Source organism: Gasterosteus aculeatus, chromosome 1, assembly GCF_964276395.1.
Source record: "Gasterosteus aculeatus chromosome 1, fGasAcu3.hap1.1, whole genome shotgun sequence".
NCBI lineage: Eukaryota > Metazoa > Chordata > Actinopteri > Perciformes > Gasterosteidae > Gasterosteus > Gasterosteus aculeatus.
Window position 1 is genome coordinate 29,665,833 of NC_135688.1, and position 233,002 is coordinate 29,898,834.

A 233,002-nucleotide genomic window follows, 5' to 3' on the forward strand; every position below is an offset into this window, starting at 1 on the left:
CTTGTGCTTCATTTCCTGATGAAGCATTTTATTAAAACCGTTTCTTCACCCACTCGCCATTTCACACGAGTGGAGCCGGCTTCATCAGGCGGGCGGGTGGGGGTAGGTGGGGGGCGGGTGGGGCCTCCAGAGCATGAATATGTATCTGAAGTCGGAGGGAAGCAAAGTGTTTGTGTGCTCATTAGTTATTTCAACACAATTTCCACTGAATGATGTTTCCACTCGGGTGGAGAAGAACATCCCCGAAACTTTGTCGGCGTGCAGACGGGATCCGGGAGGCCGGCGCTGCCGGTGATGGAGAGCGGACATGGACAGATGGACACGAGTGCTCCGGCGCGTCCTCGCACGCTCGTCATTACTCTCTAATGAGAGACAAAGCGAGGAGACGAAGCGAGGAGACAAAGCGAGGAGACGAAGCGAGGAGACAAAGCGAGGAGACGAAGCGAGGAGACAAAGCGAGGAGACGAAGCGAGGAGACAAAGCATTTCTCTCGTGACGCTCGGCGCTCCAGTGAAAGCCGACACTTGTGTACTTTTGGGGAGCGAGATTTGTAGGAGGGTCGGTCCTTGAGATCGTTGGATCCGCGGCGAGTGGGACGCGCGTGCAAAGGACGGCCTTCTTCTCTTCTTTATCTTTTAAATCCAGCCGAGACATTTGGGGTCGTTGGGGAGGTACAGAACTCTCCACTCCTCCACGTTGTGCATCTGAAACGAGATTATAACGGGAGTGGGTGTGAGTTAGGATTAGCATTCCTACGCTCATCTGGTGAATTCTAACCGCAATAACGAAAAAAGCAGCGCAGAAATCAGAGGCGTCCTCTTTATCTGACGAGGGGACGTCACCGTTACACGGGAGGTCAAAGGGGAACGTCGACGACTGAAAACCCTGAAACCGGCTCCATCCAGACCCTCGTTGGAGGGGGTGCAGGGGTCCGGGCTGCATGCCGATCAGTCGAGTCCAAATATTCAGACCGACTCCTTTGATTCTTTTGGTCCCAGTGCATCACCACCGACGGTGTTCTGGTCCTGAAATAACCACTTTCGGGGCGTCTGGTTGCATAACTCCACCTGTGGTAAGCCCCCCCCGCCCCGCCCCCCCGCGCTCCATTGAAAGCCAGGTCTGGGCCTGCAGCCAGCCCCCCCGCCGCCGCCCCCCCCCGGCTCCAAGAAGACCCTCAGAAGCGACACTTGGCAGCAGAGTGGCGCCGATGAGGTTTGCATGCAGAGGAAGGGCTTATCCTCTTAATAATTAAACCTGGAACCTAAAATCACAGGAACACAGGAGGGATCATTGCTGCACACGGCACTGCAGCCCCCCCCCCCATCAGAGAGGGATTATCCCTTTCACTTAGTGCGCACGCCGTTAACTTCTCCTGCCAGGTTCAACTCCCAGAATGCACCTGGGAGATTGGCTTCTTCCTTTCTTTACCCCCCCCGACTCGTTTTCTCTCTCTGCTGGTGAGAACACAAACGGTGATTCTTTCCCTTCATCCGCCTCTTTGATGATGTTTTACGAATTCACTTGTCAGGCTGCACAGCCCCGCCCCCCCGCGCCCCGCCCCCCACAGCTGTATGCGCCTAAAAACAAGATGGGTAACCCAGATGCTGTACTCTGACCCTTCATCCTGGCCCACCTTCATCACACACCAGGTGGCATCACCATTCAACCCCAAGGCATTGTGGGAAATGACGCCCGCCCGCCCGACGCAGAGCTCTCGCTGCAGCTTCGGCGTGCGGTAAATGATGATACCGTGCGTTCACACCAGCAGCTTTCCATCCCCGCCTCTCGCTCTCTCACCTCCGGCTAATTCTCACACCCCGCTGATGAAGTCGGGCGGCGCGGCGTAAGCCGGCGAGGACGGCGCGGGTATCGCAGCGCTCGTGCTCGCTCAGCAAGTCAGAAAGCAGACCGCAAGCCCCCCCGCCCCCCCTCCAATACCTCACCTACCTCACCAATCAGGCCTGAAGGCCCGAACCCGTGGCCCCCGCGAAAGCGACCTGGAAACGCAGCACCTCCACCTGCTGCATTCTCACCATGCCCTCGGTTGTGACTCCTCCCTCTGTGCCCCCCCCCCCCCCCTGTGTAAACCTCTGTACACCGTCACCAGTCGCCGGCCTTATCCCGTCTCCTCGGCTGCTGCTGCTGAGCTGTTTGTTTAGGAATCTGGGCCCGAAAAAAAATTGTATTCCATCGACCGCGCTCGCTATCAACACACAATTACGTGGGTTAATCATGTGGAACCGTGGCGAAGTCACCTGGGGCGCAGCAGCTAATGACATTCGCGTCTGGCCCGGCTTTAGCGGAATGGCGCCGGCACCTGCAGCCGGGGACGCCGAGATTGCCAAAGAAAATTTGGTCTCATTTCGCCCGCTCCATCCGTGCAGACTCCCCCACCCCCACCTTTTCCAACCACGCCTCCCTCCCTCCCTCCCCCCCACCGACCGTCTCGCTTCCACTTCCCCTCCCGTTTCTTCTTCTCTTAAATCTTTCAGGTTTCCTCTCAGTCGCCGGCGTCCAATCACAGAGGCCGATCTCCACACTGTATAATCAGTTCCCAGCTACCTGCGTGACACCTGAGCAGGAGACGGGGGGGGGGGGAGTGTGTGTGTGTGTGTGTTGGGGGGGGGGGGGGGGGTGATATAGACGAAGGAGACGACATCTCTGTGGTTGCGGACACTTGTGTTCTCGCTGTATAATTGAGACGGAGATTGAGTGCAGTCGGCGGGGTGTTGATGCTCTTTCTCCATCACACACACACACACACACACACTCAATCATGCGCACACACACACACTCAATCATGCACACACACACACACACACACACACTCAATCATGCACACACCAGAGTCATTTCCACCAACTTAGAGGAAATAGAGGAACTCAGTGCTCATAATTATACATCAATACAAACATATGTTTCCCAATCACAGATGCCACCCATGTGTGAAATGGGTGTCACACCGTTGGAGGTCTCATTATTTGCGAGGTGTGTGTGTGTGTGTGTGTGTGTGTGTGTGTGTGTGTGTGTGTGTGTGTGTCAACGCCTCGGCGACCACCCACTCCGGTCACAGCACCGCGTGCTACGGGATGATCCGAGGCTCTCTGCATGCGGGTTTCCCCCCCCCCCCATTTTCCCCAGAGTCCTCCGTTCCAAACCCTCCGGCCCCTCGCGGTCCGCACAAGACAACCCGGCGTGGACACATTCCCGCGCGCGGGAGACGCTCCGGAGGACGGGACGCTCGCGCTAATTGAAAAGCGTCGGGCAGAATAATCACGTTTAAGGCTCTTGCGCGCGCAGGCAGCTCGTCTCGTTGCTTTGGCGTGCGTGACGCGGTTTAACAGTATCACAGGATCCATAAAGCGCCCCCGAAGGGCTCACATAATCTCCCCCCCCCCCCCCCCCTGTTTAATAGGAGATAATACAAGTGCGCACCCCGATGAATCAATATGCGACAGCGGCTTTAGTTTGATAATTAATACCAGTGTCGGAAATAGATTTGTGATTTGGCAGGGCGGGTCTGATACGGTCTCCCCTCTGTCTCCAAAGTCTCGGCATCCACGTCCCATTGAACTAATCTCATTGGCTTTTCCTTTTTTCCAATGGCGCTAATTCTCCCACTAAAGCCTGTTATCTCATTAAAGGCCCCGCGATGGGATTCGACGGCATCCTGACGTCTGTATTCAAGGCCCTCGAAATGAGTCCTGACACTAAATTAATGAAAAAAGAAAAACAGCCCGAACAGTGGAGATTAGACGCCCGTGTCGCAGAGGGGGAGGATGGGGGGAGGATGGGGGGTGAGGAGGAGAATCATCTCCTTCGTTTCGGTACACTTTTGGAAGGGCGGATTAGCACCGCCGACTGCTGCAGTCTGTGGGTCCTCCACCTCCTCCTCGCCTCTCCACCCGAGCCGTGAGTCGGGTGGAGATATGGAGCAGCGGTGCATTGTCGCACTCGGTGACGCGGTATCAAGCGCTCCTCAGGTGGAGGAAGTGCGAGGCGAGACAAAGGCGAGATGAAGCCTGAAGCCCGACAACCGGAGGTGGGTTCCCGATCTCTCCCCCGCCGTCTCCCACTCTCTCCCCCAGCGCTGGCCGCTTTCTTTGGGAAGACGGGCGAGGAAATGGCAGCGAGGAGCCTGGAGGCCCGGGTCAATAAACGCCGCCTATACCCTCCGCCGCGTGGAGGCCTGCGGTGAAGGTAGGAACAGAGACCCAAAGGGATGCATTACAACATGGGGGGTCTGAACGGGGAGAACCGGACGCATCGCCGTCGAAGGCGCCCAACATGGCGGCACGTTGGCGCGTCGTGGCAGGACGACGGGAGCAGGAACCTCATTTATCCACTGAGAGGTGGAAGGTGGGTGAGGAGGCAGAGACAGACGTGAGGAGAAGGGGAAGGAAAGGAGGGAGGAGGGACGAGGAGCTCTCCTTCTTTGAGATCTGGTCCCAACATAACAGAAGTCCTCTACATTTTTTAGACATCCTTCCAGGATGCCCGAGATCCCGGGGTAAGGGGGGGGGGGCCCCATGTAGCCGAGCGTGGCTCCGGCCTGCTCGGGCTCATATGTATGGAAAGCGAGGACTGTGGGGGGGGGTCGTGCTAGTCAGAGAGGACGCCCGAGGTCCTGGTGCAGGTTAGAAGGTCTTGGTTCAGGAGAAGAGGCTAATTTCTTCTACTTGGCTGAGCAAAGGCCTGAATAATTGCGCCTCCCGGGTTGCCCTCTGGGTAATGTGGAGGTAGAGCAGAGTGTGGGGGGGGGGGGGGGGGGGGGGGGGCTCAGGGAGGTCCAGCTCATTATAAACCTCACACTCATTGTTTTGCTGGTTTACTGCAGTGTTTTGGGGATTCAGTGAGCCGGCGTCGTCCCCGTTACGGTCTCCATCCCCCACCCCCACCACCCGCGCTCGCTATTCGCCGTGGACGCTTCTATCTAGCGGGGGGACAAAGACCCCGTGTGATGATGTCAGCGGCGGGCGAGGTGCGAGGGGACGCGACACGCTCAGGTGTAATCCTGCTCACCCCGTTCACAGCGGAGATTAGGAGGAGAGGGGATGGAGCTGATGAGAGTGTCACTGTAACATGTCAGCCTCTCGCTTCGGGTTCGCCTTTTCCAATTATCAAGGTGTGACCGCCCCCCCCCTCCCCCCCTCATCCCTCCAACGTAATGTTAACTTTACTCAACTGGAGAAAAGAAAACTTCAGGAGGATTTTAATTATCACATCTGTCCGCCCTCCCCGGCGCCGTGAACCTTGGGCGTGGACTGCAGAGGCCGCGCTGCCCTCCAGTGGCCGCCGGGGGTCTCGCACGCAGCGCGAGCGAAATGGATTATGACAGTCTAATTTATTATGATCTGCGTGCCTCTTCGACCCGGTATTTCGCAGCTTGAACCTGATGTCCCAGTGACGGGCGGGCTCAGTCACACTCCATCTACTCCGCCCGCGGCGTGCGCACCGGGCCGCCACCCCCCCCCCCTCCGCTTTTGTCAAAATTGATTCATCAATTATGATAAAACCTGGGCGAGGATATTGGAATATTAATCGGATTTGGATCCGTTTAATGGTATAGAATAATCATTTTTGAAAAAGTCTAACTTCAAATGAAGCATTCCAATTACCCCCCCCCCTGATTTCAGAGACCACCTGTCAATCATTCTGCGGCCTTCTTGTCCGCCTGAACCGAGGTTCCGTTTGTGTCGATGAGAAAGTTGCTGTTGGGTGAATCTCATGAGGTTTCATATTAAATGAGTTGCTACAGCTCCAGAGGACGTGTGCCCCCCCCACCCCCCCCTCCATCACACAAGAGTTAAACACACTCGAGTCGCTGACAGAACGCGTTGACTCAAACATTCTCAGCGTCATGGAGAAGGACATGGACTGAGGGGGTCAGGGACGGCGACCACATGCTGGTGGCTTGGCAGAGACTCTGGGTATTCATCTTGGGGTTGGGGGGGGACGGGACGGGGAGTCCAAAAGATTACATTCATCTTTGGTCCCCTCGTCGAAATGTTTCAGTCAACTTTTGAGTGGAAATTCTGGGAAATGTTCCCACTGAAAAACGCTGAGAGAAGAGACAAAGCTCGGGGGGGCCGAGAGCTGCGAGGGACACTAACAGCGCTCCGTCCAACTGTCCAGACACACGGTGTCTCCTGCTCACGCACGCCGCGTGCTCGGCCCAACGGGGGCTTTTTAAAAGCTCTGCTCAGCTTCAGCCAATCAGAGGCAACGAGCACAATCAACACGCGTGCGTTCTTCTCACGGGAACCGAGAACCTTCTCCGGCTTTTAATCTTAAAAATACTTATTGTAGAAATACGTGACCTTTCCGTCCCTGTTGCTCTTTTGTATAAACAAATAAATGTGTCGGATTTAAACCTCATTGAGGTTCGGCACAACTTAATTTATGATGAAGATCTACAGGAAAGATTTAATATAAGCAACGTTTTGAGTGAAATGTGCTGAAAAAGATGCACGAGACTGAAGCAGCCAAAGGTTTGAATTTGGTTTTATTCATTTGAATGAAGATATTTGGGGTGAATCTCAACTCTGGGCTGGAGGATCATTCTCGGCCTCCCGAGGCGAGTCTCCTCGTTTCCATTATTTCGGCTCCACGGCACGCAACTCATCGGGACGTCCTCCGGTTCACACGTGACCACGACTCTTTCCCGTGACCCGTCGATTCCCTCGGACCAAGAAGAGGAGGTGGCAGATTGACCACCAGTGGCTCCCGGGAAGGAGCTGATTTACGTCGGCTCGTCGTATAATGACGCCCCGGGTCATGTTTAAAATCATGTTTAATTTAAACAGGAGGGTCCCGGGGGGGGGGGGGGGGGCAATGTGGGATGTTTCTGATAACGCTTAGAAAATACTGGAATCACTTCACAATATAATTCTACACTTTCTTCACCATTATATGAGAACATTCATGATGATCCCAATATTGGTTTTTTATTCATTTATTTTGTATCCGAAACCCTCTTCTGATAAATGAATGATGGCTCCTCTCACACACACCTGTTCTGCGTCACCTGACGCCTCAGCTGGTAGCGGTTAGTCCGATCAGAACACCTGTCCATCTCGTCAGTCATCACCCCCACAAAGCAGAAGGGCCCGCCCCTAAACAGCAGCTATGTTAAGGCCGTGGCCATGGGGGGGAGGGGCTCAACGACCTTCTGACCATGTGCATTAATGAAATAACCCCCCCCCCCCCCCCCCCGATAGGTGGATACCAGGCGGGCCCGCTCGCTGCGTCGGCGCTCTGCGGGACGACCCAAATAGCAGCTTCAAACACTCAAATCACACCGCCGCTCGTTTCTCCTGGTCATTTATTGCCAGTGGAACCGAGAACAGGCCGACAACAGTCATCCAAACTGCAAGTTCATATATTAACACGACGGGGGGGGGACAGATTTGATTGTTGCAAATGGAAAAAGGGCGGCGGTGATGTCGTGAAATGGTGATGTAGTAAAATGTGGCGGGAAAATAATGAGTTTTAAACGCCGGACTTGTTTTCATCATGTGAACTTATTATTATAGTTCTTCCAGACACAAGTTCAGAAAAAGAGACACAAAAAGTAGAAAATAAGGAACGATCAGTTGGTCTGCGGATTGATTTCTTTTTCTTTTCACCCATTTGATGAGCAAAGAGGTGTTTTATTCACTAGCAAAGCACTTCCTGCTCCTCGGAACAGCCAACAACATTTAGCAAGAACCCAACCCATATACACAGAGATGCATCTATACAGGACTCATGTTGATTAATTACATATTGTAACCCTGTGAGGATATTAGAAGTACATATACGAGGCACACAGAAAATTAAAGATGTATCAACTATTATTAATCTACTCGCAGTAAACACTTTGTGAGCTTCCTTTGGGCTGAGCCACCTCTTTGTGAGGACATTTCCGCTGTTTGTTTGGTCCAATGTCGCTTTGTCCGAATGAACGGGTCTGTCGGAGCATTCGTGCAAAGGCTCATGGGACATCCACAGCGTGTGAGGTGCTGCTCCTCGTCTTCCTCGAACCCTCGGCCTCCGGTGGACGCACATGCGCCCCCCCCCCCCCCCCTCCCTCCCCCTCCCCTAAGACATGACTCCGAACACGGGGTTGTGGCGGCAGATGCTGGGCCCGATCTCCTCGTAGTCCTTCTTGGTGTGGCACACTTGGTAAAACTCAGGCTGCCGGAGGGAAAAGGTCCCGTTAGTGTCAAAACGATATACTTAACATATACAGCAGTGGGGGGGGGGGGGGGGCAGAAAGTAGTGCTACCATACTCACAGTGGACGCCAGCATTGATCCTCCGAACCAGACGGCGTACCTCTGCATGTGATGAGTGATGACTTGCACATCGATGGGCTTTGGCTGCGGGAACAAATCAATACTGAGACACAAGCGCCACTTCCTGTCCCCTCTGCTGCCGGCTCACTCTACAAACACACTGCCGTTTAAAAGGGGGGGGGGGGGGGACCCACATTTGATGCCGACTAATCTCACCTTCAGCTTGCCGCCGCTCAGCTCTTCGCTCATTTTCAGCCGCGCGTCCACGGTCCTCTTGAGGTCCCTCTGCATCCGCCGGCCAAAGTCCCTGAACATGGTGGAGCCCCCGGAGAGCACGATGTTCTGCGAGACAAAGGGGAGGTGAAGGGGGGGGAGCGGGTGGCAGGGTGAGCGGAGGGGGACGGGGGGGGGGTTTCTCTACCTTGTAGAGCGGACGCCTGGTGTCGATGGGACAGTTCTGGATGACTTCGTCCACCACCTCGGAGATGGGCTGGGTGAAGTCCGGGTTGGCAAACTGGACGCGACAAAAAGAGCAGAAATGGGATTGTGCGCTCAGCTGGGTGACATCTTTGTAATAGAATATGCAACATTTCCACCCGCCAGCCAACAATGTTGGCTTTGCTTTAAAAGCTCTTAACAAAGAGATGAAAGTGGAGGCTTCTCGGCGAGCGATCTTTTGTTATTAAACGTAGATGATACCTCCGGGTGGAAGAAGATCTCGGGCCCCAGGAAGCGCTCGTAGCCGACATCGATGGTGAACTCCTTCTTGGAGATGGAGTTGATGCCCGTGTACTGCTTGATCCACTTGGAGCCGTCTGTGTCGTACTTGTTGAACTCCTTCACCAGGTCCGGGCAGACGTAGCTGTACCGCTCCTAAAGAAGGGACAAAGCCAAATGGATCACACAAAGTAGGTGAAACCATCTATTTAAGACTGCAGCGAGTGATGCCGTAGTTTCTGTAGCTGCGCTGCCCTCTGGTGGCCAGACGGAGAAGCGCATAACCACCACCGTCACCTGACGGGAGCATCGCTTCCTGTTATTGAACCGGTTTATTGCAGCTTTCAGTAGAGAAACAGCCTTGGTGTGAATACACAGGGACTCTTTCAGATTGGGCAGGAGTGTCACTTGCACTTTGCAAGGTGAGATGTTCACCCGATGGTGTAGATAATGTGTAAAGGAGCACTCCAGCACTTACCTTGACGGCTTTGGCCGTCTCCAGGGACTGCTCCGGGGGGATCCCCACCTCTCGCTCCCTCAGCAGCTGCTGGGTGAAGTACGTGATGTCCCGACCGGCGATGGGGATGTGCTTGATGCAGCTGCCGATGACGTAGCCTTCCGCCTGGAACACACACACACACACACACACGCAGTTAAGGGCCGAGAACGGAGGGGCGGCGAAATCATCCCGACCAGCCGACACTCACCACCGGGATGACGTGCGTGACTCCGTCCCCGCTGTCGATCACGGTGCCCGTCAGCGTCCGCTCGCCCACCTGTCTGGATGTCCAGGAGGCAGCCAGCGCCAGGACAGCCTGAAGCAGGGAGACAAAACGGTTACAAGGACACTGTTGTGAAGAGCAGGGGGGAGGTCGTGCACAGCTTATTATGTCACTGGAAAAATGACGCGGTTATAAATATTGAATGACAGCATTCACACACTGTGACACCTAGAAAGAGGAAGTGAGAAGGATCATTTCCTCATCGAAACGCAGACAATCTAGTTCTATTCCTGGATCTCTAGGCTGGTTTCAAATAGAACCCAAAAGTCTTTCCTACTGCCGTCAGATGAATGCATCCTCTATTCATCCCCAGGGGGAAATCTGCGCGTGCAGCAGCAGCAGGTACATAGTTTGAGGAAGGTACCTGAACAGCGATGTAGAGACCCGGGACATTGAAGGACTCGAACATGATCTCCGCGGTGTACTCTCGGTTTTCTGGTGTGTTGAGGGGAGGCTCCGTCTGGTGGGGAAGAGACACACACACACACACACACACACGTGCGCATATTTGACTACACGACATCATCAAAGAGAAACTTCAACACAAATAAATGAATAGATGCTTGCAACTCTTACCAAAAGAAAGTAATGGTCTTCAGGTTCTGCCCGCAGATACTTGAAGATGATCTGCTCCATGAATCTCTCCATCAGGTCCCAGTCCTCCACTATTCCGTGACGGATGGGCCACTGCAGATGAAGAAGGACAATGTCAGTGTGTTAAATTAACCATGAGGTCCCCGCTCGCTGGTGAAACGCTGCCGTCTACCTTTGTTGCATATGATGGTTTGTCGATGGCTTCGTCACCGATGAAGAAATCCAGGTCATCAACACCCTTCATCATCCTGCGCTGGGCCTGGTCTCCCACCTTGGCGGATTCTTTGATTGCGATACCTGGAGATGATGAAAGGATACATGAGGATGTAATATTAAAAACCGACAGACACCTGAATAAGGACGTCTTATTAACACCATGAGCAATGAAACAACTTGCTTTTCTTTTCTTTTCAGAGAAACCATGAAAACTAATCAACAACGTGGCTGAACACAATGTCGCCGAGCTGCAAATTATAAAGGAAGATTCCTCATTCTGTAACTACTGCAATACAATATATGAAGCAATGCGGTTAACAATGTAAATATATATATTAATGTGATTGAAATGCACAATTGTTATAACACACTAAAGGATGTCAGTCATAATTTGATGGAACCAAGTTGGCTTTTGTTTTCATTCACTTACATGATGGTATGATGAACTGTGGTTCTGTGTTTCCTGCATAACCGAGCTTTGTGTACCTAAAAGGGAACAAGAACAAGAGTTACAGCGGCCTCCTCCTGGACCAAGTGTTTGCTGGAAGCTAATGACAGGTTCGCCGTTGAGCAACACCCCAAATAATCTGGGTGTTATTCATTCTGCAATGAGGATTGTCCAGGAAGTAGCATTAGCCTCGGTAGCTAGCAGCGGCTAATCGCAATAATAAAACGGATGCCGACGGGAGTAGCACACTAAATAAAGACGCCGGTCACTTTAGAGTGCTAATGCGCAGCTTTAAGTCGGCTTTTAAAAGGCAAAACGCGAACAAAAATACGCGCAGATGTGGCTAAGTGACGTTAGCATCGTTCGGGCTAATCAGCCAGACGGGGCGTTAGCTGGAAGTTTGACAGCCAGCAGCTTTCGAGGCTAACGCTAGCTAGCATCGCATTGTTGTCACTCACCCCGTGCCGCAGTCAACAACGCAAGCCGGTAGCCGACCAGCCATCGCCTTGCTCTCCTTTTAATCTGTTGGCGAGCAAATCTCCGAGGCTTGCGACACCAACGGATATCTTTAACGCTATCGGAATGAAATCGCAGCAGCCTCAATGAAAAGCAGTCACGGCCGATCGGGGAACGCTTCCGGGTTTGGGTGAAATTTCTTCGAGTGCGGAGTCAGCAGCTTGGAAAGCGCAATACCGACGCCCAGTGGACGGAGACTGTCACTGCAGCCAGATGTTGATTCAAATGAGGTGTTTTGTTGTTTTTTAATAAATGTAGAAATGTCAAGTGTATAAGAAAATATGTATCGGTTAAATAACAGCTACAATGGTTAGTCGCTAGTCCTACATTTCTGATCTATTATCGTGTTTTAAGAAGACTCAAAGTTTGGAAGAATACAACGTTTATTTTATACTGTTCAATGTGCTATAAGCTACATGCTAATATGAGGAACATAAATCATTAAATAATCAGATAAGAGTATCAAAATGTTACATTTTGCAAGTTTCTTTACGTTGGTTTTCCATTGAACAAAAACCAGGAACCAACCTTATCTCGCCTCGCTGACTCCACCAGATGATATCAGTGATTCAAGTCGCCAGCCTGATGAAAGGGTCCTCGACCCCCCATGGAGGGTTGCTGATAGAGATGACAGATGAGCAAGAAGGAGCTTTACGGGCTCAATTGTGGCTTCGCTGCGCCTTACCGCATTAAGGGCAATCCCAGGGCCTGAGAACATTGGCCCTTTGTCTTCAGATGGAGTCATCACTCACATAAGAGACTATTCCCCCACCGCCCTCGGCGCTGCTGCTGATAGAAACAGTCCTTCGCCGTGGAGCCGCTTGATGGAAAAATCTCCATCGACAACTGTCGAGGGAACAATTTGCTTTCAGGATTGTCGAAATATCACGCTATCGAAGAAGGACCTTCCTCTTAGTGAGACCAATGGTAAGGGGAGTCTTTATTTTCGCCTACAATGAGCAACCCGCCATTTTAATATGGTTGTAAAGACGACCGGCCCTATTCACACCTTTTGATGAGTCGCTGCATGAATACACTTTATTTATGAGAAGACAATTAAACCAGTTCGAGTTCAGGAACGGTTGCACCAAGTGCCGGGAAACTGTCTCTTCTTCTGTCGTGATGCAATCAGCCGCCAGCTTCTGCAACCGTTCTGCGCGTGCGTGTCACTGCTCCGAATACTAGAGGGCACCAGTGCTCTAGTTTACTCTCAAACCAAAGAAAAGAGGGTGCATGAGGCCGCCTCAACCCTCCTCCCTGCAGCCCGTCAAACATCCCTACTGGGACGAAGCGGCTCTTAAGAGCAACTTCTCTTTTACTCTGCTGTTTCCTGCACACGTGGAATGTGGTCAACGCGAGTCTGATGCTTTTTTAACTTTCCCCACAGCCGCCGATTCCTTTCCCCTCTTAAACGTGTGCCGCTTTTCTTTCTATCGCCGCTACTTACTGGAATAAGGTTTGTGTCGCAGCACTAAAGTGGTTTGGGGTTGAAGACGGGCGAGGTAGCTTCTCGTTGAATGCTGAGTCATCACATTTAATGGCAGGATTCGTTTAATGGTTCAATAGCAAAATGAGCCACACGATGATGACATGGAAATGAATGAGATTAGACCAGATGCAATGCAGGGTATTTATACTCCTGAACTGGGGATAATTGAGTCTGTGGAGGTTTATGATCTGTTAGTCCAGTGCCCCCCCCCCCACATACCTTTCCAATACGCAGCAAACAAAGTGTCAGGGTTGAGGTCCCTCATCAGCTGAAGTATTTCCACTGCCGCAGCCCTAATGCGGCCGCAGTTGCACACCCGTCATTAGAGCAGAGAAGGCAGAGGTGGCCCTTATTATTTTTAATAATCTCCTGTTTTTGCTGTTTCTTAATCCTTGGAGAGCTGCAGTCGACACTTTGTGATCGTCAGTCCTGACTCCATCCTCCTCCTCCTCCTCCTCTGTGCTCAGCCTTAATGATGCTCTGTCGTACCGGCGCGCCCTCACACTGCACAATGCCGTTGCTGCTAAAGGACGGTAAAGTTTAAACCGTAAACTGTGCAGGACATTCTAAGGTGTGCAGCGGGATTCATCCAGTGGGAGCTGCTGCTTTTATGGAGTTCTTAAAAAAAAGCCCCTGCTGCGTCTTTAGGGGAATCCCTGACACCCGAACACCATCATGGCACTCACAGGTTGATCTTTGCAGACACTGGGAGGAATATTGCAGTCTTGTACGGTTTGACATCACAATGCACAGCTGAGGCCTCTGCACGTCTCTCACATCTCGTCTTTACAGAATGACCCAAATTTACTCGAAGGGGAGTGTGATACAGAGGAGGATTGTGCCTGATCTGTATTCACCCCCCCCCCCCCCCCTTCCTTCTGACAAAACCTTAATCATCGGTTTCACATGAGGCTTTTATCTGTTTCAGTGCAGGCGGATCACAGAGCTCCGGGGATTGAGAATGCAAACAGGTAGACTGGGGCGTGCACAGAGAGAACCTGCGATCGAAGCCTCTCGCACGGGCCATGCTTATTTGGGAAAACCACCGAGGTTGCACAAGATAATCAATAGGTGAGTCGTGATGTAGCGCGCTGAAATGCAGCAAAATGAACAATCGGCGTCCTCGACCGGGGCTGTGGGAAGGTCGAAGATACACCAGCCTGCCAGCGACCCCCAATGTGGCTGACTTTCATTCCCCAGAGAGTCAAATAAAGTCACCCTCTCCCTGCAAAACCAACTCTGATGCGTCATATCTGAGATGAATCCTGATGTCGGATGTGGACGATGTCTCAGTGTCTCAGTGCCACGACTTGTTCCTTTTAGCCGAGTTCGTCAAATCACGTTTGCTGTGATTTAAGCACATGTCGATTTTTCTGGGACTATTTTGGAGATTTCACAGTTTCTATTTCTTCCTTTCCTTTAAGACGAAGAGAACATGAGTTGGTTCCCTCAAGAGGACCTGAATTGGTACTAATTACAGAGACATTTCATCGGGATACTCTTGATTAATTCACTCAAGTTAACTGCTGGAATGACCTGGAAGTCTCTTCACAACCAATCAGCAGATTGAGTAGAAATGTGACGTCGGTTGTGTGGAAAGCTCACAAATTGTCCTGCTACTTGTGTTTCAATGTGAGTCACTACTACATGACCTCCTGAGACTAATAAAAGTCCAATATGACGGATTGGGCTCGTGCTACTGACGGTTGTCACGCCGACCAAAAACTCGACAGGTGAGTTGTTTCTGCAGCATTTATTTACATCACAAACCAGCAGAATACAGCGTTACTCTTCACAGAAGACCAGTCGGACCAAACTGCCACGAACGTTTATATCGGAAGATCTGGTCTTTGTTTCAGTCGAATGAAGCTCTGAAATCATATTTATCAATTTACAAAAGTCCCTCTTGGCATTCGACCATTGGACAGATTGAAGAAGAAGACGATGGAATGATAGGAGCCAAATAAAAAATGATTAACTTGGGTGGAAATATAAACCAGTTTTGAGACGATAGAATACTGATACACGCGTTACTATGATTTGATCATATGTACATAGTTATTATTTCCAAAGGAAAATGATCTGAAGACTTGCTGACTTCAGCCTCAAGCATTTCTCTAGTGAGAATTTATTTGTGCTTATAACTTGTCTATAAGATTTACACAATATCTCCAAGTTTAGCGCTAAGACAGTTCAACATCTCATTTCACAAAGTAAGACATGGAATATTAATTAATACATGTAATCAGCTGTGAGACAGAATCAACTTTATGAGGGAGGATTAAAAAGCAATAACACAAATAGTCTTTCCTAATCCATCTCAGCGTCTTTCATATCCCAAGAAGCAAAATGGCAATCAATACTCCGTGGCAGTGGAAAATGTGCACATATCGAATTATTAATATCCCCCGATAACAAGCGCTCAGAAGCCTCCAAATTCACATTCGCCTTAATCAAAGAGGCCTTTTGCATCACAACACATGAAGCCTTTAGTTGAATAATCAGTAGAACCTGTGGACTCTGAGCAGCATTAACAAGACGCAAGTCAAACCATTCACTAACGAAAGCCCACAAAGTAAAAGCTTAGAGATTTCATTACAGCAACTTGTAGCAGTACCCGAAAATAACATCAGAGCAGGTTGGTCACAAAAAGCCAAGGAGGGGAAAGTGCCTCAACGGGTCCTTTTTTGTGTGTAACAACAGCAATAAATGATTCCCCGCGCTCAATAAAGCCAGAATTAATCTCACGAAAAATGTTCATAAAAGATGAGCGTAGGACTTCCCTTAATGGATTGTTCTCTAACGTACGTTTACTCTGCTCACGCATCGGTCCCGTTAGCTTAGCGCGTTAGCACGAAGACGGAAACCGCCTGGTTCTGTCTGTGTTCCTAATGTGGAAATAACCATGAAGTCAAATAGAGATTTTGTTGCATCCAGACGGTTTCTTACTGTTTTGTGCTAAGCTAAGCTAAACAAACCAGCCACTGGCTGTAGCCTCATACATACTCATACATTAAGACGTGGTAGTAGTATTGATCGTATCATCAATCAATAGAGGAGAGGATGGGGGGGGGTATTTTTGATGCTCAGTCTACGTCACACACAGGAGCATCAGCAGGGAGGCGGGGAGGAAGAGGAGAGGCCGCTGGGACGTCCCCGCCGAGGGGGCAGGCCGCTTCCTCCGGGGCCCGTTGCACAGCGGGCTGTTGCAGCAGGAGATGCAGACCGAGTTGAGCCTGCCGGTGCAGAACTGCTGGTAGCCCGAGGAGGCGATGAGGCAGGCTCCGGAGGAGGCGCAGGACTTCCGATAATGCGTCCCTGTTGGAGAGCAGACAGAGAAGGCTTCAGTGTGACCCGTCGGGCCGCACCGTTAGGGGGGGGCGGTCATCCGGCACGGGAGCGAAATACAACCTTTACTTTACAGAGGGGTCCTTCATTTCCCCCTGCTGTAATTACAGGCCTATAACACACATAGGAGCCTGGTGGGTTGCTGCTGCATTTTATTGCACTGGAGGCCTATGGAGCTATTGACTTCCCGTCTGCTCTTATTAACTCGTGTTTGTCAGCGTTGTACATGTCCGAGCTATTTGTATACTGTCATGAAGACGAAAAACTCATATTCTGTGCGGCTGTAACTTTATTATTGCACTCGGGAGCCAGCGACTCCCTTAAAGCCAGCGTTCTCCACCTAGCAGCACTAATGCCGGTGTTATTGGGGATGTGTAGAAGCCACGGTGCATTATCGCTTGAGGAACGTTCTCATTGTGTTATCTGGTGTTTGCTGTAAATTGAGAAGGAAAAAAAACAACTTTGGATTAAATCGAGTTTGGATGCCTTCGATCTGTGATGGTGCCATTATACGGGAGCACGTGCACAGCTTCCACACACGAGGACCAAAGTTCGGCGGGTATCTGAGTATCTGTCGGCCTCATTGGTCCCGTGTGACTGATGGAGACTCCGGACACCAGGCGATGACGGCTCCCCGCCGCTGTCCGCGGTGCTGAAGGAGGATTCTCCACAGGCTGCTTTATATAACACGACACGCGAACCGCGTTCATACATGCAAACTACTCACTACCTTGAGTGCAGTACGCGAAGGACCATGACTCAGAGCAGATAAACAAGTTTTTCTGTTTTTTGGAAGGCTAAAAAGGACGCCGCTCTCCAAATCCCCGCAACCATTAAGTTTGCGCCTCAGCGGCTGAAGCGTTTTATTTTCCCTGACACGGTGTCGGGGGCAGCTGAAGGAAAGGCCCTTCCTCTCTGACGGACGAGCCGAACAGAAGGGCTCCAGGGGAGCGGGTGTTCTCCAGGACGATGCGATGTGAGCATGGCAGTGAAAACGACCCTGCGTATCTTTGTGTTCAGATCGTCACGGGAACCTCATGTGCTACTACGCGCAGGCTGATGCTGGTGTCCTTGCGTTAATACGCACGACTCTCTCCCTCTTTGAGGCCGAGCAAAGCATCACAACAACAAGACAACAGCATCCACGACCCTGAAGGGAACTCTGCGTTTGTTGTGACCTACTCCGCCTCTGCCGCGAATGTCAGGATTTAAAGGTGAGGGTTTTTTTTTTTTTGAAATGCCAACAGGTGCAAACTTCACAGATGATTTCATCGGCTGTTTGCCTTTTAATGAATGTCACATCGCGGCATCGTGATTTCCAGACGACCTCGTTAATGACCGCGTCTCCTCCGTCGGCGTCCATGCGCTTTGCTACCGGACGACGTGGCCTCGCGCTCATCTGAACGGCCGAGGACTCAAATGGAATCCTCCCAGGTGGAACAGCTGTTCTGTGTTTTAAAGAATAGAAAATACATAAATCATATATGCACGCGTCACTTACCGTCCGATTTGACCAGCACCTCCTTCTGGCACATGTCCTGCACGTTGACGGTGCAGTTGACGATGTACTCCGGCGTGGAGCAGTCATTGTGCTTCGTCTCCTCGCACTGGTAGCACTGGATCTGAAGGGCATCGCCTGAGAGAGCGCAACATATTCAGACAATGGAGCCGTCCCATCTTGGTTTCATCTGCATCTGCTGTGCTTCAATTAAACGCTGACACTTTGGGACGTGAGCAGATTCATATTCAGACTCTTTACATTTTGTTTGTCCAAACTTCTAGGCTTCGTTCTCTTTTATATTTTCAGAGATTTGTTATGGATTCAGCTTGTTTTGCAGAGGCCTCTGTGTGACACCAAAGAAGACGAATGGCGCTCCACGAGAGTGCAATGTCATCTTCTCGGTTTTTTCTTGACATCACACCCGGCAGCAGGAGGTGCAGGAGGTGCAGGAGGTGCAGGAGGTGCAGGGCCAAAAGCGCACGAGCGAGTCATTCAACATGTCTAATCTTTGGTGCTTTTCGGCCTTTTATGATGCCTTTTTCATGAGCGTCAACAGAGAGACTATAGGTTTATACCTTGAAGTGAAATAAAGCTTTTTAAAAATGTGGGAGGGGGGCACAACGGGATTGCTTTAACTTCCCTTTCAAACAATTGATTTCTATAGGCGATAAAGCTCCATTTACAATGCAAGTGTGAAGAGTGTGTGAACTGCCACCCCTAAGGTAGTTAAACTGTGAGCGGCTGACTGCTACCACATCTTCTCCTAACGTCTCTCCCTGGATGGGCTGCCCTTACTGCATGAAACCTCGTCATTATTCTGACTTTCCTACTCTCGGAATTGCCAAACATGTCTGTAGAAATGCAGCTGTGGCTCCCGAGATGGAGACAGCGCGATGTCCGTGGGCTTAGGGTCCTGTTTCTGCAGACAATGTGCGTGCTGTGCAGCGCCCCTCTGCAATATGCGGGACACATTCTCACTGATAACTCGTAGCATCATGGAAAAGCCATTCATTTGATTAAAACCTCTGTTTGTTTCACACAAGGAGCTGAATGAAAGGTTCTCTATATTGCAGTTAATCCCATCAGTCAGTATTAATCGGTACAGCACGTTGAATTAATATTTCCAAAAGATACCAGCACCATACGGATGCGTTTGATTAAAAAACTCAAAGTCCAGTAAACACGCCTGCCCTTTGTTTCCTAAATACCCCACAGAGGCTCTAGCGGCTCTAATATATGCTGGTGTAATCATGGAAACGGCACCAAACATTAATCTCAACTGCAACAGCAGCATCAGACGCGTCCGATAAAGGTCCACATGTGACATCTCAGCCACCGCCTAATTATTTCAAAGCAAGCAAGTGTGTGAAAGCTCCATCCATCACCGAGAGGAGAACTTGGAACTTATTTTTGGGAAGTATCAGTCATACTGGAGCAGCGGCCGAGCGGATCTTATCAGTTGGATCAGAAAATTGCTTCGGAAATGTGTTTATCCCCAAACAGAAAAAAACACAATTTACACCTTCATACAAAATGTGTGAAAACGATATCTTGTCATCCTAATTCCATTAAATGGAACCGGTTTAACCACAGGCACAACCAAACAATACAATAGCATCAGACAGGAACAGATCCTCAGGTCTCTCTGGTAAAAGAGATGTTTTATCTCTGTGACGATAAATATAAATATATGATAACACTTGCATTCAATAATCTCTCTTTCTGCATTAACAGCCCGATTGAAATAAGCGGGTTTGAGGCAGATATTTGATTAAACATATGATCCTATCTTTCCCCCCCTCCGTGCCACAAGCGCGCACGGGAGTCCGGCATCAAGTCTGCACCAGCAACATGATTGTTATTTATTGTCTCTGACTTCGATTCCTCAAGTTATCTTAAAAGTATATAAAGACAAAAAAAGTGAATATTTGTGTACTGCGCAGATCTGGATGGCGGATTTTACGCACAGTCTTCACGCGAGACATCAGCTCCGAGGCACTTGGATACAGTGTGTCGTGAGGTGAAATGGGTGTGCGTTAGGACGCATTAGACGCATTAAATAAGATATTTCTTTTAACATCGCCGGTGACCCTCTGTTGCGCACGCATGTGGACGTAAACGAAGCCAACCCAGCGCACCGTTGTTTTAGCCGAACGCGCGCATCTCCAAACTCGAGACAACGAGCGCACTTGAACCTACCTGCGTCGAGAAGGACTCCAAATAAAGTCACCAAAACGAGAAGACGCATTCTCTCGCAGAAGACGCTCCGAGGGGACACATCAGACCCGGGACGAAGTTGTTCAGACGGGCGCGTGCAGGGTCAACCACCGGGGGAGGAACCCGGACATCCTCTCGGCAGGCGGAGGTGAGAGCGAAAGCTCGGCCAAGTGAGCGGAGTCTCTTCTGCGGCGCAACTGGAGACAAATCCAAAGCGCAGGAGTCACCGAGCGCACCACGTGACGGGGGCTCGGAGGTCGCTTTTGCGTCGTTGTTGTTGTCTTCATGCGTTCACGACGAGAGATGGCGACAATAGATATGACAGATATTTGGCATTTTCTGCTTTTGTGACATTTGAATTATTTTTATTTGATGGAGATGGAGGAAAGTTCACTGATTCATATCCTGCCTTCCGTTCAATATGAATGTTTGCCATGAGATTTATTAGAGCTTCTGTGTGCCTCCATTCCTTTAAATTCCCTTTGAATAAGTGAATTCTTTGAGTGACCTTTAAATCATCTTTAATTATTTTCAGACTGTCATTTTAGATTGTACTTGTTTACAAATGGTAGTTGACATATAGCATCTCTCTTATCTTGTAGCAACTATTATACCCATTTACTGTTGTTTTTACTTGTAGTATTTCTTGTTTTCAATTGAATGAGTTTTAGTATTTTCCATTGCGTGACGCTTTACATTTCTATCAGTGGCCCCTAGAGGGCCATGGGGCCTGGTCCCACCTTGAGCCACAGAAAAAATGATATATATTAATAATACATTTTACAAATTGTCTATGGAAACATGGAATATACCCAGTAATGTTTGTAAAACAAGATATCCGCGCAAAATATATGCTTTTTCTGCACGTCCTCTCCAATGTCTGCATGTCTCAGGTGGGCTCGGGCCAGGCCCAAAAGAGGCGGGTCTAAGAAGCAGTTTAGCCAATCACTGATTAAAGATTTAAATGAGCGACATATCATTTAGCTAATCAGCGGCCTAAAAGAGATGGGAGATTTAGCTGGCTAGTTAGCTACGTGCTAACGCTGTGTTTAGCTTCCCATGCTTGCTTTTTAAATCAACAGGGACAGAATCCAGCGTGGAGAGATTTGTGAGTAGGGGACATGAAGGACCTGTCGGCCAAAAAAAAGTTTGAGAACACCGCGCACACACGGATGACTGCATCGAGCTCGCCTCATTGGGGAAAGCTAACATCGCTACGCAGCTGCACGGCGGACACAGGATTGGGGCGAAGAAACACAACGATTACGTGGATGAAAACAGGAACATTTTATCCAAAATAAGTAATTGTCGGAAGGTTTGTGGGGCTTATGAGCACACTGATTGGGTGTTTCCCCAACAAATATATATATATAAAAATGACCTGCACAGTAGTAATGCGTGTTCGATACCTTGTTTGCATTGAATCATACCGGGATGTTTACTGAAACTGATTCGCTCGCTCTACCACAAAGAAATTCCACCAACTGTCACTGATTTCTATACTAATGTTTGTCATTTCTGACTAAAGTCCATGTGTTGTATCATTGTATTAACTCTTCTGTCTGCTCCTTTTTAATTAACACCATATAATAGATAGAAACCTGGCTTCCAATCACATTCTGCGGTTTACTTTGAATAGTCTATGATCAATACAACATATTGGGCCCGCTACCGTCTGATTGAGGGAAGGAGAAGTCATCCACGCGTTCATAAACTAATTGCGTTTACCTACACGCACATAATTACCCATCAAGGGACAATAATGGTTATAAATCCCTGCGCGGTACCGAGCTGCAGCTCCGCTGACAGATTGCGAGGCGCAGGTAAAGCACCAGATGCCCTTGGGATGAAAGCTTTTACACACGGCTTCAGCTCTCTTTGAAATAGGAAATTTATCTTATTTATTTAGGAAATAGTTACATAAAATATAGCATTATGCCTGGCGTAACAGACAGAATTGCACACAGTAATAATAATAATAATAACATTAATAATAATTACCAAAGTAACACTGCTGGTAACCATTTCTCTTTACAAAGGAACCAGGAACATTTAAGGAGAGAGGTGGAGCATGACAATCACACTACAGTCTGACAGTACAAAATGTGGGTATAAATACTGGACACCTAGAAAAATACACAAGTCCTCTTCATACAATATTAACAATTTCATAGAAAAATTGAAACACACACTGTTGATTAGCACCAGCTGGTCAAATTCCAGTAGAAATTTGGCATTACTTCACCTAAAAGGTTCAAATATGTCTTAGTAATAGCTCTTATTGATCAAAATAAAGATTTAGCTTCAAAACAACAACCTCCAAAGAATTCTATATAATGAAAAGATACATGCTATTTCAAACAATTTACATAAATGAACGATTGGCAAACAATTTACATCTGTTATTGTTGTTGGTGTTTTCTCATTTGCATACGTCAATCAGCAATGCCCATTCTGATATTAGCTTCATATATATTTATATATATATATATATTCACAACATAATATACAACTACGAAAGGGAAAAAAAGGAAAACTGAGGTTTGGAGAGTTCCGATGTGAAGAGACTGAGAAACCCAAAGTGATCTAGTACATCTAGTCCAGCATGTTCCCTGAGCTACCAACAACGACACCGGGTACCAGTCCCGCGGGGAAGGATCCTCGCGCTACTTCACGTACCACATGGGAGCATTTCTTCAGCTGAATCCCTGCTGCTACGGAATCAGTTTCCTCAGATCAACAGTGATTGTTTAAGTCATTTGAAAAGGGTCGTTTTTTGTTTGCGGCTGCATAGTTTCCTAAAGTAACACACAAAGACAACATCCTTTGAAAGGATGCAAAGTAACAGAAATAAAAGCAAATTGGAATCATGTGATTTGTAAAAAAAAAAAGTGGCTTGAAAAAGAGAAGTAGACATTGATGAAGCAGGTGGATTATTGTGGGTGGTCATTCAATCATTGGCAATATTTGGGCGACGTTCTTAGCAGCAAAACATAAAACGGCCCTGTGGGTTTCAAGCTTCTCTCAGACAGGAATGCAAATCAGCGGCAATCAGCCGAGTCGCCCACCGGCGCCGCCCCCGAAGGCGCCGGTGGGCCCGCGCGTCCTTCACCGCACACTCCTTACAAATCGTCGCGTTTGTGACGACGAGGAGAAAGACTTCCAAAAGGGACAAAGTCCAGCTCAGCCTGAGCGGGACCATCACAAGCCCCGGTGTCGCCGTCCTCCACTAAGTGCTTCGCGCTGTGGTCCGGATCCAAACAGCGGCCGCCAGTCGTTTGGACTTGCGGACGCAAACGATAATGCTCAAAAAACAAACAAACAGGGTATTTCTGAAGGATGAGATGAGAATCATCCAGGAGACGAGCAAGTGGCCCCGAGACCCCCGCACCCTCCCAACCCCCCCGACGTGTCCAACGCGCCGGTCCGACCTCTCCGGGCCGCCACCTACGCCTCGTTGGAGCCCTGGCTGGTGCAGGAGGAGAAGCTGTCGTACAGCGAGTCGCTGAGGGAGCCCGCGGGATCGGCCGCCGGCTTGCCCGAGAAGCTGGAGGAGGAGGAGGAGGAGGGGGGGGGCCCGTCCGCCCTGCCCGGCCCTGTGTGATCCCGCTCGTTCAGGGACTCCAGGGAGAAGTGGAGGGAGCTCGCCTGGGCGCTGACGGGCGCGTTCTCCATGGCAACCTCCTTCTGCAGAGAAAGGGAGAAGCGCACGTCAATAAAGAGCACAGCGTCGGTTTATTTATGCTGTGGGCTGTCTGCACGAGCAGCCTTTTGATTAGGGGGACTTCACCAGCCAACAGTTAAGGAATTAAAATAGCGGAATGCGATTGTCATCACTGGGTTGGTGTCTCGTGGCCTTTAAGGCAACAGTGTGACCCATCTGCTCCTTTTGGCGCCGTGAGTCCCCGGACGACGGATTGGCACACGGATGAGGATATTCAGGTGTTGTTTGTGATGGAGCAGCTATTTGAGTATTCTTCCTGATAGCGTAAGCCCCGAAGACCCCCCCAACTCCCCCCTCCGGGAGCTCGTTACTGAAGCGATCAGCATCGACATCCGTCCTCAGAGGCTGAGCACGAGGCTCTCTGAGTGGCAGCGTCTTTGTGCAGAAGCGACAGCAGTTATCTGCACAGGTATTCTGGCAGCTCTGAGAACACAGAGGAAGAGCCAGAGGAAACCTCGGGGGCCTCCGGGCCCCGACCACTTAGAATGTTGCTGCGAGGTGCAACTCCCTCCAGACCTGAACCCAGAACCGCCGCCTCACAAACCCCATCCGCGGGGAATCGAAGCGGTAGAGGCTTGTTGTAATGGCACCTGCAGGCGTTCTTCCATCTGACAAGTTACCGGAGTCATGAGTGACACGTCGTTGTCAACAGAAGGAATCTTTTCTCTCATTTGCTCAGGAGAGAAATAATGTGCTCTTGTCTGACTGTAACAGCTACTGCCAACGATTTATTTCTATTTCTAACTCATTTAATGTCCATGCGCTGTTTTATGGTCCTTACCAACCAAAAAATGATCATACAAAATAAATAAATCCATTTCAAACAGCTCCAACTTTGGGTTTTCCTGCAGCTTAAGTGAACTGTCTGACATGAGGCCTGTTGACTGTCGTTATGAATCCGTGGTCTTTGCTGTCCGGCTTTGTTCGTCCCAAAGGCCGTGCTGTGTGATTCTGGTCCTTCACCTGCAGCTTCCCTGCTTTGCCCTTAATGCTCTCTGACAAGGTTCATGCAGGTGGAGAGATGTTCCTCCAGGGGCTGCAGCCCGCTTGGTTTCTTCTCCCACCAGCCGGTTAATTGCATTCACCTGCCAGTCCAGGTGTAAACCATTCAGCGAGGGGGGGGGGGGGGGGGGGGAGAGAGATTAAAGCAGCAGGATTCATTAGTATGAGAAGCATCGTCCAAGGAAGGACGACCCTTTCATATAATGTCTAATAAATTCACAGGATTCTGCTTTATTGAGGCTCAGAGAAAAAGAAAATATATTTTTGATGGAAAACGTAATAGAAGTGAATGAAATAACAATGCCAGTTTGCATAATTTACCCTCCCCTCAAACTTCACAGGTTGAATCCCAAAGTTAACTGTGGAAAAACACCTACTCATCTCATACTACTTTCATGCAGAATGGACCTTCCCTTTTTAAAATCCCAACCGAAGCCCCCTAATGTTCGCCGAGGTGACCTTTCCCTGCAGGCACGAGCACAATAAATTTGTAAAGAGGGCCGAATCAAAAGAGAGATTGTGCACAAAGGTGACATGGTGTAAAATATTGAATAGGTCTTTGCAGGTGTGGAGGTTGATCCTTAATTAAGCACAGCAGTGGAACGCTGCCCAGATTACTAGAATCCTATTTCACAACTATATTTTTAAATATTGGTGTTTTTCTTCCAAGGTGACAAATCCAAAGTCAGGAGAAAGAAGTTCCATTTGTAATAGTTGTTGTTGTTGTTGCTAGAATTGTGACCTAAAATGAATGTAATTCCATCCTATCGTGCAGACCGAGAAGGATTCTGAATTCACTTTGAAATGCAAGATGTTATTATCTTCCCCACCCTCATTCTGCAAATGGTTTGATCGCTGGCATCGTATTTCTGGGTTGATGTCACAGTAGCAACGCTACCAATCTGTTCAGAAATATATATGTTATATTTTCAGAAGCTGCTGGCCTTTGTCTGTGCACTGATATAGTTTTGGGTTTCCAGTTCAAATTGCATCTCGGCTGAAATGCCCCTGATGCTGTGCATGCCGATCACATGACCACGGGGAACCTCCCCCAGCTCTCAACGCAACTTTCCTTCTGCTTAACGCAGACGAAAGGACGCAGGCGGGAAAAATGAAAAACCGATGAAGAGACGTCTACGGGAGGGACAGGAATAAGGAAGAGAGACGAGAAAAGACACATGGGTGACAGGGAGACTCTGAGGGCTGGGACGATAGGAGTGGGGGGGGGCCGGGGGGAGGTTTGCGTTGGGGGGGGGCTGTCAGGTGCTGTCAGGATGATGAATGGGAGGCCGACGCTGGCTGTGAGGCCTCCGATGGGAGCCGCTGAGCTCCGCATCACTCTCCTGAGTGTTTGTGAAAGGTTATTAACGGCGCTTAAATCACCGGGCTCCGCCTCGCTTCCAGCCACCAAACATCCCCAAACTGCCCCCCCCCCCCTGCCGCCGCCGCCGCCCCAAGTCAAGGTTGTGACATGCAGATGATATAATGTTGGCTAAACGGCGTCATCGCTTCACAGCGAAGGAAGAAGGGTCCCCCCCCCCTGAATGCCACCAGAGAGAAGCTCAACGCACTTCTGCATTAGAGTCACTTTGCAAAGGACAAACGTGTTGAGTGACACCGCAGTGACCTTTGACCCCGAATCAATGGAGGCCCAGGGCGGAAGCTCATAACTTTGCGTATTCAAGCGAGGCTGTCTAACACCTGATTGGAGGTCTCTAGAGGGGTCGGGCCGTAGAGGCAAGGACACGAGAATAAAGAACCACAGAGAATTAATTCAGCTTTTTCTCTCCCGCTCGTACACACTTTTTTTTTTTAACTTGGATTTATTTGGATCCTTTTTTCAGGGTATAGATTTTTGTGTCCTGTTGGCGCAGCAGCAGTGTGAGAGGAAAGTTTAGCTGTCCCACACCGGCGGGCACGCTGGAGGCCATTTCATGGTCTCTGAACCTCATTTGTCATTTGGCTTCGTTAAATACTAATAAGCAAATACCCGCCGACACAAGAGGGCAAGGTGATCGAAAGCAATTAGGCCGCTTTTTTTCTTCCAAAATCAGCAAAGAAAACCTTTGGGTTTGAAGTAAAGGGAAGCTGCGTTTTTTTCTAACTCTTCCACACATTCATCCTCTTCATAACATACTGATTCACTCGAGAAGAACCCAGTCAGATGGTCAAAATAACCTGTGAGAATCAGTCAAAACACCAACGTGAGCAGCTGGTGTTGAATAAAAGCTTCTTCTCATATCGATGTCGGGCTGTAAACCTGTAAAGCGTCGTCCTAAACACTCACACTGAGTCGGTCGCCCGCTCTCCCGTCCGGCGAGCGCTCCTTGTGCAACAGGTTGTACTGGGAGATCCGCCGGCTGTCCTTCTCCACAGGAGAAAACATCTCGTGCTGGTAGTAGTCCATGATGGACAAGGACTTCTCCACGCTGCTTCTGGTCAGGGTCTCCTCGTTCTGCTCCGCTGTGAGGGTTCGGAGCATAAAGCGCCGGAAATGAGTGGAGGAACGGCCGGAATGGTTTTGGCGGTTTAAAGGACTCGGGCAGACCTGCAGAGTCGCGCTTCTTCAGTCGGTCGATCGGGCTCCTCGGTGGACGGCCTCCGGGTCCTTCGGGTTCGGTCTCTGTGTCGCTGCTGCTCCCCGAGTATGTGGCCACTTGCGGGTCTCTTTCCTGTTTATGGTAAAAAAGAAAAAAGAAAACGCCATAAAAGCTGTCAAACAATGGTGAACACATGTATACTGATCAGATTGTTGCACATCACGACGTAAGCGACGTACACGGGACGTTTCATGATCCCGGGCTGTCATCGTCCTCTCTGTCTCTTTGTCCCCGCTGGAGATCGAGTCGCTGCGTGGAGAGCAGAGACTCAACCTCTTGGTTTGGATTGAATCTGTGATTCCAAAGAGGCCAAAGAGAAAGGAGTCATGGGTTTGGCATTCTCTGTTATGACCACTTAATAATGCGCTGCAAACAAGACGGAGAGAAGAGGGAAAACATCATTTGAATTCCTGCAAAGCAACGCCTGCTACTGCACACACAACACTTCGCCTGCACATATCGAATGAGCTGCACAATAACCGGGGCCATCAAACATTAATGCTGTCCAGCCCGCCACTGTCCCCCGCCATGACTCCTGGCAGGTCAGATCTAACAGCTTTCAGCGGCACAGGCAGCGTCTGATTATCACGCCGCCTACTGCTGTCTGGGACCGCCGCCAATTCAACCGTCCCTTTTAACATTGAGCTTCATTACCATAACAGCCCGCTTTTGGCCATCATCGCCGCGTGAAAGATTCTGCATCAGTAACATAAAAGTCCCCCCCCCCGTCTTATTAGGACGCAGACTGGGACCGACGCCTCTGGTGATGATAGAAAGGACTGAAGGCCCAAACGCGCGACAAGGATGCACAGGGCCCGTTTTAATTGACTCGCACCGCGGGGGGGGGGGGGGGACACGACAGGGAGACGCAGGATAAAGTCCTGGTTGTTATTGTGGCTTATGAGCACCATCCTACGCGCCACCTTCGCACCGGGGGCCGCTCTGCGGCGTGCGGCCCGTCTGTTAGCAGACGTCAGGGTTGACGTTAGCTGAGCAAACGCGGTTCTGCGTTTTAATGAGTGTCGGACAAAGCTGACGACTTCCTCCTGTCTGGCGCCTTGTCTGGAGGGAAATGACATTTAAGATCTCCTGCTGCATCATCGTTAATTGCTTTTACAAACAGCGCATTACATTCCCTTTATCAAAGATCAAACAGCGACTGGCTGAGGACGATGATTTTAGCATTAAATGCAAAGTTTACCAGCTAACTTCCCGGTTTTATTAACGTTCTCGACGTACCTGGAGAAGCCAATTTGGGCAGGCGGCTCTGGGCGTCCCGTGCGTTGCGGGTCACGCTGGGATTGGACAGGGAGTGACCCATGCCGGTAGGGGCATGCGGGTAGGTTTTTGGGAGGGAAGGCACTGTCACGTCGGGTCGCGAGGGGTCCGGGGGAGAAGAGGAAGGCTCCCGGTGCGGATCGGAGGAGCCGGCGGTCGCCACGTCCGGGCTGGACTCTGATTTGGGGACGTGGCGACCGCCGGCCCTGGTGACGGAATCGGGGAGCGGGAAGGTGCCGATGCCGCTGTCCAGGGTCCTGGTCTGGCAGCCGGAGCCTACAGGGACAGGGAGAGGAGCGTGATGTCCGGGAGAAGCAGGGGGACGGCGACACAGGTAAAGAAAGGCTTGGATTCACATGCAACGGAAAGGGTTGTGAGTGAAGAGGGCGTCTGCAGGAGGTTCACCAACACGTGTACGGGGGAAAAAAGAGAAAAGACAGTTTTATTTGTTATATTTCAGCGATTGCAGGTAACCGTTCGTCGTGGCTCCGACTCATTCCAATGTTCCCTTTGTAGCGCTTGTGGTAGCAACAGACGCACAATTCCAATCTGCTAAGAAAGTGCCTGCTGCCAGCAAACCCTCGACAAATGAACACATTGGAGCCGAGGCCTCAGATCCGTCGGCGTGCACGCCGGGTGGCAATCGGCGGAAATAGGACAGCAAGGAGCAACAGATGGATGCGGTTGGGGAGCCGCAGTGAGCAGAGGCCTGCAACAGATGGACGGTCAGCTCAGCTCAGGGCCCTTTTTGTGCGCGTGAGAGGTCTCGTCTCTGTTCAGATTCAAATGACTCATTGCGACATCGCACACTGTTACTCCTCTGAAGCTACCGGTTGCGTCTGTGAGTGAAAGCAGACCCGTGTGGATCCATGTGGACGGGCTCTGCTCCTCAGCTGTGTCGTCCCTCTGGGAGGTCGGAGCAGAAACACAGTCTACTCTCTCTCTGAGAATCCGCTCGCCAAGGCGGATCGCATTTACATTTGAGTCTGAAGCTCAAACTGTTGATCCATTTGCACTAAAGTAACAAATGCATTCACGTCTGCACGCCAGAGCGCAGCCAATAGTTCTGCAGATGGCGTTCTGCTTTTACGCGTGGACCATACTGCGCGTGGAGGAGCTGTTAAAATGAGTCCTCAGTGTTTGCGTGTTCAAATACAACGTGATCATTGCACAGACGGACTGTTTGAAACAGCCGTCTCCCATTGATATTAAGATCTACATAATAAACATCCAGAACGGGTTAAATGAAACATGAAGGTTATCAGATGGGGGAAGCTTTAAACCACATAACAGCCCTCTTAGATGTAATCTAAAGGCAGTTTGTGGATCACTCTATTCAAAAGGTGCGTTGTACCTGTGAATGTCACCCCAGGACAGCCGGCTCGACGCCTGCTTATTATTGTGTGGGCGAGAAAAAGAAAAAGCCGGAGAGCGCCGCAGATCACGCTGCGTTATAATTGCACGCCGAGTCTGCCGGTCGAAAAGCCCCCTGAAACAAACCATAACGTGGTGCACAGTGATTCCACCCAGAGGCAACAGCAACGGGACACGAGGCAGTTCTTCATGAGCGCCCAATCACTTCTGTACACAACCTCCAGGGTGTTATTATCCGGCGCCCACCACGCCGCCTCTGTGCCGTTTCTTTGGCTTTGTCTCCTGGCTGTGTGTTTCCAAAACCGAGTAGAAAGTAAGTTTCAAATCCAGAAGCATCAGCAGGCTGTGACACAATAATGCACAATAATTGGTATTGATCAACACCGCTGTCAAACTCCTGCAGGTATATTAGGCTCATTCATCGTCCTTTTACTCCGGGGGTTCCTGCTAATATGCAATAACTGACCAGTGCAGAGAGAACTTCAAAGTCTGAGTTTGTCACTCTGATTTTGCTCATAAACTGGCTGTTGGATGTAAAGTATTTATATGATTGATGCGTTCGTCTGGCGTTAAAACGCTCTGAAAGATTTAGTTAATGTGACACATTGTTAAGTAACCTTTCAGATAAACGTTCTATTCAGCTTCTGGTTCTACAGAGATTGTTTACCTTGTGAAGAATACAAGAAAAGTGAGAATATTCTACATATGAACAGCGCCAATGAAGCGTTTCTCAAATGTCAAAATGGGTCCAGTAAACAGCGGATCCACCTGAGTTACAAAATGCGACGCACTGCAGTAACAACTGTCACCGTCCCGTCTTACAAACACCACCTGGTTGCACATCAATCATCTGATCGGGGGTTTGTTAATAGCTGTTGTTGTTTTTACGGCTGCTGCCCCCCCCCCCCCCCCCTCGCAGTAACGGTGAGTCTGGCGGTGATGGGATTCAGTCGGCAGAGGAATTGAGTCTTCGGTCACATCAGGAAATCACAACTGTAAAAAAAAACTGCGCGCACGCTCCGTTGGACTGGTTGATTTTTCCTGGTTGGTGACAGCTTTTTCTAAGCTGTTCTGGGCGAAGGAACCACTCGCAAGGGTGAAGCTCCGGGCTTTTAGATATAGAGGTAAATAGAGAAAAGCCGTAAAAAGGAGTGATGCACACAAGACGTCCCTTTAGGACCCACGGTCAAGCGAAAGCTTTACCTATCATGTGGTCTTGGCAGGACGAGTCTGGGATGCGCCGCTCTTCGTTTTCAGCCCTCAGGCTGATCTTCTGAGTCATCAACAGGGTCTAGAGTGTGATGAAAAACCTGCGTTTAGCGGCTGAGATGTAACACAATATACCGTACATAAGGCTCCTTGAACCAACGTTTATCCATTTTATACCTCTTTCTTTTGTTGAATTTGCAAAGGAAAAAAGCCAAAGGATCCCTTATAGCTCGTACAGATTTATGTCTTCTATGACTATGGGTTTCCGGAGTTGTGTAAAATGTTTTGCTCAAAAAGAAGTACTGCAATCGCAGTACTTTCCTGCCTGACTTTAATTGGGTTATTTTCTTAAGTGGTTCTGTGGTGGTAGAAGAGATGGAGCTGGTAGGTCATGAAGCGCTCCTCCTTTGTTGTATCTCCGTGGGGAGAAGATAGAGGCAAAGCTTGGAGGATGGTTTTTAAATGGCTCCTTTGTCAAATTGAGTGGCTGCGATAACAGGCTCGTCCACGTTATCAGAATCCCACATCTTCTGGATTAAATGTCCTACATTATGCAGCGAGGCTCTCTTTGTGCGATGCTCTTCCTACATTCAGCCCCTTCCTTATACTTTCAGTTTTCGAGCTGTCTGTCATTCGGCGGTTACCAAGGAATTAATACACAAGGTCACAATTCGCTCATGAAGCGCTCGGATGTGTTTCAAAGAAACGAGTCGCTGAAAGACGCCTGATTTAAGCGTCGCCGTCTCTGTGTGAGAGGTTTTAACCCCGACCCTAAGTAAACAACAACAACAACGTTGGTCTGGTTGGATTCTGAAAATAGTTGGAAATGAGTTGCAGGCCGAGTCAAAGCACGATGTGAATCAATAGCGAGGCTTCGGGGGATGCGATGGTGAAGAGGCGGCGCTGCGGTGGATGTGTTTGTGAACACGTACCAGTGTGAAAACCTGTGGGAATCAGCTTGTGTGTGTGTGTGTCTGTGTGCGCGCCAACTGCTGCTGTTGTTGTGGTGGCATGTTCGCTGACTTACAGCAGTATCTGCACAGATCTCCATATCTCCCATCCCTTCGCCGCGTTTCCTGGGTGTGGAGATGCCGGGCGGCGACGCAGACACACAGCTGCCCTTCACAGCAGTCCTGCAAGAAAGAAGAGGTTTGATTTTTTTGGCGTGAAGTGGGCCGACCGCCCGTCTGGTGCCGGCCGGAGAGCCGCTGAAAGCTCACAGGAGTGCAGTCAGAACTCGGTGACTCAGCCGCTGTTTATTTATCATAATGCATCGGCGGCTCATGTTTGATTTAATAGAACAGGGAGAAGGCTCAGTAGCAGGAAGTAATCAGCATGGCATCCGATCAACTGAAGGTAATTTGTTCTGGGTTGTACGTGATGGCACCCACCTGCCAAGAAGCTCTTTCACAAACTGGTCTTTGCCGATGAAGGCCGTCGTACACTGGATCTGACTGGCAATCTGACCCATCTGATTGTTGCAGTGATCCATGATGGTGCTCAGTTTATTGTTCATCTCAGACAGACTCTGCCCCTCCACGCTGTCCCTCTGCTGGCTATCATTCTTCTTCTTATCCTTCCTCTTGTCAGACTTCATCGCTTTTCCCGCCAGCACGGATCCAATCTTTGATTCTTTCTTGTCCTCTTTGCCCCTCGGGGGGTCTGCCTTCTTGCCACTCAGAGCTGGGAGTTTGCTCTTGCGGAGGCCGAACCAGTTTGCCAGAGAGGGGCCCGTTTTCTGCTTGGTCTCGCTGGCAGCTACTTTCACCTGTTCTTGACATTTCTGCAAATTCTCTTCAATTCCCATCATGACTTTTTCTTCGATGGTGCAGACCGTCGGGCTGGTTTTCCTCTCCTCCGTGTCCACAGAGTCTGCTTGGGGTTTGACTTCCCTGCTAGAATCCGGCTCGTCGCCGGTTGTTTGTAAGCATTCCGTCTCTCGCGCTGGATTTTCCGGCCGATAGACGCAAGAGGCGGCAGCGAGAAATTGGGGATGAGATGCAACTTTCGCCGTCTTACGAACATTGCTCAAGCCAATCCTGTCACCGCTGGGTAAGCTACGCGCCGCTTTTTGAGATGGTGAGGCGGAGGTCTCCCCCTTCGCCGCGCCCTGCGACCCGTCACGTTTGGAGCCCGACTTAGAAGTTATCTCAGGCAGGACGTTCTGGCTATTGGAGCCAGTCATGCCTCCGTAGTGGCTGAGCCTCGTCCTGGGGGAATGTACGGGGCTCTCCCCAACACTTGGTACCTCCAAGGAAGTCTGCCTTGACAAAGAGTTTCCCCGTTCCCCCGAGTTGGTGATGATCTGAGTGCGGATTTTCCCCGGCCCATCGAGAGCATTGATGTTCGGTTTCTCAATGTAGTTGGTACTGAAACTCTGGCTCCTCGCTTTGGCCCCATTCATCCCCAAGGCCGGCTTAAGATGGGGTTTGGTAGTAACGGATATGGATCTAGAGAAAAGCTGACTGCTCCTTTTCCCACAAGCCTCCTCCTCTGGCGACCCAGAAGCATGGACTTTATCATCCGCTAACCTACACTGGACATCACCCTTCGCCTCTGACACGGACGTCTTGGATGATGCATCAATACTGTACACCGACTGCACACTGTCGTACTGGGTAGAGGCATTTGAAGTCACAGTCTCCTTGGAAACTGAGTTGATATGATCTTTCTCTAGCTTTCCTGGTGTGGAGGGACTATTTTGATGGCTCGGAGGAGATTTTAAAAAAGCTTTAAACCCCATCGGGATGCGAGTTTTTGAGGCTTTTTCGGCGCTGTTGGGGGAGATCACGACTGAACTGGGCGGACTGACAACTGCTTTGCCCCTTTGGGGTTCTGTTTTACCTTGAGCGGTGTCCTGAAGCGATATGGGTAAACTAATAGAGGTCTTCTGCACGGCCTCGTGGACATTTTCATGGGTTGATCCTCTTTTACTTGCGAAGGAGTTTTGGAGCGAGGACCCTCTGAGGGCACTGTACGGAGGAGGGACATTCTTTGAGCTTTTAGGTGCATTGTCAGTTTCTGGAGCACACCCTGAGTTTGCAGAAGGGAGGTAGTCTTTCGCGGTCATCCTCTTGGAAGTGCCTTTGTTCGTCGCCTGCGTCGTGGCGGGGAGCTTTTGAAGGTGCTGAATGCTTTTCTCAACCAGTTTCTGAGGTGCGAGTGCAGTCCCGTAGCCCGCGTCCAAGTCTAAACAGTCTTTATCCTTGATGGGTAGCGTGCTTTGCATATTTGGTACAAGTGAGGTGTGGTAGCTTGGAGGAGGGCCCCTCACAGTGGTTAGCGTGGAGGTTTGAGCCGCCCATGTTTTATGTGCTTGAGGCGACGCTTCGTAATTTGGTCTGATGAGTAAGGAGGTGGTGCGGCCCGGGGGAGGGGGCGGAGAAGGGGACCTGAGTTTGTTTTTGCTGGTTTCACAGTGTTTGTCTCTGGTTGGCTGCTCGCCGTTGTCACCGTACTCCAGGTGCCGCCTCGACAGGCGAGGGGAGCTGGAGGAGGAGCCCTTCCTCCTCTCGGCCCTGCTGGGGAGCTTGGAGCTCACGGCCTTTGGGCCTGGCGTTTTGACGAACCTGGGCATTTTAACTGCGTGTGAGGAGGAGGACTTCTCCTGACCGGTGGCTCCGGAGTTTCCGCTCGGTTCGGTGGAGCAGCCCTTAGACGATCTCAGCGGCGATCCTACAGGTTTGTTTCGACCGGGTATCTTCGAAGCACTTGGCGGTGGAGCAACAGAGTCGTTCACGGGAGGAATGCAATGGCCCTTATTGGGTCGGTTGGTTGGGGGTTTGATTAGTTTCCTTTGTGGAGTCAGCTGCATTGACGCCCTTTCTGCGCTGCCCTCTCTGTTTATTAGGTATTCAGACGGCTTCTCCGGCGATTCAAGGACCGTGTAGTTTCTTGCGTTTGCTGATTTTTGCCTCGTTGGCCACAGTTCTGCGTAATCGGCCATTGCTTTGCCACTTTGCGCGTCATTCTGTGGCCCAGCACCTGCTGCGAGCTTCTGAGCACAAAGTTCAATAGGCTCTCCTTCCGCATCAAATATTGCCAAAACGCTCTCCTCCGACTGAGCAAACTTTTCCCCGTTGGGCTCCTGAACGAGACAGAAAGGCCTCGGCCTCCCGTCTGCAGACTGGGTGCGTCCCTGCTCCCTTCGCAACCACTGCTGTGCGAGGAGCTTGGCAGCGTCTCGTGACGGCCTCTTGGATTCCGTCTCTGCGCGCTCCGGTGGCTGGCTGGAGGACATTCGGATGTCACTAGACTCTGAGTTGAGTTCCTCAGAATCCTCCATGTCAGAGAGGGGGTTTGGACCCGCCGGGTCAGAGGGGTTGAAGTGCAGCACGGGTGGTTTCGTGAAAGCGGATTTCCTCCCCCCCTCGGGGAGAAAACTGTTGATGAAACTCAGGAGTTTCTCGGGACGCTCTTTTGAGCCACAGCCAGGGCGGCGTTTTAAAGCCCCCGGCCCTGAGCTGCAGTCACCTCCGCTGTCCTGCAGCCCCTCCCAGCTGCACAAACTGTCTGAGATGCTGCGGGAGAGCCTCTTGCAGTAAAACCAGCCGTCCTTCGTGGGGATGTCGTCCGCTCGACTGGAATGAGCCAATTCATCATCGGCATCGTCAGAATCGTAGGAGAACTTCTTGCCCCCAGTGGCTAAAGCTCTAACCACATGGGTAGGCTTGGAGACCCCTTTGCTGCCGCTCTTTATTCCCAGGGAGTAGATGCCCTCGTTTGAGTTCATGCAGTCCTTGTCGGCCGACCTGGAAACCTTGGACGAGGCAGAGGAGCTCCTGTGTTTCCCCCTCTGGAGCTTCCTCAGTCCCTCGAGTATGTTGCTCTCCTTGCGCCTCGTGGGGGGCAGCTGCTCCTCCGGTGGGGCACAGATGTTACTCGGCGCCGAGGAACCCAAACTCAGCCTGTTCTCCCAGGTCAGCGACGACTGCAGGATGAAAAGCAAAGCATCGTGTCACGAAGATACTTTCTTATCTCCGTCTCCACAATGCTGCCGTACTACCACGGCTACTGTGAGGCGGGTCTACCATCTTCCCACAGGAGCGTCCATCATTCCAGGTGTAGGAGCCGCTGGAGAATTCGCTGCACGCGCTCGACAGGGACATCTCGCTGCTGCTGCAGCTGCTGCGTGGGTACGCGGGCGCCGTCAGGCTCAGCTGGCTCAGGCACTTGGCCACAGGGAGACCTGCCTTTCCATTCAACTGAACCTCCTGCGAGAGAGGAGAGAGGCGTTAATACGACTTTGAGCACAATGCAGTCAGCGAGGACTCTTAACTGTGACAGTATTTGACGTGCGGCTTCTCGGGTAGCGAGGCGCGTCTAATTGTTACCTCGCTGTTCGTTTTGTGATGAAGAGTAGTTAAGAAAGACTCGACAGAGCGATTAAAAACAGCTGAAATCATTTTGACGTGCAGTCGTCGGAGCACAGCGGATGTTTCTCTCGTGCTGCAGAGGATCTGACCGCGCAAGGTGTTTTATTCTTGCGTGCAAGATGAGGAATACGATGTTTCACTCATGTCATATAAGCGTCCCTTGTGCTCGTCACCAAATGCAACCTATTTAGAGAGCTCCGATACCTTTGACATCCAGGTGAGGTGATTTATGAATCAATACATTTCTGCCTCCTCTCCCACTCTCAAAGGCACACATTAGAGTTTATCAGATGGCTTTCTCAGAGGGGTAAAAGGGTAAAATAAGTCATTTTCAAGACGTAATGCATAATACATAAGGTGACTAATGTACCACAGTATCCTATGGAGTCCTTTTTTACTGATGCCGAGTCAATCGATGGATATCTGGTAATATGACAAGGATTTATTCCCCTTAGTGCCACGCGATACTGCCAGCCCTTCCCGCAGAGAGACCAGGAGGGGCACAGCTTCGGCTAGTTACGTCTGTATTTTAATATCTCCTAATGATTTCTCGAGGGGAGTTGCGGGTTTTGCAACTTGGACGATTCATATGGCTTAAACCGAAAAAAAGAAATAAACGCATTGCCTGCTGCACGCGTTCCGTTAAGCTCACGCTGGAGGGGGAGTCGGTATTCCTGGAAAGTAAGAACGCCTTGCTTCTCTCTGGCTCCAAAAGCAAATCTGCCGCAGACAGATCCAGGATCCGAGAGTGAAGTTTCTGAAAGGCACAAGGAAGGACACACCAGATTGAATTTTCACTGCAGGGATTTCCAGAAATTGAAACGACACATCAGTCGAGTGGTCGGGGGATTTTTTTCCTTTTTTTTTTTTACCATCGACCAATATGTTCAGCACATAGTATGTTGGTGAGGTGCCCAGAGAAGACTTAGATGGTGCCGTTTATTCAAATAAAGTGATTAAATGTAATACCTGAAACATCTTTACCGTCAGTGATTCCCTACAGTAAATCTCTCAAATGGCGATAAAAATGAATTTATTTGGCCTCGTCTCAAAAGGCTGCACACTGTGTGGAGGATGAGAACGTTCACCCGTCCGATCCAGCGGCGCCCCGATTCATACGCCCAAAGTCATTAATGTCATCGGCCGGGAACAAAAAAAAAAACATGTGAAAAGGAAATAATTGCATCAGGGAGTAAGGGAATCCTCAGACCTTTTTTTAATTCATATGCTAGTCTGCAGTCTCTTCTTCAGCTTAGGAGGGAAGGATACAAAACTGAACACATCCCCACGTATTAATCTCAGAACTTAATTACAGCGGATTCTCTGCGCTCAAACGAACTTAAAAGGGAAATGTGCCCAAACATAACACTCCAACTTCTGCTACGTTTCCTGCCAAGGACAAAAACAAATCCTCACTTGGAGTCTACGAGTATGCACGTGTGTGTATTTCTAAGCTATAATAAATTCCACTCTCAGTTTCTAGCGTCAAAATGAAATGCTTTTCTGTTGAACTGCAGCAGTAGAAAAGATTTTAAAAAAAAAGAATTCAAGAAAAGTGCATGTGATAAAAGAGAAAGTCACCTTCTCCAAACGGAGACCGAGCTTTGAAAACCGATCTTCCGTCAAAGCCATAACCATTTCAAAATACACAACGGCAGATCCATCCTCCCTTTTATTGCGTTCCATGACACACCGCTCACAGTTCCTATTGATTTTATTTCCTCTGTTGTGAAAGACGTCCTCAGAACATTTGGTTAGAAAGCCCTCTAATGTTCATCTAGACTTTCAGCTAAACGCCCAAAAAAGCTTCTCCTGCGACCATGTGGACCAGACGTGTCTCTCACGTGGACACAAGGACACATGGACGCCTCTTTAATTTGATGTTGAACTTACTTACTAGTACCATCAGTCTAATTCTAAAGCTTCCTCAACATTGCTCTTTGAACCTTAAACGCTGCATTGGCTTGCCGTGCCCGTCCTAAAGTCATGAAACGGAAATCTGTGGCGCTGTGATGGCTCCCTGCTGCCCACACGGGGGGGGGGGGAGTGGATGGGGTGTCACGGCGAGGCTCTGATCTTATCGCAGGGTGCCGAGTTTCACCTCCTCAGCACCCTCATCAGGGATTCAGTCGATAGTGTCACGGGGTCGCGGCGGTGGGGAGATACGGGGAGGAGACGGCGGATGACAAGGCTGCGACCCTCTTTTGAGGTTCAAGGCCAAGATCAAAGTCATAAATGAATGCTTGCAGGACCATGGTATATTAATAACTTGGTTAATATCCATCAGTGTGGAAGACACTGCAGGCTTGTTGTGTCACAAGGAAGAAAAAGCACGAGGCTTCCTGCTTCCTCGCTGCTTTTTGGCTCCACGCCGGTCATGTTTCAAGGTAATAAATAGAAGCTCCGGATGCAGCAGCAATGTGCAGCTTCCCAGCGCGTACGTCAGCATCGCCGCCCGCTGTCAAAAACCTCGTTGAACGAATCCACACACCTGCAGTCAGAGAGAAAAGACAAGACCTCCACCTGTGTGACCCAATCCATACGTAAGGCTTCCCCAAAGGCTCCAGCTTCACCCGGCCCGGCGATGTGACAAGACGAGGCTCAGGTATCCATCGAAGAACACCTCAAGGGTCCAATTAGTTTCAATTTGCAATTTGCTGTAATTAATTGGTTTGACGTTTGTTTTATTGCACAGAAACCGTGAGCTGATGGCCGATGCAAGCAGCACGTTTGGGTGCACAAAATACACAGAGGCACCGGAGGCGACGAGCTTCGGGGCCCCGAGGTTGTTTTGAAAGAGAATGGGAGACTTTTGTGAAATGAATACGTAGCATTCAGCTGAGGGGGGAGCAAAGGCACACAACTGGTGTGGCTGCCGTTAAAAGCATCACGGTTCGTTATCAGAGAAAGTGGAGACGCCTCGGAGGAACTAATCGCCTGATAAGCAAAGAGGTCCAGATTACGCTCATGTGTGTGACCGGGACGAACTCAAAATGATGCTGCACAGCGTAATAATGGTGCAACTAATTCCCAGATATCGGCAGTCGGCTTGCGAAGCGAACCTCTAAAGCTGAACAACACATTATATTTCATCCAACTCGGACCTCCTCTCTGTATCGACTTAGATTCCTTTCATGAGTCATTTTGGATGATGATTTATTGCGGAGGAACTTATAAGCACGGGATTTAAAAGTGGTGCTTTGCAGGATTCTTTGTGTTTAGCATAAAGACATGGCGGCAAGTGGCATTGATCTGCCTACGCGCTTTGAGCCGCTGCTACATTCATTGGACGCTTTCATAATGCATGCTCTTGGTTCACAGATGGGCGGATGAAATACGGAATATTCCCTGTGTTCTGTCACGAGTTCCGGCGAGATGAAGACGGACGCTTTAACAGCTGGAGACGGGGGCGCTCATAATTGCAGAGCGTTAATGCAGCTCCAGCACCTCCTTGGTGCAGCTTCACGTCACATGTTCCCGCCCGTCCAATAATGACGGCTGATACTGCGAGAGCTTTACAACACACAGGAGCCTTATTATTTCTATTTTCTCTTTGGGCTCAGCGTTTCTTCCGTTCCTGCCCTCCTTGTTTTTAACTCGTCTCTGGTCTCTGGTCTCACCCCCCCTCTGTCCTTCCTCCCTTATCTACCCTGGCTGGCTCTCCTTTCATCCTCTCTCCTCTTTCTCCCCTCTGGCCTCGACTGGACGCACGGCTCCCTCGTCTCTCTTCTGGCAGCTTGCTATTTTCGTATCGACAGCGAGGACCCCCGGAATTTACCCCTTTTATGTGAAGCCCTCCTTTCCAGACGTGACCTTCTTGCCGTTCAATGCGACATCACAAAAGACGGGGGGGGGGGGGAATCGCATGGCGGCACAGGTCCACGTGTCTCGTAATTGCGCCTCTAAGATCCAGCTGGAACGCACACAAACATTTCTCGCTGGAGTGTTCAAAGCGGCCAATCAGAGGAGCCGAGTCACCGTGGGGCTTTGTGGGTAATATGAACGCCGCGGCTGTTGTGTGATGATTACAGGGAGGAGATGATGGACGCCGGTTCACAGAACTACAACTATACGTTTTATTGTGATTTGGGGGGGAAGTGGTTTAGTTCCGCTCGGTGGAACTAAAAAGTTAACAGTTAACCTGCTTCACTAAACCACGAAAATAAACCTCAATACGACCTCAGATTGAACCAGCAAGCACGACAAACACACACAAACAACAAGCGATCCGTGCTCTAAGGCTTCTCTTCTTTTATCTGGGTTGGTATAAAAGATCAGTTTTGTATTCAGTGTCGTCAGCTGAGAGCTCAGAGAATGTTGATAACAACCCAGAACTTCCTTCCCTGGTGTGAACGGGCGGCGTACCTGCAGGAGCAGGTCCGAGGCGGGCTTGATGCGCTGCTGGAAGAGAACTCCCAGCGCCCGATTCTGCTGCTCCAGGTCAGAGACTCGAGTCCGCAGCTTCACACATTCCTCCCTCAGGTCCTGAGCGAGGAAAGCACATCAGCACGTCATCACCGACAAGCCCGCAGAGCACGTTTCTGATGGCATTTGACCGGCGGAAACAAACCTTCTGGGTGAGAAGCGCCTGCACCACTTGATTGGCGACCTGGAAACCGACGCCGACAGAAAGAAAAACAAAGTGTTACTGAACTTAATTCAAAGCCTTTTCGATCCTTACCGGCCTCTGTGGACCAGCGCTCACCGCTAATGCTGCACCTCCTCCTCTAATGGAGTCATTGGGAAGTGGTGCGGACACACCGGCACAATATTACGGGTGTCCGGTGTGTGTGTGTGTGTGCATGTTACACACACCTCCTAAACATGTCCCACCCTCACTGCTGGTATAGCGACTGATGTAGAGGCCTCACCGCGGCCTCGCGCCTTCAGACCGCAACGCCGATGCAGAAGCGGCTCCGGTTACGGCCCATTGATTGCTCATTAATACCGCGCGAAGCCACGCGGGCTCTTTTTTGAGTGCACTCGCTCTGGTTTATCGAATGAGGCGGCGACGGGAGTAAACACGGTGAAATGAGCCCCGCCGCTGGAACCGCGAGCCACACGTCGGATCAAACGGCGGCCGGCGTCGGACGGAGGATTTGATCTCTGATTGCGAAGTGATTAAAGTACAAAATGAGCTCACACACACACGCACAGATACATCAGCAGCTGGGCTGGAAAAAAAAACATTGTTAGAGAGAAACACACAGCCTGCATCCTTCAAACGGCATCATTAACAAGCCCCCCCCCCCTCCCCCCCCCCCCGCTTTATCCCTGAGACCATCCAACGCGAGCAAAGCGCTGCAACAAAATTCCTCCACTGTTTTTCTTTTTAATCACTCACTTCCCCCCCACCCTCCCTCCCCCTCTCCCTCCCCCCCCTCCTCCTGACAGTTCTTCCCTCCCTCGGTCCGCTGAGCCTGTTGGTTCCAGGACATATTGCGCAACTCCCCCCCCCCCCCTTGAGAGTGTGCGTGACCACGGCAGACTCTCACCTCATCCAGGCAGCGTTCGTACTGTTCCCTCTGGCTCTCGTTCTCCACGGCCAGGGCGGAATTCTTCTCCTGCAAAGAGCACACGGACGCACCGGGGTTCAACAACAACAACAACAACAACAACGACGACGACGGCGACGAGACAGGAATCGCAGTCGAGCGGAGCTGCAGGTAACGGGAGCGGTGCTGCGCAAAAGGTCAGATTCCCGCGCTGGAGCAGGAGGGCCAACAGCACGGCTAAAAGGTCAAGGGGGTCGGAAGTTGTGATGCTGAACTTTGGAGTTTGGACCTAATGGGAACATCTCCTCCGCGATGAGGCGGCTTCCAATTGATCTCTGGGAGGTTTCCAATTTGTCAGCGGCAGGTAGCACGTTCGGGGCCGTCAGCCCGCCTGGCTTCTCTCTCCGCGTGCTGATGGAAACACGGGGAACGTGAATGCAGCCACTGACTCATTAAGTACTGCAGCATGACGGCGAGCGTGCAGATATCTGCTGTGTCGCAGTCGTTGTCCACAGTCGTGTATGAAGTGTCATTCGACTCTCCATCCACCATCCAGACTGGCAGAAAGCGACTTTAGCAGCGTTTTGTTGCCCAAACCCTGAATGTTATTTCTGCTTCATTGTGCAATGACAAAAGGTTGAAAGGAGAACGTCATTTGGATTTGGTAATGGATTTACTGCAGCGCGTCCCGTAACGTCTTCCTCTGTCATTGTCCTCTGGAAGACCTTGACATAGACGGCTCATGGCAGCTTAAAAAAGACATTCGTAGGTGACAGTGTGGAGGGATTATTTACATTTCTGCTGACAGGAGATTGGCACAATGCACGTTACGACAATAGATAAATGCAGACCGACGACCATGTTTACAGCCTCGGGTTATTTCGCTGATGCTGTTTTCCGGCTGCTGGAGCGTTTTTGTGCAGGAATAAACAAAAGGGAATTGAATCTGAAGCAAAGTTCATTCTGTAGAGTGCGTTGTGTAAGGTACTGGATATGGATAAGTACCGCGGCGACCACACTTCATGTGATCCAATCCGTCCCTGCAAGGACAAAGGAATCCATTAAATCACCTGAGCGGGAAAACCTTAGACCTTCGTGCATGAAGGACGTTGATAACAGAACCTCTGCGGCCACATTTATGTTCTCACCCCCTTAAAAAGGAAGACGGCCGACGGCCCTTTCGCCGAAAAAGCCGCGCGTCTTCGTTAAAGCTCCAGTCACAGACTGGCACCTTAACGAACAGCGGGAGGAATAAGCGCTGCGCGTCGCTTGCACAGTGTCCTCGGCGTTTATGCAAAGTGGGGGCCGGTGATGTATCGCCTCCGCTTGGCTCTAGCCGCACGAGCCGGCGGCGCATCCATCACCCACGCCGGCAGAATGCAATTAAATGGCAGGTAGCTTTTTGAAAAAGCCATCTAAATACGTAAAGTGTAGGTATTCTCCTTTGGATTGCAGTAGAGAGCTGAGACCGTGTGTCCCTGTGGCGGATCTCCCACCCCGAGCGCATAGGAAAACCAGAGGCCCCTGCAGAGGACGGGGGCCGCAGCGCTCACCTCCAGGGCCTTGAGGCGATCCACGAGCGGTCGGCCGTCGCCGTCGCCCTCTTCCGATGGGCCGGGATCGGCGACGGGCGCGTCCGGCTCCGTCCGGGAGCCTTTCTCTCCGGGGCCGTCGTACTGTTTACGCACCTCCTCGGAGAGCTTGTCCTGACACAATGGAAAAAAAGAAGACGGGGTTAGAAGGGGACGAGCAACAGGAGGAGGGGGACAGAGGAAGTGGGTAAAAGCGAGCAGATGGGGGGGGAAACAGCGTTCGGGAGCGAGCTTTGACAAACGTTTCAGGGCAGGACGCGAGGTAAGGAGCCGTGAACGACAAATAAAAGAGAGACAGTGAAAGGGGAGAGGATCAGACGGGCAGACGGGACTACAGAGCTGCAAAACGTCCCCTAATCCCTAATCACGTTTCACTTGTTTCCCAAAGAGTGGCCGTGACCTTGAGGGCTCTCGCCTCGATGCTCTTCTCTCCCCCGCTTGGCCTCGGCCGCGCGTCTGTCTCCCCCTTTCGTCTCTTTTTCTCCCTGCGGCATCTGCGATAATGAACTGACGGTAATAATAAGCCACTAATTAGGCACTGCGAGAAGAAAACACAACGGGCTTCCTGGCACACGCGTGTGACGTGTCGTGAAATGCTCTAAAGGGACATACGATTGTTTTCAGTGTGTCGGAAATCTTGCGCGTTTCATAGAACGAGATGCGGCCGTGAGCAGTTTAAATATGTTAAATGTGTTTCTCCACTAAAACCCTGATTCATTTGAATACGACAATCAGGTAAAACATGAAATGTCCAAAGAAAGGATTTTAATTTCATCTGCAGAACCAAATCAAGAGAAGAATTCTTCTCAGATTCAAGGAGATTTTTGTGGATTCAAATTTAGAGTTTTGTGCCAAAAGGTATTTTCTGCTTAAAATTTAATCTATATTATGTTCACACTTCAAGCAACACAAAACCACCAAGATGTCTGTTGAATGAGGCTATCTATACATATATATATATATATATATATATATATATACATATGTATGTAATCCAAATGTGGCACGAGATGCTTTGTTCTGCTAATAGGAGTTGGAGCACTTTGTTTTCTGCCTCATCCAGTATCTTCCAAAAACTATATTAGGTTTTCCATCTCGCTCGATTCCATCAGACAATTGGGTTGGAGGCAATCCTTTAAAGTCACGCTCTAAAGTTTGCTTTGGTTTGCCGTCGGCGCTCATCAGGCGGCGTTAAAGGGCTCGCCCATAATCGCCGCGGAGAGAGCGTGCCGAGGAGGAGGCGAGGAAACCTTGCACCTCGCGCTGCCCTTTCAAGTTATTGAGTTTGTCTGCTGGACACACAGAACGCGGCCGAGTGCATCTGCTGGGGATGGCATGATAATAACCCTCCCAGTTTATTCTCTGTGACTGCTGAGCAGAGGAGCGAGGTGTGTCTACACGCAGCAAATGTCACTGCGGAATAGATTCTCTTCACACATGAATGAACCCTAATTGGCCCAGTTATGCACTTTAGAATAGGCGTTGATTACCATGAAATCATTTACAGTGAGGATTTAGAGACGGGTAAATAAGACGACGCGTCATAATGCCGAATGTGTTCGTGCTCGCGGATGAAGGCATTCGCTGAGAGCCTCCACGCAACCCTTCCCACGTCGCCCCTCGTCGTCCTGCTGCTGCTCGGCCCAGGAGAGGATTACTGTGCACACAGTCGTATCTTCATCATGCAGCTTTTGCACCTCCGGACAGTTTACAGCACATTCTTCGTTTCACCGTCTCCACCTTTTTCGTCCTTTTGGTGCTTGTTTTCATCCTCTGCCCTGCTTCACCGGCACACCATTACTTTCCTGCAGGTATTTTGCTGCAAGACTCTTTCTACCCTTCTTTTTACCTCTATAATATCTCTAGTGACTGCAATGATGCACATGACGTGTAACGTCAGCACAACAATGCAACACACACACACACACACCTCTTTCTTCTGGCCCTCAGACATGGGGGAGAATAACGACCCCCGGCGCCTCAGAAATATCCGTATTCTCTCTGCTCCGTCCCGCCGGCTGTCTCTCTTATGTAACCAGAACACTCACCTTGGGCTTTGCTCCACGTGGTCTGACCTGAGTACCGGGACGAGCCCGACACCGACGATATGAGTGCACATTATATCAGTGGATTCATTTACCCTGTAGGCCTTCATGATGTCCATCGTGTCCACGGCCGCATGCTCCACCACGCCCTGGTTCTGCAGCAGAGACCGCAGCGTCTCTTCCATCCTGCACACAGAACACGACATGAGATTGTCATCACTTATGGACAATGTTTCATCCGAAGGAGCTGGTTGCACGTAAGCCTTCGGATAACAAAGGGCCAACACATTGCTCCTTGTGAGATGTTTCAGGCAGCCTGAGCTCCTCGCACCGCCTCCAGGTGTGAAAGTGAAGATCCAAAAGGAACAGACAGCAGCAGAACCTCAAGGTTCTCCTGGCTCAGCTGGAGAGGATCATTCTGCTCCGGAGTGATGACACGCGGTACAAATTAAAAACAAGGCCGATTTTCAAGCCGTTTTACAACGTTTATCCCACGTTTGTTGTTTGAAATGCATCCATTGCATATTTTTTTCCGCTTCCACAAACAAACTGATCATGAAAAGAGAGTTGGACTAAATAAGTGCCAGAGACACGAGCTGGATGATGGCATTTCTTTGGATTGAATCCCAACCTTTGAGCTGTCAGCTGACAACGCCGGGAACGCCGCGGCTCTGAATGAGCGGATTGAGTGCAGAATGTGCAAACATTGTGCTCACTGACTTTGCACTTGTGTAGGCGTGTGTCAGTGTTGGCTGGTGGCGAATACCGACCGGGTGACCTCGGCCATCAAGTGCTGGTTTGCTCCAAACAATTTTAGCGTCGCTTTTTTTTCCCTGCATAGCCATGCAAGCTGCACACGGAATAGGTGAAAAGAGGGGCCGTGTATTTCCATCTGAATAAAAGCCACAAGCCATTTCCAGCCCTCGATTTGCAACCTTTGACCCCCACGGGCATTGACTTATTCAGGGATTAGCTCCATGACATTATCTGGTACCCAGCTGGCAGGACATAAACCTAAATGCAGATAAAAGGCACATTCAGTATACTGGCACTGCCACGCTGTGATTCCCGGTGAAGCGAAGGTGGAGCATTCAGTAAGTTTGTAAAAGCTTCATTGTGCATAAATAGGGAAACATCTCATTTTAAAGTATAATACCGTAATTGATAACATCAGTGATATTAGAGGTGCTTATATGCTTATATATAATATCACCCGAGCCTAGCTCTGATCGGCCCTGACCGGGGAGGGGAGGCGGGTGGGGGGGGGGGGCAGTGGGTGAGGATGAGCGCAGGCCGGCAGAGCGGGAAGGCGCCAGCGGCACCATCTGTCCGGGCTGAGCCACAAAGCCGGCTGTAATCAGGCCGCTAGCTGCTGACTGAACGGCCCAGGAAGCGAGCGGGCAGGGCCGGGGTGGGGGGCCGGGGGGGTGCCGGGGGGGCGGATCCTTCCCCGGTTCCTGCTTTAATTCATCAGCACAACCTATAGAGCAAAAAGGGGAGGCGAGTAGGGGCAGTTCCCCTGCAGACCTCAGCCTCTATTTGGTTGACTAAAAGTCCGTAACCAGGTGGAGCCGAAGGACCCGTGTGCAAACGAACCAAATGTCACCAGGGAAGGAACAGATGGAGTCAAGATGATTCCAATGCAATACAAATGCAAACATGTGCCAAACGACCCAAAGAGGCAATTGTCAGATTAAACAAACCACATCGGGGGTTTTAGCCACACCTGCACACACACTTCCCAGGCTGACCTCCATGACCTTCGCTTACAGAGTGGCAGGCTGGTTGAGAAGCACTTTGATGCCTGCTTCCTACTGCCGTGTGTGTGTGTGGGGGGGAGTGGGGGGGGGGGGGGGGTCTTGATGTGGTTGCAGGGGTTTGTGGCACTCTGGCACACCTGAAAGGAACCCTTTGTGGTTCCAAACGGCCACATGGAGCCGCGCCGCTTTCCATACGGCGTCCGTTTCAAAGTCACATGAAGCACAGATGTGGCTCCTCGCTGGACGGACTTTGGTGCTTTTGAGGGGGGAGGGGGGGCACTGAAAGGCTTTGAAGTTGAGCAGAGGTGGGGGACAGGAGACGTGGACAGAGAGGCTAAATCCATTCGGAAGGAAGATCTAAAACATCTATTCATCGCCTCCAAATATAAACTCAGGATTGGGCCTGAACTGACAGTTATCATCTCTGCAACAAACAACAAAAACAATTCTTTGGAGAATCACCTCCCAGTAATCATTGCTATATAACAGCCCTTCTGCTCTATTGCAGCATTAATTAGTAACAAGCAATACTTCATGAGAGAACACGTTCTAAAGGCATCGAAAAGTGCATTTAAGTAATTAAATGCAAGTAGTAAATCCTGCTAAAAACTAAATGGGACCATCAAAAGAGCGCATAAAATATAGAGTGTAATTTGTCAGTATACTGTAAATTCAGACCCCTAAAACGTATCTACGCGTGTGAGAGTCTGCTGAGCGCCTGTGATGGATGGATTATTATTCTCAGATGACAGAGCATTACTTTACATAGAAATATTATCTTGTTCAGAGTGATAGTGTGATTAATCTCAAAGGGTTTGCCAAGGACCTCTTGAAAACATCATTCAGGGGAGGAGAGAGGGAAGGAAGGACAAATACTGCGTGCGTGTGTGTGTGTGTGTGTGTGTGTGTGTGTGTTTTGAGGGCACTCGCATGGAGGAAAAAGCTAATTCTGGCTTCCCTGACCCCGCCGCGCCACACGCTGAATCTAAAGCGCGCCGTTCGTCAGCAGTGCAGGAAATACAATTAGGGGTGCAATCAATTCGCAGCCTGCAGGCCTGCCGATCTTCAGACCAACCTCTGAGTCTCACACACACACACACACACACACACACACACACACACACACCAGCAAACAAGGTTTGAGGGCGACCGAGTGAGTGACGCCTCGTCAGAACTGACGGGGACAATTAGAGGTGAAATGCTGTGCTGGTTGACATCACACAGTCAGCGTAAAAAAACCTCTTCTTCTTCTTTACGGTTTAGCTGTCAAAAGCCACAATGATATCGAGACTTCAAACGAAGGAGCGTTTCATTCAGAACGACTTCTGTTCAACGAGACTGGCTTCAGCGATCAAAAGGACCCCAAACCGACACCCCGAGCTCAGAACTCACCCCATCTTCAGTCCCCCCCCTCTCTCTCTCTCGCTCTGAAAGCCAGAAGCACCGAGCAGAAGTCGCCGAGCTCCGCACGGAGAGGCCTCCGGACGCGCCCTCAGCGCCGCGGCGTGACCCGCGTGGCCAAACTAGGCCATGCGGCCATCACGTAAGAGCCTGAGAGTGCCTGAGAGTGACGGCGGATCTCATTTTCTCGCTCGCCGTGTCTCCGGTGTGTCATTACCCCGCCGGCGATCCAGCAGGCAAAGACTTCCCCGTATGTCCCGTGTTAAGCCCTCGCCGAAAGGAGGAGGGACCCCCCGCTGGCTCGGATCAGACGGGAGTCAGGGATGGACTAAGGACGGGGATCCCTCTGTTTTGTCAGGCTATGTGTGTGTGTGTGTGTGTGTGTGTGTGTGTGCAGATTGGTGATTAAGAGGCTTTGGCTTCACTGAAAACCAACACTTTCCCTGTAAGAAGGATAACGCGGGGGGCTGCGCGCCAGGACTCCCTGGTCGCTGTCACATCTCGCCGCGGTTGCGTGTCTGGGCTGCCAGCGTCCCTTGGCGACGGCAACTCGGTGCTTCAAAAGGAAAACCTGATGCTCGAGATAAAGACGACACCACGAAGCCCCTCGTAATCTATAGCCGCACAAAGCGTCAAAAGTCTGAATATGATTACGGTTTAAGGACGAGAGTCGAAGCATGGGAAGGAAAGACGCGAGATGAAGCAGCTCGTCTGCTCACTCTCACTTTATCAGCGGCTCACGTTGGCCGAGACACTCCAATCAGATTGGACCCAGTGAACAATTGGAAAACCCTTAAGCTGCTGAGATGATAGAGGGAACAATCACCTGGCTGAATGGGGGCCATCGGCGGGGGGGGCTGCATCGAACGCCTTATCTGACCTGCAGAACCGTCCGATCTGGCTGAAGAATATTCCATCCTAATCACTCGTGCACGCCAACCTCTGCCGGCCCGGCTTAAGCGGCCCGATAAGCCACTCGCATCCTCTCGGCGGACGGGAGGTCAAACCCTGCGGGAACTAAACCAGATGCCTTTGGTGGCGGGTGGCTCCACTTTACGGCCCTCGAGGACGCTTCAGATCTGTAAAAGTCGTGCACGATACGGAGGGGTAGCATTACAAAGGGTTTCGCCCTTGTGACCACGGACTCCGGTCAGCGACCTTTAACCTCCTCAACGAGACACACATGCCACAGAAAAGGAGATCAAGAGGCCAAAGCATTTGGCAGATATTTGTTCGCTCAATTCAACTTCTACATTAAAATGTGCATTTCTGCCTGAGCGACTAGTCAGCGAGGCGGGTGAGTTAAAAGAGAGTCCTCTTTAAGCAGTCAGCAGTGAGGGAGCCATTGGCTCCGTATCCCACCGGCCTTCAGGCCTTCAGGCCTTCAGGCATGTGTGTCCCACATGTGAGCCGGAGAGACAACAGACCGAGGACGACGTCCCAGCAAGGGGGGGGGCCTTGAGACTATTAGTCTATTAAAATGCCCTCCGTGTTGCTCACGTGATCCGCGCGTTCAGACACGGGACACAACAGCGGCCTTTGTGCGTTTGTGTCACATCCATACCGCGACCATGGGGCCGGTTTGGATTACATCCTTTTTAGCTCTAGGCTCCAATCTGTGAGCAGCAGCTCTCTGAGCCTGGAGGGAGCAGGCGATGTGTGGACGGCTGCCCTACTTCCACACGAGCTTGTAATCTGACCTCCTTCAGCTCGCCTGTAAACATCATAACCAGCATGTTTAATCCAAGGTGGAAGTTAGCCAAGTGCAGCGTGTGTGTGTGTGTGTGTGTGAGAGTGTTTGTGATTGTCTGACATAGTTACAAGCAAGTAATAGGATGCACTTCGACCCACAACCCAGCAGGGTGCTTAGTAATGGAACAGACTTTCTTCCCTCACTTTTTATAACTTCTTTTTTTTTTTAAGAGTTGGTACCAATACTCGTGTGGGCTGGCAATGTGGTGCAGGCGATGGAGCGACCCAAATTAAGTTCAATCACACTTAATTCCCTGCTCAAATTTAGAAGTTAAATAGAGGGGCTGAAATGAACCAATAAATCCTTTTAAATATGAGGTGCTCCCAAAATAGTCCAGACACCCATTATCTATTTAACAGCTCCTGTTCCCATTGGGCGGGAGAAAGGAAGTGACTTCAAACGGCTGACCCCCCTCCATCTTGTTAATGACCCCAGATGTGTCGTCCTGAACAGGGGCCCGATTCATCCGGCTAAATCCTCCAGCCGCCAAAAGCACCCAGGGGGTCCGTTTCCAGTGTGCCGAATCAAAGCCTTTGGCCCGGGCGCGGCGGGACGACGGGGTGATTGGAAGAGAGGCCATTGATCTGCAAACACAGGGCAATCACTCCGCTCCCTCCATGAGCATGTACGCCGGTCCAGCTGTGCAGTCCAGAGTAGTGGGGCGGGATTGGGGGTAATGAGAGTAACACATGAACGCATACAACACACACACACACACACACACACACACTGAGCTATGTAACTTTACTCTGTGGGCCGTGCAGGGACCTCAGCCTGTTTACATCCCACACTGAGCGATGTGCAGAAGCAAAACGCTGCCGGGCCGTAAATCTGCCCGGCGGTCGCTGCGTGCGGTTGATGTCAGTCCAGCCACGAGTCTCCTCGCAATCCCGCCGCGGAGACGGCCCCTCACGTCCAGGCTCAAGCGGACCGGGTCGGAAATAAAGTCGAGGGGAAGTTATTTGCAAGCCATCCCAAGCCGAGCCGCCTCCCAAACTGTCCCCGAGTTCTGTTAAAAAGACACAATAATACAAAGTGGCTCTTCTGCTCATTACCTGCCAACTGCTTCCCTCATCCTGGGGCCACGCAGGGCCCCCAGCGGCCCCCGTGGGCCCGCCGGCTCCCATCCGGTCATCCTGTCCGAGGGTAGCGACACAGGAAGGGCAGGGGGGGGGGGATGCGCCGCCGGACGCACGTCCAAACGGACCCCGGCGCACTATATTTACGCTTCTTGTTTCCTGTTGTCCTTTTGTCAAACGGGAGACTTCAGACAGCGTCTCTCGGGCTGCTCCCCCCACCCTCTCCCTCCTCCGGTCCCCTTCTTCCCGTCTCCCGGCTCCCAAATGTCTTGCCCATATGGAGTTAGAGGGACGTCCAGGGTGGGCCGAGGGGGGTGGGGGGGGGGGCTGTGGGCTGGAGTCTCCCACCAATCCAACGGGAGTTTAATGATGGTGGTGAAGCAGAGGGGGGTTGACCCAAGTCAGGAGGGGCCGCGCATGTGACCCACACCGATTGGGGGAGGGCGTGTGTGTGCGTGTGTGTGTGTGTGTGTGTGTGTGTGCACCTCTGTGTCTGCAGCCCGAACGGTCACTTGAGGAATGCAGCCGTTCTGATCTCAGCCGTGAAAACACAAGCAAATTGAGCTCTTAAGCGGATGACTGTCGGAAAAAGAAAAGCCAGTTGTTTTGTCCCTGCGTTGCATTCAAGGCAGACGCACACACACACACGCACGCACACGCACGCACACGCAGGCTGGAGGAAGCAGATTCCCCCGGAGGTTGTCTGGCTCCAGGAGAGACTGTCTGATCTTTTCCTTTTTGTTGTCGATACGCCCGTTTGTTCGCGCGTGTGACGCAAAGAGCGACTCCGAGCAGCTCGTTGCCTTTTGTCTCATATCGCCACGGAAACACCGCCTCGCTCTCCTGAAGCAAGCGCTAACAAAACAAACAAAAAAAAGAAATGCATTTAGTCAAATCGGACTGGACTCTATGCTCATTTGCATGGTTTTTGATTACTTTGCTCCAACCACTCGCCTGCTTTCATCCTTCAAGACGCTTCGCCGGTTGCCAGCTGATTTCACTTCCATCCTCGCGATTCAGAGCACAACCCCCAATTAATTAAAAGTAGGCAATCAATTGTTGCCTGGGGGCAAAACAGATTTCAGTCTATTTAACTTAACATGTTTTCTAACAACGTTTTTTTTTTTTATTCCCGATGTGCAACAACCAACAGCTCAAATCAATCAGGGGATAATTGTTGAAGGTCTCCATGAGCACAAGCAGTACAGACACCAATGCTGTCACATGGGTCAACGTGGGTGTGCAGATGCATGTCCATAAGCCAATGACTGAGATGCATGTGGGGCGAAGGTCCACGCGAAGAGCCAGTCATCTTTTCCTTTTCTTGTTGCTTGTAACTCCCTAATTAAAGTCACCTCGCTGACGTCCCACCCGCCGGCCCGGCAGGGAGCCCCCCGATCATCGGCCTCCACGTGGGCGAGTTAGACGGAGACACTGACGAGGCGGCCTGCGGAAATTACAACAATTGGATGGCGCCCCTCCTCGGTGAGGACGGGGCGGCATCCAATTGACGACATAATGGAATCTTGGTCCATCATGCAGAGCCAGCAGCAGCCGCCAATCCATCCGGGGCCACGAATTCATCCGTCTCCATGGGGACCGGTGCAGGAGCCAATCAGGGATAAGCGTTATACACTTCCCACCCTAACGTAAGTGAGGCGAATTCTCCCCCTGCGAGACATGGACTCCCGTATTGCTGCTCTCCTGTCCACCAATTCACCACTACGGTACATTTTAAAGAGGTTTACCCGAGGAGGGAATGTCCTCCACAAACATTATCACCACTTTCCTGGCGAGGGAAGTGGGGGGGGGGACCACAATGAGTCCCACACAGAGACACTACCGCGCTGCACAGTGCAGAAAACGAAGGGTCATCAGACACCGACTGCAAAATATAACCTGTAAACCGTGACTCCACAAAGGCTGCGTCCTGCATGGACCTCCAGTGACACGCCGGCTGAAGAGATGATGGTGAGATGCACTGAAGAAACCATTCGCCCCTGGGGTAAGAGCTGTGAGCCGTAAAATAAGAGAGAAACACCACCGAGTTTAATTCAGAGGCGCCAACCGAGCATTTTAAACGTGGGATAAATCTTCAGAGTGGCTCTTATCGGCACTCGGGGACGCTGGGACCATTACAAGCTACAGGATTTATAAGGAGGAGGAGATAAACAGCTAACGTGAACTCTCTGGACTCGTTTCCTCTTCTTCTTTGTTGGTAAAGAAAAAGCGCTTGAAGGCCTGTCGCCCTATTAAGTCATCAGCTGGTGATTGGCCGGCCCTCTCCGTCACACCTGGGGGGCGGCGGCGAGATGGAGCGGCAGCTCCGGCGTTGGAGGTTACGGAAACGGGAGCGTCGTTTGAGCACTTCGTTTCCAAGCATCGACCCTCCATTTGCCCGACGGCAAGGCGAAGGGAGCAGAGAAATGCCGCCGTGGTACTCGGACGATATAACCAAGGAGCGAAGGAAGTGGTAAAGGCAGGAACGCCGTATTGATTTAAGGTTAATAAGACAAAGCGGTGATTGGAGGTTAACTGCGGCCAAAAGGCCGAGACTACTATTGGGAAGAGATGGATGTTGGGACTTTTAGTTTGGATCTTTGTGGTTAATTTACTCTGCCGGATACCACTGCTGACCCGTTCCGTTACCTGGAGAACTGCTGCTGCAGTGACACCATCTGCGCCCGTCCCAGCTCCGACTCCTCCGTCACCTCCCGGAGGCGCTTCTCGCTCTCCAGTCGCAGCCGTCGCTCTTCCTCTAGCTCGTGGATCAGCTTTTCTCGCTGTGGAAAACACACACACACACACACACATCCTTAAGTCACACTTAGTTTCTGATCCGGGGGGGGGCATCGGCGCCTGGTTCCCTGGACGCTCCACGGATGTTATCGTCGCAGGAGGTTTTCGACTTCATTGTCTGACATGTGACACAGGTGGCCGGGTTCCACGTGGAGCTTCAGGGGTGAGAGGGAATGAAAGCACGAGGGCGTGATGGCATTCAAGCAGCCACAGCGGCGTTACACTTCCGCGGTTTGTTCTGAAATGTTCTGACCTCCTCTCTCTGCTGCCGTGACAGAAAGTTCACACTAAATGTCAAACCACATTTCAAACCTCCATCTTCCTCTGCGCTCCCGCGTTCAATTAGAACTATTGAGAACTGGAGTAAATGTGAGTCACTGGGATTATTATTTTCAGAATCTTGGGCTGCAGAACTGCAGAGAGTCCATTGTGATCTGATATAAGGATCCTTCGGCGTCATTTTCCAGCTCATTAGATGCTCTGTAGTGTCATGGAGGGAATGATCATCTGGCTCTCATCTTAAGCACCAACAGAGCTCCCGAGCTGCAGGGATCCACGCGGAAGCATAATGGGGACATCTAGTGGTACTCAGACCAAACACCCCCCCCCCCACGGTGTTTGTCTCTTTGGATCACTAAAGGTGTGCTGCCACGATCCGAAACCGGACGCCGTCAAATGCATCCGACTTAAAAAATAAATTAATAAAAGCGGGACAACTGGAAAAGACTTTCCATCGCAAGCTTTTCTATAAACAATCATATTTCATTACAATACACCGCTACTTGGCTGAAGTCGGTGGCAAAAGGTCCAGGAGAGAGAATATTAAACCCGAGTCAGCATTAAAAGCAGTTGTGGTCTCCCCCCGCGGCTGTAAATCCACGGCTGCGCTGCTCTTTACGCAGCGGGGAGGCTCTCCCTGTCAGGAGTAATGGCTGCTGTAAATCCAGGCCTGCAGAGGCATCGTAAAGTAGTACCCCTCCCTGCCAAGACCGCCACCTATATATCTGGCTCTTCTTCACATTCTCTCTTTATGGAAAAAAAAAAGACTGCGTTGTGGGAGCATGTTGCTAATATTTACTCCTGTGGTAGAAGGCGGGGATCGCTCCCTCGGGCCGCATGGGTGGAAAAAGCCTTTTCTCCTTCATGCAAACAACCACAAACGCCCTTTTTCTGTGGGGCTCCACGTGAACTAATGTGTTCAGTATTGTTCTGTGCGCTGGATCCTCACAAAAGCACCGCAGCTTTAGTGCTGATTCCTGTTGCCCACTCGGCATAAAGCGCAGTAACATCGCAGGATTTATGCTCTATTGCTTTATTTGTTCAATATATCATCTTAGCAATTTACCTCAGGCCATTAAATCAAACATTACCACGTCTTTATGTGGCCAGAAAACCCGAGCAATGGATTGCAATTCTTCTCAGCCGAAATGTTTACCGTCTACATGGATTTTTCCTGCCGCGGTGAAGAACATGCTAATTGAAAGCACACTCTTTATTAAGCCTTTCGAAATGCAACAGGCCTTCGGCCGTGCCCTGGGAAAAACTCCCAAAGTCAACACCCAGATGGGATGCGATGAACTCATGCTTGGCAACTTTCTGTGAGAATGTTTACTTTAGTTAATCCACAGAATGAGGAGATAATCCTCGCAGCGCCCCGCGTCTCCTCCGGAGGGCGACATTTTACTGGAGGAAAACTGGCAGCAGCAGAAGCTCTAACAAAGCACCTCCAACCAAAAAAAAAGCAATATCAAATGGAACGGGCCGAGTAATCTCTAAAAAATGTCCCGGGCGGGATTGCACGCCGCTCTGCAAGACACGTTTGACTGAAAAAGCCCGAGCGGGCGCCTGAGGATTATGTTTGACCTCCGTCACCAGCGAGGCTGCGTTCATTTCCTGGTTGATGAAGAAATCTCTCTGGATATGACAGAGTCCATCACGTCGTGCACGGCTGCGGACCGATGCACGGGGTGTGTAGCGGTAAAAGCGCGTTGTGTTGCAGCATACGGCTTCCATCCCTCTCACTTCTGTGTCACTCGCAGCGCAGCCCAAAATAAACCTCTCCTCTGTAATTGGACGCCATTAGCTTGTAATAGTATTCAGCTGAATTGCTAGAAGACCCCAACCCCCCCCAGATGCCCTCCGAGATCCACAGAGGACTGTAAATTAATTAGAGGCCTGTCTCCCGGTGCAGCAGGAGCTGCAGTTATCAGGGTAAGTGCATGTGGACAGTACGCGCGGCCATCGCCGGGGCTCCGGTTCCGTCTGTTGTCCATCTGCGGATGTGTAGTGTTCCTGCCGGGTTTGGGGTACAGTTCAGGGGGCTCAATAATCTCTTCATTACACAGTAACCCCCCCTCCCCCCCCTCCATACCTCCTCCTCCTCTGGTGGAGCTCTTTGCCTAATCAAAGGGCCGGGAGCGGCTCTCTGACTCGCCGCTAAAGCAAACATCGGGGACAACGGACACACAACACCGGTTCTCCATTCATGAATAAAACACGCCGCTCGGCTGTTTGTGTTTGCGTGCGCGCGCGCGTGTGTGTGTGTGTGTGTGTGTGTTCGTCAGCAATTGAAACGAAAGTGTAGCACGAGGAGGATCCGGTCACATGGTCACACATTAGTGATGTCGGGTCCGACCCGTTAAAGACACAGTGAAAGATGCAAAAACATCCACTGCCGCTCAAAGTATATTTCCAGTGTGTCTCCGTGTGATAACTGCGTCTCTGGAACCTTTGAGCAGTGTTTTATTCAGCGGGACCCTGTGTCCCCCGGGGGCCCCATCAATTCAATTATCACGGAGAGCCACTGCGTCAGCGTGAGCCTCGTCCCCCCGTAGACAGCCGCGAGCGCTGTGGCAAATAAAACACACGCACACCCCGGGAATATGCTAAATCTGAGGAGAGGCCCATTTATCATTGCCAGGGCCCCCCCGATCCCACCCCACCCAACCCCACTCAAACCCACGCATTCAGAGTCATTCAGTCACACGTTCGGCGGAGTGGGTGAAAGGGACGGTGTGGAGATGCGATTTGGGCCTGGCTGTCAGCGCCCGTCACCCGTCACACACACACACACACACCATCTCGACCGCCGCTGTCCACGGCTGATAAGGCCAATCGGCAGGGACGGCACCTGGGTCCCCTCCCCCCCCTCTGGTCCCCAGAGCTCCACGCTGTCACATTTCCCCTAAACAGCTGTCAGGTGAACTCTGTGAAGGTCCCTCTGTGCTGGAAGTCCAGGAGGACCGGAGTCTTTCAGAGCCGAGAGCCCCTCAAGACCTTTTATCTGCTGGGAGCACAAAACGCTCCTGAAGGGGCTTTCTGGGTTTAAACACTAATAAATCACTGTCAAACTCACCCTGATATGATTGAACTACCACTGACTAGTTAAACCACGGTGAGGTCCACCAGCATCAGCCTGAAGGATTGTCCCCCCCCCCCCCCAGTGTGGCTTCTCGGCCCGTCCAACCAGGAGGACAAGGGCTCCCTTTGCACAGGAGGAACATCTGCTGATCCAGTTCTCCGTTCACTAGAATCACTGGGAATTCATGATTTATCAAACGAGACGTTCAGTCTCTAAAACGAGCAGGTTTCCCTCGATGCAACGTTCCAACCGGAGTCATCGTCTGAATCGTGCAGCACATAAGCGATCTTCTGATTGCCATCGTGGCTCCGGGGCTTATTTACTCCCAATTTACATTCAAATGTGCAGCCGCTCCATTCTAATCTTTAGTTCCGCATGAAAGCGAAAACATGAGCTAGTTACACAATTAAGAAAGGTTTCCCTTTATGGTCGATGCTCCACTCAGCTGCATCAAACGCGCCAGTGTGTGAGACTCGTATCTGTTTAATCCCAGAAACCCAAAGCAGAATAAAGTCGGTCACGGTGAGATTTTCCCCATGTTTAGACAGCCGCTTCCGGTGGTCATAATCCAGCGGTTTCAGGAGCGGTAGCGCGGCCCCCTCAGCGCCGCCGTCACCGCCGCCTTCACCCGCCTGCGCGCCAACACCTCCGTGTGGTTTTGCCCCCCCCCCCACCAACAGGAAGCCCGGCGTCCTGCACTTCGCCATCAAACGGGCGGGCGGCGCCGCTTGGTTTTTTAGGGTGTGAGGAATTCAGGGGCCGACCTACAGCGGCGAGCAGAAATCAACAGGGAAGTCCACTGTTTCCGTTGCACCACGAGCACCACGCCGGGTCCCTCCTGAGTCCCGGCAGCTCTTCAGTCCCCCGCTTTCTGCCTCTGTGATCGCGTTACGCAGAGGACGGTAATGGATGTGAAGAGGGAGGACCGAGGCACGGAACCGAGGCTGCTAAAGAGGGCCATCAGATAGCGGCGCGGCGTGCAGCCACTTCTTCTAATCTGTCTCTCTCTAGGTTAGTCCCTTGGCAGGCGAGGACGAGGGGGGGGGGGGGAGCGGGCATTGGGGGTCTGCGGGGCAATTATCTCCTTGATGCAGAAGCCTCTTTCTCCTCTCTATTGATGAACGCCGTGCCCGCTCGCCCAAGCCTCCAAGGAGAGAGAGAGAGAGCATGAGGGACTCCGACGGGGATAATCCCAATTTCAAATGGAGCTTTGTGATATCCCCCCTCCTCCCTTTTCTCCCCCTCCCCCTCCGTCACCCTCCTCCTGTCTGGCACAGATAACTCATCCCTCTCTCTCTCTCTCACGCGCAGACGGCACCCCGCACATCCATGTGGAGAAATCATTCGCACGTCAGCCGCTACACACGAGAGCCGGAGGCCTTCGGCGCAAAAAGTCTTTTTCCTTTTGGAACCTCACAGGTGTGTAAAAACTCCCACATGACGCGGGAGGGTCCCGCAGGCAGGATGCACTGCACCGTCCCTGTGTGGAGAGTCTTGGTGGGGGGTCACACAAAGGTCAGGGAGGGGGGGGGGGGGGGGGAGGGGAAACGGAGGGCCATCGCTTGACTTCCTTTCCCTCAAAAGTCCGTGTGGAGAAACGTTAGCGCGGTAGATTTGCTCCTTCACCGCCCCATAACACATGTCAGTGCCAACGCTCCGCCTGCAGGGCGAGAGGAATCGACCCTGCTCAGCAGCCCTTGAGCAAAAAACTCAATGTCTAACCCCTGTGATGTGACCTCCTAGAGAAAACAAGCGCTCCTCCTTCAGGGATCAACAGGAGACGGCGTGAGAATCTCGCAGCGCGTCGGCCCTCGTGTGCTGTTGCTGTAGGCCTGCTGCCACAAAGAGAGGCAGCCGGGGCCACGGGGGGGGGCGAGGGGGGCGGGGCCTCTGCTGTACATCACGCGGTTCCCTGTCTGACCTCCTCCCCGCTGCACGGTGTGCACGCGTCGCTCCGAGACACGGATCAATGAAAAACGTCTCCACATTCTGTCTCCTGCTTACACAAAGTGAAAGCACAACATCAGCGATGTGCGCGATGCGGCTCCCGACCGCTCGTAATGTTCCACCAGCTGACCTCCTCCTCGGGGTCGCCCCCCGACGCATAACCACGCGCGCGCGTGTGTGTGTGTGTGTGTGTGTGTGAAGTGAGCGTCCGCGCTACTTTACCATTGTTCCTTCGCTCCTGCTCCGTGCGACTTCCCTCTGCAGGCGAGCCGCGGCCAGCTTTTCCCTGAAAGAGGAGAGAAGACGGGTGAGTCGACGGGCGAGACGACGGGTGAGTCGAGGGGCGAGACGACAGGTGAGTCGACGGGTGAGACGACGGGCGAGGGGACGGGCGATCGGGGTTTCAGGGGTAGTTTCTGTTTCCAGACACGTCATTCTCGCTGAGGGAATAAAAGCCTCGTATAGCTCTCTTCTGCTTAACAGGGGAATCCTCCCAAGCCTGCAAATCAGCCAACACACACACACACACACACAGACACACACACGTGGAGGAGACGGGGTCGTCTGCTCACCACGCAAAACAGAGAGCTCGCAGTTCTGTGCGGATAAAAATAGCTCAAAGGAAACCAAAAGCAGAGCATCCTCACACGCTGACACACACATCAGGATAAACAAAGACATTGACTCTGCACGTCCAATTCGGTTCCCATGTGAGGCCATCGCAGACTTTAACGGGATAAGCCTTGGCGCGGCAGCGAGGGTAACACGGAGCGGTTGTTTTGAGGCCCTTCCCGACGTATCGCGACCGAGAACACGGGTGAGACTCGGCTCGTGGTCCTCGGAGGAGAAACCCGCCGGCAGCCGGCTGTCGGCTGAAAGCTCGTCATCCTGCGTGTGCTCGTGGAAAGTGGAGCAGAGGAGAACACCGGGTTGGGATGTTTACAACCCGATGGTGAAACAAAACCGAGACGTCGTTATTTCTAACGTCCGATTCTGCATTGGTTTTTGTCAAAGAGGTAAATGTGGCGCTCGAGATGCCGACGCGGGGGCGCAGGGCGTTTGCCAATTGTCACACGCCGGATTGCTAATTTAGCTCATTAGCACTCGTTCAATCTAGAATCCACATGGAAACGGCGAGAGAAAAGAATCCAGGCCGCTCTGGTGTGCGCGAGGGAAACCGGCTTGTGTTGCCCGCATTAACACATCACACAGGGGGACCAAATGCAGACAGACGCCACAAACTCATGACCGAGGGGGGGGGGGGGGGTCTGCATCGTCTCAGTGTAGATATCGTTTGTTGCTCAACGGGACCAGGCTGGCATTCCTCCAGTCTGTGTTGTGGCGGAAGCGTCGGCCCTGTGAGGGGTTAAGGTTTCGGGCCACTTATGCTGCGCAGGCACGTCCCAGGAGCGCCGGAGCGCCAAACATAGAGCAATTTCACATTCTGCGTTAAAAATAATTACAGCGACCGGCGAAAGCGGCAGTCGGAGCCGTGTTCTGGCAGAAGACGCTCGCGTCATGTGGAATAATGTGATGTTTGAAGGTTTAAAAGGCATGTTTGTGCTGTTATTTAGAGCCATGTATTCGGCCTCGGGTTATTTCACCGCCTACAGTCGATTTGAGTTCAGCGGGACAAACAGGAGGAAATGAATGTTGTGTTTCGCAGCTTTTGCTGTACGCTGCACTTTGACAGGAATATGCAAAAATCAGTTACTGATTTCTACATTTCTACCTGGAACTCATCTTCTTTCACGCTTTAGTCGTTTCACAACGTGCTTAGTCCCCCCCTCGTCCATGTGAGCGCTGGCCAGCTGACAGAAGTTACTCATTTGTTGTGGAAGTTATTGTCGCCATGGTTCCCGTTTATAACGGTAAAGTAATTGTGAAATCTGGCAACACGTCCTCTAATAAACTCCGGACGAGAGACACGAGCAGTTAGACCTTCTCGGAGTTTTTCCACATTACACAAACTTCACGTGGGCGTAAAGCCCCGAATGCGCCACCAGTAATGTCTGCAATCATCCCTCATTACCTCGGTGCGCATTTCACACTTGACTGCGACTAAATGGGAATTATTTCACGCCACGGTCCGTGCTTTGGAACCAGTACATCCGAGCGATGTGATGAGAGCACAAGCTGACAGGCACAGCGACCACGCGGACCTCCAGCGGCTGCCGGTGACCCGGAAACCCCTCGATATCATCGCAGGCATCGCCCCCGCCGAGCCTCAGTGAGCAGGCCCAACCAGCTGACAGGATTCAAACTCCACACACACACACACACACACACACACTCTCTGGTGTTACTGTGTCTATGCGTCAAACGAAATGATGTCACACATACGACGCCTCCTTTAAAACGTGCACGTTTCCCTTCTTCTCCAATGCAAACGGCATCAAAAGCATCCGCGTTCTTCGAGGTCAGACGGTCGCCCCCCCCCCCGGAGCAAGTCCTCCACGCTCAGACGCGCCGCGAACCCGGCTCGCGCTCAGACGGCGCACGGCGGCGTGCGAAGACACGATCCGTCAGTGCTGCAGGGGGGGGGGGAGATCAATCAGCAGGGGAGCATTCGCCGACCTGAGCCGACATGTCGGACCCACGCGCTTTGAACTGCATTGTGGGAGGCAGACGCTGAGCGCTGTTTTCATCACTCCTGCATACAGGTGGTTTGATCCATCGTACATTGTTTGCTGTTAAGCACATAATGAAAGAGAAAAGCCCGCGCTGCACACCGTCTTATTTCCCGTGTGGTTAATCTGTCCTCATGTTAACAGAAGAAACGCCACACGATGCCTTCGGCCTGCAGTCACTCACGCCGACGTCGATGCGCACTTCAGGATGTATAAAAGATGCAAACCAGCTTTTCCAACATTGCCATGGAGGCTCGTGGCGAGATAAACATTTCAATCGTTCCGAGCCACGGATGTACACAGAGATGCACAAATGTTTGGATGCGAGTGGAGCTGCCATGCATTTATGCATAAGCGTCTGCGCTCCCGCTGGGTTAAGAGCCCCGACATGCACGCAATCCCTCTGGCCCACATAGGGCATCCTGCTCGGAGGCCGGTCATTCCCAGCGTTAATCCGCCCATGGGCCGTGTTATGTAACCTTCTGCACCCATCCGAGGTCCCATCCCCCCCCCCCTCTCCAGTGCGGGACAATGAGCGTACCGAGGCGTTTGATAAGTTATAACATCCAGCTCGACCCCGACAGGAAAACGGCAACAACTGCCAGCAGGTTGGAGGCGGGATGGAAAACGCCTTTGTCAGCTTCAGGGTTCTAAAAATGTCAGCCTCATATTTTTTCCAGATGAAACGACCTGCCAATTTATTACGTCCAGACGCCACATGGATTCATCCTTGATTTGAATGGGGTTGTTGTGACGGATCAGGACTGTTCACACGAGCGCCGCGTCCAACCTCAGCGTCCTGCATCAGTCCTCGTTTTAATATCTCGTACATCATCAAAGCGCTGCTTGTTTAACATTCAAGCCCCAATCACAGAGAGGGCATCAAAATCAGCCTGCGGGGTAAACACTGCTCAAAGGGTCTGAGGGGGGGTGGGGAGGGTCTTTGGGGGGGGGGGGGGGCTGGCACACATCTGTGACCGTTCAATCGGTCCCAAAGCATTAAGAAGGTCCAATCAATCACAGGCGAGAGGCCGAACGGCGGCCTGACCTGCCGGCCCCCGTTTCCCCCCCCCCCGGCCCACAGCTGGTCGCTGACCTCCCGCCACGGAGCCCGTCTGCACTGGAGGGCAGCGGGAGCGGCAGGAGCCACATGTCAGCGCCCCGCACGGCCAGCCAGGCACAATGGGCTCTGCCTCGCCGCCGCAGACCATCAATTATTGACGAGGCGAAATGTGATGAGCAGAGAAACAAAGAGCGCACGCACGGCCATGACACGTCTGCACTTCAGGAAAAGGGACTTTTTCCTGATCAACGCGCTCGGTTCCTTGAGCTTCAAAGTCTTTGCGCTCTGCGAGTTGTTTCTCTGGCACGTCGGATCAGTATTGCATGGATGTCGGTGTTGTGCCCTGATACAGCAGTGCACCGGGATGCCTCGTGACAACGTGGGTCATCCAACCCGTATTCCTCCGCCCCTCCAACCGATGAGGTCGTGCGTCTAGCTCTGTTTGGACAGGTGTGCGCCGCGCGGTCAAACGCGTCGAGGTGACTGCGATTAGCCCGATTAATCCAAAGTCAACGACTTGTTCAACGCTGTGGGTTGTTTGTCCTTTTCCCCTCCGTGATAGCATCAGTGCTTTGGAGGGGTCTTAATTACAGCAAAAAGGACTGGTAGAAACCAGAGGGGCGTCATCGGCGCGATCCGACGCCGGGGGGGGCAATAGCTTAAATGCATCATTTTAATCAGCCCGAGATCAGATTGACGGCCTGCACTCGACCCGCGAACTTCTGAAGCAGCGGGAATCAGACGCGAGGAATCCTCCGGGGGACTCTGAGGAATGCGCTCGCCGCGGGTCACCTCGGCCATCCCCGTCCGGACGGAGCGAAACCCCGCCGACGAGCAGATGTGTTTTAAAAATGGCCGCCGACGGAGCCGGGAACCGGCAACACGTGAACTCGCACGGGGCAAAGACGTGCGCACACACACACACACACACACACACACACACACTCTTTGAGTCTTTTTATGTTGAAGTGATAACAGAGGAGGCGCCGCCGCGGAGCCTGAACCAGCGCCGATACGCCGATGCAGGTTCCACTCCTCAGACACACACCTTGTTTTGAAATTCCCGGCCGCGCGCTCGGGGATTCCGGCGGCTAATGATCCCCGTGCGTGACTTTAAGTTGTTCCACTGACGCTCGTCTCCATTGAATCACACGCTCTGACACATAATTGGGCGTAAGTGAAGCGCACTACAATTACCTCACGCTTCAGACAAGAAGCACGAGTTGGTCCGGCACTTAAGTCAAGCGCTGATTCAGGCGCCTGGACTTAAAAAAAAAAAGGCCCACGTATACATTCAGCAAGTCACACGTTTCATCCATTGTTCAGTATTTTACGCCCTGGCTGTTCTGGTTTAAAGTAATTAGGGAACAGGGACTCACATTTACTACTGTACCATAACGCTGGAAGGTTCTGCTGACTCGTGGAGACGGGGTGTTTCACGCCGGCTGTCGACACATCGTTTTTTTTTTCGAGAGGTGGGCAAACAGAAGCCCTTTGCACATGCAGACAAACGGCCGCTCCACACACACACACAGACACACACAATAGACACAAAGGGTACAGTACACAGAAGCACTGGAAACGCCGCCGAGCCAGCCGCCCGGCAGCTGTGGAAGTCGCCCGTTTGCATGTTTCTTTGCAGAAGTCGTGCCTTCGACTTCATTTGTCACTGGATTTGTATTTGCCTTCCATTCCCTTTGACGAACAGCTGATTTGTCGACACATTTTTGCTTTCTGACGGGTGTGAATGGAGAGAGAAAAGGAAAAACACGTTCCCCTCCATGTGTTTTTGGTTACAGGAATACGACCACGGCGTTCCCGTTCTGGCACTCGGGCATAGAAGTAATTATCATCGCCATTCACTCGGTAAAAGCACAAGTCCGACCAAGTGGCTGAAAAGACTTAAAAACAAGCCGAGGGGTGTTTGGACAAGAGTTTTACTGCAGGTGAGCTTCTCCAGCAGCCTCCATCCATTTCCTCTCCAGCTGCGCCAACACCTCCAGCCGCTGGACCAGGTCCTGCATTTCTCTCCCGCTATTATCCGTTGATTTACGGCCCAGATATTGTGGACCTGAGGTTTGTTGACGTTCCCCGCCCGGCGCAACCTCAGGTCGGACACCCGACCTTTTCCAACATCGCCAACGGCTCGCTTCGCCTGAAAGCATCGCCGCGGCGAGTCGAGAAATGCGAAAAAAAACGGGGAGGGAGGAGCTTGCGGTGTTTTTTTGGCGGCTTTGATGCAAAAAAACGAGATCGAGAGAGCAGGAAGGCCGAGTGGATAACGAGCAAGAACAACGTCGCGTCATCCTGTAAACAGTTGGTGCTTCTTTTCTGAAGCAACGCAACCGAAAAACACTGTTTTTTCATCTTTGAACCCAAAATGCGCAACCTGGAATACCGTTGATATCCTTCCCTGAGCTGTTTCGCCAGCTATATTTGCAGAAACGGGTCCGTACTCGTCTGACGGAGCGCTGCAGGACTCTGGCTGGAGTTCTCACGTGCTGTTCGGGGGGAGGGGGGGGGTAATAAACGTAGAGCAGGCTGAGGGGAGGAATGCATTCAAAGCCGCCTTAATTGAGCCGGACGGCCTGCAGTCACAGCGTCTCGACGAGACGTTCCTCACACGTACACATCATTAAACCGGCTGCCCCGCGGTACCAATGACATGGGAAAGTTGTCTGGAAGGTGCACCCCCCCCAACCCCCCCATTCCGTTTAAAATGAAAGTCCCCTGGCCGTCAATGGAGGGGAAGTGCTCCCATGCTGAGGCCCACTGGGCCGGCCATTGAACAGGGGAACATTCCTCAGTAATTCAGCTTGACCTGGACCCAATATGCTGGCGGAGGGTCACCGAATACAGAGCGCCACATACGGGGGAAGGAGACGAGAGGGGAGGAGGGATCGGATGTAGAGGAGTGAGAGGCGATGTGACGGACAGGGGTTGGAAGGGGACACAAAAGCACACAACTTAATTAAGTCGAGTGGGCGGCTGTTCAGGGGGACGATTAGTGCTTTAATAACGCCGACCGGCGTCCAGAACATCCCAGTGAGCGCTCCTCGTCGCCGGTACCACGCGGCTCACGATAGCAGCCGCGGCGTGTGTAGAAATGGTCGCGCCGCGGCGGCGTCGGGATGGAGAGAATTGCGGTTTTTTAATTCCATAAAGTCAAATCCCTCCACTTGGCGATCCTCTCACGCAGTAATCCCCAGGTAGGTTTCAGAGGCAGGCGGCCTCATGCTGCCCACTGCAGCGAACACATCGGCCCCGGCTGGGGGAACGCCGCCCCCCCCCCCCCACGCAGAGGACTTAAATGGACGCCGTTGAAGTAGAAACAGCAGATGCTTTTTCGTGCTCTGCTGGACAAAATACTCAAACTAAGAAGACACTCGGCACTTTGACAACAGCAGCGAGAAGGTGACGATACCTCCCGTGCTCTCAATTTCACGTTCCCTCGCAGTTCTGTTTTTAGAGATAACAAACCCGGCTAAAAATACCCCCCCACCAGCGTCCTGCATCCTTGCTGCACTGGTTGCCAGCATCCACCCCTCTCTCTGTGGACGTTAAATATGGCCGACGACGAGGACAGACCCCCCCTGTCCCGCTGTGACTTTGACGCGTGGACACTCGCGCTGCCGAGGAGCCGCAGAGGAACTGACCACAACACAGCGGCCCCCGTAATCCATACCCCCCCCCCCAGCGTTTAGCTGTATCCACAAGCCGTTCAACGCCAGTCATTCTCGGGCGGGATTAGTGGGCCGGGTAGCAAATCTTAATCCGTCTGAGAGAGAGAGAGTGTGAGGAAAGAAAAGGAGAAGTGGGAAGAAAAAACAGGCATTCCAGCACACACTAATCCCCCCCCCCCCCCCCGGCCGATTGTTTTAGCTCTGCTTAAACGACGAGTGCTCATTTCCTCCTCTTATCAATCAGAATCATACGCAGCTCCATCCACTGTTGCTACTAGCAACGGGGCACGCGGTTCCCCCGAAACGGGCTAATCTGGCTCAGAGATAATCCCCCTGCACGTGTGTACAATACTGCTATATGAAATATGCCCCCCCCATCACCCCCCCCCCCGTCTGAGGATCACAATTCTAAAAAGTGATGCTCGGGACAAAGTGAAGACGCCGGCAGAAGAGGAATGTGCCAGTGTGCATTCGTTCCTCTGACAAAAGACAAAGTAAACGGCACGAATGAAGTGAAACCCAGGATCCTGGTTCACTGGGGACGATGGCGGTGCTCTGCGTGTCCTCTTACCCCGATGCAGCATCCTGGTGCCTTCAGGGGACACACATGGTCTCCCTCCTGCTCCGGAGCAGCTTCCCACTGATCCGGGCGGGTGATAAAGTTCCCGTCCGCACTGCTCCTCCTCCCTTCCGTGCTCCCTCTTGCTCTCCGCTTCCCTCCTCCCAGTCCTCGCTGCGTCCGTCCTCTCCTCGTCTCCTCGTCTCTCTCTCTCTCCCCCGATGTGGCAGCGTGCGGCGACCCTCTCCTCTCCCCTTCCTTCTCCCACTAAACACTCTGCGCTATGCTTCCTCTCACTAAACACACACACACACAGAGCGCCGCCTCCCCCCTCTGCCTCCCCCCGCCCGGCCCGCCTCTGGCTTTATCTCCCCTCACAGTGTTTCTCCCTCAGCCCGGCTCTTTCTCTCTCTCTCTCTCTCTCTCTCTCTCTCTCGTCCCTCCTCTCCGGGCTCGCAGGACGCTTAACGTGTGTTCGGGGGGGGAGACGGCTGCTCCGCTGGATCTTCCCTCAGGGGAGGAGAAGCGAGGTCGGGGAGGGGGTTTGCACGGGAGAGGAGGAGGAGTTTTTGGGGGGTGCGGAGTGCTGAGGGGGGGGTTTAACTCCACCAAAGGGGGGACGTGAAGGAGCAAGAGGCTTGTGATGTTGTACTAACTGGGGCTTGTGGATCGCAGGCAGATGCATCCGAGGTGACAAAACGGAGAAGAGAAAACAGAAAGGAGAGTTTTACTTCTCACTGATGTGTCGCCCAGCAGGGGGGCAAAGTTCTGCCCCCGTAGAGAGGAACAATGTGAGCGATGAAGTCATTTTGTGAAGGTCCTGTTTGAGAAATATCATTGACGTTTTGATGTCAGAAATGCTTTGTTGGAGGAACACTGAGGCCTTAAGTCCGGCTTTTCCTCCTTACAGAGCCGGCGTTTCAAAACCCAGAATATTCCTCCGGGGGGAATAAGTGTGCAAACGCTGGCTGCGACTCTCAGTGTGAACAAAGGAAAACAGAGACAGGACTTGAGACTGACAAGAGACGGCCGAGGAAAGAGAGAAGGAGGCCGAGGGAGCATAGGACACCATCTGAAAGCCGAGCATTAAAAGCCGGACGGAGGAGCGAAGCCGACTCCATCTGCCGCCATCACAATCAGTCTCAGCTGAATGGCTGACAAACTGCAGCCGACCAGGCAGGACGCCTGCAAGGGCCGAGGAGGCAGAATGGGAAGAGGGGTGGAGGGGGGCGGGGGGCCCTCTATTGTCTGCCCCCCAATAGGACCAGTGCGAGAGGGGGGCGGGCCCTGGAGGGGTGAAAAGGGGGAATTAAAAGGGTCCCGGTGACAGCAGCGCTCGGTTAAAGAGGGCAGAGAAAGGACGGCGCTGACTTGGAGCCGAGGCCGTCGCTGCCTCTTCGTGTCCTAAATGAACAATGACGCTCACCGTGTGGGAAAAGGAGTTTCCTGGGGAACAGGGTGGGGGGGCATCGAGCTCAAACGTGCAGGGATCAGTTCTCACTCATCGGGGTTTGGAGGTGGACTCTTTCCCCCCCCCGGGGAAGAGATCATAAAAAGATGCCACGTCCGGTCAAAGTGCTCGTCATCTTCGCCGCTGAAGCCGGCGGGCCACGTTTCCATTTGTCATCGTAAAAGTCGTGAAAGATTCATGAAGCCTGATTACTGCGACCGATAAACGTCCCGCAGAGGCGTAATTGTGTTTATCCTCAGCGCAGCTGTCTCGCGGGGGGAAATCTGAATATGGAGCGACGGGTGATTGGATGCGAAGAGCAGGTGGCCACCAATTAGACAGTATTGTGCCGGTTGGGTAAAAAAAAGGCAAATGGACGGCTGAGTCAGCAATAACGTGTACACATGCCGCGTAACCAAGAGGTATGGAGGGCAGTGGTCCATTCTAATTGGATCACCAGCGAGCAGCGAGACAAATGGTGTTTGGGTCAAACCTTCCTCTCTCCTCCAATCACATCCAATCAGATCCAATCCAATCGTCTCTGCCTTGTTTTGTGTTTGTCTGTTTGTGTTTCTGCATGCGTGCAACAACAAAAGTGCATGGAGGTGTCAGCATGTGAGCACATTACAGCCCACGTTTTGGGTGCATGCAGGTTCTTACAACCATAATTATGTCCAATCATATCATAGTATACTAGTCTGGATTTGTAATATTCAAAGGCGTGTGCAGACGTGTGCGTGTGTGTGTGTGTGTGTGTGTGTGTGTGTGTGTGCCGAGTGATCTGCTGGGCTCGTTAAGGCGCTGCTCATTGCTCAGCCAGGGGTGTCAGTGACAGATTCCACTGTTTGGAAACACTCGGTCGCCCACACAGTCAGCCTGGCTCCACCACTGTCGCACACACACACACACACACACACACACACACACACTCAGGCTGGGTTAGCATTCCACAGGGGGGGGGGGGGGGGGGGGTGCTGGGACAGTGGCTGCAGGGACACCGGGTCGATGTGGACTCGTAATGGGGTGCAGGGTGGTCTGAGGAAAAGGGACGCGCGTGGTTGAGGGGTGTGTGTGTGTGTGTGTGTGTGTGTGTGTGTGCGCAGTGGGGGAAGAAATGTTTAGATCCTTTACTCAAGTGAAAGTAGCAAAAGTATAAATATGGATCCTGTTGCTTTGTGTAAATAGTTTTTTTTGTGATCATCGTGTATAAGTGGAAGGCTGCTTTGCACATTTATGTACATTTTATCATTTTTAAGATCAATTAAAAGATGAATCTTGCAAAAAAAGTTGCAAAACAATGCAACAAGGCGCTTTCCGGTCCGGCGCTCCAGCTTGATCCCCTGCAGCTTGATCTCAGCTGAGCGACGGGTGGGGGGGCCCTTGAGCTCATTTATTTAACCGGTCTAGGTGTGTGTTCCGAGACAGACTTTAATCACACAGGAGGAGAAGAAGGAAAACTCTGTGCGTCCTGGAGGACGATTAGCCGGTGCGCTGTGTTTAAGCTCAGCGACGCTCCCGGGAGCCGCCATTAGGCGCGCGGCTGCAGCCGAGGCAAAGTGGGGGGTGCTGCATCATCTGGAAACACATCAGAGGTCCGGTGGGCGGGTGCAATCCATCCAGGAGATATTTAGCTGTCGACATGGCTAGACTCTTTTTGGGAGGGGGGGAGGGGCTAGACAGCGAGTATGTTTACCCAACACGGGCTCACGTGATGGGCCACGCTGCCATCGCCCCCCAGGTGTCATTTCACTGCTGTGTGGCAACATGAAGAGCGCGATACAATGCATGCGATAATGCACCTCCAGCACGCTTCATCGGGCACGGGTGGTCGGGGCGGGTCGGGGTTCTGGTCCAGTGAGAAATCGTCTACGGACCAGATTTTCCCTGCTGTGAGAAAAGCAAAATCATCTGAAACGAGCCGGATTAACGTTCCTGGAGTTAATCTTTAATTAATCTTCAGCAAATCTTTAGAGAAATACAACATTCCTCGTGTGATTATGGTAAACAAATGGGGCTATTATACCATTACTAATATTAGTGGTATCACCACCTCACAAGGACGTCTCAAGGACGTCTTTTTCCATAGCGTGCACCCAGAGAAGAGTTGTTTGTGTTAGTAACTAAACCCAACGTGGAAGTAAAGATGTTCAAACGTGTCATGGAATCCTTTTGTTGTGTCTCAGATCTCCAGCGGGGAGACGGGGAGACGGGGGGGGGGGGTTAGACACCCACTGGACCGTCGACTGACAGCCATGATCTCACACTGCTTCACAACCATCTTTTGTCCCAGTTTCCACCGAGCGACCACATGTGGGCCGGAGCTCAACCTCAGGTTTTAGAGAAAGCATCTGTCGTCCGCTCACTGTGTTATGACTGAAATGTGATGAATTTCACAAATTTCCACCTCTTCCTGTTTGCTCGGGGAGAGAGCCCTGAGCTGAGGGGGGGGGGATTGCGTGGATGCAACCACTGTGACTTCCAGCGACCAAAACCACACGGGATCCATCGGCGACCCGAACATCTCCTTATCTCCACGCCGGGGATGTTTTACAGCGCGCAGTCAAAATAACTGCACGCTTTTCACACGCACAAAAAAGGAGCCACGGCACCTTCTCACAACAATAATGCAGAAGAAAGAAGCGTCTTCACTGCACGGAGCAGAGGGGAACTCAATGGAAGTTAATAGAAGTGGATGTTTTGGGGATCCCGGTTCAGCCAGACAAAACCACGCTGACTGGAAACGTAATATTCCAAAACAAGACGTAAGAAATCTGCTTTAGCTACAGCACAATGCATTCAAATTAGTGCTTGAGAACTCACTTAACGACGGTGGTAATCAGCCCTTGTGCAAGACTAAAACCCACTCAGCTCTTAAACACAGCTAATTGCTTCTAGGAATGCAGATAATTCCCCATTCAATCGAAATGCCAAGAATACGTGCAGTCCTATAAAACAGTGTGTATGCATGTTGTGAAACCGCTAACAAAACACGCCGATTACAACGCCGTATCTGCAGGGAACGCTTGAATCCATTACGCTGAGGAGTGCGAGTTCTTCTCTTTCCAAAATAAGAGCGCAGCAGACAGCTGCTAAGCTCTACACTTGAAAGCACCAGTGAAGAAACCGGCTTACGATGAATGATATGAGTTGAGAAGGTTGTGCAGGGAGGAGGGGAAAGCGAGGGATCACGCTCGCCGTGCATGGGAATGCAGCTATGGAACGACCTTGAGGCAGCATCAGTAAAAGGCCTCATTAACCCCTTCGATTAACCTGCTCCGCTCATAAGCTCCATAAAACTGATGCATGTATTTTATGTGCATGCAGCGGCGCTGCAGCGCTCGCCGCTTACGTTACCCGGGAGACGAGTGGCCGAGCGCACTGAACCGACTTGCGGCGCCTCCTCCGCTAGCTGGAGTTCATCATTGGGTTTACCCGTCATGGAGGGTGAAGATCGACAACATGCTAATCCGTGCTAACAAGCGAGCTGGATGGAAGATTGCAGAGCAGGTTGAAGGTTTCCGTTCACGGTTTCGCCGATTGATTTATTTCCCCACGGACGGCGTCTTCGAGGTATTTCAGCCTTGTCTGGCTCATAAAGTGACCCCCAATGAAGATTAGGGGAAATCATTCACTTCAGGGGCCACACAAACATACTTGGAGGGTGTATTAGATCTCTATGGCGCTTAGCGTGATCAAATTACTGCATTAGACCGGTCAACTTATCCAATTAAAGTTGTAAAACGCACGGCTCCCGCCCAAGCGAGACGGCGGGCCCTTAGGGGGGGGCTGGGGGGGGGGCGGGGGCGTCGGAGGGTTCGCGGGAGGCGACGCGCCTTCTCGTCGACGGCGCCTCGCCACATACTTCAGCCTTTCATCTCGCTCTGACCGCCGGCCGCACATCTCTAAGGCCACAAATGCCTCGTAGTGACATCGGCGAGGAGCACATTCGTAAAGCCGTTTACGAGCTTCGTGCTCCAGCGGTCTTTTTCTCCCATGAGCACACACACACACACACACACACACACACACACACACACACACACACACACACACACACACACACACACACACACATTTCATTCCGTCCTTGTAGGAGTGCAGGGGGACACCCAAAGTGCTTTTAGAGACATTTTCAAAGACTTAAATCTCAGTTGAAACAATTGCTGCAATTTGTATTAGTTGCTCTGTAATCTTAAAAGCTTAAACAATAAGAGAATGTTGGAATGAGATCATTCAAATCACTCAAAGGGAGTTAAACACATAAAATAAACTCAGTCGCTTCCAAATTCAAGCAGTGCAGCAGTTAGTGGATAAAACTAAGTTTTTTTAATTCAACCCACATGCAAATTCACTTAAGCTCAGAGCCGTTAGTTTCTAATCCCGGCAATAAGCGCCGATCGGCCCTGACCCCCCCCCCCCCCCCCCCGCTGCTCCATGAACATGACAAATAGCTTATTGATCAGCAGATGTCGTCCTAATGTCCTTTTTTTTGGCTGGAGGCTGCAGCTGCCTGTCCCTCAAGCCCCCGGTGGATCTCCAGCCGAGTCCCCCCCCCCCCCCCCCCCCTGGACCCCCACCCCGTCCTTCAAGGTGTGAACGGCGTCACAGACAAAAACGCCATCTGCTACGGCAGGCAGAAAAAAGGCAGGTGAGGCCATGTGACCCGATACTGGCCGCGCTCAGCAAGGTCAGGGGAAGGAAATAAAAGAGTAACGCAGATGTTTTAATCCGCTGGGGCAGAATCACACAGAGGGATCACGCAGACAAACCGCCAATCATGCAGAACATCCACGTGTGCATCACTCTGCAAAAGCCTGGAACACCCTCCGCTTCCCGTCTAACCCAACGGCCGCGGCGCCAGCAGCTCCCCAGCCGCCGCTGACGCCGCCGTAGACTTTCCACGTACTTTAACGACGGCAAACAAATGGCTGGAGAGCCGCGGTCGGCGTCCTACTGCACGAGGGCGTCCGCCGCCGCCGCCAGAGCGGGATTTGCTCCATCTGATGTTGACACTGCGCCGCTGCGCTTTTGTTTCCGCCCGTCAAGGACGTGGTCACGTTGAATAGAGGGAGCAGGAAGGCCCAGCCAGCATCCCCACTGGGGTTTTGTGCTTCATTGAGCAGCGAGGCGGCGACTGAGCGTGAAGAACGGTGTGTGTGTGCGTGTGTGTGTGTGCGTGTGTGCGTGTGCGTGTGTGTGCGAGGCTTTAGGATGTTGAGGATGCAGCAGATGCTTCTGACAGACAATCAAAAACAGACAACCTTGTGCATGTATTTGTCTATTTAATATTGTTTATTTTAATTAAACACCAACCTGTTGATTTGAAATAGGCTCCTGTGTTATAAACGTCGTCTTTAAAGGCTCAGAATCCCCCTTTGGGGAGTTTTTAAGTGGCGACTGTGCTTCAGCAGCGTCAGACTGTCCCATAACACGTTACAATGAGAGATCGCCGGCTCGTGAAGCGGGGATGCGTGGAACCGGAGGAATGTGCGGCCTTCTCTTTCTCCCACTGACGGGTTAATGGGCCCCATGTTCTGAGCGGGGGGGGGGCGCACATCTATTGCGAGATGTGCGCTTAATAAGGGGGAAGAGGCGGGGTTCTTTCCGTCTTTGTCCGCGTTTCAGCGGAACAAAAGCATCCGTGGAGTCATTTTATCACTGTCGTCACTCTGAACCCACCAAAATAAATGCAGCGCCGGGTGGTTCGTTGTTTCTGGAAAGCAGTGAGGGGTTTTCAAGCCGTTGGCTGAATATGGACTTTTTTTTATTTTCTGGCGGTGAGATGGTTGCATCTCATCCGTGCTGACGTCCCGCTGTGTCAGGAGGAAGCACTGGGGCTCTACAAGTTCACGGCTTTGAAACCACTTGGTCCTCCGGGTCGCTCCCACTAAGTGGCCATTAGGTCGCCCTCCCCTCCCTCCCTTCCGTAAAGAGGGGTGGGGATGACATAGACGGGAGGGTTATTCCTTTACACATCACTTCCTTTATTAAAAGGAGCAGCAAAGGGGACGGTCAGTGGTCATCCATCCCGCCAGCCACCCACCCTGAGACCCCTTTACCCCCCGTGTCAAACCCCCAGCCCTCCTCTGCTCACTCAGGGGGAAAATTACTTTGAGCTTGGGTAATATAGCTCCATTGAGATGGAGAGGAGGTTGTACAAAAGGGGGTGAAGTTTAAAAAAAAAAAAGGCTTCTTTTTTCTAAGTGGGCCGTGCGATCGCTGCGATGGCTCCAAAGATGGGAGCAAAGAGGGGACGAGGTCACTGGAACTGGCATCTCCATAAGCTCTCCGCTCCCATTGTCTGAGGCTCCTCCGAAAGGACCTCCATGAGAAATGCCCCCGGTCAACCCCACACGGGGGGTCGGAGTCTTCCCCCTTTTGTCTGCCACAAAAAGCACTTCTCGAGAACGGCGTACAAAGCTCGTCTCCAGCTCAAACAACGACGTTCCGCTGCCGTCTGTCTGTGGATTCAACACCTCAAGAGCCTCTTACCTCCGGACGTTTCGCCGCTCCTCGTCGAGCTGCTTGAGGAGCTCCCCGATGCATTTGTTGGCGTCCATGTATTCCTGGCGGGAAGAGATGAGCAGAGCCAACAGTCAACAACGGAGCCGGCGTGCCAGCTGAACACAGGTTAATCAGAAACACGGGGTCGAGTCCACCGTCCTCCTAAACAGTGATGCTGTCAAGTCGCGTCTGGACTTTGCGTTGCGCTCAGCTTTGTTTTCATTAGATGCGCAGAAGAGAGCAGAAGTGCTTCTGAGAAGGTGCGATTAATCGGCTCGGCCTCTCGCTCTCTCGCTCTCTCTCTCAGCGGGTAACTCCAGAAGCTGCGTAACGTCAGCTGGGAAAAGCTCACACTCGCTCAACGCCGCGCTACCGAGCTACAGCGCCGACCAAATGAGCGAAGGCCCGAGACAAGGATGGAAATAACAGATGTCAGCGCTCGAGAGTACGGCCTGATGATTTGTTTTCTAGTGGTCCGACTACATAAAGTAGAAGGTAGGAGGGAGAGCGGAGGGGGGGGGGGTCAGACGTGTGAGGTCTACCTGCAGTAAATAACGGCTCGATGCTGTCGGATCGCTGCGATTCTCAGACTAATTCATTAGTTGTTGGCTTGACGGCTCGTGACGCGTCTCCTGGGGTGGAGGGTTATCTCGCTGGGACAGATGCTCCCCCATTGATTTCCAGACAGTCTGCTCACACTGTAATTGAATAATGGGGATTCCCATGAAGAGGTCACGAGTCCTGGAATCTCGGTCCACGAGGGGAGAGCGTCATCTGGGAGCCGTTTATTTCCCCCGCCCTCGGGTTGGACCCGAGAGCGCCCGTTCTAAAAACGTCTCCACGCTCCTCCCCGGAGCCTCTCTGGGTTTTCTGCGCGTCTGCTGTGATCTCAGCTCTCTAAATAGTCGATGGCGGAGATAAAGCCCACATGTGAAACACAAACAGATTTCTTTTGAAAAACAACTGTTGAAACCACAGGAAACCAAAACAAGCGCTTTGCCTGCAGCAACTTTTCAGAGGAGCCCTGAAAATGAACCTTTGTCCCGTGCACAGATATCAGGTCTACATGGAAATGTGACTTTGGCAACCGCGAGGCAAATCACAAACTGGCAAAAAAACAGAACACACAATGACCCTCACAGCCTTTCACACCCGTTATTTGCCATGTGTAGATTGGGACCTCCCTCTGAGCAGACCTGAAGCACTTCTGCTGCCACTGCGTGAGCTTTTTTTAACCTGTGGCCCTGAGAGTAACCTCGTAGTGGTCCAGATGTTCCCGAAGCACATGCTTCAGGTCTAAATACAGTAAGTGCAGTTGTTCAGTCCGCCCGCTCCCCCCCCCTCGCTCTCCAACGGCTGCTTCTCAAGCAATTATCGCACTTAAAAATCACACATCTGAGGCCGCCACTCGAAGACACCGGCCGCCGCCGGCTGGCCCCCGATGCCAGCGCGGCGTGGCGGAGGCCCAGGCGTCCCGCCGAAGCACGACAACGGATGGATGCGACGTTGAACAAAACACAACATTAAGTCTTAATCTTTTGATCCCCTTTTCCATCACCGCCGTCGTTCATTTCCACGGAACCGGTGCAATAGTTCTTTAACGTTGGAAAGTAAACCAAATGCGGCGTTAAGCGGCAGCGTCCCGAAGCCATCTGCTTGCCTGAGCACCACTCACACACGAGCTGGCAAGCCATTAACGCTCCCGCTCTCCGGTCCTCTTTATGCTTTTTATCTGTATAAGTGGTCCTGTCCTGGGTGCATGCGGGTCGCAGCCGCCGGCTTGCTGTGAGCTCTTTGTGCTGCAGATGAGACACGGTGGTGCTCATCGAGGAGCGACGAGGCCTCGTGCATTATCAAACACGGAGCACAGTCCAAACCAGCGGCCTTCAGTCCACGTCATCACGCAGACAGGAAGAAAAAAAATAAAAAATACCCGTCTCAGGGTGAAACGCCCGTCTCCGAAAAAACACCATTAGCAACACGATCCCATAATGGCTTCTGCTACCTCACAAAGGGGAACCTTCTCCTGCGAGAGCCCCATGTCAGGGGAGATGTTTACAGGCCACATCAAACGTGAGGGAAAGCCGCGTGAGTCCGTGTTGTCATCGCAGAGACCTCTCCGGATGACGGGGCACCGGAATAATCCCCGGCGCGCACATGGAGGAACGCCGAGAATGTTGTGGTGGTGAACGGGACGGCCGGATTTGAGGTACGACCCGCGCAGGTAACGCCGCGTGTTTTATCCTCGGCCAGGCGTTATCAGACGGTTTTACGGCGCTGGTGAAAGCTGCGCGGTTCCCACGGGGCCCGGCTGCTCACGCGGACGCTGGATTTATTGACTCCAGGCGTATTTCTCCAGAAACGGTCCTCTCGCGAATTGCAGCCCAGTCCAACGATTCCTCGCGGAGGTTAAAACTTCCTCAGGGCTGTAAACCCCAAAGGAGAGCACGACCCCTTTGAATCACGCTAAATCACAAGGAGGTTTTGGAAAACTCGATAACACGATATTTTCTGGAACTATCTGACCTGATAGCGCCGGCTTAACTAGGTTTGGCCCTGGCAGGTGATGTGTTTGCTGAAGCTGCTCTGCGGCCGAGGCTTCGCTCATGTTGACCCTGTGTGTTGATAAGGAGACACATGGTAGAGGAGAAGAGGATACACCCCCCACCCTCCCCCCACCCTCCCCATCGAGTCCCTTCCAACTGCTCGTGTGCCTTTCGTGACATTTTAAAATCTGCGCGTCGCCCCCCACTGCTTCGGCACTGAGGGGTGGATGGGAAAAAAAAGAACCACAAACACACACACACACACACAGTCTGACACACAAAACAAAGTCTGTTCAAGATCATTTGTCAATAAAACACCAGATGCCTTATTCCTCCACATGAGGCCGACTTGCACGCTTTGGTCTTTCACACATTCTTCAGGATTAAGATCTAGATCATATCTGGTTCTTATACACACGTCTCTTTGGAGAAAACAAAACCGTAAGCTGGATGAAAGTTGGACTCGCTGGTGTGGAGGTCAGGGATCGTTCCCTCCACCACCTTGATGTGTCTAAAGATCAGAGGCCGGCGCTACAGACAAGACACCTCGTACGCCCTGCAGCCCCTCAAGTGGGCTCTGGGGGTCATGACCCTGCCAAAGTCAAGGTGACAACCATCTCCATCCTCGGCCCACCTCTGCTTGCCATGAATTCTGCACATAGCGATGACATGCCAGCGCGGCCTCAGGGACCGTTAAGCCAAGTGCAAACCTCTAGCTGCCGGTTTGACTGAAAGCCGAGCTCCCTCTTGGGCTCCTGTGTGTCAAAGGTTGTGCAAAGAAAATGGAAGATTTCTTTCTGCACGTTTTTTTATGGCACACTTGAGAATAAATCATGACCGGGACTCTTCAAGCTGTTACACACACACACACATATTCACACGACATATCACATCTGAAACGACGTCCTGCCACAGATACGATCATCCGATACTCCAAAAGTTGATGTGCACATCGTGAGCAAAGATGCATTCGTGGCTAATTTGATCATTTGAATTTGATCAATGAAAACGTATTTGCGATATAATTCGCAACGACTGCGATCGTATCGTCGAGAGGTAATGAAATAATCAGCATGACTAATGGTGTCTGCCTGCAGATTGCTAGGAACCTGCCCCTGTTTAGCCTCGGTTAAATTCATTAGTCTTATCAGCACGTTGCGGGGCTCGGTTCAGATGATCCTTCGCTCAGAAGTCGTTACTCACGTCCCACGGAGGCGATGTCAGAGTATCCGCCCGGCCATCGAACTCTCATATCCTCGGAGCCTGATAACGGGCCGATAGCCCGCCCCCCCGCTACCTTTATCAGTGGAGGGGGCCGCTGCTCAGGTTAATACGCTGGATTTTTTAACTGTGGAAAAGGACTTTGACATCTGTGTGATCCGTGTGTGACTGATGCTGGATGTGTTTGTGAAGCTTGTCGCTGCATCACAATCATTTGATGGATTCATAAAGGAAGGACGGTCTTGGTTTTTTTATGATGAATATGCATCTATAATCACAGAGAACCTAAGGAGCTCTCAGTCACAGTCCACTGGCCCTCACCACGACCTCTCTGTGGATATTTTGCATCCATGGTTTTACAAATTCATCTCCCAATCCAACGAAGACTAAATAAAAAACAATCAAGGCTCTCACAACCTCAAAAAATGAGCGATGCAGAAACTGGGCTTATTGTACCCAGAACCTTAGTGGCCGCGGAGGCCGACACAGAAGCCTCATTGAGTCCGTGACATGAGTGCAACAAATGGTTCCAGTGAGCGGGATATTCTTCATCTGCCTACCTGCGTCGGAATGGAGTGTTGTGGGGCAATATGGATTACCTGAGATACAAAAGGGAGCCTGTTCATCACCCAGTGAGAGTTTGGGCAGTTTGGGCTATCTGAAGTTCTTCCTCCACGCAGCAGCTCCGGCCCGGCGCGGCCCAAACATCAACACCTCGCCACCGTCAGGAATCCAAATCCCCGCAGATTATCTTTCCAAACATTGAGATACGTCCAAGTCTCCAATAGCCCTGCGTCTGTTCTCCTCTGCTTCTTTGGCTTCCACAGAGTGCTCCATTCATGCCTTTTGGGAACAGTGGCAAAGCTGTTCACCGTGTAAATCTCACCGGGGAGAGTTGAAAAAGTGGCCGAGGAATTAAATACTTGGGACCTGCCATGGATCGCTTCCACGGAGCCATCTGGGTGGAGGAGAGGGTGAAGGTATGCGCCAGGGGCCGCTGCTTTTGTTTGGCTTTTCCGCTTTTTATGTCCATTCCCTCCCTGCTCGTCTCTATAATCTCTCCCCGTTCTCTTTTGCTCTCGGCCTCGGTTTTAAAATCTACGAAAACACACACCGGGGAGGAGCCGTCGAGGAATGCTGCCTGTAGGAATAAAAACAAACACACGGCCGCTGGTGCCGATGTTTCCAGACAGGATGGGAATCGAGGAAACAGGGAACGTACGAGGCACACAAATCTTTTACAAGCCTGGGGGTTGCTGGGTTTTATTATCATCTAGGGGCCAATATCCAGTCAGGTGTACTTGGAAAGGGAGGGTAATTGGTGATGACAGAAATGTAAAGGAAACCTGGACCTGGCAACGCAGAGGAGCACGGGGAAAAGGGAGAGGCCGCTGTAAGAGCGAGCGAGCGGGAGGGAGAAAGGATCTTCTGAAACGAGAGGAACAAAGGAAAGGGAGGACGTTGGGAATTGGAGGGAAGATGGATCCTCATCTGTGTCGACAGACGAGCAGCGAGCCGAAGGGTGCGCGAAATACAGGCCGGTGGCTTCGCCCTAACCGAGCAGGACGGCGTTCGCCGCTTTAATTCAATAACCTCAATCAACATAATCGGTATGCCTTTTCTAGACCCTGAGACGATGGGATCCAAACATCAGGGGCGTCACGATCCAGAGGAGAGAGACAAAGAGCACCGGCGACGGTGACAGGCGAAAGGGGGGGCGATCGGCGCGGGGAGCTGATGCCGAACAGATGTCCGTTGGTTCGCCGGGGGAAGCTGTGCTTCTGTTCATGGAGGCTCTGAGAGACAGTTCACCGGAGCCGGAGCCTTGGCGAGAGAGGGCCGATGGAGCGCTGACGACTCTGCTCTTTCACGGGAAATTAGGCACGTTACAGATTGAGCGAAAGGCTCCCGAGGGGATCCAATCAGCGCTATCGGCACCGAACAGCTCGCCTCCCGCCGTCACAGTTTGATGGTAAGCTTCGTGTCGCTGTTGCTTTACTGGCTTTGTTCCAGCTCACCGGCTTGTCAGTGGCGCACAACTACCCCCGGATACTGCAGAACTGTGGCGCACAACTACACCCGGATACTGCAGAACTGTGGGGCACAACTACCCCCAGACACTGCAGAACTGTGGCGCACAACTACACCCGGATACTGCAGAACTGTGGCGCACAACTACACCCGGATACTGCAGAACTGTGGCGCACAACTACACCCGGATACTGCAGAACTGTGGCGCACAACTACACCCGGATACTGCAGAACTGTGGCGCACAACTACACCCGGATACTGCAGAACTGTGGCGCACAACTACCCCCAGACACTGCAGAACTGTGGCGCACAACTACCCCCAGACACTGCAGAACTGTGGCGCACAACTACATCCAGATACTGCAGAACTGTGGCGCACAACTACACCCGGATACTGCAGAACTGTGGCGCACAACTACACCCGGATACTGCAGAACTGTGGCGCACAACTACCCCCAGACACTGCAGAACTGTGGCGCACAACTACCCCCAGATACTGCAGAACTGTGGGGCACAACTACACCCGGATACTGCAGAACTGTGGGGCACAACTACACCCGGATACTGCAGAACTGTGGGGCACAACTACACCCGGATACTGCAGAACTGTGGGGCACAACTACACCCGGATACTGCAGAACTGTGGCGCACAACTACACCCGGATGCTGCAGAACTGTGGCGCACAACTACATCCAGATACTGCAGAACTGTGGCGCACAACTACCCCTGGATACTGCCGAAATGCAGCAACGTCGCATGCAGCCATCTTGTGTTGTGACCTTAACGGAGGAAACCTTTGGCGACTTGGGCTAAAGTTCCGTTGTGAGGACACAAACCCCACAAAGTCTGTTCGGTGACAGTCTCGTGACTTCCCGGCGTGTGTTTTACTGACATTTCGGCGCTCCGGGCGTCGTCTTTATCACAGGTTCCCCTGATCCCAATTCCACAGGCTGATTTATTGCCGTGCGTCGAGCAGATGTCGAGGCGTCGCATTCCTGCTCGAGAGAAGCATTAATGTCAGCCTGTGATTTTCTACCGGGCCTCGGGATGGGATGGGGGGGGAGATAGCGCCAGCGGGCAAGCAACCATAACATAACCAGGGAAATGCTAATGTGACGAGAGGACGCGGCTGTCATCCCAGAACTCACCTGTGCCACTCGTCGTTATCAGATTCCCCATTTCACATCCGACCCGACAGCCGCGGCGAGGCAGAGCGAGGCGGTGAGGTGATGGGTTTTTCAACGTGGGGGAGGTAGAGGAATAATAACGAGGAAGATGAAAAGATGGGTTGCGGTGACTTTTGACCTCTCCCGCAGGACTATGCAATGCTTATATTCCCCTGGTCATGAATTAATTCCGTGGCGATGGGGGGGGTTGTTTACGCGGGGCGCATCTTCCCCGACCGACCGCGGGGGTGTCAGCTGCCTCGGGGTTAAAGCAAAAGCAAAAGGCCGCCTGTTTGATTCCACGGGCAGTAGCCCCGATGGAGATGGTGCACATTTGGGTAGCCCCCCCACCCCCCCACACCCGAGGCACTGCTGTAAATAGAAAAGTCCCGAGTGAACTTCACCCGTTAAATAACACATGAATACATTCGCTGGAGCCTTTGTGCTTTAAAACAGTGAACGTTTGAGGATCACAGGTGCTGAAAATGATTTTTGACCCTAAAAAAATAAATGCACGTAATGATGCGTTACTTTCAGCACGCAGCTTCCCCGCAGAGACAACGAGTAGCAGCTTCCCTTTGGAAGAGTTTGTAAAACGTGATGCCGCCTCCTGTTGAGTGGAAAACAGGCTTCTGCATAGACGAAGGTCCTCAAAGCTTAGTGGACATTTCATTTCATTTCATCCACCGTTTATTTCATCCCCAATGTGAGGGAGATCATCTGCGGCCGACTGCATTTATTTCATGGGTCAACGTGAACAAAGACCCTCTCTGTGTCGCGCACAGAGTCCGGTGATCTGAGAAAGTCCCTTAATTCAACAGCATTAAATATTTAAATCGTCCGTGGTCGACTTTTGAAAGGCTTCACTGGAGCACATTTCAGGGGCCTTTTTTACAGTCGGAGCTCATCCAGGTTGGGAAGGAATTTTAATATGAATCTGGAGCCAACCACACACTGTATTTACTCAGTTAATGGTACTAAATCCTTGTTATCATCTCAAGTGGAGTCTTATTTTTAGCAGCCATATTTGTTTTATTCCTTCCAGATGGGAGCTGTGGAAGAAATAGACATGAGTTTCTGCTTAAGCCTCTCAAACAAAGTGACATCAGTTAACTTGAATACTCGCTTGTCACGCCAGTGAAACATATTGGATTTCTCTGTGCAAAGAACTCTTGAGCCCCCCCCCGCCCGAAAATAAATCTCAAAAAGCGTGTCAAAGGTCCATTTGATAAATAAATGACATTTTCATCGTTGTCATAACCGAGCGTCTCAACAGGAACCTCGATTCAGATGTTTGTTTGAACAGAAACGTGGCTTTGCAGACTTCATATCCGGACACGTTGGAGATATTTTAGGATCAGAATGTGATAATTACGCTACTGTGGGAAAATGTCGCGGAGCAAGGACCCGAGTTTCCTCTGCTTAGGCCAGCTATTTGCTCCTACAATAACAACAGTGTTCCATCATTATTATTTGTTTACTCAGCTAACCCCCTTTATCTGGGGCAGGCTCCTTTTAGCGGGCGCATACTCTGAGCCCTCTGGAAGCCATTTCTCAACCGGGGGCCCTCAAACAGGCTGATTAAAGTGAGGGGGTCACAATAGATCACCCCCAGATGCCCCCCCCACCACACACACACACACACAGCCCTGAAAGCATTGCCCTCAGCGTGCGAGTCGTAGCGTTGCTCGCGTCCTGTGTGACGGCGGCATTGTGTGGGACACCCGAGAGCCTTCAGCATTGTTCCTCTGGAGAGAAACGCAAAGCCGCTTAAAAACAACAAAGTAGTTGACGACAAATATGTGGCGACACAACCGGTTCACTCACTTTTGGGCTCTCCTGCATTTTTCATGTACAAATTGTGTAAAGAAGCAGTGAGCCGGCCGCGGCGCGGGAGTGAACGTACGCTTTGAAATTCCCTTTCAGAAAAAACACCGAGGACGGAAGTGAAGATGATGGGGTATCGATCCGTTAATCGTGCACAAAGACCGTATCAATCAATACCTTTTCGTCACGCTTTTCACGAGGGAACTAATTTGTGTTTTCTGTTTCTTTGAGCTGCCGGTGAGCCGTTGACACCCGATCACGTTGTTGGTGCCGTGATGCCTGAGAGGCGCCGACGAGCTCCACGTGAATGGAAGCCTGATGGGAAAATAAAGAGCTTTCACCATCGCCTCATTCTGGCAGCGTCCCAGCGCCCTCTGCACATAAGAGGTCCATTTACAGTGCAGCCCATCGTCGTCAGACCATTTAGATGCTCTGCGTGGTCTCAGTGTGTCCCTGCAGGAGTCCAGTCAGCCAGGAACTAGTGGAAGTGGGTCAGAGGAGAAAGACCTTCTAATTCAGAGGGTTTCACTTGAGTCTCTCTGGCTTTGTTCAGCCCTTCTGACCCATTTCCTGGTAATTGATAACAACCTCAGAAAAACAAATGTAATTAAATAATCACAGGAATCATGTTTGCTCTGCATAATTTCCCGTGGACAGCCACAGCTCCTCCAGCTGTTGTGCCAGATGGACGTTAGGTCGCGGCTCAACGGCCCGCTGGCCGCCACAGGGTCCCACAATGGCCCCTCGGTGACCACCGTGACCACACACAAAGACAAAGTCGTTGACCACTGACACTTCAGACAATCAGCCCCGAGGGTCAAACTGTCCTCAGCAACGCATCCCTCATTCAATCCTGCTCACCTGAGGCTCAGTGCGCCTCATAAAACCCGAATCACTCCTCGGATGTCTGGCCAACCGAGAGAGCGTCCCGGAAAATCATTGAGCACCAGCACATCACCATAAAGTTGAGTTATGGACTCAGAGGCATGCAGATCATATTATCTCCTCAGAAAGTGACTGAGACTCAATAATGTGAATGGCTCCAGCCAGCCGGATGACTCACACAGACAAATGTTACTACATGCAGATGATATTGATTTTTCTCATGGATCTTTGGACAAAGAGCCGAGCATCCAATGTGCTTTCCCTCGAGGGTCAATTAATGATATTAAAAAGCATCTAAATGCGAAATAAACAGATGTGCAAACTGTTTCATTTGTTCCAGAGATTCTCTTGAATCCTGTTGGCCGAGGGAGGATTTTTTTGCAGCAAGTGATTGAATCTGCAGAAATGGCCAATTTTCCAGCCGCCAACTCTGCATGATGGTGCAACATCTCGCATCTCCTGCCTCTAATCGTAGCAATGGCTCTGCTCTGCAAAACTCTACATATGATGGTCATTTTAGATAATGTGTCTTATGACGGGCGCTCCTAAACCAGCGATAACGCCATTGAATGCCATGTGGCGATGCAAAGCGCTGACTTGATTTTGTGAACTGCCCGCCCGGGAAACGGTCGACAAAGTCACCTATTGGGCCCGACGGCAACCCGACTCCTCAAACAAGCGGGAGCGCCGCGAAGGTCACGGCTTCCGCGCCGCGGGGGGCGGTGCTGTAAGTGGAGCCGGCAGCCGGATGCGGTGAGCTAGACTCACCGCTCGACTCCCGCTCGACTCTTGGCTTTTTCGCCAACTGGAGACGAGACCGGCGTCAGCCTCGAACGCTTCTGACAGGGCGCATTAGCCGTGTCAGAGGAGATCAAGCTCCCTGCGGACAACACCTCATCACAACGCAACACACTGCGGTCTGAAGCTCGACGGATCTCTCGGGGTGTGAGGCGTATACGAGCGAGTCCCAGCGCAGGATGCTGTGGAGAATCGGAGGGAGGGAGGGTGGGAGGGGGGGTGATGACTTCTAGCATGTGCACAATATGAGAGAGGCAACGGGAAGCAGAAGGGACAGCAAACAGAGCTTAAAACAAAAAAAGACAGCTGTGCTGCAGGCCGTTCCCCAGTGTATAGACAATATACAGGAGCACTATTGTATTGTGTCTAGCTCTCCTGCAGGGACGGGACAGGCCCTTTAGAGCTGCAGAGCCGTCTGCACTCAGAGGCTGTCATCAATAGAAAAAGCACAAGGGACCGGAGGACGGTCAGTCAGGGCCGGGACACAACCAGCTGGAGCACCTGGTGTTCACCAGTACACACAAAGACACACACACACAGACATGTGAGGCCGCCACACTGAAGCACACACACTCAGCCGGGGTGTTATGGATGTATATATATATATATATATATATATATATATATATATATATATATAAGCAAGCATTGATAGGGCATAAATGCACGAAGAAGGAGGCACAACTTGTTTCATATCATTTGAGTATCATTTTTAGTCACTGCAGCGAGTTGGCAGCTTCTGCAGGATTAATGGATTTCACTTACGCTTTTGCAGAGCGACGCCACCCAAACCGTCATGGAAACACGTGGGCTTTATAAAGATTTGAGCTGCACGCCATTGAATCCAAATCAACCTCAACTATTAATTCAAACCCGTCTGGGGGCGAAAACATGGCCAGTTTCTTTGTCATTCGTCGTAAACAAAGCAGACAGCTCAGTCTCTGCTGAGTAACGCAACATACCCAGAACCCCGTGCTGCAACTTCAGCGCAGCACGGGTGGCTGCATGACCTCAATATTTGGGAAGTGTGTTTCTGTGTCTGTTTGGGTGGAGGCTGTTGAGGCCGTGGTGGTGGTGGTGATGGTGGTGGTGGTGTGGGGTAGATAATCCATGCAAAGCTCTGATGCTGAATTTGGAAAGCCAATAAGGTGGTATCAAAATGAGGGCAGAGTTAATTAATCATCTCGGCTTCCTTTTCATGGCCCTCCCATGACTGTCCCGGGGGCTTGTGCGAGTGTGTGTGTGTGTGTGTGTGTGTGTGTGTGTGTGTGTGTGTGTGTGTGTGTGTGTGTGTGTGTGTGTAAGCCAGTGAAGGCAAAGCAGGGAAGCAGGAGGGTGGTGCAGGTTGCAGCCGGGGACATTAGCATAAAGTAATGTGAGCCAGGACGCTGCTTATCTCCTGTAGCCGCTGATGCAAAGCGCTAACGGGGAAAACAGGAAACTACTGCCCGCCGAGCCTCAAATGGCATCAGAACCAGATCGCTTTCCGATGCTGCACGTATTAACACGCTTTCAAACGACCACGTCGATGCTTGATTAAAGCCAACCAGCCATCGCGTGGGATTGTGCACAGTTTGTTTTGTACGAACCGGCCGCGGTGCACAGACTACTTTCTACTCTTGTTGCCGCCGTCTAATTAGCGCTAATGTGGCGCGGCTGTGACTCGTCCCGCGCTGCAATGCGGCTCGGCTGCACAAACGAGTCACTCAGTCGTCGTTGCCTCCAACGGGGCGTCTCAGACGACTCATTTTGCATCACCTGTGCCAGGTGTGCTGTTGTTTTGTCCTCCTGTCCATGGTGACTGTCGGGAGACGCCTTCCCTCCAAACACTGCATGCAGGTCTTTGAAATTTGAAATATGAACGATGCAAAGTGTCGGCGTTCCTTCTATATTCAGAAAACATGTGGGCGTGTGACTGCTGATTGACTTTGAGTCTGCTGTTATCATTTAAGGATAGACTAATTGCATTTTCATGGTTAATTATGATTTTTTTTTCCGGATTTATTGCACCTAGAGATAACGTGCAGATTTCCCTTTGGTGATTTCTTTTTGTTGCTGAGCGACGACCTGCGTTACGGCCGTGAAAGAGCTCAGATGGGATTTCCTTTTGGACACACTTTGCAATGGCTGCCCTACGAGAACTTAATCCAAAATTACATGTTATGCTTTGGATTATGTACTTATTAGCTAATGGGTCCGAGCATGAAAAAAAGAGAGATTTGCTTTGCGATGACTGAGTCATGAGGAGCGGAGCCCCTCCTCTCGTCTCCTTTTCTAGGTTCAAAGGGCGATACGGAGAAACCGCTCCTGGACTTTTGCGGTGGTTTGCGCGTCCAAAAGTCGGCATGCACTTGCGGCCTCGGTGCACGTGGCGCCGTTATGCATTTCGCAAATAAAAGCAACGTTCTCAGGAGAGTCTCTTGTGGCAAAGCGTTATTTGGTTTGATCCTCAGTGCAAACAAACATCACCGAAATATGACGGACAGCCATAAGGCCGACAACCGTTGCACATAAAGACAGAAATCACTCTCAGTATTTTTGCTACATTGTCCAGGCTGGAAAAAGTGTGTGTGTGTGTGTGGGGGGGGGGGGGGGGGGGGGGGTTCTAACAGGAGCACGGGGAGCAATCCGGGCACGAAGAAAGCAAGAAAGAGAAATAAGATGGAAAAACGCAATCATGCATCCTCTCCAGCTCCTCGTGCCCCCCCTCTCTCTCCCTTTCCCCCTCCTCCAAGAGCCATTAGTCGCTATCCAGCTCCTGTTAATGTAATTAGATAAAGGATACAGGGATCCTCGGAGCTCGACCGAGACGTTTGTCTGTATGATTGTGTCGCAACCAAATCACCTGGACGGACTCTTGAAGAGTGGTGACGAAATGAAAGGGGAAGACAAAACACAAATCCCCAAAATCATCAATTTTCTTTCCTCTGGGTTTTTTTCTTTTTTTTTTACGACCTTTCCAAAAAGGACACAAATCTCCTTTCTTTCCAGACAATCCAATAAGACGAAGAAGCACTTAGGCTACAACATCATTTAAGCTGTAGCTGCTCCAAAAAAAAAAAGAAAAGAGTCAAGAATCAGAGCTATTCGGTGATATTTTTAGATCCGGCTGTTGCTACACACACACACACACACACACACACACATGCACAAACGCACACAGCTCATTAGGCAACCTGGTTATAAACTGTCGAATGTCATCATCCATCTTAAACATATGTGCAGATGGCAGGTCTCATGATTCCGACCGCGTGGAGATGTACGGGGCAAACGTGGAACAACGCGCATGTAATTAGTGGTAGTTGCAGCTTGTCGGCTACTGACCTACATATGGAACGCGGAGAGATTACTCTGCATCCACCACACAAGAAGTCCCACATTCCTTCACACTCGACAAGCACGGACACACACCGCGTCGGTCCCGGAGGAAAGCCTCGGCTCCAAATAGCGATGCCTGTAAATTCCTCTCTACGGTGTTGTTTTTATTAGACAAGTAATCATTTAGTCTGTGAAATGCACTTATTGTGTTGAACCAAGCAGACAGTAACCAAAAAGAAACCAAAATATATTCAATTTACAGAAAAGCAACCGGCAAATCGTCACGTTTTTTCCACTTTTAAATCAATCAAAAAACTCTTGTTTTACCACAACACAAACGCGTTAGCTATTGCATGCTTATACAAACTTGCACTTCACTCACTTCCTGATGCCATTTAACTCCCCCACCCCCCTCCCCTCCCCCCCGGCCTGCACCTCTCCCCCTGGGCAGTTCCTGTCTCCCGTCTGGGCCACTGGCGCTGGAGGTGGCTGTGGATTTGGCGGGACCCGAGGCCAGGATGTTACCCTGATTATCGCCCCGTCAGACCTACTTCCAGCGCCAGACAGGCCGCCTCTCGCCCCGGTTACCTCCCCGACGGATGGACTCACCGCCAGCAGCTCCAGCAGGGGGGCGTCCCGGATCCCCCCGCAGCCCGACACCGCGCCGCGGCCCTCGAACCGGCTCATCCCGCGCTGCCGCTTTTTCCTCTGTCGTCTGCTCGCCTCCCGCTTCGTTGTGCCTCTTCTTGCCCCCGACCCCCTCGCCGAGTCTCAGCTGCCGGCTGCCACTGTGTGCATGTGTGTGTGTGTGTGTGTGTGTGTGTGTGTGTGTGTGAGAGAGAGCGAGTTGGAATGATGATGCGGCACGCAGCGCCGGCAGAGAAAAGCCTCGTCTGAATTCTGCTCAGCGAGCCCACGTCAGCTACTGTCAATATTTAACCAGCAAGTCAGCTCGGATTAAATCACCTGGGCGAGAGCAGCTGTGCGCGTGCCAGCGCCAGGCCGGTGAATGCGTGTAAAGACATCATCAAACTTTTAACACGAGTCAAGAGACGAGTTTAATTCAGACTCCGGTCCAAAACTCACACTCAGTCCCGATGTGGCTCCTGAACACCGGCTGCTTTAATGCCGCTGCCGCTGCCGCTGCCGCCGCTGCCGCTGCCACTCGGGGGGGGAGATCTAAGGTAATGTAAAGAAAGACTTGGCAGAGGCAGCTGGCAGGGCGACAGGAGTTTTCAAACAGCCAATGAAAGGGCTCCTTGACTTTTGCCTCAGGAGTGTTTCCCCCCCCCCGCCGCCCCCCCTCCCTGAGACCGCAGAGCCTCGGTTTGACAGCGATTACGTCGTGTGACTTTGTGTGTTCTGGCAGGAAGAGAGAGGATCCCGATCCAGCTGCTTTGTACTGGTCAACACACTTTTCACTGGGAGGACACGTGAGGTCGGTGGGGGATAAAAGTAGGTGGGCGGGGGGGGTGGGGGGGTAGTTCTCGTCCCAGTAAAACACTTAATCTTCCATTTCGCTGGTGATTTGTTTCCAGGAACATATGATGAACAAGCGAGTAGAGACAGAGCGTCTCCCTGCACACAGAGCTTTGGCGCCTCGATATCTACTTATGAGCTACTTCGCTGGAGATTTAGCTCTCCCAGAGGACACTTCAACATATCTACGTCTTGCAGACCTCGAGTGCAAGTAATCTGCTCCTGCGGACCAACATAAGCTGCGTTTTTTGTCCCCTGGGTGGATTGAGCCGCGGGCCATCGCTGTGATTGAGTGACAGGTGGTTTGACTCATGAGTCAGCAGGCGCCGGGGTTTGGCGTGGAATCGACGCCCCGCCCTGAACGCATTCCTGCAAGTGACTAAGTGTTTTACATCAAAGAAAACCGCAATTCAATGAGAAACTATTGCGCAAGCAAAGTGCGTCTTCAAGCGGAAGTCACTTAAATGAGCAACAGAGCAGCTATTTCGATCTACGCCTTTCCCTTCGTTTTTCAGAGAGACGCGGAAACACAATAATTAATAATCCGTCCTCGGCAGCTGAGATGGCGTATTTATCAAAGCTCCAATGAGATTAATGGTGAATTAACATAAATAGAATTGAACAAATTGAAAGGAATTACCGTTGTTTGAAAAGCCTGTGAGACTAAGCAGAGGTACAAATGGCTGAATAACTCACATCATTTGTCAAGTTAGAAACTATTTACAAATTACAAGGAGCCGAAATTCCAAAGCAGTTGCGTCAAAGTCTTTGAGAATGTGCTGAGCAAAAATAGCCCCCCCGCCTCCTCCGAACCCTTTTAGCTTTGACCTCCAGCCCTGTAAAAACAAGCAGGTCACCAGGTGCCGGGACGCCCCCGCTCCTCCACCTGAACACCTGGTAGGAACTCACCAGACGAGCCCGACCAGTTGGTGGGACATTTACCCCGAGGGGTAAATGCGAGGAGCCTCTCCGTGTCTTCAGGCAACGCGCGCGGCAATGACGCCGCCGAAAACAGACGCGAGGCGAGCGGCAAAAATGGAGAGAAGCTCCGACGCGTCAACGTAGGCGAGCACGCGTCCGCACCGTCTCGGTACTCGTCGATCAGCCCACATCCAAGCCAAACAAGCGAGGCTCTGAGCGCTCGCGCGGAGCCATGCATCAAATGGTAGTTTGGTGGTTTTGGTACGTGCAGTCAGTGGTCGGAGCTAATGCGGAAACATGTAAATATTTCCCTCAGTAGGGACGTTTGTGGCGCTTCCGAGACCACCGACCGACACACATTCCGGTGGAGAGGCAGAAAAGCTCTGAGGCCCCGGAGGTGAAACGCGGGAATCGACCGATAACGCCTTGAACGTACCAGTAGTCACGTGGTCCATTCTTTATCCCGTAACATATTCCGCCGCTTCGACAAAAGCCAAGGGTGGGAGAGCCAACTGTGCAGGAGAAAAAGCCACCTTCTGCTCCCAAACCCCCCCACCCACCCACCCACCCACACCGGGCCTGCCGGGAGGCCGTCCCGCCCCAGCTGCGAGGTGAGGAGGTGGGCTCGACTGTGCCGCTGACAGATGCAGCCCCTCCTCGTTACCCGCCGTCTGCCTCACCGCGGCCTTAATCTGCACGTCCAATCCTGTTAGCTTCAGTCCGCCTGCAGAGCCAAAGACGCTGCCTCTCCTGCGTGTGATGAACTAACTTCCCATCAGATGCAACGCCCTGCGAGAAGCTCTACCGGCTCCCGTGTTTGGATCAGGTTGTTCTGCTGGGCCTCCGTTACGTTTGCATTTTAAACTTAGCGTATCGAGGATGATTTGAACAAAGATGCTTTATGGGAACAACGGACTGCGCAGCCTCACCTGTCTAGGACATCGGATCCACAGCCTTTAGTATACGATACGTTTTTTAACTGCCCTGAACTGGGCGAGTCGCTCGTCTTGATAAACAGTGTTTGATGCCGTGTGGGGAGATGAGACCTGCAGACTTTACCCCTCTCAAAAAGGACTCTTCCGATGGACACCACGGGGTTAATGGGGAACAACGCATGTGACTCCGACTGCACGTGGTAACGGTTTCAACTTTGATCGTTCATCTAAACAGGGCACAAAGGACGCGGGCCGACAAACCCCTGAGCAGGAGGACACACACACACACAATGAGCCTCCTGGATGTGTTTGGAACAGACCCAAAAGCTTTCCCTTTAATTTTTCCACCAACTATTAATGGGTCTTTGTCAGCGACGACAGGCGATGAGCCCTTAGTCACCACAGATAACGTCAAGCTACAGCAGAGCAGCGCAGTGGCAATTCATGCATTATCGTTACTGAGGCACGTACCGTACACGCAACTTGTGACACGGGTCAGAGATTCCAGTGCACGTTAGCGAGCATCAGTGTGTCATTGGCAGGCGGAGCAGAGGGTTCGCATGCCGAGATGAGAATAAGCGGGTCAGCGGCAACGCTCGGCTTCACTATTACCCAGAGGTGGGACCGAGTCATTGTAGACAAGCTCAGGCCTCGAGTCAGAGATTTAAAGGTAAGTTGTTGTGTTTAAAACAGGTCACGAAGCACAAATGAAATGCCATTTGTACCTCCGTCTCTAATTTATTTTCTGCACACTGCAATTCTTTTTTTTTTTGTAGTTTTGCACTTCAACAAAATATTCCCTGACATAATTTTTTCCAACTGTCACCACATCGGCTCTTCGTTGTTCTCTCCTGCCACTGATGGGGAACTAGGTGTTGAGTTGCTGGGAATGAATAGCGTTGATTCAGGAAATGAATATATTCATGGGACGCTTTTTAAACAACATTGTTTTTTTAGGGCTCACGGTCATTGGTGTTCATTTCCCAGTGTAGTTACGTGTCTTTTTTGACTTTGCCCATTCAAATCTACAGTCATCAAATGTGTTAGTCGGCTATCACCCGAAGCATCAAATGTGCTTTACTCTCCTGAATCAAATCCGTTCTTCACCTCCATTTGGCCAAAGAGTTGTGTGAAAAACATAAAGAGGGATTTTAATGTTTCGACATGCAGAGATTCATAAAGTATTGGATAATTGCCCTAATAAAAAACACAGGCTCGGTATTAACTGGGAATTTCCAAATCTCATTACTTGGAGGTTGGAAAAACAGACGAGTGTCTCACATCAAGACACTAATTATTAAACCGAATGGTTACAAGCGAGTGGACGCCGCTCCGTCCTGTGGTTTGGACGCCGGGCGAAGCCTGTCGGCTGTAATCGAGAGGAAAACGGTTCCCATGAGACGAGAGCATGAGGGAAAAGCGCCACGTCCTCTCGCCGTCTGCTGGGTTCTCACACCCTTTCGGCCCCCCCCCCGGGGGGCGACCCCAGCGCGGCCAGCCCGGGTATACGTGGCATGCCACCTGCACGCTGATGCCGGGCAGGAGGCCGGCACACCCCCCCGCTGGGGAACTACGGCATCGTAGGTGGATGACTACACTCAACCAGTGTGAGCTTCTCAGTGACAACATCAAACCCCACCCTTTGGCTGCCCGACGGTGTAAGGCGGAGCGTTGCTTCCCATCTGCCCTGCTAAGTTTTATGTCTCCATCCTGCATCGTAACAACCGGCTGTAATGGGCTTTGAGGGGGGAGACGGAGGGGGGGGGGGGGGGGAGAAGTGGACACCATGCTGGCTCGCCGCACATTCCTAACATTTAGCGTGAACCAATTTGTCTGTTGTGGAGCTCGTTTTCTTGGACGACGTTATTGTCTTACGGTGCGCCGAATCCAGCCGCAGCCTGACGTAACAGCGAATCAGCATGTAAAACGCTTTATATGAGGAGGAGGCTTGACAAAAGCCAGGGGGATTTAGCTAAAGCCAAATACCTCCTGAGATAAACAGGAAAAGCACAACCACATGCTGTTTATTCGATACAACTATGCAGCAGGCGTTTAATCAGCGATGTGGTGCGCTTGATTATTAACCCCTCCCCTACAGGGTGTTTTCAATTTGCCCTTTTGTTATCAATTACCTCTAAGCACTGATTGCACTGCTGCACATTATACACGTTGGCCGGGAAGAGGTTGAGGAGGATAAAACACGCTCGTGCCAGCTCGGGCATCCTTGGGTTGCCGGGTGTTACTTTGCGGTTTGAGGAAATGCATCAGGCAGAAGCACGAGCGGCTCTTTTGCTTCAGAGAGACCAGGACGAAGCCAAGAAGACGCGTTCTCGACACGTGACGGGGGCTCTCTAGTCTCCACTGCAACCGCTCAGCCAGAATGGTGAAACGTGGCGAGGGGATCGCACACTACGGTCAGAAGGGCCTTTCATCTCAGGTTGGAATTGACGTTGTGCAAAACTTTCAACAAAAAAAAACACAATCTGTGCACACAGGTGTGAAATGAGGCCGCGCTCTGCACATTTCCACGACTCTCAAGACGCCGGCTGTCCGGAAGTCCATTTGAGGGGGAAACGCACCGACCGAGTGATACGTCCTCCTCAGCTGATGGAATAATCTGTCAACGTTTAGCGCTTTACATTTGGAGCCCCGTCTGCCGTGACCTAGTTAAAGCCGGCTGGCAGCAGCAGCGGCAGCAGCTCGCAGAGCGTCCGCGGCCGCCGGGCTCACCGCGCACGCCCCCCTCCCCACGCATGACGAAGACTCTTGTCCGCGGGCGGCCTGGCAAACGGGTAAAAATAAATGGAGGCGGCCAATCAACCCGGCAACGCGGCGGTTACGCAACGCAAACTGGTGCCCCAGTTTACACGCCAGAGCGAGAAACGTGACCGGGTGCAGATTAGATGGTCCAACCTGCCCTGCGTCGATAACGGGGTCCCCTTCACTTCACGCACACCGAGATACAGCAAACACACAGCACCGTGACAATTACTGGAGCTTTGGCGCCAACGCGCAGGAAAAGGCCCTGGACGCCTGCGGACACGGAGGAAACATCCATGTTTGCACGAGGTCCTGACTGACTTTCAAACCCAAAGAAGATTGATGGGAGCTTCGGAGGAAGCCGTGTAATCCGTCGGAAATAGAGCAGACATAAATATTGTCCCTGATCCACAGATGACATGCGGTACTTTGTCTCAAGCGTTGTGTGCAGTGAGAATCTGTCGGAGGGGGCGGGGCGGCGTCCAGCAACACGGTTAGTTCATCGCCCGTGAAACGCACGCAGCGCCTCGAGGAAGCGACCGGGCCTTTCCTGTGCGGTAACCTAGAACCTGGTGTCAAAACGCAGCGGGCGGCGCCCGGCCGGCCGCGACGTCGGATCGCGCCGGGTCATCTGTGGGGGGGGTCACGCCCCCCCCCCCACTTCGCCGCGTAGAGGAGAGCGCGGAACATGCCTGTTGTGTGACGGAATGTCAGAGACGGCCTCTCGTGTTTTCTCAGATGCCTGAAAAAATAAATGTAGGAGGCTCATATCCTCCCAGGAAAGGAGTGTTTACAGGACTTAGTGGGTTTATCTGTGCCAGGGCCACAGACGTCACGTCCCCCATCAGCCCCGGAGGGCTTAAAGACCCACGTTTGAGTGCCGAGACAAACTCAGTGGCCTCAAACAACCGCAGAAATGTATGCAGGGACAATAGTGAGTAAATACACTGGAAATGACGATGAGGATCTGCGTTGAGACGGCAGGATTAAATGCTTCGATTCTTGTGATACAGATTCTAGGCAACTACGTCAATTTAACACGAATAAAACCAAGAAACTTCCCCCAATAGCAGCGTGACAACGTGGTGGACTTTAAAAAATGCACAGTGCCACCAGATCTGTGCTGGACCCTTATCAAAATGCTCTGGGCTTCCTCGTGTCCCACTATTAAAACAAGCCGGCCCCCCTTATGTCCCGGGACGCCCCCGAGTGAGTGAGTGAGTGGCGAAGCAAGCGATAAAGCAAGACAGAGAGCGAGAGGACGGACATCGGAGAGTCCGATGAGTTCACGAGAGGAGCGAGGCGAAAAGAAGGACAAAGTGGAAAGCGGTGGGGGGGGTTGTGAGGGGGGGGGGGGCATGCATGGATAGTCGAGCGGACTAACGTGAGCATGCTGAATTATAAACCCGTATCACCAAGTATGACCTACTTTTATCTCCCTCGCCGTAAAATCCGGTTGCCATGCGTCCAATTAGAGCAATTAAAGCCCGAGTGAACTGGCAGATAAATGTTAACGGCGGCGACGGCGTTCGGGAGCTTTTATGAATCACGCGGTCAACAGATAAACGGCACAGTTCAAGTGATCGCCGCCCGCCTCAAGTTACTCATTCACAAAGCTAAATCGCCGAGGAGTGTTATGAGCAAGGTGGTGTGTGTGTGTGTGATGCAAGTGTGTCGCTCCGTCTACAGTCCCTCTCACGTTGGGCCCGAATGGGGAATGATTGACAGTTGGGAGCTGGACTCCCTTTAGTGGCGGATGAATACTTGATGCTTTGAAGATGGTTTAGTCTCCGGTTAGTTAAACCGCTGATTTCCTACATTTCCCAAGAGGCCTTTTGTGCTCCAGTCAGAACGTATGACCGTGGAATAAAAGTGAATATTTGCAGACTGGAAGCAGACACAAAGTGGATGGACTATGGATAAAAAAGATGCAGTTGGTGGGACAGAAGCAGATCACTTCTCCTTTAAGCACCGAGGCTCTCCTGCGTGTCAGCAGTAGGTTAACAAAGGTCAGCAGCGAGTCATGAAGCCGGGTCAAGTCGATGTAGAATGTCGACGTCGTCGTCTTCATTAAAAGCCTCACAGTCAGCGACATGTGCCACAAACTGCACCATAAACAACCAAACTCCCCGGAAAGGCAGCTTTTAGCTGTCGCTTGCTCCGTGGTTTACGGTTTCTAATGGCGTATTTTCCTTTCAAGAGAACCATCCTTCTAATTAGTTACACAGAGAGACAGTCGCCTTTTCATTTGCAAGAAATGCCCTTGATGGCTTCAGCGTTCCCCAAATCAAAATGCTATTTCAAGACTCTTGATTTACTATTTCCTGTGCAGTGACTCCAAATGCACTGAACTGGAATCAAGCGTCTCCACCACCTCGCAGACGCAACACAGCCAACGCTGTGTGTCTGAACATGACATTTAAAAGAGAATTCACCTTCATTTAACCCTGAACCAAGAACCAAGTTTCCACTCCACGGCATGAAGATAAGCCTGTCGATCCACCTCCCTGCTGCCGACACACGGACACTGCATTTCACTCTCCAAGGTTCAATTTCTACCAAAGTGCATTTTCTGGTCTGATAGAACACAAAAGTACTTCATCCAGACTCATTTGAGGTTTCACATTTGTCTCTTCTCCAAACATTAAGTGGATGTTTCCTGGGACATTTAAACCCCAGCAGACGTGCACTAAACACAGCGTGGGTAGTTAGCGTGAGCAACATTCGCCACAAAGACGGTCCGAGCGAGCCACAGCAACGGCCGCAACATCGTCAAACCAAATGAGCAGCTTCTTCTTGGTGGAGCCACAATCTGGATCTCTATTTGAACAAATGCCGTCTCCACACGGAGCTGTTTGAGTTAGATTAGGGGAGAAAAGCGAGAGCTGCTTCCTGACTAAGTGGCCCGTGTGTTGGCGAGTGACTCACCGGCAGGCCGCCGTCAAGAGACGACCTCTCCGAAGGCTCACTCCTCTCCAGGTGTCTCTTGGTGGACTCTCGGCCCCGCGGCGATCCACGCACCTGGGAGGCCCTGCGGGGGGGGAGGACGGAGGGAGAAAGTCAACATGGAGCGCGTCATGTCCGGCGGGTGACGCTTCCGCTGTCAAACAGGCTTTCGCCTCTCAGAGGTCAGAGTCCAAGTGGAGAGCGGCGGCGGCGGCGGCGGTGTAGTTACAGCGGCCTTCTTTTGTCTTTTCTCGCTTGTCTCCCATTCCTGCCTTCCCTTGTAATTCGATTGCGGGCTTTTCCTCGGGCGTTGCAGCAAGGTCTCAATGCCGGCGCTGGGCGTCACGCAGGCATCCCACCCTTCAAACGCCGGACCCCCGCGCTCCAGCCCCCCCCCCTCCCCCTTTTTGTTGTTCCAGGCCTCTCCAAACAGGGCTGGGAACCGGTCCGACCTGGTCCCGCTGAAGACAAACACTCCTCTTCACGCACACTACTCCTTCACAAAGGGCCCGGGCTTCAGCGCCGCCGCGGTGGTGCGCAAAGCAAGCACACCGTTTCCTCGTTGGTGAGGACAAAGGTCGAAGGTCAGCTGATGGACGCAAACTGGGTCAGAGGCCGTGTCTGCGCAACACTACCCGTATTCCCACGGAGCGAGCTCGACACCCGTTGGCGTCACGCGGATACCCCACCAACGAACGCATATTCCGCACGGCAGCGACCTTGCGTTACGAGGGCAAAGGGCCGTGAGTCCTTTTACGCGACCGCTGGGAAAGGTTCACGGCGAGGCCCGAGCGGCGCTCGCCCGTCAGCCGTGTCCGCTTAGCTCACAGAGCTACTTGTGCAACCACACGCTGCACCCAAACGGCGCCCCAGAGAGCCTCGCTTGCCATCCGCTGCAGGCGGCCGCATCTGTTACACCCCGTCAGCGCCCCCCCCCCCCCACCACGCATCAACATGACAGCTCCCATCCACTGCCAATCTGCCACGTCGGAACGGATCGCCGCGGAGCATCGGATGGCGTGAAGGATCGGCTATCACTGTCTCTGCCTCCCGCTTCGCCCGCTTTCTGAATCCCGTTCTGAGCTGTGCAAGGAAGCTGGCTAATCAGTGAGGAGGATGCGGATGCACGGCCCTTGACGACACAGACACATCAGACCCCGGCCTCGGTCTGGCCCCGTAATGACTAATTGTGCGGGTGTATTGCATCAGATGAAGTCTCTGGTCTGTGTTTAGATTGCATTTGTGTTTTGGTCCCTTTCCCCTGGTGGAGGGGAAGGGATTAGAAGGGGAAGTGAAGCACATGGCCTCCCCTGGAATCAGAGATCGGGGCGCTTATAGAGATCCAGAGTAAGTGATTCAAACGAACGATAGCAGCGTGCCTGATTGCCCGACTTAGAAAACACAGTCAACATTTAGACTACAGAAAGCGCGAGAGGCGACAGATCGGAAGCGATGAAGATTAAGCTAATACATCAAAAGACAGACATCAAGGGATAAATGCCCAGAAAACTGCTGCCTTGGTTAAGATGAACCAAACGATGCTTTGTCTTAGAGCAGGGTGGTTAAAGGAGTAGTCGGGTAGCAAAGTACTGCTGTGGACGCATTTAACTTTAATATTATACAGTGTATTTAGAATGAATTACCATCTTTAACATGCATTCCTAACCTATCCAATATGTGCAGAGAACTGGTCATCTACATCTCGTCCAAAGGACTCAAAAAGGATGGATATGCACTTAGTGTGATACGCAGAGACACCGGTTCAACAAGTGAGCCGCAGAGTATAAAGTTGGGCCTTTGGATGCAGCTCATGGAATGAATTAGTGGGCCGATAAGCTGCAACGCTCCTCCATCCTGCAGCCTTTGGGCAACCCGTTGGACTCTCCTCCCTCCCTGCAGATTTCCTGCGATTTACACCAGAAGCGATTACCGACGTGTTAAACCGGCGCGGCGTTGACCTGCGCGGAGTGACGCGTGTCGGCGCCTCTGGCCGGCCCGGGCCGCCCCGGTCGACGAGCCAGCCAGTGGGGCGGAAAGGATATAATCAAAGGAGGCCAGGAGGACGCTGACATCTGGGAGTCTTTGTGCTGGAGGCCTAATTAGATGCCAGGGTGAAGGGAGGAGGCGCTGCGTGTGTGTGTGTGTGTGTGTGTGTGCGCACAACCAGAATGGGGAGGCTGTTTGAGGTCGGCGGGGGGGTCGGACACCCTTTTTTAACATCTGCTCCTGGAACAAGGGAGGAACCCAGCTGAGGTCACACAGCCCCAGACAGCTCCCAACTACGACGGGGATAATGTGAGGGGATAACAGCCTAATGATAACACTTAAAGCCATTGAGACATCGCTGGGCAGAAAACGGGCCGCGATAAATGGGGATAATAAGCCCTGATTGGCCATGAATATGGATCGTCGTGGCCCAGGTTTGATACTGTTCCTTTGTAAGCCGAGGAGAAGCAGGCAGCTGTGCGTTCACTGCAGGCACCAGTCATTCGCATCTCAAGCTGAAGCCGCACTAATCCTCCACGTACAGTGAAGGTCTGCCGAAGGGGCGCTGAGGCCTTCCGCTCTGCAGGACCACACGGCGCTGCCAGTCTGTAGCCAATACAGTCAGGCGTTCACCGAGCACACGCATCCTCGCCGGGCAAAGCCTCGCCGCAAGAGAGGAATCTCTGTCACGGTGCGTTCAAACACAGATGTCTGGTGGGTGAACTTTGCCCCCTTTCTCATGAAACACAACCTCTCATTGAGGAATGATTGCAGTAGAATCGGCGATAAAGGAACGCGGTGCACTTGCTTGTCTTCTTGTGGATTGATTAGGTCGCGGTTATCCATAAAGCTACACGACGTGGTGCAGCCAATGAAGTGACGGGAATATTTAAAAGGCCATCTGTTGGCGTGCATTGTGCATGCGTTTTCAATTAGTGCTCAGAAAACAAAAAGAAAAGCCTCGGGGGCCAAATCAGTGACTCCGCCCCTCGGTGATCAATACTCTGCCCCCCCCCCCCAAAAAAAGAGCGATGCCAGGAAGTGCCAGGGCCTGGAAATGGATGGTGGATGGGATTGGACATTGATTGGTGCAACCCCTTTTGCCCCAGGATCCAATTCATTTAGTCTCCCTGCCCTGTGAGGGGGAGCCTGAAACGGGGTCAGCGAAGAGAACAACCCCCCCCCCCCCCCCCTCCCCCGGTACACGGCCCAGTTCTCTCTCCATTTTCCTTCTGAATGATTCATCCACGTCGTGTCCGTGGGAGAAGAATGAACGAGCGGGGAGATTATAGGTTTGACTCGCTCCACGCGCGAGGGGGAAGTGGGAGGGGACGTTTGGGGGGGGGGGGTTATTACTCTCCATTCACCGAGGGGGGAAATTGAAGAATGAAAGTGTCTGATGCCGGGTTTAACGTGTCCATCTGTATTCCAGCAGCACAGATGGTCGATGCTGATCGGATGTGTTGAGTCCCTCTGCCCGGGCCGGCCGGCCGGCCTGTCTGTCTGCCTGTGTCCCGCCTCCGCGTCACGTGACCCGGTGCAGCAGTTGGCGCGGCCGACCGCCTGGAACGTCCCGACGTGGAATCACTGGGTCTGGGAGCCGTATTTTACGCTGGTCTGTTTTCATTCTGTCAGCAAACCAACGATTTGAGCTCAACGCCTTGCTGAACGCTTCCAGCGTGCGCGGCTGCTGCTTCCAGACCGTGCTGCCAATCATCACTGCGCGTCTTTCAGGCGTTTAAAGCGGGTCGTGAGGAGGACGGGTGGACTTGCGCTGGTCACCTTGTCCGCCGGTAAAAGTAGAAGCTTTGTGTGCATAAGAGGGTGTCTCTACACACGTCTTTATCCTTCCCAGGACAGCCTATACAAAGCTGAATAAACAGCACATGTGCTGCAAACACAACGAGGAGGAGTGCAGCTGTTACGGGCTTAGAAAGAAGTGTAGGTGTAGTGTTTTTTTACTCCTTTAGTTGGTTTCACAAAGGGCCCATCGCGAAATCTGAGCACATTTAAATTGTTTCGTCGGATCAAAAGGTGTTTCATCTACCATCACGCTTAAAAGGGCAGAAACGACGGGACTGAGGGCGTAAAGTTTGATCTTTGATCTAGAATTGAAATCGGTGAACAAACGGAGGTCCTCGTGGGACGAGCGGGAGCGACTCGTCTGTTACAACGTTGGCAGTGAGAAGACAGATCAGCGACGTCCCGTTCTGCTTTTTCAAGTTCGCAAACACGGCACGTCAAACCAATCTGCTGAAATCTCTTTCTCGGTTCCCTTTCACGATACAGATTCCGCCTGCCAGGACTGAGCCGCTTTAAACTTTGTGAGGGTTTAAACGGGTTGGAAGCGGGTGAAAAAAAAAGCAAAACAAGGAATACAATGTCGTCATCCTGTTCACGAGGGGAGTCCCTGCAACCCCCCCCCCCCCCCTTATCCCACCAGATGCGTAGGACGCTTGGATATACATCCTGGGGAGATAAAATAATAATAATTAAGTGAGCTTCCTGTCGAAGGCCTCTCCTCTGACACGCGGCAGGCGGGACTCCGCCCCGGGAACGGTATGCAGACGCCGGGGCGATTGACAGCGCGAACTCGATGCCTGAACGCAGGCTGAGACGGCAGCACCGTGCTGGCGTGCGTTTGTCTCCCTGCATGTTCCTTAAAAAGACGAAAGATCAATTTTTCTCCAGCTCAAAACATTTCAAACGACGTTCCCACCTGTTCGTCGAGCAGGCCGTGAACGGAGGGAGAGACAGTTCGGCCTCTCATGAGGTCAGAAGACGAACAAGCAGGACTTCCTCTGCGCTGGCCGGATCCTCTGCGCTCCAGAGGGTGTCGGCCGGCCCTCCCGCCCCCCCCTCTGACTCTCGGGGGGGTGTTTTGGTTGGGAAGACAAGCCGATGATGTGGAATGTCCTTTTGATGGCAGCTGAGAACATGCCCGTCGTAAATCACCCCGCGTAGAGTGTAGAGCGGGGAAGCCACACACAAACACCGTCCAGGCCGCCGCTGCTGGAAGTCTGCATCAACACCCGGAGAGGCTTGTAAATAGAGGTGGGGGGGGTGAGGAGAGCGAGGAGAAGTTCCACATTACATCACCAGCAGCTGTTGACGGGCCAGTGTTTATTAACCAACCGGCAGGGCGGCAGGGATCACATGCCATTCCTCGCTGCCAGCCACAAGTCAAATCAACCTTTTTTTTTTCTTTTCTTTCCTTTTTCGTTTGTTATTCTTTCTTTCTTTCTTGCGTTTTCTCTTGGCGGCGGCCAGGAATTCCCGTCAAACGCACTTTCTATTCAGGGTCCGCGGCCTGTGACCCGGGTGACCAGGGCCCCTTCAGGGCCGCTCGACATCCCTAAAACCCCACTGCGAACCCGGCGCTCCGCCTTCAGAGCGCCTCGGGTTCCCCGCGGACTCGCGACGCATTCGCCGCCCGCGTGCTTCCATTCCGCCGTCGCATTCCTCCCCCTCTGAACTCACTGCACTGCATCGCTCGCGTTGTTCGCTCGCACAGTGACGACATTGTGAGACTTTGGGCTGTTGAACAGTGAGCACGCATTCGATCTCGTTAGGAGTCGGGTCACTTTGTGCTCCTCTGGCGTGTGGAATAAAGTCGTCTCAAAATGTCAGATGCTTTTTCCTGCCGCGGCTACGAGGAAGAATACGTTTCCTTCCCAAAAATCCCTCTTCTTAAAAAACTATTTGTGAGCCGCTCTGGAGCAGAGAGCATAATTCCAAAGCAGCCTTTCATCATGGGTATTCAATTAGACCCAAACCTCCGAAGCTAATCAGATAAAAGCTGCATTGTACCGTCGACTGAAGGATAATATTATTACGGGTTAGCATTCCATAAAGGAAGCCTTTGCCTATTGCAAACTTGTGACGTATTCTTTTAATTTAAAAAAAAAATCCAGAATCAAAGAACGTCGGATCCTAAAGATGGTTTTTCCATGCAGAGACAACGGTGAATAATGTGAATAAAAAGACAACCGAGATCTTAACTGTTTCCTTTTGGTCCTTTAGACACTTACTGTCTGAATCTCAAGAAGCAGTCAAAGTATGAGGTTTAAAATGTTTTAATGTTTCAATTTGGGAGGCACGGCCCCCGTCTGTTTTCATCGCCCTCGAAGCAGAAGTAATATTAATTGAAGCTTATCAAAGGCAATGAGAGCAAAAACTCTAAAAAGTGCCTCTTAACCGACACATCCGAACACAAAGGACAGAAACACTCATAACGCTAAACGCGGCATTGATCATTTAGTTATTTGCACAAACGATCACCGGCTGGCCGCTCGGTTTAGGAAATATCTTTGTACCAACATTGGTGTGTGTGTGTGTGTGTGTGTGTTCGTGCCCTCGGAGACATTCGCCTTGACCTGAGGGACATCCAGATGCATTCCAGGCACGAGGTCCAACTCTTCCATTTTGCAGGTCAACGCTCTGCAGGAGCACGGAGGAAACGATTGGGGAGATGGAAGCCCTTTATGCATTCTGCAGCTGTGCAGGGGAGGATGCATGACTGGGGGGGTCAAAGCATTTAGCATGCAGTCCTGAACAATGCAGCCACGCGTCTCTCCGGGACAAAAAAAAGTCACATTTCTTTTCTCATCGCTCACGTGGTGCAGTTCGACGCCGGCGTTCCCCTCACAAACGCGCAGCATCCACAAAGGGAAAAGGTCAAATATGGAACGACTTTTGTGGAGGCACACCAGGAAACACTTAAACGCAAACAGATGCACCAACGTGAAAAAAAGGACTATCACGCCGTCGTCTCGCAGGCGCGCGAGGCTGCTTCATCATTCAACCACAGCGCCTCCCTGCAGGACGGCCCCGGCTGCAACCAGAGCCGCCATAAAGCAGTCAACTCAGCGCTCCGCTGCCATGCTTACAGCTCCTTCGGTGTACCCGCTTCATGGAAAACATGGCCTCCTATCGCCCGGGACCTTTTGAGCGCGAGCACAGATGTGTGATCCGAACAGCAGACGAACCCGAAGGGCCACATGTGCTGCCACGCTTCCAGGAGCGAGAGAACACAGGCAGCGGTTTATGAGGAAAACAAATCTGACCTTTCCCTCTGACATAAAAGTGTACTGCACATGGGAAAGGATCTTGTGCTGTGGGTGTATGTAAAAAAAAAACATCTGTGTTCCCAAAAATATACTGAATTGAGATATTGGGGTTACTCTGCTGGTGCTGTTTTGTAGAGTCACATAATTCAAAGGGCCTTTTCAGTTGGTCAGAGCGGCAGATAAAGCGGCTCATGCCAGCACGTCCGTACTGACTTCATTTCATTGAATCATGCTCAATGATCTCCTGACTGGAAGCAATGGCCGTCTCTTATGGCCGTTTCCTCCGTTTCTCTCCCCGAGGTGAGAGGATGGGGGAGTCAAACAAATGGGCCTCGTGTTCTCACCCCCGCGTTTGTATGCAGCGCCACGACCAGGCTGCCTGCCACGGTCTCCGCCGTCTTCCCCCAGCAAACCAGCGCCTCCCCCCCCCCCCACCCTGAGGAGGAGGAGGAGCGCTTCCTGTCTCCCGCCAGCTGGGAGGAGGAGGTGGCATCCTCCGCTCTCTCTCCGCTGTCATTGACACGTAAAGGGAGCGTGTGAGGTTTGACACCGGTCCAAAGCCTCTCTGGGTGCCATGAAAGCAAAGAACCACGTGGCCCGGCCCACATGTCTCATTTAGAGATAAAAAACAAGGCCCCCCGAGCACTCAGGGGGGGGGGCTCTGAATGCACAAATGAGACGTTCATCCGCGGGAGACTCAGGTGTGATAAGCCGACTGTGAATAACTGCTCAGTCTCCTCACACCTCATAAATCACGGCCGTGCTGCAAAGTTTCTCAATGTGTCTTAGCTCAGCTTTTCTGGACGATATCAACCCGATGTAATCCACGCTAATGCAGCTAATGCACGTTCCCATCAGTGGAACAGACCCATAACTCTTCTTCCTCACTTCTCGCCCCAGACAAGTTAAACAAAAAGAGATCCCAGCTGTCAATCAGTCCGCTACAGAGTGTTGAAAGGGTGTATTTCCTTCTCTTTGGACCGAGCCACTCACTTCCTGTCTCCACACTCGGAGAAAGGCTGATGTTGATCCGGTCACCTTTTTCTGAGTGTTGAACTTTTCCTTTAAGCCTGGATGGATCTGTGTTTACGTATAGAGATGCTCTTGAGCGCAGCTTTAAAAGGGTAATGAAGCAGATAGGTACATGTAACTCAAACGCTGACCTCAATCCTGCTGTCCAATGGGCTTCCAGCTGGAGGACAGTGGATCTGTGTGTGTGTGTTCATGAGGTACCAACACACAAGTAACCGTGGCGATTAAGCCTCCTCCGTCTCATCGGAAGGCGGGCCCTTCTCTTTGAAACAGAGGAGCTGGGCCGATGACATGTTGCCCGTTAGAAGATGAGAAGAGCCCTCCTCCTGAGGACCCGCACCGATTCCCGGCTCTCCCACGGGAATCTGTGCGAGCCCCTCGCAGCCCCCTCCCCAAGTCGTGTCTCTCTCACTGCGGCCCCCCCGTGGGAATCGAGCTGCAGCAGTGGGGCTGACTGTGGGATCCATCACAGGAGGGAATATCAGTTACAGCCTGTGAGATGGACCGTCCTCATCCGTCACTACGGAAACACAAGCGTCTGTCGAAGAATTTAAACTGTACAAAAAGGGCAAAGTGGAACCGCTTGCAGTTTGGGAATGAAGAGAAAGTTTTGAGTTTCTTACGAATTGAGTTTATTGAGAAAACAACAACAACAAAAGGACAAATTTGACATCATTTTAGTAATAAAATAAGTGTGTTGCCTTAAGGGAAGTGCCATAGTATTTCACCAAAAGAGCAAAATCAATACAAAAACAAAGTTTTAAAAGCTCAGAAAAATATCGGGCCTTTTATGAAATGTCCCCGATAAAAAGTGTTACGTCTCATTGCATCTCCTGTGCTGTGTTGTGCGTTTCTTTGTGATGCATCTCTTCCGCCCTCTGGTGGCGCGACCCCGCGGTGGAACGCGACGACGGACCCGTCAAATGTGCTCCGGGTGGTTCTGCAGACAGGTGATGAACTCTTTCACCTCTTTGCCCTCAAAGCAGATCTGGTAGACTGCAGAAAACAGCGGATACCTGTCGAACAAAGTCATACGTCACCGTTTCACTCACGCCGTTCGGTTACCACAATGGGACTCGGGTCAACGGTGACGTCTTTTACAGGTACAAGGACTCACTTGTCCACCATGTCCTTCTTTTGGAGGAGCTTGTAGACTTCGGCGGAGGTCTGTGGGCCCTGCAGCTTCTGCCCGTTGAGCATCTCTGCCTCCAGCTCAACTATGGACTGGTGGCAGAATATGTGACGCATTGGATCTAAACATCTTTTGGAAAAGTGGCGACGCGAAAAGGCCACACTCCGCTCACCTTGGACGTTCTGACAAAGGCCTCGGCCACTTTGCGGTTCCGTCCGCCGTAGCAGGTGGTGATGAGGTCGGCCACGCCGCAGCTTTCCAGGAAGGTGGTGGAGCTCACCTGGCCGGTGCAGAACATCTTGGCGAAGGCCACCATCTCCATCAGGCCCAGCCGGATCACCGCCGCCTTGGTGTTGTCGCCGAAGCCCAGGCCGTCGCAGAACCCGGCACCCACCGCCACGATGTTCTGCAACGCAACATTTGGCTTTTGACGGGACGCACTGAGGCTGGGTTTGAAACGGCGGAAGCCCTCCTATGGGAGGAGCAGCTCCTCAGCGCTGCCTTCACCTTCAGGGCGCCGCACAGCTCCACCGTGTCACTCTCGTCCACCACGGTGATGCGGAAGTTGGGAGTTTGAAGCAGCTCTTTGAAGATGAGGCCGTTGGCCTCGTTTCTGGCGCCTGCGGCAGAAAACAAGCCACCGAGAAGGAGAAAACACAAACTGTCACCGAACGGGCGCGGAAAAAAAACAAAAACGGAGAGACGGGGCGGCGTCCTCTGAAATCGGAACGGAGTCTGACCGATGGTCGTTTCGCAGAACTTCTCGTCCGCCACCTCGCTGGCGATGTTGGCCCCCATGAGGACGCTGACCTCGATCTCCAGCTTCTCTCGAATGATGTCGGAGATGAGCTTGAGTCCGTCGGGCCCCTCGTCGATGCCCTGGATGACAATAACCGACAGGAGTGAGCCGATCGCCTCGCGGTAACGGACGTCTCGGGTCTCGTTGCCGCGTTAACATCGATCGGTTGACTAGATGGCCCCGGTTTCCCCTTTTAGGCCGCGACGAGAGCGGCGGCGAGGGACCAACGAGAGGGCCTTACTTTGATGAGCGATATCCCGATGGTTCCCTCCGTGATGTGAGGCTTGATCTGGTCACACAGCTTGGCGATGAACTGGTGCGGGATGACGAAGACGAGGATCTTTGCTCCTTTCACGGCCTCAGTGACGTCTGGAATAGCGACCTGGACATAATAATTATTATTATTAATATTAGATTTGACAAAACAGAGCACGTTAAAAGCTAATCGTGTCCCAAGTCAAACGAACACCCAACTCTTACCGTGCACAGCTTGTTGGGCGATGTGACATAAGATGCATGCGATTTTCCCTCATTAATACCTCAATAATCATCATGACCACCAGACCCTCTGTGTTCCCCCACACGTGCTGCTTATTTTGCCTGGTTTCACCCTCATCTTACCACATTGGCCGGCAGCGTGTGGCCCGGGAGGTATTTGACGTTCTGGTGCTCCGTATTGATGATCTCGGTGAGCTTCCTCCCGTCGATCATTTCCTCATAAACCCACATGTTTACCATCGGGTCGAAGCGGTTGGAGGCCTTCACGTTGCGCCCGATTATTTTGGCGATGGAGGAGCCCCTGGAGCGAGAGGAGAATGAGGAGCAACTCTGGTGACACAATCCAAAACGCTGCAGAATGGGGCCGCAGTCAACGAGCCGCGAGCGGGTCACAACAGGTTCAGGTGGTGAACATGGAAAAAAACCAGAACCACTAAATAGCCACTCCCCAAAAAAGTGTCCAACGGGCATCATTACTCAGCGCCAGGACAATGTGATGTTTTATGCGAGGCTGTAAAAAGGCGTGATCGTGTTGCATCACAGATGCGCGATATGAAGAGGGAGCCGCGCTGCATCCTCCTTTTTACGCATTTCAGTGATAATGATTTTTCATCATAAATAACGTGCGGACGATCTGAATCTTCCTCTGCGACACGACTCGACCTGCGACCCGAGTTAGGAATCGAGCGCACGCCGTTTTACTGGCAGATGACCACAGCACAGATACTCCCTCGGAGATACACGTCCGCAAGAGACTTGTGAACTTACCAGTTTCCAGATCCGACGATGCACACTTTCTTCGCAGGCATTCTGAACGCAGCGAGCTTCCTTCTCACGGCCGAACTGTTGTTCTTCTTCTTCTCCTTGTTCAGCGTCTCTTACAACTTCCTCATACGCCCTGTTTCCTACAACCGACCCTCCTTCTCCTCCCCACGGATGTAGTGGGAACGAAGCACAACGCGGTGCAACAAGTATCACGTCTATTTGAGCACTTTTTTAAAAGGTTGGTGTCACACGTACCGGACGTGCGCGTTGACAAACGGGGTTTGCATGATTAAGATGAATGGATGAAGAGGAGCGCACAAAGAAGAACGGAGAACCGCTCGATTATTATCGCGGCATTGACCGTCAAGCCGGACAACGCGTTGAAGGAAGCTTCCGGTTTAGAAGCTTTTCAAAACAAAATAACTACGGCAACAATATCCGCTCCTGTTTGCAGTACACTAAAACAGAGGAAATGGCATACCCGAGTCACAGTCAATATATAAATAATCAGTCTACGTACTGCACGTCAACATATCGAACGTGTGCAAAATATCAGTTTTATATCTGTATTTTTGTGGTGACTTTAGTCATTGTTTTTCCTTTCACTCAGTTTAACGTCAAGACAGTAAGTGAAACGGGGGGATTTATCCCTCTTCTTTTCAACCTTCTTTTCCCCGTTTTAATTGTGAATCGATACGCGGAAGCTTGTGCTCGTGAGCCGGTCACGTGACTGGTTTCCTGCCAGGGCAGTAAATACTATGCGAGCTAGCAGGCTATCCGGCTACTCCCCGTTTTTAGCGGCGTTCACGATGTCCCACCGCGGGTTATTTAACTCAGCCGGTTAACAGCTCGCCAGCCCCCGGGTGGACGGTGCGTCTCGGCGGGGCATCGAACCATCGGCGCCACTCGACCGGGAGGGCTCGCACGCTTAATCGAATCGGCGGCGAGCTAGCTGAGCTAGCTCCGCGGGGTTAGCTCGACGCTAGCGAGCCCAGTTAGCGCGTAGAGGAGGCTCCGTCGCCAGTGAACATGCAAGGGGAAGCCACGGCTTTACGAACCACGGAAACCGACGGCAAGCTGGATGTAGCCCCCCAGACCAGGACGCCGAGCTCGGGGCGAGCCAGCGCCAAGAGCTGGCAGTACAGGTGGGCGGCTGTTACCTGCCAACGCTCCTAATCAACCCGGCATTTAAGCTACTTTGCTGATTTAAGGCCGTTTGTTTACCTGGCCGGTTGCGTAAACGTGATTTTTGTTTTTCTTTAAAGTAGGTTCTACTTGTGTGTTTACTGTGGATTCATTGACCGATTCGCTCTTTGGTTTTTGATGAGATCTGCTCGTCAACTGCACAACTGGCCGTAGATGCATTTTGCCCTTTAAGCAAATGATCTCTGCTCGAGGATTAGATAGTGCATACACCTGTGTGTGTGTGTGTGTGTGTGTGTGTGTGTGTGTGTGTCTCCAAGCAATCAATCAAAGCATTTTAACAAGTGCTGTTTTTGTCTCCTTGATGACCTCTCATGCCAGTGACCACATGGAGAATATTGATGGCTACTTGATGAAATACACCAACCTTGTGACAGGGTGGCAATACAGGTGAGTTTGTACACCTGTCCGTTATAATGTCAAACGTTGCTTAGTGTCCCAATTAAGCAGCTCAGCCGTGGTTCCTCGTTGTGATCCGATCGAGACGCTTTGCCCCCAGGTTCTTTGTCCTAAACAATGAGGCGGGCGTGCTGGAGTACTTCGTCAACGAGCAGTCGCGGCCCCAGAAGCCCCGCGGCATGCTCCCCCTGGCCGGGGCCGTCATCTCGCCCAGCGACGAGGACTCCCACACCTTCACCGTCAACGCCATCAGCGGCGAGCAGTACAAGCTCCGGGGTGGGTAGCACGCACCCTCACACGCACCTCACACACGCGTCTGTGTTTGCCGTGCGTGTGCCTATAGACGCCTCAGACCACGTTACATCACGCTGGCTCGCTGCTTTTGTGATATTTCTCTCTGCGTCGCCGCTCCCACAAAGTGAGCCGTTGCGCACATCAAGTTCGTACGGTATTGACCTGGATGTTTCGTTTCCATTATCTACTGCTGGCGACGCAGAAGCACACGGGAAATCGATGAGCGTCGTAGAGCAACGGAGGTGGTTCTGCTCTTCTGTAACGTGTGTGTGTGTGTGTGTGTTCCTCAGCCACCGATGCCAAGGAGAGACAGCACTGGGTGAGTCGCCTGCAGATCTGCACGCAGCACCACACGGAGGCCCTGGGCAAGGTGAGACGTTGTTCCATCACACCAGAGAGAGCGCACACACACACACACACGCAGGTTAAAAATCCCCAATCACTTAGGTCGGCGGTGCCTGATGTCCCTTTTTCACTGTTTGCTGTTTGTGTAAAAGTCCCTCTGCCACAAAGCGGATGTGAGCCGGACCGTCCTCGGACACGAGGAAGCAAAACAGGAAACCCAAGAAGTTATTAGTATAAATATTAATGTTTATCTGAATCCGCTTTTAGCTCGTCTGTAAGCACATCGATCACTAATATTGATTGACGGACAGCTCTGGTGCCCGTGTTCTATTTTAATTGTCTTGGGATGCATAGAACTCCCCAAAGCGCGTGTTCCTTTCTCTCAGAATCAGAGCCTAAAAATGGTGCCTTTTTATTTTTTATGAAGTAAAATAACACGGTGAACATTTTTGCGCCGCACAGAGCAATCCGCCCCCCAAGTCCCGGAGCTACTCGATGGCGTCCCAAGGCAGCGGCAGCTCTCCCATGTCGCTGCGCCGGCCCAGCCAGAACCCCGCCGCCTTGTTCGCCTGGTCGCAGGGCAACAAGGGCTCGTCCCTCTACTCCAGCAAGAGGTCCCTGCTGCCGGACCACCTGATGGACGCCAGAGAGGTACTGCCGGCATGTTGGGGCGACTCGCAAACCTGCCGTGAATCCCGCACCGTTAATTCACCGTGGTGCTTCCGCCAAGAATATTTGAGCTGAATTGCTTTGAAAAATGTTCCATTGGTCTTTGGACTGGAGATAAGAGTCGACATAATGATTAATTGGAATGCTGATGTCGTCACGCACCCTGTAGCGTAACACAAGCAGAAGTGACATTTCTGCAACGCTGTTAGTCTGCAGCCTGGCAGGAGAAGGAAAGGGGGAGAAATCGAGAACGTCTGAACCGATCAAGCAGCTGTTTTGGTGTGAAGTGTGACGCAACAAACAGCCAGAAAGTCCTTCAGAATCTGGGCCGAAAGTCGACATTGATGCACACAAACTGCATTAATAGCTTTGGTTCCTACGAGACATGAATGTAAAATACTTAGGACTTGGTATTAAAGTAACGCTGTTTTATTGTGATGTTCCCTTTGACCTATTTTGTGTGATGCAAATTGTCCACAAGATGGCGCCAGTGTGCCCCCCCAGCACGCTGAATCAATCACGTCTTCTTCCATCTACGGGTTGTTGTTGTTCTCAGACATGTGATTCTGTTACTAATCAGGACATGGCAGTCATTCCAAAAGCTTTGGTTATTCAAAAGTTGAACCCAACCCCTCCAACCCCCCCCATAGATGATGAGCCAGGCCCAGGGCCAACACCGAGACCTTATCCAGAGCATCGAGGGCCTGCCTCCAGCCCCCGGTTTCTCCCCTCTAGACCAGGATCTGCTGATGCTCAAGGCCACCTCCATGGCCACCATGAACTGCCTCAACGAGTGCCTGCACATCCTCCACCTGCAGCAGGTGGCCCGCCAGAGAGGCTCCCTGGGAGGTCAGTGCTCTTTGTCAATCTTCCCCACAATTGTTGGTCAATTCTAACGTTGCAGTCAAGGAGAAACGTCAACGCTCGTCTGGCGACTCTTGTTTTAGAAGTGAGCTGTTCTGTCTGCTAAATCAACCGCCGCTCTGCTGTCCCTTTTCTGTCAACTGAGGACACACGAGGTCCACAACAAATCATAGTGTTGTATATGCAAGGCTGCACCCAATCTAACAGTCAGCGTTGGCCAGACAGTGGAATCATTTTGCATTATTGATGAGGAACGGTACCTATTGTTACCACCGGTCGCCGAGGTAATGAGATCTCAAATGTTTAAAGATTCAGATTTTAAATTGGGTTCAAAAACATTCCAGTTTAAGAGAGAAGCCAAAGGAAGCTTCCAACTTGTTTTAAAACTTCAGGATGCAGAAGAAAGAAACAACCGGCTAATGCTCCACTTTGTCAAAGCAGATCTCGTTACATAATGTATTTTTCATTAGGCCTGAGACGTCGTATCAGCCGGAGTTCTGCCCGCCCTTTTAAACATACATAAAAGAAAAGGCCGTAGGTGGAGGCCAATCAGGGCTCGTCTCCTCCCGCCGCCGAAGTATCCTGATACCTGTTGTTTTTGCTCAGAGGGCTTGAGTTCCACTCGCCTGCCCTGAGGAGACGCCATCTGCCCGGTCAGCAGCCCGGTGGTGTAGCGCTGCGTCTGTGAGGTGTCAGGGGGACTCGTGAGGGAGGGGTAGGGGGCGAGGGGGGTGGGGGAGGGCCGGCGAGGGAAAACCGCACAATGACGACCTCTGACCCTGCCGCCTCGCGCTCCCCGTCCTCGACAGGACCCACCATCGAGTGGCTGGAGCCCAAGCTGCCCGACATCCTGAAGAACGGCAGCGGCTCGCTGGGTAGCTTCGCCCCCGGGGGGGGCCCGCTGGAGGGGAGCGGCCTGGAGCTCAGCAGCCCCGAGTCCTGCAGCTTCTCTGGGGTAAGACCGGGCTAACGACCCCTCTCTCCCCTTTTGGGGGGAAGTTGGTTATCACCTACTTCCCATTTTAAATCCGCCTTAAACGATGCGGTTTAAATATTTTTGGGGTTTTATTTTTTAAGTCCGTTTCGAAGGCTCACACGGCATTAACAATCACTTTCTGCCCACCGCCCCTCCCCGTCCCCCCCCTCTCAGGAACAGGAGGACATCGATGCGGAGGACGAGACGGAGGACTCCTTCACCGACAAGGAGGAGGACCTGGGCGCTGTGGAGGAGGAACGCAGCATCATCTTACACCTGCTGTCCCAGCTGAAGCTGGGTATGGACCTCACGCGGGTAGGTCGAGTTCCACCTGCAGTATCGCTGAGAGGGAAGCGGGATAAATGATTAGTGCTGTCCCACTCGTGTGGAGTCCGAACTATTTCCCATGCTGACATCCACAAAACCGTTGAGTCTTCTGAATGGAAAAGGGGGTTTTGTCACCATGAATAAATGAATGTTGGATCAGGTTGTTCTTGGTCCGTTTGTCCCATTTGTAACGACCTTACGGGCTAATCTAACTCCTCCCAGACGTACTGGTCAGTTATTCTACCGCTCCCTGTTTGCATAGCCTCCTCTTGGGTTTCAGATTTACCCCTCGGCTGACCTCCGATGGGGATGTAGACACTTTGGGGGGGTCATGTCCCGCGAACGCCACGTGGTCTCTTGTGACTCATCAAAAAGTCGCCGTCTCCTCCCCAGGTGGTCCTCCCCACCTTCATCCTGGAGAAGCGCTCTCTGCTGGAGATGTACGCTGACTTCATGTCGCACCCGGACCTCTTTGTGACCATCACGGACGGCGGCAGTCCGGAGGACCGCATGGTCCGCTTCGTGGAGTACTACCTCACGTCCTTCCACGAGGGACGCAAGGGGGCCATCGCCAAGAAGCCCTACAACCCCATCATCGGCGAGACCTTCCACTGCTCCTGGAAGGTGCCCAGGGGGCCCGAGGCCCCCAAGGAGCCCTCGCAGGGGGGCCCCGACCCGGCCGCCTCCCAGGACCCCTACCAAGTGCGCTTTGTGGCGGAGCAGGTGTCCCACCACCCGCCCGTGTCCGGCTTCTACGCTGAGTGCCAGGAGAGGCGCATGTGCGTGAACACGCACGTGTGGACCAAGAGCAAGTTCATGGGGATGTCCATTGGTGTGTCCATGATAGGGGAAGGTGAGCCCGTGAGGTTCTTGTACACTTGATTCATCCGAAACAAATGGACGTAAACCAAACTGGCCGGTGTGGTGAAGAATAACTCGCCGAACGGTTTCTCTCTGCAGGGTGTCTTTATTTGATGGAGCACGATGAGGAGTACACGTTCACGCTGCCCTGTGCTTACGCTCGCTCCATCCTCACCGTGCCCTGGGTGGAACTGGGCGGTAAAGTCAACATCAACTGCGCCAAATCCGGCTACTCGGCGGTCATCACTTTCCAGACGAAACCGTTCTACGGTGGCAAATTACACAAGTGAGTTCAAATCCAAATCCGCGGTACTTTCTCTCTCCGCAGCCTCCGAGAATAACGCGTTCATCTCGTTGCGCTGCCTTCACGCAGAGTCACGGGGGAGGTGAAGCACAACGGCACCAACGCGGTGGTGTGTCGCGTGCAGGGCGAGTGGAACGGCGCCCTGGAGTTCAGCTACGCCAGCGGGGAGACCAGAGGCGTCGACGTCACCAAGCTGCCCGTCTCCAAGAAGAGCGTCCGGCCGATCGAGAAGCAGGGGCCGACTGAATCCAGGTGGCTTGTGATTGGCGGGCAGCAGGTCCCAAGGCGGCGAGCACGGCTCTGAGGGTTTACTCACTCGACCCCCCCTCGCCCCGCCTTGTTTTCAGGCGCCTGTGGCAGCACGTGACGGAGGCCCTGCGGCAGAAGGACATCGAGAAGGCCACGGAGCACAAGAGGATGCTGGAGGAGAGGCAGCGGGCGGAGGAGAGGCACCGGGCTGAGACTGAGACGGCTTGGAGGACCAGACACTTTGAGCGAGAGGTGAGACCAGGGATGATTCTAAGTCCGGGTTACTCTCTTTTAACTGCTTATGAAACGCTGTCCATCAAAACAAGGCAAAAGTATACAGCTGTTCCTCCCGTCACCAACGCTGTAAACGTTCCCCGTTATTGAAACAACCATTCCGACTCTCTTGATGCACGTTTTTTGACGCTAGTCTCCTCTTCTCCACCAGGGCGACGGTTGGGTCTATCACAAGCCGCTTTGGAAAGCGTCTGCACCCAAATCCTAGTTCCTTCAGGCGGTGTGTGTGTGTGTGCGCGCGTGTGTGTGTGTGTGTGTGTGTGTGTGTGAGATAGAGATGGTGCGTTGTTGGGAAAAGAGAGCATGACCTGCACTGACATACAGACGACTGCACCATGGGGAGAAGGAGCGACGGCGGGCTGGAGGTGTTCTGGATTCTCCCTCATGACTTTCACTAAGCCTCCAAGTACAAGCTTTGCTTTTTTTATGATCCAATGTAAATGAAAACGTATTATTGTACAGGTATGAAGGTACTTGCACAGCCTTAAGATAGTCGGACGAGTGCCTGGAGATCTGCTGATGGGTATTGGGTCTTTTCATCTTCTTCTTCTTCAGGCGACTTTTGACTTCCAACATGAAGAAAACTCCGATAATTGGACGTCTGCCTGATAAATGTAATCCTATGAAATGTAGTAAACTTGCAGTGTTTGATTCCATCGATGTTGAAGTGTTTCTCGAGACAAAAACATTAACCAATCGAACAATTTTAGGTCCTAGCTTTTAAAGAAATCTCTCAAGAACTGTAAGCTTGTGCTTTTATCAGATCTGATTGAGAAAGAAAATAACAAAAATGTAAATGTAAAGCAAGCAGAGGGATTGTTTCACGTGGAAAGCCGTCACATCGCAAGAGAGAAAATCAGGGCCTTTTGAACCTCAAATCCACTTCCTGTAACCGGAGCACCTTCCGCTGTCATGGAAACCATCTAATCGCACGCCATCCTCGCCGCTCATCATCTTAGGGCCCGTGTTTCAAGCCGTCACGCTGAGCTGCCAGCCGACAAGTACAGAGGGGATGCGTGAGGGCTGAGGGGGTTTGGAGAGAAAGAGTCCTTTATTATTTGAAGGGGAACCGACCGCAGACGAGCGAGTGGTGATGTCACAGTAACGCTGCAACCCCCCCCCCCGCCCATAACATCCCCATTGGTATGATGTGGGGAGTTGGTGGAATGCCCCTTTAACCAGGTGGTACATATGACTCCACGTGTTCACACTACAATTTTAATATTTATTGGTATGCGGTAGCTGGTGTGCATTTAGATTCACTGATTGAAATGAAGTTGTGCAGTTTAACTGGTGTATTAAATTGTTGACTGTGACTTCACAGACGAGTGGACGATGTCTCAAATCGCGGTCGAGTCCCAATGTGAATAAATGTACGGCTGGCTGCCCCATTATTCATGTCGCTCGTCTTTGTCGTCCGGTGGACGGAAGTCCCACGTGCATGATGCATTACTTGCATTTAGAAATGTCCTGTGGTAAAAGCTTTTAACCAAATCTGCTTCTTTTGTAATGCAAATAAATATTTTCTTTGAGCGTTCAGCCCCAATGCTTTCATTGCTCGTTAACGTTTCTCAGTCCATTTTCCATGTTGATTTCGACAAACCTCAGCGCTCCTCAGAGATGATGCTCCTCCCTCTGTCTCGGTGCCTTATGCAAACTGTGTGCGTGTCTTTCATCTTCTATTGACCTGACCGAGGCGACAACGTGTGTTTTATTTGTCTGTGTGTTATTTTGAAAGAGGCTTTTTTTTTTGGGCCTTTGTTTGGGATTCTACTGGTTGTCTTGGTGACCTAAGAGATGCATGGACATGGAAGGAAAGCTTGTGTAGAAAAATGGACACGTGGAAAATAATAAAATTGCCTAGACGTTGTATATTGTGTTAAAAATTTTGTTCTCCACCAAGTTTGCCCTTTTCCAACAGAACAAAATGTATAATCAAAGTAAATTGGAAAGGCTGAATCTTTGAAAGAAGACAAAACAAGGCTTCAAATCCGCAGTCGTACATATATAAAAATAAAATCTACATACAAATCAAAAGAATGGGACCAACAGACAATTGTTTATTTGCCTGAGCCGAGATGATAAAAGGTGACCACGGACCTCCGGTTACCGACAGAGGGCCACGCGGGCCCCGATGATGTAACCGCATCTCCAGTCTTACCAAAGATCCAGACGGGAAGAGCTCTCACTCTGCGCCTTTTTCTTTCTGCAGTAGAGTAAAATGTTAAGTAGAAATTCCGTTTATCAGCGCTACAAGAAAAAGCAGCCAGTGACCAAGTCGTAGCCGCGTATCAAATCCTTTGTCGCCTCATCAAACGCCTCGTGACGCCGTGCGTTTCCGGCCGCGTGACGCCTCTCGACGTGATACACGATCTTCGTTCTTCACACACGCCCAGCCTCAGCACCAGCGCATCTCCACGGGGCTCCACGCCGCCGACCCCCACCCACCCCATCGCCAGAAGCCACGAGAGGGACGAGGCCGTGGCGCTGAGGAACCTGGTTCTTCTCGCGCGGAGCAGGCGCGTCGCGGTCCGTAATGTCTTTGGGCCCGGGCCCCCTCTCGCCATGCCCGCCGCCGAACGCTCCCCCCCGCCGAGGCCGCTGCTTCTCCTCCTGCCGTCGTTGCTTTTGATCTGGTGCCTGGATGGGGCGGTGGGAGCGGCGGCAGCAGCGGCGGAGGAGGAGGGTGGCGGCCTGCCCTCCTCCTCCTCCTCCTCTCCCTCCTCATCTCCCGGGGACAATGGCCTCGCGGTCGCGGACCCCCCCGCCGCCGAAGCGACCGGCCCGGGGCGGCTCGTCAGCCCCTCCGCTGCGATGGAAGGTAAACAAAAGAAGAGAAACGAGCTCCCCGCCAGCCGGTCATTGTTAGAGCGGATGGAAACGGCGTGACTCCGGATCGGGCTGCACCTTAACGTTTGTTTTTGAACCGGGTTCCGCACTGTGTGATCCCCTCAAATCCGATGTCAAAATGAGGTCCGCCGCAGTTTTTTTTGTGATTTGTGTGGGTCAAAAATGTTGTTTATGTTTTGTTAAGGTTTCGGAAGCTCTCGAGGGAGGACTCAATCCTTTGTTCTCGTCCCGGCCGGAAACGAGGACACGAATGAGTCAATTCGTTTAAATTCAAAAATCAAAAGTTATTTAATAACTGAACAACGTAATAGGGATTACAATTACAAAGTGAAATACTAAGCGAACAGTGGAATATTTCGCGAAATAGAGAATCCTCTGAGCAAGTCTGAAGTGACTTATCAACGCGGCTGCAGGAGAAGTTCTAACAGTCTTTTCCCCGCCATGGTCCTTTGAAACCTCTTGAGGTGTGTCTTCTTTGGTGCATTTGAATGTCATTGGCCTCTTCTCCAAAGGGTCACCTCCTCCATTGTCCCCTTCACGTCGAGGTGTGAAGCTGCAGCTGTAACCTGAAACCTCTCTGTCCTAGCTGTCCCTCAAATTCCAATGCACTCAATGTAGATACTGTGGCTTTATGCCCCAATGAGTGAACCCAACAAAGCATACATCGTTTAAGTTTTCATCTTATAACTAGTACACTTTAATTACAACAACCCATCACTAATGATCACCGTTCATCACACTTCATCATAAGATCTAAAACAGTTCATGTGGTTCAATTCTCAAGACATTTGCCTCAGTCGGCTGCCTTGAAATAAGTTGTTCATTTTATTACCTGACAGGAGAAAAAACTCCCAAAAAACCCTTTTTGGGGATAAAATTGGGAGAAATCCATAAAGAACGGCAATTGGCATCCGTCCCCAGGTTTTAACATCACATTGTGACAGAATGTTAATGTGTACAGTGTTTATATGATTTAAATGACTATGAATTGTGTTTGATTGAAATTGCATTCACTTCATCTAACATGTTAATGTAATAACTAATATCTAACATCACACAAACTATAATTCTAACACTAAACATTATTACACGTACTATAATTTCCTGACTAGGGGTGCACTTCTGGCTTAAATCCCTAACAATTCCCTCCTTGCTCACAGTTCACTGTGAGCATCTCTCAAAGACAGAAAAATTATCATACAGTCACATCCGTCAACAGTGATTGTCCCTCATCATCTACTCGCTACCGATTTCCCTGTATACTAGTCTCACTAAACACAATATCGATCAATCCCTGCAGGAATCCAAATTTATGAATCGCTGCTGGTTGTAGTATATGTAATTAATCCAGTCTACATTTTTATTGATTGTCACCCACCAGAAGAAAAAGGATTCTATGCCGCTCGCAATTTGATTCCTGGCTTTAAACTCATCAGGCACCCCTCTGGGCACCCCAATGGCATCTAAGTACACATGACTATCAAATGAGCCCGCAGGACTAGTGGATCTCTTCGCTCTCCTGGCGACGTGAGGATGTGGTGAAATCAAGTCTTGAAATGTGGTCTCCTTCACCATTGGAGCCATAGATTGGCATGATAAGCTGCACTAATGCACAAGTACCCGTCCAATTAGCTGGCAGCGTTGGATAAATAACCTTAGTTCCACACCACCACCAGAGGTCGGCTCTGGAAATCGTCTGATTCAACACACTTGAATATCGAGTGACATTAGCAAACTGAACTGTGGTACAGTTTACTCCTGCAATGTCACCTACTTTTATCCTTCCCGTTATCTCTGATACTATGCAATCAAATGTACCATCTGGAACCATAAATGGAGGTGGCGCGCTCAAGGTAGCTGGCGGATAATCCCATTGGAACTCTAGACAAGTATGGTGGACAGGCTGAGTCTGCAGGACAAAGAGCTCCAGTATACATTTGAATATAGGATTTATTGGTCTGAATCTGGAACGTACAGGAGTGGGCATAGGCCTAGGTTGAGAACACACTATACAATCTGTACTGTGCATGTTTGTGGCAGTATACTGTACCCATTGGAGCCATAGATTAGACTCCGAGAATCCAGTTTCCCGTCTTACCACACCCTCCCAAGAGGTGTCAGCTTCAGCTCCAACCTGATCAGCAGTGGATTCCTGTTTGTTAGCAGAGGGTTTAGCAACAATCTTAAACAACCCTTGTGGGCTTTCAATATCGTATGTCCCTCCTTTCAACACGTATAGTCCACTGTCCCCCAATTCTGGATTTTTCAATGTGATTATTAGTGGATTGCACAACCCTCCCCCACATTTAGCCAAATCTGGATATCGGTTTTTCCGCATCGTTAAACGGGTTTGCAGCCCAGGTTTAGGACCAGTTTTAGATGACCTCCATCTACCAGTGTGTGCGAACTTCCATTCTGCCTCCTCGCAGTCACAGCCGTACTGCTCCACTGGCTTACCAAACCTGACTCCTGGTCCACATCGGTTGGTGGTGGAACACAAGTATTGGTCCGACCTCCAAAACCTGAGGTCTTGGACTCCGCAGGCTGCAATATCACAATAATCAAATTGAACAGATGCAGTTATATTTTCCTTGAATGTCAACGTGAGAGCAATTGCTGCTTGGATGTTAGGTGGTAAGGAAACATCTTGTCGACTGGGATGGGATAGATCACTTACAGACGTCATGTCATCGTCACCTGTGTGAACAGCTGCACTTCCCCGAGCTGAACTTGAACCCCCTACTACCAACTGATACTTACGCTGTGGGCGAGACATTTTCTGCTGCTTTGTTCCCTCCTGTGTCTTTTGGCTCTGAATTAACTTGCCTGGTATTTAATCGGGTCTCCGCAAGGGTCTGGCTTGGTGCCTTAGCAGGTGCACAATGTGTGAGATGATGCCAAGTGGCTCCCGCTTTACCTTTCACCTTTACCGAGTGTGATGTTGCCAATACTACCTCCCATGGACCGGACCACCTTGGATCAATCCACTTGCGTTTATGGGCCTTAATCCACACCCGGCTTCCTGGCGGTATGACTGGAACCTGCTTCCCTTGGCTGGCGGCTGTCTCTGCGTTCGTCACCTTCGTCTCCTTCCTAGCTACTTCTGCACAGTCATGACCACCCTCAGTAGGTGGCAATCCAGATGTCATATTCACACCTTCTGATGTGAAAGAGAGATGGGGCTGGGTCAATATACCAGATATCCTAGCCCCTCTCATAGCTGTCAGAGTGAAAGCTTGTGTGTCTAAATAAGCTACAACACCGTGGTCTGTGTGGACCTTCAAAGGATGACACATTACCAAGTATGCAGTCTTATGTACCGCTCGAGCTATTGCGGCCAAATGTCTGGTGCAGCCTACTTGCCCTAGTTCTATGGGATCTAATTTAGAACTGTGATAAGCCAAAACCGCTCTCCCCTCCTTCTGTCCAAATGTTCCCCCGTGAATGTGTCTAATGCTGCTTAGTTTTATCTTGGTCATGCTTGGTCATTGCAACCGAATAGCCGCTCTGAATTCAAAATCCTCAAGTTCTGTTACTGTAATATCGTTGGCGTATGTTTGTTTGAACATTCTTATCATATGTGTTTATCAAGTGTCCCAGCAGTTCCCGTTCCTTCTCTAATCTGGAAATTGTGTGTCACATTAGCTCAGTGTTTGTGGATTTCTTCGTTGTATGTGTGTGCCTATACTTCTCCTCCTTGATGTTCCTCTGCTGGAACATCTGTTGTTGTCAGCGGTTTGGTCAGATGACACGTAGCTGTCATCCTAGACGTGTGATTAAGCTTCACGCTCCCTCCTTGAACCTCGGATCACCTCAGTTCCTGTGAGCAGACTACTCTGCTAACCGGAGGTCCCATTAGGACAAGATTCCCCAATCGGCTGTTGAATAGAGAAGCACAAGTGGTGCAGCTATGTGTGTGCGTGTGTGTGTAGGTGTGTCTAGATGTGCGTGTGAGTGTGTGTGTGTGTGTGTGTGTGTGTGTGTGCTCTCCCAATTACTGTTGCTCTTTCTTCTGGTTTACCAAACTCTTCAAGCAAACAAGTTCTACCATCTAGTGTGTGCATATTTAAACATAACTGGAACTCAACATTTTACCCACTTATTTCCCAGTTTTAGCGTTTTCTTTTAATGTGGAGTAATTGTATCATCTGTGTGTCACATCTGTCCTTGTGTCAGTGTATAAGAAGAGCAATGTCATTACACATTCGTTCCAGGAAGAAAAGTCATGTTGAATCTTCCTGCGTTGGCCATCGTCTGCTGTTATCCCTAAAATGCCTCTTGAGTAGCTAAACTCTAACATCTAGTGTTTTCCTAAAAACATTCTAATCAATTTGTGAGTTGTTTCATTGATAGAAAGACGGTATGTTCTTCTTAACACCTTAAATCAATGTCATCTACACAACTCTGTTGTTTAGAATCTTATGATTGTGTTTTTCACTGCATGCAATAATGTTCCCAAATCGGCAGATACTCTAGTTATATTTCGTTCTCCCCCAGTCCCTCATGTTGAGGTAGGTGTAAAAGCATCCCTTCACATAGCGTTTGGTGATGCTAATCACCCCCAGGCCACCTCCTGGCTTATCCAACAACGTCGTAAAACCCCCACAACGCCGTTTCTACTGGGTGTCGTTGCAGAGCTGGACCGTCTCGCATTGGAGTTGCCTGTTCCTACTGAAAAGCAAAACAGAGTTAACAGTTGCCATGCACATGTATTCGAGGAAAAATGTGTCAGTAAATTTTATCATAGTGAAATAATTGCTCTTATTCACACCGTGTGTGATTCTTAAACCTGTTGGGTGACTCTGAGATGAAATACAACCTGTGAATGGATTTTATGGCTCCGACACTTCCCCAGGATTCCTCCTCTCATCAGTTGTTGTTTTAGGGAGGTCTGCTCACTCCCTCCTCGACCATGAGTCGCCATCCCCTTTCAACCTCTGCATCCCCTTTGAAATCTATCCTCGTCCCTAATTCACTCCCATCTCAGCATCTGCCTATTGTTTCTCCTACCGGGAGCTATACTCCCAACAAAGTCATCATTTGTCCTGACTCCTGATGTTCACCTGATGGTGGAAGGAGTTCCCTAATGAACATAATAAACACACATAGCTACCTACTACTACAACTGAAGAATTAGCACCTGGATGACACTCACAAATGTTGCCTTCTCAGAAGGAGAAATCCCTTCTTTGTTCTTGCTGTTCTGGTTCTGTTCCCTCTTGTTCAAATTCACTTCCTGCAAGTCGCTTTGGATTAGAGCCTCAGCTGAATGAAGCATGTGATGCGTTGACGTAAAGAATGCCTCTGCATATCTTTATCTGCTCCTAGAGTATTTACACATTGTTTTGGAAAATTGCCTTTCTCAAACGGCCTTGTTTCCAACCGATTTGAGGAGCCATTCATATATAGAAATTTGGAATCTTCGACATAACTGATTATTGACCCCCATAGTCAACTCATGAAAAATTAACACCAATATTGCCTTCGTGTCCCCGTTCAATGATCCCTTTGAGTTTTTGCTTGTAGGTCTCACCCTCATGGTGTATGACTGTTCCATGTCCTCATCAACTAATTGACCAACCAAGTTCTCTTTGTTCATTCTAACCTCGAAGCAATCTGCTCATTCCAAGTATACACAAAATGTTACCTCACATTCTCACCCTCACAGTCAATTTCTTCTCCTTTTATCTTCAGCCTGTTTGCTCTGTCATGATGCTTCATCACCTTTGAAAACCTATGCATTACTTCATAACTCTTCAACCTGTTTTCCCCATTTTTGATTCATTACAGTCAATTTGCTGACCTTTGCGACCACTTTCACAAGTGGTCGAGCATTTGCAGTATCAGTCTCTAAAACTTCAATCAATGTATCAGAATGTGAACCTCAAACCCCAGTGATATCAACAAAAGGTTCTCCAAACCCTTCAGGGTCATAAAACAACAATGAAGATTGTGAGTCCCTTGATCCCAAAAAGTACCAGGAGATAATAAATCAACTTAGCATCAGACCCATCTGTTCCAGACCCCCCTCCAGTGTTAATCTCCACTTTTATTGCTCTTCAGCCCAAAAGCAAAGCAGAGGGTGGGAGACGTGTCTGTTACCTGCAAACACAAACTCAGCTCATGCTTAGTTTGATCCAATCCATTCATTCATTACTGATAGATCACTAACCTCTCATGGTTAGCGTGTCCAAATGTAAGGGTGTACTACTTGTTGAACATTACAGGAACATTACAGGATGACCGTCTGTAACAAATTTCCATATTTCGTGTACTGGTGCTATAAATGTTCCTTTGATCAGACATTTGCTTCCATCATCAAGATACTGTATCAAGTGTATCGTGCACTATACACTCAATAGCAGCACTCAACAATTTACCGCCCATCTCTGAATTCAGGAGAAAACTCGAAAAACTACAAACATTATTCCAAAAAATCGACAATATATACAACAACTCTCCTAATTCTTTATCACCTTCATTCCTCATTTAAATCTTACACAACCGTATCTCTTAATTTCAATGTCTGATTTCCCCTTTTCAAAATCAATCTTCCCTACGGGTTTAAGTCTAGTTTCAGCTGACACTCTCAGCAGTGTATAATCTCTAGTCTCCTCTTCCTGGAATGTGAGTCGTAAACCGTAGAGACTGAGGGTGCTTATCTGAGCTGTTGGGACGCAGCGGGGGTCGGTGTGTCACCAGTTAGTTGTTTAGGGCTCGTCTGCTTTGTCTCCATCAAAGCAAGTGGCATCTGTTGCTGTGGTCACCACATATGGGGAGGTGGAGGCTGGGGTGTGCCCAACCTCTGGTTCTGCCTGGGCTGCATTTGACGGGAAGACCGTGGAGGAGCTGCACTGAACTGCATGTTCGTTGGACATATTCTTGACCAATGACCCGTCTGTCCGCATAAGTAGCATTCATCTCCTCTTCCCCTATTATTTCCACGTCCTCTGCCTCCGCGCTGAGGTGGTGGTTGCTGGTCAACCATTGAACGGTCTCTGACCGCTGGGGCTGGATATTGGGCCTCTGGAGGAACAGGGTATTGAGGTTGTTCATCTCTCACCGACAGTTGTTTCCTGACTCTCTGTTTCTTCGTTGCTTCTGCATCTGCTGCTGCCAGTTGGATCTTCAGGAGTCGATGCGTCATCGTCCCCAGTTCTTCTTGCCTCCTTGTCTCCGCAGCTCTCTGTATTTTGTAGAAGTGCTCTCTCCATGTGCTTTCATCCATGTCGTCCAGTCCCACTACTCCCTCCAACGCTGTTTGAACAGCCTGGGGCAAGCCTTGCTGCACAGTGTGTCGCCAGATTACTGCAGTAGATTTGTTATTGTCGTGTCTTTCTCCTGTGGCCAAATGCCATTCTGTTTCTGCTCTCCTCAGATATTGAGACATGTCTTCACCTTGTTTCATACTCAGACCCATCAGGATGGACATGCTTGGCTTTGTAGGCCAGATGTTTCGCATTGTGGCCCAAAATACTCCTCTGACCTTATCAAATGGAGCCTCATTGTCGTCGTTGGTTGTTCCTGTTCTTGCTTCTAAGGCTCTTAGGTTGACTGTTCCCTCTAGACGGGCTATTAAGGCTCTCATATCTCCAAGAGCCAACTCATCACCTATTGTGTATTTTTCAAAGAGCCGGATCCATGGGTTAGCTCCTTCTCCCAATGGCGGCAGTCCCTTCTCCAGCGCTTCCATGTCCCGATGACTCCAGGGCACAAACTCGCTCTGACCGTTGGCTTTTCTCAGTAGTGGGCACTGTGGGACAGGGGAGGCTGCAGGTGGCTCATTTCTTACCGGGAGAATGTAGTCTGCATAGCGGTCTGGAGCCTTCTTCACCAGGATACAATGTCTATTGTGATGACATCCTCCATCAGCAACCTCTTCTTCTTTGTCGTTGTTTGGATGGGTCCTCTGCACGTGTATTTTGATAGACAGGAGTCCTGAAGTAATATACAGCTCCTCTGCGGCCTGCTGGTATTCACTTGGTGTTTTACGGCCATGTTCACAGCTACCTGCTTCCTCCTCTCTGGCCCTGACAAGCAGTTCCTGAGTCGTAAGAGCAGCCATCATGCAACCTGGAATACTTTAAACAACCGCTAAGCTGTCCCTTCTGTCCTAGGTGTTACTCTGTCACTAACAGCAGGAAAAACCAAACCAAGTCACCTCCAACAGCTGTCCGAGGAAATGTCAAATCGAACCATCGACTAGAATCGACACAGTAAAACAAATAACCAAATCTAAAAAGTAAGGAGGGCAATTTACAACATCAAATCAGTCCAATAACTGCCGTGTAATTTACTAAAGTATCTTGTTAGACCACTAGGTTAAATCAACTTATCAGTACCTCTAACCTCAAAATCAAATCAATCACGGAACTGTAAAAATTAGTATAATCAATGATCAATGCCAAAGACTATGATTACAATTGTACAGAGGAAAAAGAGAAAGAATTAACTATATCTCAAATCAAAACTCAATCTTCATTCAAAATTCAAAAGTCTAAAAATTAAACTTCAATAAAGTTAATCTTGATGTCTAAAAATGAATTACTCCAAATTATTAATCAAGGTTACAAAATTATTCAAAGTTATGATGATACAGTCAAACTGCCGGCAATATTGATCAGGAAGTAGAGCAGAAGCACTCCCCCACAAATGTCGCCAGAGATTATACCATAATATAAACAATGATCCACCCCCAACCCAGAGACAATGCAATGACAGTCAATCTGGTTTCAGCTAAACATTGGAGATCGAAATCAAACAATTCATAACAGGTCCACAAAAGCGCCACATCAAAATTAGCTCAATCTCCAATTTCAATCCAAAACAAATGCAGGACTATTACAAACCATATTATATCATTACAGCACTTTAATGTTTCAAATAAACGTCAACACCAATCCAGATATCCGTCAAGTTATCTTATCAATCTTTGCCCTGTCCTATTAAGCGAAGGCAAATGTGCATCAAAGTCAACGTCCGAACACGGCACACTCAGGGGCTTCCCCTCACGATGTGCACTTACTCCAACCACATGAGGCGCTGTTCAGCCGATAGCTGAAGATCGAACACAGAACTACCAAAGAGGAAGTGCCTCACACCTCAGCACATGGATCGTAAAACGCCGTGTGCCGGCGTAGCGAAGAACAGTGGGCTCAAGCTAACTGCTAACCCACAACGTGGTCAAGCTATCAGCACCCCGCAAGCCCCGCTATTTCCCCAGTGGAATTACCAATGAGACCCCGTTAGCCGCTAGCAAGGCAGCCCACGTGGTCCGGGTTGGTCTACTCACCAACACCTTAATATGCTACGGTTTTACAACCCGACGCCAGAGATGATCAGTCTCCAGTTCGGATTCTATACATATATATACACTGTTAAACAATCACATATTAAACGTATTAAAACATAATTTGGAACATCCATACATCAATCAAGCACATGCACCCCGCAATTCAAACACTCACGCACCACGTACTAACACTCACTCACACTCACACCACATGCAGATGTATATACACTATCATTTACACTAAAGCGCTTATCTGCCACCCACCCCCTTCTAGATAACCTATATACCTAATTCATAGGATTTCTAGAGGGTGGAAAATGATAAGCAGATCTTACCAGTCGATGCTGGATTTCTCCTTTACTATAACCTCCACCAGTCGCCGCTGGATTATAACTTTAAGCAGGACTCCTGGCCTCTAAATTCAAGGCAGGACTGCGGGCCTTCAACCCTTTCTTATCATCAGGACTCCAGGCCTCTAAAGCTTCAAGCTTCCTTAATCTTATCCGTAAGCCAATTCCGTAGAGCAAGCTCCCCCCCCCCAATCTATTAAATCCTGCAATACCTAATTGTGAAGGACTTTATGCACAGAGAGGGGAAATGAAGAGAAGAGTCTTCTCTAAAGACGCCGTAATTATTGTGGGAAACCTAGTGGACAACATGCGCATCGTCACACCTCATGCGAACCCCCTAACCAATCCCATACGGGTCTACTTCTATGATTTTATCCTGCTGGTCTTTATGTCTCAGCAGACCAGTTCGCCGCCTGGATTTTTCTAACGCTCTAAGTGTGTACCTGAACGCACCAAACGCGCGTGTTTGGAATTTCTAAAAGCCGGCTCCCATTCGCATTCACTTTGCAAAAGCATGTCCCCACTGTTATTCAATATCAGCTTATTATATTCACCCAAGTCATTAATGTACTAGCCTTTAGTCTTTAGCATCTAAGGCCTTGCCTCATGGCCGACTGCCAGCACCACTCTAAATTTTCCTAAGTCTACCTATCACAGAATTCATGAAAAAGTTTGTTTTACCTTGTTTGTACCCGTGGTACTTGCAGTCAAACCTCTCAGCAACGCCTTCCCCCAACGAGAGCCCCACGTTGGGCGCCAACTGTTAAGGTTTCGGAAGCTCTCGAGGGAGGACTCAATCCTTTGTTCTCGTCCCGGCCGGAAACGAGGACACGAATGAGTCAATTCGTTTAAATTCAAAAATCAAAAGTTATTTAATAACTGAACAACGTAATAGGGATTACAATTACAAAGTGAAATACTAAGCGAACAGTGGAATATTTCGCGAAATAGAGAATCCTCTGAGCAAGTCTGAAGTGACTTATCAACGCGGCTGCAGGAGAAGTTCTAACAGTCTTTTCCCCGCCATGGTCCTTTGAAACCTCTTGAGGTGTGTCTTCTTTGGTGCATTTGAATGTCATTGGCCTCTTCTCCAAAGGGTCACCTCCTCCATTGTCCCCTTCACGTCGAGGTGTGAAGCTGCAGCTGTAACCTGAAACCTCTCTGTCCTAGCTGTCCCTCAAATTCCAATGCACTCAATGTAGATACTGTGGCTTTATGCCCCAATGAGTGAACCCAACAAAGCATACATCGTTTAAGTTTTCATCTTATAACTAGTACACTTTAATTACAACAACCCATCACTAATGATCACCGTTCATCACACTTCATCATAAGATCTAAAACAGTTCATGTGGTTCAATTCTCAAGACATTTGCCTCAGTCGGCTGCCTTGAAATAAGTTGTTCATTTTATTACCTGACAGGAGAAAAAACTCCCAAAAAACCCTTTTTGGGGATAAAATTGGGAGAAATCCATAAAGAACGGCAATTGGCATCCGTCCCCAGGTTTTAACATCACATTGTGACAGAATGTTAATGTGTACAGTGTTTATATGATTTAAATGACTATGAATTGTGTTTGATTGAAATTGCATTCACTTCATCTAACATGTTAATGTAATAACTAATATCTAACATCACACAAACTATAATTCTAACACTAAACATTATTACACGTACTATAATTTCCTGACTAGGGGTGCACTTCTGGCTTAAATCCCTAACAGTTTCTAAATAGGTTTTAAACAGCATTTCTTTTAGTTAAATCCATCTGTAGAATGGCCAGTTATTCCTGCTGATGCACTCAGGGGCCAACAGGATTAAGAAGTAGGTGTAATGTGGAGGTTTGGGGGATTAGGGGGTTTTATCGGTGAGGACTAAGCAGGTGATGCATTAATGGAGAGCATGGTAATCCTGCCTGCTGCTGATACAGTAGCTTCTGTGTGTGTGTGTGTGTGTGTGTGTGTATATATATATATAATATATATATATATATATAATGATCATGGATGGAGGCACACTCTCAAGATAACTAAACACTATTGAATGCTTTCTAAGTCCAGCTACAACATTAGTGTCAGATTTCACACACCACTGGTGTTGTCTCATTGAGCTCAATGCATCCATCGCTACACACAGCAATAAGAAAACTCACACTCCTTTCTGCGACTTTCTAGTTCTTATCCACAAAATGCATTGTATTTTGCAAGAGATTAAAAGATAAGATAAATAAAATAAATATAAAGCGTTGCAAAGTATCAGGTTTAAATGCTGCCTGCTCCTGAGTGTGTGTTGGAATGGAAGACAACACGCCGTTGGGTTATGATGTATTCTCCATCCCCCCCCCCGGCTCAGCTGTGCCTGCCTCATCACTTTTTCATGGTGAGAGGAAGGTTACCGAATACCACTGAGAGGAAGTGAGGCTGCTTCTAACCCACCACGCTGACAGCTTACCAAAACCAAACTATAGATCGGATTCCGCAGAGGGTTGGTCCAAAAAAAGGCCCTCTATAGAGGGACTTGAGTGTCAATGAAAACACGCGTTTCTCTGCAGAGCCCCAGTTTGCCCTGAAGGTCCTCGTGAAGGACCAGGTGACCCGGCAGCCGCTCCCGGGGGCCTCAGTGGACGTCTACGTCAACCACACCCTGAGGAGCTCCTCCCAGACCGGGCCGAGCGGGGAGGTTCTGCTCTGGGTAGCGTACAGTCCAGGACTCAGTCTGACTCTGCTGGGCCACATGGGGGGCTACGTCCCCACGCCCCTCCCCTGGAGCACCGCCAAGAGGCCGAGTGAGTAACGCCCACGAGTACTTCTCAGACCTTCTGCCCGTCCTGACATCTCCATGTGTCTTTGTCTCTTTAACCCCGGCCCGTGTGACGTGAGAGCACTGAGGAGGGGGGCTGTGGCCTCGTCCCCCCCTCAAAGAGACGAGGGAGGGGCGATTAGAAAACACACATCAGTTGGAGCGTAAAAGAGGAGAAAATGGCATTTTGCTGAAATCTGCGCTCACTTTAATCAACTTTCTGGTTTTTGTTCCATTTTAGCCATGCAAACGTTATGGTGGTATTACGGTTTATTGCAAAAGCTCTAAAACTGATGAAATTGTACGTTTGCTGGGCTGTGCAATCATTTTCGAGTCCAATATCTCCTCTACTGCGTTACTCATGGCCATCACAGAAGAATGTCTGCAACTTGTTACTGAGGGTTTTTCCTGATGAAGCAATTCACGTTGCCGTCATTTTATTGACCCTTTCTCCAGCAGCAGCAGGTCTGTCCAGGAAACACCCCTGCATCAGCAAACTGTCTTTGTCCTTAAAGTCAGAGAGGGGGGGGGACTCGATTGTTTGTGTTCACACGTCCTCTTACTCGTCGGCGCCGTCGCCCAAAGCAGAAACAAAGACGGAGCAGGTGGGAGACGGATGATGAAAGAGCATCATCTGTGGAGACCCGCTCCGTATTCGGAGGCCCCTCCCTCAGGGGCCCTGCGCAGAGGACGGAGGCACCGTCGCCACCTGCTGGCGGTTGGAAGACCTCCAATTCATCAACAACAGCTCGTGCTGCGTCCAAACAGAGAACCCTCCTGGTTAAAAATCACTTAAGAAAGAAGAGTGTAATTTTTCATATAACCTTTTTACAGTATGTAAAATGGCAAAAAGGGCCTCGTAACGCCATTAAAAGATGTCATGTTTGTCATGTATATATTTATTTTAGTTTGTCATCCTGCAGTCTTCTCTGCTGTGACGCTGCTGCTGCTCCCTCACAGTCAGGGCGACATCTGGCTGTTTGAAGACGCCGTGCTCATCACCGGCAAGTTCCCCGGTAGGTTTGGCGCCCTTCTAACGGCTCACCGCCGTCTAAACCAGCCGAGAAGAACAACGAGTGCCGTCTTTGTCTCTGCAGACCGCTCGTCCCCGCCCAGGGTTCGCTTCCCCAAGGACCTCCTCGCCATCTCCGACAAGAGCAACGTCTCCACGGTGACGGCGTACCTGACCGTACCGCGGCAACACCTGGACTGCGCCAACTGCACGCCGGGCATCGTCAGCAGACAGTCGCGTGAGCTTTAAAGGAGCCTTACTAACAACAGTTTTTGTTTTCGTCCCATTTGTGAATGGTAATTCTAACGCATCCCCCCCCCCCCCCGCCCCGTCTCTGCAGCAGTCAGAAGCGTCGCGCTGAAGGCGGTGGCAGCGGTCAGCGTGCTGCTGTACTCCGGCGGGGAGGAGCTGCAGGTCCGGGGGCCCATTCAGATCAGCCTCCCCCTGAGACACAGCTCGCGCCTGAGGGCCTCGGACACTGTGCCGGCCTGGGCCTTTAACCTGCAGACAGGTAGAGTAACAACCGAAGAGAAGCCCCCGGGTTAAAAGAAAAACAGGAAACACACATGCTCAGTAAAGTGCCGCCATGTACACGACCAACAGGAGCCTGGGAGAATCAGGGTCTGGGGATAGTGAAAGCTGTGGGGGAGGAGCTGGTTTGGACCTACACCGCCTCCCATCTGGGCCACTGGATCGCGGCCCCCCTGCCCTCGTCGAGCGGTACACACACCTCGTCTGCGCAACATTCGCATCGACAGTGTTTCATGTCCCTAAAAGTGAGCGTGTTTATTTGGCAGGACGTGGATTCTCCATTGACTTTGTGTCCTACCACACGTACCTGCTGATGGGGATACTGGGAGCAACGCTGGCCGTAGCGATCGCATTCCTGTCCTTGCTGCTGTGTCACTGCAGGTGAGAAGGCCCCTCCCCCAATGGTGTGGCCAGGTCTGATTGGCATTTCTTGGATTCTATTTAGGAAGACTTCATTAATCGTTTATGAATGTATGTACTGCACATGTCACTTTAATTGTCATTTTTCACTCGTCACTTTGTCACCTGATTGATAGTGCACTTTATTTTTAATATTTTTTAACTTTTAAAATATTTTTAATTTTGAATTTAAACTTTATTCTCTTATTTTATACTAACCCATGCATTTTATTTTATTTTATTTTATTTTATTTTATTTTATTACTGCACTGCTGTCTTGTTGTCTATTGTTACACTGTCTACTGTCACGCACCAAACGCCAAGGCAAATTCCTTGTATGTTTGACATATTTTGGCAATAAATGTTTCCTGATTCCTGATTCCTGAAACAGGCTCATCGATTGTTTGGAATTTTAAAGGTTACAGAAGTTATATGGAAATCTCTAATAGTTGTTTTAGGGCTTCAGGCTGTTTAAAAAAGACAAAAGGAAATTCCACTATGATACTATACCTAAATAAATGCACGTAATAATTAGAAGTAAATGTCTTGTAGGTGAACAATATGGGAAACAACCATATGAAACTAATAAAATCCTCTTTCTTCCATGAAGGAGAAGTTCTCATCGACAGCCCAGGGGGAGGAGAGCCCGTTTTTCCAAACTCAGCGTGGTGAAAAAAGACCAAACCACCTCCACCCACATGGAAGAGGGTTTGTTGTTCCGCTCTGGCGACAACAGCCTCGCTTCCTGCAGCGTCCAGTGCGACCCCTCGTCCACGCCGAGGCACAAGGCCACCTACAACATCTACGTGGAGGATCCGGGGAGCCGGCCGACGGCTCCGCTCTACGAGAACATCGCTCTGGACCGCCTCAAAGGCTCCCAGCCGCCGTCGCACTACATCAACGGCGAGGAGGTGGCTCGGCTCCGGGAGAGGTCGGCCAACATGAACTCTGACAGCTTCTTTCAGGATAAGATGGTCCATCTTTACAGCCAGCCGGCGGCCGTTGCTCAGGCGCCAGGTGCCCAGGAGCCGCCGGGCTGCAAGGCCGCTACTTTCCCCCGCAACGGAGGCGAGTACGATCCCCACTCGGAGCAGACGCTGCCCAAAGTCCCTCACCACCACCCCCAAGGTGGCGGCGGCCAACAGCAGGGCAGCCAAGATGAGCCCCAGCCGCTGGAGACCCCTCCCCAGGGCCAAGGCCCCAACGGCGCTTTGTGGGGGCGCTACAACAACCTCCTGGAATCCTCCGTCTCAGTGCCCGGGACCCTCAACGAGGCGGCCGGCCGGGGCAAGTCTCACCCGCGGGCCTGGTTCGTGTCTCTGGACGGGAAGCCGGCCGCCCAGGTCCGCCACTCCATCATTGAGCTCCAGAACCGCCGCCGTCCGGCCAGCAGCAACGACACCAGCCTGGACTCGGGGGTGGACATGAACGAGCCCCTGCAGAGCATCCGCGAGATGGAGCGCGAGCGGCGGGCGACCAGGGCCTCCTCCCTGCCGTACCACGGCCGGGGGCCGCGTTACGGCGAAGACCAGGACCTGAGCAGCAGCGAGAGCGGCACCACGGCCACCTGCACGCCAGAGGACCCTTCCCTGAGGAACATTCTGGACGGGAGCAGCGGGGCCATCCCCAACATCCCCGAGGAGCGAGACGGGATGGACACGTCCAGCGCCCAGGAGGACAGCGAGTCGAGGGAAACCCCGCCCCCGCGCCGCCTGAGGAAGGTGAGGGAGAAGGGGAAGACGGACAGGAGGAGCGCCAAGCACGTCCGCGAGGCGAGACCGCTGACCAAGAGGAGCTAAAGCCCGGCGCTCTGAGCGGGGACACGCGCTTATCATCGTGAAACGTGTCCTCCAGACCCCCTTTTTACCACTCGTGCTCACGCAGGCATCGTTGTTGTTGTTGGGTCACGTGGTTGTACAACTGTGCCAAAGAATTCACGCGCTAGCTCAAGAAGCACCGCGGCATCTGTGTCACGTCGAAGCACCATGTAGCTGCACCACGTTCTCTCATCTTCTCGCGACCCGGAGGTCACCAGCTGGTGTAAAAGAATTTAGCCCAATGTGGTGAGTTTGCAGATACGGTGCGATGTGTAGTGCACTTATCCTCACCATCAATGCCTGCCGTAAATGAAATAAGGGAGGGAAGCTTCCCCCCCCCCCCCCCCCCCCCCCCCCCCCCCCCGTGTGCACAACGGAGATCTCATTGGGAATGTGTGAGATGTGGAATTTGTGGAATCTTTCTGCCTTCCACCGACTCCGATGGATTATTGGACTAAAACGCGGCCGTACGTCGTGAAGCAAAGCTGCCATTTCAAAAGTTAGTAAAGTTTTCGAGCCTATTGCTCTTCTAGAATGCATGAATGTCTCCTCGCGTGTATGAAAATATTTAGCTTTTTACCGTCGCGCTGACTTTAGATCCTCGTAGCCGTTTGATCGTCGGGTGAATGAATGTTTCATTTCGTGGTCCTGGAAGGAGACGTAACTAACGGAACAATAACACGCAGCTCAGCTCAGACCCCTTAAGTTACACATTGTCTTTCTTTTATTTTTAACAGTGCTGTCCTTTGTGATTGTATAACATTAATTTTGTGCCTGCAAACATCTTAATACTTTGACAATAATAGAATTACTTCCTGACTTCATGGTGTGTTTGGTTTTCTTGAATAACAGAGAGATAGTTTTAATAGATTTTTCAATTGGAGCTTTTTAAAATCCAATTTTGTACAGACATCCCCAGAGAATGAAGCCTGGTCTGATTTTATCCTTTTCAAGTGGTTTTGTGTCAAATGTTTCATCAACTCTTAGATGAATTTATGCCTCCTTCAGAATCAGTTCTAATAACTTTCATTTTCCACCATCATCAGCGCAACATTTCAACACTGTTAAACCAATTTGCAACAATTTTTTAATCGGAAATATTCATCTTTGTCAAACAAAAAAGCCCTTCAGGGGTCAGCAGCTTTTGTCTCAAAGTCAAATAATGCACACTACACTTTAACACTGTGCCCATTCGTCACACCGGCACGTCGCACCGTCAGAATGCATACAGTGACGTCATCGACCGTACCCGCGGTTTGGCAAAACATTCACCACAAACGTAGTTTTGCTAGCAATATTACCCATCGATCTAAACGGAACTGTACAGAAAGCGTTTTGCCATATTTAGTCTTCCATCATATTGTACATTTGTTCACTGATTAGTTCACTTTGTGAAGTCACAAGACTTGTAGTCACGTTCACGTGTTCTTTTGTATGTGTGCAGTAAAGCAGCACTACGTGTCGTGGCCGTGATTTTACTTCTTTCTTTAATGCAAAAGCCGACGTCTGGGAGCTGCGGTGAGTGATTGACAGATTACGACATCAGCTTTTTTGACTCAACATCCCCCGACTAGTTCAGCGCCGATCATTCAGACGAAGGCCGCTTTCTCCCGCTGCTCCTGAACGCAGCACACGGCTGGTGACCTCTGAGCCAATCCGAAGCCGCTGCCGCTGTCCAGCGCAGGTCTCGCTGAATGTACCCGCATTGACCTGAACGTGTTCTGTCGTGTGCTCTGCTCGTGTCTCGCCATCGGAGCTCGATGGTTTCACTTTTTCCCTGAATGGGCTCCGCTAGTGTTCACCTGTGATAATGGTAGTGTTCTTAGTCTTTTTTTGTGCACTAAATGAATAAACTCACTTGATACCAATAACTGTTCAGGCGCTTTTATTATTCGTATCAGATAAACATCTCACTGCTTAAATGCTTACACACATATCTAGTGGTTTCGTTGCTGTCCGAGTCTGTCTGTATGAGTCGCTTGCTTGTATCTTAAATGCTGTCCGTCCTTTTGGGGTTGCGTTCCGGACGGCCCGGCTACAGCTGGGTGACGTGGTTCGGGGCGACGCCCCCCCACAAAAAGGTCCGGCCGCGGCTGCCCCCTGATTTCCGTCACTGCGCCATGCTTGTTGGGAGAAGAGCTGCCTTTGGGATTCCCCGCAGGTTCCTTTCTTTGCCTCTCTTCCGTCCGAGGGTCCGCATCAGCCGTGGACCGCGGGGGGCCGCCGGGGGCGACTGCGGGCTTCCTGCCCCCCAGTGCCACTCCCGGAACAAACAGGCCCTTTAAGTCATCGCCTGGTGGGTTCGCATCGGCGCCCGACGGGGAGGGCTTTGTCTCCCCGGTCCTCCTCCGAGCACAGCGGTTGTGGAGGACGTATCCGTCCACGGGGCAGGAGTTCCACTTGCGCAGGATCTCGTCCACGCAGTCGGCATGGAACTGAAGTGTGTGGGGGGGAGAGGGCGACATTATGCATTAAGTTTGTCTATATTGCATGCATGGGCACACAATTTGTTTTTTTCATTCTAAAGATGAGATAATAAGGTTTCACCTTGTGATGGCAGGGGAGGGTTCGGACGCGTTGGCCCAGGCTGAACTCCAGCAGACAGATCCGACACTGCTGACCCACGTCTGAGAGGAGAGAGCCCGGCTTCACCCTCACAGTGGGGAGGCGGTCCAACACGTATTGTGGGAGAGGCTGTGCAGCCGCAGGTACGATGCTGCGAAGCCGGTGCGGGGACGAGCAAAGCTTCACTTTATAAAGTCAGTGACAATGTGGTCGCGGGCAACTTACCGCGACTTTGTGTCAAACGGGTGGAACAAAGAAAGGCTCCTCTTTGGTGTATTTTAACAGCTCACCTGTCATCAGCTGACTGGGACGTTGCACCCGGCGCTTCATCCTTCGGGTCTTCGGGCACAAGGTGCCACGTTCCCATCCTTTTCTGTTTGAGGTTTACTAAAGTTTATTTACGTTTTTTAGTCGGGTGTTTTAGTTATTGTGGCAGACATCGGACATTTTTATTAGAACTAGCACTGGTGTCGCGTTGTCTGAACCGTTGCTTTTCATGGGCGGACTAAATGAGCTTACTGTTCGTGACGCAAGTGGATGCTGCGGGTGGCTTCCCTTCTTTACGCAGTCCTCGCAGAGGTAAAAGTAACTGCAGACCGTGCATCTGGAAAGAGGACAACAGATGAAAGGAGACGTTACACTGAATTAAGCAGGAGATCAAATCCCTCACGTCATGCACAATGCACCTGTCGGACCAACGCGTGCTTACTTGAAACATTTGCCGGTGACCGGGCAGAGCCGGCAGCCTTGGCACCGGACTCCCAGGTGTCTGTTCGGCTTCTCCCTCTCAGAGCCGGTGAAGAGCTTCGCTGCGTTTCTCGCCTGCTCCCGGAGCAGCTGCAGGGAGCAGAAGTCCTCCCTGCACAGGGGACACTTCACCGCGTCCGCCCCGCCGGACAGCCCCTGGTATTCCGCCCACACCTGCATGCAGGAGATGTGGATGTTGTTGCCACAGCCGAACCTGCGAGGGGCGAGGACGGCGACATGAACGCTCCGTGTGTTGGATGTGGCCCCATACGTGGACTGACAATAACTCAGTAGATCGACCCCCTACGCGCCCCCCCTAAACGCGCCTGCAGTGGGACACAGGCTGCCCTTTCTCCAGCAGCAGCGCCTCGTGGCAGATGGGACACACGTCCTGGGCTTGGATGGGTCTCCGGCAGACGCGTCCAGCCTGCGGGCCGCTGGCCGCTTGGCTCAGAGTACCGTCTTCTGCCTGCTGGCCTTTGGTTTGATGCAAACCGTGGAGCAATTCCAGGATCTGTCTGTCCACGAGTCCACGCTGAAAGGAATCTAGAGACGTTTTTTTCACAGTCAATTCATTCAAATTTCCTACAAACAATAATATGCTGAGAGACATGTTTATTTCAGTATTGTGGTGTCCATATAAAACAGGTTGAGAAGGAATTGTTAGTTTAAAATGATTTGTTTGAGAATTTAACTGACAGGTATGCAACAAATTAGCATTTGATATAAGCAGCTTACATTCATGTTCTCTGGGTAGTCGGAATTTCCGCAGTAAAACCCTGTGGTGACAAATATTACAGGTTAGTTACTCTGAAAATATTTTATGGCCGCAGTTGGTGGTCGAAAAGTTTCAAAAAACGATCAGTCCGAGTCATTAGGTCCTGGAACAAAACTAATACTGTAAATCCATGGTTTTCAATAAGAAATGTTCTCTTTATGTGTGCCATTGGTACCAGCAGATGTGTTTGCATGGCTCCTGCTCCTTGGTGAACGCAGGGCAGGTGCACGCATGTGGTTCCCCCAAGGACACCTGAACACCACACAAACACAGTTGGGATTTCTGGCGTCCGATCAACGTGCGTCCCGATTCTCTGAATGACGTGACGTTACCCTGACGTCCCCGACCTCCCCGTCCTCTCGGAGTAGAAAGCCGGTTGGGCCGAAGGACTTGAGGAGGAATATGGTTGTGTTGAGGGCCTGGTCCTGGTGGAGACTCACTGATTCACTGGCTGTGCTCCTGCGAGCAGTATTCCGAAACATCTCGCCGCTGCATAAAGACATTCATCAATCATTGGAAGAGACCAACAGACGCAGAACTGTGGCTAAAATAAATCACCTAATAAACTTCAGGTCAAACTTTTAATAAATGTTTTGTTCTGTTTGGGTTTTGCCTCAGCAATGGAAACATCTATCTTAAAATGTCTGTGGAAATAGTTAAATACTGAATAGCTTACGGTTATAAAGCGAAATAAAAATAGCTTTGAATTCCTGGTACAACCCATTTTATCCGATCCAATCCATTTTATTTATAAAGCACATCGTTAAAATGAACACAAAGGTTCCCAGAGTGCTGTGCGATAAAATAAACACAATAAAACATAATAAATAAATCCACTGTCCTCCCCAGATAAAATACTTGTGCACATAAAATCAACAACCTTGTTAAAAGCCAAAGGAAAGAGTTGGAATTAGACAGTGAGGAGGTCTCATGTGCAGCGGCAGCAGAAAATGCTCGGTCCCCTCTGAGCTTCAGCCTCGTTTTGGGAACCCTCAGGAGCAGCTGGTCAGCTGACCCGAGAGACCGGCTGGGTGTGTAGGGGGTGCAAGACCATTTAGAGATTTAAAAGCAAATAAAAGAATTTTAAAATAAATTCTAAAACGCACGCGTGGAGTGAAACCTCCGTGTGCCAGTTAAAAGGCGCGCAGCCGCATTTTGCAGCAGTTGAAGACGTGCAATGGAGGATCCACTGATCCCCATATAAAGTGCGTTGCAGGTGCCATCAAAGACATTAAAATCTTATGGACTCCTCACGACGATATTGCATGTGATTGATTAACTTGAGTGAGTTTGTTAATTCATTAATTCCATGCACCTCTTCTAACTTCTCTGTCAGTGCAGCTGTGAAGAAAAGAGCCGGTAACTCGTTCAAAGGAAGCAACAAACTTACCTGGGGAGGGACTCACGTTTTAAAAAGTCCCTCTCTTTGTCGAGGAAAACCTCAGGGGCGACCGGTACCGTAACAACAACACCGTGGCCGTGGTAACCGCCGGAGGGCCGTTACCATGGTAACCCGCAGGGTGCAGGAGAGCGTTTGACCTGCAGAGGGAGCCGTTGCTAACTGATGGAATCCCTCTTGCTCACTGGTGAGTTTTGTGCCTCCAGATTCTCAGCAGCAACAAGTAATGCTGTTCTTTCACAGTAAATACATATTTATAACAGATGTGACAGTCTGCGATCTATTAGATCGAAGATTCCTTCGGGGAGCTTGTTAGGATTAAAAACTCTGAGTAACAGCTTGCACCTTATGCAATAAAGTACATTTATTAAGTTCATAATTTACAGACTCTGAAGCTAATTCAGGTTTACTGTGCATTGTATATCACATCATGCATATTACAAACAGTCCAGTGTGACTGTCAATCATTGCTTCAGTGGTTTTCACTCCCCATAAGACTGCAGGGGTGTCCCTGTATCTGCCTCCATAAAAAGCAAGGATGTGATGTCATCCTCAGCCCCGTTCGGCTCGGATCAGGACAGCTCAGTGTTGCCTTTGGCTCTGCTGGCGAACACACACTGATGGACTACCTGTGAAGAGCCGCTAAACTCTCAGACCGAAGGAATACTCGGCAAGGTAAAACTGCTTTTGTCATTTTCGCTGGTTTCTCGATTCAAGCTCTTTGGTTCAAGTTTTCTTTTTGAATGTCACATTTCTCAGTGAAATGTTACTCACATACACCAAAACGTGCAAAGGGGTAGAAAAACAGAAAAGGTACTTCCTAAATGTACTATTTACACAGTAGAATGTAATGAAAATCATCCCAGCAACAAGTATAGAATATATATATATATATATATATATATATATATATATATATATATAAATAAATTATCTCTTTGCTTCATAACATATAACACATGTTGTCTCTATGTGCTTTTGAACTTGTCATGTGGATTATCAACCACACATTCTTCCTCACAATGAAGCAGATTTGATTCTGTGCAGCAACAAAGAGGAACATATTTTTGCTTCTTACTGCTCTTCCTATTTCTATCACTTCCACTGTCACAGAGGCTGCAGACACCCAGAAGTTGCATAACTTGTATCTGTATCGGGACTTTGCAGCACATGCCTTTGCTTCATTTGCCACATTCAACCTTGGTTAAGCTCAATGTGCTTAATAATCATGCAGGAAGGAAGCCGTGGAGAGCAGAGGAAGCGAACGCACAGATCTGTAATCCCCCAAAAAGGGAGAACTGCCTTTGAAATTTCCAAAACTTTTTTTTTTGTTTACATGACTTTTGAGTCAACGGTCACACTCGGGTCTCCATATGTTTTCCTTTCCCCAGTCACAAACAATCTTCAGAGTCCCTGTGGTCATCCGAGCACTGATGGATCCAAACTGCTTCACCCGTCTGCTGGTCCTGTGCGCCCTCAACAAGGTAGCTCTGTTTTAACGGAGCACGTCTCCTTTACAGAAAGGTCCCGTGTGCTTTGGCTCTCGCTCGACAGTTGCACTGTGATTTCGTTTACTTGGGTATCTGTTTGCGTCTGCATGCTGACTTTCCATCATCTCTCCACAGCTGCTCGTGGCAGCGAGCCCCGAAGACGTCCACCAGGACCATCTGAACCATCGGGGTGAACACAAGGTGACGCGGAACCAAATCGCCACGGCCCAGTATGAATGTTTCCAGAGGATTATGAGAGAATCTCAGCGTGAGGGCAAAACAATAGGTGAAAGGACCGTCTCGTTGACAAGTTCCCAGAATTCTCATTAAGTCAGTGCAACGTTTCACCGTGTGTCCGTTGTCGCCAGGAGGGTCGGTGTGTAACACAACGTGGGACGGGTGGCTGTGCTGGTACGAGACCGAGCCCGGACCAATAGAGCAGAGCTGTCCGGACTACTACAATGACTTTGATCCTCATGGTAAATTTAGTCGCTAACCTCCACTAACATTACTGACTTTTAACATTTGCGTTTAGTTGAGAGGGTAAAATACCTCTGTGCATCCTAGTCTTTGGGTGATGTGTGGGTAAACCACCAAAGCTCTCATCCCCTCTAATCGGCTCACGAGTGGTCGCTCATTCTGCATGGACGGAAGTGTAAAACCGCGCTTGCAAACTTGCCAACAGCGATGGCGTCCAAAGTGTGCTCAGAGACCGGCGAGTGGGGACGCCACCCGACGAGCAAAAGGACGTGGACAAACTTCACAAACTGCCAAGACAACTCAATACATCACGGGACGGTAAGGAGGAATGAAGATAACACAAGCGTCTGAAGCACATTCAATGGCGGATTTGCACTCATTTTCCTTTCTTGCAGGATGCAATGACTCACTTCTACCTGGTCATGATTGGTCACGGCCTGTCGCTGGTGTCGCTGTTCATATCGTTAGGAATATTCTTCCATTTTAAGTAAGTGCGGTGGGTCAAATTGGAGTCAAAGTGGTGCAGGTGGGAATCCACGTCTAATCTGAGACGTCCCCCCCTCGCAGGAGTCTGAGCTGTCAGAGGATAACGCTGCACAAGAACCTCTTCCTCTCCTTCGTGCTGAACTCCATCATCACCGTGGTCTGGCTCACGACGGTGGTGAAGAAACAGGGACACACCAACAGCGACTCTGTGAGTGACTCCGCGGGGCCCAGCGCACCGCCGGCGCCACATTCCCAGCGTCAGTCAGTGTGATGGTGATCGGCTCCTTTTTCCCCCCCAAAGGCGAGCTGCAAGCTGCTCATGTTCGTCCACCTGTACCTGCTGAGCTGCAACTACTTCTGGATGCTGTGCGAGGGCATCTACCTGCACACGCTGATTGTTGTGGCGGTGTTTGCAGAAAAACAGCACCTCATGTGGTATTACCTGCTGGGCTGGGGTGAGTAAAGCAGCGCGTCAATGCGCCACATTTCAGTCTTTCCACGCTGAAAGGCCGTTGACGCCGCGATTCTGTCCGGCAGGTTTCCCAATGGTGCCGGCGGTGATACATTCAGTAGCACGTCAGTGCTACTACAACGACAAGTGAGCCTCCTCCGTCTGCCGCTCATCACTGTACCCCAGTCGAGTGTGTCCACCCGCTGTAATACCATGATCTGATTCATGCGTTCACAGATGTTGGGTCAGCTCGGATACTTCCTTGCTGTACATTATCCACGGACCCATCTGCGCTGCATTGGTGGTAAGCGCCGAGCCCCCGTGGGTGTTACCTCCCACACCCCCCCCCCCGTTGCGCGGCCTTCCTTCTCGCTTGTTCTGAGGGATTTGTTGAAAGAGATCATCTTGGTAAAGGAGATTAATGGCGTTTGCGTTCCAGGTGAATCTTTTCTTCCTGCTGAACATCATCCGGGTTCTCATCACCAAGCTGAGGGTGACGCACCAGGCCGAGTCCAGCCTGTACATGAGGGCGGTGAGGGCCACCCTCATCCTCATCCCCTTGCTCGGCATCCAGTTTGTCCTGCTCCCCTACAAGCCCCAGAATCACTGGGTGGTTGAGATCTACCAGTACATCATGGAAATCCTCATGCACTACCAGGTGAGCGCACGGCCACGGGGAGCGAAACCCCAGACAATAACGGATTGCCCCGCATGTGGCGTGCTATTAAAAGTGCTGCCTGTCTTGTTTTGCTCGTGCAGGGCCTCCTGGTTTCTACGATATTCTGCTTCTTCAACGGGGAGGTGAGTACTGAGCACAAACAAACAAACAGTCCCACGTTTCAGGCCTGGATTCACGGTTCCAGGGGACAGGCTTGGAGTTGTTGGGTTGCTGGTGTTCCCAAAGATGTCTCTTCCTGCAGGTCCAGAGTGTCCTGCGGAGACACTGGAACCAGCAGCGGATGCAGTTCGCCGGCACGTTCGCCAACGCCGGCTTCCTCCGCTCGGCCTCCTTCGTGGCGACGTCGCTCACAGAGGTCCACCGCTGCTACAGCATCGAGAGCCACAGCGAGCACATGAACGGGAAGAGCTACCCGGACATATTCGGGTCGGACAGCCCGTTCGTGTGAAGGCGGCGCGTCCGGCTCACTGTTTCTTTCGACTTTTTCCCCCCCGAGAAAGTTCCGAAGATCCACGTGCACCAGTTTGCAGCAACTGAGGACAAACTTTTCACTTTCACACAAACTTTTTATCATAAATATTCAGCATTATTTACATCCCACCGAGGGAAAGGACACAGAGACGATGTGAAGAGGAGCCTGACTCAACTGGCCTCCAAGCATCAACACGAGGAACAAAATGCTTTGTGCATCACGTGGAATAAACTTGAACAAGAAGCTGTTGTGTCGAGCTGACTTTCAACAAGAGACATTTTCTCTCTGAGCATTTGGAGGAGATTGATGCCAGTTAGAAACGGGTGACCTTGCTGAACTATTTCACCAAATCTAACCTTTCCTTGCAAACATCGACGGCTCATCGACGGCGGCTGTGAGTTGTGAGCTGCACAGCGGAGAAGGAGTTGGTCTTTCTGACGCGTTCAAGAAGATAACGTTACAAAAAGAGCAAGATTCTTGTTGTTCGTACTATAAAACACTAGAAAAGTATATAAAGGTGTAAACACTGAAGACATAAATACGCAGCTTGCTTCGCTAAAACTCCTGTTGTGACTTTTTGTTTAAAGGCTTGCCACGCTGAAAGATTTAAATGAAGTTGAAAACAATAAAGAGGAGCTGACATTGTGTCAAAGCTGCACTCGCTGCTCCATAAGGATCCTTATTGCCTCACAACACGTGTGTTTTTATGCTGTAAAGATGATGAAATGTGTGTGTCTGAAATAAGTATTTCATGCAGCCTTTAGCGTTTTAACTTTGTATATTTGTCCAGTCCTCTAACACAACGTGTCATATAACCTTTGTTAAAGAAACAGAAACCGTGGCTAGTTTTTAATTGTTGAAAGTCATTAGAGGTTAATCGCTTTTTGGATGAATTATCTAAAGACGTTCGTCTCCAGGAAACAAGAAACTGAGTCCTTCACTGATAAAGATAAAAGTCTGTTACCTTCAGTTTGAAATAAAAGTTGGGGAGCTGCTGGTTTCAGCCTTCCAGAACAGGAAATACATGAATTACTGAGGAGTTAGATGAGAGGAATGAAATGTATTTTATAACCTGAGTCTCCAGGAGACGGTTTGCTCAGCTTAACACAAAGACTTGAAAAAGTATTAGCTTCAGAAATGTCAAACTATTCCTTTAATGTGCAGCTGTCAACTCTTCATGACGACTTGTTGAAATGTTCATAACTGCTGCAATCACAGAATGTATGCATGCTATTCATAATGCTGTATGTGGACTATAATAATATACGAGTGATGATTTCCACGTGTTCTTATAAATATCTAAGTCAAGTCCTGCAGATAGATCAATACAAAATATAGATGTGTGCGTGTGTGTGTGTGGTTGTGTTTTCTCATTACACAATATCACGTTAGTCAAGGTCTGAATCTCATTTTGTTAATAAATCCTTGTTAGTAAAAGAAACCATTTTTTTTGTAAATATGTGTTTTAAACTGAGGTTCAGAAAAAGAGAAGAAGCGTGTTTGTTTTTCTTTCCTTAATGGATTCTCTATTGTTCTCCTCATAGACGGAATGAAAATAAGGAAAGAAAGAATGTGAGTGCCCCCCCCTCCCCCCATATTAAATGAAGGGTGGAATTTCCTTTTCTGACCGTAGAAAACGTTTCCCTCTGAAATGAATATTGTTTCCAGACAAAGCAGGGCGTACTCTCTGTTCCTCATCCAAAAAACAAATGCACAACCATTTATGTATTTATATATAAAGCGTAATCACACAATCCCAGGGGAGAAGGGCTATTTATTCTTGTCCAACGAACAGAGCTGCAGTTCACTTCAACACTTCTACCTTCACCTGCTGCTCAGAAGCACCTGGTGTCACGTGGGTCAAAGCTGCGGGGGGGGGGGGGGGGGGGGGGGTCGTGCACGCTGAGCGATGAGCTCAGTCCGCTGGGACCCTGAACATCTGACACGACTCCCAACTCGCATCCTGCCGCATCGACATAGCGCAGCATCCTGTGTGGTTTCTGGTGGCACGCGCTTCCTCCAGCGCACGGACCCCCTTGAAGCGTGCGAGGAGGGGGGGGGGGGGGTCTCTCTTGCTGAAGATGTTTGCGATGGTGCGCTGTCCCGCCTCCCTGGATTCACCTCAGTGCCAAATCCAACCAGTGGATGCATTGCATGCTTCCTGTTTCTAAGAATACATCGCCGTTGAACTCGTGCGTCCTGGTTGCAAACACTTCCTCGGTCTCACGAACAACACTTGTTTACTGCCTTCGCTTCCGCGCGCGCTCCCAAGCTTGACGCGTTTAGCCGATGTTGTGACTTTCCAGCGCACAATATTCCAGGTATTAGTCAGGGACGGAAGATATTAGCTTTGAAGTTACCCAAGTATTCAATTCTGGTAAATGGGCAGAGAAAAACTCCCCGACAGCGACACAGATCAGGTGTGATTGCATCCTTTGAAAACGCCCTGATGCACGCGATAAGATGCACAGCGGGGGGGGGGGTGTCAGGAATGCAAGGGGGTCAGACACCAGGACAGCGTTGTGCTGCAAATACTTTTTTTTCTGCATCACAGCTGCGGAAAGAGCTGCTATCCCTTTTGTCTGCGCGCGGGAACAGTGACTCAGTTTCCAGTAACTCCACTTCGCCACACACGCACTCCAACACGACGAGCTGAGCCCACGCACGCACGCACGAAACGTCCGAAGTGATCGATCCGACCGCGGGTGCGCGCCGGGGGACGTCTCGGTCCCCGAGAACAATGGGACCATTTGTGGGCCGCGCGCTCGAGCTCCTGCGGCCCGGCCGCGTGGAGGGTGACCCGCGCCTGGGCGCAGCCCGCGCGGGAAGCCTGCAGGAACCACGCGGGAGTGACGTCAACACGGGGTCGTCTGGTCGGGACGCCGCTTTGGTGTTTCTGAGGGCTCGTCATGATCCAAAGTGAGAACGCACCAGGGGGAGAGGTCATTTGTAGGGTGCCAGGGGCGCAGCACTTCCACCGCTTTCCTTGTGTTGTTTGGCGCTTCAACAGATGTTAACACCTTTCCCTCCCGCTGCACCCAAAGCTTCTTTAGAGATCCAAGTACATGTTTTAATAACATCTCATGTTATTTTCTGCTGTTCGGGTGGCACCACGTTCCCAGTTCCCAGGAATTAAATGGTTGATTACAATATTAAAACCAATAAAAATATGATTAATGCAATAATTGCATCGGGCCACTTTAGGCTCATATGAGAAAACGGCCTTGTGGGAGTGAAACAAAGTTCACAATGATGATGGTTACACCTTTATAAGTGTTTTTTTTTAAAGAAATCCCGCCCATGAAACGTCAGACATCTGGAACCAAACGCTTGAAAACATCTCAAACAATAAGCTTATTCCAGTTTTAAAGGGCCCGATTCCTCCGGCCCGGGGCGGGGGGCCCCAGCGGCCACTTGTAACGAGGCGCGCCGCCGCTCTCTTCTTCGGCATCGTCCTGCCAACAGGAAGTCTCTCACTCCTCTCCCAGTTTCCTGCCATTGTTCTCCCCCCTGTGCCACCAGGCCCATGCAGGCTCCGCCCAGGGTCTGGGAAAAGGTGGGACGTTAGAGCGGCCCCATTTCCCCTTCGACCTCATCGGGGTGGAGGAGGGGTGTGTGTGTCACACAGTGTGTGTGTGTCTGTGTGATTAGAGAGGCAGCAGCGCCCATCTGACTGACTGTCCCGCGTGTGAATTGTCACTTAATGTTCCTTTTTTTTCCTTTTTATTAGGAGAGAGTTTCTTCCCCTGATCTTCTATGTTCTCGTATTTCTCATTGAATTAAAAGGTGTGCAGGCAGGTGTGTCCTGAGCCGGCAGTGCATGCAAGACGAGCTGTAAATGTCTACATGTAAGCTGTAAAAAGAATTCTTCAAAACCTGTGCAAAAAGATGGCAAACCTTCGATGGAGGCGAGTATGTGTTCCAAGAGAATCTGACGACATTCTCCGTACTGCATCACTATAATGAGCCGACTCAATCTCTTTGACGTCAGTGAAAACTCAAAGAACTTTCCCATAATTGTCCCCTTTCGTTCCACAGAGAATAATTTAGGCCAACGGTTTGATCCCGTCCCGTGATCCGTCCCCCCGTGGTCTTTAAGTGTTCTGCATGGGCGTCAGTGAGGTGGGGTTGGAGGGTGCACAGGAAGGAAAGGGTGTAGCTGGGAAATCTCATCAAGGCTCCTTGGCAAACAAGAGACGCCCCAGTCACGGTCTGGGCGTCGCTGCCATCTCAGGGTCGCAGAATCCAGCGGCGCGCGTTGCAATGCGCCTCTTTTGACCCCAATTTGAGGCAAAATACATCGGAACACATCAAAGTATACGTGCGAGCAGAAGGCGGCGATGTAGGAAGGGATATTGAGGCTAGTGTATACACAAATACCCTTGGTTTACCCCCCCTGACCCTTCATTGTGCACCATTAACAGGTCTACATTTCTATTTGGTTTATGCTCCTAAGAACATGACCGCTCTACTACGCAATTTAAATTAAGTCAATATTGAAAAATGAAAAACAAATGTATCGCCTCTTTTATTTTGCTCTGGATTTGTTGTATTGTGGTTTCTCTTTCTCGGCTTGTGACCTTCTGTAGTCATTTGGAATTCTGCGTTTTTTATTTTTTTTACTTTCTTAGAAGCAGCGTTTCAGTTTAGTTGTTGTCATTCAAATGGCGGCGACATCCAGGAAAAGAAAAGCGCCTTCGATGTGTATCAGAAACACTGGAAAACCAACTTCTACCTGCTTAAAATTTCCGTTCTCAAAATGAAAATAGCAGCACCGTCTAAAAATGACCACCTCGACAGATGTGCAGAGGCCGGGCTGCAGGAAACGGTGAGAGTGTCACGTCTCTCACCGAGCGGAGAGAACAGAGGTCGACCCCGAAACATGTGCTGCCTGAACTCTGGCTCTGCTTCTTCCTGCAGGGACGCCTTCTTTCTCCCTCTCGCCCATGTCCTCGTGCACCCAAATGCAGGCAGCCCTTTGAAGCTGAAGGCTTCGGGAGATAGTGTGATGTTATCCTCTGAGAAACGGGCACCACTGCAGGGAGAGTTTGCCATGAATCCATTTCTGTTTCAGTTTATTGTTTTGCGTCTATACTCTGACTCTGACTCTTTAGAAGGTGTTCGTCTCCCTCTAGTGGTGAGATGATTTAGTGTCATCATTCCAGAGAAAGACATTTATTCCACATCCATAATCAACAACAAACAAATAATGTGTAATTTACAGTCATATGTTGCATTTACAGTTGGGTTTTTAAAAGGAGATACAAAGGTTTTCTGTTGAGAGAGTAAATGAAATCCTCCACAGACCTTAATAATTTAGGTTCAAGCTTGGTTTAAATGTTTAATTCCTTTAATGTCCAGGCCTCTGCATGTGCATTTACTGGGGAAAAAAGCCAAATGACGACGGTTTGATTGTCTGCTCTGAGACTACATCGCTTTAAGCTTTAATATTGGCTATTTTCCCAGTTTGTGCAACTTCACAATCCATCTAAACTCTACTCAGGGTTCATGTTAGCACCTTTAGCAACAACGTTAGCAGACTTTATTTTTTCCACCCACGTGCATTGCCCTGTAGAGGTCTGGTGCTCCAGATTGTACATTTATTGACAAAGCGAATAAATTACGTCAGCGTCCTGCCGGTCGCCCAGCAAGCACGCCGTACTTCCACAGCTTTGGGGAAATGCAGCCATGTGTTGAAGAATCTAACCTCCATCGACTTGTACGCTCACTGAAAGACGAGTCCACATACTCTAATTTACTGGTGATGTTTCTTCTCTAAAAAAAAGGGCCTCTTCTGTCCATCTTGTTCTTGTTGTTTTATGAGAAGCACACAGGGCCGATGTCCAGGCCGAACTCCTGATCAGCTTTCCCAATGTCCATGGGGGCCACGTCCACGACGGGCAGCCTGGCAGCAGTTTGGGTCCTGTACTCGATCACCGTCTCGCCCCACTCCCCGTTGGAACTCTGAGGGACAAGAGCGGCAGGCGAGTGAGTAGATGTGTCTCCATACCGGTAATCGATTAAATCAAGAGTCCTGAGATGACTCACCGCGCAGCCGTCCTGGAGGACGGTGTACCGGAGGCGCAGGTTTCCCTGCGCTCTCAACTCCTGGCCGTTGGAGCCTCTGAGGACCAGAGCTTTCTTCAGGTGGGTGCTCCTCACGTCTTTATACGCCACGCTGTTCCTGCAGTGGTAGGTGATGTTCTGGTGCGATTCTTTGGACAAAAGCTGCAGCAGCTTCATCTGAACCGCCACCACGTTTGGTTGCTCCTCAGCATTTCCGTAGCGGAACTGAATGAATTGGAGGACAGTTTGACATGATTAAGCCCCGGATTCAGCAGATATTACTGTTCAGGTATGTTTTTAGATTTCTTACTTTAGTTCCACCGTTCATGTCTGCCTCAAACCAGACGGGTTTGTTGATGCTGGGACTGGATTTGGTCCACCAGGCTTTGCGGGGAATGGAGGCCGGGTTGGCGGAGATGCAGGTTTCACCATTTTCCATATCACAGAAGACCTTAATAGCATCTTTTGTGCTTCCTTGATTTGGATCAATCCAGTATTCACCTGTTTCAAATGTGCAATAAATGAATAGATTGAGTATATTTGGTACTGGTCTAAGCCAAACCAAAAGGAATGTGCGAATAAGCAGAACACCGGAGCCTCACCGCTCTTCTTCTGAGGGTAGCACTGCTTGATGTCCTGGCAGGTTTTGGCCGGGTTCCCCTTGCTGCCGTCTGGACTGCGCAGGTTCTGCATGTGCCCGCTGAGGGTCTTCAGCGTGGCGTGGACTCCAGTGTCTGCACGCAGGACGGCCGACTTCTTATTGGGAAGCGCTTCGTCTTGATTCATCTCCGGGAGGAAAGGGGGGTCGGCGGCCTGGTCGTCCTCGACAAACTCGTAGTCGTGATGGACAGCGAAGAGCTCCTCCAGAGCCGTGGTGGGAGGACCCGGGGGGCCTGGAGGGCCGGACGGTCCCGCATCACCAGGTGGACCCTGACAGGGAAAACGATAAAGATGAGGTATGTTTTCCATGTGAAATTCATGAGCCCAAGAGGTTGATTGCTAATTATTGCAGCCACTGAACTGATCTTTGTTTGTAACATATTTAAAGTTAATGTTGCGTCACCTGTGCCCCGATGTCCCCGCCGGAACCCCTGCTTCCAGGAGGCCCCATTGGTCCCGGATGGCCAATTTGTCCTTCCTTTCCCGGAGGACCAGACACACCTGGAGGTCCCTGTGCGGTCCAAGAGTGAGTCATTCACGCTGTTAATTCGACACAGCTTCAAATGTAACCGCACGGGGCTGTTACACACTTACCCTCGGCCCAGCTGGTCCGACAATACCCGTCGACCCCGGATCCCCTGTGGCGCCCTGAAATAGTGAACATCTCATTGTCAGAAGCATTCAGTGTTACTGTGTTTCATTCTCAGTTATCAGTGTTTTCCTGAGCTAACTGCTAATTACAGTAGTATGTAAAGTATTTTAAACATTTTGCTCACAGTCGTTCCCGGCAACCCGTGGAGCCCAGTGAAACCTCTGTGTCCTTTCTGACCCCTTTCTCCTTGTTCTCCAGCTGCTCCCTTCTCTCCCTGTGGTCCTTGGGGGCCCTGGAGTTGGAGCATGGAAAAACAAAGTTTAACATTAACAAATTGAGATATGTCTGGGTGTCAACCACGTGAACCATTCTCATGCCGTGCTTACCACTTTTCCCCGTACTCCAGTCGCTCCGAGGGGTCCAGGGGAGCCTCTGGCGCCCTAAGCTCGAAACAAACAAGCAGAGATGACGGAGCCGACTTGCAATCGTGTTAACATCGACATAGCTGTGGAAATGTTGGTAAGCGTGCTATTATTTTGGACACTCACAATCTTGCCTCTTTGTCCTGGAGCGCCTGTCAGCCCCACAGAACCCTCAGTTCCTGGGGACCCTGAAACACCAGCTAAACCCTCTGGACCGGCCGTACCCCTGTCTCCCTGGAAAGCCCCACACGTGCCAACAGTCAGCACGCACAGCCGTATGCATGGTAGCATTAGCACATCTTACCCACTAGAAGTCTTACCCTGTCCCCTACGAGACCGTCCTTCCCAGGAGACCCTTCTGCTCCAGCGATACCCTGAAAAAAGTAGAGAAGAACCACTTAAAAGCTGAGCTGAAGCAGCAGTTTGTGTGCATATCGCTCCATGTGAAATCATGAAGGTTTAACAGAAGCTGAGTAGGAACTGAGATGGGCTCAACAAACCTCAGGCCCGGCGTCTCCTCTTGACCCGGTGGCTCCAGGTAGACCGACTCCACCGGCAGGCCCTGGGCCGCCCTGAACCCCGGATGCTCCGGGTTTCCCAGGTGGACCCTGAGGAATTAATGCATGAATGTTTCCATCACCGAAATCCCAATAGTCTCTGTGTGTGTCCGAAACAAAGAACCACAAACACCGTCAGAAGAATACGTACAGCGGGGCCTGGCAGTCCCAGCATGCCCGCCTCCCCTCTAAGTCCAGGCTGGCCCACGACCCCTCGCTGTCCTGCTGCACCAGCAGGTCCTGGAGGCCCATCGGGACCCTGGTGGAGAAACACAAGAGCAGGCAAGCGTTTGAAACATCTCAGGATATATTCGCGTAGCACCGCTGTAAGATCTGCGCGGCTGACCACACATAACCCAGTCATGTTACCCCGGGGCCGTCCTCTCCAGACTCGCCCTTCTCTCCAGCGGTGCCCGGTGTCCCTCGAGCTCCCCTCTCTCCTTGACGTCCTTGAGCTCCGTTATCCCCGATGATCCCAGCAGGTCCCGACTTTCCTGGAGCTCCTATAGGCCCGTCTGGCCCAACGGCCCCCTGAAACACACACACGCAGGATCAGGCCTCAGTCGTGACTTTGGTAAAACGCCAGGGACCTAATGAATCCACGGTATTGGGATCTGAACACATTTGATGACCAATTAACTCACCTGAGAGCCGACTGCTCCAACTCCTCCAGGCAGCCCAGGAAAACCAGCAGAGCCCTGTGGGAAGAAAACACTCCCAATTTGACTCACTTTAATAATAATAACCAAAGGTCGAAACAAAGAAGTGATGTATGGAGCGTTCTTACTGTTGCACCCTGTGTTCCTCTGCCACCTTTCAGTCCCGTCACGCCAACAGGTCCCTGTGAAACACACACAGTAGCATGTAGGCATGTCGGTGGTTTATTATATTTGGTTTGTTGCTCTGTGTTTACCTGTCCTCCTGAGATCCCAGCCATCCCATGTGGTCCAGGAGCTCCCCCTTCTCCCTTCAGACCTGCCTCACCCATGTCACCTTTAGCCCCAGGTTGACCATCAGGACCCTGACAGAAACAGAAAATGAATTAAGCCTATATTAGTTTATTCATCTATAGGTTTCAGACATGTTTTGCTTTAGTGGCCACTTACAGCAGGTCCAGGGAAGCCAAGGGCACCAGTAGGACCGTTTTCCCCAGTAGAACCCTGTTGATAGCATCACACAAATGCACATTGTGTCTAAAAGAAATGGAAGTACAAACATTCAAAGGAAATCTCTCATTAATATCAACTGTGGAGTATAAGTTGTACTGACAGCGATTCCTCTGGTGCCTCGGCGTCCCGCCGGTCCTGGTGGGCCGGTTTCACCCTGGAATAAAGGAACAAGTCAGGTCAAGGATCCTACTACTACATGAAACTGACACCAATATGAAGTCCTTCAACATCCTGGATGCTATGAATTTAAGTTCAAAAGAGGACTTATCTAAAAGTCTCTTTTTTACCAAGATCCTCTTCACTATTTGCATATTATTTTTATTTTTTTGTAATTTAAAGAAACAACCATTTGGCTTATTACATGACCATAGGTTTAACACACGTTACATGTGTAAATCTGAGCTCACCTTCTCTCCATTGGGTCCACCGGGACCAACCGGTCCAACAGGACCAGGAAGTCCCTTTTTAATAAAACAAAAACATAAGAAAAATAATTTATAAGCTTGTCACTCAGTGACGGTTTAACAGAGAAGGAAGTATGTCGCCATCAGAACTCACGACTCACCCGTGCTCCGTCGGCTCCGGCGTTCCCCTCCAGTCCTCCCTCCCCAACAGAGCCCTGTGAGGAGAAATCAGCCTCATCAGTGCCCGGGTCCATCTGTCAGTGGTGAAAATGGTTACTCTAATATTCCACATACAGCTTCTCCCTTCGGCCCCGAGGGTCCGGGTGTGCCTCTCTCTCCTGGCATCCCCTGGAGTCCCGGACCCCCCACCTCTCCAACAACACCCTTTGGACCGCTGCTACCCTAAAAAGCACCAAACATAGAGCTTATTGACAACCCAATTGGCAGCCAACAAGTGTCAGAGTTCTGCATGTGTTTATGGTCAAAATACCTTCAGCCCATCTGGACCTGGTCCACCTGGACTACCTTTGGGTCCCTGTAGCCCATTGGGCCCGACTTCGCCTCTCCCTCCCGGAGGACCTCTTTCTCCCTGCGACGACAACCAGGGAATTAAGTCACGCAACAATTCCTCATTGTACTAAATGAATTCATTTGAGTGCCTCAAATTGAATGAGTATTGAAAAAGAATGCGATCAATAATGGGCTCACCCTTGGACCTGTACCTCCAGCAGCACCCACTTCTCCAGCAAGACCCTGGGAGGTGGGGGGGGGTCGTAATGCATAATGATTGTAAGAACTTCTAAATCAACATTTATTTGACTATGATCTCAGAAAATAAGTTGTTTTGTTGTCTTACCTCAACGCCTGGTTTTCCTGACTCTCCGGGTGGTCCTGGTGTTCCTGGCAAACCCTGATAATCACCAAACATGTTTGCTTTAATGCTAATAACGTTGAAAATGAATATCTCTAAATGAATCAATATCCTTTGTATTATTTTGGGAAGCTGTGTACCTGGAAACCATGCAGTCCCTGTGGTCCTTGCTCGCCTCTTTTTCCTGTAAGACCCTGAAGAAAAGCCAAAGAACATATAAATCATCAAAAGACATGATGTCAAATCACTGGCGACGAACAGCTGGATGCTTACAGCTGGACCAGCTGGACCGGCAGCGCCTTCTTCCCCATCTTTTCCGTTCACCCCCTAAAAGAAAAACGCAGTCTCTATCAGGACAGTATTTATATGTTCATGATTTATTATGAAGTATAAATAAAGTGAGGGTATATGAATAGTCATGGTAACTTGCCCTTTGACCTGGAGCCCCGGAACTGCCAGCCTCTCCGATCTTTCCAGCGTCCCCCTGAAAGTCAGGAGCCAAAAAGTCATCATCTGTTGCTGCACCAGATACAACAATGCGATGATGACATGTGTTAAACATCCAACATTTACTGACAGCGAAGCCTTTCGGTCCCGGCAGGCCCATCGCTCCGGCTAACCCTCGGCTCCCCGCGGAACCAGCCGGGCCTTGTTTACCATCGTCTCCAGCCGAGCCCTGGATGACCCGACAGAAACGTTAGCACATGTCGTCTACCAATCTCACCATGGCGAGTGATTAAAGTTACCATTGGACCCTGCTTCCCCTCTGATCCCTGGGCACCCAGAAGTCCCGCCAGCCCCTGTGAAATCAGACAGTTTCAGGCCAACCTTAGATGCAAGTCTCTGACGCTGCATCTCATTCTCTGAGGTTATTATTCAATAAATATTGTACAGGGGTGCAGACGTGACAGCAGGCTGAACTTTCAAATATTGACAATGAATGATATGTGCGGTGTACCCGAGCTCCTGTTAGACCTGGCTCTCCAATACGCCCTGGGTCTCCAGATAAACCTTTGGCGGCGGTTGACCCCGGCAGTCCTCTCTCACCCTGGGCTCCCTGTTTGGTTCCAGAGCACAGAAACACACATCATGGTCTGTGGGTAGTCAACGAGTAACGAAAAGCTGCCATTGAGTCCACTCGCCTTCTGTCCTGGTAAACCATCTGCACCTGGGAAACCCCGGTTTCCTGGAGCTCCCTGAAACCAATGAACAGTTGTTTCCAGTATTGGGATTTGCTGACATTTGAGATCATAAGACTTCCTCAGCTTAATAGTATTGAAAAATGTAGTTTTCTTTCTAAAAGTTGCCTCACCGTCTCCCCTGAAACTCCTTGAGGCCCGGGAGATCCAGCATCGCCTCGGGGTCCACGTTTCCCGTCCTCTCCCATCGGACCCAAAGCACCCGGCATTCCATGGTCGCCCTAACCCAGCGATCACAAATCAGCCAATCAATCATCCCAGTCAGTCAACCAATAGAAACTTCAATAATAACTTTTCTCGGCTCACCCGTTCTCCCTTGAATCCATCTTCTCCTTTAAATCCGGGCAGGCCACCTTCCCCCTGTGGAAGAGGATCAGATCACCTGGAGGTCAAAACGTTAAAGCTCCAGAAACAGACGCAGGGATTCATCAAAGACAGTTAAATGCAATGGCAGCTTGTACCAATTGGCCTTTTGGTCCTTGTGTCCCTGTAGTGCCCTGGGGGCCGGGAGGGCCGGGTTGCCCCAACAGCCCTGCTGGACCCTGGGCACCTGCTAGACCCTGAGGAGGAGATGGAGCGGAGATGGATTAGAGGTAGAAGCAGGTTGAGATGTGCTCCATTACTTACGGCGTTACACTCACCGAAGAGCCGCGACTACCAGGAGCTCCGCCGGGTCCCGAGGCACCCTGATGAAACAAAATATATCAGAGCTACTCCCCCAAAGCCAAATAAAGTCAACCAATATCTCACTGTCCAGGTTTCAGGAATGAAATCCCAACTAAAGTCCTTCCTGACCTGCTGTCCTGGTGGTCCAGCTGGTCCCACGTGACCGGCATCCCCTCGCGGACCCTGGCGTCCGGCACTTCCTCTGACCCCTGGCGGTCCTGCTTCACCCTGCAGCCCACATTCAGGTCACATTGAAAAATCCCGTTTGACATTTCAACGCCCCAATTTGAAGACAAAATGAAAAGCCTCGTTCTCTGCAACATCAAATGGGAAAGCGTCGTAGCATCCTTCAGCTTAAATGAATACTTTAGCACAGTCATCCAGTCCAGGTTTCATTAAACAGTCGTGTATTATGGGATGTAATAAACTCTGCGGACTCTAAATCATTTCGGTAGGCCGTCTCACCTTCAGTCCCGTGTTACCAGGAAATCCAGGAACTCCGGGGATTCCGATTGGACCCTGTAGTGAAAGTAAAAGGTATTTCAGTTTGTTTTGGTCACAATGTGTATTATCTGTCGAAATAATAACCGATAATGAGTAAAACATGAAAAGAAAATTGTAAAGCAATAATTTAACACTTGGTGTGGATATTGTAAAACCCAGTTTTTTCTAAATGATTTTCGGAACTATTGCTATAAAGTACATTAATACTTGGTGTACTTAGTGTTAGAGTTAGTAGATGTAATTCCTTACCAGAGGACCGGGTTTGCCTACATGGCCGTTTTCGCCTCGTTTTCCCTAAAAGAGAATCAAAATGTCTCAACCCTCCACCTCCATATATCACATTTTTCCCAAAGGAACAAAGATGCTACGTGTTTCTTTACCGGGGGGCCAGTTGTTCCGGCTCGGCCTCTTTCTCCCTGCATGCCCGCCGGCCCCTGAAACAAAACACTGGCTCAGCATCTGCGTGACTAACAGCTGGACGGGATGGGATCTCTGCACCTGACGCCTACCTGCGGCCCTGGAGCACCCATCCCACCGGGAGTGCCAGATTTACCCTGCAAGACACAACGTAGGATTAAAGCTATTGTAAAAACAAATCAAATGCTCTCACGGAGAAGAAAGATAGTGGTCCCTTCAATAATACGATGAATCGTCCACTTTGACCAGCACATCGTCATACCTTTGTTCCGACCGCTCCAGACTCGCCTTTCGACCCAGCGAGGCCGGCATTTCCCTGTCGCAGAGATTTAAATGAACATTGAGGTAATCAGTCGCGATGTTTGTCACGTTAAAGCATATCATGAGAAGTGAGGCTTGGTAGAGGATGAGATGAGGGGGCATGCGTTGCTGGCTAAAAGGGATGTTTCTCGTGTGACAACCTTGTGACCTTTCAGCCCCGGATGACCCGGAAGTCCGGGGAATCCTCTGGCACCCTGCATGGAAACAAACACACACTCTCTGCAAAGTCTGCGTGTATGGATCCTAATTGCGTGCATGTTTGTTTATGCTTCTAATAGAATGTTTTGTGCTTCTGGTTTATAAAGAGGACTGAGAGACTACTTACCCCAGATCCAGGGAATCCTGGTTCCCCTGCAGCACCGGAGGCTCCAGCTTCTCCCTGAGCAGGCACAGTTAAGCGTTATTTAAAGAGATCATGACTTATAATTACTGGTTTTAACAACGGTGTGCTCTCCATCTCCATGTTTGACTCACATCTTTACCAGGTTTCCCAGGAGGCCCGTCTGGTCCTCGATGACCCGTCTCCCCCTGTGAACAAACGCGTGGAATCAGGAACACAGTCTGGACCAGTTTACATTTACTCCTCACAGATGGTGTGGAAATGAGTATGAAGAGTCAGACACGTCCTCACCATTTGACCTGGATCTCCAGCCTCTCCTGGAAATCCCTGAGCCCCCGCTGGACCCTTCAAATAGGGGACAAAGGTAGTAACTTTTGATGCAAGAAAATAAAAAGGGTTCATACATCAAGTTTTATGAAAATAAGCAACAGTCCTTTAATCTTTGCTTGGAGGAAAATAATTACTTGCTGTCCAGGCGACCCTGGAAGTCCTCGTGGTCCTGCTTCACCCTGAAATAACCACATTTCATACACTGTGGGTATGAACATACCTCCAAACGCTGTGTTCATGTGAAATGAGTAGTTTATTTTTACACTCACCCTGGTTCCCGACACCATCCCAGCCAGACTAGCCTTCTCCCCGAAACCTGCAGCCATCTGGGACGCCAAGTTGCCCTTTTGGGAAGAATGATGCGTTCAGAGAAAAGTTTAAATATTTTCTCTGAAAGAAGCAGATTTCTTAATTAATTGAGATGGACTCACCCCAGGGTGGGCGGGGGCTCCGGGGGGTCCCGCCTGTCCCGGATTTCCCGGCACACCGGGCTCTCCGTCAAATCCTTGCGGCCCGGCCAATCCCTGCAGGGAGAGCAGCGATACGTTCATTGGAGGCGTGTTGCAATGAAACACAACACTGGTTTCCACCAGCTGATGAGCTTTTAGATTTATAGCGTCCAGACTGACCCGTCTGCCTTTAAAGCCTCTTGGTCCGGTCTTTCCTTGAGCTCCTGGAGGACCCTGAACCACAAACACAAGCGAAAGAGATGCTTTACACACAGAGATTTGCTGTTAGATACCGGTTAGCAATGGATACCGGTTAGCAATGGATATCGATCCAAAATAGGTATAATAATCTTTGTACGGATACAAGTTATCGCTTTATAATCCTTATCCTTCAGTTTCTGCAGGTTGTTTCCAATCAAAAGCACAATTATGACTTTCTGCTGCCCTCTAGTGTCAAAATGACTGAAAAGCTAGTATTATAAAGGCGATCGTTAAAAGAGAAAGCCTTCAGTCGTGTGTATCCTTGTTCATTTCTTTAACCTTACATCATGTGCAGAATATCATTCAAAAACAATTGTAGGAGTAAAAGCAGTAAAAACCCACCGAGGGGCCTGAATGTCCAGGAAGCCCCACTGCCTAGCAGCAAAAACAAGAGACCAGTATGTAACAAAACATTAATTTATTAGATGTTTAAAATACATACATGCGTCCATGCATCCACTCATAGAAATGTCAATTACTTACATGTGGGATGTCACCCGGTTCACCTTTCTGTCCCTATGAAGGAAACTTGTTTTAACTTTTTAAACTTTAAGAACAACTATACATTTGGTATTTGTTTTGATTATTGATGAATGTCAGAATTAATCAGGACTTACCTTGAAGCCCCTCATTTCTTGGGGAAAAACGAAGAAAAAAGAAAATTACTTTTTTAATTTTAATTTTTTTAAATGTTATATTATCAACGTTTTCTCCAAAGAGAAATACTTTACTTAGGCTTTAATTATTCATGTCATTTAGATCATGTTTGTGTTGTATTTGTATGGTTCTAATGACACCACCATGTTTTTTCTGCGGCCTGAACAGGTGACATGCACTCACCTGTCGCCCTGCTGGCGCTGGCCAAGCCGTCGCTGGCCAAGCCCTCGCACACGGGGCAGCACCCCCCCTCCGGTGTGACCACCTTGGCGCAGTTGGTCAGCAGCTCGCACTGCACCTGGTCGCAGACGGCCACTCCGTCGTCACAGACGCACCGGAGGCACGGCTGAGGGTTCCACGTGGCGTCGTGCCGGTAGACCTCCCCGTCCACCGCGCAGCTCTCCGCTTTCTTCTCATCTGCAGCTGGGACAGGAGGACGGATGATCCAGACGAGCACACGCTGAGCGGCCTGCAGCACCCAGGGGGGTCGCGGGTAACCTTACCTGGGGCGGGGTCGCCGCCGGGAGACGGTGCCGGAGCTTCGGACAAGCACACGGGGCAGCACTCCCCCTCCGGGGTCCCGGTTCTCTGACAGCTCCCGAGGTCCTCGCAGACCACGTCCTCGCACACGGCGGTCCCCATGTCGCACACACAGATCCGACACGGCTCTGGGTTCCACATGGCGTTGTTAGCGTAGACTTCTCCATTTTCTGTGCAGGTGTCTTCAAGAAACCCAGATCACGGGATTGGATTAGTATCTGGAGCTGGTTTTGGACTTGACAATTTCGGTCAAGAGTCATGAGAAGATTTCCACTATCCTCATGTCTCCTGGGATCATAAGTCCCTCGACAACACAGTTAAAGGGAAGCGCTGGACACACAGTGGATTATAAGAGAAATGAGTCACAGGATTGAGCCTGAAGAAGAGGCCTTCATGCCGGGTGGACAAAGGGCACCGGCCGTCCCCACGCAGACGGGAGGATCGTCCCACTGCTGGAGTCAAACCCTGCGTGAAGCAACAGGGATGCATCTGCAGTTTCCAGTTTCCGTGTCGGGCCGCTCTGCTGCAGCCGAGCCCCTCGGGGGTCTCTGAGGTCTCGCAGACGCCCACACATCCTCACACGCCGCGTCTTCACCATCCGTTTGGAACCGACGGTGAACATCCTCATGGGGTTCTGCAGCCGAATAAACACGTGGGACTTTCCTCGACGACGGTCCACTACTTATTGCATGAGACCACCCAGCTCATCAATAAAAACCTTTCACAGTTATAGCGGCCTATTTTAGCAGAGAAATGGTCCAAATCCAAACTTCTGCTATGATGGAGCTAAACCGCCTCCTCCTGAAGTTGAAACCAATCAAGCTTCTTGTGGATCTGTAATTGCTTAAAAGTGAGGAGTTGTTGCACCAACTGAGCAGTGCGGATTACATCATTAGGGAAAGTTTGTGTGGTAGTACATCAAAATCATGTATTACTCTTTTATTTAACAACATACCTTTATACATCTGGAAGGACACACTTAAATACCCCAAGATGCTATTTTAACTGTGCTTCCCCCCTTTAGTCAGTATCAGTATCAGCAATGCAACACTAACACAGACAAAAAGACAAAGTTCACAGAAAGCCAATAAACTGAAGCCTCATATCTATCATTTCATTTACGATGTCAATACTAAATAGAACCAATGCCACATATAAATACACATGCCTTTATAGCACACGCTGTCTGCCATGCTCCTCTCTAGATGGGCATTTGAATAACACCTGAATTTAAACGGCACTCACACAATTACACGGCGCTTCTGATTTGCACATTCGTAACACGAAGCAGAGCAGAAAAGCACCAGATTAAGAGGATGTATTTCAGGTTGAGTTCCCGTTGGGCAAAAGCTGACAGAAAAAACTATATTTCACTGTGAGAATGATGACAGGCAGTTTCAGGCAAGTTGCCACAGAGCTGCACTTGAGCAAGGCACTCATGAGCACCAGTGACTAGACTGTGGTTGGACTCGACAGCTCCGAGCTGCAAATGCGTCTCTAAATGTGTCTGCGTGCAACTATGTAATCATAGTACGTGATCCTAGTTGCACCCGCAGATGTCTCCGGCTGTGAACGCTAACAAGATGAAACCCGTAGTTCATGTTTGCACATCATGCTTCATTAAATCCACATGCCATCTCATCACAAAGGGAAGAAGCTTGTTCTTCTCATGTTGTCCTACTGACACTTTATCGACATAATGTTTCAAACACAGATTTTTCTCACAGACAATAAAGTTTAAACACATGTAGAGCTGCAACTAATTTGATAATCAAACGATTGCTTTTGTGGTTTCAAGTATTTGTTTGATTTTAAAATCTGATTACTTTACTCCCTCATGATGGTAAACCGAATACATTGGACCAAAATAAGACTTTGGATCTTTTAATTGAGAGAATCATTTGGAATAAAACTAATTGTTAGTTTGTCCCTCAGTCTTAAAAAAGAAAGAACGAGAAGCATTGGGGAGAAAAAGCTCAATTTGGCCACCTGCTACGAGCGCCGAGCGAGTATTTTAAACCTGGCACTTGTGTGACGTCCCAAGTGCTGATTATGTGGTGCAGCCGCTCCCCGCGAGGGAGGCAGCTTCTCAACAGCAGGAGTTATTTCAGAGGAAACCACCGCGGCTGTATTATACGTTTGGCTTGGGCAGAACTTGTGGTCTTTATTCGGGAGAGCACAGAGCTGCCACACCCGGAGGACTCGCGCCATGAAGCCTGCGGCACCCTGAGGAGCAGCTCACAGGCTCGCTTTCAAAATGCATTGTTTTCCTCATGCTAGCGTTTTGCACACAGAAGGCAATGTTGAGAGCAACACGAGAGCAATTATCGTGACTAACTGTGAGCTTCTTTTGATGTGGAAACTGTCTCTGACATCGTGGGTTGGCAGACGCCAAAACCTCCCCCGCTCAGGTTTATTATTAAACGATATTCAGGCCTGTGGTTCCCAAACTGGCGATTAGGACTCGCTAAAACAGTCCAGGAGATGATTAAAACGCTACTTCCATCTTATTTATGTTAATTGTGCCTCACGCTGTGCAGCCAGGTAACTAACATTCAGTCACACTCGTACATGACCACGAAGACCGCAAGGTTCACAACTAAGCCACAAAGGTTTTATTTCCCAATAAATGGCCCATTAAATCCAGTATTGTGTGGAGAGCGATCCAAATAAAGTCTGCTGATGTTACTCCCGATGAAGGTCTCAAACATTTCCCATCCACGAAGCCAAGAAGAGCACACTGAAATGTTCAATGACCAGTCGACGCTTTTGGAGGTCGAGCCAGTCTCATAAATCTCAGACGATTTCTTCACAACAACCGCAAAGCAGAACAACGTCTGAATCCAGCTTGAAATGAGCCTGGAGCTCGAGGACTGCCATGGCGGAGAGGCTTTAGTTATCGTCGTGGTGCTGCTGGTTGGCTCTTAGGCTGGTGGTGGTGGTGGTGGCAGGTGGTTAGCTTAGCATTACGACCACGAGGAGACCAAAACAGCGCTGCTTTCATTTGACTCATTTTCCACTTTTATTTATTGATAGAATCCAACCTTTCCACAGGTCGGGGCCTGAGACCTGTGAGAGTAAAGGCTTGAGGGAAGTCTTTCTTTCTCCTCGTCAGGCTCCAGTGGAGGAGAACTTGAATGGAAGCGAGAAGGCGTCTCTCACATCCAGCGTCCTCTCTCTCTGGGTGTGTCTCCTCTGGCCTTTCGCCCAAAGTCTGACCAAAATTAGTGGCCTGCTTTTGTCCACCTCATCCGCGAGGCCACATCATTATAGCTGTGCCACTCATCCTTCTGACTGCCACTGAAATAGCATTGCTGCCTGCAGGGGGGTATTTTTGACCCAGGATCACATTCACCAGGAATTTCTATTTTAGAATCAGTTTTTGGTGCATTTCCTTCTACAAGATCTTGATTTGGAGATTTTGTCTAGAGCATGAATTTGACTTTTCTTGCAAGAGACCGAAGCTTGTTATCATCTGCTCCATCTCGAATGGCTTCCTCAAGGCGTCGCAGCTTATTGATCACGTCTAATGGAGCCTTTCTGACCTGGGTTGTGAGTTCAACCCTTTAGTCCCCAGACCAAAGCGCCGTTGCCATGAGGGTTAGAGTTGAGTTTAACGTAGAAAGTAAAACACAAAAATATGCATGAGGTGAGAAAACTACCAAACCACTTCCTCATAGGAGAAGAGCATAATGGGAAAGACAAACACAACTGTCACGTTGATTCAAGGTTTCAGAGGTAAGGTTTTCCAGGGCTCGGTTGCACCGTCATGAATCATTGGATGACAGCAGATCAGCAGGTTGAGGAAACATTAGATGTTCAACATACAGGTGATTAAGGCCAAAAGTAACTTTTCCAGAATCATTTCAAGAACATAAAGTTCATTTAATTTGCCCAGGGAAAGTTAAACTGTGCGACTACGGTAAAAAAAAAAAAACGGGGGCGGGAGGCAGCTGTCACTCACCATTCTTGGCATCTTCTTGGCAGGTCACAGCGATCACCTGAGCCAAGGTGAAGAGCAGGCCGACGGTAATCCCAGAGCGCAGCGAGGGGCCCATGTCTGCACGCCAGACATGCAGCGTCCTCTAACACAGGCGAGGAGGAAGGACAGACGGAGATGGTCCAACGCCAAGCTACAGCATCCGGACTGAGAACCAAAATATCCCTGTGTAGAAGAGGCTGGTGGTTGAGGGATTACTGAACACTGAAACGCGCTCCCTCTTTACCTCCCTGGCTTCCTCCCTCCTCCTCGGACTCTCCTCCTCCTCTCTCATCATCTCTTCCTGCTTCATTTCAGCGACAACCTCCTCCTCGGGCTCTACAAGTCGCCTCAAAGGGTGCAGCTAATTAAAGGCTGCATACAATTTGTCCACGAGGAAAGAAGATGATGATGTTTGAAAAACGACCTTTAACCAATGCACTTTAATGTTTTGATTCAGGTTTTGATCAATAATCTATTTAAATTAATGGATGAAAAGGTAAATAGATGGAAATGTCTCATTTGCCCAATATCGGTTTTCATCATCCTCTCACGATTATGTTTGCTTTAATTAAAGCTGCTCTCATCAATATTTGAATTATGTATTTTTCAAAACATCGATGGTAATCGCTTGTTATCTATACGTAGATAACATGTTGGCTATGTGCTAGCAGCTTGTTGCGCTGCCCTCTAGTGGCCAAAAAAACTACTGCAGAGGAAAATGCATACAAGTATAAGGACGATGTTTGTTTACCAATTATTTCACACAACTAAAGCTCAACTAAAGATCTTCATAACTAATTAATTGTTGGTATTTGTGCTTCCTAACTTGTATCTGAAATCGTTTTTTTGGCAAATTCACCAAAGACAAAAACAAACGTTCCTTTTGCCATCTTCCTGAAATTCTTGTCGACCCAAATCCGTGCGGTCCGGTTTGAGCGGTTTACAATGTGCATGTTACATCTGATGTGTTTTCCAGTGCAGAGCTCTGCCAGGTCGGTGTCCAGGAGAACAAAACATCTTTGCAGTCGTCTCCAGTGGTGAGACGGACACTGAAAACCGTGTTCTTAACAAGAGATTTAGAGTCATCTAAGCCTTCCTGAGGTCCTCGGTGGATGAGGAGGATCTCCCTCGTTTCCTTTGCTGCGACATCGTGGTTTCCGGAAGCTGCGAGCAGACCGATTTCCCATTAAGGAGTCGGAGAGCCACACGGGACAGAAAGTGAAGCAGATGGGAAGACAGTTCCTGCCTCAGATGGGACCTCAGCTTCCTCACCTTTTCCTGAGGACCAGACCGTAGATAGTTCCTGCAGATGATTCCAGGTGAAAGCTGCATGTACTCACTGATTCACTTAATACACTTTGGCAAACTGAAGACATTCAATATTCGATCCTAAAAGTCCTGGCTGCGTGCCTGGAGTAAATTGCAGTGTGATGATGTCTTTTATAGCTTCTGAGGAACTACAAGCGCTGAAGAATTACAGGGAGTGTGATGCTTCGAAAACTGACACTGACCGTAGCTTCTTACATGTGGCATTTACAACCTAAGGACATACGAGCTATTTCTGGAGGTACAGACTACGCTGTTTAACCACAGCACAGCCCATCGGCCCGCGGCCACACACACACACACACACTCTGCATAGACAGACCACCAGGACATTATGTAAACTGAACTAAAGGGAAATGCAATGAAATGTATGGAAGCTCAGAGAGACGGGGGCAAACATTTGGATAAACTTTCTGTTTAATTATAGAAAATACCTGGGAAATCCGGGCCTAATCTCTCTGTTTAATTATATGTCTTTGCTTAATTCATTTAATCTCTGAAGAGAAGAAAGAGCTTTTAGCAGGTCAGCAGTTTGAGGTAAGTCTCCCCCTCCTCCTTTGGTCATGTGACAGGAAGCTGCAGGCCTACCTGTCAACACACACCTCGTCCCGTCTCCTCTTACACGCCACCTGCATTATTGAATCCCTGCAGAGAAGATCGGGCTCCGAGCTCACCGGACATGGACCCGGCAGCGACTTAGAGGAACTACTACGGCTCGACATGTTCGCCGCGGCCACCAAGAACTTTGTGAAGCAGGTCGGGGACACCGGGAGGCTGATCCCCGTCCCCAGCCTGAGCGAGGCCGACCGCTACCAGCCGCTGAGCCTGGTGACCAGGAAGAGGAAGAGGCACTTCTGGAAGAAGAACAAGTACGCCTCCACCGCCTTCTCGCTGAAGGACGTCCTGGTTGGGCGGAAAGAGATCACAGCAGGTACAGGAGACTTACTTTAAATAGTCACTGATGTTTAATGTGTGAGCAGATTTGACTGAAGCGCTTTTTCTTGCAACTTTTTTCTACAACAGGAGTGTCTTCTTATCAGCTGCTGAACTACGAGGACAAATCCGACGTGGCCCTCAGCGGCCGCTTGGGAAACCACCTCATCAACGACGTGGGGTTCAACATCAGCGGCTCGGACTCGGTGGCCGTCAAAGCCTCCTTCGGCATCGTCACCAAACACGAGCTGGAGGTGCCGACCCTCCTGCGGGAGCTCAACTCCAGGTGACAGCTGTTTGGATCCCCGACCTTTGACCTCCTCGTGGCAGAGGTGAAATGACGGATTCCCCTTTTTTATCCCCGTCTTTTAGGAAGGTGGACCTGGATCACTGCCTGGTCCGTCAGTCCAAGGGGAGCGGCCGGACCGTCCTCTGTGTGGTGGTGGAGAGCATCCGGACCACCCGCCAGTGCTCGCTGAGCGTCCACGCCGGCATGAGGGGGACCACCATGAGGGTAAACGCACATTCATCCCAAAATGCACCAAACGTTCTGCTTTGAAAACCCAGGTACCAAAGGTCAAACTCTTGATCTCATGAGACAGATGGCTTTGATGTCATGAGACGGTTTAATATTTCACAAAATAAACCCCCAGCTTTTACACTAACCGCTTATACGGGTCAGTTAAAGTTTGGCGTCACTCGGCTCTTTCTTGTGCTGCAGTTTCAGATCGACGACGGCAGGAATCCCAGAGGCCGAGACAAGGCCATCGTCATCCCGGCGCACACCACCATCGCCTTCAGCGTCTGCCAGCTGTTTGTTCGACTGGACGGGCGCCTCGGTAAGAAGGCGGAATCCGTCCCTCCAGCTGATCCACACGACGGATGCTGCATCTCACGGATGCCGCGGCGTACTAAACGAATGTTACAGCGCAGGGACGAGGAGACGACCGGGCTTCGCTCACTCTGACTTTTAATCGGCACTTAGAGGAGAAATGAAAGGCTTCAGTCTCTCCGTGGTTGAAATTGTGTCCCAGATGAAGAGCTGTGGCTGCATCACTTGTGGTTGACACCTTCAGGCTACATTTCTAGCTCACTATGATCATTTCTCCACCTTTAGCCATGGAGAGTTATGCTTTCATTATGTCTTATGATCGTGCCACCTCAAATTACAACGTGCAGGCGGCTTGATGTTGCAGATACTGAATTGTTAAGTTTGAGGAAACATGGGGGAAACAAGTTGCTGAGCACAATGCAAAATCTCCCTCTGTGTCAGATATCTGCGTGGCTCCAGGGTCTCAAGGTGGATTCGAGCGGGAGCAGATCCGGGAGCAGCTGGGTGGTTACATCGGCCACTTCTCCATGGGCCGACTGCGCCGGTTCCTGTCTGGAATCATCTATGGAAACCCCTTCAGAGCAGGTACAGTAGTGACCTCCACTGCATTCTAAAAGCCCCGGTACTTCCACCGCATGTCTGCCTTTTCCCCTCGTCCTCGCCACTGAGCAGAAAACCAAACATTCGAGGAGCTCACCCACTCCGACACGTACATGGACGACATGGTCACCGACTACTACGAGAAGGCCGCCAGCATGACGGACGTGTCCACCGCCTACCTGAGGGACAGCTCCCACACGCGGGTCAACCTGCTCAAACACAACATCCCCAAGGGGCCCTGCGCGCTCTGCGGCATGGGCAACCAGCGGCGGGAGACCGTCTACGGCTGTCTGGAGTGCACCCCCGGGGGCCAGAAATACGTCCGGCTCCACGTCGTGCCCTGTTTCGACCTCTGGCACAAAACGCTGAGGTGATGACGAAAAGCGCTGTGTTCACGTTCCGCTGGTGCAAAAGAAGTGCGACTGTTTACCAAGCTGCTTTTTGAGATGTTTGTTTGTCTTTCAAATAAAACTCACTCAAAGACTAGACTCTTGGTATCATCTCTGACTTTGCGGTACAAGATGTGCAGTATTGTTTTTCAGTGTATCTTTGGCATGGAAGCATTCGTACACATGTGCTGTGTGCGTACTGCACCTCCCAGATGCTGAATTATTCAGCGGGGCTATTGGGTGAAGGACAGCGTCAGCCTGCTTTTGTTATGCTCCAGGCGTGTCATTTATTTTGAGCACGGCTGCTTGCTTGCACTGTGTCCAGTATGCGTGTGTACAGGACGAATGGCTCTTTCCACCTTCGTTCACCTTGATAAAAAGAATTTGATTTATAACACTAGCTAGGTGTTGTAATTTGATTAAATAACTTAACTTAAATGAATTTGGGAAAAATTTTTTTACCAAAGCCGCTTTGAAAAGAATGCCTTTGTTTTAATATTTGAAATTTGCAGTATTTTTTTCTGCAATATTTGCAGTGTAACTGAATTTGGTGAAAGATATATTAGTTCTAGTCTCACAATATAATCAATGACACCACCAAACGGTAAATGTGCTGTAATACTCGGTATGCAATACACATTTATTAATGTGAATTTGTGAACGAGTAAATATTGCATGTTTTACACAATAAATAACCGGTGGTACACGCGCTGTATTTTATTCGCAGTCGTTTGCCCGCCGGGCCGCGAGGGGGCGCTGACGTCACGTTTAACTCAAACCGGATGTGTGGAGTGTCAACAACATGCTAACACGTGTGAGCTGAGCCGGCGGGGGAGGAAGAAGAAGCAGCATGTGTAACATTAACCGCATACTTATACTTCTGAGGAGAAACATAAGTAGTTAAACAGGAGATATACGCGTTGGGTTTAAGGCTCATTGAGTAAAATGAAGTTCGCGTATAAGGTAAGTAACGTTACGTCACTGCTGGCCAGCAAGTTAACGTTACATCTGTAGCGCATCGTTGGAGTCACAGCTAACCTCGTTCACAAAATGTTATAGCAGTATGTCCGTTCCTACCGATCAAATAATAATTATTATTATTATTTAGCATTTTAGATTGTTTCGTTTTGCATTCATATCCTTTTTACATTCAACCAATATAATAACTTTTTATTAGATGACGGGCGAAGGAGCATTTAAATAAAGTGCTGAAGTTCTTTTTATTAATCACGTGTCTTCACTGTAGTTTTCCAACCTGCTCGGGGCGGTGTATCGTCAGGGGAACCTGAGCTTCTCGAAGGACGGAAACGCGGTGATCAGTCCGGTTGGAAACCGAGTCTCTGTGTTCGACCTGAAAAAGTAAGTCGTGGTTAAACCGACAACGTAGTATTTCATCTTCTGTTTGTTGTGCAAACGACCTGTTTGCAATTCTAGTTGCAAGAGAGAAAAATCTAAATAAAGTCAGATTTTTTTTTTTTTAAATGTGTTTTTGTCCGTGTCCTCCAGCAACACATCGGAGACGTTACCCGTCTCCACCACCAAAAACATAACAAGCGTGGGTCTCTCTCCTGACGGCGCTTTAGCAGTCCTGGTGGATGAAGGCAAGATGAAACCTCCCGTCTCTTATGTCTGAACTTGAGCCCCGAAGCATCGAGTTTAAAACCCCCCCAAATCCCGCCTTTTGCGTCACACAGATGGCGCGGCGCTGTTGGTCAGTCTCGTCACCCGAGCCGTTCTCCATCACTTCCACTTCCACAAGCCCGTGAGCAGCATCCGCTTCTCACCCGACGGCAGGTGAGGACGTCTTGACGGCGTCGCACGCCCCCCCCCCCCCCCCCCCCGTTTTTCGGCGCGGTTCAAAAATCGAATCGCCGGCTGTAAAACGGGTCTTTTGTGTTCTCAGGAAGTTTGTTGTGACGAAGGAGAACGTCGCCCTGATGTACCACGCTCCCGGAAAGCAGCGCGAGTTCAACGCCTTCGCGCTGGACAAGAGCTACTACGGCCCCTACGACGAGACCACCTGCATCGACTGGACGGACGACTCCAAGTGAGCAAGAGTCGATCAGACGCCCGAAAGCGCCCCGCGAGGGCCCGAGCGAAACCAACCGCGTCGCCCATTTCTGACCTTTGCCCCCGCAGGTGCTTTGTGGTGGGCAGCAAAGACATGTCCACCTGGGTGTTTGGTGCCGAGCGCTGGGCCAACCTCATCTACTACTCCCTCGGGGGACACAAGGACCTCATCGTGGGCTGCTTCTTCGAGAAGGACAGCCTGGACGTGAGTTCCAGAGGGCAAATGTGGTTTTCTGGATAAAAGGTCGAGGGCGAGCGTGAGCGTGTCGGTCGCTTGTTTCCAGCTGTACACGGTGAGCCAGGACGGGACGCTGTGCGTGTGGGAGAGCGACGCCGAGCTGGAGGACCTCGTCCTGAAGAAGGACCGGGACAAACGCAAGCCCCCGAGTCAGGGGGAGGAAGACGAGGAGGAGGAGGAGGGGGACAAAGCGGAGGGAGAGGTCATCAGGGGGAAAGCCGAAGCTCCCAAAGAGAAGGACGGGAGGAAAAACGTCCGATACCAACAGATTAGCAAGTAAGTGACTCCTCAAAAAATCACCCAAAAGGCCGACGATCCAAAATGTTAAAGGAAACGTCCACTTTCTTCTGCTCCTTCAGACACTTCTTCAACAAGGAGGGCGACTTTAACAACCTGACGGCGGCCGCCTTCCACAAGCCGACTCGCATCCTGGTCACCGGCTTCGCCTCGGGAACCTTCCACCTGCACGAGCTCCCGGAGTTCAACCTGATTCACTCGCTGAGGTGAGCGGAGGGAACGCAGCAGACCAATGGGCTCGGGTCTTCGAGGACGGCGGCGACTAAACGTGCCGCTTCTTCTCCCCAGTATTTCCCAACAGAGAATCTCGTCCGTGGCCATAAACGGCTCCGGGGACTGGATCGGCTTCGGGTGCTCCGGTAAGAACCCTCGCGTTGTGTCGATGTCCCGATGAGCAGGCTGGTTAAATGTGACGCGTGTGGTCGTGCGCCCAGGCTTGGGTCAGCTGCTGGTGTGGGAGTGGCAGAGCGAGTCGTACGTCTTCAAGCAGCAGGGACACTTCAACAACATGGCCTCGCTGGCCTACTCCCCAGACGGACAGTACATCGCCACGGGAGGCGACGACGGCAAAGTCAGTGGCTCCGCCCCCCTCTCACGACAGCAACGACGCGGTAACGACGCGGCGGTCTGAGGGTAAAGAGGCTGCTTTCGTCCCCGCAGGTCAAAGTGTGGAACGCCAACAGCGGCCTGTGCTTCGTGACCTTCACGGAGCACACCAGCAGCGTCACCAACGTCACCTTCACCTCCAGCGGCTTCGTCATCGTCAGCGCCTCGTTGGACGGGACGGTCCGGGCCTACGACCTGCACAGGTGACTCTCGGGAGACGCCCGCAACGTCCAAAAACAAAACAAAAGAAAATGAAAATCAACGCGTGTTCGTCTGCGTCTTCCAGGTACCGAAACTTCCGGACGTTCGCCTCGCCTCGGCCGGCGCAGTTCTCCTCCCTCGCCGTGGACGTGGGCGGGGAGCTGGTGAGCGCGGGGGCCCAGGACTCCTTCGAGATCTTCCTGTGGTCCATGCAGACCGGCAGGCTGCTGGAGGTGAGCGCACGACGCGAACACCGATGCCAACCCGGCCGGTGTTTTGAAGAGGCTCTTACACGCCGCCCCCCCCCCCCCCCCCCCTCTCTCACCAGGTCCTCGGGGGCCACGAGGGTCCGGTCAGCTGCCTGAGTTTCAGCCCGGTCCGCTCCGTCCTGGCCAGCGCCTCGTGGGACCGCACCGTGCGGCTGTGGGACATGTTGGACAGCTGGCAGGTCAAAGAAACGCTGCTGCTCACGTCTGACGGTAAGCGCGCTCTCAGCGCGGATTCCACGCCGCTCTGTCTGCGGCGGGGCGTGTGGAGTAACACCCCCCCCCCCTCCCCCTTCCCTCAGGTCTGTCGGTGACCTACCGGCCTGACGGTCAGGAGCTGGCCGTGGCCACTCTGAACGGGGAGATCTCGTTCTGGAACCCGGACGCCGCCACGCAGACGGGCTCGGTGGTGGGACGCCACGACCTGGAGACGGGCCGCAAAGACACCGACAAGATCTCGGCCAAGCAGCTGGCAAAGTGCAAGTGGGTGACGCCGCGTTTGCGTTTGTTTTTGGTCCCGTGTGTGTTCAGCGAGCCAAACCCAAGCGTCCCCCGTCTGCTCCGCGTCCAGGTCCTTCACGTCGCTGTGCTACTCGGCAGACGGCGACTCGCTTCTGGCGGGAGGCCAGTCCAGGTTCGTGTGCATCTACAACGTCAAGGAACAGATGCTCATGAAGAAGTTCGAGATCTCCTGCAACCTGTCCTTCGATGCCATGGAGGTACGGTGGCTGAACGTTGTTGCTTTGCCGGTTTCGTACCTGTTCCCTGCAAACGGGGTCCGTGAACCGGTTTCGTGGCCCTCCAGGAGTTCCTGGACCGGCGGAAGATGACGGAGTTCGGCAGCCTGGCTCTGGTGGACGAGGGAGCAGGAGACGGCGACGGGGTGAACATCAGCCTCCCCGGAGTCCGGAGAGGTAGGAGGCCGTCCCTCGTGTCTTTTTGCTCGGCTCTGTCCTCCTCTTTTTTCTTTCTTTCTTTCTTCTCCGCTCATCCGAACGCGCTGGTTCTCTCTGCAGGTGATATGAGTTCCCGACACTTCAAGCCGGAGATCCGAGTGAGCTCGCTGCGCTTCTCCCCTACTGGTAGGAAAAAGAGGCCGATGTTTATGTTTCATGTTTTCAAAGTGAACCCCCCAGGAAACCAGCGGCACCAAAGAGGTCACATGACTTTGTCACCGCTCTGTAACTCCGTGATGTTGACGGCAACGCGAGGCTCCTTCTATTCTTCTAAGTGGTTCCATCCGCTCTCAGGTCGCAGCTGGGCGGCCACCACCACCGAGGGCCTGCTGGTCTACTCCATGGACGGATCCATGGTCTTTGACCCCTACGACCTCGACCTGGACGTGACGCCGGCCAGCATACGCAAGCAGCTGCGGCTTCAGGAGTGGGCGTCGGCCATCGTCCTGGCGTTCAGGCTGAACGAGAAGGCCCTCAAGCAGGAAGTGCTGGAAGCGATTCCACACGAGCAGGGTGAGTTGTGCGTATTCGGGCGGAGGACTCGCTCCCTCCCGGGGGGGGGGGGGGGGGGGGGCGGCCGTGTCTGAATGGTGCGGGTGGTTCTGGGTTCCAGTGCCGGTGGTCTGCGGCTCTCTTCCCGACATCTACGTTGAGAAGCTGCTGGGCTTCGTGGCGGCCAGTTTGGAGAAGTCTGGTCACCTGCAGTTCTACATGACGTGGGCCCAGAGCCTGCTCATGCTGCACGGACAGAAGCTCAAGAACAGGTCGGCTCCCAGTCCGCCACATCTGGATGATCGATATCGTCGGTGTCTCTGTGTGTTGCTGAGTCAGTGTGACTGATTGTATTCACCTCGTGCGCAGGTGTGGAGCCATACTGCCAACGCTCCAGGCGCTACAGAAGAGCATCCAGAGGCACTTTGACAGCCTGTCCAAACTGTGAGTCTCACCGTTTCCCCGCGTCGCTTCCGTTTAATGTCCTCTGTTACTTGATCTTGTCGTACAAGTGAGTGAAGCCTCTTCTCTCCGCAGGTGTGATTTTAACATGTATAACATTCGTTACGCGGAGGCCCTGTCGAAGCAGAGGGGCGTAAAGAGACCAGCCGAGGAAGAGGAGGAGAAGGAGGAGGAGGAGGAGGAAGATGATGGAGATGAAGATGAGCTGTCAGAGGAGATGAGCGTGGCCTCCCTGGAGGATGCAGACTTGATGCTGTAACCCTGAAGCCAATCCAGCATGACAGATACCACTGCAAAAAGAGGACAATAATGAATTACTTTAACAGCAAAGCAAAATATCTATCTACTCAACTGTTATGTTGTTTTTTAATAAATACATGTTTGTTATTATGTCTTCTTTGGCCTGTATACAGTTTGGATGCTCTGCACACACTTATTTCAGACTTTAATTTCATAATCCTAGTTATCGATTTAAAAAAAGACTGCATTTCATAACTAGAAAAGGCATTTCCTGCTGAAAATGCGTTGGAATGCAAAAAGCTGAAAGCTGAAATGAACTTTTTAAAATAGCTGAAAATACAGAAAGTTGAAGGGAATTTGAATACATTTGCTGAAATTATAGATATTAGAAAAGCTGAAATGAATTTGAAATTGCTGAAAATACAGAAATGGGAGAAGCTGAAAGGAATTTCAATAGATTTGCTGAAAAAGCAGAAATGAAAACAGCTGAAATAAATTTGAAATATTGCAAAAAAATACAGAAATGAATATTGAAAAATTGCTGTTGATAGAGGCATAAGAATAGCTGAAATTATTTTAAAGAACTGCTGAAAATACAGGAAGTGGGGAAGCTGAATTTCAATAGATTTTCTAAAAACAGAAGTTGCAGGAGCTTAAATTTGTTTAAAATTGTTTGTAGTAATATTAGTAGTAGTATTAGTTATAATTGTGGTATTAGTAGTACTAGCAGTAATAGTAGGTTTAGTATCAATAGCAGTAGAAACAGCTGTAATACTATTAGCCATAGTCGTATTTGTAATAACATTAGTAGTAGTTGTAGTATTAATAGCAGTAGAAATACTAGTAGTATGGTAGTAGAAGTATCAGTTGTAGTACTAGAAGTACGAGTAATATTTGTAGTGGGAGACAGAATGTTTGTTATTCAAACTAAGAAGTTTTTAATTAATAGGCCTCATCACAAACATTACAGTAAAAATTCCCTCCATGTGGCTTTTATTTTGAAATTATTGGATTGGGTGGGTTGGGGGGGTGTAGATAGAGGGAGGGAGGGTGAGAGGGTGAGGAAGGGAGGGGTGGTGAGGAAGAGATAGAGGGAGAGAGAGAGGAGGAGAAATAGACAGACATACTGACTGACTGAGTGATTAACAGTGAGCAGAGGTCAGGGGGGAGGGGGGAGGGGGGGCGAGTGTCTTTATCATATTGGTCTGTTGACAGAAAGCATAGCTGCGTCATGTGACTCCACTAATCACGTCATTGGAGCAGCTGTGAGTCACACACAGAGATACTGCAGCGTGTTTACGAGTAACCACGGCAACGGCGCACCTATTGCATTGGGTGGGGTGGGGGGGTGTAGATAGAGGGAGGGAGGGTGAGAGGGTGAGGAAGGGAATGGTGGTGAGGAAGAGAGGGAGAGGGGAGGAGAATTAGACTGACTGACTGACTGAGAGTGATTAACAGTAAGTAGAGGTCAGGGGGGAGGGGGGAGGGGGGGCTAGTGTCTTTATCATATTGGTCTGTTGACAGAAAGCATAGCTGCGTCATGTGACTCCACTAATTACGTCATTGGAGCAGCTGTGAGTCACACAGAGATACTGCAGCGTGTTTACGAGTAACCACGGCAACGGCGCACCTATTGGATTGGGTGGGGTGGGGGGGTGTAGATAGAGGGAGGGAGGGTGAGAGGGTGAGGAAGGGAATGGTGGTGAGGAAGAGAGGGAGAGGGGAGGAGAATTAGACTGACTGACTGACTGACAGTGATTAACAGTAAGTAGAGGTCAGGGTGGAGGGGGGAGGGGGGCGAGTGTCTTTATCATATTGGTCTGTTGACAGAAAGCATAGCTGCGTCATGTGACTCCACTAATCAGGTCATAGGAGCGAGCAGCTGTGAGCCACAGACAGATCCTGCAGCATGTGAGTGCTCGTAACCACGACAACGACGCACCTGTGCGGCTGCAAAAGTGCAGACACAGGACAGCGAGTTACACAGAATCCACACCTCAAACAAATGGGAACCAGCGCAAAACTATAACAGCTATCTAAAAAATACTACGTTTGTATGAGACCCAAGACTCTACCGAACGCGTGGATGTGTGTTTTATGTCTGTCCGGTAATAAATACGGCTCCTATGGCCGTTCACAAAACGTGTACCTTGTGGATTTTTGTGAGAAATATGTCGGCAGATTTGTATTGGAGCCTATGGGGCTTTTGGCAGAGGTTGTGTCACTCAAACACTCCTTGCGCCAAAACTAAAGAACTCTGGGATTCCATGAACACATTAATCCAATCAGCACAACCATACCCTCATTAATCTGAAGAAATGAAGCCTCTAGAGTGTATACTTTGGCTGCAAGGACAGAAGTTCCATCTTTTTTTAACCAGATTCCTGCGATGCCCCACACTCTAGCCGTCGAGCTCTCCACTCTAGCAGACGCAATACACACTCATGTAAAAGTCAGAAACGGAGCGAAGAACTAGTGAAACATAATCAGTGATTATGAAAAAAGTACAATAGATATCAAGAAGCAGTTTTTTTCATAAAATAGTTAAGACTTGTGTCAACATTTGAAAGTTTAAATGGTGTCTGTAGCTGAAAGATTTGCGAAGCTGAAAAATCTGAAAGTTGAAGAAGTTTAGGAGGATTTGAATACAAACTCCATTTGAAAACCATGTTAAAATATTAATGATTATTGATTTATATAAATTCAAGCATAAGAGGTAGAAAGCTGAAAAGTCATAGCCCTCAAGCCAGAAAGGAGCTGAACATTTTAATATTTGAACGGTTTTAATAGCTGAAAGTGTGAAGGAGTTGAAAGGTGCCGCGGAAGAAATAGAAGAAGTTGAAATAAAGATTCGAAGAACAATACTTGGAATGCATCGTTAATGCATTCCAACAATAAGAAGTCTAACTAGAAAAGGCATTTCCTGCTGAAAATGCGTTGGAATGCAAAAAGCTGAAAGCTGCACTGAATATTTAAAAATAGCTGAAAATACAGAAAGTTGAAGGGAATTTGAATACATTTGCTGAAAAGCTGAAATGAATTTGAAATTGCTGAAAATACAGAAATGGGAGAAGCTGAAAGGAATTTGAATAGATTTGCTGAAAAAGCAGAAATGAAAACAGCTGAAATAAATTTGAAATATTGCAAAAAAATACAGAAATGAATATTAAAAAATTGCTGTTGATAGAGGCATAAGAATAGCTGAAATTATTTTAAAGAACTGCTGAAAATACAGGAAGTGGGGAAGCTGAATTTCAATAGATTTTCTAAAAACAGAAGTTGCAGGAGCTTAAATTTGTTTAAAATTGTTTGTAGTAATATTAGTAGTAGTATTAGTTATAATTGTGGTATTAGTAGTACTAGCAGTATAAGCAGCAATAGTAGGTTTAGTATCAATAGCAGTAGAAACAGCTGTAATACTATTAGCCATAGTAGTATTTGTAATAACATTAGTAGTAGTTGTAGTATTAATAGCAGTAGAAATACTAGTAGTACGGTAGTAGAAGTATCAGTTGTAGTACTAGAAGTACGAGTAATATTCGTAGTGGGAGACAGAATGTTTGTTATTCAAACTAAGAAGTTTTTAATTAATAGGCCTCATCACAAACATTACAGTAAAAATTCCCTCCATGGGGCTTTTATTTTGAAATTATTGGATTGGGTGGGGTGGGGGGGTGTAGATAGAGGGAGGGAGGGTGAGAGGTTGAGGAAGGGAGGGGTGGTGAGGAAGAGATAGAGGGAGAGAGAGAGGAGGAGAAATAGACAGACATACTGACTGACTGAGTGATAAACAGTGAGAAGAGGTCAGGGTGGAGGGGGGAGGGGGGGCGAGTGTCTTTATCATATTGGTCTGTTGACAGAAAGCATAGCTGCGTCATGTGACTCCACTAATCAGGTCATATAAGCAGCTGTGAGCCACAGACAGATCCTGCAGCGTGTGAGTGCTCGTAACCACGACAACGACGCACCTGTGATCATTAACGAGCGGCTGCAAAAGGCAGAGACATGGCAGCGAGTTACACAGAATCCACACCTCAAACAAATGAGAACCAGCGCAAAACTATAACAGCTATCTAAAAAAGACTACGTTTGTATGAGACCCAAGACTCTACCGAACGCGTGGATGAGCTTTTTATGTCTGTCCGGTAATAAATACGGCTCCTATGGCCGTTTACAAAACGTGTACCTTGTGGATTTTTGTGAGAAATATGTCGGCAGATTTGTATTGGAGCCTATGGGGCTTTTGGCAGAGGTTGTGTCACTCAAACACTCCTTGCGCCAAAACTAAAAAACTCTGGGATTCCATGAACACATTAATCCAATCAGCACAACCATACCCTCATTAATCTGAAGAAATGAAGCCTCTAGAGTGTATACTTTGGCTGCAAGGACAGAAGTTCCATATTTTTTTAACCAGATTCCTGCGATGCCCCACACTCTAGCCTCGAGCTCTCCACTCTAGCAGACGCAATACACACTCATGTAAAAGTCAGAAACGGAGCGAAGAACTAGTGAAACATAATCAGTGATTATGAAAAAAGTACAATAGATATCAAGAAGCAGTTTTTTTCATAAAATAGTTGAGACTTGTGTCAACATTTGAAAGTTGAAATGATGTCTGTAGCTGAAAGATTGGCGAAGCTGAAGAATCTGAAAGTTGAAGAAGTTTAAGAGGATTTGAAAAACGATCTCCATTGGAAAACCATGTTAAAATATTAATGATTATAGATTTATATAAATTCAAGCTTAAGAGCTAAAAAGCTGAAAAGTCATAGCACCCCTCTCCTGAAGGAGCTGAATAATTTAATATTTGAATGGTTTTAATAGCTGAAAGTGTGAAGGAGTTGAAAGGCGGCGCGGAAGAAATAGAAGAAAAATAATAAGTCGGAATAAAGATTCGAAGAACAATACTTGGAATGCATCTCAATGCATTCCAACAATTCTGTAGTGCTTGAGGGCTCTCATTCGTCTTTGTAAAACATTTCTGTAAAAAGAAGCCCGAAAGAATTTCCCACAATTGATTGCAACGTTACGCAGCGTAGCCAGTGGAAGAATGGAGACCTACACAGAGGTAGCCTGTCATAATAAATCTACACAAAAACAAATGAAATGCAATGGTAATCTTATTAATTGTAGACTGTGATTTATTTTGGGATTTACAGAGTACTGGGACCGATTTATTATATTTAGTCACTACTTTCTGATAGTGTGTAAATATGTCTTGCATGCTTTTGTTTTGAATGCTTCAACCGAAAATATTCGATGTATGTAATATATAAATAATGAGTCTTAACTGGTTTATGATACGCGTGTAGCGGTTGATTGTGGCCACTAGAGGGCGTTAAAGCTCAAGCTTTATATGACATTACTTCGATCTCTCTTGATCGCTGTTGATAATGTTACCAAATCAATTACTCGTTGGTCTGTAGTTTTTAGAATTTTCTTAACGTGTGATCACACTGATGTATGTATCATTCATTTGCAGTTTTACAGAATGGAGCTACAGTTGTATCCCTATCGTCAATAATTGTTAGCATACATCGCCCTCCTGTGGTACAAGTGCTTAATTACATCTTAAACGCTTTTATTCTAAAAATTCAACCGAACGTCTTGATTGTACGCAGTTTATCTAACTATATAACACAATGATTTTTATTCGTACGGTAGAGGGCGATAGAAAGCCGTGCTCTGAATCTACCAATATTTAATATACATTTACAAACTTAGTTTGGGTTAGATCATTAGTTTGAACATGCTAATTGTATTAACCCGTTTCTCCTCTTGTTGTTTATATAATTTACTTTCATCTTTACAGACTGCCGTTACAGTTGTATCACTATCGTTTTTAACATGTATTCTCTGGGGGTCAGAGTGAGTAATTACAGCACATGCGCCTTTATTTTGAATAAGTTCACCGGAAGTGTTGACTGTATGTAATATATTTAGCTTGTTTAGAATTCTGTCGTTGCATAGGGTGGCCGCAAGAGGGCGCTAAAACAAATACAAATACAATACAAATACTTTAAATACAAATTTAAAGTTACTATATACGTGACGCTTCTGTATCGCTGTCACTAATCGTCAATATTAACGACTATACACTTCCTTCTGGTGGTAAAAGTGCATATATGCATATTTTAGATCTCATCATCCACTATTTTTAATAGTTCAACCAAAAGTATGAATTGTATTGAATTTAACCAGCGTGATAGTACCACTGTTGTAGTTGTTCACAATGGCCACTAGAGGGCCTTAAAACTCAAAATCCAAATCCAATTTGTATTGAGTTTCACCTCAATACAAATGTATTACTCGTAACACTGTTATATGTTTAGTTTATTTTTATATTTATAGGAAGCAGTGACAGTTGTATGACTATTGCTAATGATCTGGGGTATACACGTCCCATCTGGTGGTCAAAAACCTAATTAAATACAACGGGCTGTTATTTTTCAACAATTCCACTGGAAGTATTCATTTGATGTATATGACCTAACTGGTACCACAGTTGTAGTTCCCGACTGTGGACACTGGCTCTACTTTTACTTTGGTGTAAGATTGTCAAACTACCATACCCAGCAGCCCTTGCGGCCACAGACCGGAAAAGGTGGAGTTTGAGCCAAAATGAGGGAAAATAAGAACATGTCCGAGTCCCCCTCTCAAGCGGGAAAAGATCTACCGGCGAAAAAACAAAAACTAAGCAGTGACGAGAACAGTAACCCTGATTTATCAGGGGACGAGAATGTAAGCATTTAAAATGTGTTGTATATTTGGCAAACGCTGACTCATAAATCGCCCCAAGTGAGTTAGCATCGTGCTACGGTAGCCAACCGGCTACAGTGTTTAGCTAGCATCTTTGTTCATCTGTGCCGGCTGGATACATTTAAGCTATGATCATATTAGCCACTTAAGTCCGACCGGACGCCCATAGACATTAGTTAGCTTCGTGTTGTGTCCTTAAACGCGTTGTTTCTATGCTCGGACTACTGTCATTCACGTACAATCAGCCATTAGCCTTAGCACTAGCATCTACTATCAGTTAATAAGGAGTGATGACATGAGATCGCTGCTGAATTCCGGTTCGGGAGGTGAAGAAAAGTAACTCGAGTTGATAAGTGGCTCGCAAGCAGTATCACGTGTTGCACTTCTGCAAATACGACTGATCTCCTGTCAGCCGGTGTAGGCTACAAAACATGTTTATGTTGCTGCATTAAATGGTGTGATGCATATTGAGGTGTAGTGCACATAAATATAACGTCATTCCTTTATTTACAAGATAACATTCCCCGTGTAGCTTTGTCGCACGTTGGTAATGTGACTACAGGAGTGTGAAATCCGCTTCACTCCTGGTCAAAGTAAACCATGCTATCATGCATCCGGTGAAGCATAAATGCCGGTTGCACAAGGTCCCCATCACAGACGGACATCCCTGCAGGAGAAACGTGCAACTGTCCTGCACATCACGCGTGTGTTTGCACCCACAGGATGATGCTGTCAGTGTGGAGAGTGGGAACAACGCGGAGCGCCCGGACACACCCACCAACACCGCCAACGCCCCGGGCAGGAAGAGCTGGGGCAAGGGCAAGTGGAAGTCCAAGAAGTGCAAGTACTCCTTTAAATGTGTCAACAGCCTGAGGGTGAGTGCAGACGCCAACAAAGAACCGCGCGTGCTCATTTGTCGTACTGAAACCTGTATGCGTACAGTGTTAACAATAACGTCACAATTTCCACAGGAGGACCACGGGCAGCCGCTCTTTGGGGTCCAGTTCAACTGGCACAGCAAGGAGGGAGACCCGCTGGTGTTCGCCACAGTCGGGAGTAACCGGGTGAGTGAAGATCAGGGCTAAACGTGAGACTCATAGCTGCCTCCATTGGTGGATGTTGCTTTGTCATCACCGTTTAAATGTGTTGATTTTCATTCTGCTGTCTTTTCCCCGCCAGGTAACTCTGTATGAATGTCACTCTCAGGGAGAAGTAAGACTCCTGCAGTCTTATGTCGATGCAGATGTATCCTTTCATTTCCGCTTTGTCACTTGTTGCTTTTGTTTTAAACCGCTATTATTCAGCTGTACTGTCAACAACAGATCAGTGTGTAAGTGTTTCTAGAAAACCCCTTTAAATCAAACCTTTGCTGTGATGCATCTCTGCTCGGGGAGGGAGATTATAGTTTAGTTTTGAACGTCACGGAGCGTTTTTTTTTCTGAGCGAGTTCGTCTGAAGACGGAGGAGAACTTCTACACGTGTGCGTGGACCTACGACACCAACACCAGCCATCCGCTGCTGGCCGTCGCCGGGTCCCGCGGCATCATCCGGGTGATCAACCACATCACGATGCAATGCATCAAGGTATCGCTCGCCTCACGCTGCGGTTGTTGATTAGAGAAAAGCGGTCCGGTATTTACCTGAATTGTGTCTCTTAATTTCCCCCTTTTTCTGCGTTGAAATCCAGCATTACGTCGGTCACGGGAACGCCATCAATGAGCTCAAGTTTCACCCGAGGGATCCGAATCTCCTTCTGTCCGTTAGCAAAGGTAAAACCCCTCCAATGATTACATCAATGTCATTAACTGTGATAAGAGGACGGCGTGATGCAAGACTTTAATGACTCGTCCAAGGTTTGTTGCTTCCTTCTTTATGTCACAAACACATCTACAAAGTTTCTAAAGCAGTGGTTCTTAACCTTGTTGGAGGTACTGACCCCCCACTAGTTTCATATGCGCATTCACCGAACCCTTCTTAATTGGAAAAATACAATTCAAAACATAGGTATATATTTTACTGGTGCACAAAATGAACCGTGCATCAACATCAGTGTTCAAAGAACAAAACCATTAAAACAATTTTTAATACTTCTGCCAGTTTTGTGTGGTGCATCGGCTTTCACCAGCGCACCAAAACCAGACTTTCTTCCCAGCATGACTGGAGCTCCGTCCGAACAAACTGCAGAAACCATATCCCACGAAAGATTGTTGTCTTTGAAGACGTCATCCACAAGTTTCTTCACATCGGCTGCCTTAGATGTTGTCGTAAGAGGCTTACAAAATAAAAAAGTCTTCCATTATCACGTTGTCTTTCACATAGCGCACAAATACAGCAAGCTGGCTTAGATTGGGAACCTCTGTGGTCTCGTCCAGTTGAAGGCTGAATTTTGCCGGGCTTGAAATCAGATCTGCAACTACTTGAGCCAAGATGTCTTTGCTCATGTCCTCTATTCTGTCGCTAATGGTGTCATTTCAAAGAGGAATTTAGGATAAGGATCGGTTTGTTGATGGGTACAAAGCCGAGAACAGGCAGAGTAGCCTTTTCATCGAATCTGGCTCTGTTCACCTTGAATTCAGCGAGCGTTGTGTTCTCGTATTGTCCATCTCCATGCAGCTTAAGGAAGTGTTCTCTTAGTTTTGCCGGTGCTAGACTAGAATTGCTCAACTTGGCATTGCAAATCATGCAGTTAGGACGCTGACTCCCATCACGTTCCGTTATACATGTGAATCCATATTGTACATATTCGTCCGACCACTTCCTTTTTTTGCTCGACATAGTTGGTATGAAGGGATTAAAATATTAAGAAATAAATCCCACGACGTACCATCACGACAGTCACAATCTGACTACTGAGCGCGCCAAATTCCCTGCAGCACAGATAGGCCAAGCGATGTTGCGTGATCACCTGCAGCCAATGATGGCCAAGCGGGGCGTGTGATCACGAATCATATGAGTCGGGAATGTGTCTGGACCTCCGCCGAACCCCCGAGACTGACTCACCGAAGCCCGGGGGTTCGATCGAACCCACTGTTCTAAAGTATCTTCACGGAGGATCGTTCCTCCGAGGTGCCCGGAACATCTCCTCGCTCTCTTTATCATTGTTTTGATCAGCTGCTTCTTCACCTCACTAAAGGGCAACAGCAGTTGTTTTGAGTTGAGTTCAAAGTCTGCTGATGTTTTGTTGAACCACAAAAACAATTGTGATCCAAGTTAATCCTGAACTGTCAAACAAGGATTCATCATTTAACCAAATAAAACGTGCCTTGATTTGTTTCCCCAGATCACGCTCTGCGTCTGTGGAACATCCAGACGGACACTCTCGTGGCAATATTCGGTGGAGTGGAAGGTCATCGAGATGAAGTCCTGAGTGCTGTGAGTTTTTAGCTCCATCAGAACAGCAATTGATCTCAAAGTAAAACCGGATTTGCTGATTTCTTCTATCCACCCTGCTGCAGGATTTCGATCTTCTGGGTGAAAAGATAATGTCATGTGGGATGGACCACTCCTTAAAGCTCTGGAGAATCAATTCAGAGCGGATGCAGAAAGCCATCCGGGGGTCTTATGAGTACAACCCATCGAAGACCAACCGGTACGAACACACACGCCTCCTCACCACGCCGGCGTCCACTGACGTAGGCAGTCACGTCTCCCATGTGCTTCCCCCCCCCCTCAGGCCTTTCGTCTCACAGAAAATTCACTTCCCCGACTTCTCGACACGAGACATCCACAGAAACTACGTGGACTGTGTCCGGTGGCTGGGCGACCTCATTCTCTCAAAGGCAAGTGAGCAGCGACTGTAAAGATCATCGGCTAGTTAGGATAACTTAACAAACGGCTACACGAGGCCGGCGCCGCTCTGAAGGTCCAACTTGCTCCTCCCTGCAGTCCTGTGAGAACGCCATCGTCTGCTGGAAACCGGGAAAGATGGAGGAGGACCTCGATCACATTAAACCGAACGAGTCAAATGTGACGGTTCTGGGCCGCTTCGATTACAGCCAGTGTGACATTTGGTACATGCGCTTCTCCATGGACTTCTGGCAGAAGGTGAGGTCCTTTTTATTTATTTCCATACAGTCGATAGACGGCATACGTTGTTTGATTAGAGGAGAACGTTCAGCTCCGTTGTCTCCTGTGCTGCTCATCTTTTAGATGCTGGCTCTGGGAAACCAGGTGGGCAAGCTTTATGTTTGGGACCTAGAAGTGGAAGACCCACACAAAGCAAAGTAAGTCGAATCCATCTGCAGCGGACGGATGGAGCCTCTGACCCCCGCCGGCGTCACAAAACGCGCCTTCCGTCTCCGAGGGGGCGTCGTAAAAGCAACACCAACGCTACGTTTACGCAACGTTTTTATTGACTGAGCGATCTTCCGGCCCCCAGGTGCACCACGCTGACCCTCCCCAAGTGCACGTCGGCCATCCGGCAGACCAGCTTCAGCCGGGACAGCGGCATCCTGATCGCCGTGTGCGACGACGCTTCCATCTGGCGCTGGGACCGCCAGCGCTGAGCCGCCTCGCGGGAGGAGAGCCGACGGGCTCCCGATGCTTCCTGACTTCCTGGATTTAAATGTACTGTAACAGCATGTTGGTGAAGTATTGGACTTCAGGTTCTTGCCCCGCGTGTGCCTTCTAGATTTCTATGCAGCTCCTTCGTGGAAAGTGAATCAATAACACCCAGACATGAGGAATCTTCTCAATCCACAGGCAGGTTTGTTTTATTAACACACAACCGATGAAACGCCCAAAGAAGGACTTTCTTTGCAGTGGGGCACGTTTTATACTCACTGGTACACACACGAAATGAAGACTTGTGTCCTTTTTATTATCTACATTCCTTTGTTTGCTTTGATGACTTCTTCCCACTTCCACACACACACACACACACACACACACTTTGACTGGAGGCTTTGAGGACACTCAATAAAATGTATTTTATAAATATATATATACACGCAAGAGTCAGTTTGTGCAGCTATTTGGTATTGATCCTCGACACTTTCATATGGCTACAAATCTGATGGAAAAGTGGGATTTAGTCTTTCTGTAATTTGGCTTTTATTTTGAAATTTACAACTTAATCCCGCTATAAAATAAAGTGGCGTTCTTCTAACTTTATTCACTGCTTGTAATTCAAACTTTTTGGATTTGAATAAAATTATTTTTCTACAGATACCGTGGTTTGTTTGTATCCCCAGCTTTTCCACCAAAGCACTTCAAACATCCTGTAGTGCAGATAATATTTTTTTTTGGAGTGTTGAATGTCATTTATTTTTGCATCGACTCTGCAGAATTAATGTGATTGCGGTTTTTGTCCATTTCTCAATCATAAACTCCCGTAAAAAAAAAAAGCTCTTAACTCTTGTGAACTTAAAACATGACGTTTTCCCGGAGTGCGCACCGGCGCTGCGCTGCGCTCTCCTCCTCCTCCGCCTCCACACGACGCGGCGCTTCGCCCTGCGCGGACTTTTGCCCCCCCCGACTCCCCCAGAGGTGAAGATAAGCCGAACGGCGCCGGAGCCGCGTCGACATGTTTTCACCGAAGTCGCCCAAAAAGCCGCCCAAGCGCGTCCCCGAGTCGTCCGCGGAGCGGATCCGCATGGTGGACTGCGCCTGTACGCCGGACTGCACCTGCGGGCCCTCGGAGTGCCCCGGCGGGGGGCTGTGCGCGCGGGATCCGCAGGTAGGCCTCCCCGGGGGAGCAGCTCTCCAGAAGGTTCAGGGGTGGAGGTCTTCTGAGGGGTTCCTGGGGACACCTGCTGAAGGGCTGCAGGGGGTTTGAACCAGTTGAATTCAGCAACAAGCCCGTGAGCTTGACACCAATATTCAGTTGGGCTGTAGGTGCGCATTTTGCGTAAGAAGTCTACTTGCGACGTACTTCTACATTCCCGGATTGCTCATTTAACTTAAGGAATACTTTCCTTAGCAGTTGATTGATCAATGGACAGAAAGAAAACAAGTGAAATGTATTTCTCTCTCAAGCAGGAGCGTAAAGTAAAAGTAATCAGGTGAAGTACAATCACCTCCACGATTTCCTTCATTCACGCAGTAAGTTCACTTCGTTGCCACTACTGGAAAACAAACCGCTCTTCTTGTCTTTCACGGGTCCGGCAGCCTTTAGCTCTTGTGTGTCCCATCGTTTGGTTTGTGTGGGACAAACCGCTCTTTGTCAGCAGGTGAAGGGAGTCGTGATCGTGATCAGGTGTCACACGCGGCTCCCGTTTCCCTGCGGGTCGAAGGCTCTTATTGTCTGTTGTGGGGACATTATTCAAACCTGCAGCAGACTGGTTTCTTTCCAAAACTCCGCAGTACTTTTCCTTAACTAAGTCGATTAATGTTAGAACTTGCTGTTTCCTTCATTCTCTGCAGACAAAAGAATATAGAATTCAAAGGATGTTTGATCATTCTTGTTAATACAATTAGAACCCGTTCCCTTAATTGCTTTTTTAAATTAGATTCGATGTGACTCTTGTTATTCCACTTAGTTCTACCCGTACACGATGAGGAGTTGTCCCTGGATGCGTCTGTCTCTTGGACCTCCTGACACACCTTTTATCTGCCCCTGAACCTGCACCATTTATGACTTCCGCTTTTGCACCGTGACGTCATGCGGGTCGCCCGCCCGCCCGCGCGCGCGCTTGTAACGGAGGCCGATGTACCTGGGGAAAGGTCTGTGGTGATCGGCCGAGGTCAGGCGCTGAACTTTGAACAGGTGACGCCACTCGTGAGCCCAGATGTCAACATGCCAGTGTTTGACTAAGTCGCCGTAGCGCCCGGCTCGTGATTTGTTATTGTCATGAAGGATTGTGTGTCTCCTCCACTGTGCATCACTTTCCAGACTCGCAGCCTTTTAAAGGAGTAAAAGTCTGCAGAGGTTTACGAACGTCCTTTTCTTTCCCCCCTTTGGTCCCATCAGATCTACCTGTAATAAAGTGAAACGGGTTTAAATGTGAGTCGCTGTTGTTTTTAAGTCTTCCAATACATGAAAGTGTAGTAATCTGTGACTTTGCAGCAGGAAAGTAACGTGTAGCTCTCCGTGTTGCTGACTTGGTCCTTCAGTTCAGCGAGGTGCTTTTAAGAAGAGTCACGTTGGGAGATTATGTGAAGGGCCGGTCATGTGGAATTTACGCCCCCGGACCAGTTCAGTTAACCCCCCCCCCGCTTTTCAGCTGACAGCCTTCTGAGAGGTAAAAAGTGTTGTTTTAACCACTTGAATTGAATTTACCACCTGATCCTTTTCCAGTCCAACGCCTGCGGTGGATTGTGGAGAAACCACGTCTGTGCTTTAAGAGATGCCGTCGCCATGTTTATTCTCAGGGAGCTGAAAACTCTTCACGTGACAGAGCTTAAGTCTGACTTTGTGACTTTATTTCTCTTCCCCTTTCCAGGAGAATGGCCTCCGCGTCGACCAACGCGGCCTCGACAACTTGGCCTACGAGTACGGGAGTCAGCGCGAGCTCCGTCCTCCACCCAAAACGCCCTCCACCGCCACATTTAAACTCCTGGGACTCGGCGCCGGGCACCAGGCCCGGGCCGTCGAGTGCGGAGTCTGCGGCCTGGACGGAGTCCTCGCCGCCAGCTTGTCGTCGCCCAGCGGCTTGGCCAAAGTGCACTACGACGCCTCCGCCGTCACGACCAAAGACATCGCCCTGCAGCTCCAGAGGCTGGGACTGGACGCGGAGTCGGCGGCGCGGGTCAGGGTGGACGGGATGCGCTGCCAGTCCTGCGTGCAGTCCATCGAGGGACGGATCGGCGCTCAAGGCGGGGTGTCCCACATTCGGGTGTCCCTGCAGGACGCCGCGGCGCTGATTGTGTATCGACCCCTTCTGGTGAGCCGGCAGGAGCTGAGGGGCGCCATAGAGGAGATGGGTTTCGGTGCCTCGCTGTCAGACGACGACGACGACGACGCATCTGCGCGTGACGTCGCCTACTGGCAGCGTGACGCGTCCATCGCCACCGTCACCATTCGGATCGCGGGGATGACTTGCAACTCGTGCGTGCAGTCCGTGGAAGGGAGGATCTCCCAGGTGACGGGAGTGCAGTCCATCGCCGTGTCACTGGAGGAGGGGAAGGGAACGGTGACCTTCGACCCCGGCCTGACGGAGCCGGAGCTGCTCAGGGCAGCTGTCGACGACATGGGCTTTGAGGCGTCGCTGGAAGGTTGGCAGACGTTTGCGTTTGGGATAATGGAACAGAAGATGAGCTCAAAGTGTTGTAGTGTGAGGGCAGGCGCTTTATCTTCAAAGACAAAGGTCTCGTTGTTGTTGTTTTCTTAAAATATATTGTGTGACCAGAGGGATGATTGCACCCTAACCCCTAACCCACTCGTAAAAGAGTCAGATGTTGTTGCGCAACATGATCCATACGGCCCACTGGTACCCAGGTGGCCCCCGTACGTTACGAGCAGGAATACTTTGATTAAATTCTTTCCAGCCCCCCCCTTACATTCACCTCAATTCAATTTCCTCTGGTTGCCCGGGAAACCAGGCAAAGCATGCTGTAGTGCGACATGAAGGGCTCTTACACCGGCCGAGGCTTTCTTCTTGGATTTAATGACGAAAGCAGCCTCTCTAGTTTAATTTACTCACACCACGAATGTCTGTGTGAAGGTAAAAAGAACTGAACTGTGCAGTAGAAGTATAAAGCACTTTTTGTCTAATGGAAAGCTCCTAAAAAAAGTCGTACTCGAGTAAATGTGCTTTGCAACGTTCCTCCAATGAAATGCGAGAAGCGGCAGTGTTCATCCTGCAGTTTTAAGCCTCGTTGTGCCTCTGACTTTGTTCTACAGAACCTGCATCTGCAAAGTTCCTCCAGCCACATCCAAAGTCCAGGCCCGTTGCCTCCGGACCTTCTGGCCTCTCGGACTCGCAGCCGCCCGTTCAGGCGCCAGTCAACAGCGGCGCCGGATCACAGGCGACGCCTGGAAGCCCGACCAAAGCGCAGAAATGCTTCATCTGCGTGACGGGGATGACCTGCGCCTCCTGTGTGGCCAACGTTGAGAGGAACCTGCACAAACACAGAGGTGACGCCGGCTCGGCTGTCGCGATGCGCTGCGCGTTTCTGTGCACACGCGCAATGTTTCGCTTTGACTTCCAGGGATCCTCTCGGTGTTGGTGTCACTCATGGCCGGAAAGGCGGAGGTGAAGTACGACGCGGAAGTCCTGGACGCCGCGGCCGTGACTCGGCTCATAGAAGACTTGGGCTTTGGCGCCAAGCTGATTGAGGACCACGCAGGAACGGACGGGAAGCTGGACCTCACGGTGAGTCAGCCGAGAAGAAGACGCATGCCGTTCCTCCTATCTTTCCCGAAACGAAGTCCCTTAACGCCACCATTCCTCACTCGTAGATAACGGGCATGACGTGTGCATCATGTGTGCACAACATTGAGTCCAAGCTCGCCTCCACCAAAGGGATCATCGTGGCCTCCGTCGCCTTGGCGACCAAGAAAGCCCGGATCCAGTTTGACCCCGAAGTGCTGGGAGCTCGAGATATCACCAAGATCATTCAGGTGGGGATCGCGTTCCCGTTGGCAACCTCCGCCGCTGTGACGCCGCGCACTTCACGGCACAACCTGGTTCTTGTGTTTTCGTCGTCCAGAGTCTCGGATTCGAGGCCAGTCTGGTGAAGGCGAGCTTCAGAAACAACCTGGATCACACCGAAGAAATACGACAGCAAGTATCTGGTTTTAAAATGTCTTTATTTTTTTTTAGAAGGAAATGTGTTCTTCGAGGATCATCTTTTAAGGCCTTCAGGCGCCAAAGAATTTCACATTGTGTAAAAAAAACCCGCGGAAACCCGGTAGAAAAGACGTCTCATCACCTCCCACGGGACTCGTGTTTGTCCAGGTGGAAGAACTCCTTCCTTCTCAGCCTGGTCTTCGGCCTGCCCGCCATGGGCCTCATGATCTACATGATGGTGATGGACAGTCAGCACCAGGAACACGGAGGCTCAATGCCGCAGGAGCAGAACCTGCTGCCCGGCCTCTCCCTCCTCAACCTGGCCTTCTTCCTGCTCTGCACGCCTGTGCAGGTGGGGCCACGCGTCTGCGTCCGCGGCTTCTTTTATTTATGTTTCCTTCCTCCAACAACGGGGTTGTTCCCCTTTTTTATTTTCTTGTTCGCCAGCGACGTTTGTTCCTTTTTTTTTAAAGATCTTCGGAGGCCGATACTTCTACATCCAGGCGTACCGCTCGCTGAAGCACCGCACCGCCAACATGGACGTGCTCATCGTGTTGGCCACCTCCATTGCCTACATCTACTCCTGCGTGGTCCTGGTCGTAGCCATGGCCGAGCGAGCCGGCCAGAGCCCCGTCACCTTTTTCGACACTCCGCCCATGCTGTTTGTGTTCATCGCGCTGGGCCGATGGCTGGAGCACGTCGCAAAAGTAAAAGGATGTGAAGCACTGCGGTGCAATGGCTTTTAGTTTAAAACTTACCATGTTGATTTAATCATGACATTTGATGCATTGAACTACGCAGTACGGCTTTAAAATAAGTGAATAACCCAGGATGTGTTTGAAGGATTGGCTGTTGTGTTGCTGTTTCTTAGGGTAAAACCTCCGAGGCGTTGGCCAAATTAATGTCACTTCAAGCTACTGATGCCACTGTGGTCACTTTGGGGCGAGACCACTCCGCCATCAGGTGAGCACGACGCCTGCGTTCGCCTCTGAGAGGTTAAAATGGTAGATGTGGGATCTGTAACGGTCAGCGCCTTGATGCTCCAGTGAGGAGCAGGTGGTGGTGGAGCTGGTCCAGCGGGGAGACATCGTGAAAGTCGCTCCGGGAGGAAAGTTCCCCGTGGACGGGAGAGTGATTGAGGGAAACTCCATGGCTGACGAGTCCCTGATCACAGGTAGGAGGATGGGACCGGTGACTTTACAGAGGACCGGTGACGCTGAAGGATGTAAACTTGTTTGATTTAGTCTTCAGGAGTATTTTTTTGAGAAAGAGTTTTTAACTCAAATCATTTATTTTTCAAAATAGAGGTCGGCAGCAATCGTTCTTCTTTTGTCAAAGCTGTAATTGCATATAAAATACTGTGAACTCTCCATTTATATTTTCAAGGAATGCATCACATCTGATTCAACAGCCTTGGAAAAATATGTCACCTTAGTTTGTCCTATTTGACAAAAAAAGGGACCCTTTTTTGATTAAACATTTTCATTTGCTCCGTCTCTCTCGGCCTGCCTCTCTTCTTCTATGGTGGTCAGGGGAGCCGATGCCCGTCGGTAAGAAGGTGGGCAGTTTGGTGATTGCCGGCTCCATCAACGCCCACGGTGCTCTCCTGGTGGAGGCCACCCACGTGGGGTCCGACACGACTCTGTCTCAAATCGTTAAGCTGGTGGAAGAGGCCCAAACCTCAAAGGTGGGGTTGTGCTGGATTTCTCCTTTACTATCTTACACATTCGCCGTTCAAAATAAAATTAAAAAAAATAACGTGTTTCTTCAGGCCCCCATCCAGCAGTTTGCAGACCGCCTCAGCGGCTACTTCGTGCCCTTCATAGTTCTCGTCTCGCTGCTGACGCTGGTGGCGTGGCTGGCAATCGGGTTTGTCAACTTCGACATTGTGAGGGAGAACTTCCCGGTAGGTGCGGCTCACGTTTGGTCCCGCATGCAAACAAAAGGTGCTTTTGTTAAAACCTTTGGCGTCACTCCAATGACACATTCTTCCCCCCCCCCCACAGGGTTACAACCAGAACATCTCCAAGGCGGAGGTCATCGTCCGCTTTGCCTTCCAGGCCTCCATCACCGTTCTGTCCATCGCCTGCCCCTGCTCTCTGGGGCTGGCGACCCCGACAGCCGTCATGGTGGGCACGGGGGTCGGAGCTCAGAACGGGATCCTTATCAAAGGGGGCGAGCCGCTGGAGATGGCCCACAAGGCAATGCTCTTTAATCTGAAATCTAAACGAAATGGTCATTTGGCGCGCAGGTCGGCGTTGGACTCATCCCTCCGCCTTTGTTCTTCTGCTCCCTCAGATCGACGTGGTGATGTTCGACAAAACCGGCACCATCACGTACGGCGTTCCTCGGGTGACCCGGGTGCTGGTGCTGTGGGAGGTGGCCCGCATGCCCCTGAGGAGGATCCTGGCGTTGGTCGGCACAGCGGAGGCCAGCAGCGAGCACCCGCTGGGCGCGGCCGTGGCCAAGCACTGCAAACAGGTGCCGCTGATGCTTCCGCGTGAAGGCGTTCTTAAACGCCGGCGCCACCGGTTGATCGTCCGTCCGCCTCCTCCTCTTCCTCCCAGGAGCTGGCCAGTGAGCTGCTGGGCTGCTGTCAGGACTTCCAGGCCGTTCCCGGCTGTGGGATCAGCTGCCGGGTTTCTAACGTCGAACATCTGCTGCCGCACCCGACCGAAGAGCGCTTCGCCGTGCCGGGGGCCACCACCGACGAGAGCAGCCTGCCCGCCGCCGCCGAGCCCCCGCCTGCAGGTCCGATGGCTGTTAGCGGCCGAGCTCGCGCTCACAAATACGATACACTAATAATTTAAGGCGTTACTAGGATTCAATTTCAGGGGCGCTGAAAATGTATTGGTTTTTTTTCTCTTTTTAATTAAGAAATATCAAATAAATCGTTAGTGATTCTTAATCAGCATTTATGGATTTAATTTGGTTACCCTAAATATAGAGGTTTTAATTGTTAAACACTCCTCGATTGATGAAATAACATAATCTTTTTTATTATAATATAATTAATATTTACGCTTTAATTAAAATGTTTTACTAAGAACTCCTTAAACTTGATGATCTGTTAAAATTCCAATCCATTCATTTCATTAAGTTAATTATCAAGTATAACTCTAATTAATAGGACTGAATGAACAACAAACTGCGTCTTCTCTTCCAGGCGAGCCTCCGTCCTACTCCGTCCTCATTGGGAACCGGGAGTGGATGAGGAGGAACGGCCACCACATCGGCGAGGACGTCGACGCCGCCATGTCCAGCCACGAGACGAAAGGACAGACCGCCATACTGGTGGCGATAGATGGTGAGGATTAAAACGACAACCACAGTCGGCATCCCTGTCCGATCGCTCGTCTCACGCCCCGCGACGTGTTGCGCGTGAATCCCCGCAGGTGTGCTGTGTGCCATGTTGGCCATCGCGGACACGGTGAAGGCGGAGTCGGCGTTGGCGGTGCGCACGCTGCGCGGCATGGGCATCGAGGTGGTGATGATCACGGGGGACAACAGGCGCACCGCGAAAGCCATCGCCGCACAGGTACACCTCATGCGCGAAGCCCCCCGGAGGAAATGAGTGTGACGCGTGGAGTCAAATGACGTGGTGGATCGCAGGTGGGCATCGGGAAGGTGTACGCCGAGGTGCTGCCGTCGCACAAGGTGGCCAAAGTGCAGGAGCTGCAGGAACGAGGCCGGCGGGTGGCCATGGTGGGGGACGGCGTCAACGACTCGCCCGCCCTCGCCCGGGCCGACGTGGGCATCGCCATCGGCACGGGCACCGACGTGGCCATCGAGGCGGCCGACATCGTCCTCATCCGAGTAAGTTGGCGCGACGTCAGAGCGCCGGGTTCCCGAACCCTTCGGACTGAGGTGTTTTTTCTTCTCCACCCCCTTCAGAACAACCTGCTGGACGTGGTGGCCAGCATCGAGCTGTCCAAGAAGACGGTGCGGCGGATAAGGACCAACTTCGTCTTCGCCCTCATCTACAACCTCGTAGGGATCCCCTTCGCCGCAGGTGAGGTCGGACGAGACGACGCTCTGCCGCCGCGGTCACAATCGCCGCCTGGAGATCGGCTCTGTGATTTGATTCTGCCGCTTGCAGGTGTGTTCATGCCCGTCGGCGTGGTGCTGCAGCCCTGGATGGGCTCCGCCGCGATGGCCGCCTCGTCCGTCTCGGTGGTCCTGTCGTCTTTGATGCTGAAGATGTGAGTTCAAAGGGAATTTGACTGGGTGGTGTGATATTAATTGTTTGATTTCTGCCAGATTTTCCTCTTTTACAGGATACATATTTCTATACGTGCACGATAATTGTCTTTAACGATCTACACATACATTCCATCTCACTCATTCGCTGTTATTTCCTCTTATTTTCCGCCACATTTGACGTCAATGTCAACCAAACGGCCGTCTCGTCCCTCCAGGTACAAAAAGACCTCGGTGGAGGTGTACGAGGTGCGAGCGCTGGGCCTCGCGAGGAGCCTCCGCTCGTCGCTCATCAGCACACACGTGGGTCTGGACGCCAACCCGGCCGTCCAGGTGCCGACCGCGAACTCCGTCCAGGGCCGGGGGCGCCACTCGCGCCTGGACCACCAGGCCGCGGACGACCTGAACGTGCTGTGAAGGGAAAAGGGGAAGAAGCGCTCCGGCGTCGCGCGGTTTCTCCTCTGGAGGAAGTCGTTTTCTGTGTATTTATGTAAATACTGCTACGGTCGTCTCTGGGGACAACGATCCAGATTTTTATAAAGGAAAATGTCAAAGAATCAAGCTGCTAAGGGGAAAGTACCATTGAAGCGTTGTGTCATTTTCTGCATTTTTGTCTCCTTCTTCCTCGCCAGCAGCAACATAAATCTCGCGACGTGAAATGGGTTTATTTGCGTGTACAAATTGCTTTTACAATATAGTCAAAGTAAAGCCAAAGTGTTTGGAATAGACTGTCGTTGTGAGAGAGTCTGGTTATAAATAATGCATAAGCACATGTCCACACTGTAGACTGGGTGTTTCTGTCTGTTTCAGCGAAACTGATTCTGCGCTTTGTTTTTTGGAAATCTGTCTTTCCAGCAGAGAGGGAAGGAATTCTTGGAAGATTCATCTCGGCTGTTATTTATAGACGTGGACGTTCTGGACTTTTCTTACCAATGTATTTTGAGCCGGGCCAGAGGTAATTAATGGATTATATTAATCAAATGATTCATGGACCAGAAGCATTAGTTCCCTAAAAGATATATAGCTTTTTGGGGTATAAATATGACTTGTTCTAAAAGACCTTTTTCACTGCCGGCAGTTTTTCACACGTGGAAGCAGGTGTGATTTATCTTTATAGATCTGCGAGCACTTGAAGCCCCTTTTGAGCTACGCGTTGTCTCTGCGTCGAATGGCTCTTTGCATTCCTTCTAGTTCTACCGAGGCTGCGTGTACATTGTTGCACAGCTTCGTTTTGGTTCTGTGGTGCAAGGTTTGAAAAAAAAAGGGGATGCAGAGTGACAGATTGAATGTCTGCTGTTGTCGTCTCTGTTTCTTCTGGTTCGTGTTTTGATAAAACTTTTGTTTTAGAGCTTTTCTGTTTGTGTTTTAGGATGCAGATCATAGAGTAGACATGAATGAAGAACATCTTTGAATGAAGATCCCACAGCAAGTCCAGTCTTTATTTAGCTCACTGAGAATCTATTGGTCGGCTTCTTCTGTTTTTATTTGATTCATGAATGTGGATTTAGCTCTAGAACTTATTCTATGGGGACAGATTTTACTGTTGGTTTGCATTGTGTAAATCACGACTTGAGCCTAATAGCTTGTCATAATGTATTTTACAGCCGTGTTCTATAGGGGCGCAGCACCCTGGGGAGTCCTTTGACGGCTCCGCTATGAATCTGTAATTCTGCTGCCTGCATCGGAGAGCATCCTTACAAAAATAACCCCAGACAAGTCCGACAGTCAGACGTCTAGAAAAAAAACCTGACAGAAGGTGTTCGCTTCGTTTATTTATTTAGTTAGAAGAATATCTAAGACAGGGAGAAAACAGAGAGAACGCACAACTGTCCAATCCGTGGAGGTGCGTGCCCTTGACTTTGACAGCACGAGGGTGCAAATCCTCTAATAACCGGGAAAGTCAAAGAGGATCAAGTCAGCCCTCCACCTAAGCTGACGATGCCCAATTAGAGCTCCGGAGGGAGGAGGACTTTTCCTGAGGGCAAATATAACAAGAGGCCTTGAACCGGTCCGGAGGAAGGATGCATCTCTTTCTGGTTTGTGAGCTTGAGAAAGGGTTTGTGTCACTTAATTTAAACATCTGCACACATGACGCCACAGGAGTGAAAACACCTGCCTTGGAGATAAGACCCGAGAACAGCTGGAGGAGGAAGGGGTTAGAATCCTATAATACATTTTACTCTGCAGAGGAAACTTGGCACTGATACCGTTGTATTTGATTCCCACAAATATAAAGTGGTTTATTTGCCCTCAGAGACCCATATAGAGGGACGGGGGGAAACGTTCAGCTGTGTGATCACAGCAGCTTGGAGCCTTATGACAGAGGCACCAAATGCCCACTAATGTATCACACGTTTACAACCACATCGAGGACCGGAAAACTGCACCTGATCCAATCACGGGGGCAGCCGCCGTGCTCAATTGCATCAGGTGTGTGCGAGCTGCTCTAAATCAGTGAGGACCCCACACGAGGAACACCACGTCATGAACTTCCATCGGGGCGTCACCTTCAGCAGGAGGTGATTCACGCGAAGCGTCTGTGTACCTGTTGCCTTTTGACGCTTTGATTCACCGCACGGTAGTGAAGGAAGAAATGAACATTGAAAGCTGCTGTTGGTGGTGAGGTTGTTTTCATTTTCAAAACTACTTTGTCATCGGGTGTTTTAGGGAAATGAATCTCACTGGCGTGATTTGTGTTGTTTGATTAAGTAGCTGACATTCTGCCCACGAAATGAACCATTTTATTTTGTCTGTGGTACCGTGTGTCTCACAACACTTGTGTCATGGCTGAGAGCTAAATTAGACACTAAATAATGACTGAACCTTGAAAAGAGGCCCGATCCCGACTGGCTTCGGACAGTGAAACCTACTGGGGATGTTTTCTGGTCATTGAGGGGAGACGGCGGATGACCTTGGTGTAATATGCAAATGCACTAAATCTCCATAATGATTGCACACCATTAATCACACTCCGCAGATTCCAATTAGCATGCTGAAAATCAACAAAACCCTTGAATCATTTAGGGGGAGATTTTTGTTTTTGAGAATTGAGGAGGAGGTTTGCGATTGCTGAGAGCTGTGGCGCCAATCTGCTTTAATCAGCGGCTCTATCCTGCTCTGTTGTGTTTCAATATAATAAACAGTCATATCTCCACATCTTGCTTCAGCAACCTTTTTTAAATTGCGTGTTAAAGAACACACATGCGAGCCTTTTCTCTTGGTGCTTATGCAACGCTCATGAAGGGCCACTGTTTTTTTTAAATTTTTTAATTTTAAACGTGGAGAGACACCGTGACCTCAACCGCACCCGGCTAATTAATAGCATTTGGTTGATTAGGATGTGTGCCACGGCCCTTGGGACTTGGAAGACGAGTGATGTGGACTGTAATTAAAGTTCGACCGGAGAAATGGCGTCGAAAAAAAAGAAGAAAAGCCAACTGGACGCCACAACGGCGCTTATTGTGTCATTAGGAGACTGCAGCGTTGGCCAACAAAAGTGTTCTAACTATTGGGTTTACTTCCGGTGATCTGGTCTCTCTGTGTCTCTCTTGGCAGTTTTGTTTCATTTTGAGTTTCCTTTTCATACGCGTCTCTTTTTGAGGAGACATTCTGGCACCTGCCACTTCAGGCCCGTGTGACTTCACCGATAAAGTCAAGCAGCTATTTGTTGTTGCTTTTGTTTTTTGCCGAGATTCGTCCACAACAAAAGACTCGTTTGTCATTTCAGAGGTAACGTAATGTTCCTCGACGGCCCTTTTGTGTGCAAATCTTTTAAGACTGCCGGCTCCAAGGTCGCTCTATCAGCCCCCAGAAATGCTTCCACAAAGGCTCGTTAGATTTATGGATTTGAACTGTTCGTCGAATAAAACTATTTTTGGGATGTGAGAAACGTATTAATATTCTGCCTCATCACGATCTGTGAAGACGTGCGGCTTCCATATTTGGAGCTGTGGCTATTTTTCTTCGGAAGGATCTCATTGTGCTGATTGTGTGTGTGTGTGTGTGTGTGTGTGTGTGTGTGTGTGGTGTGGGGGGGGGGGGGGGGGGGGGTTAACAGTTCTGTGGCTTATTTGTTCATTTCACTCATTCAGCAGTTTTCATACATATTATTGCATCTACCTTCTGTTAAAAACAATGTACACACACATCAGTGGGGCTTTAAGAATGAACTCCACAAATAGTTTATTTTTTTTGTACTTTTTTTATTTTATAACTAGTCCACCCTGAGAAATGTATGTCGCCACACGTCTTTGTCTTTAAGCTCCTGTCTTTAATTAGTTTTGTGTCGTTATTTGAACATTTTGCTAACAAGACCCATTGTATTTGTGCTAAAGTAAAAAGTATAATATTTATAAGGAAGTAAACTAGTTTTCTTAATTTTCGATAATTATTATCAGGGAAAGGTGTATAGTACTATGAAACATATTTTCCCTCGTCCTGGAAACTACGTAGAGAAGTTATACTGTAAAGCTTAGTCAGGGTAATGTGGTTTTACTGTAAAACAAAGTAAAAATACAATAAGTTCTTAAACTACACTAAAACACACTGCTGGCTGTTTCGTAGTCTGTGCTAACGCGGGGAGCGCTGGGCAGGGACTTGAGGTACTCCATGTGCCTCCTGGCGTCCTCCTGGTTGTGTTTGATGTAGTAAACGATGTACGCCGTCACCATGGAGAACCAGCAGAACATGGCCACGAACATGGCCACGTCTGTCGTCTTGTGGTGGAAATTGCAAAAGTTGATCCCAGAGTCCAGGACCTGGGTCACCGCCTGTCCCACGTACTCCCCCTGCACCGACGTGGAGCAGCCGACGTCGTTCGCCGTCTCCGGGTCGAGCCGCAGCTCCCTCAGCACCTCCTGCAGGGAGCAGTCGCAGTGCCAGGGGTTGTGGGACAGTCGGACGCGGGCGTGGAGCTTGGCGAAGGTGTCCTTGGGGAGGCTGCTGAGCTGGTTGTTTGACAGATCCAACGTCCGCAGGCTCTCGGAGAGGCCTTCAAAGGCGCCGACGTCCACGCTCTCCACGGCGTTGTGAGATAAGTCCAGCTCCCTGAGGCGGGGGAGGCCCGTGAAGGTCTCTCTCGGGACCTTTCTGATCCGGTTGGACGAAAGCAAGAGAACGACGGTGTCCTTGGGCAAGTTGGGAGGGATGCGCTCCAGGTTGCGCGAGGTGCATTGCACCACCACGCCGTTCCGGTCCGCGCAGTGACAGTTGTGAGGGCACGCGGCCGCGGTCACGGCCGCACACAGAAGCCACAAAGTTCCCACAAACCAAAGAGGAGCGCCGGAGGGGAGTTTGGGACGTGACCTGCGAGAGGCCTCCATTAGCAGACTGAAACAACTGAGGAGGGTTTGCATCGGTGGGGCGTGTTGCTTTAGGTGTCAGTGAGACACGAATTGGCATCCAGGTTGCCTGTGCTGTGGTTTCTGCTCTCCCCAAAACGCCCTTCGTGTCAGGCTACATGGCTACGGTTAGATACTCGGGGGACCTTTCAACGGTCGACGTGACCTTTCTGCCCATCATTCATCCGCAGTTATGGGAAACAAGCCCTGATGCAACTCAAAAAGCAGCAGATGTCTAAAGTTTTGCGTACCAGCTACACGCCTGAGGGCCACCCGGCCCGGAGCCCGGTCATATTTGTGTATCCGGGGAGGGAGGAGCATGTGTCCCTGGATGACAGAAAGATGGAGAGACAAAGGTTGAGATGCAATAAATGTCAAAACTTGTCATGATTCAATTAGTTTTGTTAGATGTGCTGCCAACAACCTCTAAAATGTACATGCTACTCTTTTCTTGAGGTGCTTTTGATCATTTTGATGTTCTTCTTGGCATGTTTTATAACACATACTCAGTGAACATTTTACACCATCTCCCCGTTACGGCAACTCGTTTGGAGGAGAAGGATGGTGAAGTTCAACATTACCAGAACAATTGCATGTATGAATCCTTTAGCTGCTCAGCATCTGTCCTTATTTTAAGATGGTGTGCGTCCATCAATCTGCAGCGGATGAACTTTCAGGACTGATTTGGCATTAAATAAAAACTACTGTAGTTTACATGGACATGTAGAGGTCTGAATCAAAAGTGCAAAACAGAAAAGGAAGCCAAGAGACAGAGCATCGGATAACTGGTCGGGTAATTTGTTTCTAATTACTTCAGGAGTCGTAGAAAAATAATAAGCTAAACGTTGCTGTTAAAAAGCAGCAATGGAATATTATAGAAATGTTATTGTAGGTGCAAAGTACAGATAATAAAGGCTATATAAATAAAGGATTGTATTTATAGAATGTATGTAATACAAGCAGTGCTTTCAATAAAACATACATCTGTTGGGTTTCGGCTGTTTTGAAGATGTCCCTTTTAGCTCTGATAACATCCCAAATCAACTGGAATAAGTGATTAATCTAGAAACTAATTGGATTATTAATCGAAAAATGAAAAATGATTAGTTTTTTTTAAAAATTCACTTAAGTATATTAAAAGATCTTGCACAGCATTTTTTCACCGTCACTAATCAAGAACTACAAAACATGATCTATAATCCTGAAAATACTTTAATTATAAATCTATCAGCCAATGATGCGGTCCATTAACTTAATTAAAGTCCGCCGCAGCAATACGTCGTACTTGGGTCGACACCTACCTGGTGGCTCCACTGTCCGGTTCCCCTCACCGAGCGTTCACGGGAGGAAGAGTCCTGCAACAAATGAATAAACCGGAGAAAAACCAAAACAACGTCCTTTGCAAATAGACGCGGGTGCGCGGGACTATCCGGAGATCACGTCCGGGACTCCGGATCCAGCTTCGTGACCTCCTGCAGCTGCAGCAGCCGCGCGCGGATGTGAGCAGATGTGCGCAGCGGGCGGCAACGCGGGGTCCCGTTTCTCCCTCTCACTCCGTTCAACGGGATCTGAACCGACAGCGCACAGGCTGCAACTTTAACACCGGGAAAATCTTCGGTCCTGCAGTCGGAAGTCTTTAGGAAAAAGTTTAAAAATATTCATCATGCATAATTAGTGTAATTATAGTGATGTAATCTTTGCCCCGTTCACATGTTCATCACTTTTAAAGATGCTCTTGGCAAAAGGGACTTAAGTTCAACTTAATACATCATATATTGATTAATAAGTGCACATTATTATACTAATTACCTTTTGCTGCATGCATTATGCAACCGACGATGTTACAGATGATTTAATTCCTGTTGGATTATTTTTCTCAGATGTTTTAGACCTTGAATAAAACTGAATAAGATTTGGGAAAATATTGTCCACAACAATAAGCATTATAGTATTTTCTTCAATTGTCAAATTAACGTTTTTTGGGCGTTTTTAATGGATTTAAACTTGACTTACTTATAATGAGCATCTTTCCTGAAGTTCACAAGACCAAATGAAAAATGTCCCTGGTAAATCCGCTCTGCCTCCCACGCTCCGCAGCCCGATTATTTTCCCCTCCTGTCACATCATCATTCTTCATAAAGCTTGATCTATAAATTGTCCTCCCCGATGGAGGTCCTCTATAGGAAGCCGTGGAGACAAAGGTACTCTCGGCCGTATCGCAGGGACACAAAGGTCACCTGAATGCAGCGAGCTCTTTGCAAAGCCACCACATGATTAAATGTGCAGAGTTCAGCCCAGTCAATTTAGCTGAAAGGCACAATCATTGATTGTATTGTTAGCTGAAGCATTTCGGTTTGCTTTTTTTGTGACCGCATGCAAAGTCCTGGAGTCCGCTCCTAAAGGGGTCCGTGTCCCAGCAAAGACAATTCCTCCTCCTACTCTTTGACATTTGAGATATTGAGACTTGACAAGCCACTCGTTTAACACCCTTACTAATCTTACTCTGACTCCTGGCAGACTTCCTGACCCATCGTCTGTCATCATTCTTTCCAGATGTTTAACATCCACGGCCTCCCTCTGATTACAGCCACATCTTCGACATCCCTCTTCCCCATCTGCAGTTGACGGCCTGCGTTGCTGCAGATGACATTGTGAAGGCGCTCTGTGGAAGCAGCACTGCGCTGCCCCGCGGTACACATTGACCTCTTCAAAGCGGCGCTCGGTACATTTGATACTGAAATGCTTCCCCGGCTGCGGAGACAATCTGACATTGCGTCGCTCCCTCTGCTCACAATTGCTTTGGATGCCAAGCGATCCGAGAGCAACGCTACTCGAGGTGTCGCCGTCACTCTTTGACTCTCTCGGCGACCCCCCCCCCCCTCGTTGCTTTGACATCAGTCTTTTGCATTATGGAGAAGGTCGTCTGTAAGTAGCTCACGGCGTTGCTGAGTGATGGCATGGACCCGCTCCAACGTTGATGCCAAGCCAGCGCAGGGGAGGACGACGCCTCTGCGTTGGGTGGTGAGCCCAGTCGGTCAAACCCTTTTTGAACTGGTATTGGAGGTGAATTGAGAGCTGAGAGCTGATATGACATTGACCACTTCATTTGAGAGCATTTTTCTTTTAGCTGCTTTCTTTTTTTCAAAGTTGAATTGGGTTTGAAAAAGTAAGTTTGCCTCTATTGGCCGAGTGCATATGGTCGCATGTACAACAAAAGATGGATCACACACTTTAAGGCAAAAGTTAGTCTCAATCAAAGGCCAAAACCCCATTGACTTTGATCCCGCATAGCTAAATGATGGTGTAACACATTCTCTAATGGGCATATAATAGGGATCTTATATTTATTCCTGATTTTGATGTACTTCCACATAATTCTTATAAGACCCTGACAAAGGACCCAAAGTCCTTCTTTTGACAGCAAATTCTTTTTGCTGACAACATGGTAACACTTATTTTCCCTTTTCATTCAATACTAGTGTATCCAGCACAACTACACATCTGTCTTTCGCTTATAAACATTTAAACCTCATCATCGTGTTACCATAATCACTTTGCCATCCCCAAATTAACTGTATTCCATAAATATGAGAATTTCCCCTATGGGTATTTTAGCTTTTTGCTGGCTCACGTTAGCTGATGGTTAATCCGGCCTCAATGTGTCCACAGGCATCACGGGGAAATAATCTGAGGTCGTTCATATTCTCTAAGAAGCAGCGAAAAGAAACGAGAAAAACAAGTCGCAGAAAGAAAAGAAAAATGAAACTTTATTCGTTTTAATACTTACCAACACTTTGAAATTAAAACCTATGTAATTACTCACAACTAAATATAGATCTGCACAGAGCAAATAAATCAATCAATAATAGTTACGAAGTTCTATCACTTTTTCCCCCAAACTGCAATACACACAAACAAAATCTGAAAAAAACATGTCTTCATTCTTTTTTTCCTGCTGTTGCTGCCACATGGAAAGTCTGTTTAAAAAAAAAAGTCTTCCAAATAAGCTGCGCAGCTCTCCCGCATCCATGCTAATAACTGAATCAATAATTGCACATTGCACCCTATTATTGCATTAATTGCAGTTTGTTTCAAAGTTGTAGTATACTCAGGCATACACAAATATAAATACAGTTTTCAAACACTGAGTAACACATGAATATTGATGTTATTGAAATCACACCGCCATAGCGACCAAATTCATATCACACAACAAGATCTTTGTCAAATGCACGCACCAACCGGGCTAATTGGAATTAGCAATCCTTGTTTTTCTATGTTTTTAATGCTTATAAAATGTGTACTAATTTGAGTAAAGCGTTTCAATGGTACACATGCACTGATAACAGTTGTATAAAAGCCATAATACCCTTGAGGATGTTCTTTACTGTTACAGTACTGTTGGGAAAGAATGCCCTCTTAGGTATTAGCTAACTGTTCTTAAACATAGTTTAATTGTAGTCATTTGACAAACATTCCCATTGAAGTACAAGCTATGACAACTCAAAGTTAAAAGAAACACAAATTCGTAATTTCAATGCTAGCACTACTACTTGAGTTCACATCAAAATGTAAGAATTATTGCAGAATAATCATTGACTATGCATGGTTCAGTATAGCAATACAGCATTTACCAATTAAAAAATAATAACATGTCGTCAAAGCGCTTCAGACCCAAAGGTAAGATTGAACTATTGGAAAATATGTTGATTGAGTTTCTTGCAGAATTTTAGATGATTGATACTATTCTCATACCTGCACTGTATACTGTTAGCAGCTGGCTAACTTAGCTTAGCATAAAGGCTAGAAACAGGGTCTCCGTTCAAAGGTAACTTAAGTTAAGAGTTTTATTTCCTTTCTTTGCGAAATATGAAGCTAAAACCGGGGGACGGTGAGCTTAACTAACAGGCTGGCACAAAAATGTTAATTTTAATTTAATAAGTGCTGAAAAGTCTCATCTGACTTGACAAGAAATCAAAGGAGCATATTTTACAAAATGTCAAACATTTCCTTTCAAACTCAACATAGACTACTAGAAATCAAACTGAAGCGCCGGAATTGAGACACCGGAGTTGTAGAATGTTGCTGTGTTGGACAATTGGACAATAACATTCAACAGCTGTTTGTATTATGTCAAAACTTGATTGACCTCAGTTGATTGGAAATGAGAGGCCTCAAGCTGTCCAATAGTATTTAGAGCGTCGTCATTCTTAAAAGACACGAGGGATGGTTGAAATACTGAACCATACCAAACGTCACCCACACCCCCTTCAAATTATAAGCAAACGACAAAACTAACTTAGCTTAAGTTTCATGATCAACAACTAATAAGTCATATGTGCACCACCATGAATAAATACATCCTGGTTTTTACTGAAAACCAGTGAAGCAGGAATTGTCATCCAACCTGTCCTTTTTCAAACGAAAACAATGTAGTTGCTGACATAGTCGTGACAATAAAAAGACATTCAAACCTAAAGCGTCAAATCAACCCTATGACAAAAAGACGAGATGAACAATCTTGAAAAAGAGACTGAGTGATCACGTCCGCCCAGACCCTGTGGCCCCCCCCCCCCCCCTCCCTCCCCTCCCCCCCTCCTATGAACCCCTGAACATTCCATGGCCCAAAAAAAAGCCATCCGGCTCCGTCCAAACGCTCCAGGCATCTTCGCCGCGACGAGTCGGCTTCTTCCCCTCTCAGAAGGACCTCAAGAGGATTCCACTGCGAGGGGAAGGAAGCCGAGCGGTTTGGACGCAACACTCGGCTTTTAAGTCCAACTAATTCCTCCCTCGCCAGAGGCGGTCCGGAGTAAAGTGTTGAATAGTCTATTGCATGAGCGCCGCGTAGTCGACTGATGTGCTAAATCACAACAGTCCTCGTACAAAACCAATACAGTATAATAACAAGTTAGCAAACAATCATTTTAATTTCAGTTGGTGTTTTAGCCACTGATTTTTCACTAATTGCCTTTCATGCATCTAAAAACTAATAATCGGCGTTGATAGAAGGAGGCTACGTCGGAAAGTTTCTCATTCGGGCGGGAAGAAGTAGGACTAGACGCGAATGGCCAAGAATGTTGAAAGTTTTTCGGAAAAGAACAGGAGCACGGAGGTATAACGCTAACGTGAAGGAACGCGTACACTCAACGGGTTTACTGAAATACCCAACGACACGACATTGAAAACATGCAATATAATCAATAATGTAAATATGGGGAATGAACAGCAGAAGGGAGGCTCTAGGAGTGATACCATTGGCTTGGAAAGGTCATGTGATGCAGCAAAGAGTCGTGGGTGGAGATTGGATTCGTGAGTCGACGGAGATGCAAATTGGGACAAAAGAGAACGGTCCAATTTTTTTTCTTTTCCAAAATATATTATCAAAATTTGATACTTTGGCTACATCCCACCACACACTCTGCCGATAGCATCACTGCGCAGCTGTAATATGCAAATTACTACGTCCTACAAAAATGCTCAATCTTACAAGATTATACTTTTAATGATGACTCAGCACTGACAGTGAGAAAGAGAAAGCAATAAATAGAGAGAAGAAGAAGAAGAAGAAGAAGAAGAAGAAGAAAAATATGAACACAAGTTGTTCCTAATAAACATTCAACATGCTTTAACATAACAGAGAAATCCTTTTTTGTAATAATTTTTTTGTTTGGCTCTAATCTAATTTGGCTCTCCGAAACAAAAGTGGTCGCACAACCCTCCCTGACTTATAAACAACTTTTGAACCAGGGCGGGAAGGCGCTCAGCGTTTTTGGAGAGCCAGAGCCAGAGTCCGAAGGGCTTCATCAGGGTTGTCTGCAGGAGTCTGTCATTGGAAGGGGCCAAACGAAGGAGCCAGTCAGCGATCTCAGGATGTGGTCATGGAAGTTGGGTCGTTCCACATGGCCGCCACGTCTCTGAACCTGTAGGAGGGCCGTTGGGGAGTGAGCGGTAACGTACAGACGCGCGTTGGGTTTTCCGACGACGAGGGCCAAGACGGCAACTTGTCATTTGGCGCCTTTTTTTGGAATGTGAGCCGGCTGGACTCGAGCGGCCAATGACTTCTTACCTTGCATTGATGAGGTACTGGGCAAGGCTGATGTTGGCGGGGGTCCCTGTGATGGTGATCTGGCGCTCCGATGACCCTTCCATGGCGTTAGCAATTTTGATCTGTGCCCCAGACATCTGACGGATCTCGTTGATTTTGGTTCCCTGGCGTCCGATTATGCAGCCTATTAGCTGGGAATAAAATGGGGATTGGATTTAGGATGGCCATGAATACGAAAGAAACTCATTGCATTGACATCTGACTCGACTCACTAAGTGAGTGCCAGCCAGTCCAAGCAGGTCTTTCAGCTAAAACTTTAAAATGTCTTCCTTTTGGTCCAACACGTCTTTTCCATTAAGGACATTCACTCTGACTGCCTTTGGTTGGTCCCTATCTGAGAGGGAGTTCTCAGCGGTCACAGCTGATCTACTGTCGGATCGTATCGCTGGAAGCTTCAACAGGAAGCCACGCGAAGACAAAACGGAGTCTTTGGACATTCCGGTTCTGTGACATTTGTGCTCTGATGGCAGTGAAATTTGGATCGCTGTCTGATTTGTTTCTGTTCCAAGCAGCAATTCATGGATTCGTCTTTGTAAGCTCTCCTTAGCTGACTTAATTGAAGGAGTTGCATGATGCCACATTGCCCTTAATGGATTTTCTGATAAGCTCGCTGCTGAGATGTTTGGAAATAAATGGTCTATTGTAAGGTACAGTTGCACAGCCAAATTGATCCAGTCAGTTGTTTGGCAAATCTTTCGTGTTTGGTGACAAACGGGGAAAATCAAACGTTTAAATAACTGCACAGATCCTGACTTAATGTACTCACATCATTGGGAATGGTGAGTTCATGAGTACTGGCCTGGTTACTGGCATCCAGACCTGCTGCTGAGCACAGGTTGCACACAGAGAGAAGAGGGGTGGGGGGGGGACAGGAGGACATAAAATAGAGTTTGGCACAGTGATCAGCTGTAGTCCCGGCGTTTTCTTTCATTCCCGTCATCGCGACCAGCAGCATTTCTGTACCACTGGAACGTCTGGCTCAGCCTCGAGCAGAACGTGCACGCACTCTTTAGAACTCGCATCGCCTAACAAGTCGAATTGTACCTCCTGAAAGGGGGCGGGGGGAAATAAAACAACCGGAGGCATTTGCTTTATTAAAAGTAGGGTACTGAGGGAACGCCAAAGAGAAAAAAAAACCCTCAACATCAACGAGAGCAGACCACCAGCAGGCCATGTCAAAGATGGCGGTGCACCACAGAGACCATTAGGAGGAGAAGGACGAGAAGAAGAAAAAAAAAAGAGTAAGGACAGAGACAGGAAGAGCGAGAGAGAGAAGAAAAGGAGGTAGAGAATGTGTTTCGTCTCTACAGGTACAAACGAGAGAAGGAGCTTTGGTAAAGAGGGTGGTCGTGTAGGTGGGTACGTACCGGGGAAGGCAGGGGTGGTCTGTCCGAGGGGGTTAAAGGGGGTTTGCTGCATAGCCAACTGGTGGAGCTTGCTCAACTGCTGAGGGGGGGAGGAGGAGGACAGCAGAGCTATGAGGTCATCGTTAAAACACGCGCACACACACACACACGCACACACAAGCGCGCACGCACACCCAGACAGACGCACACAAATGCACGCTGGTGTGTCCGAAAACGCTACAAGAGTAGAGAGAGGATCTGAGGAGAAGTAACAACACAGACAGGTAAAGGACAGCGACACAGAAGAGGTTCATGGAGGACTTGAGGACTACGTCTGCATTGAAGTCACGCTGCAGCTCAATGGCGTTTACAGGGAAACGTGTTCCTCCCTGAACACGGAACGTGATACAAAGGTTCCTCTCGTAGGCGACAAGCGCACCGATAAAAGCGGCCTCACTGTTCTTTTCGCCCGTCCTCCACCTGGACCTCCTGCCCTCAGTGACTTCCACAAGCTCATGTCAACCGTGTTTGTAACGTGTCAAAAGCAAACGTAATCCGCTGGGAAATGAGTTTACGGAACGTGGGTCACGATGCAGTTTCGTTGTACGCGAACGTGGCGACACCGGCTGCACCCTCACCAGCTGACAACCAGTGTGCTGTTTAAAAGACTAAAGAAACCGCTGCAGACATCCTGCACACGCATGCAACCAATTCTGGTTGCTAAACCGTGATGATCAAATGTTTGTTTGTTGGTCAGGAGAGCCGTCAAATTGAACCATGTGACCACATCAGCCTGTCGAGGGTATGTAGTCTGAGCGTTTGCCTCATTGCTGACAGCCTCCGCTCATCTCATGTAGTTTTTGAAGACATTGAAATGAATCCTCCTAAAGACGTTTTGTCACCTTGCGACTGTGAGTTTTTAAGAAGAGCGACTCCAACACCTCAGACCTGCTGCCAAAGCAGCTTCCGACAGCTTCACTTCCCGCATTACGCTTTGGATCTGAATCAAAGTGCTTTTCGTCAACAGACGTTTAAATCTGGAAGGTCGGAACATTTTTAAAAGCGGCAATGAAGAGAACTTTTCAAATTGGCTCAATTTCCACCCGCGTTGCTAAAAGACTGTAACGTTCAGGTCACTTAAAGCACGTTTCGTGTTGGTTGTTATTTCAAAATTAGAGTGAAACCAGCATGAGGTTTGATGGCAAACAAAGGCTTTGTTTGATAAAGTAGGTAACTAAATCAGAAAAAGAGATGTATATTCATATTAACAGTTAATATTAGAAGAAGAGAGTGAAGCGGCGGACTCCAGGAGGGGAATGTGGATGCAGATGTATGTAGTGTGCAGTGTTAACTGCCTGTTGGGGTCAGCACTCACATCTGGATGAGGGATGGCGTACTGTCCTTGAATGGTATAAGCCTGCGAACACGAGGAGAAGAGCTTATTATTATCGCGTTACGTCATCAAAGCAAGCACACAAAAACACTCTGGTCATGTGATTGCGTTAAAACCAAACCTATGCTGTATCAAATCAATTCGGTGCGAGCCAAACTACACAAGAAAAGACTAAATGTGAAAAAAACTGACATTTCTACAACACAAACGTGCCAATGCAAGTTGTATTTATTGTATGACTAGAAATTCATGCACTACGTGACTCCCTGTCACACTTTCCTGCGCTTCATCAATCAGATCCAGTTGAACTAAATCAATTAGGGGCACCAGACGGTGGGAAGGGGACAGGGGGGGCTGGAGCGGTTGGACTTGAGTTTATTGGATGTGAGCTTCAGGGCCACAGAGGTCAGAACTGAGGTAAATTGTGCATCGTCAAATAGTCATGTAGACATTGATGAAGACTTTTCAGGTTAAAGTATATTGTTTTTCTAAAAAAAGTCTGATCCAGAAATCGAGACATGAAGTGAAATATATGAATTAAAATATGGGCTGGCCTTGCCTGTTAATTGGTGAGAATAGTTGTGGTCATTCTTGGCAAATAAAGGTTTGGGTTCTTCTCTTGTGTAGCAGATTAGATAAGAGATGAAGCAGCTGATAAGATAAGAGTGGATGAGAGGTTCAATTTGCAACAAATTAAAAGAAATTTCATGTTTTACTTTTTCTAGGAACTTTTGAGAAGTCTCCAGTCAAATACCTCCCGTCCACTGGTTGTCCCACTGGTTGTCCACTGGTTGTCCCATCCTTCTTTTCAGCTGATTTAGGCCGCTTCCCTTTCGCCTCTCTTGCTTTTCGTTTACTTCCTGGGTCACTTTTACATTCGTAGCTGTGTTTTTAGCTCAACAGATGTAACGTAAAGCTCCGTCCTGGTGCGTTAAGTTGTTTTTATTAGGTATGGTTAGTAAAGTTGTTTAGAATTATCCCTGACTTGTATTAAACGGTAACCAGATAATCTTTCCACCACCTCTGTTCTCATCAATTAATGAGTAAGTGGTCACGCTCCATTTAACCCATTTCTGCTCCCAGTGGCTGCAGGTGAGGGGCGACAGTGATGGTTCATGCTAGTCGGAGGGTGTGGGGGTTTGGGGTGGGGGGGGGGGGGGGCAGTGAGGGAAAAGTGAATAAAACCTGGTGTGACTAACAGGCAGTGGCTGGTGCTGCAGTAAGAGGCTGAGGTTGGCCGTGGACGCCCCCAGTGGGTCTGCTCTTACCTGGCCACCTGAAAAAATGACAGGGGTGGAGGCAGGCTTGGGACGGTAGGGGATGGTGGCACCTTTCGGTGGGGACTGAGGAGGAGGGGGGAGGAGGGGGGGAGAGAAAGTGGGGGGAAGAAGGGGTGAGATGTGGAGAGAGTGTTAGAACAGAGAGAGAGAGAGAGAGAGAGTTGCATAAAGTGAGACCATAGAGGGGCGGTGCCTTTGGGGAAGACGTCCTGTGACACAAAGGTGCTCTTCACTGTGCGTTCATGCTGACATCGAATGTCCAGATCGTTGGTTCAGTGCGCGACTAAACTTGGATTTACCTGGAACATCACTTTCAACTGGATAATGATGACTACTGTTCACACTGTGCTTTTTAAATATCCACGTTCTGCAGACTTACAGTCATGTCACATATGTCCTAGTGTCCATGGCTGGTGCCATCATGCAGGCCCAATGGAGAACTGGCTGAGCAGATAGGTCAGATTAATGGTGCACGAAAAAGAGAGACATCTACAGCGTGGAGCTCTTTGATTAAAACATTTTGACTATTTGTGGTGTGACATGTACCTATTGGACTGTCTTCATACTGTAGTTGGGAAAAGTGTGTGTGTGTGTGTGTGTGTGTGTGTGTGTGGTGCAGTACAATGGTGTTTCCAGATGGACAAATAAAGACATCACACTCTGAAAGTAAATAATCAAATCCATCATATATGAAATGATATTACAGAAACATGTATTTGCCAGAGAGTTACATCCCTTGCTGTTGAAAAGTTAAAAAGTTGAAGAGTTCTCTGTTCAAAATGAACTTCACACGGACGAGTAAGTCAGAGGATGCAATTTCTAATCTTGTGTTCATAACATGGATTGAATCAAAGGGAGTTTATTTCACTTAAAGATGTATAAATAACGCTTCCTCTGTTTCCCCTCCCTTCTGTACCTCAAGCATCACCACACATATCTGTTTGACACACTGGATGATGGCCTCCGGGGCGCCTGAGATCGTCACCGCTCTCTCCGTGGAGTTTGGCAGCATGTCACCGGCAACCTGGACCTGAGCCCCTGTGGACTAAAGGTAGGAAGAAAATGTGTTCAATCTGAATATGTATTAGGAAATACGCACAAAAGCACAAGTCTCTAAAATCCTGTAATCGTCAGATCCTCAGATTACCTCTCTCATTTCTTTGATTTTGGAGCCTCCTTTGCCGATGAGGGAGCCACACTGGCTGGCCGGCACCACGAGCCTCAGGGTCACGGGGGGTTTACTGGTGGCTGGACTGTTGCTCATGGAGTTGATTATATCCTGAGGGCACCAAACCACGCGTCCAATGTGTTTTTAGAGACCAGATCTGCTGCTTTGACTTAGTTCTGCTTCCTTTTGTGTTTTTTTTATTGAGACTGTCAGCTATCTATACGCTGCCCAAATGTGAGTACTTTCTGGTTTAGGTTTTTTTTTTTAATTCATTTTAATTATCAGAAATATCTAAAAAATATATTTTTTGTATAATTTTGGAGTGGGACAAAACAATCATTCATCATTGTGAAAGTGTCACAGGAAATGATCAGCAGATCCCTTTGTCTGGTAAACTATTAGTTGCTGTCCGATACAAAATAACGACAATGAAAATTAATTTGTATTAATAATAATCTAATTGTCTTTGTCGGCCCCGTTGACTGGGTGCAACTTGGTGGTGTTTAAATGATCAATGTCGTACCTCCTCGAACTTGTAGGCTATCATGGCGAAGGCCTTGAAAATGGCGTCCGTAGGCCCGGTGATGGTGACGATCCGCTCGGGGCAGTTCCCCTCTGAGATGTTGATGCGGGCTCCGCTCTGCAGGAGAACGAAGGTGCATCGTTACGGGAGGGAAGAGGCAAAGCGTGTCAAGCGTCGCTGCATGAAGGTTCCACTTACGTCTTCACGCATTTTCTTCACCGTTTCTCCTTTCTGGAGGGGGAGAAAATGAGACATTATGAGCCACTTCCCACAGTCGAGACGACGCTTTACGTGGTCTGCTTGCTGTGTCTGTGATAAATACCTTTCCTATGATGCTTCCGACCTCCTGCAGGAACACAAACAAACATCGTTCGACGAGGAGCCTTAAAACCATCTATTCATTTATAATTGGAAATCAAAGTGTCAGGAGAGCGTTTTCGTACCTTGCCGTGCATCAGCAGCCTGATGGTGAGGGTCACATTCAGTCCACCTTCTGATTGGACCTTGATGGGCTCCATGTTGGGATTGGATGTGAAGGAAGGGGCGCGGTGACGTCAGAGAGGAGTTCAAGGGCCAAACGCGGGTGTGATGGTGGAGTCGGCCAACCGGTCGCCTGCCAGAGAGATGAGACACAGATACATCATGTTATAGTGAACGTATTACCACGCGGGGGCTTACATCGGTAAAACGGCACAGAAAGAAGGAGGAGGTTCAGGGGCTCAGCATCAGATTTCTTCCAAAATGTGAAAATGACAGTCAGTGGCAATGAGGAGCACAAACAAAATCCACTGGATTATATGTCAGGCCGTGTCTCTCCATCCATCGAACAGGGAGCGCCATATCCTTTTTTTTTTTTTTCATCAAGCCCATTGCAGCTGAACCCCTCTCGTTTTGGCAGAAGAGTGACGTAACTAGTCGAGCGAGGCTGCAGTTGGGGAAGCGACCGCAGGGGGGCGCCGCGCTGCCGCCCGCGCATCCGTCACCCACCGCTGTGACAGCTGGATGCTCTCAGTCGGCTGCACACGTCAGGCCACAGTTGAGACCCTTTGTGATTAAATCCCACAGGAACGTTTTTAAAACGATGGGGCATTTATGTTGTCAGATTTCAGATTTTGCCCAGTTTCAGTTGCTCTTAACGACAAGGAACCAAATTTCAATGTTTGCCAGGACGTTTGAATACAATTTTCTTTTATATTAGAAGAGGAAATGCATTTATAGTGAGACTGCTATTTAGTCAGTTTATAAACTCAAATAATGTTGCTTCTCAAAAGTATACTAATGAATGAATTAAATACGTACCATTTTTGCCATATTGTAAAGGCACAGAGGAGTGAAAATGAGAATTAAAATGAATTCATGAGAGATTGTCTATTTTTATTCTGTGCCAAGTAAATAGGTAGGACGATGTAGAATACCAGACCATGTTGAAATGTATTAATCGTGCTCTATTTCACACCATGAACCTTCACATCTAATGCAACTGTTAATAACTGTTGGTACGATAAAACATACTGAGGAAATGGGAACAAATATGAGTGAATATGTGGAAAAGAAAAGCGGCTGAAGCCGCTGACCTTGACTGAAGAGACAGATAATGTCACCATCTGCCAATCAGAGACATTGTTGCTATGTGCCGATGGAGATCTTTTTTTTTGTTCCTCCCCTCTTTGATATCTAATTAGCTCAGGTCTCAAACGAACAGGAATAATTGGAATAATTGGAACTAGTCCATAGAATGATGGGCCTGATTGCTCCATCGTTTCATAGTAGTGAAAAGGTAGACGTTCCGGTCTCTGACTTCCTCCACTGCGAGGCCTGGATCTCATTGAGTCTGATTTAACGTCTCGCCGCCCTGAATGCGGCTCAGACAGCACTACTTCTTCGCCGCATGGCAGGAAACGCTCTGATTACCGGATCCTACAGAGTGATCCAGAATGTATTTATTATCACGAGGAGATGCTGATTAATTGTCAGGTGGAGCTTTGAGTGAGTAAAGCATCACGTTTAGATGTCTGTGTATTTTGGTTGAACATTTAGGAGCCGTTTTAGGACCTCAGCATTTTTGTCAAAAGCAACAGGCCTCATAATGATTTCTATTCTATGTAATTTTCTTCAAAGCTTCATGACATCTAATTTTTATTGAAGCTGAACTTTCACAAAGATCACCTAACATAAACAACGGTTATAGTTCATTATTACACTTATTCTGCGGTAATTCTGTGTATAATTAGTTAAACCTTAAGCGCTTCAATAGTTGAATTTCTGGTGATTAGCTGTAAATATTTGTCCAGTTTTCTGGTTGAATTTTAGGTTCAATGCAGCTTTATTGCTAAACTGATAAGATGATGAGTCCGACTCAAGTTGAGCTGATTTTGGGGGCTAAATAAAGTGTGCGTATCTCAGGAACATCTGAATTGTTGCCGTCAATCCAACATTATTGTCGATTCTTCAACTGTTTAAAGGTTTCAAATGAACCCACAGATGTGGTTAAAAGGGTTTGTTTTTCTCTTTGCAAGAGTGCGGCCCATCATCCACCTCTGGCCGCAGACACCACCGCTCCTCTAATCCGCGCTGCACGCAGAGCTGAGGGATGTGTTGGTGGGAGGCCAGGGAGGTCCCGGAGATAAGGACAGAGATTCTGTCGCCAGCTGTCTCTCCAATCTCCCAGAGGAAACCAGATTACATAAAAAGCCTTAATCCGGATTTCAGGCCCAAGCCAGCGGTGCAGGTCCTCTCCGGGGGAAAGGGGGGGGGGGGGCGTGGTAAAAAAAAAAAAGCCCTCCAAGATTTACCAGAGGATTCGGGCGGCGTTGATGACGCAGTATTCATCCCCTTTCAAGGCTGCAAATTGAGGTTTTAGAAGGATCGGCGGAAGATTTCTTTTTCCCTGTCGGGGGTTACGCAACATTTAGTCCGTGCTTCCTCACATCTCAGAGACACTCGTGCTCGAACCGACCTCCGCTGTCCACGCTAAGCACCGTATAGGGACGAGCAAATGTCTTCGCGGAGCCTCCGTCCCCGTGGCTTAAACACAGGAACTTCAGATTTAGGTCAGCAAGAGCGGGATGGACGAGGTCAACGTTGAGAGCTGTGTTTGAACAGTTGTATTCTGCTCGTACGTCCCGTAGCATAATAGAATTAGGTCAAGGCCCCCTGAATCATTTGCCCCAATGGGCTTAAACCTCCCAGCAAAAATGTCAGTTTTCGTATTTTAATAATAATAATTTCTTTTCCGCAGTGTATAAGCAGCCATCATTCCCCTGAAAGCTCATATTTTTACTGCATTTGTCACCATCATGTCAAACTGCACATGATTTTGTAACGCGGCGGCAGTGTGTTAATCAGGCCGGAAGTGGGAGAAAGGCAGAGAGGGGAAGCAGGGAATCTTTCATGACATCTGACGGGGAAAGTGGGTCATGCTCGGTGTTTGTGCTGCTAGCCTCCTCCTCTACGCCGGCTATTGAATTAATCACGCTTTACGCTCGGCTGGACAACGCAGAGCACAAAATGGCTCCCCCCTCCACCCCCCCCCCCACCTCCCCCCCTTTTCTCCCTTCCGTCCGCTCGGCGCTCACCACAGAATAAAGAGGGACTTGTGCATCGCTCCTGGAGAACTTGAATCTAACGGCTCCTCTGTTTCGATCCCTTTATGTGATCCTCACAATGAGGAAATGCAGTTTTGTGCCGAGCCACCGATGTGTAAACGATGCAAAACCACTCAAAGCCAAGTTAAGGGCAGTGATACATGCGTGCGCAAGATGCTTTGGTGGAAAGTGCTCGGGGGATTGATGATGCCATGTGGGTATTTTTAAAAACCATGGAGGCTCGTCTGCCTCTGTTCTCTCGCCTTTCAGAGGAAGAAGATTGCTTCTTCTCATTAAAGCCCATCGTTGGATGTCGGGGCCGAGAGCCGCTGCACAGCTAAGTGGCCATCGACTCGGTTTCTCCTCTTTTAAACGATTTACGAAAGAGATTTAAGAGGTGAAACACACTGTGGCGTGTACCTGAAAATAAAGATAAAGACAAATAGGTCAGGACTCTCCTTTGGCGGAGTCACTCCGCCAATTAATTCAATTCAGTCATTTATGATGATAAATGCTTATAAATCATCTAGTAGCTCAAATTGTAGAATGATCAATTAAGAAGCGTTTTTCTTTGGATTTTAAGAGGTTAATAATGGACCATTGTTCTAAACGGCTGGTGTGATTCACATTTTGGGACAATTTTAAATGAGATTATGTTTTGTATTGGATGCTTTTTTTAGATTAATTATGAAGTAAATAAGTCAGATCTGCAACAGTATTTAGAAGACCGCACGTCAAACTATTGACACCAAAAAGCAGCAAAAAAGAGGCATTTTCAAGGGAGGAAAAAAGGTTAACTGAATTAAATTCTTAAACTATTTATACAGTTGCATGACAAGTCTGTCTTGTGTAATAATTGAAAACGTTTTCACAGCATCATGTCGCTACACAATCTGCTTTGCCGTCAATAGAACAGCCGACCGACAGACCGAGACATCTGAAATCCTGTAAGGAAAATCATTAAATGGATGACCGTCCCTCTAATCTAGGCCAAATCCGCTGTCATCTGTTCCGTCCTAATCCACATATCTACAGATATGTCATTATGATGTTTTGATATAAAACCCTCCATGACTACACCGGAGCCTGAGCTGCGAGGCCGAGCTTTCACAAAATGAATCTGTGTTGGAGGCCATTCTTTTGCACGTCGACAAGTTTTTGTGTGACCTCTGTGACCTTTTAGCAGCCGACTTTTTCATGATTTGCTGTTTAACTTTTTGCAAGAAGCCTTTTGTGCTGAAGGTGAAAATGGCTGCTGTTTATTGAAAGTTGGTGATTGCAGAGTGTTGGTTATTGCAAAGCAATGCAAGGCTATTTCAATTAATCCTAATCAAGAAAATTTCAGAAGTAACGGAAGACTTGAAGCAATGCAGTGGTGGAGTCAAACATCTGGAGCCAAACAGAAGCCAATATGTTTGAAATGAGATCTCCACACGTACGTTTGTACTCCAATTAAGGGTGAACAAAAGGGAAATTAGCGTTCATGTGTAGCAGCAGAGGGGGCGCGCAGAGGGTGACCTCGTGATCCATATGTTCCTACGAGATCTTATTTCCGCGTGAAGGAACCTCTCGCCTTCAGCTCCCTCACCACTCGGTGAGAGAGCGCCCGCCTCTCTCTGAGAAGTTTGTGGCAAGGGAGGCCACAGGGACGACGGCTTGGAGGAGCCGGGGAAAGAAAGTGACGAATGATTGGCGGCGACAGTCGCTCTTGTCAGAAATGCTAACTGCAGGAATGTGGAGCAGCGGAGTTCCCCCGAGTCCCGAGGACCTGCCCCCCCCCCAGTTTACCGGTATATGAGCAGCTCTGGTCTCGTCTGGCGCAGGCTTTTGTTGTACGTGGTGCGATGTTGCGGGGATGGGGGGGTGGGGGGCTGGGGGGGGGGCGCGTCTACCCCGTCGGCCTTCCTATACGCCGCTATGACAGTGCTCTCCAGAGCTGTCAGACCACATCAGCAGCCCAGCTCCTGATAGCTCAGCCTACATCACGATCAAAACCACCGAATCCTCACCGAGTCAAATCCCAGTAGCAAAGACGAGGCGGGGGGGGCGGGGGGGCAACTATCACCAAGTATCTCACGGGGTTCTACGGGCCCGAAACGGCGAAAGTGTGGGGGCGCCACAGCGCGGCGGCGTAAATGGATTCGCGAAGCAGGCGCTCCATGTTGCGGCCGCGAAGAGGCGAGCGCAAAGTCGGCCATTTTAGATTTGCCACAATTTGTAATGTGAGATCACGGCTTGCCAACAAAGCCCTGGCTCCTCCAAAGGCGGAGCCACCGCCGAGCGCTCGCGCAGAGCGCTCCACCGAGCGCGGGCCGGCTCTTCTGCGGCTCGGCAGCTTCGGCTTCTCGGCCGCTGCTCTATTTAGGCATCGGCGCCCGCAGAGGAAACCATAGCTTTTTACCAAAACAAAGGAGTATTTCGAGTGAGGAAATGCCCAATGACATCTTTGGTCTGTGACTAGTGGAGAATGAGGCCATCCGCAGCCTAAGCGCTAAGTGATGATAATTGGAATAATGACCATGGCGGCGGAGGGGGGGGGGGGATGTATCAATTGCATCGTGTTATCGTTCATATTGTGAAAAAGGTCAGTCCAGCGCCGTAGTTAGCGTTCGATTCAACAGCATCGGGGGTAATTCTTCAACAATGAATCTGTTTCGTTCTTGAATCGAAGCCACAATGACGAACACCCAAAAACAATGGTGATCAAGAGAACCCCCGAAAGCCAAAATCGACAAGGCATGAAATTGACTATTCTCCAGGGAAAACGTCCACGCCGCATGCAGGTGCCTGAAGATGACTTTGGAAAATGTTAACTTGATCTAATCGAAACTACCACATTAGATAACGAGTCAACAATGTGTGTGTGTGTGTCACGCCTCATCATGCGCAAAAAAGATGATTCTCTGCCGTTGGTAAGTTCTCAGGGTGATTAATTATTAATCGACGTAACACGGCTCGGAACTGTCGATCACGCAAGTTTTCAACAGTTTGACGCTTTGAACATTAGAGAAGTCAAGAAACAAGTCAAGAACAACGTGTTTAAAATAATAATAATAATAATAATAATTTTACATTTGACCACTAGCGTTCCGTGGAAACACGGCACCCCTGACCTTCCATCTACCAAAAGGAATCTTCATAAAAAGAGAGTTTACCTTAATGTAGCGCAGGACACAGTAGATGAGGACCACTTTCGGCGTTGCAAGATTAAAAATCGCAAAGGAAAAAATGTTTTTTTGCCCCTCTTCCTTTCGCTCTGCCCAGGACAAACCGCGCAACCCTATTGGTCGGCCCCACGGGGTCACGTGGGCGACCCGAGGAACACGTGACTGAAATGATCCGACGAGATGAAGCCGACTGGCGTCTTCAACGAGCCCAGTTTGTGTCGCCGCGGTGAGATGCCGTTTGCCGTACTGTTTGGTGTCGCGTGTAAATAGGCCGTATGATGTGGCATAATCTGGGTGACCCTCACCCACCGCCGCCCCCCCGCCTCTCCCCCCTCGGCTGGAACAAAAGGGGGGCATGCCCAGTGAGGCACGTGGGCATCGTGGGGGCAAGTCTGGGGACGGGGTGGTCTGAATCCGTGTAGCCTGCGGGCCGCTCGTCTGTCCCCGGGGGGCGCGGGGGGCGGGGGGGGGCGGCGGTGGCGAGCGCCCCTGAAATCCTCCATCGTCATCGTAGAGGTGACAATTGAAGCAAAAGCAACGGAGCTGCGTCTTCAGATCATCTGAACACAAGTTGGGGAACTTTTTGACGCGCCCCTCAAAGAATTCGAGGTCAAAGGGTCATGTGTTTGTGCACATAGGCCCAGGAGTGCACAGACACGTCACTGTGGCCTGCATATCCTCCCCGGCCTCCCGGCTCCTCTGCTTTTTAATCTGTGAGTGTGTGTGTGTGTGTGTGTGTGTGTGTGTGTGTGCAGAATTACAGGGCTTTGGAGACATCCCATCCAGATTTTCCAATCCAGCTCAAATCCAGCCCTCATGTCAGATGGGCGCTTGTGTGCAGAGCTTAATCTGACTATATTAGGGTTGGACGGCTCCCGGGGAAAGCAAAGCGTGGGGTTATGCTGCCTGGATTAGGGGCAATGCAGACAATGAAGAAGGCGTTTCACCTCATGTCTGACTGTTCTGGTCTCGATGAACAATCGCTGCTCGGTCCTACGGAACAAAACGAAGGCTCCTCGATGTGCATGTGATCTCGATTTGAACGTATAACGACACAAAATGGTTAGCGAGCCTCCACCTGCCCATCCGGGCGTAAACAGCCCGTGGGGTGAACTGCAAATAGAGCAACCGCTCCACAGTAAATTATGGGAGGCAAAGGAAAGGAGGTAAAATAATATCTGTTTTGTATTCTAACAACGCTGCATGATTTTATTCAGAACCCAAAAGCAACACTGGTGGCAGCACTGGGAAAAAACTGGTTTACATAACATCTTGTATAATTGAGTAAAGTCTAATCCTTATTAGTCCTCAGTCTTTGAGAAATGACTCCTAAACTATAAGAGCAGTATTAACGGTTTAGAGAATCCTAAATAATTGTCCACAATAAACATATATTTTATTTGATGGCCAAGCATTTTCACTCTGGCACTTCCTGACTCCTTTTAGGTCAAAGGTCAAGCAACTTTTCCGGGTTAAGATGTGGGAAGGTTCCTTATCAAGAGCGAAGAGGTGCATTCTGGGAGTTTAGGACCAAGCGGGCAGATTGTGGACCCACTGAGGGCAGCTCCCAGGGCCCTATAAGTTGATTACCCCCCCCCCCCCCCCCGACCCACCTCACCCCCTCCCCCGATGGCCTCCAGCAAGGTGATGAACTGGTCCAGGGTGCGCAGACTGCCCCATTACCCCCCCCCACCCTAACCAGAGCGTGTCCTCATAACCACGCGCGTGTCCCATCAGGGTGCCAGAGTCCTAATGGAGGCAGAAGGGCGTGAAGGAGCGAGATGGATCCCAGTGACACTCGATCCGACTGATTGTTGGAGGCGGGAGGGGGGGGGCGACAAAGGGCGGCCGGTTTGACCCCGTTAGGACCCGTGTAGTAGTACTTTACGTAATTGTGGAGGTTTCATGACATTTTGGGAGGTGAATTTCATACAGAAGGTATTCGAGGGGAGAAGTGCATTTCTGGCATTAGTTGGGGAGAGTTGTGGAAAGCGATATTAAGTTTAAAGGGAGAGAGCAGGCGGAGTAGGAGAGTGACAGTTCATATTGACTTTAAGCTATTTCTGCCAATGTTGATTTCCATTAGTAACCAACAGCATGTGATCATTGACCGGAACAGAGACAGCCAACGTAATGGGCATCAGTCCAAAAACAATTCATATAAATTGCTTTTATTGGTTTTCGCTGATGCGAATGAATATCCGTGTTGCTATTTCGTCCTCATCGGTGATCAATGATGAAGAATCCACCTGCCGCTTTTGAAAATGTGGATCCATGTCTGTATTACTATCACCTTGGAATCCACGTGGGTATTTGAGAGCACATTTTGGTAAATCTTCTCTTCTAACCCACATTACATCTGTTAATCCCTAATCCTAAAGATTTTTTTCGGATTTATTTAGAAACATCAGAAACTCATTGCATTTTTAACTCCCTTTACATATTATATCCTGCAAATATTGTACAAATGTCAACAATGTACTTAATCGTATTTGTGCGGTGGTTCCATTGTTTTAGCTGAGATTTAAACCCTGCATCCTTTTGCACAAGCTGGCTTCCGTTTTCAGCCACTGCTGCACATCACGTGGATCTCATGCTGGTCCTGGAAGAGCAGCTTTCCTACTCTGGTTACCTTTCGTGTTCAAACAAGTCAACTCCTGGAGTTGAGATATTAATTCTGGATCACGGCGGTGGAGCGACTGGCCAACAGCAATGTTGCAAACGTAACTAAAAAGACTCTTTTTAAGGTTCGCTCTCAAATCAAACGTGGCTCTAAGTGCACGACAGCTGAGACATTAAACTATACGGATGTGAAAGATTTTCTTAAATGGATTTAAAATTAAAACACGAGATTCGGATAATTGTAGAGAAGTAATATGAAAGGCATAGAAAAAGTCTTCTCAAACATGCGTCAAGGTATTCAAAAAGGAAACGTAGAAGCCCTATTGAACCCTTTTAACAATCTAGCCCTCTTCTTTTATCCCCGGTAGCATGACTGCAGCACTCTGGTGTCGTGAGCACAATAAACCTCCCGAAAGCGCTCAGCTCTAAAAGCTCCCGCCCTCAAACTCCTCCACACAAAACCACTCCGTGTTCCTAATGGAAAACATCCCCTGACCCTCCGGCCAGATGTGGTCAATGCGGCCCAGTAATGGGTCCACGCTGCCTGCGGGCTAAAACCCATGATGGAGTTTGGTGAGGAACTGACTCCTGCCGGCTCAAACGCCGCGTTCCCGCTTTGTTGGAGCGCAAACAAAACGAGCTGCGGCCCCTCGCGGGATGCAAAGTTAAGTTCCTGCAGAGGGACGACGTATTACACATTAACGAGCAGACGTGATGCTGCATTTCCCAGAGTGACCCTGCCAGATGTTTTCTGGTGGAGTTAAATATTCATTATTAATATAATATATTGTTAATATTCATAGTTACTGTGGAGACTTTAAAGATGTTGCAGAAGAACATTTTGAAAACCCCTCAGCAGCCGTTTTGTACAACTATAAACTGGGCTTTTCTCTATACGGTGATTCTGGCCTCTTCCAGCGCTGAGCTGTTCTTCTGTCGATGCATCAAGCTAATAACTACCAAGGATTCAGAGACCTTTTTAGCAACAACAAGGAAAGCCTAGAAAAGATTAAGATCACAGTGGGGAAAACAGGTACTTAAAAAAGTCTATGTGGATTGACCAGGAGTCGTCGCTTAATTAAAAACCACATCTTCATACATGTTTTCTGGTGTTTAGGCGGCTTCACGTCACATTTCTGGAGTGTCTTTTGTTTTATATTCTGCCTTTTTCCAACCTCCATAAAAGCAGTATTTCACTCAGTGGACTTGATTTGTGGTTCATTGTTGTTGCTTCATATTCATAATTCATATGTTATATGTACTCAGTATTTTGTGTGTTAAAAGTGACATATTTCACAGGGTGTCTGCTTTAATCTCAGGATTACCTCCACATATAATGCAGGAAAGAACATTTCTATCTCGTCATGACAAATTCTGTGCCTCGGAAATCCATTTCAATCACCACAACGCATCGACACGTGTCTCCTCTGGAACAATCCTCACCCTGAGACGCCGTGCACATGCATCTGAAACCATGTGCTGCGCTACAGTGATTTGAGCCAGGGGATTATGGGGACGTGAACTGCAGGGCGGACCGTGCGAGGAGACACCTCTGGGTTGTGTGTGTGGGTGAGAATGAATTGATAAATGAGAACACACACAAACACGCACGCGTGGTGACTGGTGCATTGCAGCGGCAGAGCAAACCATTTCCGTAACTCGTCCCCAGAGCGCGGTGATAGAAATCGGACCTGACCGCGCCAGAGGCCGGAGACCAGACGCACTCACACACACACACGGAGGAACATCGCTGAACCTCAGACGGATAAAGTCGGAGGGCCCCGTAACGCACAACCACCCCAGACGACCTCGGGGGCCCCAAGTGGAGGCGACTGAAACGGCCACACTGCATTTAATTAAATATTTAGAAGCTGCAGATGAATGCCGCGTGCAGAAGACGTATTTAACAGGCATCAATTAATCCTCAAATAACAAAGGCGTTATTTACCAGGGAACCTGAATGGGGAAATGCTGTGGGGGGGAAAAAAGGAGGATTATTGGCAGTTGTATTATTGTTTAAAGGGCTGCAGTTGTTTTTCAGTGATTCATACGTTCTTACTATCACGTACTTTATCTATCTATAGGTTTTTGGGGGGCTATCGAGCGAAGGTCATACTCCTGACCCCGAGGGGGGGGGGGGTTGAGTTGAGGACCGTCTTGATCTGTGAATCACGCAGCGCTCAGCTGGTCGTCGGATGCAGCCATGACATGCGATTGTGTAAATATGTAAATGGGACAGCACTTTGCTGCCACATGTCACGTCACCGTGGCAACGTCAAAGGATGTTCGCTACAATTGAGGTTATTTATTTTGTGCTTTTGACCTTCTGATTTCAACGTCTTCGCTCTTTCCTCTTAAGATTACAAATAATGTTTTCTCTATTTTTCTTCAAAATGGCTTGAATGACAAAATTAGATATTTGATGAATGGATTAATCGGTTGATTTGTGAGTGAGTTTATTTTCCATCTAACCCCTTAATGTTTAGAATGCGTACATTTTAACGCGAACCCACACGTGCCCTCGTGCTCGTTTAGCGACCACTTGTCAATCAAACGGTTTGGGAGTGTGTGTAAGTTCTTTGGGATTTTGTGGAGGTTTTTGTTTGAGGTGTTGATGCGTCACGCTCACCCACTGTGCTTAATGACCTTAAGGAGCACGTGTATACAGTCACACACACACACACACACACACACACACACACGGTGCCTCCTAGCTGAAGCTGCCAGTCGGGCAGCACCAGTTGCTTTGACAAAGGACACAAGCTCCCCTGGGTGTTAGTAGGACTGAAGCCTTCAAACATTCAAAAAGTGCCACAGATAAGTCCTGTGTGACTTTGCATCGTACGCAAAGGCCCCGTGTGGCCTTCTAGTTCTTTACTTGTGTGTTTTGTCAATTTTTAATAGTCACATTTATTCAGGGATCTTGTGCACATATGTACAGTGATGATTTATACACATTGTAAAGCAGATTTAACGAATTTGAACCTAAATCTATATGACCAACATTGAGAAAATCCCAAATTGAGGTATTAAATACAGATTTGAACAGATTTGGGAATATTCTGATTTAGAGCGTGGATTGCAGTTCAGTGAGTTGAATGAAGCCGCTTAATGAACCCTGTGCAGCAATACACACTATAGTCACTCGCTAATTACATCAATTTAAACATGTAATCAGGGTGATTGAAGTTCTGTTCCCCAGATCTAAAACGTATTTATCAGTTTCTTCTCAAAATGTGTTAGTTCCTGCACGGCTCGTTTAATTGCCGATTATTGAGGCTCACGTCGTGAAATTATAATGTAATGAACTAGTAAAAAGCCGCGATGAGCCTCATTTGTTCTCGCGTGCTGACTTGACGTTCTGGACACTCTTCTTAGCGTCTCGTCGGGCTTCAAACTACCAACCTCACTGTGTAAAAGCCCGGTGGCACCCTGCAGCATGGAGCTGGTCTCAGACAATCCCTCGTAGCTGCAGCACCATATGTGAAGCTGCTCGCTCAGCCTATGCATGGCTGGCTTTTATAATTAGCAAAGGAATTAAAACAAATAAAGATCTATAATTAGGCCTTGTGATTTTATGCATCGCGCCTCGAGTCGATTGTTGTTATCCGCACACACACGAGAGCGACGCAACGGAGAGTCTGAAGTCATGTGGGGACAGCCCTTGAATTGAAGCACCGTGAATACAGTTTGTGATGTAAAATTCTCTGTCATCATCGTGTCTTGTATGTAGCATCCACAGCTCTGAGGGAGACTACGAGGGAGAAGAACCCACTCGGCTGTGGGAGATGAGAACGAAGCCGGCAGCTCGCTGCTTTTTATAGCATCCGTTGGTGTTTCAGGACGGCTCACAAAGTTTCGGATATATTGGGAGCAGAAATCCAAGAAACTCACGTTGGTGTACTCAGTTTGACAGCTGGCAGCCTGTTTAGTGTTCATGCTCCCCAGCAGACGAACGCTGGTGTTGCCTCTGACCTCTGGCGCCCCCACCCGGCCCCCCAAGGTCAACATTGGGGCTTTTAAAAGAAGTTTAGGCTACAAATGTCCTCAAGTGTCCCCTCTTCTTGAAATGCATTTGGAGTTGTGAGGGGTGCGAGTTGCCAAGCGGAGGTTGTGCAGGCTGCTAGCCCCCCTCGGTGGAGAGAGTCGGTACACAGGAGAGAGCGCGTCCAGCAGTCTGATGGTGCTCGTTGGGGAGATGTGACACAAGCTGAATCATCTCGGCTTTTGGACTTGAGGGCGAAGCCGCAAACGTCTCCTCTGCGTACACACGTCGGTCTGTGCACGTCCCTCAAAATGAATTGGAATTGAAAGGTAATGGAACATCCCAGTGACGACGAAGGAATCAAGCTGAGAAGTCGCCCTAAAGATGTCGCTGAATCTACAAAGTGTAAGTTGTGCCGCTGTGATTTGTGACCTTTGTGACCTTTGTATCCGTTGTGCAGTTTGCCGGCTGGCGGGAAAACTTTAATCTCCCTTCTGTCGACTTCTTCTATTGATGCTTCCTCCTCGTTGCAGCTCGGCCGTCCCGTCCGTCTGCGGATGATTCAGCTCTTTCTGGGGCGTCCCGAGGCGTTCGCGGACCAGATGGGAGATTAAGCCCTGCAGCATGCCCCCCCCCCCCCGCCTCCACGCCTTCTCCAGTCGCTCTGAATAAACGCCACATGGATAATTTATTATTATTTCTTATTTATCTGCTCCCAAACAAAGCTTTAATGTTTCCCTCATGTTGAATCGTAAATTGCGTTGATTTCTAAAACAACTGCTTGCACCCTTTTGTAAAATTATTTTGAAAGTTTTAAAAGTCACCCTTTCAGATGGCAAACTGTACAAAGTACATACAAGTAATACACTGATCTAGTACGCTGTTATCCCGAACAGACCATGATGCAGTACTTCATTTAAACTGACTCATTTCTTTGTTTTGAAGAAATACTTTAAACATTTTAGAACTTAATGGCTCTCCGTGGATAGAGCACACAAGTGGTTTTAATACCCATAAATTACAACATGAAACTAACATTTGACTAGAATGAAGAATTGGCCGTGCTTTAGATTGGTGTCACAATTTGACTACTTTTAGCACAAAAAGACATCTTTCTATCTCAACTTTTATCAAGTCATTTCTGTCAGGCAGGAAGGAGGAGGACTCGGACGCAGAGGGTTCAGCTGATATTGCTTTTTTAATTAATAACAAGAAAAAACTGAAAATCTCTCTTAACGAGGAAACAAAGGTCGCGATCAAAGTTCAAAAGGAAAAAACTCAAAATCTCTCTTAATGAGGAAAAAGGTTGAGATCAAAATTCAAAAGGCAAAAACTCAAAATCTCTCTTAAACGAGGAAATGTAACAGGGATCAAAAGGACGTGACAAACGTTATCGGACTTGACTCGTGACGTGAGGGCTGGTGTGCAGGGCAAAACAACAAGACACACTGGCACAGGACAAGGGGCGACGCAGACTATAAGTACCCATGAGGGAGTTGTGGGAACAGGTGGACACAATCAGGAATCAGGGGAGACAATCAGACTGGTGACACATGAGGAAGGGCAAGGGACCTGAAACGAGAGGGAGTTAGTTTCCAAAATAAAACAGGAAGTCAAAAAACAACTGGAGACAGGACAAAAACGCAACTTGACATACAGGTGTGACATTACCCCCCCCTCAAGGCCGAATACCAGGCGGCCTTGGAATGTCCGGGTGTGCTCTATAAAAATCTCGAATGAGATCCGGGTCCACTATGAAGCTAGACGAGACCCATTGTCGTTCCTCTGGGCCGTAGCCCTCCCAGTCCACGAGGAACTGCCTGCCCCGTCCCCGCTTACGTACCGCCAGCAGTTTCCTCACCGTGTAGACCGGCCCCCCCTCGACCATTCGAGGGGGTGGGGGTGGCTTGGGGTTTGGCACCATTGCGCTCTCCTTCGCTGGTTTGATTTTGCTGACATGAAAAGTTGGGTGTACCCTCAGGGACCGGGGCAGACGGAGGCGCACAGCTGCTGGATTGATAATCCTCGAGATGGGGAACGGGCCGACAAAGCGAGGGGCCAGCTTTCGTGATTCGACCTGCAAGGGTAGGTCCTTGGCTGAGAGCCATACTCGCTGGCCGGGCTGGTACACTGGGGCCGGTCTCCTCCTGCGGTCCGCTGCTTTCTTCACTCTGTCCCCTTGTCTGATCAGCGTCTGGCGTGCCGCTGCCCAGATGCGGCGGCAGCGGCGGACCAAGGCCTGGGCGGAGGGCACAGACACCTCTGGTTCGGACTCGGAAAACACAGGGGGTTGGTAACCAAAAACGCAATGGAAGGGAGACATGCCAGTGGCGGAGGTGGGAAGGGAGTTATGGGCGTACTCTACCCACGTCAGGTGTTCGCTCCATGACGCAGGGCTCTGGGCCACCAGGCACCGGAGGCTGGTTTCCAGTTGTTGATTGAGGCGCTCCGTCTGTCCGTTGGCCTCGGGATGGTACCCCGATGTGAGGCTAGCTGTGGCTCCGATGAGCTTACAGAACTCCTGCCAGAACCGCGAGACAAACTGGGGCCCCCTATCGGACACAATGTCTCTGGGGAACCCGTGGATCCTAAACACGTTGTTCATCATGCAGATAGCGGTCTCTTTAGCGGTGGGCAGCTTGGGTAGGGCTAGGAAGTGTGCCATCTTTGAAAATCTATCCACCACGGTCAACACCGTGGTGTTCCCCTTGGAGGTCGGTAGCCCCGTGACAAAATCCATCGAGATCTCTGCCCACGGCCGGGACGGGATGGGCAGCGGCTGTAGCAAGCCTGCGCGGGCTCTGGAGGAGTTCTTGTTCCTGGCGCAGACGGAGCATGCCTCAACGTACTCCCTGACCTCCGGCTCCATGGACGGCCACCAGAACCTCTGCGTGATGGCGAACATGGTTCGACGTACGCCCGGATGGCAGGTGAGCAAAGACGAGTGAGCCCAGTGGATCACCTGTGGGCGCAGATTAATAGGGACAAACAGACGATTATCTGGGCACCCACGAGGTGGGGGGGTCTCACCGTTGGCCTGCTTCACCTTGGTCTCTATAGGCCAGGTAACCGCTCCAACCACACAGTGTAGTGGGAGGATGGGCTCAGGTTCCCTGGCCACGGGCTCCGGGCTGAAAAGACGGGATAAGGCGTCAGGCTTGGTATTTCTTGATCCCGGTCTGTAGGAAAGGGAAAAATCAAAACGGTTAAAAAACAAGGACCAGCGGGCTTGACGGGAATTCAAACGCTTGGCCTTCTTGATGTACTGCAGGTTCTTGTGGTCTGTCCAAACCAAAAAAGGGTGCTGTGCCCCCTCGAGCCAGTGCCGCCACTCCTCCAGCGCCGCCTTCACTGCCAGCAGCTCACGATCTCCCACGTCGTAGTTCCGCTCCGCTGCAGTCAGTCGTCGCGACAGGAAGGCACAAGGATGAAGCTTGTTGTCAGACTCTGCTCGCTGGGAGAGAATGGCCCCGATCCCATTATTGGAGGCGTCCACCTCCACCACAAACTGGCGAGCCGGATCAGGGAGCGCGAGGATGGGTGCTGTAGTGAAGCGCCGCTTAAGCTCCTGGAAGGCTGCGTCTGCCTCGGCGGACCAGTGAAACGCCACCTGCGGGGAGGTAAGAGCATGGAGCGGGGCTGCTGTCGCGCTGAAGCCTCTGATAAACCGCCTGTAAAAGTTAGCAAAACCGAGAAATTGCTGTACCTTCTTGCGGCTATCAGGAGTTGGCCACTCTACTACCGCGCTTACTTTAGCCGGATCCATCTGAACCCTCCCAGGGGCTACGATAAAGCCCAGGAAGGAGACAGTATCGGCATGAAATTCACTCTTTTCCGCCTTCACATATAACCCGTTGTCTAAGAGACGTTGCAGGACGAGTTCAACATGGTTCCTATGGGTGTTTAGGTTGGGGGAATAAATCAGAATGTCATCTAAATACACATACACAAACTGGTCTAAAAAGTCTCTTAACACATCGTTTATCATCGCTTGAAAAACTGCTGGGGCGTTTGTGAGACCAAAGGGCATGACCAGGTATTCATAATGTCCAGACGGCGTGTTGAATGCCGTTTTCCACTCATCCCCTTCCCTAATGCGAACCAGGTGATAGGCGTTGCGTAAGTCCAGTTTGGTAAAAATCTGCGCCTGTTGAAGCTGGTCGAATACTGAGGTCATGAGAGGTAGAGGGTATCTGTTCTTAACGGTTATGTCGTTAAGCGGGCTGTAGTCAATGCAGGGGCGAAGGGTTCCATCCTTCTTTCCCACAAAGAAAAAACCTGCCCCTGCTGGGGACGAGGAAGGTCGGATCAACCCCGCCCTCAGGGAGGATTCGATGTAGTCCTTCATGGCCTGCCTCTCGGGCCCGGAAACAGAGTAAAGACGGCCCTTCGGGATGGTGGAGCCGGGCAGAAGGTCAATGGCGCAGTCGAACGGGCGATGAGGTGGTAGAGCTGTGGCCTTGCTCTTACTAAAAACCTCAGCGAGGTGGTGGTAGCAGCTTGGAACTTGAGTCAGATTGGTGATCTCCGAGTCTGTGACAGGGTGAGTGACGACACGGTTTAGCGTGGGGTTCTTCCCCTTGGGGGCATGATTCCCGACATTGGGTCCTACAACCCTCCCCCCATACCATAATGTCCCCGGTGCGCCAGTTTATGTGTGGGTTGTGATGAATTAACCATGGGAACCCGAGGATGAGATGGTGCAGAGTGGAGTGTATTAAATACAGCTGTATGCGCTCCCAGTGATTGGTGATGCGAAGCTCCACCGGTTCTGTAACATGGGTTATAGTGAACAATGCACTTCCATTAAGTGCGCTCGCTTTAACCGGTTTACTCAATGGGTCAACCCGAAGCCCCAGTCTTTGTGCTAACCCCCAGTCGATTAGGCTCTCATCTGCCCCTGAGTCAATCAATACCCCCAGCTCTAGGTTCTTATCCCGGTGCTTAATCCTCACTGTGGTCAATCGGCGTGGAGTAGGAGTTACTTCGGCGACTTGACTCACCGACTGGTTGGCCTTTACTGGACAGGCGGTGATGAGGTGGCCACGCTCGCCGCAGTAAAAGCATCTGCCCTCCTGGTAGCGTCGCTGTCGTTCCTCTTGAGAGAGCCGGGCCCTCCCCATCTGCATGGGCTCCTCCTCGCCTCCGGCACGGGTTCTTGAGAGTCGCTCAGGGGAGGTTTGACGCGATGCGGCGCCCCAGAGCGTCGGGGAAGAGCCAGGTGCAGCGGGTGTCCCTCTGGGCCCACGCTGC

At 49.9% G+C, this 233,002-nt stretch overlaps 15 protein-coding genes across 36 annotated transcripts; 7 read left to right on the plus strand and 8 right to left on the minus strand.

Annotated features, from left to right (window-relative positions):
• Window positions 1-7,607: 7,607 nt before the first annotated feature.
• On the minus strand, window positions 7,608-11,851 carry LOC120825440 (actin-related protein 3). Its single transcript, XM_040187053.2, has 12 exons — window positions 11,494-11,851; window positions 11,018-11,073; window positions 10,544-10,668; window positions 10,354-10,464; window positions 10,142-10,237; window positions 9,703-9,810; window positions 9,474-9,617; window positions 8,978-9,151; window positions 8,700-8,792; window positions 8,495-8,620; window positions 8,279-8,362; window positions 7,608-8,178 (listed from the first exon to the last, which is right to left on the minus strand). Exons 1-12 carry the CDS (start codon window positions 11,535-11,537, stop codon window positions 8,083-8,085), a joined length of 1,257 nt encoding a protein of 418 aa, XP_040042987.1. The 5' UTR covers window positions 11,538-11,851; the 3' UTR covers window positions 7,608-8,082.
• A 2,927-nt stretch (window positions 11,852-14,778) lies between these two features.
• LOC120819827 (ly6/PLAUR domain-containing protein 1) lies at window positions 14,779-20,327 on the minus strand. Its single transcript, XM_040177572.2, has 3 exons — window positions 20,089-20,327; window positions 17,890-18,024; window positions 14,779-16,358 (listed from the first exon to the last, which is right to left on the minus strand). Exons 1-3 carry the CDS (start codon window positions 20,135-20,137, stop codon window positions 16,132-16,134), a joined length of 411 nt encoding a protein of 136 aa, XP_040033506.2. The 5' UTR covers window positions 20,138-20,327; the 3' UTR covers window positions 14,779-16,131.
• Window positions 20,328-21,983: 1,656 nt separating this feature from the next.
• LOC120819826 (nck-associated protein 5-like) lies at window positions 21,984-103,341 on the minus strand. 11 transcript variants are annotated; one of them, XM_078102385.1, is made up of 20 exons: window positions 103,330-103,341; window positions 98,607-98,709; window positions 75,778-75,851; window positions 60,123-60,186; window positions 54,443-54,576; window positions 45,896-45,986; window positions 43,717-43,869; window positions 42,164-42,232; window positions 41,239-41,277; window positions 41,034-41,153; window positions 37,294-37,425; window positions 36,324-36,506; window positions 32,685-36,223; window positions 32,321-32,426; window positions 31,288-31,375; window positions 28,672-28,986; window positions 27,612-27,724; window positions 27,381-27,504; window positions 27,120-27,295; window positions 21,984-23,793 (listed from the first exon to the last, which is right to left on the minus strand). In XM_078102385.1, the coding sequence occupies exons 3-20, from the start codon at window positions 75,843-75,845 to the stop codon at window positions 23,554-23,556; spliced, it is 5,754 nt and encodes a 1,917-aa protein (XP_077958511.1). In that variant the 5' UTR covers window positions 75,846-75,851; window positions 98,607-98,709; window positions 103,330-103,341; the 3' UTR covers window positions 21,984-23,553. The 11 variants fall into 11 exon arrangements, with proteins under 11 accessions (XP_077958511.1, XP_040033492.2, XP_077958502.1 ...); XM_040177558.2 differs by lacking the exons at window positions 98,607-98,709; window positions 103,330-103,341 and adding an exon at window positions 90,193-90,380 and having other exon boundaries at window positions 37,321-37,425; XM_078102376.1 differs by lacking the exons at window positions 98,607-98,709; window positions 103,330-103,341 and adding an exon at window positions 90,193-90,380.
• A 3,978-nt stretch (window positions 103,342-107,319) lies between these two features.
• Window positions 107,320-110,052, minus strand: gpd1c (glycerol-3-phosphate dehydrogenase 1c). Its single transcript, XM_040166387.2, has 8 exons — window positions 109,909-110,052; window positions 109,264-109,441; window positions 108,884-109,024; window positions 108,584-108,722; window positions 108,351-108,463; window positions 108,016-108,249; window positions 107,829-107,935; window positions 107,320-107,727 (listed from the first exon to the last, which is right to left on the minus strand). The coding sequence occupies exons 1-8, from the start codon at window positions 109,947-109,949 to the stop codon at window positions 107,631-107,633; spliced, it is 1,050 nt and encodes a 349-aa protein (XP_040022321.1). The 5' UTR covers window positions 109,950-110,052; the 3' UTR covers window positions 107,320-107,630.
• LOC120810852 (oxysterol-binding protein-related protein 11) lies at window positions 110,021-118,562 on the plus strand. 2 transcript variants are annotated; one of them, XM_078102388.1, is made up of 13 exons: window positions 110,021-110,143; window positions 111,430-111,498; window positions 111,608-111,783; window positions 112,092-112,171; window positions 112,609-112,797; window positions 113,466-113,664; window positions 114,489-114,634; window positions 114,830-114,970; window positions 115,376-115,835; window positions 115,943-116,129; window positions 116,217-116,399; window positions 116,495-116,648; window positions 116,842-118,562. In XM_078102388.1, exons 2-13 carry the CDS (start codon window positions 111,437-111,439, stop codon window positions 116,896-116,898), a joined length of 2,034 nt encoding a protein of 677 aa, XP_077958514.1. In that variant the 5' UTR covers window positions 110,021-110,143; window positions 111,430-111,436; the 3' UTR covers window positions 116,899-118,562. The 2 variants fall into 2 exon arrangements, with proteins under 2 accessions (XP_077958514.1, XP_040021786.2); XM_040165852.2 differs by having other exon boundaries at window positions 110,056-111,050.
• A 162-nt stretch (window positions 118,563-118,724) lies between these two features.
• On the plus strand, window positions 118,725-137,610 carry fam171b (family with sequence similarity 171 member B). The gene is made up of 8 exons (XM_040165719.2): window positions 118,725-119,511; window positions 131,736-131,969; window positions 132,907-132,999; window positions 133,081-133,233; window positions 133,336-133,506; window positions 133,599-133,715; window positions 133,793-133,907; window positions 134,536-137,610. Exons 1-8 carry the CDS (start codon window positions 119,256-119,258, stop codon window positions 135,722-135,724), a joined length of 2,328 nt encoding a protein of 775 aa, XP_040021653.2. The 5' UTR covers window positions 118,725-119,255; the 3' UTR covers window positions 135,725-137,610.
• zswim2 (zinc finger, SWIM-type containing 2) lies at window positions 137,611-141,350 on the minus strand. 2 transcript variants are annotated; one of them, XM_040166144.2, is made up of 10 exons: window positions 141,223-141,350; window positions 140,165-140,321; window positions 140,008-140,084; window positions 139,793-139,833; window positions 139,381-139,600; window positions 139,017-139,268; window positions 138,827-138,911; window positions 138,598-138,680; window positions 138,290-138,458; window positions 137,611-138,177 (listed from the first exon to the last, which is right to left on the minus strand). In XM_040166144.2, exons 2-10 carry the CDS (start codon window positions 140,312-140,314, stop codon window positions 137,680-137,682), a joined length of 1,575 nt encoding a protein of 524 aa, XP_040022078.2. In that variant the 5' UTR covers window positions 140,315-140,321; window positions 141,223-141,350; the 3' UTR covers window positions 137,611-137,679. The 2 variants fall into 2 exon arrangements, with proteins under 2 accessions (XP_040022078.2, XP_040021913.2); XM_040165979.2 differs by having other exon boundaries at window positions 139,381-139,833; window positions 141,223-141,342.
• A 377-nt stretch (window positions 141,351-141,727) lies between these two features.
• On the plus strand, window positions 141,728-146,730 carry LOC120811079 (calcitonin gene-related peptide type 1 receptor). The gene is made up of 13 exons (XM_040166270.2): window positions 141,728-141,906; window positions 142,623-142,715; window positions 142,857-143,007; window positions 143,090-143,200; window positions 143,407-143,519; window positions 143,597-143,688; window positions 143,769-143,895; window positions 143,989-144,142; window positions 144,225-144,285; window positions 144,376-144,442; window positions 144,578-144,796; window positions 144,898-144,939; window positions 145,059-146,730. Exons 2-13 carry the CDS (start codon window positions 142,665-142,667, stop codon window positions 145,263-145,265), a joined length of 1,395 nt encoding a protein of 464 aa, XP_040022204.1. The 5' UTR covers window positions 141,728-141,906; window positions 142,623-142,664; the 3' UTR covers window positions 145,266-146,730.
• Window positions 146,731-150,448: 3,718 nt separating this feature from the next.
• On the minus strand, window positions 150,449-165,924 carry LOC120827105 (uncharacterized). The gene is made up of 55 exons (XM_040189779.2): window positions 165,679-165,924; window positions 161,678-161,896; window positions 161,358-161,597; window positions 161,135-161,151; window positions 161,001-161,033; window positions 160,860-160,892; window positions 160,437-160,490; window positions 160,239-160,331; window positions 160,077-160,151; window positions 159,942-159,986; window positions 159,769-159,822; window positions 159,612-159,665; window positions 159,463-159,516; window positions 159,278-159,331; window positions 159,079-159,132; window positions 158,909-158,953; window positions 158,780-158,833; window positions 158,649-158,693; window positions 158,361-158,414; window positions 158,025-158,123; window positions 157,871-157,915; window positions 157,691-157,789; window positions 157,536-157,589; window positions 157,343-157,450; window positions 157,173-157,226; window positions 156,989-157,087; window positions 156,777-156,830; window positions 156,608-156,706; window positions 156,461-156,514; window positions 156,304-156,357; window positions 156,171-156,224; window positions 156,016-156,069; window positions 155,868-155,912; window positions 155,650-155,748; window positions 155,454-155,561; window positions 155,321-155,374; window positions 155,163-155,216; window positions 154,856-154,909; window positions 154,693-154,746; window positions 154,500-154,607; window positions 154,374-154,427; window positions 154,231-154,284; window positions 153,956-154,117; window positions 153,738-153,845; window positions 153,530-153,637; window positions 153,350-153,403; window positions 153,156-153,263; window positions 152,994-153,047; window positions 152,792-152,899; window positions 152,610-152,663; window positions 152,419-152,526; window positions 151,958-152,285; window positions 151,666-151,856; window positions 151,338-151,580; window positions 150,449-151,253 (listed from the first exon to the last, which is right to left on the minus strand). The coding sequence occupies exons 1-55, from the start codon at window positions 165,770-165,772 to the stop codon at window positions 151,107-151,109; spliced, it is 4,755 nt and encodes a 1,584-aa protein (XP_040045713.2). The 5' UTR covers window positions 165,773-165,924; the 3' UTR covers window positions 150,449-151,106.
• An 89-nt stretch (window positions 165,925-166,013) lies between these two features.
• pjvk (pejvakin) lies at window positions 166,014-169,875 on the plus strand. The gene is made up of 7 exons (XM_078102389.1): window positions 166,014-167,559; window positions 167,674-167,953; window positions 168,046-168,241; window positions 168,328-168,469; window positions 168,677-168,794; window positions 169,229-169,372; window positions 169,460-169,875. The coding sequence occupies exons 2-7, from the start codon at window positions 167,743-167,745 to the stop codon at window positions 169,759-169,761; spliced, it is 1,113 nt and encodes a 370-aa protein (XP_077958515.1). The 5' UTR covers window positions 166,014-167,559; window positions 167,674-167,742; the 3' UTR covers window positions 169,762-169,875.
• A 629-nt stretch (window positions 169,876-170,504) lies between these two features.
• On the plus strand, window positions 170,505-175,754 carry pwp2h (PWP2 small subunit processome component). 2 transcript variants are annotated; one of them, XM_040181078.2, is made up of 21 exons: window positions 170,505-170,739; window positions 171,023-171,135; window positions 171,283-171,377; window positions 171,471-171,570; window positions 171,680-171,823; window positions 171,916-172,051; window positions 172,131-172,360; window positions 172,444-172,587; window positions 172,670-172,740; window positions 172,816-172,952; window positions 173,042-173,190; window positions 173,274-173,421; window positions 173,517-173,667; window positions 173,757-173,937; window positions 174,026-174,173; window positions 174,260-174,368; window positions 174,471-174,536; window positions 174,705-174,923; window positions 175,024-175,174; window positions 175,272-175,346; window positions 175,440-175,754. In XM_040181078.2, exons 1-21 carry the CDS (start codon window positions 170,722-170,724, stop codon window positions 175,621-175,623), a joined length of 2,769 nt encoding a protein of 922 aa, XP_040037012.2. In that variant the 5' UTR covers window positions 170,505-170,721; the 3' UTR covers window positions 175,624-175,754. The 2 variants fall into 2 exon arrangements, with proteins under 2 accessions (XP_040037012.2, XP_077958516.1); XM_078102390.1 differs by lacking the exon at window positions 175,024-175,174.
• A 6,336-nt stretch (window positions 175,755-182,090) lies between these two features.
• Window positions 182,091-187,533, plus strand: eed (embryonic ectoderm development). Its single transcript, XM_040181113.2, has 12 exons — window positions 182,091-182,348; window positions 183,089-183,241; window positions 183,338-183,430; window positions 183,546-183,611; window positions 183,825-183,950; window positions 184,054-184,135; window positions 185,647-185,738; window positions 185,822-185,955; window positions 186,040-186,145; window positions 186,252-186,410; window positions 186,516-186,589; window positions 186,745-187,533. Exons 1-12 carry the CDS (start codon window positions 182,229-182,231, stop codon window positions 186,869-186,871), a joined length of 1,332 nt encoding a protein of 443 aa, XP_040037047.2. The 5' UTR covers window positions 182,091-182,228; the 3' UTR covers window positions 186,872-187,533.
• A 243-nt stretch (window positions 187,534-187,776) lies between these two features.
• Window positions 187,777-197,671, plus strand: atp7b (ATPase copper transporting beta). Its single transcript, XM_078102391.1, has 21 exons — window positions 187,777-188,043; window positions 189,749-190,520; window positions 191,149-191,382; window positions 191,457-191,620; window positions 191,707-191,868; window positions 191,958-192,031; window positions 192,206-192,389; window positions 192,511-192,744; window positions 192,909-193,000; window positions 193,084-193,211; window positions 193,570-193,724; window positions 193,809-193,943; window positions 194,044-194,238; window positions 194,336-194,518; window positions 194,605-194,788; window positions 195,204-195,344; window positions 195,433-195,575; window positions 195,650-195,853; window positions 195,932-196,049; window positions 196,137-196,239; window positions 196,456-197,671. The coding sequence occupies exons 1-21, from the start codon at window positions 187,891-187,893 to the stop codon at window positions 196,652-196,654; spliced, it is 3,957 nt and encodes a 1,318-aa protein (XP_077958517.1). The 5' UTR covers window positions 187,777-187,890; the 3' UTR covers window positions 196,655-197,671.
• A 2,756-nt stretch (window positions 197,672-200,427) lies between these two features.
• Window positions 200,428-203,841, minus strand: LOC120821966 (leucine-rich repeat-containing protein 3). Of its 2 annotated transcripts, XM_078102392.1 has the most exons (4): window positions 203,590-203,818; window positions 203,386-203,478; window positions 202,878-203,210; window positions 200,428-201,903 (listed from the first exon to the last, which is right to left on the minus strand). In XM_078102392.1, the coding sequence occupies exon 4, from the start codon at window positions 201,589-201,591 to the stop codon at window positions 200,773-200,775; it is 819 nt and encodes a 272-aa protein (XP_077958518.1). In that variant the 5' UTR covers window positions 201,592-201,903; window positions 202,878-203,210; window positions 203,386-203,478; window positions 203,590-203,818; the 3' UTR covers window positions 200,428-200,772. The 2 variants fall into 2 exon arrangements, with proteins under 2 accessions (XP_077958518.1, XP_040037074.2); XM_040181140.2 differs by lacking the exon at window positions 203,386-203,478 and having other exon boundaries at window positions 203,590-203,841.
• Window positions 203,842-205,316: 1,475 nt separating this feature from the next.
• Window positions 205,317-221,477, minus strand: LOC120821961 (poly(rC)-binding protein 3-like). 8 transcript variants are annotated; one of them, XM_078102397.1, is made up of 13 exons: window positions 221,131-221,477; window positions 214,835-215,004; window positions 214,714-214,737; window positions 214,590-214,622; window positions 214,392-214,508; window positions 213,848-213,979; window positions 213,617-213,745; window positions 212,620-212,763; window positions 211,403-211,444; window positions 210,049-210,124; window positions 209,448-209,503; window positions 208,643-208,812; window positions 205,317-208,496 (listed from the first exon to the last, which is right to left on the minus strand). In XM_078102397.1, the coding sequence occupies exons 2-13, from the start codon at window positions 214,907-214,909 to the stop codon at window positions 208,442-208,444; spliced, it is 1,053 nt and encodes a 350-aa protein (XP_077958523.1). In that variant the 5' UTR covers window positions 214,910-215,004; window positions 221,131-221,477; the 3' UTR covers window positions 205,317-208,441. The 8 variants fall into 8 exon arrangements, 7 of the variants coding, with proteins under 7 accessions (XP_077958523.1, XP_077958521.1, XP_077958522.1 ...); XM_078102395.1 differs by having other exon boundaries at window positions 209,448-209,506; XM_078102396.1 differs by having other exon boundaries at window positions 210,049-210,127.
• Between the last annotated feature and the right edge of the window lie 11,525 nt (window positions 221,478-233,002).

Excerpts from the sequence above, each read along its gene's own strand:
- LOC120825440 (XM_040187053.2), bottom strand. The coding sequence starts at position 11,537 with ATGGCTGGTCGGCTACCGGCTTGCGTTGTTGACTGCGGCACGGG. Across the intron at positions 11,074-11,493 it reads GTTGTTGACTGCGGCACGGG|GTACACAAAGCTCGGTTATG; the intron begins GTGAGTGACAAC and ends GTTCCCTTTTAG. Across the intron at positions 10,669-11,017 it reads ACAGTTCATCATACCATCAT|GTATCGCAATCAAAGAATCC; the intron begins GTAAGTGAATGA and ends CATCATCTCCAG.
- LOC120819827 (XM_040177572.2), bottom strand. The coding sequence starts at position 20,137 with ATGCGTCTTCTCGTTTTGGTGACTTTATTTGGAGTCCTTCTCGACGCA. Across the intron at positions 18,025-20,088 it reads TGGAGTCCTTCTCGACGCAG|GCGATGCCCTTCAGATCCAG; the intron begins GTAGGTTCAAGT and ends GCGCTCTCTCAG. Across the intron at positions 16,359-17,889 it reads GGTGCTGGTCAAATCGGACG|GGACGCATTATCGGAAGTCC; the intron begins GTAAGTGACGCG and ends GCTCTCCAACAG.
- LOC120819826 (XM_078102376.1), bottom strand. The coding sequence starts at position 90,270 with ATGAGCCGGTTCGAGGGCCGCGGCGCGGTGTCGGGCTGCGGGGGGATC. Across the intron at positions 42,233-43,716 it reads ATCGCCTCAAGGCCCTGGAG|GAGAAGAATTCCGCCCTGGC; the intron begins GTGAGCGCTGCG and ends TGCTCTTTGCAG. Across the intron at positions 31,376-32,320 it reads AGATCTGTGCAGATACTGCT|ACCCTGTTGATGACTCAGAA; the intron begins GTAAGTCAGCGA and ends ATCACACTCTAG.
- gpd1c (XM_040166387.2), bottom strand. The coding sequence starts at position 109,949 with ATGCCTGCGAAGAAAGTGTGCATCGTCGGATCTGGAAACTG. Across the intron at positions 109,442-109,908 it reads ATCGTCGGATCTGGAAACTG|GGGCTCCTCCATCGCCAAAA; the intron begins GTAAGTTCACAA and ends CTCTCGCTCCAG. Across the intron at positions 107,728-107,828 it reads AAGAAGGACATGGTGGACAA|GTATCCGCTGTTTTCTGCAG; the intron begins GTGAGTCCTTGT and ends TTTGTTCGACAG.
- LOC120810852 (XM_040165852.2), top strand. The coding sequence starts at position 110,935 with ATGCAAGGGGAAGCCACGGCTTTACGAACCACGGAAACCGACGGCAAG. Across the intron at positions 112,798-113,465 it reads ACCTGATGGACGCCAGAGAG|ATGATGAGCCAGGCCCAGGG; the intron begins GTACTGCCGGCA and ends CCCCCCCCATAG. Across the intron at positions 113,665-114,488 it reads CCAGAGAGGCTCCCTGGGAG|GACCCACCATCGAGTGGCTG; the intron begins GTCAGTGCTCTT and ends CGTCCTCGACAG.
- fam171b (XM_040165719.2), top strand. The coding sequence starts at position 119,256 with ATGCCCGCCGCCGAACGCTCCCCCCCGCCGAGGCCGCTGCTTCTCCTC. Across the intron at positions 133,716-133,792 it reads CCCCCTGCCCTCGTCGAGCG|GACGTGGATTCTCCATTGAC; the intron begins GTACACACACCT and ends TTTATTTGGCAG. Across the intron at positions 133,908-134,535 it reads TTGCTGCTGTGTCACTGCAG|GAGAAGTTCTCATCGACAGC; the intron begins GTGAGAAGGCCC and ends TCTTCCATGAAG.
- zswim2 (XM_040165979.2), bottom strand. The coding sequence starts at position 140,314 with ATGTTTCGGAATACTGCTCGCAGGAGCACAGCCAGTGAATCAGTGAGT. Across the intron at positions 139,834-140,007 it reads CCATGCAAACACATCTGCTG|GGTTTTACTGCGGAAATTCC; the intron begins GTACCAATGGCA and ends TTGTCACCACAG. Across the intron at positions 139,269-139,380 it reads CAGCCTGTGTCCCACTGCAG|GTTCGGCTGTGGCAACAACA; the intron begins GCGCGTTTAGGG and ends CGCCCCTCGCAG.
- LOC120811079 (XM_040166270.2), top strand. The coding sequence starts at position 142,665 with ATGGATCCAAACTGCTTCACCCGTCTGCTGGTCCTGTGCGCCCTCAAC. Across the intron at positions 143,008-143,089 it reads GCGTGAGGGCAAAACAATAG|GAGGGTCGGTGTGTAACACA; the intron begins GTGAAAGGACCG and ends CGTTGTCGCCAG. Across the intron at positions 144,143-144,224 it reads GTATTACCTGCTGGGCTGGG|GTTTCCCAATGGTGCCGGCG; the intron begins GTGAGTAAAGCA and ends TCTGTCCGGCAG.
- LOC120827105 (XM_040189779.2), bottom strand. The coding sequence starts at position 165,772 with ATGGGCCCCTCGCTGCGCTCTGGGATTACCGTCGGCCTGCTCTTCACC. Across the intron at positions 158,124-158,360 it reads CTGGTAACACGGGACTGAAG|GGTGAAGCAGGACCGCCAGG; the intron begins GTGAGACGGCCT and ends TGTGGGCTGCAG. Across the intron at positions 152,664-152,791 it reads ACGGGTTGCCGGGAACGACT|GGCGCCACAGGGGATCCGGG; the intron begins GTGAGCAAAATG and ends TCACTATTTCAG.
- pjvk (XM_078102389.1), top strand. The coding sequence starts at position 167,743 with ATGTTCGCCGCGGCCACCAAGAACTTTGTGAAGCAGGTCGGGGACACC. Across the intron at positions 168,242-168,327 it reads CTGCGGGAGCTCAACTCCAG|GAAGGTGGACCTGGATCACT; the intron begins GTGACAGCTGTT and ends CCCGTCTTTTAG. Across the intron at positions 168,470-168,676 it reads TGAGGGGGACCACCATGAGG|TTTCAGATCGACGACGGCAG; the intron begins GTAAACGCACAT and ends CTTGTGCTGCAG.
- pwp2h (XM_040181078.2), top strand. Across the intron at positions 172,741-172,815 it reads GATCGGCTTCGGGTGCTCCG|GCTTGGGTCAGCTGCTGGTG; the intron begins GTAAGAACCCTC and ends TCGTGCGCCCAG. Across the intron at positions 173,191-173,273 it reads CGGGCCTACGACCTGCACAG|GTACCGAAACTTCCGGACGT; the intron begins GTGACTCTCGGG and ends TGCGTCTTCCAG.
- eed (XM_040181113.2), top strand. The coding sequence starts at position 182,229 with ATGAGGGAAAATAAGAACATGTCCGAGTCCCCCTCTCAAGCGGGAAAA. Across the intron at positions 182,349-183,088 it reads ATTTATCAGGGGACGAGAAT|GATGATGCTGTCAGTGTGGA; the intron begins GTAAGCATTTAA and ends TTGCACCCACAG. Across the intron at positions 184,136-185,646 it reads CCTTCTGTCCGTTAGCAAAG|ATCACGCTCTGCGTCTGTGG; the intron begins GTAAAACCCCTC and ends TTGTTTCCCCAG.
- atp7b (XM_078102391.1), top strand. The coding sequence starts at position 187,891 with ATGTTTTCACCGAAGTCGCCCAAAAAGCCGCCCAAGCGCGTCCCCGAG. Across the intron at positions 193,725-193,808 it reads AAGAGGCCCAAACCTCAAAG|GCCCCCATCCAGCAGTTTGC; the intron begins GTGGGGTTGTGC and ends GTGTTTCTTCAG. Across the intron at positions 196,050-196,136 it reads AGGGATCCCCTTCGCCGCAG|GTGTGTTCATGCCCGTCGGC; the intron begins GTGAGGTCGGAC and ends TGCCGCTTGCAG.
- LOC120821966 (XM_040181140.2), bottom strand. The coding sequence starts at position 201,591 with ATGCAAACCCTCCTCAGTTGTTTCAGTCTGCTAATGGAGGCCTCTCGC.
- LOC120821961 (XM_078102394.1), bottom strand. The coding sequence starts at position 214,909 with ATGGAGCCCATCAAGGTCCAATCAGAAGGTGGACTGAATGTGACCCTC. Across the intron at positions 214,738-214,834 it reads GGCTGCTGATGCACGGCAAG|GAGGTCGGAAGCATCATAGG; the intron begins GTACGAAAACGC and ends GTGTTCCTGCAG. Across the intron at positions 214,509-214,589 it reads TGAAGAAAATGCGTGAAGAC|AGCGGAGCCCGCATCAACAT; the intron begins GTAAGTGGAACC and ends GTTCTCCTGCAG.